The 288,358-nt window shown below is 38.2% G+C and overlaps 5 protein-coding genes across 19 annotated transcripts; 3 read left to right on the top strand and 2 right to left on the bottom strand.

The window, feature by feature from the left end:
* Positions 1-49,029: 49,029 nt before the first annotated feature.
* Positions 49,030-228,806, top strand: MYCBP2 (MYC binding protein 2; the record flags this gene model as incomplete). 14 transcript variants are annotated; one of them, XM_082277909.1, is made up of 85 exons in its annotated part: positions 49,030-49,301; positions 76,205-76,280; positions 83,978-84,193; positions 88,876-89,029; positions 90,365-90,561; positions 90,794-91,036; positions 91,303-91,374; positions 93,206-93,302; positions 97,725-97,798; positions 98,966-99,104; positions 99,698-99,774; positions 101,310-101,514; positions 102,418-102,582; positions 103,282-103,440; positions 103,907-104,111; positions 104,796-104,941; positions 105,665-105,766; positions 114,189-114,296; positions 121,522-121,641; positions 122,383-122,464; positions 128,344-128,461; positions 130,394-130,598; positions 130,961-131,114; positions 133,434-133,606; positions 134,651-134,776; positions 134,872-134,999; positions 137,643-137,734; positions 138,614-138,748; positions 138,833-138,916; positions 140,189-140,285; positions 141,820-142,012; positions 142,621-142,895; positions 143,850-144,071; positions 145,727-145,918; positions 146,746-146,952; positions 147,697-147,828; positions 148,356-148,534; positions 151,203-151,345; positions 152,129-152,229; positions 153,387-153,605; positions 154,708-154,933; positions 155,235-155,353; positions 156,610-156,697; positions 158,857-158,906; positions 159,577-159,749; positions 159,989-160,133; positions 161,960-162,172; positions 164,609-164,664; positions 165,118-165,233; positions 167,273-167,370; positions 171,467-171,583; positions 172,359-172,499; positions 178,503-178,577; positions 180,694-180,918; positions 181,827-181,959; positions 184,680-184,805; positions 188,153-188,314; positions 197,659-199,302; positions 200,197-200,366; positions 201,139-201,383; positions 202,062-202,229; positions 203,912-204,069; positions 204,483-204,682; positions 204,964-205,113; positions 206,304-206,464; positions 207,099-207,255; positions 207,891-208,115; positions 208,728-208,793; positions 210,005-210,244; positions 210,383-210,481; positions 211,094-211,174; positions 211,754-212,020; positions 214,197-214,480; positions 214,615-214,711; positions 216,530-216,649; positions 218,254-218,355; positions 220,018-220,146; positions 222,660-222,792; positions 223,010-223,113; positions 224,212-224,400; positions 224,906-225,013; positions 226,002-226,211; positions 226,790-226,897; positions 227,101-227,266; positions 228,043-228,806. In XM_082277909.1, 85 exons carry the CDS (start codon positions 49,030-49,032, stop codon positions 228,156-228,158), a joined length of 14,244 nt encoding a protein of 4,747 aa, XP_082134035.1. In that variant the 3' UTR covers positions 228,159-228,806. The 14 variants fall into 14 exon arrangements, with proteins under 14 accessions (XP_082134035.1, XP_082134039.1, XP_082134036.1 ...); XM_082277913.1 differs by having other exon boundaries at positions 158,854-158,906; positions 180,694-180,810; XM_082277910.1 differs by having other exon boundaries at positions 158,854-158,906; positions 210,383-210,472.
* An 8,465-nt stretch (positions 228,807-237,271) lies between these two features.
* Positions 237,272-254,961, top strand: FBXL3 (F-box and leucine rich repeat protein 3). 2 transcript variants are annotated; one of them, XM_082279195.1, is made up of 5 exons: positions 237,272-237,492; positions 241,649-242,012; positions 244,034-244,156; positions 247,229-247,400; positions 252,233-254,961. In XM_082279195.1, the coding sequence occupies exons 2-5, from the start codon at positions 241,650-241,652 to the stop codon at positions 252,874-252,876; spliced, it is 1,302 nt and encodes a 433-aa protein (XP_082135321.1). In that variant the 5' UTR covers positions 237,272-237,492; position 241,649; the 3' UTR covers positions 252,877-254,961. The 2 variants fall into 2 exon arrangements, with proteins under 2 accessions (XP_082135321.1, XP_082135322.1); XM_082279196.1 differs by lacking the exon at positions 244,034-244,156.
* A 2,859-nt stretch (positions 254,962-257,820) lies between these two features.
* On the bottom strand, positions 257,821-265,270 carry CLN5 (CLN5 intracellular trafficking protein). Its single transcript, XM_082278126.1, has 4 exons — positions 265,143-265,270; positions 262,097-262,262; positions 260,712-260,937; positions 257,821-258,926 (listed from the first exon to the last, which is right to left on the bottom strand). Exons 1-4 carry the CDS (start codon positions 265,262-265,264, stop codon positions 258,415-258,417), a joined length of 1,026 nt encoding a protein of 341 aa, XP_082134252.1. The 5' UTR covers positions 265,265-265,270; the 3' UTR covers positions 257,821-258,414.
* A 6,541-nt stretch (positions 265,271-271,811) lies between these two features.
* On the top strand, positions 271,812-277,860 carry LOC309571434 (glutamine amidotransferase-like class 1 domain-containing protein 3, mitochondrial). Its single transcript, XM_082278923.1, has 4 exons — positions 271,812-272,035; positions 273,970-274,141; positions 275,979-276,183; positions 277,565-277,860. Exons 1-4 carry the CDS (start codon positions 271,928-271,930, stop codon positions 277,755-277,757), a joined length of 678 nt encoding a protein of 225 aa, XP_082135049.1. The 5' UTR covers positions 271,812-271,927; the 3' UTR covers positions 277,758-277,860.
* Positions 277,861-279,436: 1,576 nt separating this feature from the next.
* On the bottom strand, positions 279,437-284,503 carry ACOD1 (aconitate decarboxylase 1; the record flags this gene model as incomplete). The annotated part of the gene is made up of 4 exons (XM_082278036.1): positions 284,348-284,503; positions 283,152-283,241; positions 280,936-281,141; positions 279,437-280,391 (listed from the first exon to the last, which is right to left on the bottom strand). The coding sequence occupies exons 1-4, from the start codon at positions 284,423-284,425 to the stop codon at positions 279,437-279,439; spliced, it is 1,329 nt and encodes a 442-aa protein (XP_082134162.1). The 5' UTR covers positions 284,426-284,503.
* Positions 284,504-288,358: the final 3,855 nt, after the last annotated feature.

The raw sequence follows: 288,358 nt of genomic DNA, 5'->3' as shown, positions 1-288,358 counted from the left end.
GAAGAAATGTGTAGGCATTTAGATATATGCAATAGTAGACCTGCATTTTAAAAAATTGGGAAGATTGTCTTTGAAATTGCTTTATGGTGGAGGGGCATGATACATACTTATCTCTGAAAAAGCTGACAAGATTTCAATTGTATAAATTTCAGAACGGGGCATCCTGAATATGATGAGGTACAAGAAAATTTGATGCAAATGAAAAGAAGAAAAAGGCAAACACACAGATCTGCTCATCATCTATGATTTATTATATGTATGGCTTACTTGCAACGATACTGTCCTAGTATTTATCTAAATTAGAGTAAAAAAATACCATATTTGTACTTAGGTATGCTCTCCAGTTAATACCAAGAAAATATTCAATACTGGTTCAATTAATTTTGCTACACTCCATGTTTTCTCTTATTGGAGTACAAATAAAAAGGCAGAGGAAATCAGAGTTTGATATGAGATTATCAAGGTTTAAATTGCTCATGTTTGAAATGGTTTGTAGGTTTGAAAATCTCCATTACAATTTTTAACCTACTATATGACTGAATTTTGGTCAGAAAAGATGAAGAGTTGGTCAGAATTTGGAAATGGGATATTAATCAGAATGATTTTCTAAAAACAAATTTTGTGTTATAGCTATTAGTTCTCCCTTTTTTATATCTCAAGGTTAATTAAGCAAGGAAGTGCGTTATCATTGTTACTTTAAAAGATGAAGTTTACTGGCTCTGTCTTGTTTTCTTTTTTTTCTTTCAATTGCAGCAAGAATATGCATATGCACTATGTATGCCAGTTTTTAGAACCCAGTTTTGAAGACATGCTTTCCCTCAGAAAAAGAGAATTTGGTACTGAACCTGCAATCATTAACATGTACTGCCATTTTAGATGCTTTATAGCACATGCTGCATCCATGTCAGGTTGGTAGGTATGACACAAAACTTTTGGAAGTCTGCTTCATTTTGAAATGCCTGCTGTAGGACTGCTTGGATTCATGCTTTTGCTTTCACACTTTAAAAATGCAGTACTCTCACGGTTTCAGAACTTTTCAACTAAGAACAAAATAAACAGCATGGAAAATTATCAGGTTTGTTTTATGAGCAAAGAAAGGAGAATCCCATGGGACTCAAAGGAGGTGCTAGGGTAGGGCGAGTTAGCTGAGAGCATCCTCCTTGTTGACAGACATGGTGACAGTTTTCACCACCAAAACCAAACCATTTTATTCCCATGTGTTTTCTGGGAGAGCATTTGATGGCCCAAGAGAGGAAAGCCAGGCAGTACCAGAGCTGTACTCAGCACAATGCTGTCACATGCAGGGTCAAGTTCATAGAAGTACCATACAGCCATTTCTCTGCTCAGCAGCCGGAAGAGCCCATGTTTTGTGGCTGATCATAATTTCCTTCCTTGCGTTCACAGCTGTACGTGAATGCCATCATGATTGATAGCATTTACAGCTGTGCAGATAAAAAAGTCAAATACTTGGATTATTATTTATTATAATTGTAATTCATAATAATTTATATGATATTTACAATTCAGAACTCTTGCTTTAGATTTCTGTTTCTTATTTCATTATATAAGTCTATCAATCACAGTAATTATATGCCATTATTTCAGTTCTGAAAGAAAGTCTTGGGACTGTAATTTTAACAATTTCTGTGACAGATAAACATGAGTTTATTGACAGCATGAGTAGCAACCTGGGAGAATGATTGAGGCCTTCATAGTAAAAATTGTAAAATAATTTCCCCAATTCCTGTGTCTTTTACTAACATGTTAATGTCAAAAAGTATTTAAATATTTTTGTATGGATGATTATTTATAATATTTTATATGGCTACTGTCTGTGCTTCTGTGCTCATTTCTGGTTGAAACAGCACACAAGAGCCTCATGTAGATACAGGCTATGATTCATCGGTTTACTCTGTTAAGAAAATAATAAATGCTAAGTAATTTGTATTCCTTAAAAAAAAATACATATATATGCTATAATTAACAAAACATAAGCTATAAAGCTCCATGTGGTACTCCACAGAAATTACCTATGTTTTAAAATAACTTTGAATGAAAATACAGAGACCATCTTATTTAACTTCACTCATTTGTAAACAGTCTTTAGGCACTGTGTTACAACCTACGCATTAAATCAGTCTTTAAAATATTCATGGAGCTAAATTAAGTATTTGAAATAATTTCCATTTTGAGTCTCAATATGAATATTGAAATCCCAAGGCAACTCAGAACTTGCATATTTAAAATATATTTCAAATTTACTGATAACTTCTTAAAAGTGCAGTAATCTGTTGAGTTAGAGCTTGGAACTGAAAACATAAGCAAAGTGTTTAATAGTATGACCTACATGTTAGGAGAGAAATTATGGATAGATGGTTAGTTGGTTTATAGATTAATCCTATGGATGTACTTGTCTCCCACTTACAATCACAAAGTTCTCTGTCTTACTTACTGTCTGTGTTGAATTGATAAAAAAAGAAAAATAGTTATTATAGTTTACTTAAGTTTTAAATTCACATTGCTAGCTGAAAATGAGGAGGAATCTTTACATGGGTTTCATCAAGGCCCGCTGAAAATGGGAAAGACAGGTTAAGCTACATGGACCAGTTATGGTACAAAATACAAGTGCACAAATGACCATTTTTGTAAGAACATCTGCTTCAACTATGCAGTTCAACATGATCTCACAACCCAAACAGATCTTTAGGTCTATGCAGAACATTTCAGCTGAGCTTTAAAACTAGGTTTGTCAGGCTCGACATGAAAATATTTTAAATTGGGCAATCAAATGTCTTAAATTTTTGCTGTGGAACAGAATGCAGAGCACTGACAGAAAGGCATCTGCAAGTTTTGAAGAAGATGCTGAAAATAAATTGGAAATTATTTAGGTTACCTTGCCCAGACGCTATAATAATTCAAGGTGATTTTGTTACATAAACATCATGTCAGAAACTTCCCAGAAAAAAAAATATCATGCAATTGTTTCATTATTAATGGTGGAAAACTTTGTAACAAACCCACAGGGCAAATTCTGACAAACTAGATGAAATAAAGACTGAAATTCATTTCCCCAAGTGGTGGGCAGATGAGTTTTTAGACTACAATACCTTTCAGGAAGATGGATAAGAACAAGATGTGACAATTATCTATTCATTAAACTTCCAGAAGTTAAATATCCCAGAATATATTCAACAAAGATACACCTTTTTTTTTTCCCCTCGCTTTTTACCCAAAGACCTCAGTCTTTGCATTCTTATAGTTTTTGATTAATTAGATTTAAGCAGTGGTCTTTGAAACATCTTACAAATGCTTTGTAATAAATCTTGAGCATGAAAAATAATCTTACTTTTTCATTATATCAGAATTTTCATTTTGTTACCCTCACGCTGGTTCACTCAGCTCCATCAAGGATGCTTAGCAGGGTGGCCTCTAGTTGGAAGCTTGAATAAAGCACAGATATCACATCTGCTTATTTATTTATGTTCCAAACTTGAATGGACTGGCAATGAAGTAATTGCTGACATATGAGCTCTGTGCACAGGGATGTGGGCATTCTCTCAGCTAATGTGGTCCACATTATGTGGTCTCAGGTTGCAGGGAGTAACAGTGCTTGCAAATTACACCTCCCACTCTGCCTGGAACAAGGAATTTTGCAGCAACAGTGCCTTTCCAGAGAAAACTATTGATGCTGTAATTTTTATTCATTTGTCTCCAGGATGCTTTCAAAAACTCTCCAAGGGAATCATTAACAGATTGCAGAAATCAGCTGTCACTTTAAAAGATCCTCCTTCCTCTTTTTCTCCTCTGTAGGACTAATGATTTCCATTCAAGAAGATCAGCTTTTTAGCTGCACTTCATGCAAAACTCTCACTAAACATAAATGAACGTAAATAAGATTCATTAATATAAGCTACTATTTTTATATTTTCATTTGGGTTTGTTTTATTTGATATGGGGAGGCCACATGCAGCAAGTCTTATTTCAATAACATGATTCAGCTTCTCTCCTGAAACTTGGCATCAGATTTTCAGAGATTTGAAACGTAAAATAGAAATATGTATCATCTTATATATGTAACTTCTGCATTTTTTTCATTATTAATGTGGTTCCTAGAGAAAGGTACAAGGTACCCTGCTGCTAAGTCATTAATGAAGTCCTGCTATCTAATTAATCAGAGGAAGCAGCTATGGAAATGGTGATGCTGTAAAGATGTACTCTGAAACATGCTCTCTTCCTAAACTTCAGCGTTGTCCCTAAACTCCTAATAAAAGGATTCCTAACACAAATCCTTAACCAGCAAGGTAATTCTGGCCCAGCATCAGGGATTATGATGGGATACAGGTCTGCTCACTCTTCTAGATGGGTGTTGTGAGTCTTATCCTAAGAGGGGAGGTACAGGTTTGAACTGCCTAAGGGACCCCACAAATCTCCCAGCTGAGCTCTTTGACATTTTCTCACCCCAACTGGGTACTTAAGAGCTGCCTCCCACACCTTGTGCTTCTAACTGCTCATGCAATGATTGTTCCAAGAGAATTATTGAAGTTGTTACTTAAATACTGATGTTCCCAGCCTAGCAGGAATATGTCCTGTACATAGAATAACAAAACAGACATAAGTTGTGGAGTGATACTTAGTAACTGTATTTTCTGGTCCATTCAGCTACAAGATATAATAGGAAATCATTTATCTTAACGTTGTTGGATTTTCTTTAAAATCTCCTTGTAGCTAGGAGCTCCGTAAATAAGAGGTGAAAGGGAATTATTTAGTAATATTAGCACAACAAATTTTTTAGATTTAGGGATGACTCCCTTATCTAACCAGAAAATGGTAGCAAAGAGCGCAAATCCAGATGGATAGACACATTTTATAATTTGAGACTTTAACAGGTAAATGGTAACTCATTCAAAAAATTACATAGAAAAGTAAATATTTAACCAAAGTTTTTGCTTTGCTCGGGTTCCTGAAGATAGGCCTATTTAGTCTGCTCACTCTCATTGTTTACTGAAGAACAGTCTCTTTGCAAGTTCCATATTAAACTGCAATCTTATTTACATTTTACCACATTTCTTGCAAATTAGCTCTCACAGTGGATGCTTGGCTCTGTCAAATAATTTTCAAGCACTTAGAAGGCACTCATCAACAGATGTTTTGCTCAGTCAAGCTTTCATCTCATGGTTCACTGTTCATGATGCTTTTCATGAAGGATTTCTTGTTAGAATGGATATTTGTATGTATGACATGTCCTCTCATCACAAGTGCAGTAAAGCATGTGTGAGCAAACTAATTTGTGGGCAGCAACTACTTGTTACTTCTGGGACTTTAATTAGGAAACAAAAATGACATCTTATGATTTGAGTTGCCAACATCATAGACAATCATGAATTGCAAGTCAGAAAATTTGGCAGTAGCTTGGCTAACCTTGACTGATACACTTATGAAAGTTTTGACACTTATAAATAAGCAGAAAAAAAGTAATTTCATCTGAAATTTAATTGCTTAAGACAGTAAATATAAATATAAATATAGATAAATATAAATATAAATATAAATCAATATCACCAAGAATATATTAATAAAATAAAACTATTAGAAAGAAAAAAAATCCTTTTTTTATGCAACAAAAAATGTTTAACTGAACACACAAACCTTTATTTATAGCAGACAGAAATATCAACTCATTTCACAGGGTGATACTTGGATCATCAGATGTTAATTTGATATCAACATGGCACCTTTCTCCTAATGAACTTTACAAAGTACATATCACACCAGGAATGTGTGTATCATTTCATGCCAAGAGCACCCTAATCTCCTGTGTCCCATCTCATAAAATGTGGAAATGATTCTCTAGGTACGGCATGAGAGAATTCAAATTAATTCAAGCTGGATAGAGGCAGAATTATTGCAAGTATCAACATATTTTATACATACAGTCTTACAGTCTTTTACCTGCTGTAGTCTCCACAGGATCTTAAAAAATTCCACCTGCTTTGATCAGATTACAGCAGCCAATCACGTCTCCTTTGCACTACATTCCAGTTAAAGCAGCTCAATCTCTTATCAACAGGATGTTGTATTTAAACTGATTAAAATTCTAATACCAGTAATTTTAAGGAAAGAAAATAAAGCAACTTCTGGAATACATTAATCATTATTGTTTGGTACTACTGAATGAGTCCACGAAAAGTTACCTTGTGCATTAACTAAAGGTAAAATTCCTCTTTCGAAGCCACAGATGGGAGAATCACAGGCAGGCTTATAATGATAGAAGGTGGCAACATGCCACTATTCTTTTGTTATCATTGGCAAGAACACAATCATGTGCCCTTTAATCTTTGTTATTCAGCCTACTGCTCATAGGGATAACACAATCAACCATTTCTTTCAATCTAAGGAATAGGGACAGAATTGGCTGCATTGAGAGAGGTGCCAGAACCAGACTAAACTTGTGAAATCCAACTACTAGATAAAAATTTAGAGAGATAAAAGATGTCTTCATTTTGCTGCTAATTTACAAGTTATCCATAGTGTGGCACAAATTAATTTCCTAGGTAATAATTTTAACTTATTCGTGGGGGGTTTTTTTCCTACATCACCAAATACAGTGCACACATACTGCATTATTAGTAGTAATAATATTACTGCAAATAGCAGTGCACTTGAAAAGTTTCATGTATTCAACATTACAGATTTTTGTTTTATAGTTTTCCTAGTGCTCAGTTCCATTTAAGCCTGTTGTCTAACTCTAAACAACTAGAAACCCTTCACTGGTAAATTCTATGAAATGTTTTAAGATTCCTTGTCCTTTTTTTATCTCATCTGAGATTTTTTAAAAATAGTAACATCTGAGAAATTGATAACTGTCAATGGAAACTCCTGTTGACTTTTAAAAGGCAGTTAGAAATAGTTTCAGGCAGTGGACAGGCCTGGCTGATTCTGTGCTTCTACCACCTCCTTTTAAAGGACGATTATACTACGTAGGGGAAAGGGGAACAGGGTTATATATATTCAGGGGAAGGGCTTCAGTGCAGTAGGTCACCCTTAAGTAGAACAGAGCTCAGACCTCCATGCAGAGTGCAGGAAGAGCTGCCTGAATTTAGAGCAGTGAACAGCTACCCTAAAAAAAGCTGCATATTTTAAACCCTGCTCTTTTGTGCATGAAATCCCATGCGTCTATATGGGATTCACAGTCCAGATCTTTCTACTAACAATGTGTGTCTCTACTCTGTGTATTAACCTTTCAGATGGAGCCTTTAAGATGTAGAAGGCCCATGTTTTTTCCCTTGTGTGCCTGAGATCAGAGATGCTTTGGCATGACACTGCCTAGCAATTAAGTACCTTGATCAATTGGAATTACTCAGGGTGCCAGGGGTGTGATGGGTGCTGTGCAGCTGATGGGAATAAGCAGCTTTCATAGAAGTGAAAAGAGAGTCATATAAAGACACGCAAAAAAGATGTCTTCCATACTGCAGGTTAGACAGCTGTGGCCACTAGGGACCTAGAAAATCTGACTCTTCTTACAGTGTAAGCAGCTAACTAGATAGGAAACTTGTCTTTTCATAAGAACTTAACAACCAGTGCTGTTTCCTTTAGATAGGTCCTTGATTAAAAAACTGCATGGGTCCCTCCACATCTGCTCAGTTGAAAACCCCAGCCCCTGGATTACTGAGTTGTCATCTTCTACATCTTTCACATTTTTGGCTGCAATATATCCTAGTTTCAAGAAGAATGGAGGCCCCACTTCCCAGACAAACGAAGACATTCTGATAGGGGTGAAGGTGTCCTCATGAAAGGACATATGTGCATATGAATCACCTCAGGCTAGAGAAGATACAAGCTCAGGTTTCCCATTTCTTTTGTATGTGTTGTTGTGATGAGCCTACAGTGAAAAAAAAGGCACTGCTGTGCCCATTGTGTTTTTTGAGAATGAAAACTCTGACCTTTGTGCATGTCCCAGTACAATTTGTATAGATTAAGTCTGACTAAAATGCTTGAATGTTTAGGTTTCCCTAGGAGTTTAGTGATCTCACAATCTAGTATCTCAATTAGGGAGCTTAAAGACAGAGACATCATGTAAGTTCTGGGTAGCATGATTTTTAAAGAGCTCTTGTATCGTCAAATTTCACTCAGTTCTTGTTAGGAGCTGGGAAAGTCTTGGGACAATACATGGTCTCAATTGTCCATGGCACTGACTATTACTTACAAGTACTATTTCTACACACATAATAGTTATGCTTATATTTAGAATATATTTAGAATATTTTCCTTGTAAAGAAACAAAACTTATTTTCTCTTCAGATCTTTCACAAAATGCAGTGGCAGAGAGTTGATACAGAACAAAAAAACCCCAAACAAACAAACAAAAGAAAATTGACCATCATTTTCTGTATGTCATATTCTAAAAATCAGAAAAGTCAGTGATCTGTCAAATGTTAAGCTTGAAACTTTACTAATGAAAGTAGTCTGTAGATAATTTGTCAGTTTTTGCACTTTATTTTACTAGTTTCTACTTCACAGGCAAGTGTCAACACCAAAAAAATATTAGTAACTCTACATAGATGTTAGGTGCAAAAAGAATATCAGAATTGAAACACTACCATGTTCTGCATAAGATCCTAATTTTGATGTCATTATTTAAGGAAAGATCTTGTTTATTTAAAAATCTGCCATTGGAATTTAGCTAAAACATGTTTACAAAGAAAATCAGTAGAACAAAACAGGCTTCACAGGTGCCATTCAATCCTAGTTACAAATGCATATACTTCGTACAATCACAATTCAGTATTGTTCCATTTGGATTAACTGTGAATATGAAATGAAGAAATAGTTAATTATTTGGATATGCCAGTCTTGATAGTTCTTGATAATAGATCTTTAAAAGCCTCAATAAAAGCTAAAACAAAGTATAGTCCTTATCTAGGCTATACCTTGTCTGAACACCCTCACACTGTCTACTATACCTTCCAATACTAAGACAGTGAAAACATCTCTAAAGATGGTTCAGTACCATTTCCCAGAGCCTTGTAGGAAGATTTATAATCAAGACAAATTATGTAAATACAGTCTCTGTTAGTTTCTAACTAAGAAAATGCTGATACCTTATACTTACCTTAAAACAATTTAAATAATTTGTGTGCAGTTCACCTTCATGTTTCCATCGTTGTATACAGAGCTAATCATGCTCATACTAAATATTTTACACTCTCCAGGTTCTTGAGTGACTCATGGTGGAATAATCTAATTTTTCTAGGAAGAAATCTCACTAGAACATCAACACAAGGAGTAAAAATGCTTATGGTAGCAGGGGCCTGACATTTAAATACATGACAGCTTTCATAAGATCAGACTTCTAAATCCAGAAATAGATAAAAATCTAGTTTAAGTCTCTTGGTCTGAGATCATAGGCAGTCTGTCTTCTTCAGCGAAGCTTATCTATGCTGCAAACCCACTTTCGTTCCTCTAATGACAGCTGGGTAACTTCACAGTTCCCTCATACCCTCTCGCTAGTCTTACATATTTATGTGTTATGGACCTAACACTGAAGCATTCAACACTTTGCTAAACTTCTTTTATTACTACTCTGTCTAGTCTAATTTAAGAATGACCATGACAGTGCAATAGATCTCAAACCCTAAGCATTTTTCCAAATAATCTTCTTAAATGTAATTAATTTGCTTAGTTTTGCTGAGTAATTCTCTCTACAGATTTTGTTCAGTTCAGATATTTTGAGAAACTCAAGCCCTCAATTTTAAACACTGCATATGCCAAATATATGAAAATGTAAATACATGTATGTCTAGAAATTGGGGAGAGGAGAGGAAGAGGGGGGGGGGGAGGGGTGGAAACATCTGACTAAAGGCCAGGGCACAGGGAGATGTCATTCTCCAATCATGAATATTATCCATTTAACATTATTGCCTTAAAAATGAATTAACATATAAAATATTATTTTAAATTACATTTGGTTTCTAATCAGCAAACCAGTTGCTTCATAGAAAAATTAAGGGTATGACAGCCTTCTCTATGTTGTATTTCTGCACTTGATTTTTTTCTATCAATGTGTAAAATCTTTCATACTTCATTATATTATTCAAATATAGCAATTTCAGTTTGACTGACTCCTGTCAGTCAATATCACTTTGAGCCATCCTTAGCACTCACAGACAGATTTATACTTCTGGCAAATGTAGAAAACACTCTCTCTGTCCTTGAGAGAAGACAGTAGGAGTGGCAATAAGTAGTGTCCAGCCTCAGACAGGCTTTTGTACAGCCCTTCTTGATCCATCCCTACAGTTTGACAGTAAGACATTGAAACCATTCTCCTGAGCTTTATTTTTGCACCTAGTTGTGCAGCCTTACAGTAGGATTATCTTGATCCCTGGCTCCTGCATGAAACCGTCATGTGAAATGGTGCCTGAAGCCTGTCAGTGGTCAAAATAAATCACATCTGCTCCTTTTTTACCCATCAGCCCGTTACCTTGTCAAAAAGACAAAGAATGTGGTTTGATGTGATCTGTAATGGACAAATTGATGAGGGCTCTTATACTTTACGTCTTGCTTACAATAATATTATTTATTACGGTGCTTTTACAGGAACTTAAGTTGTTTAATTGTATATAGTATCCTGGTTTACTTTTTCCCCCCTAGTTTTCAAGGATTAGTGCTATTTTTGCCTTCTTACCGTCTTTTGGAACTTCATCCATTCTGCATGAGTTCTCAGATATAAATGCTAACGGCTTTGAGATGGTCTCATTCAGTTTGCTGAATCTCCTGCTGGGAATTTTACTTGGCTGAACAGATTTGAAAATGACTCATGAGTCTCTTTCCGCTTTTTTTACTTATAGTACAGTGGTTCTTACCTCTATTTCCATATGTCTTAATTGTGTTAAACAATTTTACTGAAGAATGAAAATAAAAAGATATTAAACAGAGTTCTCAGGATATTCCACTACTGGATATCCTATCCCTTTGTGTAGAGATCTTGCTTTACTCTTCTAAATACCAGTATGCTTACGGACTATTTTCTGATAACTCCTGATAACTGCATGTCGTTTTATACTTTTTTGATTTTGTCTCTACAATTTCATGTTGTTCTTTTATATTCACCCTTAATAAATTCTGAGAAATCCCTTCTGGTGTGTGAGGTTGCTGCAGAGTTCACATCCCAGTTAAATTCATGGCATAGCATACTTTCTAGCCTTTTCTTGCACTTAGTTCTATATTTGTGACCCATATATGGCTTTTAAGAATCCATCAGACATTGTGGTCTTTATTCCTTTAACTTCACTTTCCCTAGCTTCTTATCTATCACTTTTCTGAATTCATGGAAGTCTGCTTTCCTGAAAACAATTCATATTAGTCTCTTTCTCCATCTTAAGAGAAAAGAACTTCAAAATTCATTATTTCATATTAACCCTTATCCATTTACTTTCATTTTCTAAGTAAGGTCTTCCCAGTAGGCAACAATCAAGTTCAAAGAAGTCTTACTGTCCATCACCTTACCTTAACCCGTCTGTTCTATCTCTTTGCAAGCTGATGACTGAAGAGCTCAAAGTTCTCCACTGACAAAGAAAAAAGACCTTCCTGTTTTCAATTGGTAGCTCCCCTTTAAAAAGCACAATGTCCAACACTTACTTACATTCTACTGGAGATCCTGAACACAACAGTAAATAACCCACAGTCATTGGCCCCTGAGTGTGTTGGGTTGGGTGAGGATAGAGCTTATTTTCTTCACAGTAATATGGGCCTGTGGTTTGGATTTCTGATGGCAACAGTGTTGATGACACAGGGATGTTTTCGTTACTGCTGAGCAGGGCTTACACAGGGTCAGGGTCTTTTCTGTTCCTCACCCACACCACCAGCGAGGAAGGTAAAGGTACACAAGGGCTTGGGAGGGGACACATCTGGGACAGCTGACCCCAGCTGACCAAAGGGGTATCCCACAACATGTGGCATCATGTTCAGTATATAAGGCTAGGTGAAGAAGGAGGAAGAGGGGCATGTTCTGTAAATATTTCCATATCACAGAATATTCTGAGTTGGAAGGGACCCACAAGAATCATCAAGTCCAACTCTTCAGCGAAAGGCCCATACAGGGATTGAACCCCCAATGTTGGTGTTATTAGCACCGTGCTCTGACCAGCTGAGCTCATCTCAGGGTCACATGTTCAGATTGATGGCATTTGTCTTCCCAAGTCACCGGTGCGTGTGATGGAGCCCAGCTTCCCTGGAGATGGCTGACTCCTGCCTGCCCATGGGAAGTGGTGAATGAATTCCTTGGTTTGCCTTCCTTGCATGTGCATCTTTAGCTTTGTCCATTAAAATGTCTTTATCCCAACCCACAAGTTTTCTCACTTTTGCTCTTCCAAGTCTCTTCCACATGTGACCGGGGGAAAGTGAGTGAGTGATCATGTGGAACTTGGCTGCCAGCTGGGGTTACACCATGACACCAATCAAGTTCAACATGTTCTATGAGCATTTTGAGGCTCGAATACCTTTACATATGTTTTTTGCATTAAAAGCAATATCTTCTTTCTTTTCCATTCAAAATCAAAATTTACTTTCCCATATAAATATTTTAAATCTCTGAACTAATTTTCTGTAATAAAAGTTAAATCTTTATTTCACTTGTGTACTAAGACATCAAGACCATCATTTGCATTACTCATCTAAATCTTATCTGCTGTATTAGATTATACACCTAACATGTTTAAAACAGAGTTTTATCCTTTCTATCACCATTATGGCATAGTACCTTTCCTGTCTTCAGTTTTGGCCTTTAAGGCTGACCTGTAAACTTATACTGCCACCATTTGCTAACTTAGTCTAAAATTCTTCTCTTTCAAAGTTTTGAGAATGTTCCTTCATCATTGGTATGACCTCAGTGAAAACTCCAGTGGAAGAAATGAACCACACCCCTGTTCAGTTGTCCCCCTAAGAACATCACCCATGGGCAATGAAAACAAAGTCATCCTGCCTACAAGTCTGCAGTTACATATTTTTATTCAATCTATCTATACCTATGTGGACTATTATCAATAGCTATGGGCACTAAAGGGAATTCCAGCTCAGCTCTCATTTTTGCTCCAGGAGCTATGTAGCCACTTCCCTGCCTAAGATCACTTCTGGCAGCATCCTTAGAGCCTATGGCTTGGGCTTATAAAGGTATCAATGCCAGGACTTTGGGTAAATGAATTAATCTGCCTTCCCACTACTATTACTCTGTGGTTCCGGCACATTCTCTTCTCCCTTCTCCCCTGAAAAAGCACTATTTCCTACTTAATTTGAAAGATGTTACCTACCTGACTGCTCCATCCCCCTCTTAATCACATTTATTCTCTTCATTTTATCTGATGCACATAAATGTACTCCACGTCCCAAGTGGGATCTCACTTCCCTGTTCTGTTATGATTGTAACAACTCTTAGTAGATGATTTATTCAAGAACTTTTACCTCAAGATTATAGCTCTTTTTCCCCACTGATCAAAGCTATTCCTTGATTTTTTGTAACTTTTTTCCTCAGAATTATTGGAGTAACATATACTCATTCATATTTTTAGCTGATGTTCATCAATCTGATTTCTTTAAATTCTCTGTTTTTAGAGTATTACCTTGTTATCATTTGTGAACTCCCAAAAAGCTCTCAGGATGACCACATAAACACTTGGCCCAAAGACTTACATGGTTAGACTTCTGCATTATATATGCCCAAAGGGATATGGCATATGTATATATGGCATTTTCCTTTCCAAATGCATTTCTAACAGGCTATATCCATTCATGTAATGCTAAAAGAAATGAATTTTAAAAGCCCCACACTTAAACTAATTATCATTTCTCAATTATAAGACTGGAAACATGCTTTTATAAAGTCTATTTGGCCAACTCCTTTCATTAGCTTACTCTGTTAGCAATTCAAACTCAACAAATGCTTTTTTCCCTACTGTATTTTTAGAATAGATTGCTTTTCTCTTGGGCACAATCATCCATGATATTTTCACAAATACAAGTCACTCTCAAGAATTATCTTTCACTAATTTCACAATTATTTTACTTGAGTTTACAGCTCTTACTCTGCCATCTGGGTACATGTTCCCAAAGCTGTTGAGGTCAATATAGGTATCAGTCTCCAATAGCAGGTCAGTAGCCTTATTGCAATACTTTCCTTGTCTCTGTGCTGCTGCAATATACTGTCATCTGCAGCTTTGTTGGGGAAGAGACCAAAGAGATAAAACAGAAATGGTTTTAGCGAAGGTACAAAAAGAAAACTAGATAGGAAAATAAGAATGAATGTGAGAAAGATAAAAATATTCAGGAGACAGATTTCTTTTCTCACATGCCTCAGCTCATATTGACTATATCCACAATAAGACACCTACACAATCACAGCTTCTAAACTCTATACAGATTAAAAATATTGACACCAAAAAGCAGTCATATAGTTCTTGATAACTTGTTAAGAAATATTAAAGAAAGGAAAATTAAGAAAAGTATTAGGAAGGGATAGAAATAAAGGAAGGGAATCATTTCAAAGCTAGTAACTTCTATATATTTACCTTTATATAGTTCCCTGGGAAATGACAGTAAACTTCCCCCTGCCTCAAGTCTCTTTCAAAGATCATGCAAACTCAAAACTTGCCTATATAGTTTTTTGTGTTAAGGAAAAAGCCCCCCAGGTGGTAACTAATTGAGCATATCTCAATTTTTAAAGATTATTAAGAAGAACATTTGAAACTGAAGAGTAGCAAGGACAGTGAATATCATTAAAAACTCCTCAGTAGCAAATACATATTGTCCTATTAATTTCATTGTTATTATATGTGTAAATAAAATGAGCAATTATATATGTAAATAAAATGAGGCCAAATGAAACCTCTTAGACTTCAAAATATTCTCCTGAGGGAGCCAGCTATAAGCTCCTTCACTTAACAAACTAAAATGCTGCAACATAAAATAATTTTTAAAGTTCTAACAGACAGCAAACTATACTAGATGATTCACCATGAAAGGGCTTTTCCGTATCTGTTTTCTATGAATCAAGGATCTATAAAACCATCAATTTTCAGGGACTGTCACCCCCATTTCCTCACCAGTAATTTCTATTATCACTGGGAAAACAAAGTGACCAGTAAAGACACCAGTGACAAGTTGCTCGTTATCTGTATTTAAAATGCAGATCTTTTATTCTAATGCTGCTATGGCATATAACATTTCCAAAAAAACCCCACTGATTTACATAGAATTTTATCCAAGTAAAAATATGTTGCAATGTTTTTTTCATGGAAATAAAAACAAAATTGAAAGTTGATACACTTTTATTCCTTTATGTTCTCATCCTAGTCTAGTACCAGAGTACAGACCTGATGCAATTCTATCATACAATTAGATGATGCAAGATCAAATGTCTTCTGTTGCATTGCTAAAACAAAATCAGGATTATGTTAACTATCAGTAGTTCAGTTTGTCCCATTCCCATGAATGGACTTCTTAGATTCATGTAGAGTAAATGAGAATTAGAAAGTTAAAAAAAAAAAATCAGTAAAAAATTGAAAACATTGAATCTAAGATTTTTCAGGCACTTGAGTTGCTTGTCATTTTATCTAGTCTAATTTATGGGTGTTTCTTTAGAGTTTTGCTTATGTTTTCTGCAACAAATTTATTTTTGTATTATCCATGAAGAGAACACTAATATGTTGACTTCTCACAAATTGCAAATGAACAAAATTATTTTAAAATTAATCAAACCTTTGAAATTGCAGAACACAGATATCTGAGTTTTACTTATGATAGCATTATGAACTAGTTCCACTCAAAACATGGGTAAATAAGTTAAAGTAAGTAGAAACACCTATTATATTCCAGTATTTGTTAACTTGTATTTTTTAACATGTGCATAAAATTTGTTGAGGCTTACTTGGAATGTGCGAAAGTATGAAGAATAGGATGAAACTGATAAAAACAATGGCAATAGAAATGAAAAACTAATTTCCACATTAAAGTTTTAAAATATATGCTAAAAATAAAACATCCTTTTAGGTGGTATTCCAATCAGAACTAACACCTTATAGAATACCAGTTATCAAAAACACACAATTAAAAGTGAAATACTAAAGAGGGGAAAATTTTTTTTTACATAATACAGAAGTTATGAAAGGTTTCTCATCATTCTCACACATGCAAACTCTTTCAAGCAGATCAAAGTTTTGCCTAGCTTGACAGACTTCCAAATTAATTTCATAGCTCTGAAATACATAAAATATTCAAGTATCTAAGTATCTCCTTAGGTATTTGTGCTGGTTTTGGCTGGGGTAGAGTTAACTTTCTTCACGGTTTCTGGTGTGGGGCTGTGTTTTGGATTTGTGCTGAACACAGGGCTGATAATGCAGAGCTGTTTTTGTTATTGCTGAGCAGGGCTTACACAGAGCCAAGGCCTTCTCTGCTTTTCTACGGCCACACTGGTGAGGAAGTTGGGGGTGCATGGGAGGAGACACAGCTGGGACAGGTGACCCCCACTGACCAAAGGGATATTTCCAGACCAAATGGCATCATGGTCAGTATATAAACACAGGGGGAAAAACAAGAGGAAAAAGGGGGATGTTTAAAATGATGGTGTCTTCCCAAGTCACTGTTATGTGTGGTGGGGCTCTGCTCTCCTGGAGATGGCTGAACACCTGCCCATGGGAAGCAGTGAATTAATTCCTTGTTTTGCTTTGCTTGCATGCATGGCTTTTGCTTTCCCTCTTAAACCGTCTTTATCCCAACCCATGAGCCTTCTCACTTTTGCCCTTCCCATTCTCTCTCCAGTCCTGCTGGTGGGAGAGTGAGCAAGTGGCTGCATGGGACTTGGTTCCAGGCTCGGGTTAAGCCATGACAGGATAATGAAACAGTTTTCCCTGCTAGCGCTACCTGACCACACTCATTCATTGCTATTCTCAGAGAGAAGTTTTATTCTGTACTTTCTCAGTGCCCTAGCTTGCCTATGGTATTGTTTATATTTTCAATTTTAGGAACAGATTTTGCACATATCAAGATCATTGGAAGTTGGACCTGAAATGAGTAACAGTGAAGTCAGGACTTTACATGGAAAACTAGGTAACAGGCTTGCATTAAAATAATACAAATAAAACTAAAATGTACTCCCTAAAACTCATTTGGAGTTGAGGGGTTGACAGGAAGACATATATGGTCAAAAATAGACTCTGAATGGGAAAATGTGTCAGAAAGAGTGATGGAGAGAAAAAAAAATCAAAATGCAAGGAAAGAAAGGAAAAAAAGAAAGTAAATAGAACTGCTGGAAGGAGAAGAAGAGATATAATCCATTCTATTAAATGACTTGACAAGAAAATTAACAAGCTGTTTTATTTCTAACCAATACATTTTTAATTTTTGTATCATTAGGTTTAATGAAAATGTAGGAATCCTAAGCCAGCAGCCTTAATCTGTTCTGACTGATGAAGGACTTTTGAGAAATAATTTTTTTTTTCTTGTCAGTGTTTTTTATGAAATCTGAAATACCAATGTTGTTTGTACAAAATGTTCTGAATTGATCATGTTCAGAACCCGAAATTTAGTATCACTGACCTTTAAGCATATTTCATAATGAAGGTGAAGTATCTTATCATATGGAACTACAGTTTCCCATATTTTCTTTTGTTTTGCAATGCATATTATTTCTTTGTGATGTATGAAGAGCTTACAGAGAACTTATTAGTACTTTTATTTAGGAAAGTATATCGATCTTAGTGTTGCCAAGGCAGCCAAGCTAGTTGTAATCAATATAACACTCACACTGAGTGAAAAATGGAGAAATATTTTTCCAAATGAAAAGGCTTAATTTGCCCAATACATGAGCTGTACAGCCAAAGAAAAAGATAATTTTCCAACACCTGGGTTAGGAGAGATGTTTGAATAAGTCTTTATTAGTGCTCTTTGGTGTTAATCATTTGCTGTGAGTAGTTGTTTGATAGCAATGCAATAGAAGTTTGCTGTCATACACAACCCTACAGAAAAAAAATCCATTGGTTTAAGAAGATACCATTTTCATCTGTTAGTTTAAGGTTATAAGAAAACACACTTGAATTATAGCTTACTTGAGCTAGCCCACCTTAAGTTCCCTTTAAGAAACCTTGGGAGAATCCACTGCTTCTCATAGGGCTCAATACTAACTTTCCAAAGTGCTCCAATTCACAGTAGGTTTTCTCTCCATACCTCCATGTTCAGTCTGAATAAGGGAATAAAATAATGCTTTCTCTTTAAACAGCACCATCTCCCAGCTCAGAAGACTATCAGAGGTACATTAACACCTAGAACTGGCCCATACCCACTTAGCACCCATAAGAATTCAGTCACTGGAGTACCAGTCTTTGCCTTCCAAGGTCCTAACCAGTTTGCTAAGTTCAAAATCACCCTTTTATTTATTTATTTCTCAACCGCATAATAAATCTTGAATTATTTTCTGCCAAGTAAATAGTGGAGCTTTGAAAGAAAAGCCTTTTGCCACCATCCTCCTCACATCCCGACAGTGAGGTCACCCCTCAGAAATAGGAGCTCTTGGTTTGAATCAGTGAGTCAGTGAACATGAAATTTGAGACAGCAGTAGCATTTAAGATAGTGAAATCTGATGATGATTCTTTAAGACATACATGCCCAAAACTTTTGCTCAGAAGTGATAATACTAGCATCTAAATGACTCACCTTCCTTTCTGGTGGGAGATATTTATGTGCATATATATAATTATATAAACGTGTATTTGCAATATAACATCTTTATGCATTTCCTGGGGAAGAGATTTTTTCTCTAAGTAGAAAACTGAAGAAATAAATATGCAATGTACCATGAAGAAATATAATGTCTTTCTCTTTATGGCGGTACATTATATGTGCTAGAAGGCCTTTGCAGTAAGATTCTAGCCCATTTCAAATCTCATCTTTCTTTAATTAAGGTAAATGAGTTGCCCATTCTCCACTGAAAATTCATTTTAGTTTTTGTATCTCAACTAGTTTATTTTTGAGGTTATACCGTAGATTTTTTTGTTTCGAATTCTTTAACAGTTCACTTCTATATGTCTCTAAAGAAGCTTTGATTTGGTATAAAGTCAGTTCTTGTTATCAATTCCAGGTAAGCTAAGAGGTCTTTTTTGATGACTGCAGCCATTCATAGCACACAGCTCCTTCTATTTCAAAACAAGTGACTAATGAACAATCCCTTGACATCATTATTTTTGTCCCTAAATGTTATGCTTGATAATATGCTTTTGCACCCTCACTGACAACAGGAGGATCATTCTGCCTCTTCCTTTCAGAACTTTATGTTTTATATTTTCAAGTAGTTTATTTACCTTTCAGATTTCCCAACAGATATTTTAAACTTGTTCAAGTTCCATCAGCATCCCAAACTGGAATATGACTGCAGATCTAGACAGTTCCCAGAAAAGCCTGTCAGGAATCTGGATTAACACTTGGACCATCAGAAATTGTGCAAATTAAATGTCTTCTGCACTCATTCTTCTTTGATTAGCCTCTCAGATATGACACATATACTCAAAACTATGATAAAATAGGATCATAAAATGCAACCCCCCAAAAAAACCCAACAAAACAAACAAAAAACCAACAAAAAATAAACAAGCAAGCACAAACCCAAAACTGCAAACAAACAAAAAAACTAAGAATCCCCTCAGCAACTTGTAAGCAAGAATATAAATGGCAGTTGGTTTTAGAAACTGCAAATGTGACAACAAACTGGTACTGTGGCATTTGGTTTTCATTTTGGTGACTACCACAAAACCAATATATATATTTTACCACATGTAAAAAGAAACTAATTAAACTATGAAGATAAATCCATCCAACTTAAATGTTCCTGTTTCAGATGGTCTTGGATATAATCCCAGATTATGGGTTAAAATATGAAAAAGTAAAATAATTCAGCCAATACATCTTCTTTAATAAAATGGACTTCCTTGATTGTTAGAAAAAAATAGATACCTTAGAATATCCTGAGTTGGAAGGGACCCCCAAGGATTATTGATTCCAACTCCTGGCCCTTCACAGGACAGTGGGACATATACACTGTCTTTTACATGGAATTCCAGGCTGTGCACTTGTAGCATAAGAAGACATTTCTATGCAGCCTGTGAAGGCACCAGAGCTTCAGAGAAGGGCAGAATTCAGGTACAGTAGAAGGCTAAATGCCTTCTACTCCGTAGCAGCATTCTCCATGAAGTCAGATACACTGGTTCCTATTTTGAAGCTCCAAATTCCTTCCTTTTCGAGCACATGATGCCCAGGTCAGTAGCCAAACTTTCTTGTACACTGCTCATAGGCACAGATGCCTAAAAGCATCTAAGACCTCTAACTCTAAACAATTAAGATGTTTATTGCCTACGGCCTTTGCCTGTAACAGTATTTCCTTTCAAAGCCTCTAGAGTCTTAACATTGTTTTTTGAACTTCTCCTCTTACAGTAATTCTGGGGTTTTTCCATTTTCTCCTTCAGGAACAATGCCAAAAATTTTACTTTTCTAGAAAACCACTTGTCTAAGGAAATGCATGTTTTGATTTATATCTTAAGTTTTATATTTTGTGCTCTAGAATGACCCTGGTTGAGCAGGGAGCTTGGACCAGATGACCTGCTGTGGTCCCTTCCAACTGACCCATTCTGTGATTCTGTGATTTTTAATTTATATCTTATGTGTTCATGCTGATAATTAATAGGCTAAGGCTGGTCTTTTCATACTCTCAGGGATTATAGAAAGTACATTAAATCTTGGAAGCTTGCAGAAGTTAGCAGCTCTGTCTCCTCTTACTGTCAGATCTGTTCATCCCAGAAATCAATAAAGGTTTGAAGAATGTACCCCGAACACACACACACGTGAAAGTTTATGAATGAGAAGCAGCTGTAATTTAAAACTGTGCCTGCAGACAGATGTCATGAATTATTTTTAGTAGTTACGATAACATCTTGGGCAAAGGCCTGAAAAGCACTTGCATATATACTTTTACAATAAATCCAAATCTGAGATTCACATAATCTTTCCTCTGTTTCTGCATAACTGTTTAAACTCTGCATGTTCCCCACATGCTCTGGATTTAAATGTGTGCCTAAAAGAGCAACAGTCTTAAAAAGCCAAGTGATTTGGCCCAAGCCTGCCTGTGACCAGCAATTAAGCTGTTCTCTGCCTTTGTCCATGACTCTCCAAGGTAGTGAAAGCTAGGTCTAGGCACAAAATGCACGTGTGGCAATTCCTGCCTTTTAAAATAGGTCAGTGGACGTGTCAGGCTATCAAATGTTATATCAGGGAATTGCTAATTGATAAAAATACCTGCCCAGTGATAAATTATGGGACCAGGCTCCTCACAAAACGGAATGACATTTCCCGTAAGACAACGTAATGGTTATATGGTTTGCCCAGGAAGAAACTCAATTACCTTTTTATGGTGCAATAAACTTTGAAGTTCTTGCTGCAATAGCTGACATCTCTTTGGGAAATGAGATGGAAAGCATCTGCTCTCAAAACAGACCATCCGCTGTTTAGGCTGACTCTCTAGAGATATAGATTTGAATCCCTCAGGGAAAGGATGGTATTCAAGCCAACCAGCTGCTCCTTCCCAAATGCTCCAGCATGGAAGGGTAACATCACATGGCACAGTCTGAAAAAAGGTGAGGCATCACTAACAATTCTCTGCCTCATTAAGATCCTTCTATCACATTTTGAGAAAGGATTAATTCTTCTCACGTGTGTTAGGCTTGCTCAGTTCAATTGTAATTGATTAGGCCAATGGGGACATTTAACTTAAACTTGCCTGATGGACACAGATGGTATTCAACCTGCTCAAGTCTGTTTCTCCAATGTAGATGTTCTACATTTAGGAGAAGTTTGAGGGCTTCTATTACTTTAGCAGAGAGATAATTGGTCCAGTCACTGGACTCAAGAAAGCTGTTGATCTTGTCCTGGGGTGGACACCCACACTTCATCATCTGAATACATCTCCAGCTCTGGATAGCTATCAATTTTATCTAGCTCTAGATAGAACATAATTAGATCTAAGACTCCTAGTTCACACAGAGACAACACCCCTAAAATTAAGATATGTTGTTTCTTACCTCAGCTGCATAAAAAAATCTAGGATGAAAAAGACAGGAGTCTCTTATGCCACTGGTCTTGCATGGGAGTAGTTTCAACATTACCACCTGAAAAATATCCTCAGGGATGGAAGCCAGGGAGTCAGTCGTATCTATGGAGCAGCTTCACAGGGTAGAGATCCCGGGAAAGAGAATATTTCATTTCATAGAATTGTATGAGTTATGAATCTGACCCATTACATTTGTTTAATGATTACCTACACGGCTTGGAGAGTGGTCCCAAATTAAAAGTCAGCCTCTGACTCACCTGACACTGAATTTACTCTGACTGGAGTCAGATAAACCCAGAGCTGTTCACTGGCTTTACATCAATGCTTTTCAGCTCTCACTTTCTGTCTGTGAGGAAAAGGTCTTCAAGCTTTCCAGAAGATTGCTGACAATGCTTTAAAGACTTGAAAAACCAGTCAGTGAGTCATGTTTGGTGGGATGCTAATTAGTACTGATAATTAGTGCTTTATATCGTCTTTAATCTTCAAAGCACTTAAGAAATGCTGACTTGGCATTAATTCTCACAACGTCTTGTCTAACCTTGCTGAGTATACTAACAATTGAGCAGCTGATTCAAGAAAAAAAGAAAAAGACCAAGAGAGAACATCTCAATGTCTAGTTTCTACCTGTGCTCTGTAACAGTTACATAAGCACACAACTCTGCAATAGGTCCTACTGCAGGCAGAAACTGACCATATCACAAATTCAGACAAGGCTGAATAAATTCCTTAAACTTAAAAACCGTTATCTCTGTCTTTTATACATTTATGTTTGTTTACATTTCACAGTGTGCATCCACACACTGGTTTTGTTTGACTCCAGTTTTTAGGTGCCTGAATACTCCAGAGTTCCAGAGAAAGCCTTATTACTTATGCCTTATTTGCAGGCATAAATTTTAATATTTATCAAGGAACCCAACATCTAGCTGCTGTGAAACACAATTTATGTTCTGTAGGGCTAGCCTCAAAAGATTCATAGAAATGAAGTTCTGGAAAGAACCTCAAAGATCTTTCTTGTGCTCCTAGGGAAGATCAGATTTTATTTTTTTAACCAAAACCGTATTAACCAATTTGTCTTTCTTGAAGTGTTAACAGCAAAGTGAACAGAATGGAAGAGTATATAGGGTTGTTCAGGGAAACTTCCAAGGATGTAAATTTCATTACATTTCTTGGCAATCTATTCAAGTGCCTAACAATTTTCACCCTGAAATTTTGTTCCTTAAATTCAGTTACAATTTTCTTTATTGCAACCTGTGGCAAATAAATACCTCTTGTCTTTTTGCTGTTCATCTCCTGCAAGAATCTGCCTTTACAAGGGACTTTTGGGTCACTGAAGACAGAAATTCAGCCCCCTTTTAACTTTCCCTTCTCCAGATCAAGCAAATCCAATTCACTCCATCTCATACAATATATGCTCCAGTCACTCAACCCTCTTAAGGACATTTTGCTGGACTAACTTTAGTACTGGGGTGTGCAAAACTGAACACAATATACCAGATGTGGCCTTCACAATGCCAGGTAAAGGGGAATAAATACTTTCTTTGACAGCTTTGACCTGTTACCTACATTCTAATCTGATGATTCACATTCAATTTTTTGGCCACCCCAAGGTCCTTTTCTGCGCTACTGCTACCTCAGCAGCTTGTATTGCAGCATGCATTTGTTCTGCCTCAGATACAAGACTTTGCATTTGCTTTTGCTAAACTCCATGAGGTTCCTGGCATGAAAGTATTAAGTAGAATCATCCCAGTACTGGCCCCTGATTGTGCTGGTTTTGGCTGGGGCGATTTTCTTTGAGGTAGCCAATATGGGCTTATGTTTTGGATTTCTGATGGAAACAGTGTTGATAACACAGGGATGTTTCAGTTACTGCTGAGCAGTGCTTAGAGTGTCAAGGGTTTTCTGCTGCTCACCCTACACCACCAGTGGGGAGGCTGGGGGTGCACAAGAAGTTGGGAGAGGACACAGCTGGGACAGCTGAGCCCAGCTGACCAAAGGGATACCCCACACCATACGGTGTCATGCTCAGCATAGAAAGCTGGGGGAAGGAGAAGGAAGGGGGGGATGTTTGGCATAATTGTTTTTGTCTTCCCAAGTCACCATAATGCATGTTAGGGCCCTGCTTTCCTGGAGATGGCTGAACTCCTGCCTGCCCACAGGAGGTGATGAATGAATTTCTTGTGCTTTGCTTGCACATACAGTATTTTGCTTTGCCTATTTAATACCCTTTATCTCAGTCCATGAGTTTTCTCCCTTTTACCCTTCCAGTTCTTTTCAGCATCCCAGCACATAGGGACTGAGCAAGAGACTGCATGGGTCTGAGTTGCCAGCTAGGGTTAAATCACAGTACTGAGGAGTATCACGGCCAGTTAAACTTCAATTTGTTGACCACTACCATAAAGCCTGGAGTTTCAGACAGTTTTTCATCTACTTTGTGTTTCATCCAGTCTGCATCTCCTCTTCTAGGCTACATGTTTGTTATGGGACACTATTGTCAAAGGCCTTGCTTGTTCCAAGGCAAACGATGTACACCACTCCCTCCAGCCCATACAAAGAGTCACTAGCATCTAAGAAGGCAATCAGTCAAGCATACTTTGGCCTGGGTAAATCCATGCTCTCTGTTCCCAAACACATTCTTGTTCTTCACATGCTTGAAAACAATTTCTGTGAGGTCTTTCTCCATAATCCTCTGAGAGACTGAAGGGAGACTGGGTGGCCTATTGTTCACTTTATCATTCTTCCTGCCCTTTTTGAAAAGCTTGTAACATCTGCTTTTCCCCAGTCATCAGGGACCTCTTTATACCACCATGAACATTCAAAGATAACCGACAGCGGCCTCATAGTGGTATCAGCAAGCTCTTCAACCTTTCGTCATAGTTAAACTTTTCTAACCCTCTTATCATTCTCTTGATTTCCTCTGAACAATTTCCAGTTCACCTAAGTTTTAGAAGAACACAGTGACCAACACAGGACACAGTGTTCCTACTATTACATACCACTACACTTGAAAATGAAAAGCATTTTTGCATTGTTGACATTTGTTAATGCTCCATTTTTGATTCATGATAGATCCCACACTAAGTGGAAAGCACTGAAGTCCAGTAAGGCAAAACAGAGACATTTCTGATTCATAATGAAAAGCTCATATTACCAGGCAATGCCTTTCTCTCAGGAGAGATTCAGGTTTCTAATATATTGAGTTCACTGAGATTTCATGATTTATGGCATCCATCATGATCAGAATGATAAGATTCAGTGTCCTTGACCAAGAATTTTGTGACACAGAATTACTACAGATGAGCTAATAAAAATAATTCACTTGTTATATTAGTCTCATTATATATGTCTTCCCCACCATAAAATGTGGAAATATTCTATTTCTTCCCCAAACTATGTCACAAAAGTATTTTAGTAACTGTTACAGTTAGTTTTGCATCTAATGTTAAACACTTATTCTGAACTCCAGTGTTTACATTTATTGAATATACATTTTAAATATTCAACACAAAACAAAACAAAGGAAGGAAGGAACTTAGAATCTTCACTCTGCAGTTGATTACTTCAGATGTTCATTTTACCATCTAATTAAAACAGCATTTTGATTTGTCACAGAAACCTACTATCAATTACAAGATACCTGGAAATAATTTGACTTGATGTTTATACCCGACAACTAAATAAGCAGGCTGTCACACTCTTCAGGAAGGGAACAAGAAATATTATCTGATCCAGCCTCTCACAGGAAAGGGAGCCTAGATGACATTATCTAGAATCCTGTTGCATTGCATCTTGAAAGAAACCTCCTATGACAAGGACTCTACTGCATCCCTGTGGAGATTGTTCCAGTGACTGACTGGTCTCATTGTAAACGTTTCTTTCTTATGTCAAGATGAAAACTCTCCTGGTGCAACTTGAACCAGTTACCCCATGTCTTCTTCATGTGGCTCCTAGTAAAGAGACTGTCTTCTTTGTAGCTGCTCTTCAGTTACTGGAATACTATGATGAGGTCCCTCCTATGTCTTCTCCAGGGTGAAAAGACCTAACTCCTTCAGTCTTTGCCAACAGGATGGGTTCTCCAGCCTTTTGATCATCTTCCTGCCCCTTATTTAGACCCTCTCCAGTCTGTCCACATCTTTCTTGAATGGTGGGTACCAGATCCGGACACAGTACTCCTGCTGTGACCTAATACATGCTGGATGCAGTGGGTGACCATATTTTTATCTCTGCTCATGGATGGAACCCATGACCTGATTTGCCTTTGTTGCTGCAGCTTGACTCATGTTCATATTGTTGTCCATCAGGAGCCCCAGGTCTTCCACAGGAAGGTTGCTCTCAGCCACACAGATCCCAGCCTGCACTGGGTTTTTTGGTTTTGTCATGCCAGGTGCAGGACCTGCACTTGCATTTGTTAGACTTCATGCGGTTCTTGCTGGCCCACTCTGCCTGCTTGTCTCTGACAAAAGGGCTCTCCCTTCCGACAAGTCCATCTCACCATCCAGTTTGGTGTCATCAGCAAACTTGGTGAAAGTGTTTTCAATACCTCCATCCAGATAATTTATGAAGATGTTTACCAGCCTGGAGCTCAGTATTGATCCCTAAGGATTGTAACTGCTTGTAACAGACTGCCAGCCTGGGTAAAAAGCATTGATCACCACCCGCTGAGTGCAGCCCGTCAGCCACTTTGCTACATATCTCACTGATCACACATCCAATCTCTATCTTGCCAGTGTGTCTAGGAGAAAACTGTGGGAAACAGTGTCAAGCACTTTGCTGAAGTCCAGGTAAACAACATCCAGTGCTCTCCCCATGTGGACAGATGTTATGTTATTGTAGAGGGTGTTCAGGTTAATCTGGTGTGATTCACCTTTGGTAAATCTGTGCTGATTTTTCTCAATCACCTGCTTCATTTGGGGAGTAGTACTTTCTAGAAGGACTAATTTCATTATTTTCCCAAAAATTGAAGACTAATGAGCTTGTAGTTTCCTAGGTCTTCACTTCAGCCCTTCTTATACATGGGTTTGACAGTGCATTTTAAAATGCTTACACTAGAATTGAACTTACACTGATAAATAAAAAAGGTTGATTTCTCTTACATTTGCTAATATTATTGATTCTTCCATGATTATGGCTACTGTTACGTAGTTTTCCATTGAATTCTTCTCTGCCACAAGTGTTACATTTGGGGAATTAGGTTTTGACTGTGTTTAGAAATTGTTTCATGAGTATTTATGAAGAAATATCAGTGCTTTGAAAGTTATTAGAAAGTATAATCTACATTGTATTGTAATGAGTTCATGTAAAATTCAGATATTAATACTTTCATGTTTACTTCTAAATAATTAATTTCTAAATGTACTATCAGATGCAAACCAAAATGAAATCCAAATAGATCTGCATTTTCAATAAAATGATCCTCAGAAAGTTTTTTTATTTAAGATGTAGAGGCAAACTCTGCAGTGGTTTATTCCTCCAACCTCCTACTCTCTTACAGTTTCTAAGGAAATCATACGACAAATATTCTGAATCATAATTTATATTATATTGAAATAGACTGGAATAAGATCACCACTTTTTTATCTATTCTCCCATTTGCAGGTGAGAGAAACTTGATATAGAACTGCCCTCTGAAGGATTTTCTGCATTTTTGGAATATCCTGGGTCTATACCCGCCATAATCATATAAAAGCCCATCCAGAATTTTCAAAATGGTCTAAATAGTTAGAATGCTCTGAAAAACGTCAAACTTTAATTCTAAACAGTCTTTCCAACTATTCAGTATTGTATTTCATTTGTCTTTGATAACAGCAACAAAAGCACTAGTGTCGCTTTACTAGAAAATAGCAGGAACAAGGACTATTTCTTTCCTCTCACTATTCAATAAACAGCAAATTGGCAAATCATTTCACGTAAGACTGGAATGTCTACACTACAGGTAGGTCGGTTTCTGAGGCAATTAAAAAAATAGTAAAGTAGTTAAATATTAAAGTAGTTAAAATTTTCTTTTCTTTTCTTTTCTTTTCTTTTCTTTTCTTTTCTTTTCTTTTCTTTTCTTTTCTTTTCTTTTCTTTTCTTTTCTTTTCTTTTCTTCACAGGGTGTTCTTCCTTTATAGTAAGTAATTATTCAGCCATAGGTTTAGAGTGGGAAGATTCAGGAGCAGAAACACCAATCTCTATAGCCACTGAGCTGACAATTTGCACATCCCCTCTCCTGTATAGCACAGAAGTGTCTCTCTGGCTTTGGCAAAGATGAGAAATAATAAAAAAGCCCAGGAACTATTGCTACGCACCTGCCAAGAACATATTTGTGGCAAACACACATATCCTAGTCCTCTCTGTGTCACAGTGGTTTTTCATTACTTTGATATGGGATGTCTGATGAGGAAGGTGGAGAGCAGCTGAGTTCCCATTTACACAATGGATGCTGCTGCCCCTGCTACATTCGTCTTTTTTAAAGAAATTTTTTCCTAAGATCAGAATGAAATATCTGTATCATAAACTGATTTATTCTCTTTTCTTTTTTTATTTCTGAACAATGACTCACAGTGGAACCTGTAAATTTAAGTGATATTTTCTATTGCTTCATTATTCACAGCTATTCTTGGCTTTAATATTTGAAATTGTTAGTAATACTGTTTTTTTTGTTTGTGATGTAACCTCTGTCGGGTTGAAAACAAAAATATAACTATTACTGTTTCTGGAAGCCTTTCCTGGCAGGAACTGAAGGCACCAGTCACAGGTAAGCAGTAAAAAAATGCATCTTTTTCAGACATAGGAGGGATTCCATTTTTTTGCTTTGTGAGAAAAAGTCAATATGTTATCACCATAGCAATACTCGCTCTGAGCTTAAGAGTTTCTGTGAGGAGAGGAAATGCAGGCAGTGTTTTTTTGCAGACAAAAAATTACTCCAAATGGGTGCCCTAAGAAATACGGCAACCAATGCTACATCTTCCCCTCTTCTTCATCATATTAGCAAGAGAACAGCAGATTGTTTAAACTTTCCGGGGCGTTAAAATTCACTGAAATCTTGTGCATTATTGATATTTTTAAATACTACCAGTGACACCTTTTTCTTTCTTCTTCATATATTTAGTTCCTTCTTTAAGACAGATAGAGGAAAAAATATCTCCCAATGAATTCCCTGAAGAACCTATTCTCTAGGAATTTTTGTGTTCTTTTCTACTGAATAGGAAAGACACAACAATTACTTTACCAAAGACAGACATTTTCTTGATTCCACTATTATCCTCCAGAAGGGCAAAGATCTGCCATTTTACCTAAGAAAAAGTTTGCATTTTGTGCTCTTGAAACTATGGAAAGGAAACAGCCTTCTCAAAAGCAGCATCCCTTCATGAATTTTTCTCAAAAACACTCACTGCAATTTTTAGATGTGCTGTTTCATTAAAACTCACTAAAGTCTGGGGCATATTGTGCATGCCAATAGAAGTGGACTGTAATTAAGTAAAGTTTGTAACAAACACTCCACTCCCATTGTTCGTGATTATTTGGATTATGAAAACACTCTGAAAACATGTTCTTCTTAGCTGCTAATATTGCAGCATCATCAGTGTTGTCTTTTGAGTTACCAGACAATCTTCTTCATAACTGGTGGCAAGCAGTATAGGATAGCTATCACTCACCGAGTCTCTTATCTATTTTGGACCCAAGTTACGGAGTTCTGGACAGAGTTTACAGCTTCAAAATTAAGACAAATTTTGAAAAGGCTGTGACATTCTGTGACATATACTTAACTCTTCACTATAGCAGTGAATTTTATGTGAGGAAGCCCAGAGCTTTTGGAACTCTGAGAATGGGAGTTAATTTTCCAAAGCAACTGAGATCCACCAAAGTTCTCCTCAGTTTTTACCCAAGACATAAGAAAAAGAGGAAGAAATCAAGAGACTATCACAGCAAGAGAAATGATACATCATGGGATTTTGAGGCTTAAGCCATATGTGCAAAACTCAAAGCATAAATTTTTAGTTGGCTAAAGTGTTTAAGTAGGTTTAATATATTCTAGGAAAAATTAGGAAAAAAAGTCCACAAAATGGCATTTCTATTGCAAGACACGCAGTTTCAGTGAAACATTCATTAAAGAAAATACAGAAACTATTCTATGACTTGAACTGTGGTATTCTGCCATACCAGAGAGTGCCTTATACCTTAGGCTTCAAAATTAAATATCCTTCCACTATTTTCGTGTGGCTCTTGAGAGAAAAGAAGTTAGAGAAAAAAAGACAGATTTTAAGACTATCCCAATATCCAGTCTTTTGATATATTCTCCCAGGAAGTCTTGTTTCACAGCTCTTTCAGATAGAGGAGGTAATGGGATATGGGTCTCTCATTTCCTTGGCAACTGTGCTAATCATTAGGTTATTCTATGAAAGAAAAACATGAGCCCAGCAGAGTTCTCTACAGAAGAGGCTGCTGGTGCCTACTTTCAAGTGAAAGCTTTCTCAGGCACTCACTGCTGCTCTGTAAGCTTTCAGTCTGCTAAATACATCTTACTGCAAATATATAAGATGATAAGGGAAACCATAAAAGCAGCCACAAAATACATATTATGTATTTGGCCTGGTCACTAACAGAAGAGCATTTACCATTGCTGTTAACAGCATTTAATAAATATATTTAAACAACAACTTGGCCCATACTGTTCACCTACCTACAGAGACAGGAAGCCAAGGGCAAATGGCACTAAGCACCTCGGATCTGCACTGCTTAGTGCTGCCCCTTGATGAACAGATATGTCTGAGGTGGAGGCGATACAACACAGAGACAGTGACTGAGCTAACATTAAGTACCATGCTCAAGATCACTCTGCAGCCCTCTTTAATTTCACCATGGAGGTACAAGAACACAGATAAGTTACTGTTTATGATTTCTCAAAGTTTTCCAAATCTTATAAAGGCTTCAAAAGTATTTAGTGAAGAGTTAATATTAGAAACTTCTTAGATTTTATATTAGAAACTTCTTAGATTTTATTATAATCCTCATCATTTTTCGTTCCCTTTTTTTTTTTTTTTTTTTTTTTTTAATTCTATTTTTAAACCAGCAGTCCTACCTGGAACAAACTCAGAGCCTTCTGGTTCATAAAAGTGCTTCACAGTCAAAAGATGACCTTGTAACTGAATCCAGCTACTCCAAAGACAGGATCAGTTCAAATGTTCCCACAATGGTGAGCTAATGTACTAGAGATGTCATACTCAACCTTTTCTACTTTTGGAAGCTTAGCCATTTTTCAGTAACGTACAGAACAATGTAAACTCACTGGGAAATAATCATCCTGCATTTCTTAATTACCTTGGGGGTTTTATTATTTAGAAGAAATTTAAAGTCCCCAGAAGTCTGTGTGTCATGGGTTAAAACCCATTATGCTGGACAAACATCTCTACATCTCATTCTGCAGTCTTCTCTCATGCAAAATTTTCACTTGCCTTTCTTTTCTATTTAAGTGAGAGTTCTTGATGTGGTTTTTGGAATCAGTTGACCTCCTGTTTCCTAACTACTATTTTTTTTGTGGAGAAGGTGCTTTCTCACAGCTTGCTTCCAGATGGTGGCTGAATTTGTCTTTTCTTTCCAAAGCAAATACTTCCCTAAACTCTGTAACAGGAAAGACAACTGGCAGATGTGTGTACAAACACAGCAAATTAAAACTACACTGAAACCTATATTCACCTAGGCTCATTTCACCTTAAAAACATTCTGGTTTGCATTTGATTTATTCTCAAGGTAACATAAAATTTTAATTACATTTATTCTGAAAAGCAACTGAAAAATGAGCCAGTGTGAACTACCTTGAACTTCCCCACAAAATTTAAACCATCATATTCACTAGTTTTAAATCTAACGCAATTTTTAGCATAACAATCTCTTCTCAGTCATCTTTTAAGAGCAGAAGCAGAGATTTTTCTATGGCTAAGGGATGTCACTTTCACAAGAAAAAAATGTAGTAGGCATAATAGAACATGAAATCTAAATGACAGCTCTCTCAGGAAACAAAGCTGTAGAGAAATGTAAAAAATATGATTGTTCTTCAAAAAAAAAAATTGACAATGGCTGTTTATTTGCCTTTCTTGGAGATACTACCCAGGAATCCAGTCACAAGAAAGATACACTCAGCAGCAGTGAATTGATGAATCGCAAAGGGAAATGGGAAAAGGACAAACTCCAAAGAACCTACCACCCTGAAAACTTGTCCTAAATAAGTTTATCTCCTAATGAAAAAAGGAAACTTGTAGGACATTTCTAGTGTCCTTCTTATTATAGGACAGACTTCTAACAAAATTATTACAACCTATTAACTTACAAAATATCTTGAAATGTTATTTGATTTCTGGAGTTTAGACCAAATCAGAAGTAGAGAGTCAACATCTGACTCCTCACTACAGAAAGAAAAGCTACCTACCATGCTTCAACCCATACTCTTCACACACCCTTTAAATTAAATACCTAAGTTTAGGTTCAGGTTCTGAACAGACCTGAGGCTGAACTAAACCACAGCGACTGGACTCAAAAGGTGTTACTTTCACAGACATTGACATCAGCCTCCCTGTTGTTTCTCATTTATGCTCTTATGAAGAAATAGCTATTTGCTCCCAGCTGGCTTCCAGCTATCTGGTGTTACTTCTGCCTTCCAAGTGGGGCATACAGAATAAGAATATTGCAAAACAACACTATTTTTAGTAGTTTTCTATAGTCTCTTTGCTCTTAACGTTACATGTAGAGCCCAAAGCACTCCTGTTTGAAATACCCACACAGTCTGACAGCTCTCTCTAACTGAATGTGTAATTGTACATCCAACACTTGGTATGCTTCCAGGAGCCTTCCTAATACTGCCTATTAATGTGGTCATTAATGTCCTAATTGCACTTGATGATTTCAGGAAAGAGCGGTTATTTTGGACAAGAGTTTACATCTTCAGTAAAAATATTTTACCAATTTTGTTCACACAATATCTAAACACTCCTTCAGCAAGTATTCTCCCTTGGGAACAGCCTCTGATTCACAAATAGATCCATTTAGATCCAAATAGATCTTTTCCATTAACTTACTGGGATAACATGTGCTGTTCCTATCTCTGAAGAGACTGCCTGTAAGACAAACTCCTTTGGAAAGCTCTGTGTAGCTGTGGACAGAGCAGCTTTTCGAAGGTTCTTCATTTTTTATTACTTTCTTGAAATCATCAAAGTCAGTCAAAGAAGTAACAAGTGTGTTAGTAATATTAATTATTTTACTAAGAGGTTAGTTGTGTACTTTTCAAGTCTTTTAGCAGGATGTCCCTTAAGATATGGATAGATTTAAAAAGTCCAGAGGGATAGTTTGCACTTTATCCCTGAGCTGAGCTGAGCTCCGTGCTGTTTGTCTGGGCTAAAGAGCAAAGCAGATAATTGCCAAGCCAGAAGGGGTTGTCTTGCAGCAGTTGCAAGATGCATGGTTTGCACTGAGCCTCCTGACTCAGCAGGCAAAGTAGACATAGCACACGCATCCACATGACCAAATTCAGCCTTAGTTTTTGTGGGGATATGGAGTGAGAAGTCAGGGGTTCCCACTTCTTTGCATTCCTGGACAATTGTTGCACAATTTGGGCTGTGGTAAAATTACCAGATAGACATTTTCAGCCCACTAAATGGAATAAAGATCTTGAGTAAACTGCTTTTGGACTACTAAATCCCATCATGCACAGTGCTGAGGTGACTAGTTTCACACAGACCCAACAGTCTCAGAAATTCTGTGTTAAACTTGCCTGGGACTAGACAAAGGGATTTCCCACAATGAACTATCTTGACATCATTAGTGTATAATTAGTCTAATTTTTCCATTTTTAGCTGACCCAAATCCATTAAAGCAGCCTGTTGTGGGACTTCATTGGCAAATTGCAGTTTTCAACTGTGGAGCAATCTGCACAAAATAAGGTTCATAGATCCACTCACAACATTAAGTCCTCTTATCTCACAGTCTTCCATCATCTTCCGGGTAAGAGTTGCAGCAAGACTCACCTGAAGCGCAGTTATCTCAATGCCAGCCACTCAGCCATACTTCAGCTTCCCTATCTCTGACATATGCTGAATGATTTGTTGGCTCTGGAAAGAATTTTCAGAGATTGTTTATGACAGAATTCTGCCATGTCATGTCCCCTGACTTGAGATCCATCTGGAACAGTTCGTTTCAGTGGTAACAAGGGTCTGATTCAGCTACAAAGGCACCAAAGGTGCAGGTCTCTCATAGGACTTGTGTCATACCTGCAGGTCCTCTGTATAGGATATCAAAGACATCCTTAATTCTCTACAGCATCTCAAATGATGCTTGTCAGTTACGTTTGGGCAACAACTCTGCCCTTCTGCCACGAGACCACTCACTCCTAGCAAAGGCTGTCAGTTCTTTCAGTACTTCTGCTGAAAGGGACTGTGTCCAGTCAGATCTTGAGCCAGTAACATCTCAGGCTATCACGTAAAACATTTAAATTAACATTAAAGCTGAAAACATAACAAAATCCTGGAGAATATGTTACAAACAGAATAGAGGAGAATATGTGGAGCCAAAAACATTCATGGTTTTATGATTTTGCTATTTCCTCTCATGCTTGTCACAGGGGAGCATAGTTAGATGAACTCATCCTCTCCCCTCCAAATGGAGCAACAGTCACAAAAAATGATGCTGAGGAGAACCTGGTCTTTACATCTCTATATGGGACTACAGAGTCCAGATGACAAGACTGTAGTGATGTATCTGAATCATTTTATATAAAGTGATATATAAAAAAAAAAGTATAGATATAGATATAGATATAGGTATAGATATAAAGGTGTGCAAAGCTGGATACAGTTGCAAGAAGTGCAACTTCATGTGTGTTTAAGCTGTAATTCCCGATGTATATTACTGGTTTTGAAGAACAGATTCATCATGCAGGTTTCCTCATCAACTCAACCTCTGATTGGAAAGACAGGAAGAAGACTTCTTTCATGGGAAATATTCCAGCAAGATGACTTTTGTTGTGATACTAATTGAAAGGCCCTCTCTTATCAGACTAAGATTTTATCTTGCTAGTGCTGAAGCCTGGAAAACATTTTTATAAAGTCCTGCAGCTTGAATGACACCACAAAAAGTCTATGAATTTTCTGTATCTTTACCAGACTTGCAATTTATGCCATCATAGCTTTTGTTTAAAGACATGGTAGAAGAGAGGAGACTCAAGTACTCGCCATAGCACCTCCAGATGGCAAAGGCTAGCCCACGTAGCATCTGAGTCACCCACTGAAAGCTAAGAGTCAAGGCAATTACATTCCCAATACTGGGTCTTTGGTTACTTGCCTAAAATTAGTTTGGAAAAAATTGGACTCTAAAATGTTTCAACACACTGACTCGTTAAACTGCTGCTGACTCTCACAGAATGAACTGCAATCTGCAGAGCAGAAAGCAGAGTTGGGAAAAGCAGAAATATCTCTATTTCTTCCACCTAAGTAAACCAAATAATCAGTTGAAACACGGTTTCAAGTTCAGTAGTCCTAAGAGTTTTCCATTCTTGTTATCACCATCAATCTTAAAAGAAGTACATTAATTAGGACGTCAACTTTTTTTTTAAAACATAATTGTTTTCAGTTTTGCCCAAAGCAGATGAGTTAATCAAGTTTGCAACTGTATTTCTATGGTTAATTTTATGAGACTGACTGGCTGCTCTCTCTTTAATTTGCTAGTATTAACATTTTACTGATCCATTTCTCTGTCTGTTCTTAATCATTATTTCTTGGTTCTTGTTATTGCCTGATAAATTGCAAGGCATGTTTTCACAGTTTCTAAAAAAATTCCTGTGTGTCAGAATTTGTGAGCACTGTCTCTATGGTTGATACACAAATAAGTCACCTCCTGTTCCCTATGCTTTCGTAAACAAGAAGGGGAAAGGGATGAAGGTTCCCTATCTGAGATGAAGCTGGAGTGCAGCTGGAGTTTGTAGCTGGACCCAGATATTGGGACATGTCCCCCCACTCCACAGTTTAGATTGCCCTATGTGTTATTAGTGCAGCAGAAAGGCAGTCAATAAGAAAATAGAGAGTAGAAATTTGTTTTTCTGATGAGGCTTTCTTTCCAAAGTGTAGTGATGGCTGATGCACTTTTTTCCAGGACCAATGTTTAAAGTTTTAAAATGTTGGCTGTCAGTTCAGATACTGACCTGCTATGACTCAGTCAACATTTGTTTCATTGCTACATTCAGTCTGGACTACTCACTTTAGGATTATTAGAGGATATTATAGGTTTCATTCAGTAGAAATCAAAAAAGCAATCTTAAATTTATTTAACTACCTGGACAAAAGCTCCAGCCTGGTTGTTTGTTGACCTCTAAAATGCCCTGGTAGAAAGCATAGCTTCGTGTTAATAAACAAATTATGGGGAAATGTATTTCTTAAGAGAAAAATGTTTCTTGACTTTTCATAGCTTTTAGACTTCCTAAACAACCAAACATACTAACTTCTATAGCATATTTGAAACATTAGATTATCTGCTATTAGCTACACTCATTTAAACTGAATTTATATTAGCTTTTATTACCAAGCCACCACAGCTAAGTTACTAATATAACTTAACTTTGAATTTGGCTGCTTTCAAATACAAATCACTAAGCATCTAAGACATTCCAACTTTATAAAGATATTGCTTTCCTTTTCTTACTAGACACTGAGCAAGATTTTTAAATAACAACTAGTGCCCTTCTGCTAGAGAAACAACTTCTATTTATCAGCATGCCCCTAATACAGTTAATTTTATTCAAATAAAGCAAACTTCTTAAACTTAAATTTTCACTAATTTCACTTCTGCAAAGACAGATAGCCTTGGCAGCTTAATAATAAATTTTATGCAGAAAGGTTGCTAATTAAAAAAAAAAATTCAGAAGGCCTTGAATTTTTAAGAGCTATTCCTACACTGCTCTTTAATATTAGGGAAAAATTGACTCCATGAGAGGGCTCACCTTATCTATGCATATATCTAGAAATTGCATGGGACTATATGGCCTACAGCCTCCTATAAACATGACAACTGTGGTTCAGATTCAGACGACAATAAATTAAAAACCAGCTTTTCTATTTATCTCAGAACACAGCAGAAGTAAAACTCTGGAAATTCATGAGCCCAAACAGGTCTAGCAAAAACAAAATTATAAACTTTAGAAGCAAAGAAAAACTTGTTGCAGAACTTCGTAAAACTGGGACAAGTTAAGGGATCAGCTGACACAGCACCTTAGAGCACCAGTCAAAGCAGTTCCTACACTTAAAAAAAACCCCAAAAACCAACCAAAAAAAACCCACCCCAAGAACCACAAACCAAAATAGCAACAACAACAACAAAAAACCAAAACTCAAACCATACCTTTTTAAAGTACAATGGAAAAAATTAATTAGATGAGCTGCAGCCAGGAGCATTCTAATAATTAAGGTCTCAGTAATACAGTGGGATATAGCTTTAGCTAAAGGTGACCTGGGGTGGAAAATAAAATGACAGTAACTGATTAGCAAAACTCTTGAACTCTGAAAAACAACTTTTTTCATTGTCAAGGTTAAGGAATGACATCAGTAAGGCTTGCTGGAAGACCTGTGTAAAAAAAGAGTAAGAGTTTAGGGGCTAAAGAGGATGAATATATTTTGATTTTACTTGCTCTTACAACAGAACAGAGCTATAGTCAAAGGTAAATTGCACTCAATGCTCACCTGTAATCAAAGTAAATGGCCTTCTAACACATTCTAGAAAGACCTGCACCATAAGGCACATCTGCTTTCTTATTTTGCTGCTTTGCATTGCAAAAGATGAGTAAAGGAACTGGAAAACACATCATAACTGCCTGATTAAGAGATGTCTAAAGCTTTTATGTGCTATTTATCTGTTTCAAGCACTAATTAAAATATGGTGGGCACATCTGGAGGGCAATTCTTTCCACCATAAAAACAAGCAGGATGATTTGCTATTTGGAGATACTCATGTCTTTTCATTTTCAATGGAAAGAGCTTGTCTAGTGTAGGCAACACAGCTAATACACACATAGGTGGTTAAAATTAGGGAATCTTGCCTGAAGGATATTGATTACTAGCTGCTCGTGATAGACTGAGACATGTACTTTGTTAGATTTTAAACCAGATTATTCTGAAATGCCTAATCTTTAAATGACTATAATTAAGCAAAGTAAGTCTTCCCTTTTTATAACAAGCATGACTACTCTAAAGAAGGAGTTATAGGTCATCATTCCAAGGTGTAACTGTTGTGAGCAGCAAATAATTGACACTGTCATCCAAATGTAATTAACTAAATCTATATTACACTTCATTTCTTTAAAATCATTATTCCAACAGCTGTTTGGAGTGGAGTGAGGTTTTAAGAAGGTTGTCAGGTTGTCCTAAATTCAACAGTTACACATGGTGCTTCCAGATTATTTCTGAGCACTACACTGCAAGCAGTCCTAGTCTCACAAGACCAGTAAAGTGGCTCTGGAAGAAAGAAGTGGGGATAGTACACCCACATGTGACTACTTATTTTGTATGTTGCTCCAAATGCCTGTACCTGTGTGGACTTATACAAACGCAGGATTCACAAAGCTGATGATTCATTTCTGGGTAAAGCCTCACTGAATATCATTCTTGTATTTCTGTTCCTTGGATGGGTTTTTTTTGGTTTTTTGGTTGTTTTTTTTTTTTTTTTTTTTTAGTTAGTAAATGTGTTATACCTGTATTTAAAAAGGAAAACATTCAAAATTAAACAATTTGACTAAGAATCCACCTGCTCTATAAGTACTCAGTAGCCAGTCAATCATAAAATTAGTTCTAATATTCATTCTAGTTTTTTGCTCTGTAGACTATAAAAATGTAAGGTGTGTAAATAGATACAAATGTAATCCAAAGAGATAAGTCTCTACTTGGAAAGCACAGCTGCTCCTTAACCTGATGTCTAATGATTTCTACAAGACAAAATATTAGCCTGGCATTAAATTTATACAACAAGAATGCAATTTGGGGAAGACTCTTTCCACAAAATAGTTGATTGCTACTGCACTATCACAACAAGTGTTACAATGTAGTTCATGTGTTGCTACTTTGAAAGTTGCTACTTTTAAAACCTTAAATTTTGTGACCAGAACTTAGAGATGCCCATGTCAATGCTTGCTGATGAATAATTTGTTTCTAAATACCTCTTTAATATCTTCATGAAACATATAAAATATATACATGAACAGTGGTTTTAATATACTGACAAATAATCAATATTATAGGAACCTGCATTTCTTCACTGGCCCTTGGGGCATGGACAGTGGATAGGGTCAGGTGCAATCCTTGTTCCAGCCAAGCACCTTTGTATTGCAACCTGGAGGGTGTATCTATCCAAGCTTTTTTATGGCAATTTAAACCCATTTAGGAGTACTTCTACTCAATGCAATGACAGGAGGAATAGGTGTAACTTAAAAATGTGATGTAACAAGACAGAATCACTTCTCCTCTTCCTCACTTCTCCATTCTGCAATCAAGGATTACATTTAGTCCTTTTTGATAACACTGTGCTTTGATGTTAGAGACTTAGGAAATTAGCCTGCTTCACTTTGAGAAATAGTAGTACACAGCTGTGAATGTGCTAAGGTATACAATTCCCAGCTTAAGGCAGTCCTGTCTTAAAGGCAGTCCACGCTCAGAGAGAACGATGTTATTGGGGGTGAGAAGATGAAGGAAAGAAAGGTGAGAGGTGGTGTGTGAACTGAAGGCTAACAGGAGGCTTTTTTCTGCTTGGCAACTGAATGAACTGAATGACACTTTTTTTGAGTTTGTAAAATAATGCCTGTCTATTTAATAGCAGTATTGGTGCAGAGTTGGAAGCTGACACAGCTATGCTACTTTAGTGGTCTTCTTTCTCTCAAAAAAAACCACAAAAAAAAGTGTAACAGAGGTAATTATTGCTTTCTTAATGTTGATATTTGAAAGCATATGAATATTAAGCATATTCTACTTGTGAATATTAAGTAACTTGATTGTGAAAATTAAAACATAGCTTTGTGTTGTGTTGTCTTGTGAGTTATTTTGATGTTTGTTTTTTCTTGTACAACACTAATTTTTCAGTTACTCTGTAGAGTAGAAGGAATAGGAAACTGGTCAATTGCAGAAGAAGAAGTAAATTTGGTAAATATGGATAAAGTACATATGCTGATACATCTCAAAAAGTACTTGTTCATCATCTAGTCATATGTTCTATATGGTGTTGGTGGTTGAGTTGGAACATTGTGTAGTACTAACCTAGAAACCTATACCTGTATTTCTGTCAAAGAGAGAAGATTTACTTAATGAGACCTACTTTTGTGTAAGAGCATAACTAATGCTATTTCATGTTTGGCTGTCTAGCTCTGCAGTCCTTTCTGTTACCTAAGGAGTGACATTAAAATAATTACAGAGTAATTATTGTTGTCATTCTGTTGGTACCTCATAACAGCACAAATTTAGTATTCTAGTTCTCTTCTTTTAAAAGATCTTTAAGTACCAGGACAGTTCTAGGGGGGAAAAAAAAGTAATCTTTGAATCCAGAGTCACAGGTTTTAGACTTCTTGATGTAGCTCCCCTCTGTGATCAGTTAGTTTTAAAAAAACGTAGTCCTGTGTGTTTTCCTAACACCTGTCTTAAGTGTTAATGGAATGAAAAGTGCCTGGTTGCTTCAAGGTAATGCAAGTACTCCAAGAAAATAACTTTATGTAAGTGGGTCAGTGGCATTTGAGTAATAAGTGAGAAATGTTGATGGATGCAGACACTTTTTTGAGTGTATGTATATGTCATGGCTTAACCCTAGCTCACCTCTCTGCCCTGCCCTGCCCTGCTAAGGAGGAGAAACAGGATAAAACAGTAAAACTCGTACATTGAGATAAGAACTGTTTAATAATTGAAACAATTTAAAACATAATAATAGTAACAACAACAATAATAATGACAGTAATGAAAAGGAGACAGAGAGGAATAAACCCAAGAGAAACAAGTGAAGTGCAATACAATTGCTCACCAACTGCTGACTGGTGCCCACTGCCCTTGAGCAGTGATCAGCAGCTCCTTCCAGCTCCCCCAGTTCATGAGCATGCTGTTCTGAGTATGGAATATCCCTTTGGACAATTTGGGTTGACTGTCCTGACTATGCTCCTCCCAGCTTCTTGTGCATCTCTCATTGGCAAAACATGAGACACTGAAATGTCCTTGACTTGGGGTAAACACCGATCAGCAACTCAAACATTAGTGTGCTATCAACATAATTCTCATACTGAATTCAAAACAGCACTGTACCAGCTACCAAGAAAACAATTAACTCTATCCCAGCTGAAACCAGGACAGTGTGCCACTGTACTCTGGTGTGGCTTACTTCTTCTTACTTGTAATAGCTCTGTTTACTGTACTATCTTTTATTCCTTGGGATTTTTATCAATTTGCAGGAATTTCAGGTTTTCCTTTGATGTGTTACCCCTCTTTTGGTAAGTTTCTTGATTTTTTTATCTTTAGGTGGAAATGAGAGCTGAAAGGAAAGCAACAAGTGAGGAAGTGGGATCCATTCCTAGTCTTACCAGGTCAGTCACAAGTATCCAGGACAAAGGCCCAATTCCCAATGTACCATAAACATGCTACTAAACTGTATGATAAACTTCAGTACATCATAGCAGAACTAGCAAAATCCATACCTTCAGATGCAGAGTCCAGCACGGTAAACAGTACAGATGTAGACTCTCCCACAAATAATGGCTAAGTACTCTTTGCTCAAGTGCTTTGAAAATCTAAAAACCTTAAAATGTAAGTAGAATAATTAACTGTGTGTTGGGTGCTTGCCTCTTGGTCTAACTGTTTAATATATGCTCCTATAAATATTGGGAACGGTGCTTGTTCTCAGGACCAGTTGAAATGGAAAGTTCCTTTTGTCTGCCTTATTGATACATATTTGTAAGAAAATTACCTGTTAAGTGACTAATGTAGTAGTCCTTAGTGATTATAAGATTACAGGAAAAAGAAATGCCACAGGGAATAACATGGCTAGTGCAGCAACAGGTATACACACATACCTCAGAGTTCAGTGAATCCAAAGTGATGATTCATGTGTAGAAAGTTTCTGGGTGTTTGAACTTAAGAGCTGAGAAAGTTCACTGAGCTATTAATTTAACAACCCAGGGACTCTGCTTTTAATAAACAACACAGAGCCTGAAAGGGATAAATGTAATTTACAGTTGCTCAAGAAAACTGTTTTAAGTGATTTACAGTTACTAAAAATATGTCCATGGATAACTGTGTGAGGGTTTTAGGCAGTTGCATCCTAGACTGTCTTTTTTTCCTGTGATCACAGCATCATCCCTTCAGTTTCCTAGCTAGACTTCCAAAGCTTTCACTCACAACGCAATTGTTCTAAATATATCCCTGGCATTCTGCTCTGAGTCTGGAATTTGAATTTAAAATTGACCTGCTTTACCTATTTGAGAAGTCTCAATAAAATAATTTCAGTCTCATGTAGAAATAAGGAAATGGAAAAAAAAATATAATCTGATCCCATTTTTGGTTTGGGGATACCCAAGATTATTGCTTGCAGATTAATAAATTTGAACTCCTAGGGTTTTTTTTTCCCTGACAAGCTAATTTAGTTTTCAATAGAGTTCAGGTGTTCCTTGCCTTGTAAAGGATGCAGGATTTATAGTTTCTCAAGTGTATTGCATCATTTCTGGTAGAAGACTGGTCTTGATGACCCAAGTGGATTTTTCCAGTCCTGTGTTTCTATGGTAGGACTTCTCAACAGCTTTACATCCTAGTCATTGTTTCTTTGTCCTACGTGAAAATCCAGTGAACATTATTCCATATGTTATATGGAAGAGGACTTGAAATTTACAAGGTTTGGTCCAGTTTCAGCCCAGGGTCCAGTTTCAAAGCTTTCTGACATACATAGATGTGAATGTCAAGCCATACTAGCTCTTCTTTTTAACCTATATAATATTTCAAAGCAATAAAATATTATAAAACATTGCTAATATGTATTTTTGTGGGTTTCTAATACTTTTTTGTTTGTTTTTTGAGTTTTTACCACTTCATTCACCCCCTTCAGTGCTGTTAGCTAAAAAGATCCGCATAAATTTTCTTGCTTTCCAGGGTGATTGAAGATTATGTCCTGGTAATATTTCTTCAACTGTGTTTTTCTTCATGTAGTGCATAGCTGGCTTAGACATTTATATATATGTATATATATATATATAAAATCTGAATTTCTGCGTACAGGGGAAATCTAGTGGAATACTGTTAAATAATAATTAATGCCATTTTGAAAGGAAAAAGCTACTCATTAATACCCTCTTTTACTTCAATATGTACCTATTTTTATTTAGTCTAATGCCAGTCATATTACCATGGCAGAAATAAGTTGCTGGGGTTTTTTCGTTGATCTCCCCACCCAAAAGAAGTAATTATCTTAACTGAAGAGCTTATATATGGTTCAGCATTAAACTGAAAGCTTTTACTTTGCACAATTCTTTTTTGTGTATAAAATAAACGTATTTTAAAGAAATTTTAATAAACAAATTTTAAAGAAAGCATTTAAATGAAAAGACAACAGGGTTTATCTAAAGTGGAATTGAAGTCTAAACATTAGCACAATAAATGGTATAAAGACAAAAATGAACCATAGAGGTACCTTTTGACTATCAAACTCTGGTATTTGTGACAGCTGGCATAAAAAATGAAGTGGTTTTGTTTGTTTGATTGCTTTCCTTTAGCAGGTCTACAATTTAGAATGGAAAATTTGACTTGAAAATTACCATTACAAAGCAAATAAATTTGGTGAGCTGCATTTCAAAAATTTTTTTTCAATATGTGAGTTTTGTTTCCATTCATTTTTTCTGAATACCAAAACTAAACCTGGGTAAGCATAAGTTAGAGCCACTACTTGACCTGGAAAACAATTGGATAGGGAGGAATAAGCCCCTCCATGGAGGCAGTATAGTGCCTGTCCCATGCTTTCTATCATTAGAGAGCTCTTTATAACAGAAAAGCACAGGACAAGAATTGTGCTGTGAAGTTCTGTGGTTTTGGTGCTTGTGTGTGTATGTGTGTCCCCAAAACTAATGAAGTCTCAAAATAAATGCTGACAACTTAAATAATGATAGATTTACATTACAGACTAATAATGCCAAAATAGATGCCAGCTTTGCTGGAACTATGGTGAAAAATGGTCCTTTTAATTAATCATGTTAACAGCCTCACAGCTTGAGATTGACATAAGCTTAATGACCAAAAGATTATTTATTTTTTGCCGGTATTAATGATTTAAGTCCTATTTGTGGAGAAAATGTGTTGGTAAGAGCTAGTTGTTACAGGTAAACAAAGAACTCTACCATCACTTGACTGCAGTAAATTGCGAGTTTTACTGCAGAAGTGCTGAATTCTATGGTTCATAACTTCCTGGCTTCAATGTGATATGTGAACTGTCTAGTTTATGTATTTTAAAGTTGTTTTATTCCAGATTCACTGCTTGCTTGTGAAGAAATTACTGTGTTGGTTTGTATAATATTTTGAAAGCTTAAAAAAAGAAGGCCTGGAAATAGAATCAAATTGTAAAAGGGTTAGGTTATGAAATCGTGGAACTTTCTACCTTGCATTCTGTCATGCAGGATACGGGAATTACCTGCTGGAAATTCTAGTTCTGCTGTGTTGAAACTCACCCTAATGCTGGTCCACGTGAGTCATGACAGTGAACAAGATAGACTGTCAGACTCTGATTCTGGATGACATGTGAACAATTTGTTCTGCTAAAACTTATTTATAAAGGTGCCAAGTGAATGAACGCAACTGCTGAAAGCCCCACCTTAAAGGGAGAGGCTGATGGACAAAGCACTTCTTTCTGTATCAGCACGAAGATATTTGCAAACAGGAAAAGAGCTGAATGTTGTCAGAAGACATATTCTGCACAAAGTAGCTTTGCTCAGTTCACTGAGTTTGTTCTGATGGTATAATAAATCCATCTTTCAAACATCTACTGCTAGACCTCTGCAGCCACAGAAAGCAAAGGGCTAATCTGGTGCAAACAGTCTCCAAAACCACAACACCCCTAAAAAAAAAACCAAACAAACCAAAAACAAACAACAGAAAACACCACCAACTAACAAGCAAGGAAATAGATTTGAACTGGTAATGATTTTGTCCCTGCAGAACTGCAGAATAAGCCTTATGCTAACTACAGAAGTACAGTCAATATCAGATCTAGCACAAGTTTGGCCCAGATGAAATGTGTACTCCTGAATGTTCTCTACATGGCACAGCAGTGATATTGTTGCTCAGAAATCAGCGTCAGAATATGAAACAAGAGTACCACAGCCCAAATACATAAATACATACATACATATATAGAGGATAAAGAAAAGGTAGCTTCCTTGGAGGACAAAGCAAGGAGTGAAAATATGGCTGTGAATGAGGACTGAACGCCATGCTCCCACTTGGTGCCATTAAGAGTCCCACAAGTCGGACACTGCTTTGTATTTGGAGTGAAGAGAGGTTGGAGGTGGACGAGAAGAAGTTAGTGTTACCCTGGCTTGGCAAGTCCTAGTTACGTTGTCAAACTCTGTTGCTCATCATTGGCTGAAGTTTATGGAAGTCGGACTCTGCACTCCCAGTACCTTGCAAGTTTCACCCAAACTCAGAAACACTTGAGATAAAAACAGATGTGGAGTAGCAGCTGCAGCTTACAAATAATGCTCCCCACACTATGTGTAGCTGTGCCAGTTTGGACAAATTTGGAGGAAAATACCCTCTGACAGAAGGCAGGTTACAGCCAGCCGTCCCCCACCAGGTTTGGGAAAAAAGAAATTTTCCTCAGAGGAAAGTGAAAGAGATAAAAAACTATTTATTTAACAAACACACAGGACAAGGATAATAATGCTAAATAATAAAACCTCTCACTGTGGAGAGAAACCTGGGAAGATTTCAGAGTCCTTCTGTAGGTGTGGTCTCTCTCCTTCTCCTTGGAGCTGGGTTGGTGTGGGCCCGCCTCCGGGGCTTTGGTGGAAAATTCTCCCAATGTGTTCTGGTGTTGAAACAGTCCAGAAGAGAAGAAGGGAAAAACCGAAGTCGCCGGAAAACAAAGTTCAACTCTCCAACTCCCCCTGGAGAAAAGGAGCCGAAAGCTGGCTGAAAAGCAAGAAGGGTGCTTCCTTCATTCTTGCTGCTGCAGAAGCAGAGGAGTGCGTGTCTGTGTCCTTGAACAACTGCTTTGAAGAGTTTGCTCGGTTTTTTTCCTCTCCCCCCTCTCAGGCTCAGTTTAAAGGCACAGAAAGGCACAAAATTAATTTCTGGGCATAGAGCAGCAATAGGGGATATACATCATAAAGTCACCCCAAGACAGTGGCTCTCTACAACACAAGCCCAGACAAATTCTAGAGTTTGCAGCAATATGCAAGAATTGCAATAAATTGCATCACTTTCATAAAAGTTTGCCAGCACTTAGCTTTCATGGCCCATGCAATAAGATGGCTACAGTGGCAGCAATGCAGAAAAATAATTTTGAGATGAGGCACACAGTGTTACACCAGATCATAACCCTTTTGTCAGGCAGTGTGTGTTTGGTGCAGGAAAAATTACTATTTTGATATAAAATAACAGCTTACAAGAAAACACAAAAATGAGCTAAAGGGGGGTGGATTTACTGGATTTGCCTTTTTCGTGATTGTTTTTTCTGTGTGTTTGTTTATTTGGGGTGCATTTGTTTTCTTGTTTTTTGTTTCTTTGTTTCTATGGATCTTGCCCATAGGAATGATTCTAGGTAATTCATAGAAGAGGAGCTAGAAAGACTTATTACTCTGATTCTCATAGGGAATGTGTGGTGGTTAACACCATAAGACATGGTACTTGTTTTCTCATGGCTCCTTTTAATCATTGCTGGATTACTATTTTCTTTTTTTTCCTCCCACCCACTACAGTATAAGACTTATAATTGAACATTTTTATGTAGTTAATGCTTTAAATATTTCTTGAGTGGTCTCTAGTGCCTCTAAATGCATCAGAAAGTAGCTTTTCCTTCCGTGGTGGCACTACTCTGGCTGTCTTTCTGCTACCTGAACACTTACCTTTGTGAAAATCTGTATGAATTTACTGGTTTCAACATCCCTAGTCCTCTGTTTAAAAAAGTACTTGAAGTTTAGCTTGAAAGATTAAGTATTGGTGGGCGACACGCAAGCTCAAGAGAAATGACAATTGCATAGTTCTCTTATATTTGCTCTCAGGCACACGGTATGATTCTGGTTGTCCTGAGCAGGCCAGGAGTCTTGATGATCCTTGTGGGTCACATCCATTTCAGGTATTCTGTGATTCTATGGTTATGCAAAAATTGTTTGCAAAAATATTTATCTGTAGTTCCAGTCAGGGGAATTCCAGGGTTTATTTAGGGCCTTTTTTGGAAGGTAGACTTTAAAAGAAGAAAATATGACTGCACATACCTTCTTTGGATAACAGCTTTCTGTGGACTGCAATCCAAGCCACATTTGGCATGAAGACTTTTTAAACTTATTTTTTTATTATTATTTATTACACATATTCTGGCCTGTACTCTTGAAGTTTTCAGCTGTATAAAGAAGTTGAAAGCGTGGCAAAACTGCAGGGCTACAACTCCAACAGATAAAAACCAATAATGTGAGTGACGTGAAGATAAGAAGTGCCTGCTGTCATGCCTCCCTTATCCTCTAAAAGCAGGTAAGCTGTCCTGGAGATAGTGAAGGCAACTTAAGGAAAATTTTGCCTAGTGTGGCAACTCATTTAGCAGACTCTGCCTTAAGTCAGAAAGGATATTGCTCCTGGGAGAAGATTAGGTAGCATAGCACAGAAACAAGGTGTGCCAGCATTGGAGACCTCAATAAAATACAATGGACAGACACTCTCTACAGACACCTGAAAGGAGGTTGAAGCCAGGTGGGGTTCAGCCTCTTCTCCTGGGCGCTAGGGACAGAAGAAGAGTCCTAAGCTGTGCCAGGGGAGGTTTAGGCTGGACATTAGAGGGAATTTGTTCACAGAAAGGGTGATTAGACATTGGAATGGACTTCCCGGGTGGGTGGTGGAGTCACGGTCGCTGGAGGTGTGTAGGGAAAGACTGGACGAGGCACTTAGTGCCATCGTGTAGTGACAAGGTGAATGGCTCGAACATATGTTGGACTCGACGATGTCTAAGGTCTTTTCCAACCTAACCGTTGCGGTGGCACACAGTCTCAACAGGGAGAAGGAGAAGCTCCCTGCGAATACCCGCCTTCTGGGCCCGCGAAGCCCGACCCCACTCGGGCGTGACCCCGGGATGGGAGGCTGTCCCCTCGGCCACCGCGGAGCCGAGCCGCGCTCCCGGCGGCGCGCAGCAGGTGCTCCCGCCCGCCTATCCCGGATTTCCCGGGGGCCGCGCTGGGCGGGCGGGGCGGCGCATGCGCCCGGCGGCCGCGCTGCCCGCGGGAGGGAGGCGGGGCCGGGGCGGCCGTGCGGGGAGAGGGCGGTGGCAGCGCCGAGCACAAACTCCGGAGGGGAAGCGGCACCGCCGGCCTCTGCCCCCTGCCCCCACACACACACCCTGTAGCGGGAAGGGGGAAGCGAGCGGCCTGCCCCCCGCCCCCTCCCTCCCCCCGTCCCGGCGGTGCACGGTCCTTCCCGGGACTCGGCGGCGGCGGGCGCTGCGCCCGGGGCGGAAGGCGAGCGGCGGGCAGCTGGGGCCTGGAGCCTGGAGCCGCCGCTGGAGGAGGGGAAGAGCGGGGTGTTCCCGCAGCGCGGGTGGATGCGCAGCTTGAAGGGCGGCTCCTGCGGCGGCTCCTGCGGCCTCGCCATGGCCGGGCCCCGACGGTGAAGGCAGCGGGAGCCGCCTGTGTCCGCGCCGCGCCAGGAGGCGGCGCCGCCGCAAGCAGGGGGCGGGCGGGGAGGGGGATGAGCAGCGCCGCAGCCGCCGCCGCCTCTGCGGGAGCCGCCGCCGCCTGCACCGGGGCCGAACGCGGCTACTCCTTCTTCTCCGGCGGCGCCGCTCCGGCCATGGGGCCCGAGGAGGGCTCGGCCGGCGGGCTGGGAGCCCTGCCCGCCCCGCCGCTGGGCTGCCGGAGCCGCTACCAGCTGCTGCTCTCTGGGAAGGCCCTGGCCGACAGATACCGGAGGATTTACACGGCGGCGCTGAGCGACCGTGAGCTGGGGAGCCACCCGGGCAGGTAACGCGCGCCGCGCTCCCTCCCGGGCCAGACGCACAGCCCCCGCCACCCCTCCCATCGCCGGCAGGGAGCGGCCCGGCGCGTGCACCTTCCTCCCTCCCGGCAGCCGCCCTCCTCATCCTCTTCCCCGCCCCCGTGCCGGGCAGCGCCGGTGTCCCTGCTGCCATGTGGCCGCCGCCGCCGCCGCGCCCTGGGGGACGGACGGAGGGAAGGGGCGGTGATGTAACCCGGCGGCTGCCCAGGTGCCGCCCGGGCCCCGCCGCTCGCTTGGCCGGCGATACCGCGCAGATGGCGCTGCCGCCCCCTCTCCCGGGGCCCTCCGGGGGAGTTACCTGTGCCCGCCCCAGTGTGCGGCCCACCTCCCCCGGGGGGATGGAGAGTGCCCATGCTGAGCCCCCCGGCAGACTTCGCTCCGGCCAGGCTTGCTGGAACGGGCTGAACCCCGTGGTATCTCCCGAGCCAGGCTGCGCAGGGCACTCGCGGATCCCGCTGGCGGCGTTAACCGAGATAGAGACCTCGGCGCTTTTTCCATGTGCTGGGGCTGCCTTTAGCTGCCCTGCCTTTTTTTTTCCTCCTCCTCTTTAGGTCATCTTTCCCCTGTGCCATCGCCGTGTAGGAGGCCTCCGTATCTGGAGGGAGGCAGCGCCTTCCCGGGGGAGCCGGGGGATTGTGGGGTGCGGTGTGGCCCCACCTGGTTCCCGAGCACCCCTCCCGCGGCGGATGGTGCCACTCAGGGCTCTCATTCCCGGCCCTGCCAGCCGGCTCTGGGGCCGCAGCAGGGTGCCTGTTGCTCCTCTGGCCGGGAATGCCGCCCTGCCCTGCTCCCGGGCGAGGTGGGGGCTGCGGGCTGTAGCGGTGCGGGCCGTGGGGGACGAGAGGGGAGGCCACCCCTACCCGCAGCCCCCGGCCCTGCAGGCCGTGGCGGGGCGGCCGGTCTCCCTGTGCGGGGGGCTCCCCCGTGGTGCCCGGGCGCTCCCCATTGTTTCCCTCCGGAGGTCGCTGAGAATGTGGATGACACGAAACCGGCACCTTCCTGTGTTCTCAGCTTTTGCTGCTCTTCAGGCTGTGATGTGGGTGGTCGGATCGTATGGAGAGCTTTGAGTCACCGTTGTTTTAAGTTTGCAAACGGTTGTAAAGCACGAGGAGGTTGCTTGCTTGGCTTCTTCAGGTTTTTGTTAGTCGGACTTGACAGCAGGGCTTACCCCCCACCACCCCTCGCCCCAAAAAGCTGTGTCTAGGAGTGAAATTAACAAGAAACATAACTTCCCCGATTTGCTTATGGTAACTGCTGGAAACGCGGACTGATAACATGGGTATTTGACATCTTTTCAACTACCGACTTCTTTTCAGAGTGTATGATAGGGAAACTATAGTTCTTTTCCCCCTGTAGACCTGCAAATGTTTTCTTACTCCACGTATTCCTTAGTCCAGTGCTTATACCTTTTCCATTAAATCTTCTCTTCCTGCTTTTGAGCTTTGTGTCATTTAATCCCAGGATTGCAAGTGCTAAGTGTAAGGATACTACTAAATGCAAGGAAATCAGCTGTGCAATTGCTCCTCGGTGCTCAGATACCTATGTGAATTTTGCCCTAAGGGTCTGTATTTTCTAAAGCTGTAGTTCTGAATTAGTCCCGTCCTCCATGTCTTTTGGTTTCGGGATGATTCAACTGCTATCCCTTATACTTAAAATTGTAGAAAATACTATCTTTAGGTGGGTGTAAGTGTTAATGCTTCTTTTAATTTATGTTTTTGAGGTCAAGTCAAAGAAGACTCTTTGTACAGGGCAAACAGGTTATATTAAGCTTTGGCAAGTAAATGACAGTTAGTTAATACTGGTGAATACAGCCAATGTGTATTTGACTTCTGAGAGGGGAAATATTTAATAATTATCTAGTTTCCTGCTATCGCTACCCCCACTATCTTATGTGGCAGACTGATGGCAGCCAAGATACTGCTTTGATCTCCACCCTTTCTCCATATTGGTGTCAAAATACTGCAATTTGAAAACTTCAGCCACCTGGTAGACTCAAACAGCAATGGTCAAAAAGGCTTTCTTACAAAAATAATAAAAATTCCAAATATTTTTAAAAGAGATGCTTTAAATGTAACTGTGGCTGCATCTAGTTGGTATGGTAGAAAACAGTGCCAGATAAATTAATTGGAGCTTAGGATAATACAGTTTGACAGAAGTCTTAATTTTTATATATATATGGAAAATCTGAAGCCTCTTAATCAGTAAGATTGTCAGTAAGAGTGTGACTAGAAAAATGTCTTGAAGTAGCTGAAAAAAAGCTAAACAAATTGGCTTATCAACAGTAATAAAATTCTTCCTGTGTTCCAAGAAGACTAATGTGAAGAATGATAGTGCAACCTATTTGCAATATGTTGATGTGGAATTTTTACTCCAACTCTGCAAAATTATACTCTGCACTTCATGGGCCGTGACCAATGCCCGTCTCAGTAAGTGTTTCTATTCCAAGCCTAACTTTAATGTTTATGAAGAACTGGCAAGCAGTATGAAAATGCTTGTGTGTAGAGAAGGAAATCAAACATTGTGGAGATTATCTGAAAGTCACAAGATTAGTATCACATTTGCAAGGTGTTTGTGCTGGCTGTCATCTGAAGGGATGAGTATCACGTGTTGAGTAGGATGCAGTAATTGGCTTTGAAACAGAACCAGCAGTGCTCTGCATTTCCTCATGTGATACGGGCTGCAGTGTCATGAACACTGGCCTCCACAGGAGATGGGTCAGTCGGTGTGCTTGCTTCCCCTGCCATGCTGACATAGTACTTATGCAGTGTCTTGCAGTAACAGATTACAGAGTCACTCTGGGTTAAAATTAACTTGGCAAAACTGGTTTGTTGTAATCCAGACTAAATCCCCGATCTGGCTCACCTTGTGATTGCGCTTGTGACAGCGTAAGGTGAAGGGTTGCACAAAGACTTTTGTGTACAGAGAGGTGGGAGCAAAGAAACTTGGTTTTGTCACTCGTGCCAGCCTAATAATTTTATGAAAGGAAACAGAAAAAAGTATCTAATTCTGCAATTTAACATGCAGTTATCTTTGTACAGATAACATTGTTAAGGATCTGGTACAGTACTACCTGCAATAGGAAATGTAGTTGTCCGTTCAAGATTGGTTTGGAAGAAAAATCTACTCTGAGCGTGCCTCAGTTTCTACTCTCTGCTTTGTGGCCACTGAAATATTTGAAAATAACTGCATGATGTCTAGTGTGGCCATTAAAGTCTGTAAAACACTAGTAGGAAGTAAGGGCCTCTTCAGAGGGCAAGTAAAAATCCATGTTAGACTGTTGTCTTGTATACTGGGTTCTGGGTGGACAAAACTGCAAGTATGTACTGGTTTTAGTGCTGTATCAAAGCTCTCTATTTGCAAAGTAAGGTCTTTCTATTTTCACATTTTTGCTGTCTTAAAATACGCTCTTTTTTTCTGTAGTATAATATAACTTAATCCTGACAAAAATCCCTATCCATCTGAATTGCTGCTTTTATTGCTTGTGCATCTTGGGGCGTTGCCCTGGACTGCCAGTCCCTTTACTATTTTCTCACCTATTTATGCACTACCAGAATTACCAGTTAGGCTTAGTCTGTTCTTCGAGACCTTTTGTCAAATATGGATAGCTATATACATTTGTAATGGCTTTAGTGTGTGGCCTGTTTTGTAATGGAAGTGTTCACTGCATAATTTGGACTAACTTGAAATTGTTACATTACAATGGCAATGTACTCTAAAATGACAGTAAGTTCATATTCATGCCAAAATGACCATTACTTTGTTGCTAAAGTTGCCTCTCAACTTAGATCCTTCAAAGAAAAAAAGCTTCTGTTTGTGTTGTGGACTCTAATGTTGTGAAGTGGCATGACTGAGGCCAGGAAAATGTCAGTGATGACTGGAATGTAAGATTTCTTGTATTAACCAGAAATTAGATGTCTGTTTTTTGTAGCTATTTTGGCTGAAGAAGAGCCAGAAAACTTTATTTCATGTTGATAGTTTCTATTGGATGATTACAGCAGATTTTGAAAGTAGGCCATTCGTTCACACTTGTAATTGTAAATTATACATCCTCTGGACATTACATTAGTCTCTAGGCTTTTCAAAACTGATGGAGTCTTCTGTTACACACTTATGCTCAGTAATGCAATGCTTATTTGGATGTTTCAAGTATATATACTTGAAAATTAGTGGAGAAATGCTACTGTCTTGCCAGGTTTTAAAGATTTTGTGAAAACTATTTTAAAGTAAATTTAGGTATATGAGATCTGTGTTAATTTGATTGTTGGTACACCAGAAAGCCTTAATTTTTTCAGATCTAAAGCCTTTACAGAAGCTTTTTTGGTTTGGAACTTGTTGCTCTTTTAATATGGAATAATAATTGCGAAGAGTAAGGAAGCATTTATTTAGTTGAAAAAATAAAGGTTAGGTATATAAAGACTAGCAAAATGATAGTGGTGTTACATGACCTACTACATTTTCCTGCTTATTCCTGTGCAAAGATTTGCTCCATAAGTCCTTTCCAACTGAAATATTCTAGTCTAGTCTAGTTTATGTTCTCTGTTTTTCAGTTCTTAGATTTTCTAAATGTAATTTTACAAAACAAAGTTCAAGTCTTTGTGCAAACTTAAGACTTCATGTAATTGGAAAATAGATGTGCTGTTGAGTCTTAGATTAAGCTGTGCACTAGAAGAGCTGATGTGAGTTGCTGTCTGCTGTATGCTTTTTAGCTGCAGTGTAGCAATGTTTTAATACTGTGTTGCTCTATTGGTTAATGGGGACTAGCAAATGACTAAAATTGTGTATTTTTACTTCTTTATCTTTTATTCTGTTAAGGAAAACAGTTTTATCTAGTAGTTCTTTTAAAAACATCTAGTAGTCTTAGTCTAGCATGGTTGTATTTGTTCAGTGTTAGTGTAGAAAACATAACAGAAGCTGGAAAGACCCCAGTAACGTTATGTTGAGAGGCTTAAGATGTGCAGTTTATTTGTATATGGCTATATTATAATTTATACAAGTAATGTGAAAAATTAAAACACGAATCCTTGGTTTGTGGTGGGTTTTTTGGATGTTGTATTTTTTAGTTTCAACTGAGAGGGCATGCTAGTTAGTTTCGGTTTGTTACACAATCTGCTCTGGCACTGATGGTCTGTTGGTGGCAAGTTTAGGCATTTAAAGTTGGGCTGGAGCAATTTAGTAAGTTACCATGCCTTACTGCTAGCCATGTTATATGTAATAAATGTGTTTCCTGCATACTAAAAAACTTGATGTTGAATTTGTATTTGTGCTGTGTTAACTATCAGCTGTCAGAGTTTAGTTTTGGTTTTCTTCCCATATTATGATCTTCATCCTGGCCAAAATATTTTGAAGGTTTTTTTTTAGTAAATACTGCTGCTGACATATGACTGTGTATGTTTTGCCAAACCCATGATTTAAAGACTGTTTGTCTTTATAGAAAGCACGTTTGATGTATCAATAACACAGATTTTGGTACTTTATGCAAATTGTTTTCCTAATCCTTAGTTTACTTTGAAAACTTAGTCCGTTGCAGCATTACTTGAACACATGGTTACAATTTTTGTCTTCTTTCTTACCTTGCTTGCCATAAACACTGCTTTGTGCTGAGGTGCTGACTGGAATATTACTCCTATAATTAACTGAAATTTTTATATTGTAAGTACCTTTTGGAGCTGATCTATTCCAGTGATCTCTCACAGCCAATTCCTACCCTTGTACCTCTCCAAAGGATGAGTACTAGAAATTCGCACAGGAGAATAGGTTCCTTGTGCTGTAAGTGACTGCATTAAGGCATGTGGTTTCTGTACTTTAAGATTTAATGATTCATGTGTTTCAAAGCATATTAATGTGCTTTATTTGATTTTTTTCTTAGTATATTGTAGTACATAGCATGTTATAGCTCGTTCCCTTTCTTCAGACTGATGAATGTGTTGATGAAGTTAATTAGATGAACTTAAACTGAAGGAGAGTTCTTTCTTTGCGTCTAGTATAACTGTGACTACTTTGACCTGAGAAAACTGGGTTTTTGTTATTAGTTTAATAAATTAAATTTATGCCAGTTGTACACATTATAAAACAATCAAAAACTGAATTTCCTTGTCCCCACATGAAACTGGAGATGTGTGGTTAGATTAGTGCTGTTCCTTATTTTCATTTTCTTCCGTTAACTTTCTTAGACTTGTGTTCCCAAGCATTATTGTCACAAGTAATGGGTTTTGAACTCTTGGAAAAATGCTTTATAGATTGGGTGTTGTGGTTTAACCTCAATGGGCAGGTGAGCACCACATGGCTCCTTAATTATTTCCCCCTTTAGTGGGATGGGGGATAGTTGGAGGGATAAAAGTTTCAAAACTCACGTGTTGAGGTAAAGACAGTTAAGTAGGCAAAGCAAAAGCTGTGTTCACAAGCAAAGTAAAGCAAGGAAATAATTCATTACTCACCATCAGCAGGCTGATATTCAACCATCTCCAGGAAAGCAGAGCTTCATCATTTGTGGTGACTTGGGAATACAGACACTGTAACTCTGAATGTATTGTCCCCCCACTTCTTCCTCCCTGCTTTATGTACTGAGCATGATGTCATATGGTAGGGAATATCCCTTTGATCAGTTGGGTTCAGCTGTCCCAGTTATATCCCCTCCCAACTTCTTGCACCCCCAGCTTACTTGCTGGCAGGGCAGTGTGAGAAACTGGAAAGGCGTTGGCCCTGTCTTAGTGGTACTCAGCAACAGATAGAGCACAGGTGTGCTATCAACAGTTTCCATCACAAATCCAAAACATACAAGCATGGTACAAGGTGTTTGGAAGAAAATTAACTTTACTGTAGCCAAAGCCAGATAAGGTTAAAAAATAGAAGTCTGTTGTTTGTAGTTTAAATTTATAGATGCCATGGTATTTAGATTATTTTGGCCATGATCTCTGTCAGTCTCGAAAAGTATCTAGCTAAGCGTTTTAACCTCAATGGGGTTAAAACTAAAGTCTTCCTCTTACTTCTCCACTGTGCTCCTTGTTGCAGTTGGTAACATCACTCATCTTTTCTATTGCTCAGCCTTTAAGCCAGCAACTGTGTCTATACAGATCTGCAGCAAGTCATTTACATTACACTGAGATGAGCTTGTTGTTAAATAAATACCTTATTCTATTTTTGTGATTTCATCCCCTTCTTTATTTTGTTTTGCCACATTACGTGTAGTCACTTATGACTTTCCTATCTGATTTGGCCTTGCTTTTCTCTCCCACTAGCCAATGCATAATTCTTTCCAACAGATGTGCTCATATGTCTTCATTATGCTTGTATGTTTTCACAGTAGTCATGTCTCTATTCCATTTCTCTTCAAACCAATCAATTCTCTATCCCATTTTATTTCTAGAATATACTTTTATACAGGGTAGACAATTTACAGTCGTAAACTGGTGAGTTTTCAATTGTTTTCACTTGGTGGTTGTGTCTTCTGCTATTTGTTGCAGACTAAGTTAGAATTTCTTTGGTTTGCTTTTGATGGTAATCACTTTAATGATGTTACACTGTCATTAACCACTGGTAATGTGCTTGTTCATGATAAGTACAGATTTTCCTTGACTTCATGGAGGATATTTTCTAAATTAAAGTTCTGCTGATATGATTTTGTGTAAGATAGCTTTGTATACACTTTGATTTTGGTGGTTGTGTTTAGATAGGAGAGTGGTCAAAGGTGCAGACCTTGTCATCTTTGATGTAGTTGAATGACTTTCCTAATGTAAAAAAAAAAAAAAAAGCCCTAGAAATGTTTAAGGATAAATACTTCTGCATTGAAAAACTTGAGGAAAAAGAATTTCCTTGCATGTGTTCTTACGGATCTAATTTCATAGATAGTATTGAAGTGAATAATGAAAAATCAGGTAATTGCAGAAAAGAAAGTCCAACTGTCAGTGGTTGCACTGAGAGACATTCTCTTTGTGTGGAGAACACTTTGTAGGGGTGCTTTCTTTTAAGCTACTTTTCTTTATTTGAGACAGATTTCATTTTCTGTCTCAGAAACCTTTTCAGTTACAAAAGGGATCAGATACTGTTTTGCACTTTTGTCATGGTTAAATGAAAATCAGATCCATTTTACTTGTGCAGTTGGGTTTTAATTTCATATTTAGAGCCTGTAGTATTTGTGTTTCTGTCTGTATTGGAGAGGCCTTAGGGTATTCCAGAAGCTGGAATAACTCCTTTCTTAAGACTCCAGAATTTTGGCTTTCAGAAAAATGGTAGTTGTTAAGAAAGTTATTGTCATAGTGAAATAGTCCTCAGTTATGAAATTAAAGTAGTGATTAAAAAGGTGTGCAATTTCAACTCACCAACAAAAGCACAAAAAAATTCCAACTGGAAAATCAGTTAGTAAGGTGGCCTTTTTCTTCTGGTTTGAGTTTTTTTTAACCTTTTCAGATGCCTTAGACCTGTCCCACTAGTTTGCCTATGTTTTCCTCTAAGCTTGTGGTAATTGGATTGCAGCTGATGTTCCTTACCCCGATTTACGGATTTAAGGGATGGGATTTTGATGATTTTTCCATTTGTAGATGTACTGCTTAAGCCCTGACTTTCCTTTCCTGACTTTTATTATTGGCATGGATGAAAATTCACGTCAGAATGCTTGATTAATTATTTAAAGAAGATAGTGTGTAAGCTGGTAATGGCTTGGAGAGCATACACATAGCTCTTTGAATGACTGTTGACTTATTGTCCATTTCACTAAAAATGTTAAATTTTAGGCTTACTGAATAAAAATACCAATAATTTTAAATATTTGAGGTAATCTGAGATAATAATGTCAGCAATCAAAAAATACTAAACTTCTATTGTTTGGGGAAAATATTAGTTGTGCTCTGTGTTGTTTTGAGGTCCACTTAGCAAGCTGAGCAGTTTCCCACTCTAATGATTCTCACAGCTTAATTCCTTAAAAATATATAGCACTTGTTGAAAAATAACTGTAGGCAATCTACAGATACTTTCCAGGCTGGATGAGCAATGGATGTACTGTACCTCGAGTAAGGCTTTTGACACTGCCTCCCACAGCAGGCTGACAAAGGATGGGTTACGTAAGTGGACAGTCAAGTAGCGTGAGAACTGGCTGAATGATCAGGCCTAGAGGTTTATGATCAGTGACACAAAGTCCGGCTGGGGTCAAGTCATCAGTCATGTACCCTAGAAGCTGATACTGGGGCAAATACTGTCTAGCATCTTCATTAATGGCCCGAATGCTGGGACAGTGTACCCCTGGCAAGTTCACAGATGGTACAAAACACAGAGAGGAGTTGCTCATATACCACATGGTTCTGTTTGCATTCAGAGGGATTCAGCCAGGCTGGAGATTTGGGCTGAGTGGAATTCTAAAGTGTAACACGGGGAATTGCAGAATCCTGCATCAGGGATGAAGTAACACTGGGGGGGTGACCAGCTGGGAGACAGCTGTGCAGAGAAGTAGCTTGGTGTGTTGGTGGGCAACAATGTCTGTGCCAGTAATGCGCTGCCATGGCAAAGGCGGCAGACAGCCTCCTGGGCTGCATTAGGAGGACTGCTGCCAGCTGCGTGAAGGAGGTGCTCTCTGCTCAGCATTGGGGAGGCTGCATCTGGAGTGTCAAGTTCTGGACTTCCCAGCAGAGGAAAGAGATACTGCAGAGAGTTAAGTGCAGGGTCATGTTGGTGATTGAGGATCTGGAGCTTTCCTTCAGTAAGGAAAGGCTGAGAGGGCTGGGACTATTAGCCTGGAGAAGAGAAGGTTCAGGAGTGATTTTGTTAATGCAGTGAGGGAATGAAGAAGAAAGAGCCAGATGCTTCTCAGTATTGCCCCCCACCCTGACATGGCACTAATTTGGCACAATTAAAAATTATGAAATTCCAGTGCATTCCAAGAAAGCAATTCTTCACTGTGGGAAAGGTCAGGCATTGGCAGGTGTTGTCCAGAGAGGTTTAATATCTGCTTGGAGGTACTAAAAATGCAACTGCACATGGTAGTGGGCAACCTACTGTCTCTGACACTGCTTGAGCAGGAAGTTTGATAGAATCAGACATAGAATCACAAAATGGTTGAGGTTGGACGTGACCTCTGAAGTTCATCTGGTCCATCTCCCTGCTCCAACAGGGCCACCTAGAGCCAGTTGGCCAGGACTGTGTCCAGATGGCTTTAAATGACAGCAAGGATGGAGAGACTCCACAGCCTTAGTGGTAACCTGTGCCAGTGCTCAGTCACCCTCACAGTAAAAAAAAGTGTTACCTTAACAGGGCCCTTGTCACCTGAATGCTGTGATTTTATACTTCTTAGGAAAATAGACCAGAAAGAGAAAGGATCTATTTGAAGTTTATTTGTCCTCTGAGAAGATGTGTCACAGGGAACAAAAACAGTGCTGAACAATCAGATGTTCCAGCAGAGCTGTGTTGTAAGATGGTGGTTGTTGTGTTACTAGAAACAGAGCTATTAAATAGTTTAGGTTGGAAAAGAGATCATTGGGTTCCACTGTTAACCCAGCACTTCCAAGGCCACCACTAAACCATGTCCCTGAGTGTCACATCTACACACCTTTTAAATACTTCTGGGGGTGGTGATTCCACCACTCGCTGGGCAGTGTGTTCCAGTTCTTGAAAACCCTTATGCTGCATGATTTTCCCCTAATATCCAATGTAAACCTTCCCTGGTCCAGCTTGAGGCCATTTCCTCTTGTGCTATTGCTGGCTTCTTGAGAAAAGAGACTGACCTCCATCTGGCTACAACCTTCTTTCAGAGAGTTGTAGGGAGGAATGAGGTCCCCCTGAGTCCCCTTTTCTCTGGGCTAAACAACCCTGGCTACCTCAGCCATTCCTCATGAGACTTGTTCGCCAGACAGTTCACCAGCTTTGCTGCCTTTTCCCGGGCACACTCCAGCACCTCAATGTTTTTTTTTCTGGGAGTGAGGAGTCCAAAACTGAATGCAGGATTCAAGGTGTGGCCTCACCAGTGCTGAGTACAGGGGGTGATCACTGCCCTGGCCCTGCTGGCCATGCTGTTTCTGATACAGCCCAGGATGTCATTGGCCTTCTTGGCCACCTGGGCACTCTGCTGGCTCATGTTCAGTCACGGTCAACTAGCACCCCCAACTTTTCTGATGGGCAGGCTTCTAGCCTTTCCCCCAGCCTATAGTCCTGCAAGTGGTTGTCGTGACCCAAGTGCAGGACCTGGTATTTGGCATTGTTGAACCTCACATACTTGGCCTCAGCCCAGCAAGGAGTATGCCCTCCCAAGCCATGAGCCACCAGTTTCTCCCAGAGAGTGTTGTGGGAAACAGTGTCTAAAGGCTTTTTTAAAAGCCAGGTAGACAACATCCACAGCCTTTCCCTCATCCACTAAGTGGGACACCTCGTCACAGAAGGAGATCAGGTTGGTCAAGCAGGACCAACTTTTGATAAACCCATGTTGGCAGCCCTTGGTCACCTGGTTGTCCTCTATATGCCATGTGATGGTACTCAGGATGATCTGCTCCATGACCTTCCCTAGCACTGAGGTCAGGCTCACAGGGCTGTAGTTCCCTGAATTCTCCTTCCAGCCTTCTTTGTAGTTGGATGGCACATTCACTGACTTCCAGTCAAGTGGAACTGCCCTGGTTAGGCAGAAGTGCTGGTAAATGATGGAAAGTGGCTTAGTGAGAACGTCTGCCAGCTCCTGCAGTACTCTTTGGTGGATCCCATCCAGCCCCATAGACCTGTGTGTGTCTAAGTGGTGTAGCAAGTCACTGACCATTTCCCCTTGGATGCTGTGGGCTGACTACCCTGAGAGCACAACTGGACTGAGGCAGAGAAGGCATTAAGTACCTCAGCATTTTCCTCATCCATCACAGGATGGAGATTGTCCTTGCCCTTCTTTTTGTTGTAAACATATTTTTAGAAGTGTGTATCGGATCTTCATGCTATAGCTTGATATGAGTAAAGGGAATATGAGAGGAACTGAAAAGGTAGCAACAGTTGCTACTGTTAAAGTCTTGCTGGATGGTGTCTAGTGGCAGTTAGTCCCTAGTTTGGGGCTATTCGTGCAGCAATCTTAGCTTTCCTTTTCTGCAACCAGTCTTCCACGTTTTTTTTTTTTTCTTCTGGGAGAAAATACCATGTTCAAACTAGTAATATAACACAACAGGCAAAAATATGGTTTGTGAGCCAACTGTCATGCAACTGAGCTACCTTGGCTGTGATTTTGGCAGCAGCAGTATCTGTTATTTTTTCCTATCCTGCCTGCCACTGTGCAAGGAGGAAGGGAAGGTCAAGCAACTGCTTCATGGAGGTATTTTTCATGAAGTATTTTACAAAGCAATTGTTCTCTTTTTAGAGATATTGTGAAATCCAGGGATACTAGCCAGTGTTCACAAAAAGCATTTTTTTACTCAGGTGTTCTGTAAATTTTGTTGCCAAATTGCAGTGAAAAGATTTAGTGTATTTATTTCTTCAAAAATCAATGTTCTTGGCTTTTTTCTATCTGTGATTTGTAAAATTTTGTGTCAGTTTGTGATGGAAGTATATAGTATGTACTTGGTGCACGTTTATTTCGTAAATCTCGCCAATACTTAGTTTGGCATTACACTGAGTTTATGTATTTGTATGATACATGTTTGTGTGCCAGGTTTCAGTTTATATGCATGTATTTTGTTCCCTGTTAACTATTTTATGGCAGGTCCCTTTGGAAACTTGATAGGTATTTTACTGTAGGTGATATGAAAAATGAAGCATTAAAAAGCTCTTGGAGCTATTGTTTGTAAGCAGACATTTTGTTTATCAAGACAAGAGCAGATTGGGGGTTTTGAGTGATATTTTTTTCCTTCTCTATTCTTGCAACCTACTGACACTGTCCCTCCCCATGGTTGAAAGTGTGCTGGATGTTCCAGCAGTAGAAGGAATGATAAACATGTTGGCTACTTAGTTATCAATGGAAGGTGTCTGCAAGGACAGAAAGTTAAGCATGGGAAGCCTTCAGAAAGCTTGGTTGCAGGGTGCTTCAACAACCTCTAAAATGTCATGGAACATTTGCTGCGTCCTCTTGACTTGAACCACTTTGACACTTACTGGTAGATTTGTGTTGGAGTGAGTTAGATGGAGAAGCACAAAAGTGAGGACAGAATTAGGTGTTTGGTGTAGGCTGGACCTAACACTAGAACCATTTTTTGAGCATCTCCCACTTTACAGTTACAGATGCTATGCTAAAGCACATACCATGAAGTGACACATTCTGTATACCAGCTTTATAGAAGGTGTATAGTGTTTTGTTTAGGTGAGTTGTTCACTTTGGATTACTTGATGGGGCTTTATTGTAAGGCAGTTTCTCATTACAGATGCTTAGAGTTTTTGGCAGCTGAGATAACAGTGCAGAGATCACATTGAGATAGAAGAAATCAAAGGGTGTTTTGTTTGCAAGGACACAGTACATACCTAAATATGGGAGGTGTTGTATGTGGTGGCTCTTTGGAGAAGTAGTTGCTTTCAAAATAATCTATCCCTCCAGTTCGTAGAAATAAGGCTGCTGAACACTGAAGCCTATGTACATGTGGAGAGATATAAAACAGGGAGTATGCATGCAGCAACTTTAATATGTTTTACAGCAAGGTTTGTTGGTTGCATTTTGTCACATGGTACCTCTTTATCTCCTTGTCAACCTGCAGCCTACATGTAGTTTTCTTGATACTCAGTTCTCTGGTCATAAAACCTCTTCTCTGCTTATAGATAAGGCCACTGAAGCTCTGCCTGATTACTTTGTTCTGTTTCTTGTCATTGTCAACTTCTTCATGTGAGCCATTGCTTTTATGTTTCAAACTTCCCTTGAACTTCCTCTTTTCTCTGTTTTCCCCTTGGCGGTATGTTTGCCAGATCCTTCTCAGTTGTTGATAGCAAGTCTGGATTTCCTTTAAAGTCAGATGGTCCCACAGTTTTGAGATCTTTTCAGTTCTTGTGAGCAGGCTTGATAACCCTTTTTTCTTTAGTATTCCCTTTCCTTTATTTTGAAGCCGTTATAGCTGAACTTCTGTAGCAATGAAATTAGTGTGTAGTAAGTTTCTTGCTGGCAAGTGAACTGGTATTTTATCAGCTGTAGTTCTCAGTGTTTGATATTAAGTTGCCTTGAAGCTGGATTACAAATTTAACAACTGTTTTGGAGCTCTTCAGAGGACGGAGTAAATGGCCTGGGAGATAAGGAAGCCCAGCAGAAGCTGCAGTTTGCTTTAATGTCTCTCCCCAATGGTATTCTTTGTTTGTGTGATCAAGTGTCAGATTACCTGCTTACAGAAGAGAAGGAAAAAAACCTCAAAATGCTCATCGTTGTATTTCATCAGAAGAGTATCTTCTGTTTTTCTGTACAGCAGGAAAGTCTGATGCGGATCTGATGGGTCTTCTAGATCAGTTCATATATCAGAGCTGTTACTCCAGCCTTGGGCCTGCACCAGGAAGCATGCACTCAAGAAGTGAGCCCCTGGGCATCTCATAAGGTTATCAAGGCCAAGTGCAAGGTGCTTCACCTCGGTTGGGGCAACCCTCAGTATTAATACAGGCTGGGGGATGAACAGATGGAGCAGCCCCCCACAAAATGGGGGATGCTGATGGAGGGGAGACTGGACATGAGCCAGCAGCAATGTGTGCTCACAGCCTAGAAAGCCAAATGTGTCCTGGGCTGCATCCAAAGCAGTGTGGCCAGCAGGGCGAGGGAGGGGATTCTGCCTCTCTGCTTTCGTGAGACCCCACCTGCAGTGCTGTACCCAGCTCTGGGGTCCCCAGAACAGGAAGGGCATGGACCTGTTGGAGCAAATCCAGAGGAGGGCCACCAGGATGATTACAGGGATGGAACACCAGTCCTACAAGGAAAGGCTGAGAAAATTAGGGTTGTTCAACTTGGAAAAGGGAAAGCTTTGGGGTGACCTAATTGAGGCCTATCCAGCATTTTATGATTCTATGATTTTTGAGCAGGTGCAAGTGAGAAAAGCAGATGATGCTCCTGTTGTCTCATTGTCTAGACTGTCTCCTTCTTCAACTAGAATTTTTAGGTGTGTTGCTTTCAGCCTGATGATTTGGCTGCCTCTGTTCTAGATAGCACAACTGTAAAGTAGATTTAAAACTGCACAGGAGCCCACCCTGGGGAGATTCTGTAGAATATCTGTTGAGGGGAAAGCCTGTGAGAACCGGTAGTAGTTGTTGGATCTGTCCTAGGTCCTGAACTGTATAGTCTCTCACTGACAATTTCAGCACTGGAATTGAGATTGTAGATGAAAAAGTTAATAGAGGATGCAAAACTGTGGAAGACTAGATATACCTAAGATTGTGAATGTTTAGCTTCAGAAAATCCCACTATCAAACCAGTAAGCAAAAATGTAAAACCAACAATGAATAAAAGGTACCTCATGAGAGGCTCTACACATTCTATAGAATTATAAAGTGATTGTGATTCAGAGGCTCTACACATTCTATAGAATTATAAAGTGACTGTGATTCAGAAGTAGCCATGTTATTGGAGTGTTTCAGATTTTTATTCCAAATTGTGAGAGATTCTTTTGTGTAGGAAACCTGAAGTAATTCTTGACCTTTTCTTTGTATTTCAGGATTGTGGGTTTTTATTTTTTTACCCCCACTTCCTTTTTTTTTTTTTTTTTTTTTTTTTTTGTCTTGTTTTCTGAGAAAGAAGGACCGGTTACTATGAGAGAATAGTGAAATTAGATGTTAGTGATGTAAATGAGTTATGGTTTAGGCTGAAGGAACTGAGACTGCTTAATTGTCAGAAGACTCCTTTATCCTCAGACTTGTAAAAAAATTCAAGCTAGTTATGGAAAAAGATAAAAATAAACTGATTTTTCTGTAATAAAGATATGAAAATAGCATTTAATTGCCATGAAGGCAATTTAGAAAAGACTTCAAAAAGAGTTTTCTAGTAGGATTACATAGGACATGGTGGGAGTGTGATCATGGGCAGTGTTTAATATCTCTCTGGGGAAAGTACTTGTTGGGAATGCAGTGGGATTTGACTAGAATCATAGAATATGCTGCATTGGTAGGGACCCACATAGTGTCCACATCCTGGCCCTGCACGGGACCGTTTCCCAGAGTCGCAGCACGTGCCTGAGGGCATTGTCCAAACACTCCTTGAATTGTCAGGCTTGGTGCTGTGACCACTTCCCTGGAGAGCCTGTTCAGTGCTCAACCACCCTTTTGGATGAAACTCCTTTTCCTGATATCCATCCTGTACCTCCCCTGGCTTGTCTTCATGCCATTTCCTCGAGTCCTGTCACAAGATAGAAGAGATGTGTACCTGCCCCTCCTCTTCCCCTCATGAGGAAGTTGTAACTGCATTGAGGTCTCCCCTCAGTCTCCTTCAGGCTGAAGAGACCAAGTGACCTCAGTTGCTCCTCATATGGCTTCCCTTCCAGACCCTTCACCATCCATGTGTCCCTCCTTCAGATGCTAACAGCTTAATGTCTTTTTTGTATTGTAGTGCCCAAAGCTGCCCCCAGCACTCGAGGTGAGGCTGCCCCAGTGCAGAGCAGAGCAGGACAATCCCCTCCCTTGCCCAGCTGGCGATGCTGTGCCTGATGCACCCCAGGACAAGGTTGGCCCTCCTGGCTGCCAGGGCACTGCTGACTCACGTTCATCCTGGCATTGACCAGGACCCTCAGTTCTATGATGGACCAGGAAATGGAAATGCTGACCTTTTTGGGTTCTTTCCAGACACTCTTTTTAGTGATTCTAGGGTACCTTCCATTTGACAAATTATGTTTTAGATTTCCTGGTGACATGCGCAAGCTTTCTTTGAAAAAAGTCTTGTTACAGGTCCTGTACAGTGCCCACGTGTAGCGGGTTGAGTTCGAAACTGGGCAGAAAAACACCAATTAAATGTAGTGGTTTTGGTTCAAAATATTCATTACTTACTCATTTTCTTTCTGTGAGATAAGAATTAGGAGAAAAGCAAAGCAGGCACAAACCTTAAACAGTTGCAGTACAATGAAAGAGTTTTATTACTAATAGAATTAAAAGTAAAAAGACAATAACAAAACAAAATTAAAGCAAATCCCCCCCCCCCCCCCTCCAGCCAGCACTTCTCTCCTTTTACCTAGCTCACACAAGGGATAACAGAACATGGGATGTTAGTCAGTGTTCCAGTTCTTGAAAAGTCTCTCTCTTATGCTTAAGGGAAAAAAGGGTTTTTCCTTCAGTTGCACGTGGTTCCCAAACTGCCACCAACAGCAGATCCGCCCGGAAACAATCAATCTGCTGTGTGTAGAACATCTCTCCCATGAAAAATCTCACAGTTCCTTCACACTGCAAAACATGGGCCATCACATGGGGTTATTCATCTTTTTAAGGATAAGTTCTTTTTGGCCTGCACACAAAGGCTCTTCTTCGCCACAAGTCTCTAACAGCCTCTTGCTACTATAAAGCCTGGCATCGGCATTCTTCACAATCTTCACAGGCACACGAAGATACTCCATCCCCCCATGTTCTTCAAATGGATTAAAGAGACAAACAGTTTGTGGTATTACAATTTCTTACCACGGCATGCAAGAAGGTTTCTTTTAAGCTGCCCGCCAGAATCGTGGCACCGCCCTCTTTTCTCCCGCCGCCATTTCCAGCTCCGTCCCATGTGACTCACTTCTCTTTCTCTCTGACTCTGACGCCGCCATGTTGAAGGGTGTTTTTTGTTCAGCTTTTACGGTGGGGAAAGCCTCGCTCCCTTTGTGCTGCTGGCTGCGTGGTGTCTTCTTCAGTTCAGCACGAAGTGTGCTGGCTGCAGACAGGAGGCTCTGCCGGCTCCCGTTGACTCCGCCGGCTCCACGTGGAGAGGAGAGGGACCCGCCGGTCCCCAGAAGCCGCGCTGGATGGGTTTAGCTGTGAGCAGTCCATGGCTGGGTTTAGCTGTGAGCAGTCCATGGCTGGTTTGAGCTGCCTGTGGCTCTGAGGCAGTTCCCCCCCAGCCACCCAGGGTCCGTGCCACAGCGTTGGGAAAGGGGGAAAGGGGCAGTGGCCCCGGCCCGGCGGGGCCGGGAGGCTCCGGAGCCCCCACCTCCCAGCAAGCGAGCTCCGACCAAAAGGGGAAGTCCCGCCTTTCTGTGCGGTTTAAATATGTAAATTGTGAGAAGCGTAATTGGTCTTAAAGACTGTCCATCAACTCAGGGTCAACCCAATACATTCCACCCCTCGCTTCTTAACATTTACATATCCAAAAGTTACTTAAAATAGCAAAACCAGAGCTAAAAGAAAACAAATTACATAAACCTCCACCCCTAGAATATTTACCACTTCTACAAAGCAAATTTCTTCTATTATTCTTCTTAATTTTATAACTTTATACTTGCTCTGCTTATTATTTTCTCTTAATTAATCTTCATCTCACAGTGCCCATTAATTGCCCGCATTCTCCACCATTTAATGTAGCGGGTTGAGTTCGAAACTGGGCAGAAAAACACCAATTAAATGTAGTGGTTTTGGTTCAAAATATTCATTACTTACTCATTTTCTTTCTGTGAGATAAGAATTAGGAGAAAAGCAAAGCAGGCACAAACCTTAAACAGTTGCAGTACAATGAAAGAGTTTTATTACTAATAGAATTAAAAGTAAAAAGACAATAACAAAACAAAATTAAAGCAAATCCCCCCCCCCCCCCCTCCAGCCAGCACTTCTCTCCTTTTACCTAGCTCACACAAGGGATAACAGAACATGGGATGTTAGTCAGTGTTCCAGTTCTTGAAAAGTCTCTCTCTTATGCTTAAGGGAAAAAAGGGTTTTTCCTTCAGTTGCACGTGGTTCCCAAACTGCCACCAACAGCAGATCCGCCCGGAAACAATCAATCTGCTGTGTGTAGAACATCTCTCCCATGAAAAATCTCACAGTTCCTTCACACTGCAAAACATGGGCCATCACATGGGGTTATTCATCTTTTTAAGGATAAGTTCTTTTTGGCCTGCACACAAAGGCTCTTCTTCGCCACAAGTCTCTAACAGCCTCTTGCTACTATAAAGCCTGGCATCGGCATTCTTCACAATCTTCACAGGCACACGAAGATACTCCATCCCCCCATGTTCTTCAAATGGATTAAAGAGACAAACAGTTTGTGGTATTACAATTTCTTACCACGGCATGCAAGAAGGTTTCTTTTAAGCTGCCCGCCAGAATCGTGGCACCGCCCTCTTTTCTCCCGCCGCCATTTCCAGCTCCGTCCCATGTGACTCACTTCTCTTTCTCTCTGACTCTGACGCCGCCATGTTGAAGGGTGTTTTTTGTTCAGCTTTTACGGTGGGGAAAGCCTCGCTCCCTTTGTGCTGCTGGCTGCGTGGTGTCTTCTTCAGTTCAGCACGAAGTGTGCTGGCTGCAGACAGGAGGCTCTGCCGGCTCCCGTTGACTCCGCCGGCTCCACGTGGAGAGGAGAGGGACCCGCCGGTCCCCAGAAGCCGCGCTGGATGGGTTTAGCTGTGAGCAGTCCATGGCTGGGTTTAGCTGTGAGCAGTCCATGGCTGGTTTGAGCTGCCTGTGGCTCTGAGGCAGTTCCCCCCCAGCCACCCAGGGTCCGTGCCACAGCGTTGGGAAAGGGGGAAAGGGGCAGTGGCCCCGGCCCGGCGGGGCCGGGAGGCTCCGGAGCCCCCACCTCCCAGCAAGCGAGCTCCGACCAAAAGGGGAAGTCCCGCCTTTCTGTGCGGTTTAAATATGTAAATTGTGAGAAGCGTAATTGGTCTTAAAGACTGTCCATCAACTCAGGGTCAACCCAATACACCACGTTTATTCATCTGAGAGAGAAGCTCTTGATTGTTGAATGTAAGCCTGTTATTTGTCATGCCCTTCTTAGTGTACCTGTGGGTGTTGGTTATATCCAAGAAAGTGTGGATCAATTCAAGTGACTGGCTTGTCTTAATGCAGGCGTATATTTTAAGTGTGATAAAGTGGTTTTCATCCCTTATTCTCTTGTTAGCTTTGTGTACTGTTGTAGGTTTGATTATGCTAGTTCCCATAGAAGTTGCTCTTATGCCTGATTTTGATGTCTGTTTGCTGATCCAGATGGTGAACAGATGAAAAGCTCAGTATGTCTCTACTTGGAAGCATAATCAGAAGCATGGCATGACACCAGGAGAAATGCAAAACTCGGGATGAGAAAAAAATACAGTCTTTCCACAATGCAGAAGCATGTTTATTGTACAGTCAAATTTTACTTTGTTTTATAAACAAATGGTGAAGATCACAGAATAGTTGAGATTAGAAGGGACTTCTGGAGACTGTCTAGTGCTCAAAGTAGGAAAAACCAGAGCAGGTTGCTCTGAACATTGTCCAGTTGGATTTTCACTATCTTCAAGGAAGGAGAATGTGTAGTCTTTCAGGGCAACCTGTTCCAGTCTTTGACGATTCTTACAGTTCTTGGGTTTAATTGGAACTTCTTGTATTTATTCTTTTTTTCCTCCACCGTCTCTTGGCCTGTCACTGGATATTGCTTAGGAGAATGTTTCCATCACCTTTGCTCTCTCCCATCAGGTGGAGATGGAGATATTCACGTGGAAGATATTCCACTCCCTCCCTCCCAAGTTTTCATTTTTCCCTGCTAAACAATCTCTGCTTGCTTGGTTTCTCCTCGTATGACAGATCCTCCAGTTCTTTAAGCATCTTAGTGGCCTTTCTCAGGACTCACTCCAGTAAACAAGTATCTCTTGTACTGGGGAGTCCGGGGCTGCTGTGGTATTCCAGATACGGTGTTGCAAGTTGTGTGTAGAGCGTGAGTCAGCTCCCTCAGCCTGCTGGCATCAGTGGACTCTTCTGTACCCCTTTCTCTCCAGGCAACTGCTGTATCCCATGGGTTCTTCAAAGCCAATTGATGAACAGGCCAAAGTATGTTCTTATGAAGTCTAGGGTTGTGATCCTGCTTTTGTCTTGCTCCCTCCTTTCAGGTTCCTGAGCTTCACCTGCACTGTCATTGCATCCAGTAACATGATGATGTGATGAAAGACCGTCAAACTTGATGGTGACTACATGAGTGACAATAGCTTGCTGTTGTGGTCTCTTTGACAATATGAGCTTGGGATTTCACTTTGGGCTGTTCAGAAGCAAATGCTTCCTGCATCTTGTCCAACCAAGTTGATCACAATCACTGGCAGCAATAGTTCACCTAATCGAGGAAACAAAAGAATTATTTGATACCACAAACCTGATTGTTTCGTTTTCAGTGTTTACTGAGTGGCTGTTGTCTCATAAGCAAATTTCCACAAGCTCTTAAATGCTTAAGCTAACTGTGTTGAGTAAGCACTTACGGAAACAGAGTAACAGAATATATTTGTCATTTGTCTGAACACAGCAATTCTTTGCTAGACCTATCCTGTCAACAGTATATTTCTTCCCAAGGATGGAACTTTGAACTTTGAACCAGAGCAAGCAAGTTTAGTGTAGTGGTTTTGGTTCAAAATATTCATCACTTACTTATTTTCCTTCTGTGAGATAAGAATTAGGAGAAAAGCAAAGCAGGCACAAACCTTAAACAGTTGCAGTACAATGAAAGTTTTATTACTAACAGAATTAAAAGTAAAGAGACAATAACAAAACAAAATTAAAGCAAATCCCCCCCCCCCTCCAGCACTTCTCTCCTTTTTACCTAGCTCACACAAGGGATAACAGAACATGGGATGTTAGTCAGTGTTCCAGTTCTTGAAAAGTCTCTCTCTTATGCTTAAGGGAAAAAAGGGTTTTTCCTTCAGTTGCACGTGGTTCCCAAACTGCCACCAACAGCAGATCCGCCCGGAAACAATCAATCTGCTGTGTGTAGAACATCTCTCCCATGAAAAATCTCACAGTTCCTTCACACTGCAAAACATGGGCCATCACATGGGGTTATTCATCTTTTTAAGGATAAGTTCTTTTGGCCTGCACACAGAAGCTTTTTCTTCGCCACAAGTCTCTAGCAGCCTCTTACTACTACATAGCCTGGCATCGGCATTCTTCACAATCTTCACAGGCACACGAAGATACTCCATCCCCCCATGTTCTTCAAATGGATTAAAGAGACAAACAGTTTGTGGTATTACAGTTTCTTACCACGGCATGCAAGAAGGTTTCTTTTAAGCTACGCGCCAGAATCGCGGCACCGCCCTCTTTTCTCCCGTCGCCATTTCCAGCTCCGTCCCACGGGACTCACTTCTCTTTCTCTCTGACTCTGAAGCCGCCATGTTGAAGGGTGTTCTTGTTCAGCCTTTACGGTGGGGAAAGCCTCGCTCCCTTTGTGCTGCTGGCTGCGTGGTGTCTTCTTCAGTTCAGCATGAAGTGTGCTGGCTGCAGACAGGAGGCTCTGCCGGCTCCCGTTGACTCCGCCGGCTCCGCATGGAGAGGAGAGGGACCCGCCGGTCCCCAGAAGCCGCGCTGGATGGGTTTAGCTGTGAGCAGTCCATGGCTGGTTTTAGCTGTGAGCAGTCCATGGCTGGTTTTAGCTGCCTGTGGCTCTGAGGCAGTCCCCCCCCAGCCACCCAGGGTCCGTGCCACAGCGTTGGGAAAGGGGGAAAGGGGCAGTGGCCCCGGCCCGGCGGGGCCGGGAGGCTCGGAGCCCCCCCCACCTTCCAGCAGGCGAGCTTCGACCAAAAGGGGAAGTCCCGCCTTTCTGTGCAGTTTAAATATGTAAATTGTGAGAAGCGTAATTGGTCTTAAAGACTGTCCATCAACTCAGGGTCAACCCAATACATTTAGACACGTACACTGAGTTAAAGTCACTTGGAAGTCTTAAAAAATTGCACATGTTAGCATGTGATTTACTAAATTCACTAATTTTTCAAAGGTGTACTCAGAGATTTAACAGCAGAACAGCTATGTCTAATGCTGTACTAACTACCATGGTCTTTGGTACCATGTTTCAGAAGCGAAGGTTTTAGGTCAGACAGCACTTAAATAACACCTTTGTTTTTCCTATTTTGCCTCAGCAGCAGAAACAGAATAATATTTTTTCCACTCATTAGACACACATTTAGTGTAATGTACAGTTTAGAAGAGTTTATGCAGATGTTAACACATAATGTTAGTCCATGTTGAGTAATTCAGTAACAGCATTGAGGGGAGGAACACACACTCAACCTATGAAGCTTCCTTCTCGGATTCAAGGTTATGAATTGCAGTTCAGGACTGTTGGCATCTTGAGGGAGGATGCTTTGTTTGCATTTCCCCATCTCTTTTAGTAGAGTAAGAGCAATAGTGTTGAGACAACTGGACAATGTCCCCCTAATAATGCATCATAGTCCAGTAGCTGATGCTACTTCTGGTTTGAGAAAAAATAAACAAATCATGCCTTTACTTCTCCTACTCCAGGTGCCACAAACCTGATTAGAAGTTGCAGTCATGTCATTTAACAGCTGTTTTACCTATTTTAAATTGTCGAGCAACTGGTTATTGCCCACCCTCCCCTTTCACCTCTTTTTTTTCCTGCCTTTGATTTGAGGCAATTATTTCATAATCCAGGGTTGAGCATTTTAGGTTTTTTTACTTTATTCTCAACAGACTTTTCTGTAAAGGCTGTAATACCACCATTCACTCTTCCTTTATGTCCATTTGCCACAACTGTTTTTTGTCAAGGTATCTTTATGTTCTGTGCTCATTTGACTTGCACTTCCTTTGTGGTCCAGTTCAAAACTTGGTCTCCAGTGCTATAATGTCTTGAAGCAGTTTGCAGAAAACCTGCCTGAGATTAGCTGATAATGAGTGTGTGTTTTCTGTGAACTAAATGGTACCAACAGCCGAGTTAGAAGTTGAAGGCTAAATGCCTTGTGCCAGCAGAAGCAGATTGTCAGCATAGAGTATCAAGACCTTTACCAAATGACAGCTAGCAGCAGTTTACAATTGTTAACCAGCAATATAATTAATAATTTAGCTAAAAAATCCAGCTGAGCCATATCAGATCTTGTTAATCTTAAGGCAATAAAAGAGTCGGGCTTGTAATTAACATGTGTGGTTTTCAACAGGAAATTACTCATAATCTGCTTAACATGTTTTCCATGAATATATTTGCTCATGTTTTATGCTTTCTTTCTAAATATTAAAACATCTTGGCATTATGGTATATAACAGTAGAACTATGAACAATCATACATATCTTTGTTACATGCAGATACATTGTGAATATATTAGTGCTATGCATAGTAATGGCAGGTTGCTCAGAACTATTTATAAAATTAGTGTGATGTGCGAAGAGGTATTTTCTAATTCTTAATTAATTGCTTATTTGTTCTGAAGTTTTTTTTGGATATGGAAGAAAGTATACTTCCCAACAAAAAAATGGGGATTTCAGTATCCATGAGGTTTTATTTTTAGAAAATATAGGGAGATAATTGTGGATTCTTAATACAGCATTTCTATCCCAAACTTTTTCCATGTAAAATTGTTCAAGCCCAAAACTTGCTGAAGATAAAGACTGCCACAGGGGAGCAGTCAGACTGTGCTGCTATTGTGCTGCATTAAAGCATCTTTAATGGTTGTTGTATGAATGAGGGAGATCTTAGCACCATCAGTAAACCCACTGCTGATCTTTCCTGTTTGCTAATTGGAAAAAACGTTGTCTAGGTGTCATGACAAATGAAGGTAATCTGCCAAATGGCAGTGGTTTTGTTACTATGGAAATGAGCCCAATCTTAGTTGGGGGAGGAGGGAAAAGGCTTAATTTGGGGGTTTTTCAGATGTGCGCATAAACACAAAGGAATACTTGCAAAAATTACAGGGACCGGTCCAGTGAAATATTTACAAGATGAAAAAGTGTTTATAATGTTTGCGGACTGTAACAAATTTGGAGAGTTTTCAAGGATTTTGGCAAGATGGACTAAATTTGAAATGTCTTGGCAAATTGAATTAGTATCTTTTAAAACAAAAAGAAAAAAGCTGCACTTATCAAGTTGTCTGTGGTAAGTGCAAATCACACTGTGTTTAAAAGGTATAATTAACAGCACAGATAGATAAAGAGTGTTGGAAGCTCAGTTTTGAGGTTTGCAGGAAAATGTTTTCATGCTAGTCTGGGTTAAATAGGTCTGCTATGCCATATTGCTGTGAAGCTGACAAGTAATACCTGGAATGCAGTTAACAGTGTGACCTTGAAGGCATATGAAACATTTCTTTTTCCTCTTCCTAACAGCAAATAACAAGTATTGTTTTCAGTTTTGGTCAGTGTGGTTTATGTGCAGTATGGACTGAAAGAGCCCAGAAGATACTTTTATCAGGACTTTTAAACTGAAAGTTAGGGTGCAAGTTTCATAAAAGGTCATTGGGTCCAGAGCAGAAGATTGAGTGGCTACAGAATGGGAGGGGCTGCGCTGTTCTTCTTGACAGCAGAACAAGAATTAACTGTATTAAATGCTAATAAGGAAGAAAAACTTGTCAAATTAAAGAAAAATTAAATAGTGAGCTGGACTATGGAGTTTGGCTGTTGAAATTTGGACAGTAAAGGTTACATGAAGGCTTTTTTTATCTGCTTCTTAAATAGCTTATATACTGTTGCATATTGCAACTTTACTGTTGGGGGAAACCTTGAGCAGTCATTTCCATTCTCTTTGTAAGCTTTAACTTACTGGGGATGGTGGGGGAATTCACCCTCACTGCTCACTGAATCACTTCTCTTAACTCCAGGATAATGGTGTTTGTTCCTTGTACAAGAAGTGGTGAGCTGATTTATTTCTGCAGGAAGTGTCTTAAGGAGTATACCTTCCTCTTAATATAGGTCAAGAGGGGAAAAGTGGTGAAATTTCTAGGAGGCAGCTTTCTTGGCATACTCTGCAGGAATTCTTTGTTTGAGCTCGTATTCTCACTGCTGTTGGTCGGGCTTCTGTTTTTCCAGCTTTTAACTGCTGGACCATGAGGCTTCTGCGTTCTCGCCGCCTGAATGCTGGGCAGGACAGTGACCACTATGCTTTTAGAACCTCAAAACTTTTGTTTAGAACAAAGTTGTTTGAGTAAAATATTAAGATTCTTCTGATTCTCAGTCTGTTACTGAAAATGCAACTTCCCACTGCCTGAGACTTTCAGATGTAATAGTTCTATTTTTCAACTAATCTGCACTGTAAGCTATTTGAGTGAACTTTAAGTGGTACAGAGGAATGTTAGTAGTTGTTGCTTGAAGTCCTATGTAAGGTGAGCTGTATGCTGCACAGCCAACATATGCCTTTTTTCTTTTTTTTGGAGGATTTATAAACTGAAAAAACAGTAGGTTAAGAAACATGCATTTCAGAGTAATCTCGGTGATGGTGACAGAACAAGTGTATGCGCATATGGTGTCTTTTTTTTTTCTGGGTAGTAATATGGAGGAGCAAAACTGTGGTAGGAATGAGGTGTGGGCAGAAGATGATTAAAAGAGCTTAGAGAAGTGTGTGTTAGCTGGATCTGTAATGTAAAGGGGTGGACATTAAGTCTATAAAGTGAGGGTGGGAAAAGTCCAAACAAAAGCTCAAGAAGCTGCAGTTTCTTCCATCAACTGAATTTTCTGCCAAATTACATATTTTTAAAGCTTACTTTTTGTCTTGGAAGGCTTGAATCTTTGTGTGGTGAAGACTTCACAAAGCAATGTTCCTTACTAACAGGTTATTTTACTGAGAATTGTCAATAATTCTTGCTTCTAGCATTGCTGTGGCACTACCCGACTTGTAACAGAAACAGTAGGGTAAACCAGTAGAAAACTTAGGGGCTTCTTTCTGTCCTAGCATATAAACTGCTTAAATTGTTGAGAGTAAAGGCCCATAATTCAGTGGAACATAAGGAAAGCATAACTTTTAAGTGCTTTGTATTCTGATTTATATTCTGAAATTCTACCTGTGATTGTTCCCTTTGCCTAGGAGAAAAAAGTTTGAGTGCTTCTGACATTTGTTCCCTCTGTGCTTTTTACCATGAGGTATGGAAGAAAGTTTATTCATATTGTTTTCCTTGCTTTTCTTCTCTTTTTCAGAAGTAAGAAACTTTTTAGCAAGAAAAAGTTGAAAAGAAAACAGAAGACGAAATTGAAAGTAAAAACACGCAACAAGGTAGGTCTGTAACTAACCCAACAAAGTTCTGACTCAAAAATGACAGTAACTTCAGTTGAGAGAAATACAGGAAAACACAAGTGTGAGTAACAATTTGTTTATTTAGAGTTAATAGTAGACCAGTATTGTCCATTTACTGTATCCTACATGACTGTGATACCACTGTTAACCTTATTCAACTTTTGCTACTAATGTTCAACAGGAAATAATATGAGCAGTGTTTTTAGTTCTTCAGTTCCTAAATCCTAAGTGTAGCTAAACATATTTGTCTTTGGGTTAAGTTTGAGATCTGTGTCTAGCCAACAGTTAGAGACTGCTGCTGCAAAGATTTGTCTGTATCAGCTAAAGGAGAAAGGGAGCATTCTGGGGATTCCAAAGTTACCTCTGAAAATTTCTCCATAATGGAAAGCGTAATAGATGATACCTAAGTGTTTCTGTTAATGTTTTCTCCCCATGTAACCCCTTCCTTCCATCACTTTAAATGCATGGGAACCATAAAGTGAACTTTAGAAAAATGTTTGCATGTCCACTCTTTAGAGAGAATAAATTTATGCAGAAGCAATGCTATTTTAAAATACTGCTGTGCTGCATTCTTTCTCTATTGGAAGCTATTATTTCTCTATTTAAGCTAGAGTCTTACTGCTGGCATGAAGGCTTGTAGTCAGTGAAGAGAAAGCTCATTTTTGGAATGGTTCTGAAGGACAGAACCACTAAAATATCCAGTGAAAACACTTTATAGTCAGTTGAACGTCCTTGTAATACAAATTCACTGTAGAACCACTTGGCCATCTTATCCCTATTTGCCAAACCTCATGTAGTTTACTGTATCTCAAGACAGACGTCTTTGGGAGGGTGAAGCAAACCCTCTATCTATTCATTTGGTATTGACTTTTTGGAGACTTGCCAGATTATTCTGCTTATCTCAAGTAGTGCAGCTTCAGACTATGGTATAGAAAGAGCTTATCTTCATTTCTGTTCTTAGCACTGTACAGCAAAATATTTGTGGTCCAAACTGAATTTCTCAGCTCTTCCTTGAGTTGCTATGATATTAGAAGTTTTAGCCCTGTCCTCTTCATGACTTTTTCAGACCCACTGTCAACAAAGAAAACCAAGTTAGAAATTTGAAGAAATTTCGCAGAACGTAGTTAGTCTGTGTGTTCTATTTGGTGACAGAAACTTGTGCTTTTAAAATAAGGTGACTCTTCGGCTTTGATCGTTACTGTATAAGGGGACCCTTGTCTCTGTGGGTGGTGGGGCCCTAGTTTTACTGCCAGGTAAGAAGCTAAATACGGAATGGCTGTTCACAAGCTTAACAGTCAGATGTGGTTCTTAGATTCAGTTGCATTGGATAGATGGAGTGGCAGGATCCTTGGGCCAAGACAATGTGAACATACTAAAGGCTAATGCTTGTGAGTAGTTATACATATGACACTAACTGATAATCTCCTCACCTTATCCCTATGGAAGGCTGTTCTCAAGATTTTTCTTGGGTTTAAGTCAGTTCCTACTTGAAGCATTGAGATTTACATCTTTGAAAGTCATAATGGGTTTTGCATGTCTCTTACTGATGCCATTGTTCTCAATGGTCTTCATTCTGAGTGACTGAAAGGCACTCCAGCTTATTTCTGCATGATAGAAAAACTGTGTATTTCCTGAAAAATGTAGCTGAAAAGGAAAGATAAAACCAGCTTCATATCTTGAGGTTATGAAACTGACAAAGTTGAGGTGGTTTTGTTTTTGGTTTGTTATGGTAGGGTGGTTTTGGGTTTTTTTTATATACTTTTCAATGCCATCCCAATGCTTACCATGGCAGAATCAGCACAGTGTTCATTTTTGCACTGGAGTGTCTGAAAATGGATGTGTCTATTGTCAGGAAAATGTGAGCTTCTATTTGGAAGCTTTAAAATAGAGCAGATAGAAGAATCTTTCACTATTGGACATTCTGAGCAGTTGAGTTTGTGTGCATCAGTTTGTTTTTGGAAGAAACAGGGTCTTCTAGTCTGAACAGAGATGGAAGCTTTCTCTTAAAATACTTAGACTCGGAGAGGGCCTTAAATCAAGAATAAGATGAAAGAACCCAAAAGTTTGTTATTTATATACTATGCTTACTTACAAACATGATTGAGTAATGGAAGAGGAAAGAACTTTAGAAGAGAAGTAATTGTTGAGCAATTGGAAGAAAATTATTTCCACTATTTAAGCATTAAATATTAGAACATTTTAGGTATAAAACTAATTGGTGTTTAACACAGCCCAGAAGTTTGAGCCTAATTCTGTTTCTAAGCTGGGTCATGCTATGATCACTGGTATTTGAACTATTACTAATTTTTGGGTTTGTGGCTTAGTATCCTTTTTTTTAGATGGAGGTATAAAAGTTTTCCATGTGGTGCAGTGTATTTTGGCTTTAGAAATTCAGTGCTGACATAAGTGACTTTTATATAGAAAACAAGTATCTGATTATTAGACATGGGTGTAGCACCTTGGATTCCAGTCCCTACCTGCCTCCTCCCCTTTTTGTTTTTTCTTTTGGCAAAAAATATCACCAGGAAATTTTAAGGCTGTGAGACTTTTCTCTACTCTAAAATATTGCTGGTAACCCCCCTCTCCACTTTAGACACCCTGGATTTTTTCCCCCTTTACTGTTACCTCATGCAAGTGCTGTTTAGGACACTTGGATTGAGAGAGACTAGACAGAAACGACAGTTCACCATCTTCTGTTTTCATAATCTGATTTGAAGAATACTGAAAAATTGGGGTCCACCAAACACTTGAAATCAGTGGCATCCACCTGTTGAGTTTATGCAGAGGTTTTAAACTATGACTTTTGTAGCTTTATACAAATGGAAGGAATAAAACTTTTAAGGGGGGAGGTTGATGTAGCAGACAAATTTATTGTAAGCTAATGAATAGATGTAGAAAACAGATTGCCCAGGATGAATATTGTCTCATTAAAAACACATGTAGCTTCTCAAATAATTTGGCATTGTTTTCGATGGCTTTTGTATTATTTGGTCTTTCAACCTCAAGAGCGCATCCCTTTCTAAGAGATCTTTTGACTGCCCGAAGAATTTGGTGAGCTTCTCTTCTCAGTGTTACACATGGATTAGATCAGGTGGTTATTATAACCTGACACATCTTTAACAGCAGATCAATTTTCTTCTCCTAGATTATCGTCTATTTCCATCATATTTAAGAATAAACCACTACTATGGTCATCTGATTCATGTGGAAGAAAACAAATAGGTCAGAAAATAAGCTAGGTATGGGTTTGATCTTTAGGGAAAAGCATTTCTTTGTGTGAGACAAGTGTAAAGGAGACCAGAAGATTTTGGTTTTTCCCACTCCTTTCCTTGCGTGTCCTGGAATATTGAAAAGGCTAACTGAGAAGAGTAATTAGGAGTAGGTTGCTCTTATCTTTTGAACTAAACTGGTGCTGTTTACCCTCTCCTACATAATTAATTCTTCCATTTAGCAGGGACTATGTGTTTACAAGGACAAGCCACGCATCAGGCTGGGGGCATCTGCGCTTTGTTCTCCTCTCATAAGTTAGCGTTGCATCTTTTAGAAAATAAAAAGTAACACACAAGAAATAAAATCTTCATGTATTAAAACTGTGGTCACCAATGCTGGATATTTAAGTTTTACAATGTATGTTTCACCATGTATCTTGATTTAAGAAGATAAGATGTTTAATTTGATGTTACCAAGTGAAACAGCAAAGGTGAAGATTCAGAATGTCCCACTTTGTTACAGCTCATACTAAATCAAAAAGTGTAATTCTATTTTCCAGTCTATAGGCTCTCTTCTTTTTGAAAGCAGTAGCAATTTCATTTTCCAAGAAACCAGATGATTTGAGAGAAAAGCTAGTATAGAAGCTATCATCTCATCTTCTACTTAGACACTCTGGAAGCTGAGTTTGTAGTCATACTTACTGAGCGCTTTGGATTGCAGTATTCCAGTAGCCATTAAGAACAGGACATTCAGAGGCGGAGAAAGTGATTGTTGCTCTTCCCCTTATTCACAAGTGTCATGTGAGTCTTTGTCCTCTTAACACCATGAAAACAAGCTATAAGGCATTGTTTGTCTGAAATAATGTATGTATAGCTCAAGAGCAGTCTGTTTGGTTTATTAATAATTCTAGATCTGTGCAAAATTAATAAATTGCTTTACTGAGTTCTTAGAAGTTGATTAACATTTTGGTTTAATGTTCTACTGTTTTTCTTGGCAATGTAGACGTATTTTGTGCCAACAAGAAATGCAGTATCATTAAGAGAATTTTAAGTTAAACTAGACTTTATTAGTTTGATAAAAGAATTACTATGTGGGGTTCTGTAGGTACAGGTATTGGTTAGATTTTCTTACTGATCCACTCTACCTCAAAATCTGTGAGTCAGCAGCAAGATTGTACAGGTGGTGTGATGAGTCTTATACTATCAGGGAGGTTTTTATGACTAGGTAGAAGGTTCTCCTTAGCTTCAGAAAAGTAAACTTGCAGGTGATGGGATGAATTTAAATCCCAGTTTTCTTACTTGTTCAGTGTATCTAACCTCAGTGAAGTTAGGAATCTGTTGTCTGGAAAGGAAAAACACTTGTTTCATATTGAAAAAAACTTCTGATGTCTGTTTTGAATACTTTCCTCTACCACCATTGAAGAAAAGAAAAAACAACAAAAAAAGCTGCTCACTGAATGAGTACTTGCATTAGAGAGACAAAGTTTTACTGTGTGTTTTTTTTTTTTGTCAGCTCTATTCTTGCCTTTTGTAAAGAAAATCTAAGAAAGTGATGTTTATAGAACCTGTTTATATACATCCACTTTTAAACAGATGTTTGTTTTGAAGACCTAGCAACTCTAAGTATTATAGTTAAAGCCCCTTAGACTTGAGCAAATCTATCACAAATAAATCACGTCAGTGTTTTTTACCTTATGATGAAGTTTCTGGAGGATGTTGTGCTATACTGAAGTCTGGGTAGGAGATTAGTGTATATAAGTATTGGTCATACATTGCTGTAGAAAAGCAAAACACTGAGCACAGAGAGAATGTTTAAAGTGCTTACTGGCTAATAGTTGTAAAGTACTGAGAACAAGGAGTTTATTTCTGAAAATTAGTCAGCTTGTTATTAATAGGGAAGAAAACATACATTGATTTTATCTACCACTGTAATGTCTAAAATTATCTGTGCTATTTTAACAGTGTGACCAGTTTGTTTCAAATGAGACTATATGAGCTACAGAACTTAGGGTCTTCTGGATCAAAGACTTAGGTGAGCTGACAAGAAAGAAATTGGAATGGAAACTCTTCACAGAAGTTACAATAAGTGATATTAAGTAGATAAGTGAATCTCTATCTTCAGATAGAGATATTTCAGAGGCTCCAGATATTTTTCTCTTCCTGTAACTGTCAGTAAAAAACTTCAGTAAACTAAGTTTGCTAGATTTTAATCTATGCGGTTCAACTGAGCTAGCTTTAAAGCTGAAAGCTTAAATTGTGTGTTTGCCTTAACAGGAACTGAAAAAACTCTTGGGGTAATGTGTATAGGTACTTAAGGTACAGAAGAGTTGCATCTTATAACAGTTTAGTTTTCTGGTGTCAATAAACTTCAAAGTATGTAGGACCTCGTTATCCGTGGTGTCAATCCAAATTTATTTTGATACAATTTGATACTGGAATACCATGAGGTTGTACCTTGAGTTCTTGCACTGATTAATATTGTGGGGTTTTTAACAGGAGCTTTACTATTTCAAAGATATTAATATTGAACAAGGACTTTTCTGTCTTTTAATCCCTAATGGCGGAAGTTCCGTTGAGCTAAAGAAAAAAAAAACCCAAACTCAAGTATGTATGTAGGGAACTTTTTCCAGCTTTTTTTTTCCCCTCCTTCATTACTTTTATATTTTTGTGATTACTGCTAACACTGATGCAGGTGAGAAAAATTAACACACTGTCTGTGTTGGATAAAACAGGTTGTGTAGTAAAGCATTGCTTCTTAATGTTCTAGTTTGCAGTAACTGTACTAATAATGGAAAGAAAGGATAGGCAAATATATACCAGTACAGTCCGAATAATATTATAGTCAAAAAAAGGAACATGTAAAATATGAAATATTTTGAAGTAATTTTGAATTTTTTTGGTATATTTTGTAACATATAGTGGTAAAAGGTCTGACTTATAGCCTGTGTTATTTCTGGTATTAATAAAAATGTATGTGCAGATAAAAACGGTTTTGATATACAAAATCGTGGCAAGCGTATTGTAGAAAAATAAATTACCTCATTAAAATTTTATCCAGTTCACTGGTTCTCAAATTTTTTTACCTCTCCTCTGCTAGTTTAATGTTCTCTTTCCCATCACTGCTCTCAGTGATCTGTTTCAAATCACTGTAGTATAATTCACTGTATGATTTTGGTCCAGATGAATGTGGCAATGCACAATATCTATACCCTGTAAATAAAAACAAAAGACAAAAAGCCTCCACTCTCTCTGCGCACCTCCTTCCCCGTCCCTCAATAATACAAGAAACCAAAATGACCTTGTCAAGTTAGTTATGACCCTGACTCCGTCTGATGTAATGATGCCCCAGATTTTGCCTTGCATGGTCAAGCAAATTTGTCCTGTACTTAACCTGGGCCTTCTCTCCTTACATAGTCTTTGTGCCCCTTGTCTACAGTGAGGTGTTACAGAGAATTGCTTCCTTCAATATGCCTGAAATCCAGTTTTCAAAGCCTATGCTCGAACCAGCCTGGTCTTTGGTAGTATACAACCAAATGGGAAGAATAACTTTGCCTGGGGATTAATTGTTGTTGTGGAGTTTTGTTTTTTCAATTCAGTCATACCTCCTCTCCCGTCTTACTTTTGCAGACTGGGAGAGTAGAGAGCTGATTTTTTGAAATGTTTTTTAAAAAATGTTTATTCTTATCTTTTTTCCAAGTCCAGTGACAGCCTCATGAAGGCTCTTTTGTGTCTTGGCGAAGGCTGACAGTGATACACCAGTAGTAGGTACCAGGGTGGGCCAGGGTAGTGGTAGTTTCTCAGAACAATTTTCCAGCTCCTACTTTGTGGCTCAGGGCTTCTGAAAACAGGATAGTGTCCTGTTAAGTCATAGGCCTTGATTTCTGTTTTTAGTAATTAATCCATTAGATTATTATCCTCAAAACTATTATCTACAGCGTCCTGACAGGAGTTTTTGAACTTGTCATCAGTTTTCATTTAACAGCAAAACAAGTGGGTTTTTAAATTTCTAGTATATGTTTAACAAACAGCTTAAATTTTTAGTATTTACCAGCAATTTAAAGCTAACAACTAGAATAACAAGGCATGCATTTAAAAATTTGATAATAATTAAAAACCCCAAAACTGACTGTTGAGAAGATAAAGCCTGAATTCTGCTGCTGTTATTGTTGTGGCACAGATTTGGACCATTCTGTAGCCTGTTCTGCTTTCATTTTCAGTCCCAGTGTTCTCATCAAGTTATGTGAGAGGTAGAGACTAAAGGTAGACGGAATCTATTGAAATTTCTTCCTCTTCTTCCTTTCTTCCCTGCCTGAAATAGAACTGGTGCTTCAACAGCAAAGTTGTCTCCAGTTTGGAAGTAATTCTGTCTGTGAAAATTAGTGAGACTGTTGAGATGATTTATATTTAGCAAAGCTTGAGACTTTACTAAACTCATAAACTAAAATTAAAACCGATCTTGTTTTTCAGACTGAAAACCTAGAGAGTACAATAACCATACCAGATATCAGATTACATAGCAATCCTTCAGCCTTTAATGTTTACTGCAATGTCCGCCACTGTGTGTTGGAGTGGCAGAAAAAGGAAGCGTCTGTGTCTTTGGCTTCAAAGAACAGTGTCCAGAGTGGGGATTCGGACAGTGATGAAGAAGAGGAATCCAAAGAGCCACCTATTAAACTTCCAAAGGCAAGTAACTGATACCACTTAGTGTGCCATGTATGTCATCTGAGGCTGGTATGTTCTTTTGGGGGGAATAAAGAGCAACAGTATAAGCCAGTTGCCCAATAAAATGCTGTAGTTTTATTTGTAGACAATTTAGTTCAGAATCATTTGATGAATTAGGATGATCTATGTACCTGCCCAAATAAAAGTCAATTAAAAGTCAGGTAGACACTCAAGTTGCACTCCTTTATAGGTGTTGGTACTTGAACACCTGCAGCCTCAAAATCTACACAAAAATGATACAAATAAGGCAGCTCTTATGTTTGTGAGGGGCTACCAGCTTGTCATGGTAAAGGATGCTTTCTTTTTCTTTACCCTCCAAAAAGAATAAGTCTTTCTGATATTGGAAATAATTTGGTGGAATGGTTGCTAAGATGTTTTGCCAAGTATGCATGTAATACAGGTAACTGTCAATTATTCTTTCCCCTTTTTGGCTTTAGTGCCCTTAGTGGCACTGACAGCTCCAGATTTTAATGCACATTAAGATTTTGATGCTATAGTTCAACAGTTAGAGTGGATTTTTTACTATTGGCTACTTATGTGCTTATAGCAGGATTAGTGGTAGAAAGTCAGAAATAATCTATATAGGACTTAATGGGTTTTTTTTCTTTTTTTTTCCTAATTTTTTTTCAATTTGCTGATTCACTTGTTTTTTACTATGTATTACAAAACTATGCATTTAGTTTTGTTCATTGCTATGTTATCAATGCTATGAATTGTGCTTTGCTTTGTTATTCTTCTCAACCTATAAAGCATGGATTAAATTCCCTTGTTTGTATTTGCTCTAAAACCAATACAAATACTGAATTTAAAAAGTGATTGCAGCCATGGTTATGTAGAGTGTTTGAATTGCTTAGAAAATTAGGATTTTATAGATGATTTTCTTTAGGTGTTACTATCTGAAGGGCAAACTTGGCACTCTGGAAAATGGTGGTGGGGGATTGCAGAGAAACATAACCAAGTCAGCTAACTGAAATTTCATGACTGATGATTGCAAAATATGCAGTCAGTAGAAATAAAATCAGCATTGTTTATGAACTGCATCAGAGTCCTTGTGGATTGTATCAAAGGAATCAGCAAGTGCTTGTAGATGCTTAATTTGAAGTAAAAGGCAATGTAGCTATTATTTATAAAGAATGGAATGGCATTTTAAAGAGGTGTTGAAATTAAAAGAGGTTTCAAGAAGGATGAGTTTTATCAGTGATATGGACAGAACACTTGTATGTGGAAACTAAAACATTGGTATTGTGTTGGACAGTTTATCACAAAGAGACTTGGAAAAGTAGCAGAATTTTAAAAAGGTGGTGGCTTAGAAAAAATGGTAGGAAAGCTGTAGGTAACAAACTTCTCCCAAAATAGAAAATTAGAGATTTCGTTACATTCAGTACAGCAAGTATAAAATTGATGAAAATCAGTATGTTTTCAAACTATTCATTTTTAGTAAAGAATCTACAAAGTATCAAATTTGAGAATTTTTGGTTCAAAAATGTGTTTAGATGCTTGATACTCAGTATTTTTCATAACTGTCTAGGTAATATAAGGTTGTTTAGGTCACTTGGAGGTAACAACTGGACTTGAGTTCGTACTTTTGGAAAAGGCATCTGCTTGGATCTGTCTCAACTGTAGTAAAACTTTTAGAGACTGACTGTAAATGTTTCAGTATCCTGGATACAGGTGTCTGTCTCATAATAATGAACAATATTGTGTAGGGCTTAGTTTGTTAACTATAAAGAAGAAAGTTATTAAAGTTTCTAAGGTTTACAATATTTACAAGACAAATTTCTGATAGTAATTGTTAGTTTATTAAAAAGAATACTGATGTATTTTGAGTCTGACAGTGAGGTGAAAGATTAAAAAATGTGTGGCAAGGGTTTATGCTTTTACAGATTCTCCAGAGTTAAACTGGTGAAGTTAGTCCTTGGTGTGTTGGTGATTTTTTGTTTACAAAATTCCTTTTAATTGAGAGTAAGTTGAAAACATCCTACTTTTTTGTAGCTTAGGGTGATTTCAGGTATTCTGTTGAAGTATGTTTCTTTCAAATCTTAAGCTTGAGTACCTCAGGTTTGTTAGAGCTTTTATTTAGAGTGTATTTTGGAATTAGAAGTTGTCCTATACAATTTCTATAATAAGATCGAGAACAGTTGTTTTAACATTGAGACAAAGAAACAATTTGCTGCTTTTCAGATACTAGCACAACAAGAAATTTGTATTTTGCTTGTTCAGACTGACATATTTATTTGATACCTTATTTATTTAGTGCCTTAGCTAATGATGAGGAATTCTCTCTAAGTGGAGTAGATTCAGTTTTGTTGATAAGATTTGTAATTCTCAGAGTTAAGAAGAGATATTTCTCACACACTTCACCCTTACCCTCCTTATTCCTCCCCCCCCCCCCCATTTTAAAGTTAACACTGAGTTACGATTCACAAAAGCCCTGTACTAAAAAGAACAAATACTGGATTAAAGTGATTAAGGTGGAATTAATTGACTTAAATATTCTTTGTTCCTGCACTGACATACATTTTGCTAATAAGCTTAAGCAAAAATTAAAATTTTCAAGTTGTAAAAAGAAATAAAAGACAAATAATTACTTTCTTTAGAGACTGACTTCAAAAATGCTTTTAAAATTCATTAGGAAAATGTTTCCTTTGTAAGTTCTTTTTTTTGTGTATGTATATAATGTAAGTTAATTCAGAGTAGTATGTAATTTTAAATACAGGGTCTAATGCTCACAATGCCATGAGAGGAAAGATAAAGGAAATAAAACAAGAGCACAGATAAGACTTCAAGATGAATTAGGAGGGCTTTTAGGAATTAGGAGTCATAATGTCTGCATCCAGGCTAGAATTTTGGGTACCTTTTGTTAAGTGGTCTTAGACTTTTGATCTAAAGTCTCAAAGGTGTTGCAAAGGGAATGGGAGAATGGCTGCATGGAGAGCATCAGTAAGAGCAGTTAGGCTGTGACACAGAAGCTGAGGCAGCAGTGCATGTTTTGGCTCAAAAACCTTTCAGAGAGCAATGAGAACAAGCTCAAATACTCTTTGAAAAGAGCTATTTGCTTATTCTGTCTTTCAGTGAACTGTTTGGAGGAGAGAGGTAGAGAGATACATACGTGTGTAATCTACGATATACATACATGAGATATTAAGGTGAATAGATCTATTTTATGAAACCTATCCAGGCTCGTGATCTCAAATGTTTAACCCAAAACCTGTGCAGAATTGACAACATCCCAGCAGAACTATCTGTTATTGATTTCTACTGTAGTGGAAGTTCACCAAACTTTTTTTTCCACTGTGTTATGTTCTCTACTTTCTCTAGCTGCCTCTGTCAGCTCCTTGATGAGGTCTTCCGTCTGAAGATTGTGAAGAATAAAATAAACTCAGTTTCTCTCAAAGACACTGTAACTGAACAGAAAGGGCATTTCTAAAAATGTACTACAGTGTATTTTATTTTTTAGCCTTCAGGGTGATGGTGAGTTTTGAATCCTAGAAAAAACATCATGCCATGATTATGCTGAAATGTGTTTTCCCCCCACTCCATTGCAGATGTAAAACGTAAGGTGCAATTTGCAGGAAATTTGCTGTTGTGTTTTGAAGACTTGACTTGGTTTTGCTCTTATCTTTACTCCAAGAGTAAAATAGATGGTAAAATAATTTCTGAAAGACGAATCAAATTGAATGTCAGCAAAGACAGTTACAAGGCATCCAGTAGAACTTAAAGCTGACTGCCAGAATATATGTGTTTTAAGCATGAGTGGCAGTTGCATTAATGATGTTATTTATTTCACATTTCAGTCTTTTTCCTTAGATTTTAGTCAGGAGAGAGTCTCTGTTAAACACTAAACATGGAGGCTCTACTCCTGACCAAAACACATAGGGAAGTTTTCAAGATACAGTTGCATATTTGTAATGAGGTAACCTCCCTCTCTTTTCTCATCATTATTAAATGCAGAGTTTGAGAAAGAAGTGCAAGGGAGCAGTCAGTAGAGAGAAGCATGACTGTAACCTCAGAATAGTCAGGAATTCTAAATGGGAAAGTTAGAGATGGCTATAACAGGGCTTTTACATGTTCTATTAGTTGACTCCATGCATGTCTGTGATGAGTAGATACGGAGTTTTAGTGACAAGCAATTAATCTTTGTTTTTGTCACTATATAAAGAATAATCTCAGAGGCTTTGGAGGGGAAAGTGCTAGAGCTGCCAGTATCAGCTGTCAAACATATTGTCATTCAGGTTGTGAAGCCAGGTTGCAAGACCATTCTAGTTTGGTGGCTCACATTAATGAGCAAGGAAAAAGAAGATTGTCAAATAAATTGTGAACTGGATAGAAATTAGAAGGGCTCAAAGGCACAGTTTGCCTTTTATTGTGCAAAAAATGTTAAGTTTCCTTATTCTTTCAGGAAACTATTACTCTGCTTAGATATGCTCTTTTATGTAGTGGCTGACTTACGTGTAATATTTGCTGGTATGGTTGTATAGGTGGGTTCTTAATTTTGGTTCTCGTTTGAATTAAAACTGTGTTTTATATTATAACTCTTTATATGAGTAATTGTCTTGTTCCGTGAACATTGGGTTATACTTTTGTTAATGAAGATCTAAAAATATTATATTGACAGCTGTTCTTAAAAATCTCTACTTCTTTAGATCATTGAAGTTGGATTGTGTGAAGTCTTTGAATTGATAAAGGAGACAAGATTTTCTCATCCATCCTTGTGTCTCAGGAGCCTACAAGCCCTGCTTAATGTGCTCCAAGGTCAGCAACCAGAAGGCCTTCAATCAGAGCCTCCTGAAGTCCTAGGTAATATCTCATCTGTTACTGTATTTTTATTAACATACCTCTGTTACTGTGTTGGGCAGAAGAAAATGGTTCTTAGCAAGTATTTGTGAGATAGTAACATGTTTGTTCTCAACTGACTGACTTGATTCTGGAGTGTAAACTCCTTATGTTGCTTAAGTAGTACAGTACTTCCTCAGCATTAATCTTTTCTAGAACAGGAATATTGGCATGTAAAGGTGAATATGCAGGGTTTCACTGAAACAGTAAACCTTACAGCCTTACAAATTTGGATTTACTTGTCTTACTGAAGCATAAAATACTTGATCTTATTGGAAAGAATATAGTTCTAGGGTGAATTTCTCTTCCAATCTGCTGTTGTGATCTATAGCTTAGATATTTAATGTTGTAATTTATGTGAAGTTGCTAAGCAGAGTGTCAGAATTCTTGTTTTTATTTTCTCTGGCCATCCCAAAGCTTCCCTGAAAATTAATTTTCTTTTTAATGATATTGAAAATGAAAGTTGAACTCCTGATGCCTTTGAGAGCATGATTGACTATATCCTTTAAGTTAAAATCCCATTATCTTTTGTTGGTTCATAGTTTTTACTGGTTTATAGAACTGCAGAGAAGTCTAGGCTGTAGCCTGTGTTGTTTAAAAATAATTCTAAAAAGTCTTTAGACTTCATGTATTTTTTCATATTTTATGACGTAACAGTATTCCATTTCCAAAGATAGTAATTTGCTACAGAAAGTTTTTATTTTGTATTGATGCATAGAGTATTAAAAAGTTACAAAGAAGACTTTGATTACTGTCTTAGTGGTTAGTTGTATCTGCTCTCAAGAAAATTTAGATGGATTTCTGTTCACACCTTGATTGTTACAGATGTTCACCACCAACAGTGCTTGGAAAGAGGCATATGATCAAAACAATTTTCAAGCCTTGATTTGAAATGCTCATTTCTGTGAAATGGGTTGTGCTCCAACATGGGTAATAGTCATAAAGAGTAGACAAGTTTGGTCAGGACCTACACCTTATCTCAGTGATAAGGTATACTGAATAGGCAGGTCAAATAACACTTTCCGGCCCATTTCTTGTTAATGTGTTCCACTGTGACAGGAGGACTTGTAGGTTTTCTTCTTTGGCCATGGTGATTATCCAGACTTTGTTTTCTGGCTGTAAAGAATGAAAAGTTTAGCATAATTTAGGTTTATTTAATTAAGATGCTTTTCTGTCTGAAATTAGCTCTAAACATAATGGCTGAGGAATGTATTTTCCTAGTTTAATTTCCCATTGATAGTTAAATTATTTTGTATGATTTTGTGACTTGTCTGTGTAATGGGTGTGTTTTATCTGCAGAATCTCTGTTCCAGCTGCTTCTGGAAATAACTGTCCGTAGCACGGGAATGAATGACAGTACAGGACAGTCCTTGACAGCACTTTCCTGCGCTTGCCTCTTCAGTTTGGTGGCTGCCTGGGGAGAGACAGGAAGGACGTTGCAAGCAATCTCTGCAATCCTCACCAATAATGGCAGCCATGCTTGTCAGACTATTCAGGTCTTGCACTAAAACTTCTCTGTATCTGGGAATTTATGTAAATGAGTTCTTCTCATGAGTTCTTCTCATGAGTTCTGAGAAGATCTGCTGTTTAATTCTGTTACCTTATTTCCCCTCACTTTTTTGAGATGAGTAGGTATTTCTTTGTCTCTCTTGAGTTGGAGATAGAAAAGAAAATACAATATTTTAAAAATTATCATCTTTTTCACTCACTATTTCTTTTACTGTTTAGGTGCCAACCATTTTAAACTCTCTTCAGCGGAGTGTACAGGCAGTTCTGGTGGGCAAAATCCAAATCCAGGACTGGTTCAGTAATGGGATAAAGAAGGCAGCCTTGATGCACAAATGGCCATTGAAAGAAATATCTGTAGATGAAGATGACCAGTGCCTACTTCAGAGTGATGGTTTTTTCCTCTATCTCTTATGTAAAGATGGACTTTACAAAATTGGCTCTGGATATAGCGGGACAGTGAGGGTAATGTGGCTGCTTCTTGTCTGATGAGTGATATTTAATATTTTAATTTAACTTTTATGATGTCCTGTTTCCATGGAGAATCTTATGTAGCTTACCTAATCATCAGTTCTATTACAGTTTGTGATGATTTCTGTGACAATTTGACAGCATTTTGTTAGAATTTTCACTTCTCAATATGGTTGAAGACATTATTTAGATGGTAAATGATTATGTGTTGAGTTTTCACTCTAGTATTTGTTAAATGATGGAAGTTTTTTGCTTTTCAGGGCCATATATACAATTCTACATCCCGCATCAAAAACAGAAAAGAAAAAAAGTCTTGGTTAGGCTATGCTCAGGTAAGTGAATACTTAAAACATAAAATGTGTGGCCCTCCTCATCCCTCATGAGTAGTTTAAGTAGACCCTGGCTTAGAGTAAGCTTACATGGATATTTTATCATTCCTTTGGCTTTCATTATAAAAATAAATTTCTTGGTACTGGCTCCTAAGTTATAAAAGATGATGGGCATGTGATTGTACTGGCCTATAGAAAGGAGTAATGAAGTGTCCTTGCTTTGTCACTGTAAAGACTTTGGCAAAATATGAAGGTTTAGCACATCAGTTTATGAACCGTACAGTCAATTGATGTGTGTTTCTAAGAGCATGTCAGTGGATGTAAAAAAGTGCTGTTCCAACAAACATGTAAAAAAATACTTGAAATGTCTGTTTATGAAAATAAATTGACTTTAGAACATCTGCAGTAAAATAAGGAAATGCTGTTTTGGTTGGGGGAGGATTGAGCACGTGTAAACAGTAACTAGAGATAGTTGTTGACTTTGTCATTGTGGACTTAACTGTACTTGGATGGTTTGGGTTTTTTAGAGTTAGTTTCTGGAATATCAACCACTTTTTCTTACACCTTTATTACTCATTATAAGAAACCCTCAAAACATACCAAAAAAATGTATTTCAGAGAACAATTAATGCACTTAATTTTTTAACCAGTGAACAAGTTTTATTGTATATTTACTATTTAGTGAGTGATCTCATTGTCCCAGTGTGATTTTTAGTATACTCCTTGCCATGCTTTCAAAGTGAAATTGTTTGTTACAAATATATGTTCTGTCACTGCAGTTCCCGTGTGTGTATGTGTATATATATAGATATACACACACACGTGGAACCTGGTTTTATTTAATGTAAAAGCAGATCACCAAAAGGTACGCTGGCACAAAACAAATGGGCGTGGATGCATTCATTCTGGAGCCTGTTTTACAAGTTTGGAAAAGAACAGGATTCATGTGGGTTCACTATATAGTGTTACATGTTTGGACATCCTGTACATAACTATAAATATGTGTGATGCTTTTTGAGTGCTTGTACAGGTGTATGCACTCACACAGTGGCTATAGCCAAAGGCACTGCAGTTTGGACAAGTGTCATTTTGGGGCTATATTTATAGAAAGTGTGTAACTTGCACTTACAGCTAGTTATGTGTCCATAAAAGAGAGAAAATGTGTCCTTAGTGTCATTTCTCTTCAGGTGCTTGGTTAACTTAAATTCAAATGATTTTTCTTACTTCATCATATTACTTATTTTTAGATTGAAGCTTTTCTATCTGCTTTAATGCTCTCTGCTTACTTTATGTGGGCTTGTTTTTTCTCATTACACCAAGATTCATTTATCCAGTAGTTTTCGATGGAAGAAGGTGTGTTAATGTGGGAGTCAGTCGTTAGTTAAATTTTTTTTATCTGGTTTTTAATGGATATATTAATATGCCCTAATGATTGCCCTTCTCTATAGGGTAACATTATCTATCACCCTCCTGGAATTGCTGTGACTATTTTGTTGATTTGAAAAGTGGGGACAAAACCACCAGTTTTTGCTGTGGCTTTGAATTGTATACAGATCTAAGTAACAGAATTAATATGCGGGGCTTCAGAAGTTATATACAAGCTTCAGCATGCTAATCTACAGCATGTAGTAAGTGGAGGAAGGGAGTCAAATTTCCATTTTTTGATGTGGAATTTGATTAGTAGAAAAAATGTTGAGCATTGTTTGATGTTAAAAGTTTCCAGAATTTTAAAACAGTATCTAAAGTAATGGTTAACTTTTTTCCCTTTTAACACCTGTTGATATATTTAAGAACATTTTCACACCTATATATATATTTTTTTTGCTCTTGCCAGGGCTATTTATTATATAGAGATGTGAATAATCACAGTATGACAGCCGTAAGAATAAACCCTGAAACTTTAGAACAAGATGGTACAGTTGCTTTGCCAGGTAAGAACCTTCAGATGAGAGAAATTTGGTATAGTTTGCTGTTTATATTCTGTGTATTTTCAGGCAAGCAGAAGAGAAACTGAAAGATTTTGAGGTCATAGATACATTGGTTTTGACTTTGCTTTACTTCAGACCAGCCTCAGTATTTCACTTAGTGGCCTTGCATCTTACTCCAATTGCTGGAAGAATATTGCAACATTTTTAGAATATGTGATCATCTTTATTTAAAGACTACAAGAGCTTAAATTCTTTCCTAAAAATTTTTATTTCTTTCTGATTTGAACTTGGAGTATTCGGCTCACATATGACTGTTGCCAGGATCTCTTACATGCAGGCAGTTATAAACTATGAACAAAACCATTTGGTTTTTTAATAAGGTAAAAATATATCCAAAAAGGAAAGGCAGTTAATGAACACTGATGGACCATGCTTCTGATGTTTATATTGCTGGTGGATTTTGGTTTATTTGTTTGGGGATTTTTTAAATTTTGGGTGTTTTTGGTTGGGGTTTGTCTGTTTTGTGGAGGGTTGTTTGGTTTCATGTTGTTGGCCTTTTTCGGAGGAGCCTCATAACATCAGTCTGTTTAAAGAAGGAGGATGTTCCTGGAACATGGCCTTCTAGTGAAATCCATCTGTTCTTAGCTACTCACATAAACAGTAGAAGGACACAAGAATACTATTTGGTCAAACAATGACAGGCTTATTCTGTAGATCAGAAGAAAGATTTTGTTTCATTCTGACAAAAATAAGAAACCAGTGGGTTCTTATTTGATTGAAACCTCAGGAAAGTTCTCTAGGATTTTTGTCTTTAAAACACAAATAGTAATTTTTTAAACAAGTTCTGAATGTTGAATCTAGTCCATGCAACCTTCTGCACATCCTTAAAGTATGATGTCTTTTTAAGCTGCTTGTGTTCTTTGTGGGGCTGTATGACATTTCAGTGAGAGTACATTCAAGGACCTGAAAAAATGCCTTTCAGAGTGATTTTTCAACTTTCTTCACCTCGGGGTGTCTTCTTATAGGCGTAGGGTTCTTTGATGTCCTTAATTATGTTACCATTTTTAAACAAATCAGTGTTATTCATGCAAGTCTTGAGAGAGACTTGAGCACATTTAAAGTCTACCCTTTGGAGCTGTTAGCTTGCTTTTGCAAATCTCAGTGACAAGTGTCATTCTGCAAGACTGCCTTGTATTTATACTATAAAAAAGACACAAATTAAGTGAGAATGTGCCTTCTCAAAAAATTGCAAAAGCAAATCTTACAGCTTTGGGAATACCCATTCAGAAATTTCTCAAACTATTTTGCATAGTTACATTTTGTGTGATTTGTGATGGTGTCAAAGTAGATGTTAAATGTTCTTTGTAACTCCAGTCCTTTGTATTTCAGTCCTTGAGCTGTGCTGTTTTGGTTTGTGCACTTCTACACATTTATCTCAGTGTGTTATTGTGAGCAGATATGACCTTGTTCTTTTGCCTAGGACAAATTCCAAAGGGTCCACTTCAGTTATTTTGTTTTACCATTAGGGGAAGAAAAAAAAAAAAAAAAAGAAGGTAGGGGGCAGATGTCTGACCTGATGAAAACTCAGTGGGTACATAACTCTGGATAGTAGTGGCTACCCCACTGAAATGGTGACTTGCAATTTGTTCTAGTCCTGGAAAGCCATGCTGGGTAGAACTAGAGGCCTTGCTAACAGCTCAACACTGCAAATATTTGCTCCTAGTTGGTATGGTATTCAGACATGGCTCTATCTGGAATTAATCTCTTTCAAATGCCTGGGCTGGTGATAACACATTTGAAAAAGGTACTAGAATTTATTCATACAGGGGAGGCATAGATTAGGAGCTTGGTAGGAGATGGGGTTAGAAGTGATCCTAGATAGAAGTCACAGGACCTTAGAAAAGTCAGAGAATTACGAAACATTATTTTCTGCTTTCTCAAACAGTAGGGTCCATCAGCTTCTTGAAACCATAGGCTTCTATTTGAAGGGTAGTCTCTTCACTGTGATAGATGATCTTGCAAATCCAGCCTTATATCTGGAACTACCAGGCTGTGTGTCAACATTCTTGTATCTAATGCCTTTGCCAAGATTTGTACACTGTACCTGAGTTATGCATCGGTTTTCTCAGTCCCCATATATCATAAAAGAATGTCTGAATTCCTTAAGAATTTACTAGGTGACTGGACCTGAATTTACAGAGGTCTTAGTCTTCACCATTTCTCTCAACAGTAATGCTGACTGCATACCTTAAACCAGTTTGTCTTCACCTGAAGAAATTGCAGTCTCATGGTATATGGTTTTATAGTTCTTTGAAATTGCAAGTTAGTATCTTAGGGTCAGGACTATTCCCTTAGTGTGAAAAGTACTGCTAGCTGAGGGTAGCCTAGATGACCTCAAGGCCTGCATTATTAGCAGGTGCAGAATGTACAATATGAATGTGGAAGTGGTGCTTGGCAGTCATCTTCCCTTGAAGCCTCTAAGAAGGCTGTGATTAACAGATGTCTGTAGTTATGTATTCTTAGTAAAATATAAACTGTTTCTCTTTATAGCAGTCTCCAGACAGAAGCCTTAGTTATCCTCATCTCCATAGTAATTTCCAAAGTCAGACTGAATAAGATTTAAGCTTGATCATATGAGCTCCTTCCTAACTGAGACACTATACTGGCCTGGTTTTTCTCGATACTCCCATTTGCCTTCCATTTTTTACTCTTCCCATTAATTTGATATGTAGTGCTGGGCCTGGATGTTATCTAATCAAGTGCTAATTTTTAGGACGTCTTCTGGAGAACATGTATTAAAAAATCCAAAAGCATCCCTGTTCCAGATATCCTCTTTGAACAGATCTACTGTAGGAACAACCCCCAGAAATGTTTGCTGGGAGACTCAGCTCTTCTTGAAATGACTCAAGCAATAGGCTAAATAATGTAATATGGACCCACTGGTGGCCAGAATGTCCTGTTTCCTTGGCTGTTCTGCTTGTGTGAGCGTGTAATTTTCAGTCATTCAAGGAATCTTAATGTTTACCCACTTCCTGTAACCTTTAGAGAAATGTTATTTAGATTAGTTTTGAAACTTGTCATCCAGTTACTGATACTTCTTTTGTTTTATCACTAATACAACTTTGCAGCATAGAAAATTAGTAGTGTTATCTGCCTCTGGTTGTTAAATCTGAGATTATTTTTGAGACAGCAATATTTCAAACTTCAGCGTTGCTGCTGCCATTCTCCATCATGCTTCCTGCGTACCCTCTGTGATTCATACCCGGGTGTGCTCTAAGGGGAAGGAAGGTTGTCTACTTCTGGTACTTTGCTTCCAGATGTGAGAATTACAGAAAGCTTTCTAATGCATATTCTCTTCCTCGTAAGATACTGTATTGGACTGGGCAGTATATCAGGAAAAAGTAAACAAGTTGATGGGTTTTGTGGGGTGTTTTCAGCTGTTTTATTTTTAATGCTCCAGGTAGGTAGCAAAAAACCAGCAAACTTGCTGGTTATGCTAGAAAGACATTTTTTGTGCTTCATTTAGCATTAATGTTATTAAATAAAATGCTAATACTGGATCTTTGTTCAGGTTATGAAGCAAATATTTGGAGTGTAAAGTGGCTGTCCTGTAGTGTTTTTGGAAGAGGTCTCTTTCCTGCATGTAATCAATGAGACAAACACCTTACCATGTGATACCAATCTCTTTGCCAGTAGCTCCATCAACAGAGCAGGAAGGAAAGAAGAAATGGTGTAGGGACACAGGTTTAAACTTGCAGAGAAAGTGGTCTTTCTTTTTTCCCCCTTCTAATTTGGGTAGAATTCTTTCCCTACCATTTTTCTTGGAATTAGCTGACCTATTTTCAATAAATTAGTGATGTATTCAAGTATATACTTCATAGTTTTCAAAAATCCCCTAGATTTTCAGTTAACAGTTTGGTGAAATTTATAAATCATGAAAAAAATGAGATCAGTAATGAAAACAATGGTTTATTTACTTCTGTAGGATTTATATGCTGGACTGAGGAAACGTTTCTTTAAAGATAATGGTCTTTATAAAAAAAAAGTCTTTGGGGAAGGAGACTCAATAGTCCTGGAAAATTTGAATTTAGTTGTGTTATAATAGTTTAGAATATGCCTCACAGGTGACTACTGAATGGGTTGTTTTTGCAGTTAAATATTGGGCTGTAACCACTTACATTTCATACGGTGGAAAGTGCCGTAATAATTCCTACGGGAACTAAGGAGAATTACATGCTTTTGGTGAGACAGGAGGTCTTAGTGTAAAATAACACATTATCAGAACAGTATGTATGATCTCATTTTAGACAAAGTAGAACTCTCATAATCTGATTGGAGTGAAAATGAATTAGACAAAAGCAGAGGTTAGTGTGTATATGTATGCTAATGTAAACTGATGCAGTGCACTTCATCGTTCTCTTACAGATTGTCATACTGAAGGGCAGAATATCCTTTTCACAGATGGAGAATATATTAATCAAATTGCAGCATCTAGAGATGTAAGTTTTACAAATGATGGGTAAACTATTTTTCTCTCAACTGGGTTTTATTTTATAATACTTACAGCTTCCTTTTTGCTTCATGTTTGGCTTTTTCTTCACTAACACAACTAAGGAAGAAATCCATGTAACTAGAAATAATGAGAAACTGCTATATCTCTGCATAAAAAAGCAGTATTTTAGTATTTGTTCACACAATTTTGATTTGTGATGGATTTTTAAACTTTTCAGGTAAGTTTTAAGAAAAACTCCATTGCTCTTTCAGGGAAAAAGCATCTTAGACATTGATAATATCTTTCTAACATGTTCTACAGGCTCTTTGTGGGATAACCTTTTTAAAGCTTAATGATAAACTTTGTTCCTGATAAAATTTCCTGTAATTGCTTTGGAAATTGTTGGGGCATTTTGGCCAGTTTTAATAGAAGAGATAGGAAATATACTACATTGCAGTAGGAAATATACTACATTCCATTAGATTCTTGTGTGAAAACTTCCTGTTGGCCAAAGCTATGGAAGCCCAAAGAACTGCTCCTACTAGGGACAAAACCATAGTGGTGATTGTATGATTTTTTTCAGCAGACAGTTACTATGTTTTTAGTTCTGGTGTGGTTTTTGGTAGTGAGAAATCTGTAAAACAGGGAGGGGGTGAGACTGAGTTGTCAAAAGATGCCAAACATCAACTGTAAGAAAACCAGAATTAATCCATTTTCCTCCTAACAGAAAAACTGTTAGATTTTTTGGTTTTTAAACAGGGCCAGATGAAGATACTCCAGACCTGTAAACAGAAAACTGTTCTAGATACTCTTTACAGCAGTCACTGCATGCAGAATTTTGGGTCCTGAATCAGGAGAAGTTGAGGGCTTGAAAGATAGATGTAAATGGTTACAAAAGTAAGATTTCTACAGCAGTTCACTACTTTTATAGTGTTCATAGCATTTTCATAGAACTCAATATATGTTTAAGGTGTCAGATACTTAATTCAGCTTGTCCTGATGGCCACTTTCTTCTTTTCTCCTCTGTAGTAAATGTTACATTATAATAAATGTTACATTATCAATGTGTCCTCTGACAGTTTACTCTGAAATAATACTATGTTGATGCACTTAGGACTGGTAAATTAATGCATTCATTATACAGTATAAAGTGGGTTTTTTGTATTTATTGCAGGATGGCTTTGTAGTGCGAATATTTGCCACGAGTACTGAGCCAGTATTGCAACAAGAACTGCAGCTTAAGCTTGCAAGAAAATGCTTACATGCCTGTGGCATCTCGTTGTTTGATCTGGAGAAAGATTTGCACATTATCAGTAAGTTCTCTTCTTTGAAGCTTAATGACAAGTCTGTTATTCAAACAATGGAGGTGGAACACTGCCCTTCCCTTTGGCTCTGTGATGTGCAGGAGGGTATAGCTCCATGATAAACACATAGAGAGGTGTTGGAAATTGTTTAAGCCTTATTTGACTCTGAGTCAAATCCATACACCCATTTTGAACCACCTTTCTGTCTAGTACTACTCATGGTTTTCTAGTATTTCCCTTCAGTTGTATAATAAATATATAATTGTTTGAAGCTTGGACTTTATAAAACATAGTTAAGCTGTGGGTCAAAGTTAACAAGTTACAAGGACCACTGACTCGATAAAAGGAAAAAAGCATCACATTGGAAAACATGTTTGCATCAAAATTTGAGGTGAAGAATTGTTAGTATCTCTGAAGGTATTCTGAAAAAATATCACTTGGCCTTTGCTTTGTGGTATTTTTGCTCTGTTGAGCCTGCTTTTGGCTTTATCAAAATAAAAAAAAAGCCTATTTGGCTACATGGACCAGCAGAGTTGCATAGGTAACTGATCTGAAAAACTGCCTGGTTGAACTGTTCGGTTAACACAATCTTACTTGCACAGGTACAGGGTTTGATGAGGAATCAGCTGTCCTTGGTGCTGGGAGAGAGTTTGCACTGATGAAAACTGCTAGTGGAAAGGTACTGAAAATGTCCTGTGGTAAATAGCAAATTGCACCAATAGATGTCTGTGGTTTTTTAATTTAATCATTATTTTCCATAGTTCCTTTTTGCCTTTTCAGTGTGTTAGAATGTATGTCTATGACTGTATCCAAATATATTTTTCAGAGCCAGCTTTAAAACATAAAAGGCAAATAGTTATTTAAAAACTTAAACAGATAGTTGGAGCCCCTGAGAAATCCATAACTTGAATTTATAGGATTTTCTACAGTCAGTCTCACAATGAAGGGCTTTGTTTTAAATTTGGGAAACAAAATTGTCTTCTGTCTACAAATTGTGTTAGCACCTTTGCAAATTTTACCACCTCATAACTTTCCACAGTCTGACCATAGTAATTTATTTAAATCCCATCCTGATTTTTTTTCGGATCTTTTACAGAATTATTGATCCCCTGTGCAGATTTTTCCATTGATTTCTTTAAACCTCCTCTTAATGATTTGATGTGTTGGTTCTGTTCAGTAGAGACTTTTTTAGAGGCATTTACATATTTATGGAAATTTAGAAATAATACTGTCACTGACTCTTTACATTATTTACTGTGTTTCTATGTCAGTGTGAAAAACTAATGCTATTTATCTTGTAGAAGCATAGTCTGTAATTTGCACATGTTCAAAATTGTATTGCTTTATTGGAATGAAGGCCTTGCTCTGCTGCTGTCAAAACAGTGGGATTAATGAAAATTTTAACGAATAAATATTTTTTTAGAATAAAATTTGATGGTATGTAACAGAATTTGATCAAGTAGAACTCTTCAGCATTGGAGGAGAAAGATTAACTTGATCATTCAACTAGAAAAAATGCCTGTTCAGTATAAAATTAACAAATTTTCTGGGTTTGGTGTATAAAGTTGTCTGTTAAGGTAGGAAGTACAATATATAAGGCAATGTAAAATGGCTTTAGGTGCTCCATAGGTTGACATACCAGTTTTATAGAACTGTTGAGTTATATGGTTCTAAAGGAAACTTTTTGGTTTGTGTCAGTAATTTTGTGTTTGTTCATGTGAAATACATTTTTCTGTTATTTATGTGCTCAATGACCACTGTGCATTTACAAAAAATGGTTTTAAAAGCTGTTGAAGCATATTAAAATATGTAGTAATTTGTTATTTTAAATTGATTTTATTGTTATAATACCATCTTGTCTTTACACGGACCAGACATTTTTGTCAAGTGTTTTAAATGTTTAGTTTCCTCTGAGTAGTTTCTTCTGTTCTTTCTTGTGTGTTCAACTCATCTAGCCAAACAATTATATATGAAAACTCACTCAGTGGCTCAGTAGAAAGCACATTTTGAAACAAGCAGGATCTAATCAGAATGTTTCCCCCATTAAGTCAAAATGGATGGGTTTGAGCTATAGATGTTGAAATGGCATGAACAAAGTCAGGAAGAGTGCTGTGTGGTTTGAAATGAAAGGATTTAAAAATAAGGCAACTTTGAGAATTATGTAAGCTTGAAGTGCTGTGGCATAACTAAAACTGATAAACTTTTTTCTCCTAGATTTATTATACTGGCAAATATCAGAGCCTTGGAATCAAACAAGGTGGCCCTTCAGCTGGCAAGTGGGTTGAACTCCCAATCACAAAATCTCCAAAGATTATTCAGTTTTCTGTTGGACATGATGGCTCACATGCCTTACTTGTTGCTGAGGATGGAAGCATATTCTTCACAGGTTCTGCTAGTAAAGGAGAGGATGGTGAATCAAGTATGTATCATTGCTTGCTTGACCAGTGGTTGGTAACAGCCTCTTAAACAGTTTTTAATTTGAAAAGAATTCCAGAAACATGTAAGCATGCCATTTGTGCTGGAGATTATGCTGGCCACAAGTCCTGACAACTAGTTCCAAAACCGCTCCCAGCTACAGAATCCAACCTCTGCTTTACCACAGTTTGGATTGTGTGGTAGAAGTACTATTTTAGAGTTGTCCTGAGAAAAGACAGTTGTAAATTTGGTCAAGAGGCCATTCTGTGTGCCTGGGACTTTGAAAAACTGTGGAGCCAAACTTTTGCCTCTTTGCTGTTGTTTTATTGAGCTTTGGAAATGGGTGTTTTGGTGACTGATGGAGAGGTGCGTTGATGAGAATTTGTAGAAGCAGATCATCTGTGCTTTATTAGGCAGAAATCTTCAGACATTAGAGAAGACAGATTAATTTGGTGTTCAGACTAACAAATGCCTCATCAATATAAAATTAACACATTTCCTACTCTCGATTTCTGTAGTTGTGTGTGCAGGTTGAAATAGACTTTGTAAAACAATTAAAGATAGCTTTAGGTGCCCTGAAGCTGTGATCTGCTGTAATACTGAATTAAATACTTCACTTTAGGAAACAGATGGTAGATGATGATGTGGTAGATTAATAAGAATAATTAAAGTATTTTGAAATACTTGAAGAATCATTTCTAAAAGATACTGATCTAATCATGTCTTTGCTTGCCATTGAATTTTTTGAGAGGAGTCAGTATAATCCAATTAAAATTAGACCAGGAGATTGTACATATAGTTAGTTGCTTGGTTTTGTTCATTAGCAGTCTGAAAACTTACAAATACGCCTGTGATGATTTTGGGGTTTTTTGGTAGATTTACTTGTAATTTATTTCTTTAAATAAAGCTAAAAGCAGACGGCAATCAAAACCATATAAGCCTAAAAAAATTATCAAAATGGAAGGAAAGATTGTCATATCTACAGCGTGCAATAATGGAAGCAGTTCTGTAATTTCAAAAGATGGAGAACTCTACATGTTTGGAAAAGATGCCATTTACTCTGATAGTACAAGTAAGTTAATATTGGTCTTTTAAATGGTTTCTCAACTAGAGTAATTGAAATTAGTATGGAAGCTTTTAGCTCATGAAAATGTTTGTGTATTTCTTACTTTCCTAATGTATTTCTGACATTCTGTTGATTCAGACAAATATGATAGAAGGGTAGAAAAAGGCAGTTTCCCGAAGTTCTGTAAAAGAATTTAGCATCAGTGGTGACAAATACCCAAATGAATTCTTCCACTAAGGAGAAGAAAAAAAATTTCACTGGTATTAATCTGACACAAGAAGGCCACACAGGAAAAAGTCACAGAAATGAGATGTGCTTTGCTACAAACAAAGGCTGCTGGATACCAGGCCTGATATGTTTCTGTGCTCATAAGGTAGCAGGTGATCCTGTACATCACAGTTTAAGTAAAATATTAATGAAATAAACTCCAATGGCTTTATGACTCCTTTAGAATTCTTTTTCAAAACAAGTGATTTGCAGCAGTTTTAGGTTTGCTTTTGGCTTGTCTTTCTTTGCAGGACAAGTGGCCTGGGCCTAGTTCTCCTTTCACTTTTTAGTCTAGCACTTGTTTTTTATATCTGTTGTTTTTCTCCCTTGCTATAAATTTAAAAATTGTCAGTATCCACTAGCCATTTTATTACCTCACTGGGTTTTCTTCTTGGCTAGAAAGTGCAATATGTGATTTAAGTGTTTTATGTCTTACAGGTTTAGTAACAGATTTGAAAGGCCATTTTGTGACTCAAGTAGCCATGGGCAAAGCTCACACCTGTGTGTTAATGAAGAATGGAGAAGTTTGGACATTTGGAGTAAATAATAAAGGGCAATGTGGACGAGACACAGGCTCTATGAGCCAGGGAGGAAAAGGTGTGGAACCTTGATTTTTTTTTTTCCCTTTTCTTTCGTGTGCTGGCAAATATCAGAAGTGAAAAAAAAAGCTAAACATTTAGTTATAAAATGTAATTACAATGCTAAAGCTTGAATACATGCAACGTGCTTAAAAAAGTCAAGCATGCCCATGCACAGAGAGGTTTCAAGATAGTCACTGTGCTGGCTGAGCAGGCAAATCAGGCAGTCCTTTTGAAACCTGATCTGTGAGTGTTCTTCAGAGCTTCAGCAGTAAGCCACTGTTCATAGACACATAGAATAGTTTGAGGTGGAGGGGATCATTTAAAGGTCATTTAGTCCAACCCCCTGGCAATGAGCAAGGACATCTTGAACTAGATCAGGTTCCTCAGAGCCCTGTTGAACCTGTCCTTACCTCTCTGGGTAACCAGAACCCTCTCTGTTGGCCTCAGAAAGCAACTATTTGATATTTCAATATCTTAATAAGGTTTTGGAGTTGAGAACATGGCAACAGCAATGGATGAAGACCTGGAAGAGGAACTGGATGAAAAAGATGAGAAGTCCATGATGTGTCCTCCAGGCATGCATAAATGGAAGCTGGAACAGTGTATGGTGTGCACTGTATGTGGAGATTGCACAGGCTATGGAGCCAGCTGTGTTAGTAGTGGGCGTCCTGACAGAGTACCTGGAGGGTAAGGAAATGTGTGGAAGTGTGCGTGGTACAGGGTGTTGGAAAGCACTTGCTGAATGTGAACTGAGTTGAAATTTCCATCTAAGTAACGTTATAGCTAAGCATATAGTTGTATGTGCTTTTAAAATCGGAAATGGCTTAAAATTTCTGTAAATAACTTGTAGGAGCTGTAGGTGATTTAGTTTTAAAAGCTTTTTTTTACTTTAGCATGTAGTTCTTTCCTAGAAGCTGTTGGTTATGAACACCACTATAATTTCTGTCTCTCGACAGAGCTGCTGGCTCAGGATAACCATTCTTCGTCGTTATGATGGAAGTTTTTTGTCTTTGCTGTTCAAACTGCTTTTTTCTGTTACTTCTTGGTTGAGCTGCAGAGGGCCACTGCTTCACCATTACTATTTCTCCAGCATTTTGTGTGCTCATTGTTTCCTTGTTTGTTTTCATGTGGTATACACTAAATTAAATAAAGAGAAGTTAAAGCTGAGAAATCAATTCAGTGTAATGGTCAGTGTGTGGTCCTGGCACCATACAACACAGCTAGGATTTAAACTAGCTGTACTTTCTGTTCATCTCAGGAAAGCTTGCATGTCTGCAGATAGAACAATCTAATAATCTATGTCTTAATTACTGAGGCATCAGTAATGCACAAAAATAAAAAATAGTGATAAGGCAACTCTGTTTGCTGCAGAATCTGTGGCTGTGGCTCAGGTGAGTCAGGCTGTGCTGTGTGTGGCTGCTGCAAGGCATGTGCTAGAGAACTGGATGGCCAGGAGGCAAGGCAAAGAGGAATCCTTGATGCTGTAAAAGAGATGATACCTTTAGATCTCTTGCTGGGTAAGTGATACAAAATTAGCAAGATGGCTTTTAATTCTCATTCTTACTGCACCTTTTTTTCCCCCTCAGTACATTTGTTTACACACTTTATTATTACAGGACTGTTTTAGTATAATATTGTTAAAATGGTGCTTAACAATCAGATTTATTTATTGGTGATATATCAAAGTGGGATCATTCCGTTAAGTGATCTGTTTTAAGCTTACCCTTACTATAGTCATCTGTGCCACTTTGTAACCTGTGCAGTTATGATACTAATGTTAACACTACAAAGTTGTTCTTGTCCTTTTTGATACCCTGAAAATTTTTCTATAATGTTCTTATCAGGATTTAAGCATTCTTTAAATAAAACTTGGCTAATTCACGTAAAACCTTTTAAAAATATAAACAGTCGTAGACTTCGTTTAATAATACTTTCTGAAACTTTTTAGAGGAGAATGGAGATAACCATGCCAACACATGACTAAATATATATGTGTATATGCCTAAGTACTACTCAGTGATGTTGGAATTGTCAGATCCATGAAAACCAGGAAATGAGGAGATAAAGCTTGGAACTCCTCCAAATTTACTCAAATCCCTTTTATTTTTTTTATTGTCAGGGCCATGTAAAGAGTAGCTAGTAAGTAGGTTTTCAGTTTTCATTTACTGAACTTCTTTTAGGTTTTATTGCTACCATAACAATTTTAAGGATAATTTTACTTATTTTATTAATCTATTTAGCTGTCCCCGTTCCTGGAGTTAATATTGAAGAACACCTTCAGCTACGACAAGAAGAAAAGCGGCAACGTGTAATTAGGAGACATAGATTGGAAGAAGGAAGAGGTGAGTGCCTTACTGAGAAGAGGCTTGAATAGCTTAAGAAACTTCTGAGTCTGCTTTCTAAGAATGAAAATAGTCCTCCAGTGAGCCTGTACAGTAATCAAACTAAATCAGATCCTAAATAGGTAGCTTATGTAGTAGCCTGCTTTTAGAAAATTGGGGAAAAGATATGTGTTTAACAAAGTCTATACATAAGAATCAGAATTTTAATGATGGAAAGGAGCATTTTATATCATTTTCACAGGTCAGTTTGGGTTTTTTTGCTGTTTCCTAGTTAAATGATTGGTTTTTAAGTTAAAACATTTTTATATGAAGAGATGAAAAGACTACAAGCCTGTCCCATGCTACTTACGTGTTGTATGAATTATCTAATTACTGTACTAAATTATTTCATTTCTGTTGTATATTAGTAGGCAGAATTTTCTTCTATAAAATGAACTTTTCTGTATTAGCGTAATATGAGAATATTGATGGAATTAAAAAACAAAACAACACTGCAACATTTCAAAATTCTCTTATGTTTTATCTACCTCATTATTGTTTGTGTGGAAAATCAACAATGTACCTTAAGAACTTTTCAGCACTCTTCGTGTTCTAAAATACGTCAGCGTCTTGTCAAATTAAATTTAAGAAATTTAGATTGACATAAATTGTAACTTTTTTTGAAGCATGACGTGGTTGCTAAGATTATTGTGTGTTGAGAAGAGGAATAACTTTTGGGATGTATGCTCTTTCAAGTTCCTGCTGTTAGTAAACACCACTTTAATTCTTGTATGAATTAGATACTGGTTTTACTTGAATACAAAATGTGCCTTGTAATCACAATTAATTCTTAGACTGTGCCAGTGAATCGTGTGATACAAATTGTCTTTATTTCACTTGGATTAAGAAATTGCTGGTTTTAACCACAAATAACAAGAGAAAGCTTATAGTTGCCTATGCATGTGCGAAAGGGTGGAATATTTATTTTTCTTTGCATCTTTGTGGCTAATTTTAGCTGTGAGGTGAAGAGAGGAAGCCTTTGTTTAGGTCATGTCAGAGCTGCTCCATGCTGCTGGCAAATATTAGTTGCAGTTAACAATTTTTTTTCTCGAATCCTAATTAAATGCCCAGGCATTATTGAACGGTGCCGCTGTTCAGCCCATCAGTGATGACAGAGCTGGGAGGTAAATTTCAGTTAAAAGAAAAAGAAGAGTGGCAGAAAAAAATTTACATTTGCTTCTCTTTCTGTGTTTAGAAGTAGAACCAGAGTAACTTATCCCTTCTGTATGCCATCTATGTCAAAAAGCAAAAAAAGATCAGCTGAACAGTATGAGGAATGTATTGTTATGGTTGGTTTTATAGGTGTATGGGTGAAAGGAGGTTGTAGCCGGATGGGGATTGGTCTCTTTTCCCGGGCAACCAGTGACAGGACAGGAGGACACAGTCTTACGCTACACCGGGGGAGGTTTAGGCTGGACGTTAGGAAGAAGTTCTTCATAGAAAGGGTGACTGGGCATTGGAATGGGCTGCCCAGGGAGGTGGTGGAGTCACCATCCCTGAAGGTGTTTAAGGGAAGACTGGATGTGGCACTTAGTACCATGGTCTAGTTGATGTGGTGGTGTTTGGTCATAGGTTGGGCTCTTTGGTTTCAAAGGTCTTTTCCAACCCAGTTGATTCAGTATAGGGACTGTAGCTAAAAAGATACTCTTGGCCAGCTTGTTGCACACATTTGTATTATATTCTCTATCTAAAGAGCTTTGAAATCCCATGTCTGTGTGGCTGTGGGAGGTAGTGGGTGTGCCAGTCCAGAAGGATTTGTTTGGTTCAGAATGACTTCTTGTGATAAAGCTGGGAACAGTGTTTTACACATACTTAGAGATCTTGATTTATATAATCAGGTATGAATATTTGATTTTACTAAAGTTTGGGAGAGGTGTACGAGCACAAGTCAAGTGCTGGGAGTATACTGATTTTTAAGTAGTCTAATTGTTTGTGCTTCTTTACCAAAGCTCCAGTTTTAGTCCTGTTACAGTGACCTCTTATTTAAAAAATATGTTCTCGTGGTCCACTTGAATTAAGAGAAAAAATGATGGTTACGTCTGCAGGTATGACAATCATTTAATTCCTTCACAAGATCAATAGTGGTCTCTTGTATTGAAGAAGATAAGAATGCTCATCTTTATTTGCATTTATCTGAAAATTCAAAGTGAATTTAAATGTTCTGAGTAGACGTAGTTTTCATTAACAGCTGCACTATCAATGACCTGGTTCAATGTTACTATCGCAAGCAACTAACTCATTTCTCAAACATTATCCAAGTAGCCTGCCACTGTTTTAAAGGACCTGTATACATGCTGCTCAGGAGCAGTGCACCAAATAACTTCAGAAATTTTAAGTGCTTATGCTGAAGATTTCTTTGTTTTTTATCTTGAAATGAGTCACAAATTATAGTTGCTGTGATGGAATTCTAAGCAGTAAATAATCTTTGTTTCAAATCAGTTTTTCACATTGCTTTATTCAAGAAAGAAGTTCTATTTTAGTGGGGAAAAAAATAGATCCTCTAAATTAATAGTGGAAAAGAAGTGTTTCAGTCTGGGATAATAAATCAACTATTTAAAAAAATTTGTAAGTTCCTTAATATTTATTATATTTCTTTGCTCTTTTCCATGCACGAGTGACTGTGACAAGCAGTGAAGAGGGCTCAAAATCAATTCTGCATTTTTGAGTTGGGTGTGTGACCCTCTGAGAAATAAAGCCAGGTGTATTCATCACAGCTTCTGCTAAATCATAATATCTCAACATAATTATTGATGGAATTATCTCTGCTTTTCACTCTATCTGTATTTCTGGTGAGAAGTGAAGGAGCTGATTTTCCACATGGTGAAGTGTTTGTTGTTTTTCAAACTGGTTTGGGGCTTGATGAGAGTAGTGAGGGATGAGTATGGAAATAGTTGCGCTTCATTGTTCTCTGTGGCAATGAGGAAGTTTTGTATGTTAGAATATGGTTAGATTATTTTTACTTTCTTATGAAAACAATTTTTTCATTATGGGGGCGTTAAATTATGCCTTAATACATTACAGAAATCTTTGGGCCACATTGTACTATTAATGTAATGAACCTAAGACTAGCGTTTTCTGAGGGGAGCTAATCTTGAAAGCTGTTCATGCAACTTTTTCAGATTGACTCTTCCAAAATCTATTACTTCAAATACCAAAGATTTCAATTTATCACTTGAAGATAATTCTGAGGGGCAGGTTTCAGAAGATAGATTGTTAAAATAGCTTTTTAAACTATATTTAACTAATAAGCTAAAAAATACAGAAATGGTTCTCAAAACAGTGATAATAAATGGTCTTACGCTTCACTGGTATTTCACTACTACTCTTTCTCAGCCTATGATGTAAAACCTCTAGATGCTCATTACTGAGATGAAGATTTGGTGTGTAATTAAGGTTTAGCTTTTGATGCCCTTACAGAGAAGGAAAATTAATTTTCATCAGTCTTACTCTACTTGCAACAACAAGGAATCCATAGAAAATTGATTAATTTTAGTCAAAGCTGCTCTGTTTTGAGACAATATTATCTGAGGCTGCATAGATTTGGGCATTTTTTCATTTTTCTGAAGTGTAACTGATTCAGTTAATTCAGTGATTAGTTTACCATGGTAGGCTAAGAATCATAAATCTGTTTAACATCCGCACAAGCCACTCTGAGCTTGGAATCAGTTGTCTGTTCGTTGCTGAACATACACGTAAATACAGAGCAGAACTATCAATACAAGTGCAATATTACTTATTAAATAATACTGCAACTTTTTCTTACGGTTTTAGTTAAATGTTTATTTTGATGAAATGCTTTCACTGTTAAATTTGTTTCAAAGTTCTTCAAACAAACCAAAACCAATCCAAAAACCCCCTACCTTTTCCCTTGAAACAGTATCAAACTCATACATGACTTTTTAAGAATGCTTTGAAGAGAAAGCTGTAGGCTTTTGCCCCTAATGACCATCAGGTATGGTTCTGTGAAGTTACATTGTTGTATTTGAGTCTGAGATTCCTTTCTGAAAGAGCTAATTATTGTTAATAAAACTGATGTTTAAAGTAAAAATATTTATATTGTAGTTTCAGAAGTCAGATTTGTAGTAGACTCAATAAGAACAGTTCTGGTTAATATTTGCTGGTTTAATTTCATGTATTTATATATGGAAATACATCGTTCATATATATTTAACTATATATAAGAAATCAAGTATTCAGAAGGGAGAGGGGGTCAAAATTAAGATATCATAAATCTTACTCCCATCTCATTCTTTTATTGCTCCCATATTGCCGTGCATGATTGTTTTGGCTAGTGTATATCTGTTTTTCCCCTTTAAAAGGCCTTAATTTTTCTTCCACACCTGATTTGCACAATTTTAATGTTGCTTTAAGACTACAGGAAGAGGCATCTTGTCTCTATTGACAATGTTTTGAACAAAAGAAGCAAACTGCAATTAACATTTATTTCAGCACATAACACTCTCCATGATTTTTTTTGCCTTATTAATAGCCAGTCATAGTCTGAAAAATAGTTTTAAAGAACATGTGCCATAACTATTATCCCCGCTCCATAAGAATACTAAGTTTTTTTTTCTTTAAAAGGGCTTTATAGATGGGACATTATATCCCTATAATGTTTTCCACTTTTAGTGGAACTGAAGTGAAACGTTTGTCTCCAATTCCATTTTCTGAAATATTTTTCTTTAAAATTTGCAACCTGTTGACCTGTTAGATAACTAGTTGCCTAGATTAGGGTTTTGTCTCCCTATTTTATTACTAAAACCCAGCCAACCAAACAAAAACTCTCTGCTTGGCCTCTTTCAAGAAGCCAAAAATAGATTTTTACAACAGAGGGTGTGATCCAGTCTAGGATTTTGCTCTGCAACCTGAATTTATGCTGCTTTTCTGTGTACCTCATGATACATGTCATCATGTACTATTTTTCCAGATAGCCTGCTCTGTTCAGTGCACTCGTACAGAAGTCAGCATTTGAAATAATTGAGTTCAGTCTCCTGTAATCAAAGCTTGCCAAATAGCATTTGTTTAGCGTGAGGTACGAGAAGAAATCAAAGTATGTGTAATATAAAATCAAACATTAAACTCTTTCATAGTTGTGTCTAAGTGCTTAGATGACCAAGAATGCCAAAGCAAGTAAGTGCATGCATGTAGGAGGACATAATTGTGTACATTTTTCTCTAGTCTGCTGCATTATTTAATAAATGCGTTCAATTTGCAGAAAATGAAAATATTTCTGTGATTAAATATATGTATTTTTATGCTTTCAATTCCCTGCCAATGTCCATTTTAAAAGGTCTGGACCAAGAAAGGAAAGCTAGTCTTGACATTTCAGCTAGGGCTGTTTAGCATCTCAGCTTAGCTATGGAAAAACAGTCTGTGAAGGGTGAGAGTGAATGTCATTTTACATCATGTAGTGACTGATTTAAAATAGCTCTGTAGTCTACCAGTGACTTCTCTTTGCTTATCTCTGTCACTTGATCTTCTAAAACAGAGACTGGTAATAGATTGTTATTCCCCATGCAGATCTACCTTAGAGGCTTCTAGAAGAGTTTTCCAAATAATATGCCGCAGGCATTTTTTAACAAATTAAAGGAAGTATCTAATGTGTGGCTGGATTGTTACACCAGAATATTCGTGGTACCTAGACTCTGCTCTCTTTGTACAGGCAACCTCAGATGTAAGCAGAAAGCAGATATGGTCTCCATGAATTGTTCTAGTGTTCTGTTGCCTGTGTTATTTTGGAGGGAGAAGGAGGTACTTAACGCCTTTCCAGCACGTGACCAAGGAGGCAGACATCACAATGCAATCAAAATGTAGATGTTTCCTATTTTATGATGATCATGTTACAGATTTAATATGCACAAAAAGCCAAAGAAGATACCAGACCTGTGTTATATGGATTTGGGAACAAATTACTATGAAATGGCAATCTATTGCATTTAACTTTATTTTGGATTTGAGTTCTTTACATAATGGTAAATAGTGTATAGGAATATCCAGAAGCAAACACAAGTCCCGCACTGGTCAGAAGGTTACATTGTCATGGAATTGTTGCCCTGACTAGAGGAGTGTGATTCAGATGAGTAGCTTGGAAACTGATGGCAGCTGTGTGCTAGCACCATGCTGGAGCTGACAGCCACTTATGCTTACTAAACTTGCTCTGTCTTACAAATCTCCTGTAGTCCTTTTGCTCACCCTCCTGTACTTCACTTTCTTCTGTCCTCCTGAAATTCTCTTTTATTATCTTTGCTCTTAGCACTAAAATGCCAAAGGCTGCCTTCAGGTCTGTATCTCATTCCCTGCATTGTTTGTTTTGCAAGCATTTTTTGGAACTTAAGAATGTTTGCCTCAGTTATTTTGAGATCACTTTAGTCCCCCACAAATTTTTCAGATCTACACACTACAAGCCACTCTTTTTGCTGTCCTTGCGTCTTTTTGCAACTTTGTTAATGTGAGCTTCACTTTTGTAATGTTGTCCTGTCCATTCTCTATTTCTTCAGCTTTTAATTTCATTAGGAACTTGTCAGTAAGTCCCACTACTTTTGCCTTATTTTCTTGTGCTCGTCATTCACATTTCCTCTGTATCATTTGTCCTTCAGACATTTTTAGCTTTCATAATCTGCTTGTCATTCATCTCTTGCCCTTTTTGCCTTTTCCTTGTGTGCCTCAGTATTCTCCTCATTATATCCCCTCCAACTTGGTAAGAGGCAAAATGTGGTGTAATTTTTTGTATAAGTCAAAACTGTGGGAAGTAGAATATTAAACACAGCACGTGACCTGGCAGAAGGTAATGTTTACCAAAAGTGTATCTATTAAATGGAATTCCAATTCAGAGGAGACTGTGAAAAGGGGGAGCACAATATAGCAAGACAACTGAAGGAAGAATCTGCAGGATGAAGGTAAATCAAAAGCAAATGATCATCGTTGATTAGGAGAAGGAGCTCTGAATTAGCAAGAGGATCTGTTCTGGAATAAGGAGAGTCCAAATAAATACAGTAGAACAAAAATAAAAACTCTATGCTGTGTGCAGAAACAAACATGATTGAGGAGGTTTTGGGCCATTATATTATCTAACGTGTATGAACCTCTAAGCTGGGGGATAGACAGTAGTGTATTTTTAAAACATTTCTCATTTTGATTTTTAAGTAAATGCTAAAATTTGGGAGCTTCTCTGTATGAAGACCGGTTTCCTTATCCGAAGGTTCAAAAGCTACATCGATTTGACCTAACTTCTGCTTAAATGTCTATCCATGCTGTTTAGTATTAGTGAAGGAGGTGATGGTCTAAAGTTGATAGCAGAAAACCTGAGGCAATGGGCGTTTATGACAAGTTAACCTACATTGTCTTGTTAATAAAGTTCAGCTAAGGAATGAGTGTATCAATGAATTTGCAGAAGAACGAATATTTGTATTCAAAGTTTTGCATAAGCAGTTCATAAACACAGCAGTCTGATTTGGGGTGTTTTTGTTTAGTGTTCATGGAAGGGCTGGATTTGGGAACCTGTGGAATTGAGTGTCACTTGGAAGAATTAGTTACTCCTGACTCATGGTTTCCGTTGAATCTGAGACTTCTGAAAGGACAAGAAGTGTCCAAAAAATTCTTGGTGGCATGCTTAACCTAAAAACCAGGAGAAATACAGATTTAACAAACAAATTGCTTATCTGTGACCTGTTTATACTGAGCCTCAATTAAGCATAGTACCTCACTGCCTAAGTCTAGATTCTTAAAAAGAAAAAGGAATCTGGAAAAAGTTTTCAATACATGTATCATTGCTTTCTTTAAATCAAATCTTCTCTTGAAGGCCTTTAAATAGGTGGGAAAATATTTTTAAAATAAATGGATTGTCAAAATTACTAAGTAGGTAAGAAAAGAGTCATATGATTTGAATAACTTTCTTCATGAAACATGTAACTTTTTCTTTAAAAATGATAACTCTGCATCTTAAATATAGTAACTGCAAACAAGTTTATGGTGGTGGTGGTTTTTAAATTTAACATTTATCTTATGATCTTGTTCCAAATCAGTATTTTGAATGTTATGTTGTAGGATGTAAGGCATGATAATTATTATCTTTTGATGACAATAATGGGTATTTGCTATCAAATTCTAGTCTAGTTGTGAGTATGTTGTATTTCCACTGGTTGCAGTACAGTTGCATACTTAGAAATTCAGGTAAAACTATCACTATGGGACATTTATTCGTTTTTTGCATAAGTTACCAAGAAATGGTAGCTTTCTTGTATTTTAAGGTCTTTTGAATTTAAGAAAACAAGATTATAATTATTATTCTTTTTGTTTTTTCATTGCTTTTAATTTGAATTTTGTTTTAACGCACTGTTTCCATTTTGTGAGCTTTCCTATGCATGTGCAAAATGTTTCTCCTCAGGCCCCCTTGTAATTCCTGGTCCTATTTTTATGAACCATCGAGAACAGGCTCTAGCCAGAATCAGACTCTCTCCAGCACCGCTAAAGCATAAACGGGACAAGCACAAAGGTATTTGGTCTTCCTTATTGACTAGGGTGGAAATAAGCCCAGCCTCCCAGTCACTTCTTCCAGGCGCTGCATCTGTCTTTTCAACGAGCTGCACAAAATGAGTTCTGCCTTTCTTCCTGTTAGTATCTTGTTACCTGAGGAGAAAGAAAATGCATTTAAATGTTGACCTTTCTTTAGAAGTGTAAGCATTAATTAGTCTGCATTGTCTGTTTTTCTTTCCCCCCCTTTTTTTTTTGTGAAATATGCATTGTCTTTCTGTGTGTCTTCTCTCATTTCTAATGCTGTCTCATTCCTAAGGTTCTTTATTTTTACTATAGGAAACTCTACATGTTAAGAGTGACTTAAGACTGTTGCACTGAACTTGTGTTGGGTTTTCTTATCCTTTGTGTTGTCTATTTGGGGTGATTACTTTGACATATGAATTCCAGGCTTGTTAATTCTGGCATAAATCTTTTCATAGGTATGTTATCTTTCAACTAGTGAAATATTTGAAATAACATAAACATTACTTTTTGCTGACTTTGAATGGTGAGAATACAAATCAAAGTACAGGTTTTTCTCTGCAATTTTCTTGAGTTAAATGTTTTTTACAGAGTATAAGTATGGAGGTGTCTTTATATTTCAGACATTTTTGTATGTGTGGCAAGACAATTCATTATATCTTGGATTTCTAAGTGTGTCATTTGTTTAGATACAAATGACTTACATATTTCTTAGAAAGTGGTAATGTATTACTAAAAATTTCAACTGAACTTACTGAAGTTGAGCTGTCTCAAATCTAATCGTAGTTTGTATATGTCTGTGTACTGATCTGTCTGTACATATGTACATAAATAAAAGATAAATATGTAAAGTGGAGACTACAGACCTGATCAAAGTAGGAAGCTCTTAAAAATCATGAACCCAGAATGCTTCAACTATTTTCTGAAGAATAGCTATATATTAAAAGAGTTAGTATGGCATTTCAGTTGAATTAGTAGAAGTTACTGATAGTATTTGGCATGTATCTAAACATGTATGACAAACTGTATGTCGGTTTGAAGTCTTATGGGGTAAAGTTTCAGTGTGTATGGGTGATAGGCTTGCTGAATTATGAACATACTGGATTGTGAAATCATCTTAAGTTTATTTTATGGAAATGAAAGCAAAATGTGATCCTTTGAATCTGCATAACATTCAGTCTTTTTGGAAGGCATATTGTCTGAGCTTTAAATCATGATGGATTTAGTTGAATAACCTGTCATAATCTCACTGGAGAGACTGCATGCTGAAAGAGAACATACTCAATCTTAAGTGTTGTTACATGAGTGACAATTTGCTGATGGTCATTAATCTTGAGCTGGTTGCTACTGCTGGTTGTACTGCAAACCCTTGACTCCACAGGCAAGTACATAAAGGAGTGTGCTTGTCCTGCCTACATCTGTGCTTTTTTGGCATGTGTTGGTCATTGATCACTTCAGATCAAGTATCTCTTTACAAGAGATATATTCATTAGTGTCAGTTTGAGGCTTATGTTGCTTCTTGGAGTTGTAAGAACAGTGTAAAGGTCTGTGTTGGGCTGCAAGATTTTTGTCAGATACACCCTGTAGAACTGAGCATTTATTTTTCTTTCAGGAAGGCTATATGCAAGGAAATACTCAGTTTATTTTAGTTCTTTGTGTCTTATGCTGAACAGATAAGGAGGTTTTCAAGTTAACTTTGAGACCCTTCTCTGCCTCAGAAGATGGCCACTCAAAAGACAGCCATATATTCCACTAGGAACTAGAAATACCCCTTAACTTCTTGAAGAGGTTTCAAGGGAAAAAGGAAAACTGGTGAAGTGGGTTCTTAGCCAAGTAACAGGCAAGGTGGGAATTCTGAAAATTATAATGTATATTTCTTACCTTAGAAGGTGTGCCTCTTTTCTAGAGGCAGAATGTAAAAGAATAATAGAGCAATGAGGCAGAGATAAAAGGACATTATCACACTGAAATCAGCAAGTTCTTACGTTTTATTTTTGAGTGTGATGCTTTCCAAACCCTTCCTTCCTTCCTTCAGATGCTTCTGCTGTAGTAGTCTTCTTTACATCGAGCAGACCTTCAAGATCCTTGGGCAAGGAACTTTTAGTTCACTGATACTTACCTGTTGCCATTTCTCTGCTTGCAGCTGCAGAACTTCTCTTGATAATGATACTTAAACTTGAATGTGGACAACTTCTTCAGAACTGACAATTATGGTCTGATATAAAAAGTGTATTTGATATGTATTTGTACATATTGTCAAATCATGGAGTCATGGAATGGTTTGGGTTGGAAGGGATGTTAAAGATCATCCAGTCCCAACCCCTTGACATGGACACCTTCCATTAGATCAGGTTGCTCAAGGCCCCATCCAACCTGGCCTTGAACACTTTCTGGGGTGGGGCATCCTGGATTTCTCTGGGCAACCTGTTCCACTGCTTTATCACCCTCAGAGTAAAGAAATTTTTCATGATAATCTACATGTCTACCACCTGTGGAACTCCTCTGTTTGATCGTTGAGTTGAAAACTCCTTCAACTTCATTGAAACAGCTGTTTTTTTAGAAATCTTGCCATTATCATTTGCTCCTTTCACATTTATAGAGTCTGCATATCAAGATCCTTGTTACTTCAAAAAAACGACATAATTAAGCATAGTCTTCCTGATCTGTGTCTTCTGTGTCTTTCACAATTATTAATAGAAAGGTTTAGGTACAGCATTTTGGGTATTCATGGAGTGGTTTGACACTAAGAAGAAAAATGAGCTTCGGTAGTGGGTTTCCAGTCTACATCTCCAATCCCTGTGGATTCCCATAACTGGGGATCTAAGTGAAAAACATTAATGCAAGTCTGTAAAATTTTCTCAACTGCAAAAATGAACTGAATAGCAATTAAAAACAAAGTAGGCTTTTTGAGTGAGCTAAGATTCAGCAATTTGAATGCTAACTTTTTCCTGTATTTGGAAGTAGTGGTAAATGTTCTAAGGAATATGAAACAAATACCCTCAAAAAGACAAAGACTAGGTGAAGCTGAACCTGCATGAATGGAACAAGATATCGGTCAACCATTTTGCAAATGCTAAGACAAAATCACCAGATGTTCAAGAAAACTTACTTGGAATTTGCTTTTTAACTTTTTAGCTAAGATACCATGTGAAAGGCAGAGTAGTTTAAAGCACTCACTGGAGTGAGACAGCTGACGAGGAAAAACCTACATCTAAGACTGAGTTTATAATTAGAACGTGAGTTTCTTATCACTTTATTGTATGTGTTATGCACTTGTGATTCTGCATATTTCACCTATAAACTCAAGTAAGCTCTGGAGCAACCCCTCAAGCGTCCAACAGACTAAATTTTTTTGCTGTTCTCATAGGATGGATGATTTTCACAACCAGAATATATTCTCTTCCCCCTGCACTGTAGCTATAAAATTGGTTACAGATATTTCAGCTGAAGCTTGGGGTAGACAGCCAAGAAACTGCAGGCACAGGCTGATTTGTTAAAGTAATGTTATATATAAAGTCTGTAAATTATATTATGGCATTTAGAACACCCTGTGAGGGCTGGACAACGCAGAGACTAACCGGTAACTTGACCAATATGCTTTATTTGGGTAATTCCTGCTGAACAAAACAAAGGTTTGTTGGCGTACAATGTGGTCTGAAGAGACAGTTACTGTAAGAATTTTTAATGTATGGTCATATTGCATTAAAGCTTTTCATCTGTGGAGAGAAGATACATATTTAACTTAAACGTGCTTCTTCTCTCCTCCAAAGATGGATGGTAAGTTAGAAATTGAATGCATCACCCTTACTGCTGGGGAGCACTAACGAAATCCTTTTCCTCTGGTCTGGGCCAAGCAGGAGTTCACAGTGTCATTCTGTAATGATGATGGGTTTGGGTTTTTTGCTAGAAGTAGTCTCATTTAAAGCTTATTACTTCACTTGCTATTGGGACTGAATGAGCTTTTCCTTTTTCCTGGAAAGCAGTAGTTTTCTTGGCAGCAATGTCAGCCAAGAGAACTTCTAAGCATGTTTAACGGAGGAAGAAAATTGTCTTCAGGAGCTGAGAATTTTCTGAGGAAAACTGAGTGGTGGTGGGGATTGGTTGGTTGTATTTGCAGTTCTCTCTCTTTCTTTCCCTAACTTTGAGATACCAGAAATGAAAACCAATCACTGTGAAATTGTTAACGGAGCACACCCCTCAGTGTTAACAGCAGGAAGCACTTCACAGCTTTTCCTTGGTGCTTTCTTCTCTCTCAGAGAGATGGAGTCAAAACTTCTGTTTAGTGGTACACCAGCTGGATAACACTGGAGGTACTAACTTGCTCTGCCTGAAGGTTCCATGCATCCAAAAAGAAGATTGTCTGCTTCAGTAGTCTCTTTATGCTTCCCTTTCAGGAACAGTTGTTTTGATAGTACTTTTAATGAAATTTAAAAGTGCACAATTGTTGGAAGAAAAACTAATGTGTATCTCCCTGGTTATAGTTGTTCCTTGACACGTGCAAATAAGCTTTCAGCGTCCACCTTTGACTTTCATTTTTTAAAAGAATTTGGACTGTTTGAAAGCAATGTAAGGAAAGGGGATGACCCAGTTTGTTTGCAGCCTTACCTCTAAGCGTAAGTTCTCCTAGCCAGTGCTGCTGGAAAAATGATATGTATTGGCCATGTAATGGAGTAACAGATAAACAGCATAGGCCAGAAGTATTGCTCTAAAAGTAAGTAGTGTGATATTCTATTTGGCTTTGTATATTTTGGTCTAAAGACTTTTTTTTTTTTCCTAAACAAGACTAGCTGTTTTAGTTGCAAGGATTTCGTACTTGGCAACACATAAATTATCAAATGCTTATCAAGTTTTGAAGATCCAAACAATTCAAAACTCTTGAGACAGTTACTAACCATGCTGCATAGAAGGCTGAGAGCAATTCCATTTTCAGTTAAAAAGATTCCACACTTGAACAAAGTAAGATATGGTTGAAAGACAGTTGCTTCTATTCCTGCATTCTCAGAGCCTTTGAGAAGTTTGCTTTGGAAATTGAAAATGCCAACTTTGTAAAACTTTATCCTTTAAAATAATTTTATTTCTCAGATAAGGATTTGCAAAACTTGTTTCATGTGAAGGTACTTGTCTCTACATCTTGCACACTAATATATAGTGTTTCCTCAAGGGGAGTATGCGTTATGCTTTCATTTACAACTTTGGAGAAAATGGGAATATATCTAGAATCATGTTTTATTTAAAAGTAGTATCACATTTATCAACTGAGAAAACAGCAATCCTCAACTTTTTATGAGTAGTTTTTGAAGCCCTTTAGAGCAGGATGTTTTTCTTACAATGAGGCAGAAAATGCACGTGTGCCTCTTTAAGTTTCTGCAGATTGCTTGATATTCTGCTGTTACATGACCAGAAGACACCTGCTGCTGCTAATGTGACTGCATAGGTGATGTGGTTGTCTATGCCCAGTGTGTTTCACTGTAGGAGGTGCTTGGAGCCATGACACATTCTTACTGGCCATGTGTATTCCTGGCAGCTGATTATTCAAATGCATTTATGCAGTGGGAGAGCTCACATTTTTCATTAGTCAGTGGTGTCTGAGGGAGGAGGGGAGATGGTGGCCACAGGTGACTTCCAGAAGAATTAGCTTTTCTCTGTTTTGATCTGAAAAGCTTGTATGAAATGGGGAAGCAGTAGGTAGGGTATGTAGAGTTTAATGCAAAAGTAGGCATAAAAAGTTCAAAGGTACTGTATTTGAGAAGTAGTCAAACTGTTAAGTACTGTGAGCTGCTTAAGGCAGAATTACAGGACTAGGAAGAACTAATTTGGTGACACTGGTTGTTGTTAAACGGTGAGTCAGTCTCTTTGTATTTGCTTTTGTTATTTATACCAAAGAAAGCTGCACACAGACCTTCAGAAACATTTCTTCTAATTTGTGTGCAGTCTGGTAGTACACAACCTCAAAAATCCCATGGCAATTCTGAGAGACAGCGGTTTTTTTACTACATCTCCATTTCTTACATACCCAGCATGTAGTGCATGCTTCAAAGGGATACTTTACCTATGCTTTTAAACCTAATTCTTCGAAAGCACTAGCACCTACACACACTGTTCCTTTACAGATGTAAACTATATGCATATTAATATAATTTCTATACTCAAGTCATCACTAGAAAATAGCTTTGTTCTTAGAACAGTAAGATCTTTTAAAACTGGTATGTAATAAAAGTGTGAAATGACTTTACTGTATCAGCAGTTTCTCTGCAATAAAAAGAAAATTCTGAGCTATATGTATAAAAGCTGGATTTTATTAAAAACATGTAGAAATTCTAAGTATAGATCTAAATTAACAACACCTTGAATTGTTTGAGCAGCAGTTGTTTCCCTGTATCAGTTTTGTTAGTAGAGCAGTACTCAGAATTATCACAGAAAGTGCAGTCTTTATGTGCAGTTATTTTTCACTTAACATATTTCTTTCTTTTCTCTATGCTAGACAGTGTGACTAAAGTTTAATAGATGATGGAAACATTCTGATTTCTGGAGAAGATATGCTGCTGTATTGCAAGAAATTTAGGAATAATATATTGTACTTCTGTACTTTTGTCCAATATGGAGGCAGCTTGGCTTTAGGAACCAATAATGTACTTCATACTTACTAAATACATGCATGCTTATTAAAGGAAATCACAGAAATTATGTCTAAAAGACAGCAGACACACTCTTTGTGAGTTGTCTGCATTGTTAGAAATGAGCTGTGTAAGTAATTGACAGCTACTTAAAACAGGGCCTCTGTGGCCGAGCTGGAGTCAACTAAACTCCTTAAAGTGTAGTAGTTGGAAAAGATAGGCCAGGCTATACCTGTTGAGTTTAACTACAGTGTTGCCTACTTAATAATGCAACCTTATTGAAGAATGAAATGATGGCTATCAAGTAAAGCTTCTGAAGTTTGAATTTTCTGTTTTGCTGGTTCTTTTTGTCTGCTCTTGGGGAAGTTTCTGCTTTAGAGGATATTTTCCAATGTGTACCTTTGTAGTACATTGTTCAAAAATAGAGTTTCTGTTGTCTTCCACATCTGCTTTGAAGCATTTTGAGCTGTCTCTCTTGCTACTCTGTGAGTTCTCTCTTCTGCTGGACAAGTGGCGGAGTGTGGAGTTATTTACTATCCTTGTTCTAGTCATTCTTCTTATACAACTTTATTGGAATGCATAGGATATAACTGTAAGTTTTGTTTATAGATGGAAGTGGAGAAAGAGGTGAGAAGGATGCCAGCAAAATCACAACTTATCCGCCAGGGGCTGTCCGCTTTGACTGTGAACTGCGAGCTGTACAAGTCAGTTGTGGATTTCACCATTCAGGTAAAAACAAATAAATCGGTGTTAATTATAATCCAGATTTATTTTTTAAGGTTTTCATCTGTGTCTTCACTGCTTTTTGTTCAGTTTTTAATATGGATGTACGCAGGACTGTTAACAGTTGAAAACGTAGCAGGGTTTATTTTGTAGCCTACTACACTGTCATAGAGACTGAATATCTTCAGTTAAAAGGGATCTATAAGAATCATCGAGTCCAACTCCTGGTCCTGCACGGGACCATCTCGAAGAATCACACCATGTGCCTGGGAGTATTGTCCAAACACTTCCTGAACTCTGTCAGCCTTTTGTGACCACATCCCTGGAGAGCTTATTGCGGTGTTCAGCCACCCCTGGGTGAAGAACCTTTTCTTAATATCCAGCCTAAACCTTCCCTGACACATTTTGTGCCATTTCCGTACATGCTCTAAAGTAAGATCACCACCCAAATCCCCACATCACCTCCCTGATTCCAGCAATGAAAGGCAACTCACTGTCCTTCAGTGGTGAAAAGGACTATAAGTATCGTATATTGAGTTACATCAGAGCTTGTAAGAAATTTTGGAGTCAGTTTAAAACATCTGCATGGCAGAGCTCTACTCCTGCATAGAGGTGCTAGTTGTGATGGGTTGTGGAATCTTGTCTGAGTCTCTTAGGAATCATTAACTGCTACTCAGAACGGTAACCAGCACTGGTGCAGTGCTATGTCATGTGTGTATGTCAGAAAAATACTGTGTTGTTTTTCAGTGGTTTTGATGGAGAATGGTGATGTTTACACGTTTGGATATGGGCAGCATGGTCAGCTTGGACATGGTGATGTTAATTCCAGGTAAGCTGGTAATAAAAGGACACGATTGTGTATTACTTTACTGCTGCATAAGTAGTGGCTAAATTTCTGGTTCTCTGTAGCTGCCAAGTGTGAAAATTCAAATATAGACCAAAAAAAGTTGAAAAGCTCTTGTTCTGCACTTACTCCCTATAAGCCCCTGAATATAGATACTATAACAGTAGTCTTGTACAGTATAAGTAATTTATTTAATACATGAAAGCTTCTGTGCATAGTTACTAGCATTGCTTTGATAAGTTTGAAAGACTTGTCTCTTTAATCCTCCCTGCGTATATGAGAATTACATTGAAGTCTCATTAAGATTTCATTATTTCTGTAAAATACTGCATATACAATAACTCAAATAGTATGATATTGTAAACCTAGATCAACCTGTTCCTGTTTCATCATTGATAAGAGTTCACAGAATAATCACAGATCACAGAATATTCTGAGTTGGCAGGGTCCCACAAGGACCATTGAGTCCAACTCCTATGTGAATGGCCTGTATGAGGATCAAACCCACAACCTTGGCCTTACTAGCACTGTGCTCTGACCAACTGAGCTAATCTCAGTTCAGTTATGATAAAGTCTCATCTTTTGCTCATCAATTATCTCCCAAATGAAGTCTCTAAGCTTTGGTCTCAGCTGTGTTTTGTAGTCACTTGTTTTGGGTGTTGGCAGAAGAGTGATGTGCGATTTCTCTATGGTCAGTGGAAATAGGGAAGTCAACAGAGCATGGAGACTTACTTGACTAACCAGCCACTGCTTACATGCTTTAGGCAAGCTTAGTAATCTGTAAACTTGATCTCCATTGTCTACAGTGGCAGCATAGGTGTCTTTAATGTGAGGCTCAATCTCACCCTTAGTGTCTCATGCTTAGAGTCTCATCTATTCATTAAAGTAAATATAAAAAGGTGTCCTGTCATAAAAGGAAATGCAATTAAGGTCTTTGGACATGTACATATGCCGTATAGTGCACACAACAGGGGTTTCCGTAGTAGGAATCTTTGAGACTTTGTGTATGTCCAGTAATGCTCAGTATCCTTATGTAAAAGGCATACAGAGCAGAGCATCCGTGACCTGTCTTCAGTTCTTTCATTTCTCTTGTAGCAGCCAGGTGAAAATTAATGAACATCTATCCTCCTAATCTCTTTGAAGACTTCAAAACCTTTTCTTTTGTCAAGTTCCTGAAGAAATCTTCATCATCTTAAAACTTTCATTGGATTCACTAAGCCAAAGGGGGAGAGGGAAGAAAGAAAGTCTATTGGAAATGTTGCCTTGTATTGGCTGCTGTGCCTCATAGTAGTCTCTGAACTGTTACCCCTACTCAGTTTGCATTAGACTGATGAATACAGTCTGTGTTTCTGTCTATGGTGGAGTCATACCACAGGCAAGTAGTTTGTTTTTCCTTCTTGGAAATTCTTGGGTAGTTGTTCCAAGGAACAATGGCTTAAACTAGCAATTCAAATCGCTATTAGAGTAAGGCCAGTTTCTGTCTTAAAGACTGAAGAATACTGGTAACTTATTGTCACCTATTTCCAGCTTTGATGGAATCACTTGGCTTTTCAGAAGGCTTTGGAGCTATCTGCTGTATTTGTCAGTGTTTCAGGTGGTAAACCCCTACATCTGTTGCTTATTTAGATAGAAACTATCTAAATCATCTTGGATGAAGACCAAATGTAGTTCCAAGTGAGATCCTAGAGGAGAATATGAAAAATCTTGTACTGCAGGATAATGCTTGACCAGAAGTAGAAGCTGAGGCGGTACAAGTGACTTGGCACTGACCGTTGTATCATTCTACATCAGACCCTAGAAAGTGTCTGAAAAAAGCCTTGAAGAAATTTGGAGTATGTCCTATGCATGAGAACTGGCTATAGTACTATATTGCTATTTAGCACCATCATTCAAATTATAATTTCTTCATTGATGTACTTCTTTTTCCAGCTTTAAGTAGAGATCTCTCCTCTGTCCTCACAGTAAGGGATTCAGAGAAGGAAACAGGGAATCCTTATGCAGAGTTCCACCTCAGTTGGGACGCAGTGGTGCTCAGATGGCCAGCTCCTGCCAGGTCAGTGGTATGTCAGTCATGCAGTGTGTCACATTGCCTGTATTGACCTCAGGAAGAGCATCTTCTGAATCCAGGAACTGATATTCCACTGTATTTTCTGAGAGAGAGAGAAGAGAGAGGAGGGGAAAAAAAAAGTATTATTTAGGCATCCTTTCAGAGACTTTTGTTTTGCAGTATAAAGATTTAGTAGTGAGACTGTATTTTTAAAAGTCTTGATAATGTTCAAGTATTTTGAATTCTGAACACCTGTTCAGACTTGCCTTTCTCCTTAATTAAGGGAATTTTGGACTCCTCTATTAGAGTATTGTAAACACCACAAATTCTTCCTCTACTTCAGTAGGAACGAGGTAGATTACATGCCTTATCAGTAAGCTGGAACCACTAAATTAGTCTGTGTAGGCTTTTTGTTGTAAAATCCACAGTGGCAGCTGTTGATGAGCTATTCACTACATGAAAGGTTTGTCAGTCTGTGCTTATATTCTCAAATTAGATGCTGGTGTATAGAAACTGAGTGGAAGCAAGAAATGCTTTGCAGTATCTAGTCTTGGTGGAAAATAGCATGTATTGTGGTCAGGTAAGCGAAGGCCTGTTTGTTACTGATGCTTCTCTCAAGAAGCTGGAACTTAAAACTCCAGGATCTTTCTGTTATAGTTCAAAATTTGTCTGCATTTTTACATACAAACTCTTGACTTCAGCACTCCAGTAGCAAGCACATGACCTGACAGTCAAGCTCTAGAAATGGAATGACTGAAGTGATATGGTGTAGATAGGATTTTGCTTCCAAAGGTTCAACAATAACAAAACAAAACTGTTCAGACCTTCCCTAGATGGTCTGCTATGTTCCACTTGAAGATAGAGAATAGAGACTATATCCTATTAACTCCAGGAGGGGAAAAAAGTGTTCTATCATCTGTTTGTTAGGACCATGTTTCTAGGTGCATTTTCTGATTATTTTACTCCAGTGGTGGAGTGCAGGTCATATTTACATCTTTTCACTAAATTTCCTCTAAAATGGAGTCATCTCTGAAATATAAAAATCTCCATTTTCTCTGTAATGAAATTGTCCGACTCTGCTTGCAAGGAACAGAAATTGCTACTGGTTTCCTTTAGCCGCTACACAGTAACAGCTCCCCGTGAGCCCGTGTTTACAGCACCATGGTCAGCTGCCCCAAGTGACTTGTTCTGGGACCTGGCAGGCAGCTGTTGGCTGCATGAGTACCATGGACAGCGATTGTTCGAACAGGTCATGCATGATGAGTTTTCAAAGATTACGGCTGCTCTCAGAAATGCCTACCCTTTGGGATGGAAGAGGGTTCCCATGTGGACAGCCAGAATGCATCTGGACCTTCTTCAGGATCCTGAGTTAGCTGATGCATGTATGTCTGCTCAATTATTCAACAGTTGTTACGTTTTCCCAAGGGATCTCAGTTTACTTTCTGTATAGTTGAGGTTGGTCTTTTGTGATTGATCTGTGTCATATCCAGAAACCAAAGATTCTGTGACTTTAAGACCAGCATGTCCTTCTACTCCATCCCAGAAGAATAGTCCTTGTTTTCTTTGATTCAAATGGAGAAACCTTGGTTGTTAAAACTTTGCCCAGAGTCTCTCAGACTCTTCAGTGTCTATTCTGAGCTTTCCTGTGTTGAGTTTCAGAGGGATAGGGAAATACTCAATAGTATCACAGACTGTAAATTCCATGTGCACTAGTCAAACTGGCTTACTGTATTTTTTGAAATCCTTTTTCCTTTAATGAAGTGAAAACTAGTTTTCTGCAATTCATGTTTGTGATGTAGTCAAGTACCTTAAACATTTTTTTCTGTAAACGAACTGATAGATTGTAGTTGGCCATTCCAAAAGCTGGGTGATCTTAATTAAAAAGCCATTTAAGAGGATAATGGATTTCATCTCCACATTAGGTGCTTATTTGATTTTGTTCTGCTGTTGCCAAGAGGCGATGAAACACAGCATTCATATAGCTTTGCTGATAGATTCACTTGGAAAAGCAGAAAGATAAATAGTTATGATGATAATAGCTTAGTTTTTAAGCATCAAAAAGATGAAATATTTGCTTTTTTTATAAACTTATGATTGATATTCCGTGCCTGCAACTATCATAATTTTAAGTGAGGAGAAAAAAACCCCCTTATGATAAAAATACTTCCTTTTAACAGGAATGCTTTTGGATTAGTTACTAGTTATGTTTTATTTATATTTTGATGTCTTTTTGAGTTTCCTTAATGAGAGGCAAATGTAAACTTTGTTTTTAAAATTCCATCATTGGTGTTGCTAAACTTTGCTCTGTGTCTGTGTATAATCATAGTGATGTCCAAATCCATGTGCCTGTAGACCAAGAAAGCTCCTAAATTTGAGTTATTATCCTAGATTTGTCATGGTATACATTCTGTTTTATTTTATTCTGCCCTTCAGTCCCTCCATCTTCGCCAGTCACCCGCTGAAAGCTACATTTACCACCAAAGAATAATTTTGCTGTGAACCTATGTTCCTCCTTCTTCAGGTCATCAACCTATCTTCATGCTGCATTCCTCTGTTCCACATTTTCATATCTCTTACCTGTTCACATCTTCCCATCTATCCTTTTTCTGCTGAACACATGGTAATTCACCTTCCTCATACTTTCTTGACCTCTATTTTACCTGTAATTCAGCCAGAATCAGAACTTTGAGATTTTTTTGCACAGCAGCTGCTAAACAATCACTAGGTAACTGTGGGCTGACCCTTTTTTATTCCAGTGTAAAACAACCTGTTCTTATTTTAGATTAGCCTACTTTTGAAAGGCTGTGTTTGAAAGCAAGTTCAAATAGTGCTGTTATCCTCTGTATAACTCCAAGCCTAATTTCCAAACATAAAATTCTGTGGGATTAACTTGTTCTTCAAATTCACAGTCTTTCTAACTCCACAGGAAATTTGAAGTCTAGGTAGATGTTCATTATGGGATTCAAAGTCTTGTAGGTTTCTGTTCAGTTTGTTGGGATTGAAATCAAAATTTGGTATCGCATACTACTTTTTATCTCTTGTGATCTTTCAGTTTTAAGTCATCAGTTCAAATTTGCTGTGTATCTTGAACATTTTTCCCTTCATTTTTACTGAAATGGAAAGTTTATTTTCTTATGCCTGTCCATATTTGGGAGACAAATGGATTAGACCTTTTCATATCTCTCTGGAAAATAGTTTGGAAGAGGTCTATTCTTTATTGAGTCTGAGTTTGATGGGAGAGGAGCTGATGGATAGGAGTAGACCTTTATTTCTTTTATAATTCCCTAGCCAGTGATCTTAAGAGGGCTGTAGCAATATTGCTTCTGGTAACTGTATTAGTGTATCAGCCATATAAGGCTTCAATTGCTTTCAGGGGTTTTTTAACTGCTTAAGTAGAGTTCTCACCACATATTCTACTGCTACATTTCATTGCAATATATTTTGTATTCATACAAAAATATACACGTTTATTATTACACTATATTATTGTATCTACACAGCTGTAATTCTACAATTATATATAAATCAATAATTCTTATTCTATGCTAATTTATGAGTTTAACTGAAGAGAGGGTCCTTAATCCATTTTCCTGTAGCAGAAGGGCATAAACTTAACTACCTGGTGCAGTCTTTCAAACCTGTTTTAATATGTAAGCTGTTTCTTGGCTCTGATTTGCTATGGTATGTGAATCAAGTTATTATTACATAATATTATATTTAGGATATATTACAGTGACTGAAATATTTGTAATGCTAATGTGTGTTTTAAATGCTACATGACCATGTATTGATATAGAATTAATTTATTTTTATTTAGGGGATGTCCCACTCTGGTGCAAGCATTACCAGGTCCTAGTACACAAGTTACTGCTGGGAGCAACCATACAGCTATTCTCTTAATGGATGGCCAGGTTTTCACATTTGGAAGTTTCTCTGTAAGGAAATGTTACTTGCTTATGGGAATAAGCTAGTAGTTAATGTGTTGTTCAGAGACCTTCCAACGTGGCTTATACTTGCTGTTATAGAACTATGTATGACTTCTGCATGTTTTTTATGCCTGTTATATTTTAAAATGTAGCCTTTAACATTGTTCTGGTTAGAAAAGCGTAATGCCAGGAATTCTTGGTGGGTTTTTTATATTAATGAAGATGGTGATTTAAAACTGTTATTTTATAAGGTGCACCAGTTTTCTCAAACTCTTACTGTTTCAAGCTTGATTCTAAGTAAATGTTGCCTATTCTATTACCTGTCTCCATTTGATAGAAATGGCCCTGGTTTCTTTCATCGAAACTGCAGTGAGTTGCAGAAGTTCTGCTTACACTTGAGGGGAGGGATTATTGCTCAGTATAACACAGCACAACTCCAGTAGTCTTCTTTCATATCCACATGGTGTATATTTTCCCATGTCCATGTGGAATTCATTCTTATTTTCACTAAATTAGCCTTTAAACATTGTTTACTTCCCTTTGTGCCTCCCTGTGATTGCAAAGATGCCCCTCATAGCGATCTCTGCAGTAATCTGTTGTTGTCACATTCCCTCTAATGTTTTTATTGGTGTCTTTTTTGCAAAAGCTAGAGTATAGATATTGAGCTATTTTTACATGCTTTAAAAGCTATGTACTTCCAAACACAACAGAAGAGAAATTTAACCTTTTGAAATCTTTTGGCCAAAAAAAAAAATTAAAAAGTGAAGGCTGAAATTTTGGAAGCAAAAAGTCATATTTTGAATTAAAAGTGAGTAATATTTTGTTGTTTTTCAAACTTTAAGCAGGAGCTTTGGTGTCCATGTTCCTGTCAAAACTGACACGGACATGTAAAGGTTTAAGCTTTGTTGTCTCGCAGTGAAACCTGGCCTCTGAAAAAAGTTCACTCTCAGAAATGGGATAGAAAACCTTGTCAGTTGACTGAGGGTTTTTTCCGTTCTCTAAAAGAAAAAATAGGTTTAGGCCATATTTAGACCACTTGGTTTTTGTGTCTGGTTTTAATATTTTACTGCTTGAAAGTTTGCTGAAAGCTTCATAGTCAGGACAAAATCAAAACAAAGCATGTTATTGAAAATGTCTTCACTAGATTTACCTACAATATGAAGAAAGAAAAATTAGTAACATGCTGGACAGAAGACATTTGCTGTATATACGTGTTTCTTTTCTCTCATCACTTCTTTGGCATGCAATACGTTTTCTGTGCCTGAGGGGGAGGTAGATGGAGCCTGAGCAGGTTTATTGCAGCAGTTCTTTCCACATTCTTAGGTGCAGCATTGGGAACTGTTGGTCCATCTCAGTAACTAGTTATACATAGAGGTATGGCCCTAGATCTCCAGATAAGTGTTCATGAGCATGTGTAGAGGTGCTCGCTGAGGCACTTTATGCTTTTCTTTGAGCAAGTCGAACTTGAGCTGTCGATTTCTAGGTGCTTTTGAGAGGTGTTTGCTCTAAAAAACTTAGTCCGTATAAGTTCAGAATTGAGTGGAACTTAGACTGTCTCTATCTGAAGATAGATTTTCTTTTTTCGTATGAATGTATTCCTTGTTTATCACTGATGTTAATCAGATATTGAACATTGTAGGAAAATAATACTTTTATATTTGATTCTGAAGATGGAGAGGAGGTTTATGCATGATGGAGAGTTTGAGTTGCATTTAACAAAAAGTTTTCTCAAAAATGTAATTGAAAAGGGAGGAGTATATCTGTCAGTAACTTGTTCCTTGTAGTTAAATACGTAACGCTTTGCTTGGACCAGCCATTGCATTTTGAAGGTAGTTTTGTGGTAAAGTCTTTCCAGTTTAGCAGTTTTGTATGATGAAACTATTGAAGTAATTTATCTTTCAGACTTATTGTCACTCACTGATTCTTGCATTCTTTCTACAGAAAGGTCAGCTTGGCAGACCAATTCTGGATATGCCCTACTGGAATGCAAAACCAGCACCTATGCCTAATATAGGCTCCAAATATGGGCGCAAAGCTACATGGATTGGAGCGAGTGGAGACCAGACTTTTCTCCGGATCGACGAAGCTCTCATTAATTCTCATGTGCTTGCTACATCAGAGATATTTGCAAGCAGGCACATAATAGGCAAGAACTCTTCTTTATTATTTTAAATGCTCATAGAAGTACTGGAGGAAAAAAATGAGTTCAGTTGTGTAAACAATAGAGGGAGCAAGAAGTCAAAAACAGGAATGGAAGGAATGAAAATATTTTGGCCTTCTAGTTTTACTGCATGTGATGATCCTGGCTTCTTTAGAAATATATTTTTTATTAAAAATAATAATGTAAAAGTCTCAACCTTCACTTGCATTTAGATCTTACTACTTTTTAGTTTTTTGTTGTAGCAGTATATCTGTTCTTCCCTACTGTATTAAATGGCATTTTCTAAGCATGAAGCAATAATGAGTGGAGTCTTCACGTTTGTTTGCTCTTTTTGCTCCCTAATCTAGGTTTGGTACCAGCTTCAATATCAGAACCTCCTCCTTTTAAATGTCTTCTGATAAACAAAGTAGATGGCAGTTGCAAAACATTCAATGATTCTGAGCAGGAAGACCTTCAAGGTTCTGGTGTGTGTCTGGATCCTGTCTATGATGTTATTTGGAGGCAAGTGTGGATTACAGCTATTAAACTAGTAATAGAGAAATCCTTTAAAAAATATTTTGCGAGGCTGGAGATTTGATTATTAAATTTATTCATTAATTATTTTCCCAGTAAATGAAAAACAATTTTTAGTCTTCCATAAAGATTTTTCACATTTTTTGGATGGTTTGTTCAAGTAAGCCCAAAACAAACATGTTCTCTTGCCTGCATTTTTTAAATTTCTTTTTTGCATCATTCTCATTCCAGTCACATAATATTTTGGGGATTTTAATCTGTTCTGTTTCGTTACTCTCTCTATTCCCTCTTCTCCATCTACTTAACACTTGACGGAATAACTTCCCTGCCATATTCAGCTGCCTTATATGTGTGTCTTAAACTGCTTCTCTGTCAGGTATTGGTGGTTAAGACTTGAATAGAAGAAGGGGTGGAGCAATGGTATTTTTTTCAGTTCTGACATTTTGGGAGGTTAAAATAAAGGTGTTTATTTAGATGGCATAGACATCAGACTACACTGTATTTATTTCAGTCTTTGGAATGGAGTCTTTGAGCAAGTGTAGATAATAAGCCTTTGTTCCAAAGCAGAATAATAACATCCAGTTCTTCTGTAACAATTCAAAAGCTATGTTAGCTAGGATTTAGGAGAGAAATCTGAACTTCCTTCTGAGTTCAAGAAATTGATGATGTTTAAATTGTTTGAACAAAACAAGTTAGAGTAACGCAGGGAACCAGCTAGTTGGCATTCATCTGGAAAAGACTGTATCTCATAGGATCATGTCTTTAAAAGCTACTTGCATGCTAGTTTGAGTATCTTCATCCAAAATTGAAATTCAAGAATTTAACAGCCAATTAACATGGAAGCACGTGTTTACCTAACACATTTGTTTATGACATAGGAAGTACCTTGGATAGTTGCAGTTCTGCATTATGCACAAGCCCAGGATTGGTTGAATCTCATGGGCTAAGTACCAGTTCTTACTTAAATTATGCTGACATTAGAGATAAGAGTAGCACCCATATCCCTTAGAGCTCTGTATTTTCAGCATGTTTAAATCCACTGAAAGACTCAGAGTGAAAAAACTCAGTTATCAATGTCCATGGGAACGCAGCAAGTTTCACAGGAGGCAAGGTACTGATACTCAACTTGTAGACAATGAAATGGTTGTTCAGCTTGAGGAAGTCCAAAGTCACGTTAGATTTTTATTATGGGTAAACATGAATTGAGGTGTTTTACAGTCTTGCAGTATTTTGGGGACTGTAGACCTAAATCTAGAGCTTAAATACTTAACAGAAGAGTGGATTTATTTCTCTGTTATGTTCCATTCTTGTTCAATAGAAAATTCTAAAACAGTCCGAAGAAGACATGTTAATAATTATGCCTATTAGTAGTTAAATACTTGGCATATTGTTATTTCTGGACATTCTAATTCATGCCTCTTTAAATTATGGATTCAGTTTCTTGTACAGAAACAGAATTCTGATGACATACATTTTAAACATTTCTTCAAAGCTTTGTGACTTAATCTTTTAGTGAAATTCAAGCAGTTGTGTAATGTCATATGTGTGTATAAATTTGAACATTGCTATCTTATTGAAATACTGAATACGTATGGTGCCCTTTAATATTTTAAGTTAAAGAGCTATTTCTTTCTCCATTGGATTTTTAAAAGTGTACCAAGTAAAAATGCTTTTTGTTGCTTATACAGAACACTCCCATAGACTTGTCGTCTTACTGTTTCTTCCTTTTACATAGTGGTTTCAAGGATTTCATTTTCTATGTGTTAATCTCTATTATAGAAAGTCTCTGTATTCCCTTGTTTATGCTGCCCTTTTTTATAATCCCTTAAAAACTCATGAGGCAATGTTACTCATTTAAAAAAGCCCAAACAAAATATGTTGGATTCCTCAATATTTTTTTACTGTTATTTGAAGGTAAGCCTTTTACTTTCGCTTGGCATCTTTATAATTTTTGAGCACATCTGCCATTCTATTTAGTACTTTGCTAGTTACTTCATACTACTTAATAGATAATACTGTGTTAACATTTATTAGCTTTGAGAAATGACCTAAAATTTTCTGAAATTTTTAAACCCATAATATGACTGTTTGACTTAAAGTACAATAATGTTTTTGTATCTTTTCATTTGCTGGAGTGTTAAGCTAGTAAAGTTTTCATGTATTTGCAGTAGTGATGCTCAATTTCAGAAATTTATACCGGCAGATCTACATTTTACATTAAATGTCTTAAAAATGTAATTATCAGTTAGATTTCGTATCTTTTCAGTAGATGAAAGGTTTTGTTCATTCTGCTTTTTCTTGCTCTAGGTTTTGCCCGAATTCCAGGGAACTGTGGAGTTACAATGCAGTAGTTGCCGATTCCAGGCTTCCCTCAGCTCCAGACATGCAATCCCGGTGTAGTATTTTGAGTCCAGAACTTGCTCTGCCAACAGGTTCCAAAGCTCTAACCACCAGATCTCATGCAGCTTTGCATATTCTAGGTATACATTTATAGTTGATGAGTCAGAACCTTAGATGAAATAAAGTAACCTAACTTCATGTATAAACAAACTAATCTAAAAACTTCCTGACATTTTTCAGTTAAAATTTTACTGTAGTCTTTCACCATTGCTCTTAGCGCTTATAATTTGGCTGATGTCATTATCTTCTGCCATCTTAATGATGCTGGAGGATTTTAGAGTTCTGGTGGAACTTGTTAGATGCCAGCATAATAAAGTAAGGGACCTTCCTAGATGATCTTTTTGGAAAGACTGCAGATTAAAGTAAATGCTCTTAACCTGGAGTCTCAAAAAAAAAGAACCCAAACCTGAAAAAGTGCTCTTCAATAAGTTATTTTTATTTTAAAGTAAATGCAGTATATAAAATTAAAATATAATCTTTGCAATGTTGTATAATGAGTCACTAAGAGAAATGATTTTCTTTTGTAGGTTTTTTTGTAGTTTGAAAATGCAAAAATTAATTCCACTGTGTTCATGTATAAACTATACTTCAAAGCACAGCTTTGGAAGTGATTTTAACTCACTTGTCCACTGATTGTGATAAGTCATCTGTTCCTTGACCTGCTCACTTCATTGTGTGCTAGAGATGGATAACTTTCAACTTGAACAGTACTTTTTTGTGTCTGAGTCAAAGTAAGGCATGTTTCATACCCATGTGTATGAAAGAAACACCTTTTGTGAAGACTTTAAAATCTCCTAATTCAGTTACTACTTCAAATCTTTTGGGGTAATAGTGTAAGTGTAAAAAGGAAAAAATTGTCACTGGCAATTTATTTGCCATTGGAAAAGTTGCGAAGTAGATTTAATCACATTTGTTATTCTGGATAATAAATTAAGTTGACTTCAGTAGCAATCCTTGAGATTCTGCAGCAATGACCCTTGACCTAATCAAAAGTATAAAGCTACTCAGTATCATGTGTGTGGTTTAGGGACAAAACAGATTGCTTTGATTTTCTTAACTAGTATTCATTTCCATTTCAATCAGCAGTGAGAAATTTTGGGTTCTTTTTGGTTGCTTTCTTTTAGGTTGCCTTGATACGTTGGCTGCTATGCAGGACTTAAAAATGGGTGTTGCAAATACAGAAGAAGAAACTCAAGCAGTAATGAAAGTTTATTCTAAAGAAGACTATAGTGTTGTTAACAGATTTGAAAGTATGTACACACTAAAATTTTATAGCAAAAGCTGATCAGCTTGCAGAACAAAAGACTAAGATTAATTCTATTTTCCCTGGGGTTTTTTTTTGCAGGTCATGGAGGAGGCTGGGGTTATTCAGCCCACTCAGTAGAAGCTATCCGTTTCTGTGCTGATACAGATATTTTGCTAGGTGGTCTTGGTCTTTTTGGTGGTAGAGGTGAATATACTGCTAAAATAAAGGTAGGAATTTTTATTTTGTTTAAGCAATATTTTGTCTCAAAATCAAAACTTCCGTAGTACTATCTAAAACCACAATTAGTTTTATTTCTTGGTGAATGAGTGGTTTACTGTATGTGTAAAGCATTATGCAGGCACAGTGGATGAAGTAGAAAGCTGAGAATTACTGTTGTTGTGATGAATTGGCCCATTCTTACCTTCACTAAATGCTGTGCCATCCTAGAGATACCTTGGGCAGGTATGTTAGTGGGCCGAATGCTTCTGTGATCTATTTACACAGAGCTCCAAGGTCCACCAGCAGAAAATTGGTGTTGTGGGCTTCAGGTTAAAATCGCATCCTATGTGATGCACGAGGAGCTGTTCTCAAAAGCAGAAAGAGTCCTTATCAGGAGCCATTGCTTTCCATTTTCCCTGCCACTTCTTTCTCAAGACTGCTCTCTGGATAGCTTCTGGGCAGGGATTCTTCAACTGAGAGCAACCGGCACCAAATACAATTAACTCTGTGCCAAGTGTAGGGATGATTACAGGTGGAGCATGTGTGCTGATTATTTTAAAATAAATAAACCTGGCTTTGGATAAATGAATCTCACAGAAACACACACTGTGTAACAGAGCTCTGGTTTTGGTTAGCTGTTCTCTGCTCCTATATTCAGTAAGGATTTTGGTAACCCCATGAAAAACGATTGTAAAAGAAGACGTTACAGCTGAGATTTCTGTTAGATGTTTGTATATTCAGAACATGTTATTGTTGTTACTTGTCATTTAGTGGGTTATTGAGTTTTCTTCCTCTGTTTTCAGATGAATAGGTATTGAGGTTTGTTCTAGGGAAATGGATGACACATGCTTAGCAATAACATTTGCGTAAGTCAACAGGAAATCCAAAATAAGTAGTTGCACTTTATTCTAGTTTAATGTAACAACTGAGAATTGCAAATGACTAAGTACAGCCAAGAAACTTAAAGTTAGTTGTGCATTTTAAATACTCGAGGTAATAATGGTATTAAAATACTCCAGTATTATATTTTCAACTTTTTTAGGATTATCTTACATCCAAGATAAGATTTGCCAGACTTGCCAGAAATAAACAGTGTATTAAATAGGTCTTTGCAAGAGAAGTCATAGACGTGTATTTTGGTCCTTTGTCAAACCCACCAAACCATAGAAATTTTTTTTGAGTAAGAAAACAAAGTTCTCTTAGTAAAGGTGTTATGTTTTGTCCCAGTCACCAATTGTTTATAATGTGTCCTGGGGTGATGTTATAAAGCTGCTTTATTCCTTAACTGTCTGCTTAATGCCCAAGGATGCTGTGCCTTTCAGATGGACCCAGGGTGTGGTGGCCAGTGAACATACATTACAAGGGACAGAGAGTTCTCAGTAAGACAAGTCCCTAGTACCACAAGAACCACTTTATGTTAGGGTGACCAGAAAGGCTTCTCCCAGGATGCCATGTTCTGTTATGTGAATCTATCCCAGTTTGGATTCCCCGGTTGGCTGTCAGCCTCTACCCCTCATCGCTCCCCCAGAGCTTCCCCATTGGTCCCTGTTCCCTAGTCCTGCCCTTTCCCCACCCCCGGATAAAACTGTGAGCTGCGGGATCACGTTGGTGTTTGCCCCTGCACCCTTCGCCAGCGTAGCAGCAATAAATGCTGCTGGCGGAACGCGCGCAAATGCCGTTCTGGACTCTTTGGTACCGACGGCATTGCTGAACCCACCCGTGCGGCTGTGGGGGCACGCGGGACCCGAGTGAGGGGCGGTTGAACGGCTCAGCCCAACAGCTCAGGGCCTCCAGGGTTTTGGCGCGGCTTGGGAGGAGGGAGTGCGCTGGGAGCGCTGGGCTGCTTTTTTGGTTTTTTGTGTTCTCGCTAGCTGGGAAAAGGTTCTGTTGGTTTTTTCTTGTTTTTAACCTTTCCTTCCCCTTGCCTCACTGCCTCCCTTCCCTCCTCGCCAATCTGGGGAGCCTGCGGAGGTGGCCCCTGGTGGGCCTGCAGGGTGGCCCCGGCTGGTCGGAGCCCACGTGTCTGTTCCCTCTCTGGGAATTTGTTGTATTTTTTTATCGTGTTCTACCCTGTTTTGTTTGCGTGTTAATAAATAGTTTGGGGGTTTTTTCCCACTTTAACTCCTTGTGACCCATTTGTCTCATTGATGGAGGAAAAGGGGAGGCCCTTGTCCCTTTGGAGGAGGCCCTCATTCCAGAGAGCTTCCTCCTAAAATTTTGTCTCCAACAACCGAGACAAACAATATTAACTATCTCTGCTAAACTGTCAAGCTGTCCCTTTCCAGAGAAGTTGAGTATATCTTATGTTTATACTATATAAACATTTCAGTCTGTAATGGAAAACCTGCACCTGCTGGCCAACTTTGCCTTTTTTAGATGCTGTGCTTGTGTCTTTCTTGCACGATTTAGGGAGTTTTTCCCCCACTTAAAAATGTATCTGGACATAAGGCTGGGAGGTAAGTGTCAACTGCTACTTCTTAACAGTTAATGCCTGACTTCCAAATGGGATTTTGCCTGTCAGTGATATGAAGCAGTAGTTATTTTTGGGAAGGGGAAGGAAGAGAAGTGTAGTTTCCAGAATTGCCAGACAGGAAAAAGTAGTAGTATGAGGTTTCTAACTCCCAATTTTACCCTTTTTCTTACTTCACCAGTTGTTTGAATTGGGCCCAGATGGGGGCGACCATGAGACGGATGGAGACCTCCTTGCTGAGACAGATGTCTTAGCATATGATTGTGCTGCCAGGTAAGATGTTTAGCTTACCTACTTATACTTGCTTCTTGATCTTTATTTTTACTTTCCCCTTACACATTTTAATATCACTTTAAATATCAACAGAGATGATCTACATCATTAGAATTTTGTAGCAAGTGATAAAAAATTTCTAAAGAATGTGGGGAAATAGTAAAACACCAAATACATCCCCAAACCATTATGGTATTTAAATTAAAAGACAACAAATAATCTAATTCTTGCTCTTGTATAAATCCTAGTCAAATCCCATCTTCCTGTGATGAGATGACAAGACAAAATATTGCAGCAGCTCTTTTGTGCATACGGATGGGGTTAGCCATGTTGTAGCTGCTTTTTAATTCCCTGTAGTGAAGTTATTTAAAATTCAAATGATACATAAGATTAATTCTTTCAGGTTTAAATCTTTCATATCAATCCCCTAAATATATATTCTGTTACTTTCTTTAATATTTATTGTAATTACTAAGAATTCATGTATAAGTTCTTGTAATTTACAAACATTTTCTGAAATCAAATTAATTTTATATAGTACCTTATAATTAATACTTTACTTGCTGTATTATATATGAAATGTAATTGGGTTTTTGTATGTTATTTTAAGTTAATGTCTCCTTACTGTATTTGGCATTGATATCTGATTGTTTTCACAATTCAAAATAAAGCTAGCCTTAGGCATTTGTAGGTCCTCAGAATTATTATTTTTTAATTACTACAATATTTTTCAATTAAAAAATTTTGAGTTTTGAATATAAATAGATACAACTTAAGTCCATTACTTCTCAATTTCTTTTACAATCAGGGTGTAATTTGTTAAAAGTTAATATAAAAAATAATTCACATCTATCATTTTCAAAAAATTACTTCTCACAGAGAGAAATACGCAATGATGTTTGATGAGCCAGTACTCCTGCAAGCTGGCTGGTGGTATGTAGCCTGGGCAAGAGTGTCAGGACCTAGCAGTGATTGTGGATCTCATGGCCAGGCCTCTATTACTACAGATGATGGGTATATATTTTTTTCTTTATTTTTTTATTGAAAAAGAAGAGCTCTAATATGACTTGAATAATAATTGGGTTGTTTTTCTTTCAGTGTTGTATTTCAGTTTAAAAGTTCCAAGAAATCAAATAATGGTACAGATGTGAATGCAGGGCAGATTCCACAATTACTATACAGGTAATACTTTAACCTTTGGAAGAATTTACTGACATGTTTTTAAAATAGAAATATTAAATTCATTATAACCATGTTTCATGAAAATGTTATTGTATTTAGCAAAGGAAATCAGTATCTGAAAAATGTAGGGAAAGCTTAGTGTCTTTGAGAAAAGTAATAAATTATTCCCACATTCACTTCCTTGCTATTTTTCTTGCAGTCATCCTGCATGAGTCTTGAGATTTTCATTTACATCTGTAGAACTATTTCACATAACATGAGTAATGTTTTTTGCTAGTTGGGAAGTGCTCTATTTGGTAGCCCTCAGTTTAGGGACTGTATACTATTGAACCGATGATTTTAATGAAAAAAAAGCCAAAATCAACAATGAACTGTGCTTTACAATAAGTTACCATAAACTTACCATTGCCATGATAAATGTTATGTAACTCTGTTTTAATAACCAGGAACTCTTTCACTGTGTTGATAATATATTTTACAGATTTCCTCAGGTATATGCAAGACCTGATTTTTATGTTTTGTGTGTGTGTATATAATTCCCCTGGCCGCCATGCTGATTCTGAAACTTGCAGTTCTTTCATACCAGTTCCCTTGCAGTTGTCCTTTCTAAGCATGTCCTTTTCAAGGTTCCTTTGCAGAACAGCTCACTTCTGCCACTAAGCTTTCTGTCCATAGATGCCCTGTCTCTCCAGGTGAAGGCTTCGTTTTGATGTACATGAAGTCCTGGAATGACAAATTCACCATTTGGGTGATTTCTTTGGAGAAATGGCTGAAGCCAAAAGGCAAACAAGCCTTGAGGCCTCTGAAGACCAATGAGTGGCACAAAAGAGAAGGTGCTGCAGTAATGGATGCTGTCTGTATTTTTAACCTCCACATATATTTTTCCCTCCACAAAACCAGTGTTCTTTAAGGAATAACGTTTCTAGTCTTGATGTCATCTGAAGAAATATGGTAGATACTTGTGTAATAATTGCATGTAATTAAATCTCAACCTCATTTTCAATTGTCACAGTACTGCCAGTTGAACAGAATTCAAGATATGTGGTTACTGGTCTAGAATGATTAGGAAACTGGAGGAACTTATGTTGAAATGAACTTTTTTTGAATAGTTATGTTAAACTTTTTTCACTTTGGTTTTTTTTCCACTTGAACAATAAAACCAATAAAAACCACAACAAGTAAAAAACGGAAACAAAAACACCAAACCCAATCCAAAACTCTACTAAAAGTAAAAACTGGAGATTCAAATAAGTTCTAAAACTGTTCTTCCAGGTTGCCAACAAGTGATGGCAGTGCATCCAAAGGGAAACAGCAAACTAGTGAACCCGTACATATTTTAAAGAGATCTTTTGCCAGAACTGTCTCAGTGGTGAGTACTATCAAGACTCTTTTGTGTTTCCTGCAAGTTCGTACATGGTTAGGAAACTGAAAAATGTAGATGTAGAAATTTTGTGTTTGCTTTCTCAAGCAGAAGTTAGGTACACTGATAGAATTTTTAATTTTTTTACTTTTTCTGAAGATTTCAGATGTCACTTTAGATCTAAACTAAGCTTGGTATTAACCTGAGAATGAGAGCCTAGAAATGTGTTTGTTTACAAGGTTAGCTACTTAGTTTGGAGTTTTCTAGGTGGAGGGGAATTGGGATTGAGCTCATTCTCACTGGTTGTTTTCAATGTACAAGCCTCAATTTCTGCTGAAAAATCAGTATTAGCAGACTTTTTAAAATTTTGAGGGAGCTTTACTGGTATCTTCTATGGCTTTTAGATTACTGGCACTAACTAGTCACTGGTGAGATTTATTTTCCTCTTAGATGCATTCTGGTGCACACTGAGAATCAGATAGCATTTAATTAAACTTCAGTAAACTGAGGTAAGGAGTATTTATTGGCACAGTGAACTGCAACTGCTATAGAAGGTAGTCTGCAGCTCTTCACATGCAAGGGGCTTGTCAGATTTTGAGAAATCCTGCATTAAGTTGAAATGCAATAATATCGTGCAGGATAAGGTCAATTCTGTCTTTGTGTTTTTGAAGTACAATCCCTTATCTGTTGCAAGCAGTGATTATTTTATTTTCAGTTCCATCCTGGTTTGTACTTTATACTGCATTACACATAGTGTCAGTGTTCTGCATGGATAGTTATATACAAGTTATTGCCTCCATATTGACAGTCATAGTCTGATTTTCTAAATTGGCTCACTTTCTTTCATTTATGTGTTCTCCATCTCTTCAGTATTCTCTAATGATCAGGATGATCTTCTCCTGTCAGGTTTCTTCTAGGAATGTATTATCTACATGATTTGCATTTTTAGTAATCGTATTATCAACATATTAATAGCTACTCTGAATATATGTTTTCTTAAAAACATTTGCATTAAGTTATGAACTTCTGTGGATTTTAACACCACAGTGTATCCTCTCCATTGTCTTGCTGCTCTTACCCTCACCATAGATATGAACCAGGATGAGAGGAGGGTTTTGACTTTTTGAAGTTTCTGGAAGCATTTTACATCTAATTTTGAACAATCAGTTTGATTGTTGCAACTTCAAGAAGTTCAACACCACACTTTTATTTTGCTTTCTGGGTTGCAACTATGTGAAGTTATTGACCCCATATAATAATAATAGTAGAAACAAAACCTTGTAACTCCTCAGATTTTTTGTCAACTATGATGTGCTTCTGTTTAGCTTTCAAGTACTGTCAATGTCACATAGTGGCCATGGTCCTGCAGATCATAACTGTGAAGTGTATGAAAAACCAAGTGAAGACAGCCTTGATAAGTCTTTACTTTATGACAAGAATGTATTGTGTCAAATGTGTTTTCATGCTATGTGCCTTTCATCTAATACTCATGCAGAATGGTCATTCCTTGTTTTTCAACACAAAATCTATCTTCCTGAAATAGGAATGCTTTGAATCTTTATTGAGCATTCTTCACTGGAGTTGGACAACACTGGTGCTGGGAGTTGAAGAACTTCGTGGGCTGAAGGGTTTCCAATACACTGCTACTCTCCTGGATTTAGAAAGGTTGCGTTTTGTGGGCACTTGCTGCCTGAGATTGCTGAGGGTCTACACCTGTGAAATATATCCAATATCAGGTATTCCAGTTAGTTCACTTGTTTGATATTTATCAGCAAATAGTCTACAGGATATTTGAATTTTGATCTAAGTATTCATGTAGGATATGATATAAAATACAACTGCTCACAGAGATGGTTTTATTGGAGCAATTAAAAGACTTGCTGTCAGTAACAGGATATTTTCAATTGTCTGCATAACAAAGTATCCCAGTAGCACACGTTTACACTGTAACCTCTCTATTTTAAAGTTGATTTCCTCTTTGACTTGTCAGTTGAATTGTTTTGGACTGTTTGTATCTTCTTTTTTCCTATTTCTATACGCAGTGTGTGCTGTAGTGGTGATCACAGTGTGAATTTGAAAGGTTGTTTTCATGCATGTACTTTAACAATGCTCATATTAAAATGCAGCATATATTATAGAAGACCAGAAATGTGGGAGTTTTTAATGTTCAGGTTTCTGTGATAAGAGTTTAACACCCTTCACTGTTTTACTTTTGGAATTAACTTTTCAGGATTTACATTCAACAATGTTGCTAAATTCCAGTTTTTCTATTTGCAGGTAAAATTTTAACATGAAAATGTTGCATTATTGTACATTTAATGCTTCTCTTTGTGTAATCTTCTAGCTACAGCTAAGGCGGTTGTAGAAGAAACCAGCAAACTAGCAGATTGCATTGGAAAAACTAGGACCTTGCTGAGAAAAATTTTATCTGAAGGAGTTGACCATTGCATGGTGAAGTTGGACAATGATCCACAAGGATATCTCAGTCAGCCTCTCAGTCTTTTAGAAGCTGTTCTTCAGGAATGCCATAATACATTCACAGCTTGCTTCCATTCATTTTATCCAACACCAGCTCTCCAGTGGGCATGTCTTTGTGACTTGCTGAACTGTTTGGACCAGGTACATTAAAATGGCACAAGTAAATGTTAGCTTAGTTTGCCCTTTTGCTCAAGTTGAAGTCAAGTAATACTAAAACTGATATTAATTTTTTGCATTTATCCTGATTTGCAACTTGAGTTCTGTTGTCTTCTGTTTTTTTCTTTTTCTTTTTTTAATTACTGGGTATTGGATTTGTTTCTGGTTTTCTTTGTTTGGGGTGTTCTCTAAACGTAGTTCAACAAGAGCCTAGGAACTTTGTCGTCTTTAGCTTTTAAGATTCTCTGTGGGACAGTGAGGAAAATCTGTGATGCTGGTGACTGTCAGCACCTGCTTTTTCCAGTGTTGAGGCCGTGCCTTAGATGTGCTTACTGTTGCTGCATGTTGCCTAAGAGCATCCATATGGTATTTTTTATCACTAATACTTTAGTAATTCCTCATTATTAAACATTACAGTAGTGCTCTTATCCAGCCAACTACATGAAAAGCAGCTGGAAATACTATTCTGTAATCAACAACTTTCTTCTGGGTGTTTTGCTTATTGTGAATGAGCATCCCACATCTAAACAATGTAGTTGGTTGCTTGCATTGCTTGTGGTGAGATGTAAACAGTTTGCTGCTTTGCATAAAAATTCATTCTTCAAGGAAGAGTCAGTTCTTTAATGTATTTCTCTAATTAAGTTGTTTAATTATAAGTGTTAATTATAAGAAATGCCTTGTCTTCAAAGGATACCATAATTTCAAAAGTAATATTAGACAGGTTTATTATTTTAAAATAGTCCAAGCAAGAAATTCTAATTACACTAGTATTGAAGATCTAAATTCAAGCTTATGAGAGAAGGTAATGTAAAATTCATAGGAAAGCTTCCTCTAAATTATTTTTATAATTACAATAAAACTGGAAATTTCCTTTCAAAAGCAGTTTCTCTTTTTTCAATGCAGTGGTGCCATTCTATTAATTTCTTTTCATGTCTTTAGGACATCCAGGAAGCAAACTTCAAGACCTCCAGTAGTCGGCTCCTTGCTGCTGTCATGTCTGCTCTGTGCCACACTTCAGTAAAGCTGACCTCCATCTTCCCAATTGCCTACGATGGAGAGGCCTTGCTGCGCTCCATGGTTAAACAAGTCAGCACTGAGAACGACTCTGCTCTGGCCCATCGCTTTCCTCTTCTGGTTGCACACATGGAAAAACTCAGTCAGGTTAGGATGTATTCTGAAAGTTTAATGACTTCGTTTACTTTGCAGCAAAAAGCTGTTATGTACCTTGAAGTTTTTGCTTGATGAAGATGTAAATGAATTTGCCTAAGTGTTTTCTTTCTAAAAGGCTTAGTTCAGAAACTTATTATTTTTTCCAGTTTTCAACTTTTTGTGTGAAATATTCTACCTATTTCTTCTTTGGAGAGTGTCTGAGCAAAAATGGTTCTTGTCTTGGAATATTAAATTGGAAGAAATATGCTTGGAGTAGTGTTCTATTGCACAGTGTTTTCTGTAACAGTTTTTTATCTTTTTATGTGATCACAAGGAGGAGCATGTAGATAGATTCGGTGTTTTGAGGAAGAGTGAACACAACTTTAGTAATAAAAAGTCATGTCCCAAACTGGAGTTTTTAAAGGGATCAACAAGGGAATCCCAGTTCATACAGTTCTAGCAAAAGTTATTAAACAATTTCCTAATCAAGGGCTCTTGAATGCTCTATTTTTGCAGTTCTGTTGTTTTAGAATTGATTTACAGGAATCAAAAGGGTAAAGATAATAATCAAGAAAATGGGACTACTAAATATCATTCTTCACTTCAGAAGATAACAGGGGTAAGATAGTATGAAATTATGAACTATGCAAGAAAAGTAAATTAAGGATAGTTGTTGAGTCTACCACTACCAGAAGTGCTGAGCAAAAGGTAAGGTCAGAAGTTTTCTGCTCTTCATAAAATACGTAGTTAAGCTGGGGGACATACTCCTGTAGGCCATTATTCATGGACTTGAAAAGCACCTGCACAAATTAATAAAGAAAAAACCCTGCAGGTGCTATTAAATGCAAATATAATATTTATGCTGTGGATACAGCTGCCTCCTACCTGTAAAAGATGGAAAGTGTTCTGTACAGGTTTGCTTCACCTGATTGTCTTCTGTATTTGTTCACTCCTTGGATATTTTTAGGAGACAAAAGGGTGAGAAAGATAAACCTTGGATTTTCATCAGTAGAGCTGATTTTATTTTTCTTAGCGGAAATGATTTTCAGTATGGATATGACTTAAAAAAGAATGTGGATGTCACTCCTAGGCAGAAGACACAGCAGATGCCTAAGCTTAGATTTGTTTCATAGTCTTCATTCAGCAAAGAACAACTGTGTTTATAATCATCCTACCACTGTTTTTATCTTACATCTTTGCATAGAAAATTCTTTTTGCTTACACCAAAACAACAAAGTTTCCAAGTTTCTTTTTTAGACACTGCAAAAGAAAATTGCATTAACAGTTTCATAGGTAGCTATATATCCACTGTGTTGTAATGTATGCTTATAAAGCCCATGGGTTTTATGGGCTGTATAGGTTTTATTAGGCTATAAAGAAAAGACCTCTCCTGGGAAGGACACCTGGATACGGTATCTTTCCAATGCAATAAAAAACTAGTCACCACCTCATTCAGGAAATTAAGAACATTAATCAATTCCTTTGACAAAGGAATACACACTACGGTAGCTTTGCGAATTTTTAAATTTTTTTCCACCCTCTAGACATGTGTAATCTTAATGAAGTCACAGATATTTCAATTACCTAATACTTACAATATGTCAAAGTTTGTGTTTTGTTTTTTTTAATAACCATGTCATTTGCCATTGTTTTTGGTCATACTGTAGAGTGAAGAAAATGTTTCAGGGATGACAAGCTTTCGGGAAGTGCTGGAAAAGATGTTGGTCATTGTTGTTTTACCAGTACGGAACAGCCTTAGAAGAGAAAATGAACTTTTCTCTTCACATCTGGTTTCTAATACCTGTGGGTTGCTTGCTAGTATTGTGAGTGAGCTTACAGCATCAGCATTAGGATCTGAGGTAAAGCTACTATAAAATAATTTTTAGAAGTCTTTCAGGACAAACGTATTATGAATGTGATACAGGCTGTGACGGGTATTTTTATAGGTGTGCAGATCTTTCAGAGATTCTGGAATTCTCAGTTCTGAGTAGCTCAGATGTTTTGCATAAATTTAAAAGCATACATTCACTGTACTAGGGAAGTACTGTTGATAATTAGCTACTTCATTAGGGCTGCAGAATACTTCAGATTGTTTAAAAAGTGGCAAATTTTTGAGTACTTTGATTTTTGCCTGCGTATGTATGTATATGATCAAATATCCTTTCATGAGGCCTGTAACTTCATTAAGTGACAGGAAAGTATTTGACTTTGTTAAAGGGATGCCACTGTCTCTGTGTTATCTGTTATCCACAGGCTTTTCTCACAGAAAGAATCAAGCTTTTGATAACACCTTGATTCAAGGTGGTTTTATTATTTCATAAGATCTGTTTCTGCTCTCTCTTAATCTTGACTGTACCTAAGGCAGAAATACCTAACCTTTCTTCTAGTACAGATAATCTGTATTTTTTTTGTATTTCATCCTATAAAATATGTATTTAAATACTTTAAAAAAACGAGTTGGATTCATAATTATTCCTAGTTAATTTCTAATTATCAGAAATACTTTCTTTTTAGTCAATATTAACTAGAAGGCTAAGTAATAGCATCTTCCGTGGTTTCTGAGTTGACTTCTAAAATTTACCCAGTTGAAAAATCTGGTAATTTAATTAACTTAACTTCGCTTTATTAAAGTTGTCTAACATTAAGCAGTTAATATTTTCTGACAACTGTGTTTGACTTTCTACAGGTTGATGGACTGAATTCTCTCCATTCTGTCAAATCCACTCCAAACCGATTCACTAAAACAAGTCAGGGAAGAAGCTGGAATACTGGGAATGGATCCCCTGATGCAATATGTTTCTCTGTTGACAAACCCGGTGTAGTTGTAGTAGGATTTTCTGTTTATGGTGGAGGAGGAATTCATGAGTATGAGTTGGAGGTATTAGTTGATGATGTAAGTACTGGATTTGGGAAAACCATTTGAACAAAAGTAACCTCCAACTTTTTTTTTAAACTATGTTTTACAATGTGATATTGTCACGTTCTTATTCAATCTAGTCTACCAGTAAAACATTGCACTGGTTGTCGAGTTTTTTGGGTTGCTTGTGGAGGAGATTTTTGTGTAACCACAAGCTACATACCATTCCTAGTAGGATCCCTGTCTTGGTTATTGTCTTGAACTTTACTTTATTACAAATAACATTTGAAGTATAGGGGGCATTTCAGTTTCTGCAGCTAAATGCAGATTAGTACCAGTTATCTCTCTGTAAACTGTGAATGAAAGTAAGAAATTAAGTTAAAACAAAAAACTGAAGAGAAGGGTTATGGCCTAGCAGCATGACTGTACCTACATGTTTCATGTGCTGCTGATATTCTCTCTTAGAAGTAGCATAAAACTGTATTGTGGGTTCTTGTAATGAAGCAAAACTCAGTTTTTACACACAGTTGTTGGCTATAACTGATGATTCTGATCTCTTCCAAAGGACAAGCACAGGTTACTATGGGAAATTAACCTCTCTGCTCAGTAATTTTTCCCTTTAGGAGAAAGGCTTTACTGTTGACTCTGAACAGGTTTTTCATCTTTTTATTTGCAATGCCACGTGTAAAAATTTATGTAATGAAACATTAGTTGCACAGTTGCTTGTGTCATGTACTTACATTATAAATGTGTTAAAATTACTTTGTTTCTTTGAATCAGAGTGATCATACTGGAGATGCAACTCATTCTCATAGATGGACGTCTTTAGAATTGGTTAAAGGAACTTACACCACAGATGATTCTCCTAGTGACATAGCTGAAATCAGACTTGACAAAGTTGTGCCCCTGAAGGTAACTAAAATAAAAGCACATCTGTAGGTTTCATAGAACTTCTTTAGATAACAAAATTGAAATGTTCAATGTAAATTGTCCGGGGTTTTGTGTGCACATTCACAAGTTGATCTTCACATGTGTGCTTCATAAAGTCTAGGTTTCACGCTGTAAATGGAAAGTTCTGAATCCTGTCAACTAAAAGAAATTAGATCCCAGTTTTTATAATAGCATAAGATAGGTAGTAGTTGCTTAGTAATTTTAGAATATTTTTGCATGTTCAACTTATTTTGTGCAACTTGGCAGTTAATTTTTTGGGTCTGTGCTTACTCAAAGCAATTAGTAGTAATTTAAGTTACGGTCCGTAGTTTGGGAACACAGAACAACTTTGATTGCTGGATCTTTTTTTTGTTTAATTTCATTTGTAGAGTGCTTTGAAGGACTTTTCAGACTCTCCAGTATTAATGTAAAATAATAACTTTCATATACCATGAAGCCATTAGATACTTGTTTTTTAGTGCATACTGTTTTTGGCTCTCCATTCTAAGGAAAATGTGAAATACGCGGTTCGTTTGAGGAATTATGGAAGCCGGACTGCCAATGGAGATGGCGGAATGACGACAGTTCAGTGCCCAGATGGCGTAACGTTTACATTCAGTACGTGTAGTCTGAGCAGTAATGGCACTAACCAAACACGAGGACAAATCCCACAGATCCTTTATTACAGGTTTGTGCGTTGTAATGATTTATTTCTCAGAAAAGTGAACAAAACCATCACAGTGCTATTATACCACATCTGGTTTTAAGAAGTGATAGAAATAAATGCATCCAGAGTGTGTTTCTGATGCCTTTTCTAGTCTTGCCTTAGGTTCTGGTTTTTTTGACTTGACAAATAATTTGGTGGTTGACTTCTTACAAGATCCATTGTTTACTACTTTAAAGCTCTAATATGGGGAACTCCTAAGATACGCTATTTCAATTCCTGTTTTTTCTGTATCATAAGAGATATTTGAGAGATTACTCACTGGAATGTTTATCTCTGATTTATTCAGTTCTTCAGTTTCCAAAAATGATGGCATCACGTAGTGAAGCAAGGTCTATTTGTATAGGAACTGTCTCCTCTGTTACTTAGAGTTCAAAGGTATAAAAAGAGAAATTGCAGTTGCCTGAAGAAAATCAATTGAAACATCTGACTGTGCTTGCAGGGAAGCTTTACTTCAGCCTTTCAGGATGATAGTAGGAATTCACTTGTGTTAATGCTTTTGCAGAAAGCATTGCTTTCATGTTTGAGATGCTTACCCTGATTTGTATAAAGACATGATTGTCAAACTGGCAGTACAACGCTGATCAACAGAAGATGGAAGGAATAAAAGGATCAACGAATAATAATTTACTTTTGTATTTGATTGTGTGAGGGGTACCTACCTAATAAAAGATCTAGAAGATATAAAAAAGTAATGCTACACCAACTGATGTATTTTAGACTAACCAAGCACATGAACACATTGCTCTTAAGAAGGTTTTAAAGAAGCTAAAATATGGAGAAATAAAGTGGCCAGCAAAACTATAATAATAGTATATTTGAAGATACAGGATAGCTCTAAACTACCTTAAACATGAGATTGTCCTCAAAGATCCAGCTTGTTAGTAAAAACAGTAATTGCTTATTAAAGAGTGGAATTGCAGTGGTGCAGATCATTATACTTTAATTAATTTAGTCTTCTGGAATCTTGAAATTTATTATGAAGTATCGTAATTGGGAAGCATCATTATGTAAGAAGGATGACAGAAGGTAAGGAAAATGTCTATTTTTCACTCTTTGATTATCTGCTTTTATACAGGCAAAAGAGAAAATAAGGAGAAATAACAATTTATTTGATTTCAGAAAAGCAAAGGACATAGTTTCAGTAATGGAAGCTTCAAGGCATTCTAACTTAATGATATATTAACATATGAAAAAGCCTCACACCAAAGTCCTGTCTTCAGATCAGAACAGTCTCAAGGTTTTTTCGTTTCAACTGATAGAATTTGAAGAAGCTTTTGAAAGACTAGCAGTACAAGTCAGAACTGTTACAGAATAAATTGTGTTGAAAAAAATTGCAGCTACTGACTGTAATCACAATGTCTTTTGTAGTTTGTGTGAACAAGATAATAATGTGTGAACAAAGTAAATAATGATGCATGACTGTGGTTATGGACTTAGTTTGAGGACTCATAGTTTGATATATAATGATTTGAAGTTTTGATTTGTCTACAATAAAGAAACAAATATTCGGTCAACTATTACAGAACAGCTGGTAAAAGTCACATTTTGTTTGGAGGATGCTCAAATACCAATAGAATTCTTTCTCATGCATATGCAAAGCAAGACCACATACAGAAGTTGACGCACTTTTGATACGGGCAGAAAAGTTTTGGATGGATGTGTTGGAAAAGTACTCAGTTGAATTGCACCCACCATCAGTGGCTAAAAAATTCAAATGAAAAAGGCTTAAGGCTGACAGCAAAGCTACAATTCTAGGACACATTAAAAAACCAAATAATCTTTTTGTAAGAATGATTAATTCACATCACAGAGAAGGAGAGGTATTCTTGTTCCCTGAACTGCTCACAGTAAAATTTTTGAATGTTCTGAGGTGCTAGTCCTGAAATAATAATGTTCTGAAATTAGGTTTTGCAGGTTAGATCTTTCTGGACAAACATAAGATATCCAAAAGAGAATGGGAGATGTTGTTCTACATGTTGACTACGTGATTTTATTTCTCTATGCCAGGACTTAATCACTGTCATATTGAAGGCTTGAATTAGATTATAATTGTCATTTGATTGCTTTGAAAAAGCAAATCAAACCACATCTTTTATATAATTTACTGAAATGGTACTGTGCATAATGTTGTTGTTTAGGTGAGCCCAGTTTGACATACAGAGGGGATTTAAAAGAAAGAACTGTTTGTTGAGGGTGAGCCCAAGACTGTATGCCAAAGCCATAATTAATCTTTGAAATAAGAAGGATGAATCTTTTTCTCTCTTATGTAAATTCAGAAATACCCATTAACAAAGTTTGACTTGTTTCTGTGAGGCATTTAACATTGCTCAGTTTTTACCAAGACAGGCACCTGGCTTTGGAAGAGCATAGCAATTAATACTTTTCTGTGGTTTAAAAGGCATGTAGAGAAAAGAAACACTGCAGAAAAATGCTTTTTATGCTTTTTGCCAAATAAAGTTTTCACAAAGGACTAACAGTGAGACATTCCTCCAAAATATCCTCCATGATTTCTTTTGTTTTCTTTAACACTGTATCACAAATTGTTTTGCTTATTCTATGCTAAAAACTAGTCGTTTTTTCAGTGTAATTTCGTGTTTGTGAACTTGCTTTAACTTAATCCACTATCCAGGAGTGAGTATGATGGAGATCTGCAGTCACAGCTGTTGAACAAAGCTAATGAAGAAGACAAAAATTGTAGCAGGGCTCTTTCTGTCGTGAGTGCTGTTGTACGAGCAGCCAAAGACTTGTTGCACAGGGCTCTTGCTGTAGATGGTAAGGCTTGAGAAAGTTTACTTTACTTTTCAAAACTTGATACTTTGCTAGCAGGCCATCATAAGTAGAATATCACCTGAATTCAAGAAGTGTGATATTTCTCTTTTCCATTCCAAAGAATATTTTTCTAACCTTTCATTCCTATAGATATCGAACTGTGAGTAACTTTTATAGAACATTGAGTTATACTTGTGATATCATAGTCAGATACCTTGTATAAATTTGCTCATCAATTTAGCAAGTGTCATATTAAAGCTGGTAAGATTCTTTATTTCCAAAGGATGTTCTATGACAGGTTAGTTGCAAATTCCATGTGTGTTTTGCACAGAAGTTGTAATCAGCAGGACTGGTTAATGTAGTTAATATATAAGCACTTAAACATCCCTTTTTGAGAAATGTGGATATCAGCCATTGTAGCCAAAATGTCCAGAGTATTACATAGTGCTATAAAAATTAATTTGAAGAGCTGGGAGGACTGCTGTACTAACTTTTATACTGTAGAAAATACAAACACAGCTTCACAAAATGACAAAGAATGCAATAAAGTAATGCTCCAAGAGAAGGACATTTTTCAACAGAGAACTGTATATAATGACATACTTATCTTGGGTGGACTTGGCAGACTCAGAATTCAACAGTCCCTAAATAATGAAAACAATTTGAAGTAAAAATAGTCTAGGAAATAGAAGTTTAACTCACATAGGGCAAACCAGAAAAATAAGATGTGCTTTGAACTATAATATGTTTATTAATAATACCTCTGTTCTAATTATCTTTATTTAGCTGAAGACATTCCAGAATTACTCAGCTCTTCCAGTCTGTTTTCAATGCTGCTTCCCCTCATCATAGCCTACATAGGACCAGTAGCAGCAGCTATTCCCAAGGTATGCTCCTCAGCAGAAATTCCTGAAGAAATGTATGAATGTTAGGCAAGGGAAAAGATTTACTCTGAAAATTTGAACATTTTGATTTCTTACTATTTTGTAAATTAGTGGTTTATGTTGGATAACATGACTCATGAATTTTCTAAGAGTCAGTAATTTTAAATTAAATTGAAAACAGTATTAAAAAATACCTTAAGGGAGCAGAGAAATATGACAGGCTTTAATAGTAGGAAAAGATAAGGAATGAGAAGAATGTAATTTACAACTTATTTATGAACATTGGTGGGATTAAATGGGTTTTTTTTTTGTTATATAAGTTCTATTTTTACAGTAAACAGCAAAAGCATTTGCTGTTTTAAATTAAGATTATTTCTGTCAACTTCAGAGGTTGAAAGATGTCAGCTATAAATAAAAGAACATTTCTTTCCTGTGGCATGGCATTCTTCCATGTGCCTGGTCTGGGATGCTCTTGAAATCTGTTATTAGATCTACAAATGTCAATAATCCTTAGCTAGTAGATGCTATTGCCTTTTACTGCTTTTTCATGAGCTCTAAGCTGTTTTCTGACTACTTTTAAAGGGGGAGGAAGAACTGACCACTTAAAATCTAGCAGGCATGTTGTGAAAGACAGTGTCAGATTTTAGTTACCTTGTTTCTTCGTTGAACTGGGGTTTGAAACAATCAGGTGTTCTGCTTTAGAAGTGTTCCTCTGCTTAGAAAATGGCATGAAGACTACAGGGACCAATGCAATGCTTAAGGTTACATGCATTAAAATATGTTGAATATTTGAAAAAAAAAATTAATATTATTATAAAGGACAACTGAACTATGACTTTAGTATGGTATTTGCTTTCTGTGAACTTGTGCTTACTGTTTGTTAATGTTCAAGGTTTTAGCAGAAGCTGTTTTAGGGAAAGGATCTCACAGTTATGTACAGACTTGTCTCAGCTTTGGCAAGTCTCCAAGAGGAGCTTAATGTACCAATGCTTTTCCTATCAGGATTGTGTAGATGCAGAATTGAAAAATGATGGAATGAATTGTAGTTAGTGATAGTCTGAGAATGTTCAAGCAACCATTGAAGAGAAATGGAAGTATTAGAGTATTGTTTTCACCAAGTTATAATACTTTATAGTAATACATGTGGTGTTATGTTACAGGTTGCTGTTGAGGTCTTTGGCCTGGTACAGCAGCTACTTCCTTCTGTGGCAGTTCTGAATCAGAAATATGCCCCTCCAGCTTTTAACCCAAATCAGTCTACAGACAGCACCACTGGAAACCAGCCAGAGCAAGGGCTTTCAGCTTGTACTACCTCCAATCACTATGCTGTTGTAGAAAGTGATCATCCCTATAAACCTGCCTCTGTTACACACTATAAGGTGAGCACCATTTCTAAGTGTGCATGCTGCTTCTTAAAAGCTTGACACGAGTTTTCTTGAGTCAATATTTGCTATCTGAAAAATTGTTGCCATGGATGATAATTAATATGGTCCAATATAGGATATAGTTCTTTATATTGTTGCTGTACTCTTTTCTGGTCAAAACTTTCTACATCAAGTATAGTGGAAACTAGTGAAATTTTAACTACCTAATTCAGGTGTCTGCTCTAAGTCCTTAAATTTGCATAGTCTTAGATTTTTCTATTGTCATATACAGTTTCTTTGCTCTAGCTGTACGGACTGTAGAAGTTCAAAGTCTTTATGTATACAGTATATAATCATAGATCAGACCTTCTTACCTTAATGCTAGAACAGTGCTTTGAAAAAATACCTAAAGTCAATTCTAGTCAAATTAACATCCAGAAGTAGCAAACGAATAATCAAGAGCCTGAACAGGATATTAATTATTATTCTACTATTCCACTCCTTGTCCTGTGAGACAGCAAAACATCCACTGTGGAAAATGTAGCTACCATGTGATCATCCTGATGCAGTAATGCTTACTTTTGTCCTAAAAGTTTATGGAACATGTCTAAAGCCTCGCGTTTAGTGGTTACTGCATTTGAATTTCTGTAGCTATATGCTACTGTACTGCAGGCCACATCCACAAGTGGGATTCAGCTGCTCTGTACTTTTCTGGGATTGCACAAAACAGATATTCAGTATGTTTGTTGAAGTTTGAGTTTAGAGAAGGTATGAGAGTTCAATGTCTGTAGTAGTCTGTGCTTTTGTTTAATGAACCTGTACAGAGTTCTTAAAAACAATCACAAGTGGTGTCAGCACAAATGCTTAATCAGAATATTAAGTTATAATACAGGATTCTAATTGAGTAAAGTGTAAAGCGTTTCAGGTGTACATGAGTTTCAAAGAATAAATTAGGTTAATGTTAATTTAAAGCATATCAAAACAATTGTGCAGAATTACATCATTAAATCACTTTTGTAGACTAAAGTAAAGGCCAAATGGAAATGAAGAAATAAATGTAAAAAAACCCCGAGAACTCCAAAGGCTCGGACATAATTAAATTGTTGCTTTGTTTTAGGTGACTTTTCCTGAATGTGTCAGGTGGATAACAATAGAGTTTGACACTCAGTGTGGCACTGCTCAGTCAGAGGATGTTCTTCGTTTACTAATTCCTGTCAGAATTGCACAGAGCCTGGGATTTGGACCAAAGCATACTTCTGTCCATGAAAACCTTAATTCATGGATAGAACTGAAGAAGTTCTCTGGATCTTCAGGATGGCCCACCATGGTATTAGTATTGCCAGGTAATAAATGATACTGATGTTATTACTAGTAATGTGAGTTACTAAAATAATTAAAGGAAGTTTGATTTTTCTGCAAAATTATCTTAGCAAACGAAGTTGAAGAAGGATCTTTATCCAAGCTGGCAAGTTGATTATATTTATAGTAGGTTTCTTGCTTGAAGTGTTGATCTGCTCTTCTTCCCATGGTTTTAATTCACACTTTACATATAAAGGCTGAGTTTTGTGTATATATATGTAAAAGAAACATACAAAAAGAAGAGGAATATGTTATTTATTTTGTTTATCCTTTTACTTGTTTAAGGGAATGAAGCTCTTTTTTCTCTGGAGACTGCATCTGACTATGTGAAAGATGAAAAAGCTTGTTTTTATGGTTTCAAATGTTACGCAATTGGATATGAATTTAGTCCAGGATCTGATGAGGTAAGGAAAAAGTGAGATAGTTATAATTGCTGCACCTAATAAATCTCTCCTATAAGGCTATTTTTTGAGGATAAGAATATTTGTATTTCCACTTAGGACTAAGTGACACTGGCAAAATATTTTTAGATTCATTTTATAAAAGTTTTAACATCTTTTGTTAAAGACATTATTCATTTGGGATGGCTTTTTGCTTGGTTTGTGGCAGTCTACAAATACATAGTGTGGTTTTATCTTCTATGTCAGTGGGATATAAGATTTCCTGAAGTTCTCATCTTTTCTTGCATCAGAGGTCCAAAGGTTTGGGGCTTTCAGTGATTAGCATTTTGCTGTCACTACCAATTGAATACATATTTGCATTATTTTTCCAGTGCTCACTCTACACCAGAACTCTCAGACTCCTTGGAAATGCTGTGCGCATTTAGGCAACCTCAGATTTTACCCAGTGGTCTCCTCATTTTGCCTTTAAGGACATGAGTCGTTTCCACCACTCTTTATTGCAAAGGGAAGATTAAATTTCTTGTCCTTGACCCAGTGCTTTCTTTTGGCTTATTTTAAGAGATTATTGAAAACACTTAATAAGTTTTATAATAAACCCAAAAAATGAGTCTTCCCTTATCCTGGGAGTCTTTGTCCTGTCAGTTCATGTGGACTTCACAAGGTCTGCATCTTGCTTACACTACAACCCTCACAGAAGATTTGCCTCATCTTATTCCTGGATTTTGCTCAAGCTAAATCATGTGTTCAGGTTTTCAGAATGTCAAGTTCTTTGGAATTTCTTTCCATATCAGATAGAAAACATACTGTAAGATTATTATCTATGGTGGGCTCAGTGGCTTTCAGCAAAACCAGATTTATAATTCCTAGAGATCTAATTAGTCTGTTTTTCAATAAAAATAACTTTTGCTTAACCAAAAAAACCCCATGTAGATTGATATGTCCTTCATTTTCTTTAAAGCATTTACAAACAAAGCTGCTGGCATGTTTTGAACACTCAGTGCTAAAACATGCTAGCCAATACCTTAAGTCTAGCATCTAAGAAAAGTTTTAAGTAATTGTTTTCAAATGTACATTTTATTCTAAAAAGTTTGGTACACTGTCCTGTGTCACAGCAAAGCATAGCAGTAGCTGTATGAGAAGAAATACATTGCTGAGAAGCTTTACACTGGGACACACAATATTTCTTAAGATAAACATTGGCAGGAAAACATTTATTTTCTGAGATACTAATTTTGTTTTAAATTTTTTTAAATTTGAAGGGTATTATTCAGCTGGAGAAAGAACTGGCAAATTTAGGAGGATCGTGTGCAGCAGCTTTGATGAAGAAAGATTTAGCGCTTCCTATTGGTAAGAACATACTTTGTTATTTCATCATTGTCCATGTTTTCTGAATTAATAGTACATTGAAAGCTTATTGTTGCTTTTAATTAGAGATAATACAAAATTGATTCTTCAAACTGAATGAATCAAACAAGATAATTAAGTTGGTGGTATTTTCTGCTTACACTTTTCCCTTTGTGTGCATATGGGGAGGAGGGAGACCTGGTCATTTAAATTTGAATGAACTCACCCCATCCACACATAGTGTATCAGTGTATGAACTGAGTCCCACAGTTTCCTTGCAGTACTTCATAAATGTGCAGGTATTATCTTTGTATTTCTCTTTCACTGCTTTTTTTCTCCCCTCACTCCACACCTCGCTGAATAAAAACATTCCTGCAGCATTAAATTGCAGAATTTGAAATTGCTGGTTTAAAATTGAAAGTGACCATTGCATCTGTAGACCTTATAGCTAAAAATATTTCTACTATAGCTTTTTTACAATTAGAAATTATATACTTTTGCAGCAGGTGCAGCAAATAAAGGTTTATAGTAACCCAGTTGCAATTTTAAAAGTAAGGAAAAAAGAGTTTATGAAAATTAATGGATATGGAGATTGAATTAGAACTTCTAATGATGCAGCCATATTATGTGTAATATAATTTCTCTTAAATAGCATCAGTATATAGCAAAAACAGGCTCATAATATAGGATACTTTTTGATGGTTTTAATTTAGGAGCACAAATGAGAGCTTGGATATTGTTACTCTGGAAGCATAGATTAATGAGCAGGAGAGCATTGATCAGTGTGGAGTTATAATCACAAAACCTACTTTGTATTTTTTAACCCAGTATTTTGCTTGTGTATTTGGATTGTGTACAAATTTCTTACTTTATGTTGTAAGGAGGCACCTCAGCTGCACTGGTCAATCTGTATTTCACTCTCCAAAGTACAGGCAATTCTGCAGGTTAAATAGTGCCCTCATCTGTTATCCCTCAAACTCCTTAGTTTTGTTGACTTCCACAACACCCCTTTATCTTGCTGTTCTTCTATGCAACAACAACAAAAAGATGAAATTGAAAACCTTCTAACTTAATCTCCCATATTTTATAATGCCTTGTACTTCTCTCTAGGGAGCTTTTTTTGCTTGTTCTGCCTAAATGCCTAAAACAAGAAGGGAAAGTAGGTGACACATAGATTGACTTTATGCTATCAATGGAAATTTGAAATAAAATATGCAGTTAAGTTACCTTCTTTGAGAGTTACACCCAAATACTGTTTGAATTACCGCATTCAAAAGGTTGTTCTTCTTGCCAGTTGAAGACTTAAATTTAAGATAGTTCTTCCTGAGAGAGATCTGGTCTATGAACAAGATGGGACTTAACAGCAGTGTGACATTTGTTGATGTATTTAATATTATTGCATTCTTAACTGTATCAGATTGGTGGATTTCTGAGGGCCATTTTTAGATGTCTTTATTTCTTTGAATTTTAAAAATGCCTTGGGACTTGATTTTTCTTACTTCTTTCTTCTGTCTAGTAGAATTGCCTGACGTGTTCTTAAAAGAGTAGAAAAATGGTAACCTTATCTGTTCTACTCTTCTGTTAAAAGACTGTATTTGGCAATTCTGGTCACCTTGGAATCAGACTTTTGAGTTGTATTTGTGAGAAAGAAACATTGTGTAATAATATGTATTTGAGCTTTGTGTTTTAGGAGGAATCATGATTTACAAAATTGTACAGAGTTTATCAGGTTTTCAAATAATTCTACGAAGGTAAGCTCTTAAAAGAGTTTACAAAGGTAAGCTCTTAAAAGAGAGCAGCTGTTGCATACTTATAGGTACTGCTTCCCAGAAACCATCTTGTCCTCCCAAAATCTTTCTGAAAGTATCTAGCCACATCCAAAAACTTGCCGTACATACTGTCTTGGAGATAAGAAAATAAGCACCAAATTTTTGTTCTATGTAACTTACGTTGTTCCTTTGTGTGTGCACTGAACTACACAATACTGCATGTTTCCTATGTTATTTGAAAATACTAATATTTCAGCTGCTGATTGAACAGTATGACACATCATTATGCAAACTTGAAATTTGTAATATAAAAGGCTTTGCAAAACAGAATTTAATTTCATGTTCTACAATATGTAGATAAGTGTCAATATAACTGTTATATTTTTCCAGCAGGTAGTGAGTTTGAAGAGGATCTTGAGATACTTGAAGAGGCTGCCTTACAGGTATGCTGCAGTGTACTTAAGCACATAATTGCATTGAAACTTTTTGACTGCTACAGAAGAAAATAATTTGTAAGGTTTTTATAATAGAATGGAATCCAGCTTGTTGTGAAACAGTTTAAGAAAATCATGCAGAATTTTAGTATTTACATTAAATCATATTTTATAATGAATGTGCTTGGAAAAAAATGCATATAATGTCATATAGAACGTTAGATGACCAAGTATTTCAAATATCTGTTTGGCTGAAATTGCACTATTTAGCAAGTTTTAAATGTTACCAAAATCAGTCTTTTACATGTCCTTGTAAATAGAGAAATAAAATCACTTTTTCAGCTGAGCAGTGATGTTAATCAAGTCCCAAATAATGTGATAGCAGTTGTTCTGGCTTGCTGATGGCCTTTTGTTGAGTGCAATGGGAGCTAATGCTGAATCTCCCTCAACTCAAGGTCGTTTAACCTCTTTTGGCATAAATTATTGTTTAATAGACTGAGATGACTTTTTTTAAAGCTTTTATCAGGGTAAAGTTTATTCTTCTCCTTGAATGGTTTTCAGTGCCCAAAATGCCTGTACCGATGGTGTCATGTTTTAGGATAGTGTCAACATCTTACTGAACAGCTGTTCTATGTCTCTCTCTTTTTACCCCCAACCTCTGCCCCGCCAAAAAAAAAAGGTGTGCAAATCTCACTCAGGCATTCTTGGGAAAGGCTTGGCACTATCTCACTCACCAACCATTTTGGAAGCTCTCGAAGGAAGTCTTCCACTGCAGGTCCAAAGCAACGAGCAGTCGTTTCTGGAGGATTTCATTGCTTGTGTGCCAGGATCAAGTGGTGGACGACTCGCAAGGTAAAACTGCATTGTTGCTTGTCTATTTAACTAGCTATAGAACTGTCATTGTTATTTTAAATACTAGTTAAATAAAACTATTTGGCTATATTGTTTCCATTAATACATTACTTAAAAACATGTAGGCATTCAGATGTTCTGTGTCCTTTCTTAGCTCTGTGTCACATTTGTTTAGAATAAGAATTTGTCTTTTGGGGGTTGCAAGAGGTTTTAATGTTTGGTGGTTTTCTTTGCTGTAGGTGGCTTCAGCCAGATTCATATGCTGATCCTCAAAAAACATCATTGATACTGAATAAGGATGACATTCGATGTGGTTGGCCAACTGTTATTACAGTACAAACAAAAGACCAGTATGGGGATGTTGTTCATGTTCCTAATATGAAGGTAATTATTGTAATCTTGGCTGTTCTACTTCATCTTGCTGTCTTTTAGTTCTTATTGTAGGTATTCCAGAGAATACTCTTGTATAGGACAGAAAGTGGTATTCATAAATTCATTGTACTCAGACTTTCTTACCTCTAAATCCACAAAACCACCAAATTCTGTATTATGCCAGCACTATTTCATGCAATTCATAACTTGTCTGTGATGAACTACACATGTGTAGTTGCATAAATAATCAATCACAAGTGAGGTTTGATGGTAATGATGTGTTAAGGTGACAAGAATCCATTTTTTAATTTGTAAGCCAGGAAAGAGTATTATAAACCATAGACTTTGTGATGGAAAAAAAGAATCAGAAGCACATTGATGGACCACCTTGTAGTTACTTTATTTTAGACTAGAAAAATATTCTTCCCTTTTCTGTTTCTAATTCTTGGAAGTTCCTGTAGTCCTTGCAATTAATAAGAATAACTGGCAAGGACTGGTGTTCCTGTGTTTGCCTTCAGTCTCTTCAGTTAGCCACTGTTTTTCAGTACTGGAAAGGAGGTGTTCTTGACAGCCTCAGGTAGAGTTAGAAGAACTTTGCACATTTTGGGGTAAAACCTATGTGGTATGTATAAAAGTGGACTGCCTGATTTGAAGTAGTCAAGCAGTGCAAACAAAACAAACACAAAATGGTTGTAACCTAATAAATTAGGTTACTTCTGTGTTTTAAAGCCCACTACTGCTGTGGAGTAGTTGGTTTTGTTCAAGCCCAAGTGTAGATGAAATACCTTTTACAAAGGCATGATTCGTGTGATAAAAGCTCTCAAATCTATTCTTTGTATATGATGTAATAGTTGAGAGTTTTCTTACAGTGAGCTGTAAACCTAATAATGAACAGCAGTTCTACAACAGTAACACAAGAATCAGCTTAGTCACAAACACTGCTTGAGTGAAAGTTGTATGTGTGATTACTGACTTAAATTAGTGACAGAACGTGTAGAAAACTCTTAGTGATTTTACCCTATCGATCAGGAAAAGGATATGTCAAAATATTATCAAAATTATTGCTGGTTTTATTATTTAATTACTGTTCACAAATGTATTAAAGTGACAAAAATCTTAATTCAATTTATCATTCTTCTGGACTTAGTGTGCAATGCAGTGATGTAACTTCTGGTAAATTAAGTCAAGTTTTGATAAAACGGTGTGTGAAAACTGCCGTATTTAAACGTCTGCACTTTATTGCAGATTTAGGATGAGTGACACATAAGCTTATTTTCCAGGCAGTCAGTCTGTCTGTCAGAAAATTGTGTGCAGCTGTTACCTGCACTAATGGAGATCCCTGGTGCCTCTGGGGGAAAAAGTCAGTTGAAGCATTCATTGAAGAGCACAGTATAAACATCCAGTGCTGGTGTGAGGTGACAGAGCCAGCCAGGATCCACTCCAGCCATTGCTGTTCCAGATGCAGTGGCCATGATGATTCACTCTGAAATCTGTGCACTCACTTGGAAGGCTCTTTCTACTTCATTGCACTTTTCTGTTGTGGGAAAACTTCCCTAGCCATACCAGACTGTTCGCAGCTTCCCAGGGAGTACTCTGGGACTGGCAGAACTACAGCCCGTGCTGATGGTGTGCCGAGTCAGCAGGGTGCTCCTGCCCTGTAGATTGGCATCTTTCCAAGATGCTGTGCTTGGCTTGGCAGATTCAGTGTAGATACATTGGGTTTTGACACAGCTGGATTTACAATACTCTAAGCACTTTGTACTCCATCAAAGTTAAAAGAATGTTTGTGTGTGTGTTTTCTCACTAAATCATGTTCCCTCTTCCACATCTTATTACAGGTAGAAGTCAAAGCTATTCCTGTTTCTCAGAAAAAAACATCTTTGCAACAAGAGCAAGTTAAAAAAGTGCAGCGGATACCTGGGAGTCCTGCAACAGCTGTTTCCCCCAGCAGTGATATGACCTTTGGAGGACTTCCTTCACCAAAGCTTGATTCATCCTACGAGCCAATGATAGTAAAAGAAGCTCGGTATATTGCTATTACAATGATGAAGGTAAGTTACTGCAATTTTACTAATATAACTATAGAATTCAGCATTCCAAGTGTGTAAAGGTATGCAATAGAGAAGGAAAAATGTATATTTACTTTTGGTCACAGTCTGAAAATATATTCAATGCAAATTACTTTGATTATGTATTAGTTCAGCAGTAAACTAAATACATCAAAAGGGCCAATTGCTTAAACTCTAAAGCAGTTAGACTGGATTAGCATAAAAAAGAAAAGTTGTCTTTGATTAGACGGATTAACAATTTAGTCTGAGTCACTCAGGAGAAATAAAAACAGATACTGAAATGGTGAAGGGAAAGTCAAACCAGTATATTTATATGGAGTTGGAGTGGTACAGTGAATACGTATTTAAAACTAGAGCAGGTGAACATAGGAAAAGATAAGAGCTCCGTATAGTAAAAAAGGTCATACAAACGATTTATATAGCAATGCATATGTATTAAGCAGCATCTGATGAAATGAGCTGGTATTAAATGGATCAACTCAGACACTTTTCCAGGAGCAGTTTTTAAAGAAGTGAAAACTGAGCAGCTAGTATTGATTTGATTGAGTATATTATAGCACATGCAATAAATTTACATATGTGTACCATACTGACCCAGTTAAGAGATGTGACATGCTGTGTACAACTAACAGTTGCACAGCTTAATGAGACAGGATTAGCCAGGAGGGTACAGAAGGATAATACTTAGTAGTATAATCATTATGGATTTGTAGGGGGGGCAGAACCAGCAAACTAGCACCTTTTAGAGGGTACAGGGTTTTTTTGCAAAGGGTAGTGCAGCAGTAACTGTGTGTAAATAGTCCAGCTGGGTACTGAATAGTGTCTTAAAAGATCAGTGAAAGAGCTATTAAATCAGTGTGGTGTACAAGAAATGGTTTAAGAACTGCTAAATGATGTGCATATCAAGGTGTGATTTTGGCTTTATTTGGGCTACTGCAAACATCGCTTCTTGCTTTGCTGCTGCTTGCTTCTTTTAAAAGTGACTTGAGGGGAGGCAGAAATACACTATTGGTTCCAAGTTAGGACTTAGATGATGTTTCTGATAGCCACTGTCCACAGATACCTGCTGCTTCTTTTCCAGTGATAGGTGTCAAATCTGCTCACATGACTCTTGAGTGGCGTATCTTGTAATGCATGAGATGCTCTGGGGTAGGTGATGGTGGTGCAAGGGTGGGGTGTTCAAAAACTTTTGTAGATTTGATGCAGTGAGGAACGTTTAATATCAGCTAGTTAATATGTAATCATTTTTTAATTGAAATGAGGCTACGGGAAAATGAAAACAGAAAGATTCATTTAAAATCCTCTTAGTAGATTGTAACAGAATTAATCTTCATAAAGATAAAAGTAAAAAGACATGAAGGTTAAATTAAAACAGCATCTCTCTTGTTGAAACATGCTTGATTTCCATATTTAGCGCTTTTCCAGGGAATCTTCCCAAGGCTTCTTTCAATTTAAGTCCTTTCCACCCAAAACTTTATGAATTCAAGACATTGTAAATATTCTGTTCTATTTCCCTGCCTGCATTATTAAGAACACTCATTTCAGTGTAAAATGCAAATGTCCCCTGGCATTTGCATTTTATACAGGCCCACACATTGTATCAATACAAACATCCAAATATGATTATAAAGTCTAGTTTCTCACTTGATAAAAATATATATAATAAATAATGACATGTTTGGGGGACTGATACCCAAAACCTATATCCTAATATAGGGACCCAAAATGGCTGATCTTCATTTATGTTCAAATGTTCTTATCACCTTTTGTTGGTTTTGAGTTAACAGGGGAATCTGGTAACTCAGCAACTATTGCAGCCCAGAGAGATTCTTGCTGAGGGACTTTGTGCACTTCTAGGACTACGACTGCTTACTTACAGGGCTTTTCAGAGCAGTGATTTCACGAGACACCATATATGGAAGTGAACCAGGTCTTTTTTGTAGTCAAAATCAATGGAAGTATCACCTCAGTGTTGAGGGAATTTCATCTTCACTTGGAGTTTAGAGAAAAAGGATCTGCAATTTCATTGATAAATCCCCTTGGCTGGTTTGCAGGTTTGACCTGCAAAATATTTGTTTTCTTATCTTCACATGGTCTTCAGTGCACTGCCTGGATTCAGAAGGGTTTTGTACAAGTCAGATTTGAAGAGATTCAAAGACTTAACAAGGGGTTTTTTTAGCAGTAGCAATCTTTCTTATCTAAATAATGGCTCTTTAATGAGACAGTGAAGATACTCTTTCATGTGTGTATGTATATTTCTGTGTTTTGAAACTTGTTTCTGATTCCCTGATCAATGCTTCTGGGGTGTGTAAAGTTAGATTGATGTGCTCTTTAAGAGAATGCTCTGCTTTCTTTTATTCAAGACAGCGGTATAATCGATAACTGTTGGTTTTATGTTTGAATTTATTCTGTTTATAGGCATACGAAAATTATTCTTTTGAAGAACTACGCTTTGCTTCACCAACACCAAAGAGGTAAACATTAAAAAATTTCTTTTGGATAGGGACTTAAATTAATGTATCCTGACACTTCTACTTACACTCAGACTCTCAAGTGTGACTGACAGGTAATCATGTCTGAAGGTAGAAACACGAAAGTCAAGTATTATGTTTTCTTACAGGTAGCAATTTTATTTAAAATCTTTTTTTCTTAATTATTCGAATGTTTTTTCCATATTTGTATTAGCTACTCTCCGAATGTGTTCTTTTATCATTTGCTATAAATAAGTGTGGCATAGAAGATTATATTTTCATAGTAAATAATAGGAGGCTAGTGTATTGTAAAGGAAAGAATTGTATTTAGATGATCTGCTAGAAAAAGAGTAGTTTCCAAACTAAACATTATACTAATCATTTTATATATAACATACATGATGTCCAAGAAGACAGTAACTGTTTAATGATTTTAATTGTTTTGTTTATGCCTAGACCCAGTGAAAACATGTTGATCAGAGTCAATAATGATGGTACATACTGTGCAAACTGGACTCCTGGAGCTGTTGGTCTCTATACCATTCATGTTACTATAGATGGCATTGAAATAGGTACTTAATTTTCACTATATTTAAGCATAAATTTATATTATATCCACTTTGTATACTGACACATTTATGTCTTGGTGCTCATAAGATGTAATGTTACTGTTCATAGCAAAACTTAGCAGCCAAGTTTTCCTTCAGAAGCTTTCTAGCTAAAACAGTAATCTTTTTCAGAAGAAAAAAACACTGCAGATAGTCTCACATGGAAATGGGAATATATATTGCAAATTGTGTATTTATAATGTGGTTAGACTACCAGATTAACAGACTCTCCTATTCTCAACTCTCAGTATTGAAAGAAGAATGTCTTGTTGCAGCTGAGAGTGACAGAGAAGTATAGTTAAAGGGGAAAAAAACTCAGCCCAACACTGAAGAACCTAAGGAAAGGTGAAATTGTTCCTGATGATGCTGGAATATATACTGTCATTTATTCTGGAAAATTGAGAAGATGTGGTCTTAACTGAGACTCTACCTGAACTCTTAATTATTTGTACTAATTTTTAAATGCTTGTGGTTCATTTCTTGCATCTTTTAGTTATCTTGCCAGTCTTGGGGTCTGCACTATGAGATACTATAGCGTGTGGTGGAAAGAGTGCCCTTCCAAAAAGCACTCTGTATCTTGAATGCTCTCATGTTAGCCGTACTGGTGATATGGTGAAGATGGTAGTAGAAACACTGAAAGTGTTGTAGCTGGACCCACATCAGGTAAAAGGGTTTGTGTGAGTTCACAAGCACCAGCAGTTCCTCTTTCCCAATTCTGTCCAGCACCTTTAGTAAACAACACATAGTGATACTCGTAAGTACAACTACACGTCATTCACATAGAAATGGAGTGGGATTTAATTTTGTGTTAACTACAGAAGATAAGATGTATAAAATATTATTGATGGTTATCTCAGTTCCTCAAACTGGAACATTTGCTGTCATAGGAGCCTGCAGTGCACTCTGTTGTATTTTTTTCCAGTGCAATCTCTGGAGCAAACTTTACCCTGTGGTTTACATCAGCTGCTATTATATTTTTACACAGATTCTACCATCCTCAATCATTGCATAGGGTAAACTTTTAGAAATTATAAATATAACTGTTAACCTTCATTTTTAAACAGGCATGAGTATACTCTAATACTTACCTATGCCATTTTTCTGCAATGGAACTTTCTTGCTCAGTCATTATATTAGACTGTGACCTCTGAAGCTTTCATGTACCTATACTTGAGCCATAATTCATCAGTTTTTGACTGCTTAAGTATTGGTAATAGTTTCTCTTTGTTTCAAGCCTTTTATGTTCTTGTTGCTTGTAGATTCCTTCTGTTACTGCCATGCTTGTTTAAAGGGATTTTAGTGAAATAAACAGGTTTATTGCTAGGTCTGGGTGCTTCTTTTCAAGATGTTGTTCTTCAGAGGGTCACTCTGTAAAATGAAACAGTGTTTGCTGGGACAATTTCAAGGTTATTACTCAGGGTTATATTCATCTATTACTTAAATTTTTGTGTCTTTCTTCACATGTATTTACATGTATTTTTCTTCACAAACAAGAATATCACTTTCCAGTGCCTTCAGATTTTATAGCAGCATTGGTAATTAAAGATGCCAATTTTTTACCTTATAGGCCTTTTCTGGTTGTATAACATGGCTTTTCAGGTTCTTATAACTGTCTCTATGTACTGCATAAGAAACTGCCTCTCCAGAAGCTTTCACTTGCACCTCTCAAACATTAGACTCTGTGTTGACCATTCCTTGAAACATAACCCTACAGACACTGTTAGGATACAAAATTACCTGGTAGTGCTTTGTACATACACTGTGACAGATATCTAATAACAGCATGAAACTACGTCTCTGTAAATCTCCATGTATGAAAATAGTAATGTTCAAAAATTAATACTTTGCACCATGAATCAACTGCAAGTGTTGATTTTGGCAGACAGATAAGTAAGTACTTTGTTTACTCTGAGTTGTAGCATGGATAAACTCTAGTTACTGTTTAACTGAAATATCCCCTTATTTATTTTTTTTTTTTAAACTGAGTCTTTGTTTGCTTATAGATGCTGGACTAGAAGTGAAAGTAAAAGATCCTCCAAAAGGAATGATACCTCCTGGAACCCAACTTATTAAACCAAAAGCAGAGCCTCAGCCAAACAAGGTTTGGAGAACTGAAAAAAAACCCCCAAAACAGATATAGTTATGTTTGGGTGGGATTTTGTTATTGTTTAATATATATTTTATCATATAGTAGTGCTGCAGACTTAAGGATATTTGCAGATCACTTTAACGTGCTGAATGGAATGAAACTAATAGGCTAGATAAAATGAAACCAATTAATTTCATTTTCTTTCTGTATGTGAATTCAGAAAACTGTTAGAAGCTCTACAGAAACTGCCTTTACCTTGACTTGTCACACGAACATTGCACAGCTGTTATTAAAGCCACAGACAAAATTTTGCACTATTATTAGTTCTTTTTCTTTGTGTGTTGTACTCTGAAATTAATTGGGCAAAAATTTTACAAATACTTTGTTTGTTTTGTCATAAGCATTTTCAATCAATGTAAAATCCATAACCAGTTTCTTTAGTGCTATTTTCCTTCCTTTGAATGGCATGATTGTTTTTTAGAGGTATCCTTTCTGTAGCTTTTGGCATCCCCATTTCACCTTATCATTCCACCCTGAAGGACTAAAGTAGACACAATAAAGCAAGTAAGCTGAAATGGGTAGCAGTGGCGTAAGGAAAATGCCCAGATGAGGGAACTACCTTGCACTCTTGCTTAGATGCAAAGGAAGGGATATCAAACGAGGTGCTGAATTTTTTTTTGTGGCATAAACCTGTATTAAAGATGTGGAATTCAGACAACAAGGTTGTCTTTCCCTGTTTTACTGAAATTGGGAGGGTGGTTAAAAAAATACATGGTTACAGAAAGGATTGGGTTTTTGACAACTTACCTATGCAGTGCATACTGATTTATTTTTTTCTAGATTTCAGGGTAATCTAGAGACAGTAACATTTTGTATAGTTCCCCAGTCTTTAAACTGCATCTGACATCTGCTTCTAGCACTGAAAAGATTCTTTTTCCCTGCAGCCATGCCTCAAAATAAAAATAATAAATGTGCTTTTAGTTTCAGTGCAACATTTTATCCCCCACTTGGTCTCTCTTTTATTTTCTTCCCAAGAAGCTTCTTTTAGACTTTCTCCCTTCTCTTGGAAGGAAGGCTTCCCGGTTAGTTCATTATCTTAATTAGGACTCCCAATTCCTACTGAGGGAGATTTATCTCGTGCAAGTTAATGATACCTTTACCCAAGCTGATCATCATATGTGTTGTTTTGCTCTTCCCAAGTTGAGAGAATCTGGTTTGGTATGAGATAAATTACTGAACAGAAGTTCTGTTTTTCTTTTCAATTATTACAGTGGAAATTGAGGTGACTTGTTCATATGTAATAACTCTTGTGTTGTTAAGAAACAGTCTTCATGACAGTTAAAAGTACTTGACAAAAGTCAGTCCTCTGGTGTTCTGAGATGTTATGTAGTGTTTAATCCTCTCCCTGTGTTGTTCTACTTGCATGTCTCATTTCTTGTTCCAAGTTGTAGTTTCTTTGAAAAAGGAGCCATCTTTGTCCCATACACAGTGTCTGTAGAACCTGCTGAAAAATTAAACTAGACCTTTCATGATAAATCATTTAATCACTCATCTTTCTTCTGTGTCGTAATAAATCACATAACAAATCAGGATAATTCTTTGTGTATCAACAGCAGTATTGTAAGTAATATAGGAAGGTAATAATTGTACTGTGCTCCATGTTTCTGAAGTTAAGAATGCAGATTAAACATGTATCAGTCAGAGACAGTCCAATATACCAAATCATGTTTTGCTTAGAAAAAGGGCCTAGTTGAGCTCTAAATGCTTCTTCATTATCTTTGTCAGAAATTTCAGATAGTTATAACCAAAGGACACTAACAGTGCGTTCTCAGTGGCGATCTGTTCTCAACTAGAAACACCAAAGTATTTTCATTGAGGCACTGGAACATTCCAGTTTTGTAGCCAAACCTTACTTGAATTGCAAGTTGAAAATGGGTACTGTGTTATGATTTTATATGTGTATTCTTCATTTTCTGTTATTTGAAGTCAGGTGAAAAATCTGAAGGAGACTGTGATAGTGATCTGTATTCAGCCTGGGGTATTTGACCCATAAGGATTGCTGCCTCCGTATTAGCTGCAAAGCTTAAATTAACTAACTTGCGGGAAACTTCATTCCACATCCTACTGAGAAAAACATGATTTTTCAAGCTATGTAATGTAGCTTGAAATGTATGTAGGGTAGTTGGAACAAACTAGAAGAAAATGGTCCTAATTTAGCTGAATTTGAAGGTGCTACCAGAATGATTGGTTATAAACATGTTTTGATGGTTTCTACTGTCCTGACACAAGTAGCTAGCATTGATTGCAAAACCAAAAAACAACCACCAAACCCAAAAGCTCTAGGCCGGGGTTTTTTTTTTTCATCCCTTTCTAGAAGGCCAACTTCCTTGTTAAGGTTGCTTTATCCTATACAACACCCCTTTGTGTTGTGTGAGGTGTACCTCTTTGCAGATTTGTCAGATAAGAAAGCACAGCAACACAGCTCTTGAAAACTGCTGTGTCACTGTAGGGGTGATGTACATCCTCATTGCCAAGCCCTTCTGCCATAGTCACTTCTTTAGTTGGAATCCAGTTTGTGTATGTTCCATGGAAGAACTGCCTACTGAGGTGTTGCAGGACAGAGTTAAAAAACCTTTGTGCTATACAGAAATATTCCAAGTAAAGAGGTGCTATATCAGAAAGAAGACACGGACAATAAAGTTTTTCATCATGGTCAGAAATTAGCATAAGAGAGCTCTTAATCTGTTTTTTATTGTATTATCTGTCAGTGGATCTGATCCTTAAGCAGTTTCTAGTTATAGGTTGAGGTGTTTTATTAACTAGTTGGGTTAGCTGTTGCAAAAGGGAAAAAGGCTCTTTCGGCCTGTGCATACTCAAAATCTTGAATATGAGTTTTTCCTCTAAATTAAAATTTTTAATAAAAGTTCTAGCAAACTACCAAAGTGATTTTCTGAAGTAATATGATGCAAGGACCCCTAATTTGCAAGACTTTGTTTTTGACTTGTCTATGTTTAGAATGCTGTCAGCAGTGATTCAGCTTTTTACTTGTACAAGGACCTTGAAAGTCTTAGTTTTGTCTTTTGAGAGAATGTAAGTATTACGAGTAAGAGGACTGCAAATAACCAAAACCTTGCACATTTTGGAGTAATTTATATGTGAAGTCCTTTACATGCTTCTGGTTTTGGGGTTTTGTTGGTTTTGTATTTTGTTTTTTAAATTAGCCTCAGAGTAAACACCATTTCTTAAATAATTTCTTTTAGAAAAAAAGATTCACGCACTTAGCTGCTACCTTTCATTCTGTATCACTGAGTTTTTTCCTTACGTATCATTCAGTGCTTTATTTTAAGTTATAGATTAAATCCATACTTCCATTGATACTTTTATCACTTTTACCTATGGAGTTTGAAAATAACCTTCCAAGAAAATGGTTTTATACCTTATGCATAGAATGTATGCATCTCTGGTTTTAAGAGACTAAATAGGATTGGTTCTCTATGGGACAGGTGCCTGTTAATGTTTGAACAGTAAAAAAAGTGATAGTGAGTAAGAAGTGGGAGATTTTGGGGTGCTGTAGTAAGTCCAATTAACAGCAAGGAGCCTCTGCTCTAACCCTCCTGTGAACAAAAGAGAAACTATTGAAATAGCTATTTGAAAGATAAGGAAGTAGAAAGATAAACTCTTTAGCTAAGGAAAATATCCAAATTTTGGTCAAAAAGCTGACTAAAAAGAATACTACAGTAGCACAATTGAGAAATGGTAATCCCAGGCTGATCAGTTAGGAGAAGTAATAAATTTGAAAATGCAAATCTGGTGAAATTTTCAGCAGTGAATAAAACATGTGTGTTAAAAAAATCAGAAGCTTGTTAGCAGAAATATTTCCAAGTCAATGCATGCTTACATTATGTTTTTTTGGAACATTACAGTTTTATTGATTATAGTAAAAAAGTGAAGTTACACAGCAGCCATGGGAAACTAGCAACAAACTGTAACTCTTAAGACTGCTGTCTTGTCACTGGCATTTCAGAATCTGTTAAACCTATTTCTTTTTACTCTAAAAGCTCTGTTCCAATTTTTTTTCTTCCTTACTGTCTTTCTTTGCTTCTCTTAGGTTCGCAAATTTGTGGCCAAGGACAGTGCAGGGCTTCGTATCCGTAGCCACCCTTCCCTTCAGAGTGAGCAAATAGGCATAGTGAAAGTCAATGGATCCATCACTTTCATTGACGAGGTAATCAATAAGACATTTCTGTTGAAAATTGGGCTAAGATGTAAAGGTAACTCATGGAAATAATGGGTTTTTTTCCATGGTTAGATGTTGACATATATACCTTAAGACCATAAATTGCAAAAATCTAAATTTACTAATTTAGTTTTTCAGGCTGTCATTTCATTTTAATATACTTACTTCAAAACCTCTGTAACAAACATTTGAGACTGATACAAGGAAAGAAAATTCCTTGAGTTCATCTTATAATACTACCTCTTTAAGATTTAGCTTTTTAATACTTACTGTTTCAACTCTGCACAAAAATTCAGATGTAGATGTTCTTTTCATTACATCTTTTACTTGCAGATCTGAAAGATCACTACTAGCGTGTTAGACTACTATGCATGTATTTTTCTTAAAATATAACTTCATATACAAGGAATATTTTTGCAATTTACTAAGTCATACCAGAAAAAAAAAAAAAGGGAAAAATGGGAAGTGGGGAATTTATGAAGCTTATCAAGGCTTGACTTTCTTTCCTCTTTTATTTCAAAGCAGTTCTTATTACTGCATGATCCGATTTAAATTTATCTTCACACCTTGACGTATAAAAAGATAAGCTTCCCATTGCTTTGGATTTTGTCAATATTCCTCTTTACCTCTACTTACATTGTATCAGCATTGTGAGGATCGTTGCTTCTTTGCTGCTGTTGTCTGCCTGAATTCTGTTAATCCTTGCTAGCTACAGAACAGTTACAGGAGGGCATGGCTCGTTCTTGTTGCTTGTTTCCCATAGATCCACAATGATGATGGTGTTTGGCTGAGGCTGAACGATGAAACAATAAAGAAGTATGTTCCTAACATGAATGGTTACACTGAAGCCTGGTGTCTGTCTTTTAACCAACATCTTGGCAAGAGCCTTCTGGTACCTGTTGACGTAAGTAAAAGGTGCCTTTGAAAAATATCCAAAAGTACACTCTATCCTCATTACAAGACTTTCTTTAATTAAGGCTGCAAAAAGTCCTGAGGTAAACAATATTTTGATTATCAAAGACATTATACATGTTTGCATTTTGGAGGGCTGTTGTGTAATGAGGGTGGAGTGTAGAAAGGTATGAGGCTTTTTATGTTGAAGCCTCTTCTCCTAGAAGACAAACAAGTAAAGGGACTGCTATAACAAAAACAGAATAGTATTAGATTGTGGTCTGCACCAGATGTTTCTTATGCTGGATAGCATTGTCTGTGAAGTGGTCCACTGGTGCCATGGTTTCAGAAGAGGCTTCCAGCTGTCAGAATGAATGTAATTGATGCATTTAAAAAAAAAACCAACCACCAACCAAGTAAAATGTTCTTTAGGCTCTGGGTTTTGTGGATGTTTTTTGTGAGTTTTACACCTGAATCCTTAAGTTACCGCTTCATTAACCTATCAAAGAATCCCAGAGCTTCAAGACAAATGTTGAATTTATAGTAAGAGTAAACATAATTTATTTGAGTAACTTTAATGGTGATCATTATCACTACAGTTTAAAGGTTACACGTTTTGTGGAAACCAGATGCACTTTTCTGAAAAATGTAAAAGGCAAAAAGGAAAAACTGTATCAGCCAAACCAGTGTTTCTCAAAAGATTCATGAAAGTGCAGGCCTTTCTGGCTCGTCTGTTTTCATGCATTCCCCAAAGTGGGCAGTGCCTTGTTTTCTTCTGGGCAATATGTGAGAATCAGATCTAATTGCAAGTACTGCTATTTAGGTTTGATTTGTCATCTTATCTGAGTGAGCTGCTGCTGCAGTTGAAGCTAGTTGAGAAATATTTCATTAAATTGAACACCTGCAACCGGTAATATCATGCTGTTCATGTTTTTTGGTTATAGAAGAAATGAGATATTCCCAGTTCCAGTGAAATCGGGCTATTTGCTAGTAGATAAATCTGGAAATTCATAATTCCCTGTGGCTGATGATGTGAATAGGTCTTCTTGTTTACAAATAATCTGTTGATATATTTCTATTTGTAGATTTCTTTCAATAGAATCCTTGTTTGGGAAATTATTTTAATTTTGCATTTGGGAAGCAAATTATTTCTGTACTCAAAAATCAGTCACCCAAATATGCCTGTCATCATAGTGTTTTTCTAGTCTGTTGTAGAATATATATGAAAACGTGGAAAAAATTAAGCTTTGTTTAAAGTCTTGCCTGTATTTTTTGCCTTAGAAAATTGGTAGCCATTAGAAAACTGCTATGTTATACTTCCATAAAATATTAGTATTTCTGAGCAGTAGTTGAATTTTACCAGTTCACCTATGATAAAAGTGAATTCATCTTGACCAAGTAATTAACTTCAGTAAATATTGTATGTTTAGATGGGTGTTATAGTCTGCTAGATTTTTCTTAGTTGTATGGTTTTTTGGTTTGTTTTTAGTTTAGCTATCTTCAGTACTTTTTTCTTGTTGAAGGGAATATTTTTGAACTCAGCAGTTTTCTGTGGTTATCAAGAACTTACTGGTTGGCATATTTCATACAGCTCTGGCATACATGTAGTTCTAGGGAAGAGCATATGCTGTGCTCCCTGAGAGAAACCTGAAAAGAACTGTCTGCTGTGAATAACTGAACATTCAGTGTTGATAATACAATTTTGAGAATTCAGACTTCATTTGAATAAGGAGGTCAGGTAGAATCAAATGTGAAAAACAATATTCAGTTTTCAAACATTTCATTCTCTGTGTCTGTAGAGTTGAGACAAAAGATTCTGTCTTGGTTTTGGGTTTTTTTAAATACTCTTGTGAATTAGTTTTGTTATCTTTTAAGACTACTAGGAGCTGTTAGATATGCTTAATTTTCTTCTAGGTAGCCAATCACATGTCTTGACTGACACAAGTTAAAAGTCACATGCTTTCTTAGCTTCTGCTCTGTAAGTGGCAGGCAACATAGCAAAAGGCTTACAAAAGCAACTGTTATAACAATGAACAATGCAGGAATGTGCAAGAGATGTGTTTTGAGCTACTTTCAGACAAGTTTCCTTGCACAGCTCTCATTTTCAGATTTTTAAGAGGACTTAGCATGTCCTGAAGCTGTTTGACTTCATTATGACAGTATATGAGCAATAAGATTTTTTGGTTTGATTCATAGTAATAGAAGAGGAAAAATAACCAGATCTGATATTTTATTTCTTAAAGGTGACAAAACATAAGTCAAGGTTCAGAGGGTGACTTTTGAATGCTTTAAGTCTTTACAGCATGCTAGTCTAGCATATACTGCTTTCTTACTAGATACTTTCTTTGCACAGATACTGCTTTCTTGGTAGGAAGTTTTCAAATCTTTTTATGGTGATTTTTAAGTTGAAAATATTTCAAATTATACATATTTTTTCTCTCTGAATTGTCAAAAAAAAAGGCTGTGTTTTTAAGTTGTCAGATTTGATCAATGCAGTCCTCTAGAGATGAATGAGTTATGTGGAAAAGGATGTTCAATTAATAAATGCTAAAGTTTTGTTAGATTAAATTGTGATATAATTCATATCTGCTGGATCCTGTTGATTTGGGTAGCTGAATGACACGATGAGTAGAATGTGGTAAAAAAATTGTTAATGTGCAAGACTTTTTGGAGCCAAACTGTTCAACCAGTTTTGGCTTAAAAGGAAGACTGGAGAAATTCTCTTGTGTGATTGAAAATGCAAAGGGAAAGTCAAATGCCTGAGTTAGGCCATGTGTTCCCCGTTCAAATAGATGTCACATTATTTCTACTAAACTCCATTTTTATTCAACTCTGTTGAGTGTGTAGACTTGTCACCTCCAATTACTTTGCTTTGTCATGTTTAAATATACAGGCTTTTTATAATCAATCCCTTAAGTAAATAAAATTTCTCAGTACATTTTGGAAAATATGTAAAAAGTGCATTTTTTTAAAAGAAGTTTTAATTATTCTGTTTCTTCACTATATTATGGAACAGTGAACAAATGAAAAACAGTAGAGGTTCTCAGCAGTGTTAATTGTGACCTCTTCATCTTGATGTATATATTGTATCTGCTTTTTATGTATATTTACTAGCATTAACTACATATTTTATGCTAAAGCAAACACTGAGTACTGTGGATCTCATAAATGCACTTTTTATATTTTTATGAAAGATAATTATATTTAAAGATAAATGATCATAGGACACCAGAGATCCATGGTAGTTACTGGTGTTCTATTTATTTGAGCTGTGGTCATTTTCCTTCTTAGAAAATCTTCAGCTCTTCTTTTGTTGCTCTTGTCCTTTCACAAGGAACTGCTTTGCAGCCCCTGATCTGAAATTGTGCATCCAATCCATTGTAGGTTAATATAATTATGAGATTGTGAATTTAATAGATTGTGCTTTTGGATAAGCCATTTCCATCTCTAGTTGTTATTTTTCCTTCTGTCATACGGTGTTTAGTTATCTGTTTTTGAAAAAATGCCTGTAAAGTTCCTTATGCAGACAGTTATGTATTCATGCTTACACACAGTACCTAGTGGAAAGGTACATATGATACAGAACAGTGCACACTAGGAAGAAATAGAAGTTAATCTTGGTCAAGCTCTGGAACTTGTCTTTTAAAAAATCACATTCTAAGTATGTTCTCGTTACTTCATTTTAGATGTAAAACTTTAGAAGAAGGAATATTTTACCCAGCTACAATACTACATTCCCCAGCCACCAAAGCCAGTCAAGGATTGAGAAAGTGCAAGTTTTTCAAACCATTGTTGCAATGGAAGAAAGAATCAAAAGTAGTGTGTCGGCTCCAGTGTTTGATCGCAGAACCTCAGAAAGCTGAATGTTCTGTGGAAGCACTGAAGGACATGGACAAAAGATTCCTACCGTTGTTTTAAGCATTATGGAAAGCAATTGGAGAGTAAAACCATGCTGGATAAAATGTCAAGATGGCTGTTTAAGATCAGCTTTAGTTTTGAAAAAATAATAACTGAGACTTTAAATACTTACTAATGGTCTGATGATTTTTTTTGTGGCAAAACAAATTAAATTTTTTTTTAGATCTCCGAAACTTAAAATTTATTGGGAAAAGTATGAATTTCTAAAATTAGCTTTAGGTCTTGGAAGATAAAGTCTTGAAGGAAAGCATTAACTAAATCTGCAGATGGTAGCATAAGGACTAAATACAAAGCTTCTATCTAGTAATTTCTCCAGAATGAAAACTTAGTTCTCAAATAGATGCCTGATCTATTCATCTAAACTGGTGTGCAGTGCTGTAATAGCCAGGAAGTTCTTAAGCTCCCAGAGCAAAGGAGAGCTTCTAGTTTGATCTTCTTGGTGTTTCTAAGCCAGCATGGCCCCACTTGCTGCTGTTAGTTTCCGCTGTTTGTTTTGCACATAGAGCTCTAGGATGTAGAAAAATAGATCTTTGAAACGATACCTAAATATTTTAGGTATGGATCGTCCATGTTTCTCAGTGGAAATGCATCAGAGAAAAGGAGATAGGCTACAAAGTAATAGACAGTTTAAGTAGGTTGGATGCCTAGGAAGTACACTCATTAGGCAAATGTAGACTTTTTTATAGTTCCATAGTTTCATGCCAAATTGGTAAGCCTTTACTTTGCTAATCTTCCTATCTAACACCCTCCCCACCTTCCCCAATGCCCTGGAGCATATATCACTAGTGTGTTGCTACCTCCTTCAATTCTGCATGAAGGTTCTCAATTCTAAAGAAATGCTGGTGTTTTGAGAATTTCCCTCTCTTTGTCAAAATGGCAGATGATTTGTATTACTGAAACTTGATGTTTGCAAGCAGTACATAGATTATTTGCTTCTATCATGTGATAAAAGCTTGGATTTGCTAGCATGTTAGTGCTTTTTCAAGGAATACAGATGAGGCATGCTGAGGGTGCTTTGTACTTGTTTCTGCCTGAAAGGATTTACTGCCTTAGCTTTTGTTAAATTTTAATGTGGCTACTGCGCAGGGATTTCATTTGGTTCCCATAGCAGGATGGGATAGGGAATTAGATTTTGATACTTCCGTTCATATAGATGAAACGGGTGCTTTGTCAAAGGGATTCCATCAAAAATACAATTATTAGTATTGGTATATATATACACTATTCTTTCATTTGACAGGAACAACGAAAATTTCTTTGCAATGAGTACAAACTATCTTATGGAGAAAAGATGGCTTCTTTTTCATGTTTCCCAGTGATTAAAAAATGCTGTTCTCACTGTTTTGTGGGAGGAAAAATGAAACAGAATAGCAGTGCTTATTTCTGTAGTATGGGCAATTGGTTATAAAATGAGTGATGTCTCTCTGGCAGCTGTATTTGGTTTATGATTATTCATAACAAACTAGTAAATGCATTCATGTTTTACAAAATGAATGAAATCTTAGCAATTGTTCTCCATATAGCACTGAAATTTTTGGCTCTGGTAAAAAGTATGATTTTGATGTGAAAACTGGTGAAATCATTCTGTGAAGTGAACTGCTTTCAGCAACAGTGAGCTTAGCCCTTCTGCTTCTCCTTGTTTCTGACTGGGTGACTTAAATTCCATGTGCACTTGTCCTGCACTGGTTGAAATCATCTTTCAGAATAGGAGACTGTCTTGCTGGAAAACTGGTTTGTGATGGGACCAGCTACCTTTCTTTGTAACAGAAATATGAGATTTCTCTGTGCATGGAGTCTCAAGCTTTGTAAGAGATGTCTGGCTCTTAATTTCAGTAAATGGCATGACACACTACATCCATTTTGAGCTTTTGACATACTAAACTGTTTCTGTGTAATGGATGATTTGCCATGGTGAGCAATGGACTCAGGTGAATTGTTCAGGAAAACATAACTTTCCCCTTTTGCAAAACATTTTACCAGTAAATTTACTTGAGGAGAAAGTTTGCATTATAGTACCTTGAACTTCTTCCTCCAATATTTCTTTGTTCCCATTTCTTTGTTGATATATGTCTTTTTTTTTTCAAACTTTGTTGCTCAGAATGTCTTTAATGCTAGCCAAGGAGTAAGGGATTTGGACTTTTTTTCATGGACTTCCAAAGCTTTACCCCCTAAGGTGAGTTAAATTACAGGAACAGTCACACTGTATCTCGTGTTTTCAGAATGCACCTTATGACTCAACTTTATGCTAAATATTCTTTGAAGTCTGTTTTACTGTGAATTTTCTAATAGGAAATAGCAAATTTGCCTTCAGTGCTGTATCTGTGTCTCTCTAAAATGAGAAAAAATATCAGGGCAGATTATTGAATTTTTATTAATTCATGAGTAGCACTCTCTTTTTTTAACCAACCAAATTAGAAATTCAGAGAGGTGGCCTAGTAACATAATAAAGCCTTTCATTGTCCTTTAGTGCAGAATTTACTGGTAAAATTTTGTTATCGGAGGCTCCACATGAAGTTGCCACATCTAATGAGGTGATATTTGTATGAATAATGCCACAGATACTTAATAAATACTCTGCCCATTCTTAATGTTTTTTGTAGTTATGTAGTTCCAGGAACAAGTTATGTTATGTACAGTTAAGTTGTTTATATTGACTGTAGAAGTGTTTGTCTTAATATCAGTTCTGTAATGTTTTGAGGTGGATTTTTCTTGTATGAACTTTGTAATGAAGATGATATGTTGCACATTTTGTTTTAGAGATTTTAGAACTTGTTTGTCCACTGATTATTTTTCCCCAGAATAGCAGACTTTGTTATATCAAGATCTAAACTATGTATAAATTGTCTTTTTTTTTTTTTCCTCACACCAGTTTACCTCAGCTTGCATTAACTTGCTTTGTAAGTTCCATATTTACATAACAGAATCATTTTTGTATAAAGGACTCTTGAAAAAACTGTTGTATTAGTCTGGACATATTGCACAGACTTCCATACCTAAAAAAGCTGAAAGCATGATAATTAAAGAGATCAGAGGAAATTGCATCCATTTAAAAGGAGATAACATAAGCAGAAGTTTGGTTTAAAACTGACAAAAGAAAGTATTCTTTCTCACAGCAGGGAGTGAACTCCTGGAAGGTGTTTTTACAGGAGATTGTCAAGGCGGAAAGTATCAGAATATTCAGAAGAAATTAAATTTAGAGAAATCAGATTAATAAATAAACACTAAAGAAGTTAGGGTGTACCCTTTAACATCCATAATAAAAAGGTTTTAAGTGCTGTTGGTATATAAGGGACAGGCCACTAATAAACATTTTTATGCTGCTTCTAAAGAGCATCTCCTGTTGCTGAACGCAGTAGACTGAATGAGGTGAACCACTGGCTTCATCCAGTAGGACATTATGTAGTTTGTAACTTTCAGATGTTCCTTTAAAAGCACCTATGACTTTCAGTATAATAAACTTGCTTCTCCTCCTCACTTGCATTCTTCTGAATTAAATGCACATCTGTTACTTCCATCCCTTGTATTTTTTTTGTACAAAAACCTTTTAGTTAAGCTGTGGCTTGCTGAAAAGTCTATGCTAATTTTTCTCTTCTTTTAGTAACTCCCACTTTCTTGGTAAGAAAGTCAAAGTGTTTTCTTACTTCAGGTTTGGATATATATTTCATCGTCAAATAGTATGAGGTGAAATAAATTTGCAGGCCCTCTTTATTGTCATTGTGGAAACAATAAATACACAGTAATACTTACATGTGCATTTAAAAGTCTGTGGTATTGCTGTTCCTCTTTGTCATAATTTTGCCTTAACTCTAAATTAACAATATATTCTAAATATGAAATCAAAAAAAGGATCATGTCGTATGGAGAGAGATAATACTCAAATTCCCTTTACATAGCCCCAGACTTTAACAAAATTTAACAAATAGAGCAGGAGAAATGAATGTGTATTCTGAGAAATGTCAGCAAGGATGAAGGTTTAGTGGAAGCAGTTAGATTAAATAATTCGTATCTAATGTTAGGTATGAGCTATTATTTTTATATAAATGGTTACATTTATACCACTTTTGCTGTAGGAGTGATGTCAGGAGTAATTCAAATCATGTGCAATTTAGTAGTAGTTAGTTGTTTAGCACTACACACTAAAGTTAGCAATGTAACTAGGATCTCTTTTAGCTTTGAAATTTACCTTTTGTAGTCTTTAAGTATTTCTTATCTCAGTAGTTTAAAGGTGGTATTAATAGGTTGTATTCTTTTCTGTTTTGCTTTTTTTTTTTTTTTTTTTAATTTCTCAGGAATCTAGGTCTAATGCTGATGATTTTTTCAAAGACCTAAATTCACACTGCCCACAGGAAGCAGTGATGCAAGAACAAGACATGCCATTCCTTCGAGGTGGACCTGGAGTGTACAAGGTAGTGAAGACTGGCCCATCAGGTCACAACATCAGAAGCTGCCCTAACCTTAGAGGTATCCCAATTGGAATGTTAGTTCTGGGAAACAAAGTCAAGGCAGTGGGCGAGGTACGGATCCTTGTAGCTTCAGTTCATGTCTTCATAGATACCAGTATATAACAGTAGTAAACGCAACAAAAGAATCTGCCTCTGTACAGGTTTGCTTTTCCCCTCCTCATGATAAATACTGACCTTTGAACTTGGTTTTTATTATAAGTACTAATGCAGTCATGTCTTTTGCCTTTTTGCACTGATTGGAATGATGTTAAAGTTGAACTGCAGTTACATGTGCTTGCTTATATATTTCTGTTACAGTATTCCGTACAAAACTGTGTTTCTTGATCTGCTTTTTTGTCATATTCTTTGAAAGAATTCTGTTTCATTGACAAAATGTTTTCCTAGGACTTAACCATTTAACAAATTCCTGTTTCTCTGTACTGACTGTATTAATTTGTTTAATTGCTGAGCTATTGTTATTGTTCTGGGTTGCCCAGTTGTGGTGTTTTATGGCTAAGAAGGGCTTAAGGATGAAGTGTGTCATGCTATTTCCTAAATATAATATCAGGAACAAAACTAATACTCACAAAAACCTTTCATGTATATCTTGGTATTATAATTCTACTGTTGCCACCATCGATTAGAAGGTACATCTTGGTGACTATTTCTCTCAAGTTTTTATTTAGGCTTATGTGGATTTTCTAAAGTTGTGGTGTTGGTGTTTTGCTTGTTCTGAACATAAATGGGTCTAAAATTTTTGGAATTATTCCTAAATGTAAATATGCCATAAATAGGTTTGGTACCTCAGTCTGCCTCAGCCTGTGGCCTTAATTTAAGAAACTTTTTTTTTTTACCATTTACTTCATAATAGAAAGATTGGAATATAATGTGTTTTCCAGATACTATAAGTAGTTGCTGAATCATGCTACTGAATTATTTGAGAAGCCAATAAATTTTGCTTTTTTATGTGTGTGCATCAGGTGACTAATTCAGAAGGTACGTGGGTGCAAATGGATAAGAACAGCATGGTAGAGTTCTGTGAAAGTGATGAAGGCGAGGCTTGGTCATTAGCTAGAGACAGAGGTGGAAACCAGTACCTCCGACATGAAGATGGCAAGTGGTTGTTTTGTTTTATATTTTTAAGTTAACTTAGAAAAAAAATAAGCAATCTAAACAGGAGAAATAAAGAAGAATCTGAGTTTTGAACAGGTATAACATTAGCTTATGCATTTTCATTTGAGTTATGTTGCACAGTCAGACTTTGCAAGTTGTTTATAAACGTTCTTTAAATGACTTTTTAAAAGAACAGTTAAAATATTTCTGTATGATTTCTTCTGTACCAGTTACTGTTATGGAAAATAATTTTAACCATCTGTTTTCTTTTAGCTGTGGGGTTAATTTTTATGCATCTGTTTTCCAAAATGTGTCTACCTGAAAAGCTTTGACCTCAGCAGTCGTAATCTGCTTGTGTTTTTAGGTCATACTTAATTGTCAGCCTCCTCTTGGTTCATTTTAAAAGACTCTTTGCCATTTTTCTAGTTTTGACATTTGGTGCTGAAATTCATTTCACACATAGATACTTTAAAATTATCATCATATTACTGTATTAGAACAAAGTAATTCCTTGCTAATACATAAGTATTTTCTGTAGACTGTTGCAGCTTGATTTTCAGGTATAAAACCTTCTGCACAGAAAGGAAATAACAAAGGGCTTTTCATAAAATATGTAAGCGTTTACCTAATACTTCAAACACTTTTTTAGAGGTTATAGCTTTTCTATTTTTAGTTGTGTCTGATAATGTCAAGTTCTGAGGTGCTTGAAGTGCCCAAGTAGATTCTGGAAACTAAATGATTGTGAATTGGAACAGTACCTTATTGTTGGGAGGACATCTATTCAATAGTAGGGATGATAAAGTCATTATTTTCTATTTTTATATGGGGTCGTTTGCTTTTCCAGTAGAAAATCATTTCTCTGAAAGCAATAAATTAAGCAGTGTGCAAAAATTTCCATTCCAGAGTGCTTATTTTGAGAAATACATTTAAGTAACTTGACAGAATCTTGCATTTTTAAGTAGTGTTTTCATCTTCAGTAATTGATCTATCATTTCATATTGTCTTAAATTTCTCAAAGTATATGTGTGCTTTAAGAAAGAATTCCCAAATCAGGAAGAATTTAAACAAGACCCTTGTTTGAAGGTGTGTCTTCATATTCTTGATACTTGTGCACTGTTACTGAAGGACATCTTTGTGTATATCATTGCTCTCACAGAAACACAGAAATGTGAGCTCCAGGCTTTGAGGACAAAACTCTATAGTAGGATTTTTGCAATACAGCTCATAGGAATACCATCTTAGAAACTTCCTGATATGAATCCCATGCCTCAATATACCTGTATTTAGTCTTTTCTAGATTAGTCTCTTTTTATGGGTAGGGTGAAGATTGATGTCTCTTGTGCATCTATCTAAAGCAGTTTAAGCAGTTATCAGTGCAGTTACTGAGATTTTACAATCTGGTTTATGTTCCTGGTCCACCTCAGTGCCATGTAAAAGTTAATGGGCTTAAGCTGTGGCTGAAGTTTATTTTAAATGGGTCGTTTTTACTTGCCATGAAATTATTTAGAAATAATTTATCATCAGCTTCAATGCTTTTGCTAGGGGGAAATAATAAGGATCTGGAGGAGCTCCAGCTAGATTTGCAAGTGGTTTTTTTTATCCATAAATAGCACCATCCTTCACATTACATTTGTAATGTATTTTCATTATTTAATAAGATTATAATTAAATTCCCATAATGAAGTAGGATTTCTGTCAGAGATAAGGCAAAAGTCATGCTGAATAGCTACGTCTGTAGGGGGGTACACAGTTAAAATACTACAGCAAGATCTAGAGTAGACTGTGAGAAAATTCTAGATACTTTCTTTTATAAACTGAGTTTGAATTCCCAGCTTTCTCCCTCATAATTTTTTTTTTTTTGCTTGAATATGTGTTATGTGAGGCTTGCACTCTGGAATGTAGTTTTGTCCTGAAATGTAATTTCTTAAAAATTACTTTTAGAAGACTTGTGATTTTTTTATTATTATTTAATCCATGTTAATTTTAGTTCATTTACGAGAAAAAAAATTTTCAATGTCCCAGATCAAGCTTTTAAACCTGCATTTAGGATATTTCTTCTAAATACTTTCTTACATATCATCAGTTGAAATGGTATTTTTTACCATGTTAAGTCAACAATTTCTCTGTAAATCTAAATAGTCAAGTGGATTCTGTCTCATTTATTTTAGTTCTACTGTTGTTCTAATATTATTAAATACTGCAGGTTGGTTTGTATTGGAGGTTGCTTTAGTGTCATACAGAAAGCAAAATTATAGTACTCATTTACAGATACAAATAAATCTGTCACAAAAAATGTCTTGTGTCCCATGAACTATTGGGGGTAGCCACAATTAAATGTTTATTGGCTCCGAGTTTGCTATTCTGAAGACTATCCTTTGTCCACCTTGCTTTGTCAAAGGGATTTTAACAATTGCTGTCCAAAGAATAAACACTGCTGAATGGAGTGATGTTACTGGAAAAAAACAAGTGTCATTAATGGCAAAGCTGGCAACAACTCTGTCAAACAAAAAACAGTCTCCATGGTATTAAGTCTGCTGTCTTTATATTATTAGAGCATGAGTTCTGAAGAACAGATACGGGGTTATTTGAAGATAATTTAGTCAAGAGGGAAGAGTGCTATCAGTGGGAATAAATATCACTCTTTTTCTTTGTGACTCATCTTTCTAATGTAAATCAATTACTAAGGGGTCTAACTCTGAAGTGATGTGGTTTTTTTACAGAGCAAGTCCTTCTAGATCAAAATGTGCAGACTCCTCCCCCAAGTCCTTTTTCAATACAAGCTTTCAGTAAGGGGACAAGCTGTAGTAATGGACAAGGGTTTGATTATGGCCTTGGAAATAACAAAGGTATGTTTTTACACTCATAATTTTAAAAACTATGTTTATTTTAACTTTGCTTATATTTTATTACTCATTTCTGCTTTTTTAGGCATCACAGGTCTTCTCTAAAGCAGTAGTACAATGAATTGCAAAGCGTTAAAACTGCTTTTTCCTCTGCTTTAGTTTCACTCAGTCTAAGTATTCTGTATAAAAAGAATGATTGAGGATTTGGAAGTTAGTTGTGGATTTCTATAGTGGTAGGCACAAAACTGAAAAATACATACTTGTAAAACAAGATTAGAAAAGTATTTGATTTAGAAAGCATGCGTTTTAAAAAGTCCAGAAACATTTTTCATCTGTCTTGGCAATTTAACTGCCTTTAATGGGTCGACAAGATAAAACATGCCATTTAAAATTTGCTGTGAAGTTTAAAAAAAAAAATTATAAAACTGAAGTTACCTTTCAATCACATGGATACCAGTTACAACTGCTGGGTAATAAATAAAATCTAGTTAATTTTACTGATATAAAATAATTGTTTCTTTTAATCATAGTTTATTTTGTTGGCAAGATCTAAATACACATATAAAAGCCATCAAAAGAAACATCAAAAGAAACTCAATCTGCATGTTTTCTGTTAATTTCTTGGTTAGTTCTAGCAGATTTATTAATACACAAAGGACTTTCATTGAGGCAGATATTCTTGAGAAATATTCCTGAACCCTGGAGCTCTGTCATTGTATTCTTATATTGCTATACTCTATGCCACTACAAATAGGGGCCTGAGGTGTGCTATGTGATTTTTAACACCAGCATATATTTCTTTGTGGTCTCCCAAGTAAAATAACTTAAAACTTATTTTAAAGGAGAGAAGATTAGGAAAATAATTATTCCTAAATAGTCTAGTCTGTTAATGTCACAACATGAAATAGTTTTATATCATTTTACAGTGGTTTACTGTGTAGAGAGTGGTTCATATGTGTCCATGCATTGTTGTAGGAAACCCTCTTTTGTGGACAAAGGCTGGATAAGCATTTTCCTTTTGTTTTACAGAGCCTTTTCAACCTTCTTTTCCCAGTTCATCCATACTCATTTCAGAGTAATGGTGGAATCACAAAAGTGGAAGTATTTAAGATGTGAGGCAGTATTACAGCTTGTCTCTCAATGTCAGTTGTGTAATAGTGCAGAAATACTATCTGCTCTTTTTTTCTGCAGATACATATTAAGACAATTTTTTTCTTCTGTTTTGTCCAAAGGTAAAATCTTAGAGATGAATATGCTATGTTAACAGGCATTCTGATTTCTGAAGACATTGTGATTTTCTTTACTATATCTTAGGCATTTTCAAAGGTGTTTCTTTGGGATAATAGTTACAGAAAGTTTGGAGGCTACTCCTGGCATTGAATTCCATACCATTTTGTATGCATTATTTTCTCAGCATACCCTGAAGTTGTGATGTTAAGTGTGAATGAACAACTCAGCTACATGACTTTATTCATTCTGTGTACTGTATTTCCTTCTGATTTGCCCAAAAGTGGAGAGTTGTTGGCAACTATATGGAAAGAATAATGGTCTTACTTTCCCAAAAAGAGAATTCTTCAGCTGTACCATTACTTTATATGCAGTCTTTCTGTATTCTCAGGACTAAGAAGCTTCGAGGTTTGTAAAAAATAAGAAATGGAAGGCACAAGCACAATCTCTTAGGGGAATTTCTAAATTAAGCACTTCTTTTGGAGGGGCTTGTTTGTTAAAAGTACTTCTATAGGGATGCCCCAGTACTGATGAAAATTCCGTCCCATCCAAGAGTGTTTCAAAATGACTGATCAAATGTAAAGATCCCTATAATAGATCTGTGTTTACAGTATTATCTGCAAGACAGAAGACATGACTCCCACAATGAATCTGTTTGATTTAGCTATGTCTTCTCTCTTCCAGCTTTCTGTGTTACAGGCAAGTTTTTAATATTCCTCATGATTTGCCCTACTGACTCCATATTTGATTATTGTGGCAGATGACTTTCAACCTCTTCTCAGATGTTCTTCCCTTTAAAATAATTACTCATTTTAGGAATTAGGCATGTTGCATTTAAGAGTAATAGTTTGTTGAACACGTAAATCACAGAATGGCTAGGGTTAGAAGGGGCCTTAGAGATCATCTAGGTCCAAAGCCCCCTAAACCAGGTTGTTCAATCACTTCTAGGTTTTTAAGGTAGGAGTGATTCCTGCTGACGTACAGATTCCAGTAGTTTTTAGGTATGCTACGTCCAAAACAGTGAAATAAAATTGATTTATTGATTCCTGTAGAAGATTATTTAGAAGGGCATTCCAGCTATTTTATGGTATTTTTGTCTTATTTTTTAACTCAAATACCAAGAAAATAAATTAACTTACGAGTTCTTATCAAACTACTGGGTTTGATACATCCACTGGTCTCTCTCTAATTCTTTAAAAAGACAGTTGATAATAATCCCAAAATGTTGTAAATTTTTGAGCTGCAAATTGTGTTAGCCGCTAAATTTTTTTACTAGGTTTTCTACAATGCTGTCAAAATTACAGGAATTCGCAGAATAAAGTGACATTATTATGATTTGCCTGGTGATGGTTCAAATCTGAGATGCTCTCAAATTCACGGTGTCTCCTACCTCATTTTACTAAGTATACTTCAAGTTACAACATGGTGTGGCCTTCTTACTGAGGCGTCATGTATTTCTAATGCTCACAGAGAGTTTTTTGAAAATTGGCATTCAGAAATTAAAACTCTTGTTATTTTAACATGCTAGTTTTTTGAAGGCCTTCATTTGCCTCACAACAAATGTAGGTAGTTCTTCAGAAAACCAGTTCCAGTTCTTTTATGATACTTAGGGGTTTTTTAAATTACCTTCAATTTGACCTCAAAAAGCAGCTTTGACAGAATACTTTCAAAAATATTTGCAAAAATGAGCAAATATTTACCAAAACACTGGCACAGAAATACATTTGCCAAAGGCTAATTACATGTTAGCTTTCCCTTTTCATCAGTTTTTCTAATCTTTTTTCTGCATGTACTGTTGCATGTGTGTATTATTGTAAATGCTAGGGATTTCTGGTTTTTTCTTTGGCTGCTCTTCATTTTTTAGCAAGGCAAATAAAATCTCTATTTTGAAGTGTTTAAAATAATTGCAGTAGAATATCCATGATCCTTTACAAACAGTAATTTTATTGCCATGTGTGAAGTGACATTTTTATGTTTAGCCACAACCAGAGTTGAATGTGGCTAAATGAAATTTATGAGCTTTTCTCTATTATCATCATTTAAACTTTGAGTACCAATTTACTCTGCCTTTCTGGAGAATGACAGGTAACAGGTTGTAGTTTTGACTGTTTTGCCCACTACAGGTGACCAACTGAGTGCCATACTGAATTCCATTCAGTCACGGCCAAATCTCCCAGCTCCTTCCATCTTTGATCAAGCTGCAAAACCTCCCTCTTCCCTTGTCCACAGTCCATTTGTGTTCGGACAGCCCCTTTCCTTCCAGCAGCCTCAGCCACAGCTTCAGAGTAAGTTTGTCAGCCTTACCTGCCTCATCAGTCCGTTTCTGCAGCTTTGACATTGCTGTTCTCAGTTGCTTACCAGCTACTAATCATCCCACAGTGCACCTTTCTGGTTTTGTTTTTTTTAAGTTTTTCATTATTCAGAAGCATGTGAGGTAATGCTCCCAAAGAAGTATACTTGTTCAACTTTAATTTTTATACTGACAATATTTTGGTTTTGTATGTGTTCTTCACTGTAGACAAGTCATGAAAGTGCATTTCCAATATTTTATGCAACTCTGGTTTGTAATTAAGGTATATATTTCATATAGTAAAAACTGTTGATAATTCTTTTAACATCAAAAATGCACTGCACTAACTTCATAGGTATTAACTTGTCTTACCTCCTAAACTCCTATTTTTGTCATTGCTCCTAACTTTGGGGATGTAGCTGGACAGTGGGAACAACTTGGCACTACTCATAAGAAATGTTTTGCTAGTTTTCTGTTGGGTGCTCATAGGATTGGCATGGACATGAAAGTTTGCTCCTTGAGGTGAATACCAGCCAACCTGATTACTAATGGGAGGACAGGAAACTGTTTTGGTTTTGATTAATGAAAACAAAAAGCTCAGCATTCATGATGGATAACTGATACTGCACTAAATTCTCTCTTATATGCAGAACAGTTATAGCACAGGTCACAGGAATACTATTGAAGTGACAGTGAATTCCTTCATGTGAGAGCTAGATTAAAATTTCTAATCCACTTCTACAAGGACTGTCTGAAATATCGACTGCGATCTTCCATAGTTTTGCTGGACTTATATTGCCTTTCTGAAAGCAGAATATTCCAAAACCTACTCAGATAAAACAGCTGATTGCAATGGCATCAGTGCACACTCATTGAGAATTTGTCAAACATTCATTCTTTCCCATCACTTTTAGGTGTTTTTTCCCTTGTTCAGAGAGGTTAAGTCAGTTATTCAGCTCTGCATCACAAATTAACATAATTGTCTTATTTCACATTTCAGATGATTTGTCCTTTAGCATTTAGACCTATATTGTATGAAGACAAATAGAGCATTTTTGACTGCCCAACAAGATCTTGCTCAATAGATTTCTGTAAGAGATGTAGATAATCTGTACTCAGTAAGCTGCAGCCATGTTTTGTTTTTTTAATAAGGATCCAATTCAAACAGAAGCCCTTTTTTGTCAGGTATCGGGGGAGCTCTGGTGGTCTACCAAATAAAAAAATGATCAAACTAGAAAAATGCTTCAAATTTATGTCTGATTTGGGATCTTGGCTTAGTCTAAGTTCTCAATCAATTTGGTTATTTGCCCTTTCAGAAGGGCAGAAATTGTGGACCTGAACTGGTAATACTGGTGCACTGACTGTGATTTGATACAAGGACGTTTTTTTCAAAAAGTTTATTATCCAGTGTTAGGTTTAATGCAGATAATGTAAATTACTCACAAAGGAGAGAAATAGTAACATTTTTGTTTTCACAAAATTTAAGAATAATATGGGAGAAAATTTCCTCTTTAAACTTCTTTAGACTATTGCAGACTTGTTAATCCTCCATTTGCAAGTTTATCCAAATTCAGCATATTGTCAGGGAGGCCTGTAAGAGTGTATCCATATACTTGTTCATTTAGTAGTCTGATGCAGTTAAAATAGAACAGTAACAGGAACTCATTTTAAGTATGCAATTTTAATTCATTATTTCTAAATCACTTTATAACCTCCTGTTACCAAACATGTAATCAAAACTTAAATCCATTAAGCAACATATCCTAAGAGTCCATATCAAGTCAATTAAATTTTTTCCCTAGACATGCTGAGTTTTAAATTATGTGCTCCATCCTTAAGTGCTTCCTTCAGTAAAGTTAGATTTTAAAATTAAAATGAATGTTTATAGTCAATATACTGTTACATTAAATGGACTAATGATAGTCTAATAGTTGAAAGAAGTTGTGCCAGCCTAGATTTCTATGTCTTCAGAGGTTATATGCTAAATACCAATCTTGATTGCAAGTCAGCCTAAATACTTCAGTCTACTATTTGCATTTTCTGTTCTTCCTCAGATAGCTCTATCCCTGGGGAGAAATTTGGTTTGGAAGCGTAATTCTGAGAAAAGTTAGGATCCTGCTGAATGCCCTCTAGAATTTCTTAATTTAGATTTTTACAATAGGAGGGAAAATGTTGATCTGATATAAACATACCTTGTGCTGGTGACAGATTATAGTTTTTCTTAGAAGTGTTTGTAGGTAAGTTTTAGGAGGTTTTTCTGTCCTTGAGGTTTGGTTTGCAAATTCATTTAAGGAAGACAGAAAGGGTTTATCACAACCTTTTATCCTCCAGCACAGTGTCTGGTTATTTTTTTTCAGAAATACTACAGTTTGGGACAGTTGCTGAGATACAATGCTTGAAGAAATAAGAAATGTCTCTGTTTTTCCTTTCACATCATAAATAAGTAACGACATTGCTCTGTGTTACATCAAAGAATTTGTTGCAGAAGGGATATTATAAAAATCAAAAGGGAAACTCTGTTACTCAGTTTTGTGTCACTTGCTATAACTCTGGGAATGGATGATTGTTCTTTCCTGCTTAATTCCTTGGCTAATTTTCAGACATGGTTGTACAAGAGAGAGTTTTCTTTTTCCCAGGGACAGATAAAATTAAGGTACTCTTGCCATTTATTTTAATTCTTTGTCAGTCTTGTATGCAACTAAAAGTTCAGAAAAGGTAGAAGAGCTGGCAAAACCTACATGGAGTACAAGAACATCTGTATTGCCTTGGAGCCTTAGCAAGAATTTTTTTTCCATTAAGATCACAAGTTTATGTATGTTTCTTCCTTGAGTATTTGACCAAAACAGGCTGCAATTACTGCAACCTGCTTATGCTTACTTCTGAGAAGTTTGTAAAATCATCAGTAACAGATTTGCTTGTAACTGCAACCTCCCATAGCCACAAGATCGTTACTGGTTGCTTGATTTATTTGTCAATGAACTTTGTTAAAAGCATAGAAGACTCAAATTTCTGTTTGAGTTCTGAGTGTAGGGGAAGTGTGGAAGCCTTAGAGGGTCATGGAAGATCTTGTTTCTCAACCTTCAGCAATATGTGCTAGGTCATAAATCTCCCTAGATGTGGCAAGTGTGGGTAACAGGATCTTGGCATGCTGTCCCAGCATCAGTTGCCAAAATGTGACAATTGGCTGTTGACCTCTGAAGTTGAGGAGGGAAGTGTGAGACTTTGCAGTCACCAGTGTTAGACCTTTATGCCGTGTTTCCTCACACCTGAGTTGAAACTGCAAATGAGGAATGGGTTTCTGGGCTGAAAAAGCTTTGGATCCCTGTAACTTCTGGTATGTTCACCCTCCTCCAGTGCAGCCCTGGCAGCTTGCTTGAGGTACTGCCTCCTGGTCCAGGCAGAAGCTGCAGTGCTGAGGTGCCGTTCAGTACAGTGTCCTGTCGGGCTGCTTCCTTTCCAATCCATGCTGCAGAGCTGCAGTCCAACCATCCATCCAGGAGTTCCTTGATACATCCCTTGTTGTGCAATCAGTTTTTTTGGTTTTGTTCCTTTCCCATCTAGGTGCCGGTTAAATTGCACTTAAAACCACAGTGCTTCTCTGTGCATTTTCTAAAACTGTAGAGGGGGTACAAAAGACCAGTGCACATATGGACCACATAACCTTTCTTGGTAGTGTTTCAGTAAAATGCAGGGAGAGAATCTTCTCAACCAGATAATGGTGATCTCTTCTGTGTTGTACTGAAATGACTTAATCATCAGTTAAACCAATGACAACTGCTCTGGCTGTTTTTTCAGGCGCTGCATATTGCCAAAGCATCATTCTTAAATATTTGAGCTAAATTAAATGGTCTCATAACCTAGACTTTCCAGATTCTATAGGCAAGGATACATAGGAACATACATTTGTTCAGGTCAACCCAAAACCGTCTTTGGGGGGCTGGTATGGTAAAGGTTGGAGGAAGAGTAGAAATTGTGTCGAGCGTTTTTTTTAGAAATAATTTTCTCTTATCACTCTTCAGAAGTTGTAGTCACAAATTAGAAAACAGAATTCTTTTTTTTATCTACCCTTCCAGCACAGGAATGATTCTTTCAGTTAGTAAACTTAAGTGGCTCAAGCATTGGTGTTCCAAACCCCACCTTCAGTACAGAATATTGCTAATATTTTTCTTATGATACCATAGTTCAGCTTTTGCTTTCATTCATTCACTCATTCCCCTACTTCAACTGCATCAAATACTTCTCTCTCTTTTTAATATTCAGACTTCTTTTTTTCTTCAGTGCATTCTGTTATTCATGGAAAAATAATGTTTAAAAAGTCTTAGTCCTGGTGTCAGTATGACATTTGGCATTTTCAGGATGTGAAAAGAGATAAATTGATTGCAGTGCTTGAGGAAATTCAACTAACAGCTATACTGTAGCTTTTGTGTCAGAAAAAGTGAATGAAAGAATACATTGTTTTTGAAGAGGCATCCATTGCTTAGGCAACAGAGCAAAGGCAGGTCAGTGCTTTCCTTCATCGTGATGCAGAAAAGCAGTGGCTTTTCAGAAGAAACTTGATCTTAACTCCATTTTCCAGTGACATTTTGCATGTTTGTTACAGCGTTTGTTTAAAGAAAACTCACATGAACCAGTTAGTTGTATGTCTTGCTTCCTAGCTTTCCTCAGCTGAAGTAGGTCCAGCTGTTAAAAAACTGCATCCTGTCATAGAAATTGAATTGCCTCTAATGTCTCCATATTGTGTAGCTTTTCAAGCTGGAGCTGTTTCCATGTTGAAGGAAAGAGCATTACTAAAGGAACACTGTCACATTTGAATGGCTCATGAGACAGGCCTTGCCTGCCTTGTATTTCAAGTCTTTGTAGTTTTTGAGGATGTTTCAAAAAGAGGGAGTCCCAATGAAAATGTTGGTCCCTGAGGCTAACCAGTTATCCTGGGTACATGGAGATTGTCATACTCTTCAACCCACAGTCCCCTTGAAATGTAATAGTAGTAGTACATTGGTCTACGCTAGATTACAACATTATAAAATGTAAATATTCTCAGACACAGAGTGAAAGAATGAAGTATAAATGTGCGTTCATGAAAGTGGATTTAGTAAAGATTTCCTTTAATTATTCATAGAGTGGGATGCTAGTGTATCGAATTGACATTTTTAGGTTTGCCTCTACTGCTATTTTGTGCTCCTAATGTTTGTCTGCCTTTTACTTTTAAAAATTGACTGTGACATCCTGTTACTCAGAAGGTATATAGTTACTATTGGATCTCTCCAAATCATTTGTAGGTATCAGCAGTAGGTAATACTGGTGTTAATGCTGTGTTGAGAACTTAAAGATTAGTTTGTTTTTTTAAAGAATTAAATTCTTACTTCAAATATATGAATACCTTCTCATTGTAAAGTCTCTAAAACCATAGCTCATTGCATAAGGTATCAGGGTTAGTATGTTCATGTGCACAAGTTAGTAAATGTAGTACCAGAACAAAACGATGTCTTAGTTAGTGTAGGAATTGAAATTACGTATTTTCAATACAACTGCCTTAGTTTGTACGAAAGGGTGTATCTAAAACAGAGTGTCTTCTACCATACACATTTTCTTTACAATTATTACTTCAGTAAGACTTTTACCTTTCTTTTTTCCAAAGCAAGGAATAGGAATTAGAATTAAAACCAGAAAAAAGTAGCAAAATTAGAAAAATAAAATGATAGACTGAAACAAAAAGTCCCTATTATTTCTCTCCAAGTTTCATTGTTGTAGAGCTGTACTTCTGTCAGATTTGGTGTCTGTAGACTCTACTGAAATTATCTTGGATGACATCAGAATTTTTCTTAAGTCAAAATTTAAGAGCTGATACAGATGTTTTTTCATGTATGTACTGTTGACACTCATCTACTGCTAGTTATGTCTCTTGTACTGAGGAGCTCCACACTCCGTAAGTGAAGTTTTTTAAAACATTACTTTATTGAGGTGCAATCACTTTTGAAAACAGAGGGGTTTGATGTGTTTAATATATTTTTTTTTTCATTCTTTCTGGTGATTAATGAGACTCCAACACAAATTTTTAGATGTTCTCTGTCACAAAAGAATGTGTAAATTGATCACCTGGAAGGCCATATGGAAGTTCTAAATAATTAGTCACAGAATTTACAGATTAAATGTTAACATTCCAAATCCAGGTTCAGTTCAAAGCTAGACACTGCTGGTTTTTGTAATAAACCATAAATCTCATCAGCTAGCCCCCATATATTACACTTTTAGAGCCTAGAAACTAATAGTGAAATCACAGCATTTTTAGATCAAGGAAGCTGATCTACTGCGTTCCACTACGAACTACTGTCATTTAAAACTAATGTAGGAATCTAAACACTGAATTCAGAATTATGTAACAAAGAAGATGCATATCATTTGAAATGCTTGTTTTTATCTTTGCTGCTTTTCCATTGAATATGTGCTGCTTCTGTGCAACTGTTTTCCACTGTAGAAACTCCATCCTGCTGCCTTGCTTCTCGTGAGCGTATTTACAAAACTAGTGATGTAGCTGGGCCTGCCTCTGCTATTTCATCTCTCTCTCACAAACTGAAGGGTGGGTATGCATGCCAACATAGCAAGGTTATTCAGATTTTTTTACCTGCAAAATGTTTTGGGTTTGTTTTTTTTCTCCTTCCATTCATTTTCATTTCATTCATGTAATAAAAGAATGTTTTGAAAGCGAATGTTCAAGTTTGGTATTTGTTGGGAGCTCATCTGATGTAATCATTCAGTGTTGCCTTCCTGAGTTGCAGCAATTCCATGATACACAATCTAGCTGTCCCTTCTTTGCAAACAGGAAAGTGACTGTTAATTGAATTACACCTGTTTTCAAACAATAGGCAAAAGAAGTATGTAAGAAGAAACGGGAAACAAAATCTGGGATTTTTTTGCTTGCAGACAAAGAAGCTTGCTATATTATGTGGTTTTTCCTTTGGGAGATGTTTCTTTTTGTGCTGATACCCTAGAATGCTAATTAGGATTATTTACCTGTATATGTGCAAATCCAAACCTTTGGATTTTTTGAAAAACAAGATACTTTTTTGTTGTTGGAAGCTGCTTTTAGGCTATACCATTCATAAGCAGTTTTGTTCTGGATTGTTTTCCTCATTGGTATTTGCTAATCGTTCATGTACTTTAAATCTGATGCTTTGCTGAATGGCTTGAAGTGTTCTATGTCCTCTAAAATGATTGTCGTGTTTTCACTTTTCTTTTCTCTTTTATGAGAGGCATTCTGTAAAAGTTTCTATCTGAAGTATTTTCTCATCTGGAAGACCTTAAATTAATCTTTTCATTTGTTTCTGGGAAAAATGTGTATATGAGTAATTCCAATTTGCATTTCAGAATTAATCTGTCACAAAATAAGCATCTCAAAATAGCTCATCAGTAAAAATGGTGAATAACTAAGCTGGCGTGGTTCAAATGCTTGGACTGATACTTCAGAAACTTCTTTGTTTTTTCTTTTAGCAAGAAGAGTAATTTTATAAACCACAATGTACCATGTTATTTCTTGCCTTCCTATTCCATCTCCCCTCTCCAAGTGAAAAACAATTATAGAACTCATAAGAAAAAAGAATAGGCTAGACTCTCGAAATTGATTAGGTTGATAAATACTTGAGATATTTGCATTATATTCTACTGCTTACATTTGATGTATTATTTCTGAATATAGAAAAGTATGAACTTTTCTATAAAAAGAAAAACTTTTCTAAAGTATGAACTTCTGCCATGTCTTGAGAAAGCAGGAGAGTATCCTAACCTTTAAGCTTGTTAAATATTCCAGTATTTACCTTCACTTTTTCCTGTTGTTGTTCATTTTATTGTAAGATGGTTAAATATGGAAATAGCAAAATAATACTATTTTTGTAACATGAGGAAGCATCTGGGTTGCTGAATTTTGCTCAAAATTTTTCTGTTTTTTTTTTTTTTTAATACTGTGAGAGATAGTAGTAGGAACAAATTGCATCTATATATTTTCTAGCATAGGGATAAGGGTTTGTGACTGAGAACTGCGAGAAGTTGCTTCAGATCCCATAATGCAGAAGAAAGTAAACACTGATTTCACAGCTTCTAATATTTAAGGTACTAGATAAAAGGTGATGTCTGTCCTGTTCCCATTAGAAATCAAGGCCTGAATTTGCAAATGTTCTCTGATTAATTGAAAATTTATTTTTCAACAAATAATTGCTTTTCCAGAATTTGCCCAGACAAGTGCAAGCAACCTTTTAATATCTAGAAAAGTAAAATATTCCTAAGTACTGTGTCCTCATTCTGCAGGCATTACTAGGGAAACACTTTCCGTATTTAATTAGTGAAAACCCACCCAAATCAGAAGGCTTTTAACTCAACTCAAGATTTTGCAGTGTTAGGATTTATGGAGGGACAGCTGTATTAACTGCTGCATTGCTTACCAGTAATTTCCATATTGCTTGAATTAATTTTCAAAATACCATTCTACAAGAGAGACTTGGCTCACAGAGGTATTAGAGGCAGATTGCCTTAGTAAGCTACTTTTTGCATATCGTTGTTTTGGATGTATTTTGTAGTAAACTACCTGTAGTTCTTACAGCTCTGTAGATTAATAGATGTACAAAGTCAATGTGCATAGGAACAATAAATTAGTGCATCAAAGTAAGAGGACATCACTGACCAGAGTTGGCCATTTAACTTAGAGGTTGAAAAAAGTGGGTTTGTTGTTTTGGGGGGAGTTTAAAATGTTGTGGTAGCAGAACATGGGTAGATTGTGGTCTTAAGAAAGTAGACTCCTCAGATTATCAATTTGAGTAGTTTTGAGCGCATTTGCAAGCCTCTTGCCCAATTTGCCTTATTAACAGTGTTTACTTCCTACAATTCCTGACTTTTGAGCCTTAAAGAAAATAAATTTAGCCATACATTTGATCTCTGTGCAAGTCTTCTCTTGCAGTCAGCCTGTCACAGGTTGAGATGATAGATAAATAGTCCCTGGTTTCTGTTGCAACTGTGGTAAACTTAGTTAACTCCTGCAATCTTGCCTAAGGATGGAAATTGCGCTTCTTTTACTGGTGTTTTGTAGAAAGAGTGAACGCTCCTTTTGATACCTCCACAGCAGTGTTTTCTCTGTAAAATCTTCCTAACATTTGTTTCTGTGTATCCTTGGGAAAAGAAATATATTGAAAGTATTCTAGGGGGAAAGAGATACCTTCATGTTTCCTTTCATGTTGATGTGAACTGAAGCATGTGTTTGATCTTTATCTTGTGTTCGGGTCTTTAGTCCTTGTTTTGTATTATTAAAGGTGTCACTGTCAACATGTAACAATTCAATTATAAAATATTACACAGGTGACCGAATGAATTTCACAGGAGCTGCTAGACCGATTTCTCCAGCAGGAAAATCAGACATGTCATCAAAACACCGAGCTGACTGCAGGTCACCCAAGCTTGATGTGCGAATGAACAGAGCTGCTGCCGAGCAGAAGAAACCCAGAAATACTGACAGCTTATCAGCCAGTGAGTGTCTGATGCTGAAATCAGATGCTGCAAAGTTGCGGTCAGACTCACACAGCAGGTCTTTGTCGCCAAATCATAACACTTTGCAAACACTAAAAACTGATGGAAGAACAACTCCTGGTCTGAGAGCTGAATCTCCAGGGCCAGGAACTCGGTCATCCTCTCCAAAGACAAAGACACTTACAGGCGTTAGATCTGGTGCTAGTTCTCCACGATCCGCATCACCCAATGACAAAACTCTACCTCAGAAAGCTTCATCCCCTGTAAAAACAAAGCTTGATCCTCCTCGAGAACGCTCCAAATCAGATTCTTACACATTAGATCCAGACACCCTTCGCAAAAAGAAAGTGCCACTAACAGAACCCTTAAGGGGGAGGTCCACTTCACCCAAACCAAAAATTATTGCAAAAGATGGAAAACCTGTATCAGAACCTGAAAATAGAGCTCCTTCCCCTCATGTCGTACAAGAAAATCTTCACAGTGAGGTGGTTGAAGTCTGTACTTCAAGTACTTTAAAGACTGACAGCATTACAGATACCACCTGTGAAGACAACACTGAATTCAGAAGTCTGGATGATGGTTCTAATAAAGTTCATTTCAGCATTGGAAAAGCACCACTGAAGGATGAGCAAGACATGAGAGCATCTCCAAAAGTGAGCCGTAAATGTGCTGGCAGGCACACAAGACCCAAAAAGGAAAAATCCAACTTCCTTTTCAAAGGAGATGGATCAAAGCCCATAGAGCCTGCCAAGCAAGCAATGTCACCTTCTGTTGCAGAATGTGCTCGAGCTGTATTTGCCGCATTTCTTTGGCACGAAGGAATAGTTCATGATGCTATGGCATGCTCATCTTTTTTGAAGTTTAATCCAGAACTGTCCAAGGAGCATGCACCCATACGAAGCAGTCTTACCCAACAACCTGCAGAGGAAAAAGAAACCAAGTTGAAAAATAGACATTCATTGGAAATATCATCTGCTCTTAACATGTTCAACATCTCACCTCATGGACCAGATATATCTAAAATGGGTAGCATCAATAAAAACAAAGTCCTCTCAATGTTGAAAGAACCACCTCTGCATGAAAAGTGTGAGGATGGAAAAACTGAAACTACCTCCTTTGAAACATCCAGTCATCACACAATAAAATCCAAGTCTCCTCTTCCATTAACGCTGCAGCACTTAGTAGCTTTCTGGGAAGATATTTCTTTAGCAACTATTAAAGCAGCTTCCCAAAACATGATTTTTCCAAGTCCTGGTTCTTGTGCAGTGTTAAAGAAGAAGGAAAGTGACAAAGACAACAAGAAAGCTAAAAAGGAGAAAAAGAAAAAAGAAAAGGTTGAGACTAGGCCAAGGGGAAATCTTTTTGGTGAGATGGCCCAGCTTGCAGTGGGAGGACCTGAAAAAGACACCATCTGCGAGTTGTGTGGAGAATCCCATCCATATCCAGTGACTTACCACATGAGACAAGCTCATCCAGGTAAGTCTCCATATTTTTAATTCCCATGTCAGTCCATAAAGTATATTTCACACACGTTTTCTGGTATTAGTTACTGCTATGAAAATGTATCAGGCTATCCTTTCTATTATATGCACTAAATTAAAAGTTATACTTGCATACAGATTATTTGCACATCTTTGTGTATAATTTTAAGTAGTTATGGATCTAAAGTTTCAAAGTTGTTTGAAACAAGGTCACAATAATGCTCTGACTTTACAGTAGCTGTTCAGAAACATGCCATTTTTTACACTTTAGGATTTGAAACTGTGCTGAGAAAATGGAAAATAAAAAAAATTGGATTGATCAGTTAGAGTTTCTACATTGCCAGAAGTTTTCTGTTACTGTTCTACTGTCAAGAGTAGAAAACTTCTGTCTGCTGTGTCAGTACTGGGTATCAGTGACTTAATTTTTTTGGTGTACTTGTTGGTATGTACTTCTTTTAGTTCTGTGTGCAAAGTTAAAGTCCTGAATCTTTCTGAGGAACTCTAATCAGCAAAAGAATGCACTCCATTCCCTCTTAAGCTTTGTTAGCTAGGAGGCAAGGTTTTTACGTTTGTTTAATTACAGATATTGTTGGCTAACTTACAATCCTGACCTTACCATCACGTAGCTGTCTGAATAGGGAGCTGTTCATGCTTTGGACAAGTTCATTATAAAAACTTGAAAACTACAATGCATTTGGATTCTTTGAACACTGGTGGGAAACATGGGCAAGAACCTTGTTTTGTAACCAGTTCAGACATACAGAAAAGTAGAAAATTAGGCCGGGAAAAGCATTTCCCTTTCTCCCCTCATCCCTCTCTTACAGCAATAAATAATAGAATAAGAATCCTCCTTTTGAAATAACTAGTTCTCACCTTTCCCCTGATGTAGGTTGTGGCCGCTATGCAGGTGGCCAAGGTTACAACAGCATTGGGCACTTCTGTGGAGGATGGGCTGGGAATTGTGGCGATGGCGGCATTGGAGGGAGCACGTGGTATTTGGTGTGCGACCGATGCAGGGAAAAGTATCTCCGTGAAAAGCAAGCAGCAGCAAGAGAGAAGGTATTTTCAGCTCCTATGTTTAGCTGTCTATCTGCTTAATAGTGCTGTGTTCACAACTTGAAAAGAAGGGCTAGTTTAAGGTACTTGGAATTTCATAATTTGGAAAGTTTTGGATTATCCTCTTATTCTCATTGATAGGTTTAAGATAATAAAATAGAAACTTTGCTGGCTTCTGACTGGATTTCTTCTCTTCAGATGATAGTGTTCTCAAATTTGTAAAGTAATTTCATTTTTTATCCCAATATAACCACAGGATTGAATGTAATAATTAATTATTTTAAGTATCTGTCAGTTTATTTAACTTTGAATGGTTTTATTTGTTTGCTAAAATGAGTGCTGTTTTAACTCCATGTTTATAGTTTCTTTAATGATCCTAATAATCTCGATCATTGGATACAAGATACCACTAGAGCAGTTTTTAATGGGAATAGCACAAAAGGTTTTTTCTTATATTGGTTTTCAAGGACTAACTTCAAATTCTTGCTTAAAGTATGCAAATATATTGATGTTTTAAGGTAAGCAGAACAATGCTATTTTAACTTTATTTTTTAAACTAAACTTTTTGATACTTTTTGCATGCGAAATTAATCCTGAGGCAAATGTCAAAACTCTGAACTGTTTATTAAATGTTTGCAAAGGTAGGACAGTAATAGAAATGTGTTTTGTCATAGAAGGTATTTTACAACCAGTAGAATTAAGCAGCTGTAGTATAAGCTAAGTTGTCAGATTTTCCTGTGGTGAATTCAATTATACCTTATTTAAATTTATCTAGATTAAACAGTCTAGGAGAAAACCAATGCAAGTTAAGACACCTCGTGCCTTGCCAACTATGGAAGCTCATCAAGTGATTAAAGCCAATGCACTGTATTTACTGTCGCTGAGTAGTGCTGCGGAGCCCAGTATCCTCTGCTACCACCCTGCAAAAGCATTCCAGTCTCAACTTCCCAGTCTCAAAGAAGGAATTTCTGAAGACTTTCCCATTAAGATGCCATGTCTCTATCTACAGACATTGGCAAGGTAACGAAAGGAAGTGTGTGAATATTGATTTTAACACTCATCTATGTATAGTATTGGATAAATGTGTGTGTAAACTAAACTAAAACTTACAAAGAAAAATACATCTTTTCCTAATTCTTTATGATTCTTTTTCTTCTATCTGTTTTGATCTGTGATCTTGTTCAATTTTTTAGATTGTATTTTCTCCTAGAGTCAGATATGCCCTAAGTAGCTTTCAGGTGCTAAATATTTTATAACAGTTCTGTTTCTGTCCAAAGAATTCAGAACTTCCAAAAGAGTTTAACTTAGTATGTTAGTAGCAGACATATGTGCTACTTCTTTCATGGCTGAAAATAGTAAGAAAGAAACCAGAAGAGTTGTTCTTTCTTGGTGTTTCTAAGTAAATTTCACTGTAGTGTCTCGTGTTTATGTTGGGTAGACGTTTGGACCTAAGATACATTCTGGGAATACCTAATGAAAATACTAAAAGATAGAAGAGGGTGATCCCCACTCCCTGTTGGTCGAAAATGCCACTGTATTTTCCATGAACGCTTTAAAGTCACAACCAGCTTAAAAGTATTAATAAGTGAAGAGTAAACAAATAGCATTGGCTGATGAAGTGTATTGGCAAATGACTTGTGTGTGTGTTTCAGCAATTTTTAATCTTTAATCCTAATTTAAAAATCTAATTTGGTGTAGGCATCATCATGAAAATTTTGTTGGGTACCAGGATGACAACCTCTTCCAGGATGAGATGAGATACTTGCGCTCAACTTCAGTGCCTGCACCGTACATCTCTGTTACTCCTGATGCAAGCCCTAATGTCTTTGAAGAGCCAGAGAGTAACATGAAATCTATGCCCCCAAGGTACTTCCTTGTAATTCTAGGTACTACATACAAATGTTAAAGTAGTAGCATAACACCAATTTAAAAAAAGGAAAAAAAAGGAAAACATTGCTGCAGTTAAGAAGCTAAAGTATCGCGTCAGTCTCAGAAATGGCAGCATAAAAGCCAAAAGCATATGAAGCTGTAGTTAGGAAATTTTCAGTGAATCATCGAGTATCAGGTATATTTTCAATTGTTAGCAGTAGAATGTGTTTGAATATGTAAATATGCAAGGAATATACAAATCAGAACTTAAACTTTTTACTGTACTTCCAACCAATTACTTCTCTCTAGAAAGAGAGGTTTGGGTTTACAACCCAAATATGAAAAAATTTTGTTCAGTTGATAAGGGCTCTTAGCATACAGGGAAATTTATCCATAGCCTCTACTTCAGGCCTGCTTATTTCCCCATAGAGACAATTTTTCCAGAATCTACGGAACTGAAGAAGTGATCTAAAGATCTATAATACAAGGACTAACTGTTGCAAACTCCTTGAAAATGTAGCAGGTTTTTTTGACTGTACGTCTATTCTTTATCACAACTGATTGAGTGCAGATTAATGGCCTTTTTGAAAGGAAGTAGCTGGTGTTCTCCTTTCAGGATTTCCTTCAGAAGGGAAATTTGAACAGGAGGAAATTTCATTACCTTACACTTTTCAAAGCAGATGTTCCTGCTTTGTTCTGTGGGACATAAAAATGTCACTGAAGAAATGGCAATGCTATCTAGGACCAAGAGTGCTAGATGGTTTCTGTCAGGTTAAGCCACCTTCTTATCTCCTTAACTTTACTGTGATCTAATTCAAGCAGGTATAAAAATTTTTGTTTCCCCAGGGAAAAAATGGCTTTTTAATAATAGTCCAGAATCTACTTAGATGCTCAGTGTTTTCAGATGTCAGTGATTCCTCATATTATAGTGAGGATGTAATGAAGAGAAAATTTGCTTTTAATTTGTTTTTATTTCAATTTGTTGTATTTCATACTGACTGCACAAATAGTTTATTGGAATACTACAGTCTATAATGTAGTCTTTTCAGAAATAGAACTTTTCTAACAAAACTCCTTAAGAGTGCATCATATTGGTATATTCCTTTATTAAAACTGTGGACACCATGGTCTCCTGAGGCCTATAGGGACAGCATAAGCTGGGAGTCCTTCTGCAGACTGTAAGAAGTCCACTGAAGGTAAGGAGTAAAACATGTCAGAGGTATAGCTGTAGCAATTCAAATTTGACTTTAAGGCTAATGATGTTAGAAACTATTACTTTACATAAAGTTCTAAATTTCAGTTGGCTTGCATATTAAAAATTCACTTCATAGATGTTTTCATATGCATTCTCAGAGAAGAAGTTTGGTCTGAAACTTCAATTTAGGCATGATCTGAATGTGTGTATCTCTCTAAAAGAAATACCTAAATTGTTGGAAGTCATCGTGTCCATCATTACATTTGTTTATAAAGCACTTGCATGCTTTTTCACCATGTGTAATTCTAATATGTGCTCTTTCTTTTCCAGCATTTAACAGTTATTAGGTACATAAGACAAAGTTTCATGCAGTAGTAACATTGTGATTATGAAGTGCATGTATCCTTATTATTTATTGGTGTATAATTCATATGTACTCTATATATTTGTTAATGGGTGTATTACTTCACTGATTTCTTCGTAGTTTGGAAACGAGTCCAATAACAGATACAGATCTTGCAAAGCGCACAGTCTTTCAGAGATCATACTCAGTTGTTGCATCAGAATATGACAAGCAGCACTCAATTTTGCCAGCACGTGTAAAGGCAATCCCCAGGAGACGAGTCAACAGCGGAGATGCGGGTAAGAGCACAGACATCAGAAGCAGGGAAAAACTATTCAAGGATTTGCAATTCTTCTTGGAAACTGTAGACAAATATATCTTTTATAAATGTATCTAGTGACTTTTTAGTTATAAAACAAACTAATTGTAAACATTAGGTGTTTGTTAATTGGCACGGAATTAGCTCAAGATTGGCTTAGGATTTACTGTAATTCTGAAATGTGTGGTGAATCTTCTGTGCCTGATTTAAAAGCGAAGGTGTTTTCTTTCTCAGTTGAAGCATCATTTTTCCATATTGCTTTTTTAATGCAATTTTCTCTCATAAAAAAGAATCAATTCTAAAAGTGCTTTATTGCTTTTCATTTTTACTGTGGCTATGAAATTGAAATGGACAAGGAATCTAATGCATCCATATTTTTATGCTTTTGAATAGAAGTGGGGTCCTCTCTCCTGAGACATCCATCTCCTGAACTTTCTCGGTTAATCTCCGCCCACAGCTCTCTTTCCAAAGGAGAGAGAAATTTCCAGTGGCCAGTATTGGCATTTGTAATCCAACATCATGATCTGGAAGGACTTGAAATAGCAATGAAACAAGCCTTACGGAAATCTGCTTGCCGAGTCTTTGCCATGGAGGTATTAATGTACTGATGGATCTTGTATGATTAAAATAAGATGGTTGTAAATTCTGTCTTGGAACTTTTTTTTTAAGATTATGCTATGTTCCCTGTAATATAATTGTCATTTTAATAAGCTGTTATAGCTACAGAGCAGTGACATCTTACTTGAAGACCTTTGCGTTATCATTTGCCTGTCCAAACCATTAGTGCACCTCCTTAACATAAATGGTTTAGGAAATGGTTTTACTCCAGAGTTGCTTAACCAGTTGGTAACTCCTTGTATGTAATCTGTTTTAGGCTTTCAACTGGCTTCTGTGTAATGTCATTCAAACAACTTCTCTTCATGATATTTTATGGCATTTTGTGGCTTCCCTGACTCCTGCACCTGTAGAGCCTGAAGAAGAAGAGGATGAAGAAAATAAATCAAATAAAGAAAATGCAGAACAAGTAAGTGAGGTTCTGCACTCCTTTTCATCTCTGCTGGTTTTGTAGGCAAATTAGAAATATTTTTATGGGCAAAAAAGATTCCTTAATCCTCTCACTGTGAAACAAAACCTTAAATTGTAGTTGAACTCATTTTGTAGACATAGATTAATTTTTCTTCTAAATCATGAGATTCTGTGTGCTAATGAATTACATGGTCTTTTAATGCATTATTTTTGAGTATTCGTGGAAAATAAGAAAGCAAAAAAGCACACACACATTGCTAATCCATTAAAAAAATTGTCAGTTTGCTTTTTATTCTTCCTTAGCCCTGCAAAGAGAAGAGAGAAAAAATATTTTTTAAAGAAACTTTGTGGTTTATTTTACTCTATTTCAGTGTTCTAAGAAAAGTCCATAGTTAATAATGAAAATGCATAGTTAATTTACGTACTGCTGTGTATGTGTGTATATATAAATAAGTAATTACGTGCACTAGGTATACTTAATTTAGTGATTTGAGAAAAATCTGTAGTTAGTTCTGAAAATGTAGCATGTAAAATAGTATAGTCTAACATATCACACATCCAAAAGATACCTTCATACAACCTCTTCTAGACTTAGCTCTGATTTAAAACCTTATGTCCACAAAGAACAGCTCAAAAAAATCATGCTAGTGCTGTTAATAAGTCAGGGTAATCTTCTATCACTTGAAATCTAATTCAGTTTTGAAATGAGATGGTCTGAAAGTAGTCTTTTCAGCAGTGTAACCTGGTACACTGCTTTTCCAGGTACTGACACACCTTAACTAAGAATTACTACTTTCACATCTAATGAAATGCAGCAACTGATAACACTAGCTTAGCTATCAAGTTTGCTATGGCTGGATTTTGCTGCTCAGACAACGTTGGTTTCAACAGCTGGAGTATGTTATTTATTTCTGGCTTGTTTCTTTGTTTTCAAATTATTGCAGTGTAATGTTTCACATGTTTAAATGATGAAATATGTGTGGCAGTATACAATATACTTCCCAAGTTCCCTGTTTGAGGGTTAAGTGTAACTTAATGTAAAAATCCTTTGACAGGAGCTGCGTCAAGTTCACATTCATTGTTAGATTGTTGCAGTTACTCTTAAAGCAAATAGCATAAATGTTTTTGTTTACTTAACCTTTTTCTCTCAAAGTCTGTTAATAACATACAAATTGCTTTGCACTGTAGGAAAAAGATACAAGAGTGTGTGAACACCCTCTGTCAGATATAGTGATTGCTGGGGAAGCAGCTCACCCCTTACCCCACACTTTCCATCGCCTTCTTCAGACAATCTCTGATCTTATGATGTCTCTTCCCAGTGGTAGTGCATTACAGCAAATGGCCTTAAGGTAAGCACAAATCAAGAAAATTCTTGAAAAGGCTGGAAATGTTGTAGAATTACAGTTAAAAGATTTTGCAGTGTAAGTAGGATGCTTGAAAACTTTGTTCGAGAAGGAGCACGTCTATCCTTACCACCAGGAAAGAGATACATAGAAGACACAGATACCTGTTTATACATATAAATAATAACCTAAAAAACTTTGTTGAGAGAAGTGTACTTGCTTTTAAATTCTATACTGTGTCCACTGTGAAAAAGAAAACATCTTACAGAATAATATGGTAGGATCTGCATGTATGTGCATGGCAGTGTAGTGCCTTCTGCTCAGAAATCTGTCACCTGGATGGTACCTTTAAACTTTGAGACTTTTTCTGTGTGTCTGTCTCAAAGACACAAAATGAATAATAATGGTTTGTTATTATATATTATAATTATATTATTAATTTACTATTAAAATTCTAAGAAAAGTTTATTCCTGCTTTCCTCAAAATGGTGCACTAAAAGCACTTGAGATCCTGCAAATTTTGAAGTTAAATGTTTATAGAAAATATTTTGAGAAGCAAAAACGTATTTAATATTTTCATTGGTAAGTTGTGTCTTTTAACAGCAGTCAAAATTTCAAAGTCCTCTAAATGTGTTTTCAGGTGCTGGAGTCTTAAATTCAAACAATCTGATCACCAGTTTCTGCACCAGAGCAATGTTTTCCATCATATCAACAACATTTTGTCTAAATCTGATGATGGAGATAGTGAAGAGAGTTTTAGTATCAGTGTTCAGTCTGGTTTTGAAGTCATGAATCAGGCAAGTATTATAGCTCTGCCTCAGAAGCAGAGATCATTTGTGAACAGTCTGTACTTCCAATGATGATTCTCTTTAAATTATAAGTTTCCTTATTGCAATGCCGTATTTTCTCAAACATATCTCAGTTTGGGATCTTGTTCCTACTATTTAGGCTCTCATATTTAGCTTCAGAGGTTTAAGTGTTGACCATTAGCCTGTATATCACTCAAACCTAAATTTTGGAGCAGTGCTTCAAAGTGCTTGTTTGCAACTGAAGTTTTTGGGGAATGTTTTGGAGTCCGTTGTGTCATGGAATTAGTTAACTTTTTAAATATTGTGTACTTCCAGTTCTTCTTTACATACATCTTTTTCCTTCTGTTATTCCAAGAAGCATGAATTAATACTTCTTTTTAATGTTTTTGAAGTGTTTTCTTCCATTTATTTATATATTTAGGCATTTGCTAATATATTCAGCTCCTAGCTATTAATATGTCCTTTGGTTTAAAGGACTGAATAATTTGAATCAACAAAGCACAAATTTCTTGGAGAGCCCCTTCCTCAAAACAGAAATGCCTGTGTGGTTTTAAAAATTGTAAATCATGCCTGTATTTGGGCTTACTCTCAAGTATTTTAAATATTTCCATTTGTTTTTGCAGGAACTGTGTATAGTGGTTTGTCTGAAAGACCTAACCAGCATTGTTGACATTAAAACATCAAGCCGACCTGCCATGATTGGTAGTTTAACAGATGGGTCTACAGAAACGTTCTGGGAGTCAGGAGATGAGGACAAAAACAAAACTAAAAACATCACAATTAATTGTGTTAAAGGAATCAATGCACGTTACGTTTGTGTTCATGTAGACAATTCCAGAGATCTTGGGGTAAGAAGAATATAAAACTGTCTCTCACTGAAGGTGTATACTCCCAAGCTGTATGTGTTTATCAATCTAGAAGTGCTGTTTTCTTTGTCAATTGGTAAATTCTAGTTCAGAAGTTCATGTTTCAAAGTAAAGTTTCTAAATCCAGTGACATAGAAAGCAGAAGATGTTATAATTAAACCAGTCTGTCTGAATTTGCAGTCACTTAAAACTGAAACTGGGAAACTTAATTCTCACTGATGTGTTCAATTTCAGATGCATTTTCAGTCATTTAATTGTTTTAAGTTACTTTTCTTGCTCATCGTGTTTGCAGAAGCATTGGAAGAAGGAGCTTCCATAAAATCCGAATTTTCTAAACTTTCTATGGACTTCTTAATTGATCTGTACAGTAATTGAATGTTACAAATATATCAGTAATTCAACCACAGCTTTTAATACAAAGAGCAGACTGTTTTAGAGAGCTGTATTTTGGAATTCTTTGTCATTGCTTTACATCACTCTTTTTTGTAATGAAGCAACTTTTCTCTTTTATGTATGTACTCTCTTAATACAGAAGTAGTAGTCAGAACTGTCTCAGTTGAAGTGTTTCATTCTTATTTTGCTTGTCTGTTGCAGAACAAAGTGACCTCCATGACCTTCCTAACTGGCAAGGCAGTAGAAGATCTCTGCAGAATAAAGCAGGTAAACATTTTAAGAGTTGACATAGAAAAATTGCTGTCATTTTTTGTGCACATATCAGAGATTTTTCTAAGCAAATAGTTTCCATTTCTTATGGTAGATAAATTACTTTGCAAATATCAGGCACCGTAATAAGCCTTGGAAAATATTGTGTTATTAATGACAGAATTCAGTCGTGTGTACTGACTATTGAGCAAGCTTTTACTTTTCTACTGAAACAGAACAGGGTTATGTAAAATTTTCCTTAGATTAATTTAGTTTTAATTACTATATGGTAACTTATCCTTTGAGCTGTAGAAGGTTTCCAAAAAGGACTCCCAGAACACAGGAACTGATTCAGCTTTGCTCCCTCTTTGCTCTGACACTTCTCCAACAGCTTTTTTACCCTCCAGCACACCCACATACTGTATCCTGTCTCATGGTATTAAAAAAAAGTTAGCCTTGTCTGCTGCAGCACAGTTCAATGCAGACACTGAGAATTAGTGTAGAAATGGGAAAGAACAAATATTAGCTTGATTATAAATGAGCCTGTGGATAGGAGAGAGGGCTGCCTTGGCTCAGGTTTCTCTGAGTGATGATGTGAGGCACTGCACCCTATCAATCCTTGGTTTCCAGTAGTGACATTGCAGTTTCATATGAAATACATGATTTCACATAGCATTATTTATGTTCTTTTTTTTAAACAGTACTTACTTTAAAATAAACTTAATTTCATACAGTTCATCTCTTTTTTACAGTTCAGTCCTGCATATCTTGATAAGGATAGCAGATAATTGACTTCCACAGGGTAACAATTTCATTGGCAGGGGTTTGTGTGAATAGAGATGAAAAAAATGTATCTACTGGTAATTAATTGTGTGTTATATTTGCAGTTAAATTATAGAGGCTTTTTTTTTCTTTTTTCAGAAAAGTGGTGAGCAAATATTGGTTTTAAGGGTTATTTTCTTAATATGTGAACTGTTGTTTTGAGGATAAAAGGGATAGGTAGGCCACTATTTCTAATAAGCTTTAAAGACAAAACAGAAGTGGCTATATGTCAATTTTTTAATCTGAACTCATGAAGTTGAATATTTTTATAATTAAACATAAGTCTTACTACTGCTCAGGTTGAAATTTTCATTACAAGCATAGTATTTGTTACAGTGATATATGATGGCAGGTGACTTTTTGTTTGATGTAGTGTCAGTTTCCAACTTTATATTCCTCTCTAATAGGTAGACTTGGATTCAAGACATATTGGCTGGGTAACAAGTGAACTTCCTGGGGGTGATAATCACATCATCAAAATTGAATTGAAGGGTCCAGAGAACACGCTAAGAGTTCGACAAGTAAAAATTCTTGGATGGAAGGATGGTGAAAGCATTAAAATAGCAGGCCAGATTTCTGCAAGTGTGGCTCAACAAAGAAACTGTGAATCTGAGACACTGCGAGTATTCCGACTTATAACATCCCAGGTGGGATTTTAATGATGTGTTATACAGCAAAAGCTACTATGAATTATAAACTTTCAGTGCTTTATGTTATAATGTAAAATATCACATCTGCACAAGTTTATCTTTGAGATATGCTAATTATCATTGTCTTTCTTCCAGGTATTTGGAAAACTCATCTCCGGAGATGCTGAGCCAACCCCAGAACAAGAAGAAAAAGCATTGTTGTCTTCCCCAGAAGGAGAAGAAAAAGTACACAATGTATTTATTTGTATTCTATCAATAATACTTTGCTGAAAAAAATTATCCAGGATGATTTTCAGTATTTGTTCCGTTCCTTATGCAGCAGAATTTTCAGATAAAAACAGAAGTAAAATGTCACAACTACTTATTTTTAAAAAATTACAATGTATTTTTAATAGTAAACTATAATGTATTTTTTAATAGTAAATTATAACTGAGGCATATGCATTTAATGGAAACATCATAATAATGGTGATGCAAATGATGCCTACAATTACAGAAGTACTTAACACCTGTAATCATGGTCAACCTGGAAGTTCTTGCCTATTATCTTGTGCCTCAAGAGAGGCTCCGTTAATACGTAGAGAAAAAGCATGAAGAAACTGTACTCCACTTGTTTTGCCTATTATTTCATTTCATGCTTAAATTCCTCTTACAAAGAGTAAATACATTGAAGAGGTATTTATTAACCATAGTTAATAGCACTGATCTTGCTTCTATATCTTCTCTGTAAAAAAAGCTACAAACTTCTAAAACACAGTTTGTTGACACATTCCATGTTAGTTGCTACAGTAATTAGGAAATACTGTTGAAACTTTTGATCTAATATTAAATGTGCTTTTTATGAAGGCAACATCCGATGCAGACCTGAAGGAGCACATGGTAGGGATCATATTCAGCCGGAGCAAACTGACAAATTTGCAGAAACAGGTTTGTTCCTTTTGAAATTATTTGAGGATTAAATATTGGTGTCTTGTAATAAATGAGCTTGTTTTCAATGATTATTGCTATGAGATTTTCACAATAATAGAGCTACTGATTAATTTTGAAATTTATTAGTTTAGTAGGTTAAGCAGAATGCTCTTCATCTTAACGAACATTGTAATCTCCTAAAAATGCTTTATTGTTTACAAAATTTTTTTAAGCTTCCTGATTATTAAATTGAACAAGAGAGTATTTTAATAAGTGCTTTTCATTTGTGTGTGTTGAGTAAACTTACTTCTTAGGAGGTTTATGGGGAGTGGTTTTTTTAGCCTCAGTTCTAAGTAAAAAGTAAATTAAAAGGTAGGATCAGAAAAACAATAAAAAATAATTTCAATTAAATTTTCCAGAACAAAGATGAGCAAAAATTCAGCATTTTATTCTTCACTTGAATTTATATTAAAAAGTAATTTAAGTACAAACCAAATTTCACAGGTTTTAGCCATACTTGCAAAGGTACCTAAACCACAATGTTTTACACTTGCTAAAATTTTTTCAGATTTGTGTGTTTGCCTTCTGTTTGGCCAGGTGTGTGCCCACATAGTGCAGGCCATCCGGATGGAGGCGACGCGCGTCCGCGAGGAGTGGGAGCACGCCATCTCCAGCAAGGAGAACGCCAACTCGCAGCCCAGCGACGAGGACGCCTCCTCGGACGCCTACTGCTTCGAGCTGCTCTCCATGGTCCTGGCGCTCAGCGGCTCCAACGTGGGCCGCCAGTACCTGGCCCAGCAGCTCACCCTGCTCCAGGACCTCTTCTCCTTGCTACACACTGCCTCTCCTAGGGTGCAGAGGCAGGTGAGTGCTATCGGCTGCTCAAATGTTTCGGTATTCCTAGAAAAATGTCTTCAGAATCCTAAAATGTGCATGAAAAAATATACAGAATTTCTTCTGGGAATTGAAGTGTCAGGTTTTAGGGTGTTAGTTGTTTTTTTTTTTATAAGAAGAGCATGGTAGAAATGTCCTTAGCATCTGTGTTATACACTCAGGCTCCAAGTGTAGTAGTATGGAACTAGACAGTTCCTTTCTACTCTTGGTATCCTCGAGGTGAGTTTTAATATCTGTTTCTTTCTGAATTCGAGTGCTGAGTGTATATATAGTTATGTACGCATAATACATAAACACATATATATGTTTTTAATAATGTTAATAATATGTAAACATACAAAATACTTGCATTAGTACAGTTAATGCACTGTTTTGCCTCTATCTGCTGTGCCACCTTCAGGTGGATTTTAAGTTTCTATTGCAGAAGTTTTTATGTTTCATACTCTCTATTCTTTTTACAATGTTTGAACTGTTAAAATCTCACATCTCAACTTGCCTGGAGGCAGATACTGTCCTGCTTAGTAATTGTGGTCCACTGCAGGTATGCAATAGCTCTTCAAGAGAACTTTGGAGGCTTGCACAGTTAGATATGAAATGTTAAATCTTTTAAGTTTTCATCAGCTTTCATGCTGACTTGGACCAAACTTTGTATGATACGTGCAATTTCAACCGCAGCTTCACCCGTTGGTAATGTTGAACCATGGCATTTCAAGAAAACTCCTCTTGGGTCCAGAGCAATTAGCACAGCAAAGAATTCCAGTTAGACTATCAAAAGGAAAAATAAAGGAGTGGGAAAAGAGTATTATAATTCTTAGTACCTCAGGACAAGTACTTCCAGGAGTCTGAAGTGTCTCTAACAGTTCTACCACAGTTTCCTACATCTCAGTAATGCATGTGAAGTGGGTGACTGTCTTGGTTTGAAAGACAGGTGTCTGCTAAGGAAGGCAGAAGCCTCCCTTGAAGTGGCAGATGTAACCCCTTTCCCTCCGAGTTATTATAATTTTGAAATCAAGGGTCTTTAGGCAAAGATGTGGGAAGTAGGAATAACAGTTCTTTGACAGGTTATATATATATATAACCAGTCAAACAAAACAACAATAACTCTGGCAGTAACAGCAAACAATCACAAACCCAGTGCCAGCCTTCTCGGCTGTCGGGCCCTTTCCCCTCGGGTGCAGTTCCGCTCGCAGCCGGCAGGGGCGCTGGCGGCTCCCGGTGAGCAGGGCAGGTGCGATGGTTCCCCCGCGGCTGCAGGGGGCGCTCCGGAGCGAGCTCGGGGAGCACGCGGCACCCGTGCCCTGGGATCCCGGGAAGGGATGGGACAAAGGCTTCACAAACCCCTGGCGGCTGGCCCCGGTGTCCGACTGGAGCCTCGGGAAACAGCAGGCTGGAACGGCAGGGGCGAGTACAAATCCCGGGTGGCAGACGCGATGTATCCGAGCGGGGAACCCCCTGGAGGTCTGGGCAGGCAGGGCGAGCAGAGCTACAACGCAGCGAAGGCTCCAATCAGCGGCGGGGCAGGGCAGCCACAGCCCGGCCTCCAGCGGGGCAGGGAAGGTGGGCCGGGGGTCCTGGGATCTTTCTCCACAGAAAGAAAAATGGCCGAAAAGAACCAGGCTCCTCTCCCCGAGAACGTCGAGAGCGAACTGACCCCACACCCAGGCGAAACAAAAGAGTAGCCAAGCCCGCCCCAGCCCCCTCTTCTGTCTTTCCTAAGTACAGCCATTTGTCCCCTAGCAACATGCATATGGGAAAAAATTCCTTTAACAGGAAAAAACTAGGACTAAACTAAAACCCCAACAGTGACATGTCTGTACTATGCAAGCAAATCAGAGTTGTACAAACCTCTGTATCACCCTTACCCTAAGTCTAGTACCAAACATAATTTTGTTATTCTGTGAAGACTAAGTGTTGTTTTAGTGAGATCAGTTCCAGACTCTTTGGCCTTGTCTCACTGCTTGCATTAATAAACACTTCACTGCAAGATACAAATACTGCAAATTTCTTACAGGAGTAATGAAATACAGCAGTTAGATGCAGTCCTTCGAACTGAAATAACTTGTGAAGAAGAAGCAACACTTTGCTTTTACTTGTAAACTCCAGCTGTCTTGGTAAGAATTGTGGTGTTCTGATTTTTTTTCTCCAGGTAACATCATTACTGAGACGTGTTTTGCCTGAGGTAACCCCTAGTCGCCTGGCAAGTATTATAGGGGTGAAGTCTCTTCCACCAGCAGATATAAGTGATATAATTCATTCAACAGAAAAGGGAGATTGGAATAAACTAGGTATCTTGGACATGTTTTTGGGATGCATTGCCAAAGCTCTCACTGTACAGCTGAAAGCCAAAGGAACTACTATCACAGGGACAGCTGGCACTACTGCAGGCAAAGGAGTTACTACAGTCACACTTCCAATGATCTTCAATTCCAGGTTTGTTTAAAAATATGTGACAAACTACAGCCTACTGTATGCTGAATATGTACACTATTTCTTTGTGCTGGATTTTGACAAATACTAACTAATTATTTGAATTTATTTCATCTATTACCATTTATCCTTTGCAGCTATATTCGGCGAGGTGAAAGTCATTGGTGGATGAAGGGATCAACACCTACGCAGATTTCAGAGATCATCATCAAACTCATTAAAGACATGGCAGCAGTGAGTTTCTATCCTTTAAATGTGGAGGATATTCAAATATTTCTGATAAGGAAAAGTACATTTTTTATTACTTTTATTACAGTTAGTATCAGATTGAGCTGTTAAATGTGAATTGGTATCAAGAAAAAAACCCATAGTTTTCTGGATAGAGTCTAGGACTAAGAGCAGTAGCAACTGAGTTCTCATTCTGCTAAACAGAAATCCAGTTTTGAAATAAGCTTTTTTAATAAGTTGCTTATACTAGAATTTTAAGAGGTAAACAATAATTGTGGGTCATTTTCTAACATGGTTAACTTTAAAGCTTAATTTTTAAATCTTGAGCACTCAGTACTTCAATTGAAAATAAAACTTATCTGTGAAGTAAAATAATAGTGTTGTGTTCATGTAACTGTACGTAGACTTAATATATGAATTTTCTGGTTGAGATTGACTTCTTTCAGTCACTGAAATTATAGCTGCTTATTACTTTAATTATCTGGGCTTAAATTTTCCATAGTTGTATCTGCTTCAGACAATTTTTTTGGCAGAAAAATTGATGAAAAGTGAATCAGCTATTTCCCAGAATCAATATTAGCAAAAGAAAGAAAGGGTTTGTATATGTTTTTGGGAAAGGTATTTAGTTGGGAGGTTGTTTTTGTTTTCCTTAATTCTGCACCTATTTCAGTGAGGTACTCTAAATGACCCAGATTTTCCTCTGTGAATACCCTTTGAAAGGTTTTTCAGTACCTTCAGGCTGGGAGTCCTATATTCTAAATCATTCACCGTGCTTAGATTAAGGAGGTTCCTTCTCAAAGTCGCTGAAGCTGGATTCCAAGTTCTCTGCAGTTACTGCTGTTGATTCTGACTACAAGATTTTAGAATCTCACAATTGATAAGAGTTACAATTAAAGTCTTTCTGTGTTTGAAAGCCTTTTTTTGAGGCTTTCTAGATTATTAGCAGGGTGGCATCAGTGTAATTATCCTCTTCATGACAGTTACAAATGTGATTCCTTTCACAAAACCTTTTCAGCATTTGCAATGTGTAGGTACCTAGATCTCTGTTAGTCACTATAGCTGCCTTTTTAGAGTCCAGCAAATCTCAATTATGTGTCATCTTCAGCATGAAGTTCAGGACTGTAGAGATTACATTAAGAATTGAAGGATGCAGCAGCCTCTGAATCAGAAACTTGAGGGTAGGAGTTAGTGCCATAGGCTTAGAATGTTAAAGATTAGAAAGTATGCTGTGGTTCTGGTGTTTGCTGTGTAGTCCTCTATTTCTTTCTAATACAGGAACTGTGGAGACTATTCAGGAGGCTGAGCTAGGCATGTGAAGCTGATTTCTCTAGGAACCCACTGTGATCTGTGTGCTGGTCACAGTCACTTATCCGTGCTCCAGCATTTTTCTTTCTCCAGAAGGGGTGGGGACACTTTAGGAAAAGGACTTCCCATTCTTCAAATCATATGCCCTCTACCTATTCCAAGTTAATTATTCCAGTAGTTGCTCAGAGACAACCTCAGTCAGTCACCTCAGTATTTGAGGGCTAATTTTTGCTAGATCTGTCTGATTTAAAAATCAAGGCCAGGTTGGATGGGGCTTTGAGGAACCTGTCTAGTGGAAGGTGTCCCTACCCATGGCAAGGGTGTTGGAACTAGATGATCTTGAAGATCCCTTCCAACACACATAATTCTGTGAAACAACCTGATTTATCAAAGTCATCCCTGGTTTCCTCTTTTTCTGTTCTAACTTGAGATACTAACCTAATGTTTTTTAGCAGGTCTAATTACAATTTTAGCTGCTCTTAATAAAACCTGTAATAAATTGAGTTTCCTCTTTAACAGGGTCATCTGTCAGAAGCTTGGTCACGTGTGACAAAGAACGCTATTGCTGAAACAATCATAGCTCTGACCAAAATGGAAGAAGAGTACAGATCACCCGTGAGGTGCATTGCAACAACCAGAGTAAGAACTTCACTGAACTTAGCATTAGTTCATTTTAATGTGCAGTAGGAGCCCATTCAATAACCTTCTGATATGTCAGAAATGCACAAGTCAAAACTGAGTTAGAATTAGATATGCATCTTGCGTATCTCAGAAGTAACAAAGAATAAGAGTGATGCCTCTATACATTTGGGGGCTTATTCTTGAAATAATTCTGGTTGAAGTTTGTCACACTTGCCTTACACTAAATCTGAGATCATTCATCTGTGTGGAAAATTGCACAGTATGTATCAGCTGTCTTCTTTCAGCTCTCCAAGCAATTATTTTAAGTGGTTTGACTTCTAGGTAATCAGCTACCATATCTCAAGGCTATTATGAAAACACTCAGTAACAGATGTTCTCTAGGACTATTAAGTTAAGCTTCACCTGTGTTTGTCTCAAAAAATATTTGCTCAGCCCTTTATTACTGACATGGTGTAACCTGGTGGTTTTCTTTTCTTGGTGTTTACTTTTTCTGTGAATCTTTTATAGAAACTGAGGACTACTTTAAATCTTGACAGATTGCTTGAAATACCATGAAAAGCATGTTTGTAAATTATAACATTCCTGCTGTTGTAGGGAGTACAGATTTTAGCTTTTCAAGCTTAATAATTACATACAAAAGTAAAGGAAGTTTGCAGTGGTTTCAAGCATTTGACACTCATGTTGTTTTCCATCTTAGAAGTCTGTAGCAGTTGTTCTTTTCATTATTTTTGTTACTCATAAAGTAACAGTACTCTCTGCTTTCTGGAGGTCACAGTCTCAGACTACCACTGGCTCCTGCTGTCATCATAGTAGTTTAATCAGGTCTTAGAGGAGCCCTGAATGTCAGCCCAGCTGCTCCTGTGATTGAATGTAGTTCTGCCATGGAGGTGTGGAGTGTTGGGGGAGAGTCTGGTAAAGTTTCTCAACAAAAACAATTTTATTCAAACATTTGAATAAAGACTGTTGCAAAAAGCAAGTGTCAAGCACCTTTCAATTTTGTTTGCACTGAAAAATTATCCTCATGTAGCTCATCTGTTCAGGATTTCACTGTAGTCAGTGGAGAAGATGGGAGGAAAAGCTTCCTTTGAACTAGTTAGCTCAGAACCCTTTTCTAGGTAATGCCAATTGCCCAATGCAGTGAGGAGGGAGCAGGGAAGTCAGTCTCATTGAGCTGAAGTTTTTGAGGGGTTGTTTTTGGGTTTGATTTTGTTTTTATTAATCTGTGTCCTTGAATTTCTTCTTCCCCAAAGCCCACAATGTTTGTGCAAGTCTGTATTTGTCATATTTCTTCATGAAGTGCTTTGGTTGATCTTTCTCCACTTTTTCTTTCTTGTGTGCTAGCTACTGTATTTATAATCATAAAGTGATAATACCTGAAAGAAACAAGGTGGTTCCCAAAAGTTAAGTAGGTTTTATTGTGTTCCTGACTTCTTTTGGAAAATAAACTTAGATTGTATGAGCAGGCTTCAGCTAGCAATAATAGAGGTCGCAGGTAAAGGTGACATTCTTATCTGCCAAAGTTTATCTATTCAGTGTTTGGTTGGGGTTTGGTTTGGTTTTAATGTGTCTAAGACATTTAATTCTACCTTGCCTTTCAATAGCTGTGGCTGGCCTTAGCATCCCTCTGTGTACTTGATCAGGATCATGTTGATAGACTATCCTCAGGAAGATGGATGGGAAAGGACGGGCAACAGAAACAGATGGTGAGACTGAAAATCACACGGTTTTGTGTTTACTTTGATTTATTCACTCATCAAAGAATTTAGAATGATAGAGAATGGTCAACTTGGCCTTTCTCCCTTTTCTTCCCTCCCAGTGGGGATTGTACACACATGTTTGAAGTATTTGTGTACTAGACAAGCACTGCTCAGAAAACAGAAATTCCGACTTAAAACAGTAATGTTGCAATTCTAACTGTATTCAGGATGAAATAAGGCCTTCCTGACACCTGTGGGATGAGTTTCTTAGTAGATTGACTCAGTTTATACAGCACCCTCTGTCAGAGCTTTTTCCTTCTGTCTTAATCCCTGTCACAAAATAAAATTAATTATTTTGTGTTATTCAATAACTACTTCTCTGTAATTTAGCTTCCTCTTCCCCATCTCACTAGAGAATGATTACCTCAGGGAGGAACTCCTTCTAACTGAATTTAGTAAAACTACCATTTACACAGAGGACTTATAAATTTGATATGGAATATGATTCTGTCCATACTTTTCATTTGACAAAATGCCTGTGCTTTTCAGTATGACAAAAAGCTTGTGATTTTTTAAATACTATTCTAGAAAGAGCACAATAATGAAGCTGGTCTCTTTATATCTTGGTTAGATGGATCCCTGTGGGAACCAAGGGAAGGTTGTGCAATAGCAATGAAGGATAGAGCAAAGAAGCATCCAAAGCAGTTTAGTGTAGGTAGAAACAGAATACAGGAGAGGCATAAAGCTGCAGCAGCAGCAAGGAATAAAACTCTGCTTAGAAGAAAGCAGACACAGAGGTTTCTGAGGTGCTTAAGAAAGTCAAGGAGATGTCAGAGGAGCAGCCAAGGCATTGTCAAGCAGGCATTCAAGCTGCTGAACCCAGCCTGAAATTCCCCAATCCTGTTTCACATAGGGATATTCAAATGTTGAGGTGAACTGTATATCTCCCTACCAGAACTGCTTTGAAAGAACTCTAAGTTGCATGAGAGTATCATGGAAACCACGTGTTCTGGGATTACAGTAGAAACTTGTTCTCCAGACATGTGCATAGTCAAAATCAGCTGTTGAAGTCTCTTTGTGGGGATATTTTGAATTGAAAAACAGCCCTGCTGAATTTGGGTTTTTTTACTTATATCAGTAGAGCAGCTTAATTTTATGATGGATTTTGAAGTTTGTTACTTCAACCATACTGTCTCTAAGTTATGGATGACCTACAGCTTTGTTTAGATGTTTGAAAAGAGTAAACGTACCATATCAAAGTAATGAAGGGTGAATACCATGCCTGTTGACTGACCTGAGTACTCATATCTCTGAACTTTCCTGTTAACATGCCCATAACCTGTTGTTACATAAATCTTTTCTCAGACTAGTTAAAAGCAATGTCCCAACTGTATTGCTGAAAATGCACTTTTTTGGTGCATTACACCAAATAGGAGATTAAGAATATCAGAAAAACTCTTGTCATAAATTGAGGGGGTTTGTGTCAAGGAATAATTGCTTAAATATTGATTATTTTCAAGATAGCATTAGTAGTCAAAACAAGCTCTTTATCTGCCTTTATAAATTGGAGGGGAGGTGTGGGGTGTTTTACTGAGGGGAGAATAAAAACATGCCAAAAGGAAGTGAAGGACTTAAATAAGAGGAATTATTCCTTTTTTTTTCTCTCAGCCAATGTGTGATAACCATGATGATGGTGAAACTGCTGCAATCATTCTATGTAATGTCTGTGGGAATTTGTGCACAGATTGTGACCGATTCCTTCATCTCCATCGGCGAACAAAAACTCACCAGAGACAGGTACAGTATACGTGGCCCTGTGTTGTGTGCACTGCATCATTGTGTGCGTCTCCCTAAATAATATATAACCAAAAGGTAGTAGCAAATACTGAATCTGAAAAGGGTGTTTTGTTTTGTTTTGGAGATGGGATAGACGAGTTTCCAGTTAATTCTCATTAGTTGTTTTTAGTTACATTCTCGTGTCCTTTATCGTTTACAAAGATTAGAATATCTTGCAGCAGTTCCTAATTCTAATTCTTATGCTATATCAACTTTTTCTCTCGTGTTCAACGTCATTTAGGAACACTTTTTTAGGAGAATTTAGAAGCTGCATAGAATTTCTTAAGTATATATTAGTTCTTTATTCCTGTTAAATTGTATCTCCTTTACTACTTCTGTCATACAAGTCAGTGCTTGTCAACTGCTTCATTTCTAAAATATGTGTATTCCTTTTCAAAATCCAGGCAGATGATTTGACAGCAAATATTCCTACTGGTTCCCCTATGAGTCTTCTCTTATTTTCAATATTCCTCTAGCGTTCACTTTGTTTTCACAGATAAATATGTCGTCCTACACATAAGCTTGAAAATTTCCTGACTTCTTTTGAGTTTGTTTTTAGGATTGAAATTTTGACTAGATATAAGTTTTTATAACTTGCTGAGTACTCTGCTAATTAGTATTCTTCTGTGGTATTCTTTTATCCTTTTCATCTCTAAACTTGAAACTACATTCTCTTTGGATTTTTTCTTTTTGTCATTGAAATCAATGTTGAAGATGCCTTTACTTTTGGAATTCTTGAACATTTCCTCTTTCCTGCCACTATTTCTCATTTATGGTTTCTTGTGATCCTTTATTTTCCTCTTTCCCTCTGACTACTTATATTTGTACAAAGGTTAAAATAATAAATGTCATTAATAAAATTAATTCAATGGAACTCATTCCTCTTCTCCCTCTCCTGCATGCATCATATTAACTTTTTAGTTACGTTCAGGAATGGGCTTTTAAAGGAGATGATCATATCTCCTCAAAGTGCATTGTTTTCTGTTACTGAGCAGCCTTAGAGTGCATGAACCAGATAGTTTTCAGGTGGAACTAAAAGCAAATCAAAAGATAGATGCAGGGACACACTGCTTATGGTCGTTGAGTGCAGGGGATCAGCTGCTCTAGAGCACGAGTGATGTAACCATCAGACCTTTGGTACTGAGTTTCACTCTCCAGTGAAACACTCCTCCCTGGTGCCTCAGCATTTGCAGTGTAGTCTCAGCCTGGCATTTCCATGTGTGTCTGTTACCTTCTATTTCTCAGCCAGAGTCTTTGCAATCCCCTTTGAAATTCTCCTGTTTTGTCATCCTAAGAAGATCATTTTATGTCTACTCTTCTGTCATGGCACAGCACAGTCTAGTCTCATTCATTTTTCTGATTTCTCCTATATAGCCTGTTCAGATTACAGTTGATAAAAAGTAAGTTTTTTATCTCACAGAAGTCCTCACATTCTTCCTTTAATCTGTCCAAAATAGCTGCTTATCAGATTTTCCTACTTACTTCTAAACGCATTTTTAAACTTTTGCTCTTTATTCACCACTTTTACCTTTACATCTCACATGTTAAGCCTCTAAAATTCAATTTTGATTCTGTCATGTTCCCTCTCTCTTGTTTTCTGTTTGCTTCCTGTTCTTTGTCCAACTTCAGTCATACATACCTCCTTAATGTATTTTCTCTCCGTTCCAGAAAGGACAGCCTGTAAGTTACTCAGATGTGCTTATGTGAATACTTTATGAAGCAGTTAGGGTTTTTTTCTAACTGTAATAAGAATTAAAGTAAGTGTATAAATCCATACCTGGGAAAATTCTAACTTTTATTGCATTGCAGGTGAAACAAATGCAAACAGAATTGCCTTCAGAGCTTGGGAAAGGAGCAAAAGAAGAGACTGCATGAAGTTCCTTAAGGATTTCATGCGAGTTTTTTTATTTTGCAAAAACGTTGTATTTTCCCCATTGTAGCCAAAAGTATCCACTGTGTATTTATATGAAAGTCAAAAATATTAATATTACAAACTTCTATAATTGTTATTCTATAGTACATGTTATTAAGACCCTAATTCTCAGTGTTGCTTTGATAAACTACTAGCCATGGTTATGTGAAGATATTTCTGAAGTTATCTTGTGCTTTTAAAATACTGTGGCATACTGGATGTGTTGGATAGGAATTATTAAATCCAAGCTCTGTATTTTTTAAACCAGAAAAAAATGTGCAGCTCTCTTCTTAGCATTGCTGCACTGTTGTTTCTCAGTCATGTTGGATCAAGAGTTAATTTTATTCATTTTTATTTCTAAAAACACTAAGCCTTTATCCTGAATATCTGCATATGTACAAGTTATGGAATGTATAGAAGAAAAACAGCTTGCAGTAGACAATCTCCACAGAATTCATAAAAGGCCTGGTGTAAATCCAAAGAGAGAGTGACAAAAATTACAGAGACACCACTGTGCTCTAACTAAACATGCTATTTAGTATCTGTTTGGTTACCTTGACAGGTATTCAAAGAAGAAGAAGAAGCTATCAAAGTTGATCTCCATGAGGGCTGTGGTAGGACCAAACTTTTCTGGCTGATGGCATTAGCAGATTCTAAAACTATGAAGGCTATGGTGGAGTTTAGAGAACAGACAGGTAAAACAACTGTTATTACTTGCTCTTTATCCTGGTTATTGTGATTTTCACCTGCTTTAGGGCAATTGTTTGTTAATAAAAATAGAATAGTTTAACTGCATAATAATTGCTGGATTTCTGGTTGTTTTATGTGACTGCTGTTTTCATGTCTGATTGAGTATCAGTCCCTTGTGTTTTATTACAACATTTTTGGCCTTCTTCTCTCTTTTGGCCATAGGCAAACCGACCACCAGCAGTTCTGAAGCATGTCGGTTCTGTGGATGTAGGAGTGGAACAGAATTATCAGCAGTGGGAAGCGTTTGTTCTGATACAGACTGCCAGGTGTGTATTAGCAAGTATCAATCGTCACTAATGACGAATAGAAGAGATCATAGAATGAAATGGGCTTCTTATTTTGAATAAGCCTTGTTTATCCCTGTGGTCCATTTTAAATCAGATCTCTCATATGATAAAGTTCTAGTATTGAATATTATCATTCAAATACTTCTGAGTTTGTAAATGTTTATTTTAATTACAGACTACAAATGCTAAGTCAACTAGTATACTGGTTAGTTTCATTATTATCTTCAAAAGTATCCCAGGTTTTCACAACAGCCTTGCAATTAAAAAGTAAAATACACACTCTCAGCGTGAAGTCAAATGTACCAGAAAGCCCAATAAAAAGAGTTTGCCCAACAGTCCATGTATTATGTGAGTGTAGAACATTTAAGACTTGGCCAGGTTTGTCATCTGTATCCATGTATCACAGAGTGTTTCTGTGCCCTCCAGTGTGGGTGCAATTGGCGGAGGGCCAAATCTTAACCAGTTTCTTACCCCATCCTATTTATTTCTGTCTAAGTGAAGCAAATTGGTCATCTTTTTTTCTCTCTCAGCCTATGAAGACATAATGTTACTTAAATTCAGTTCAATTTGTTGTTAGCTTCTAGGTAACTTTTATAAGTTTTCTATGTATTAGTGATGGAAATTAGAGGTGGTTAAAAATCCATTTCCATGTAAACTCACTTTATGCTGATTAATGATTAGCTTATAATGTATTCTTAAGAGTGGGTTACTTGATGCTTCTCCAAACTCTGCAGATACCTTGAAGGCTGTTAATACAGGGTAAGCAATGTTTATGCAGGAAGCACTCAATATATAAAATGCACACAAAGGATCAAAGAACAGTTCTCTTTCTATTGAAAGTTTTAAATTATGGTTTCATTAAGCCATTTCCATTCAGGAGTAATGCAGGTAAACAAAGGAAACATTGTTATTTCAACTACACAACATTCCACTTTTCCCAAGTACCTGATGCAGCAGTAGACAATATAAATCATGACTCTTTCATCTCAGTTGATTGCACAGACCAGCAGTCCAACACTGTCAGAACACTCAGTGAAGGGGAAGAGATGATTAACTCTTTGCTTTTAATTTGTTTAGGAGTATGCTAAGATTGCCTGCAGCAAGACACACCCCTGCGGTCACCCCTGTGGAGGTGTTAAGAACGAAGAGCACTGTTTGCCATGCTTGCATGGCTGTGATAAAAACGCTACAACTCTTAAACAAGATGCTGATGACATGTGCATGATCTGCTTTACTGAAGCACTTTCAGCAGCACCAGCTATCCAGGTTTCTTGTTTGTTTGTTTGTTTTCCCTTTTAAGAAGTTACTGTTACAATTGTAATATGCAGTATAAAGAAAGTGAAAATATTAAATCTTTCAAATTATGCTCTTAAAAATTTGAAAACAGATATCAGAGCAATAGTTAAGCTACTTAGAAAGCTTGCTTTTTGTCTGGCATTAATTCTATAACAAGAAAGCAGATTGTATCAATTTAGTTTGCTGTGTCTGCTTTATTAAAATACATGGTATTTTATAAAGGAGAAAAACAACTGAGGTGATGAGTGGATATAATTCACATGTATTTCATATATCTGTAGGTGGTCTTGGAGTGGTTATGATTTTAATGCCCATTTTATGTTCTTTCGTGTTAAGAAGAAAATAGGGGTTTGCTACAATTTTAAATAAATTAATATTGGGATTGATGTATGTTGCCACTTAAAAGCACATTACTACTTCTACTTTAGTGGTTAATGTAACTTCAATATTGACTTACACTTACTCTTTTCTAAAGCTGGACTGCAGCCATGTTTTCCATTTGCAATGCTGTCAGCGAGTACTAGAAAACAGATGGCTTGGGCCAAGGATAACTTTTGGGTTTATGTCCTGCCCAATTTGCAAGGTAAATGAGCTGCATGGCTACCTAAGTCAAGCAACTTACCTGATACTTAGCTTTTCCTTTTTTTAAAAATTTGTTAATACTGTATTGCTTGTTGCAGTATGAATGAGTTATATATTACTTGTTTTCTTAATTTCACATGTTGATGCATCTTTTTACCTTCTCCTACTATTCCCTGAGGTGTCCTCTTAAAAAATGATAGCATAGTCCAGACATTGTCTTAATGCTTTTTTATTCTTAGCACCATCAGCTTGTAAATTCCCAGTATTTGGTGATGGTGGGGAGAGGAAGAAGTAATCTTAATGCACACTACCTGAAGCAGGAGTTCTCTATTTTACTAACCACTTTTGAAGCTGCTTTGCTTTTCCATGTGGGGGCAGAGCTGAAGAATACACGTACTTAGTTTAGCTTAAGTTACTGACAATTCCTCTTGTGCTCTACAAAATTTAAATTGCTCTGAGCAAAAGCATATGATAGCTGCTGGAAAGAAGAACACCTTACCCCACCCTAGGAATTTGAAATTTGGGAATGGTCAGCCATTCTGCATGCTGTGGTTCTTCTGTTATGTTGCATTGTGGTAACTTATGGCAGTAGCTTGTGGCCACCAAATGATAAAGAGGACTGTTGGTCATTATGCTTAATTGCTGAGCAGTAAGCCAAAAAGGACCAAAATTACAGAAAATACACAATCAGAATATTCCTGTGCTGTGGTGAATATTTCATATACAATTCACCACCTCCCTGGCTGTTGGTCTCTTGGAAGGGTTGATGTTCCCGTATCACAACAGGCCATAGAAGAAGCATTCATGGATACTATTTTTACAGCAAATAGAGTACATACTGTATCAGCCATTGTTTAAAATGTCCACTGTCCAGGCTCATATGTTTTTATGACATCTATCATGCTGTTTGTGCCTGACCATAACACAAATTATCATAGCTTTTGGGATAAAGATGCAAGGTACTTTAATCAGCATTTTTTTTATTTCAGAACAAAATCAATCACACAGTATTAAAGGATTTGCTTGATCCAATCAAAGAACTCTATGAAGATGTAAGGAGAAAAGCGCTAATGAGATTGGAGTATGAAGGGTTGCACAAGAGCGAGGCCATCACAACGCCAGGTGTTAGATTTTATAATGACCCAGCTGGCTATGCTATGAACAGATATGCTTATTATGTTTGCTACAAATGCAAAAAGGTATGGTATTAGCTATTAAATGTATGTTACTGTTTCAAAAGTAATTACTTAGAACAGAATATGTGTTTAATATATTGTGTATGGAGCAGAAAACCAGGAAAAGATGTTGTTTATAGAATCATAATTTAATAAATAGAGTGTTGGGCAAATGAGATGTGAATAGTATCTTACCTTGGAAAGCTCAAGTGTGTATACAGAGCAGCTCAGAAACCAAAAGCACATTGAGTCAATAGCCACTTACAAGGAGGTGCCGTACTTACTTCCTCCAGTGCCTATTCACCTCAAGCTGCTACTTAATTCTGACATAAAGTTCATAGAGCACCCAAATCCTGTTTCAAAAGCCTTAAAGTCTCTTGCATAGACCAGGGTATGTTGCAGTTTTTGGTCTTGCATCCTGAGACTGAGCAACGCTGAGTACCTCAAAACCAGAGTCAAGAGAGATCAGAACAGTGGAGACCACTGAAATGGCAGTCATTCATCATATTCCCCTTACAAATGGAATTGGTTAAACTGAAAAGAATAGTTAAAAGAATAATTGTCTCTGGTTTAACATCCAATCATTTCTATATGCAATTAAGGCATATTTTGGTGGCGAAGCTCGTTGTGATGCTGAAGCTGGCCAAGGAGATGACTATGATCCAAGAGAACTTATTTGTGGTGCATGCTCTGATGTTTCAAGGGCTCAGGTCAGTAAATAACTTCTGTTCCTGTTTCTTTCTTTTTCTGAAACTGAGTACCCGAGTTGTACAATAATTGACAGTCATTTGTAATGACATGTATTGTACAATATTGTATAGTATTCATATATTCTACAGAATGTAGAAATGAGTTGTTGGGATTGTTAGAACATGGCTGCTTCACTGACTGGTGTTTGCTTTCCTTTGTTCAGATGTGTCCCAAACATGGTACAGATTTCTTAGAATACAAATGCCGCTACTGCTGTTCAGTTGCTGTTTTCTTCTGTTTTGGGACAACGCATTTTTGCAATGCTTGCCATGATGATTTCCAAAGAATGACAAGCATCCCTAAAGAAGAGCTCCCACACTGTCCTGCGGGTAAGACGTTGACAAAGCAAATTTACCACACTGAATTCTGAAATAAGTAACAAGTTCTTAGTAACTTTTCTTGCTGATTTTTTTTTTGTTTTGTTTTCTGGCAATGTCATTGCACTGATCACTTAAACATTAGATACTTTGATGCAGGAGTTTCCTATACTGGGAATTTCCCTATACCGGGTCAAACTCCAGATGTAGAATGATGTGTAAACTTGTGTATTGATAAAATAAACACACTGTTAACTGATGTATCTGTACTTAGGTAGCCACCATTTACAAACTGTTACCCCAATGCCTTAGTTACTAAGTTCATGTGCTGTACATTGATTTGATATTAGTAATGATTGGGGGGAAAAATTGAGATCTTTTTGTTAAGCTACTTACATAAAATAAGTAAATAAATAAATTACAATTCCTGGTATGACCTTAGAATTATTGTTTACTGCAGAATGTAACTCTTGCTCATTATTATCAATTTTGCTCTTAGATTGTGTGAATTTCTTCCACAGTATTAATGAGATAAAACTTCCTTAAGTGACTCTCTACAAGCTTCTTGCCTCTTACAATTTGAATTTGATTGATTTAAGTTACATGGCAGTTTGATCTTTTTTTTTGTCTTCAAAGACCAGTTCAGCATTTGAATGAGATTACCTTCACTTAGCATGCTTGGGGGGTTTTTTTGAGGAAATGTACTATATGTTTGTTTACATTGTCTGCAAGCATTAATCTATTTTTTTTCCTTTCTTTTTTTCCCCTCACCCTTAAATTCACTGTAGGTCCCAAAGGTAAACAACTTGAAGGAACAGAATGTCCACTTCATGTTGTCCATCCACCCACTGGTGAAGAATTTGCTCTGGGTTGTGGGGTTTGCAGAAATGCTCACACTTTTTAGACTAGCATTTTTTTTAACCAGAGCAAAACAGGTGCCCTCATCCCTCAAGTGTCCTGAAAACAAAGTCCAGCTGGGATGAGGATGGGACCATTCCATAACCCAGGTAAAAGGAACAATTTACAGTGCAAGAAGGATGCCAAATACCATGTACATAATTCTTGCTGTGAGATACTGACATTTTTTGAACCGAGACATCAAAATTTGTGAGGTGTTTGCATGTGGCCATTACAGTCATCGGCTAGGAAACATTGGACATTTACAAATAAACAATTGTTATTAAAGGATCTGTGTGTCTGTGGACTATGAATGATGCTGGCTTTCAGGAGAAAGAAAAAATATTGATTATTGTATACTGACTTTTTGTAATCTTGTACAATTGTAACGCATCACAAGTGGGGATGGGAAAGAGGAATATTCTGGTTTATTTCCTAGACTGTTATAAAAAATGTGTTAGGAAGGCATAAATGTAACAAGTATCACACTGTATATAAAGGTATCAATGTTTGTCCTGTATAAGAAATATTAAATTACAACAGCAGTTTCATTTAAACTTCTGGGTTATGTTTGAGCCTGAAATTTTAATGAAGTGCAATACTGAGTGTGCCTCATATCTTGCAGCTGTAAACATAATGGAATGTACATGTCAATAAAGCCACTGTACATTTTTATACAGTGAAAGTCTAACAAATGTGTAAGCCTCCATTTTCAGAAGCACTTTTAAAATAGGGGGGGGAGGGAGGGGGAAGAAGGGAGGTGTCCCTTTAATTATTTCAGCAGACTCTTAAAAAGTAGAAAAGTTTTTTGGGTAAACTGGTGGTTATGGAAGTACTTAAGACATAAAATGTGCACTGCTGCATTTCTCAACAGAAGAGCTGGGTAAGTTTGCTAGCATTCATGTGAAGAATCGTATTTCCATTTCAATTACCAACAGTGTTTTAAAACACAAAAGAAGACTGTATTTTAAATTATTTTTGATGAGTTATATTTTACTGAAGACTCCTAGTCACTCCTGCTTTTAGGACAAACAGCTTTTTGCCATGAATTTCGAAATGTTCATTTCATAAGAGTCTGAAGTCCTCTTCATTATGCACCTGCATAATGAATGCAAAATACAACTTCAAGTAAAAACTTCTTTAAGATTTTCTCTTTAGATGTTTTTTCTTAGATGTGTTCAACTCCCTTTCTAGCATTTCTGTCTTGAAGCTGATGAAAAGTGTGTTACTGGCTTTTACATTTAAGATATTGGTAGATGGCATCCACACCAGACAATCTTGATCAGACTGGAACTGTGGGATCCATCTTGCCTGACTTCAGACACCTGTAATCACAGAATCACAGAAGAGTCCTTTTGGAGATCATCTTGCCCAACCCCCCTGCTAAAAGAGGTTCGCCTAGGGCAGCATGTGTATCTCTCTGCACTTTGAAATAGTTCAGAATAGTTCACACACCCGTGAAGTACAATGGATCTTACTCACTGTAGCTCTACCAAGGGATCAGGACAGGCTGAATCCATGGGCCAAGGCCAGTTGTGAGAGGTTCAACAAGGCCAAGTACCGGATCTTGTGCTTTGGTCACAACAACCCCAGGCAGCACTACAGGCTGGGCAAGGGCTGGAAAGCTGCCCAGCAGAAAAGTGGGGGTGCTGATGACAGCAACTGAATGAGCCAGCAGAGTGCCCAGGTGGTCAAGAAGGCTGGTGGCATCTGGCCTGTGTCAAAAATAGTGTGGCCAGCAGGACCAGGGCAGTGATTGTGCCTGTATTGGGTGTTTCACCCATTGTCATAGTTAGAAAATTTCTGAGTGTAGAACCATAATTACAAATGAAATTTATTTTTGAATTTTTCAGCCTTCTCTTTTATTTTAGACTAATAGGAGTATTAATTTAGGAAATTGAGATTATGGTGTGGAAAGGACATGTTCATGTTTACTAAGTGGATAGAGTAAGGGAGAGGCAGTACTGGGGAAATGTTTTTCTCACACACAACTGGCCATCCCCTATCACCACGCCAGGGAGGCAGCACGGCCGCATGTGAGCATCAGGCTCTTGCACAGAACTCGGCTCTCACGTAATGGTTGAACCTTGGACACGCTGCTCCCACAGTGTCTCAGACATTCACGTCACCACATCTCCCCCACGCTGATCTCTGCCGGTGATTATAACAGATGCCAGCACAGGCCACTAATCAGATCAGTCTGCAATAAGATTGCTGTATGCCTTTCCAGCAGTCTCACATGTTTTTCTGTCAGCTGTTGATCCACACCCCACGCAATGGAAATAGTCAGTTCTTGTTTGTACCACCCTGTTTGCCACAGCCCACCACACACAGCTAATTTATACCAAACTCAGTTCTGGCCAAGGCAAGGCCTTAGTGCTCACACTTCGATCATTAGTTTAAAAATAGCTTAAACTTCTATGGGTGTATCCACCCACTGAACACAAAGTGAACAGTAAAAGTTAATAATATACAGCTAATTAACATGTCACCACGAGGGCCAAGTAAGCTTCATCCCTACAAAACAGGTTCCATCATACTGAGTTCATGTTTCACCTAGACAGAGGCTTAGCTAGGGAGCTTCAGGAGCGCCCAGTCATTCGGGATAGAATTCAAACTTCTTAGGGCTTTTCCACAGCCCTCTCTTTAAGCCGTGCCACACATTGCAGGTGCCAGCATGCAGTGTGTGTAGGGCAGATGCCTTGTTCCTCAGCCCAAGGTGTACTAGAAGGGCTGTGCTGTCACAGCCCCTGCTCTCACTCTCACAGATGGGGTCTGGTAGTGAGCTTGTGCTGCCAAGCATTCCAGGATCTGGCTCCTCACCAGGTATTCCTACAGAGGTGCAGCCAAATACAGAACAACAAACTGATTACACAGCAGCCAGGTGCAATGGGTATCATGAGTCATTTATAATCACTTTGATAATCAAAGATGCCCCCTGCCAGCTGGTCCAGGGAGTTTTCTCAGGTAATACCCACCTCTGCAGTCTCCTGGGATTCAAGAGGTGCTCTCTGCTCTTGCCTCAATGTTTCATGTAGGATGTGGACTGCTTGTTGAAATACAGTCCCTTTGGATGTAGCAGGTTTCTTTCCGTGTACCTAAAAGGGGATTTGGACACTGAAACCTTGGTGGGTAGTTGAGGCAGTGCTTTGGGTCATCTACTGAGCAGCACACACAGTGGCCTTTGCTACTGCCATCCATGGCATTGCTTCTACACTCCCACTCATGTCTGCATTCCAGGTGATCCAAGTATCCTTAGCCCATGTTAGGTCTCAGCTAATCTAGTATTTCCACCTCCCTGTCTGTTCATTCTGTAATACTCCTTTCCCACATGTAACTTTGTATACATCCTCCCCTGCACAGTTTAAAACTTCTCTGCTCAGTCACTGGGAGAGCATTCCCACCGCACCCAGCCCCGTTCCTAGGTCTCACCTCTGGCACATACTCTTCCAGAACAGCCATTAAAAGAAGGAAGGATGGCATTAAGTATGCTGGCACACAAAGGGAATGTGTCACATCACTTTAAGCTAGAGATTCAGGTGGTTTGGTGTGAATGAGGTATGATCCACTAGCAGTAACTCACCATCCTAATGCCAGTTCCTAACAAGGACACTTAGGAACTTGGCTGGGGGACCTCAAAAACAGCTCTTTAAATACATTTGCCTGAGGGCAGGTTCTATCAGTGGACTCTGTCACGGAACAGTAATTGCAATGGGATGATCCGAGCTACAGGGTAAACACAACTCCGCACAGGTTTTGCGCTAATAGACATAATGTATGTGAGCTGATATGTTGGGTTTGCATCCACCTCTGTCTCCCTTTTCTCCCATACAAACAGAATTTGAGCAACAACATTCCAGTTCAAGACACTGTTACTCATAAGATTGTTATCTCTATTTCTACACCTTCAGGTTTTTCCATACTCCCAGTGGGTTGTAGAATGACCTGGAATCATAAATCTTTATTTTCCTCCTGATGGAGTTTGGGTACAACTATGTACCTCCCACCAACCAAATCCTACTTTTTGGCACACCCTGAGTGCCTTACTGCTGACTGAATTTGACATTTCCTATGAATAGGTGTCCAGTGGCAGGACTTTGGATCTGTTCATCCAGCACTCTCATACATTCAAGGAACTGGTGAATAGCTTCTGGGTTTTGCCTCCAGTGCTAGGATACAAGACTTAGAAACAAGCCGTATTTGAAAACCAGCTTTAGGGTGTCCTTGCAGGACACATTTCACATGACACATAAAGTACCCTCCTTCTGTGCCTCGGTACCAAGGCCAATCCTAATACAAATGCCAGCCCCCTCTTAGCAGTAAGTCTGTTTGGGAATTTTTACCACTGTCACTTGCTAATCATGTTACCTCCTCACCCACTGGCAGAGTCAGCTGAACTGATTTGCAAGGAGCCACACAAAACACAGAGAAAATTCTAGTAAACGAAAAAACTACCAGGATGCTATCAGAACAACCTATGGATGAGCTGGTGCTGCCCCTTTCCAGTAGCATTGTTCTGTCCATGGATCACACCACGGCAAAGATGAAGTGCTGTCTGTGCTGCTCTGCACTGCTCAGTCCACTCGGCCCATTTATATGGCAGCCCCGTTCTTTTTCAGCCGAGGCCATGCCACGAGACTCCTCTACCAGAGGGGCTCCAGCAAACAGCAGTTTTTACTATACTACCTAACAAAACAGAGTGGTGCAACAGCTTTTACCCATGAAGTAACCATGTGAGCCATTCATCTGGAAAGAATTACTAGAGCCTCTAGAAACAGAAACAATATTTAGACAGTGAGGAACCTTTTAAAAGAATTTATCTCCAGCTTCTACTGAAGCATGAGCAGCATTAGATAATCAGCCTGTTGCAGGCAACACTCTAGCCTGCTGTTGCTCATCCTTAGTTTTATCTTTTTATTTTTCTGTGGCCTTGAGGCCTTAAATTGAGGGCCACTGGTATAAAGACCATTTTACTTGCAGCTACTGTTTTAAAAAAAAAAAGAAAAAAAGAAGACGCTAAGTTACAGCTCCTGTTCTCCTGTTCTGTAAGGTCTTGCTTGTGAAAGATAGAATATACTTATTTTATCCATCCATAATACCACATTCTAACAGCGTAAGAAAGTTCCTCACCACAGAAAATCTTCCTGTATAGACATACTAATAAAACCAGGAAGTTTCCCTAATGATATCCATTGCTGAAAAACATTCACTTCTGTTGGCATTGATAAAGAACAAGTTCAGCTTTCCTCTAGTTTTTACTTTTCAGCACAATCTGTTGAGGATTAAGATTGTCACAGACATTCTAGACCAAGTCTTTCAGCCACTACTCATTGCATTAATACTCCCCATATTTTTTACAGCTTCTATTTTCATTAAATTGGAGTGGGCTACTCATGCCCTGCAAAGCCTGACATACTTTCATCATAGCTGGATCTGGCCTGTTATTGTTACTTAACTCTCTTCCAACTGCTTCTGTGATTTTCCCCTCCGCATTCTTATCCTAGCCAAATGCAAGCCAGGCTTACCAGGGTGGAGCACAGTTGCTTGCTCCAGGAATGCTTCAGAGCTACTTGAATATGGCCAGAAAATCAGCACAGAGATTTTCAGTGCTAAAAGGTGCAGCATTTACAATCAAGACCTGGCATTTGAAACATTGCTGCAGCTTCATCAGGCAGGCAGTCTGCCAGCTGAAATGAGAAGAGCTGTTCCTGTACAAAAGAGCTGTTCCTGTACAACCCCAGCCTGAGGTGGTGAGATCCCCCATTAGACACTGGGATGCTAACTGGCTATCTCTTGGCTTTTATGTCTGTGGGCTGTTCCTCATCTTCACATGGTGACAGTGAGCGCTGCTTCACATCTCTGCTATAAGTGAGTGACTCTCCCACCTGAAAAACTGACACTTCATAGAGTTTCTCCGTCTCTTTTGGAAAAATAAAAAAGTTACAATGCAGTTTCCTCAATAGTCTGCATTTCTGCATAGCAGGGCTCAGCACAGGCCCTGAACTTTTTCTGTTACTACTGAAAGCATACACAAATAAAAATATTATCATTTAAAATATTTCTCTCTCAAAAACCCATCTGCTGTTAGTTAAGTGATTAGTAAGGCAGAGGAACTACTGATGCAGACACTCTTGATAACGGTGTCCAAGTTACTGACTAAAGCTCCAAAGTGCCCAGCCACTGCTGGCAACAACATGGCTCTTTCACAGACCAGCCCAGACCTGTGAACGTTCTTTGAACCTTTACTGCTTGGACCTTTCTTAACCTGCTGCCACCTATCTCAGTGACAGCCACCTGAGTCCAAGAGCTCTGCAGTGCTTTGCCTGCCAGCTAAGCCAGAGCCAGCCCTGGGGGTCACCAGGAAGCCACACCACCAGCTGCCCACAGGTTTTCTTTCACTCAGTTCTGATAAACTCCCTGGTTCTTGTGCTTTGCCCACAGACACCACAGACATTTTTGTCAGTGCTCGTCACCATGTCCAGGACCTGGTTTGGCCCCAAGAACAGAGCTGCAGCTGCCTTTCTTGCTGATTTTAGCTGCTATGTCCCCAGACAGTGGGATGCTGAAAGTCCTTTCTGCACTTGTTCTCCTCTCCTACACACACAAAGGGTGCCTCAAACTTACACAAGCAGTTATAACAAAGCAAAGAAGGGCACAGGCAGTGAGCCAAACTTTGTTTACTCTGAAGATAAGGCAGCAAATTGTAACTGCAAACTGTAAGAAGTCCCTCCCAGTAAGTCAATACATTGAAACTCAGATAATGCAAGGAAGGTTTTTAAAGTTATGTTACCTTACAAATAATGAAATTGCAGCTGTTACATCTCCCAAGACTTCTATACAAACTCAGAAAATATTTGTTTTGGTCAAGATATGTTCCTTTTTTTTTTTCTGCAGTCACAAGAATTTGATCAGAGCATAAACCTTGATGAAAATATATTTTTACTGACTTCACATGACATGACTTAGTTACATCACACTATAATGCACGTAAGGCTGCCTTAAAACAGTAAGAGAGGCGACCAGAAGAAGCAGCAGCTGCTTGCTCAGTATTTGTTGATAAATAATAGATCCTTCCCCCCACAGATGGGGCCCAGGTCTGGTTCCAACCTTTGCAGTCAGAATCTTTGTCTCCCACATCTCCAGCAGTTTGCAAGTTATATACTTGCAAATATAACTTGTCTTTACTAGAAACTGTAGTTGGGGGCTGTTACCTTCCCACTGTTAGAAACTGGCTCTGAACTGGAACACAAGGGCTGAAAAGAGAATTCCTAAGCAGCGAGAATGGAAGACACTGAACATTTCCAGATGGGGACAGCAAAACAGTTATTGCAGGTTTCTTGACAGTACTGGCTTCATTCATAAACACATCTCATTATCTTCCAAGGCTTATGTAGCCATCTCATATAACTGAGAAAATTATACAGTCACTTATTTGCTATTACAAGCTTGTCTAAGATACTGACTAATCAGCTCAAGGTGAGGTGATAACTCACCTCTTATTTCCAGATTTTTTGTGGCATTTCCTGAGAAGGTGAAGACTGGATGTAGATTCATAAATATGCACAGAACTATAATGGCTGAGCTTTAGTAAACAGCTCAAGACATTTTGAATTGGAGAAAAAGAGATTATTTTCTCACAGAAACTCAAAATAAAAATTAATGTTTTTCACTGAAAAACAATCTTGTTTCTATGTAAGTATTTTTTTTTCCACTAATAATCTCAAGGAGCTTAAAAATGAAAAAAAAAATTAACATACTTTAAGTATGCAAGGAAATGTATTTATATAAAGTGCTTCTCAAAGATCTCAGGGATGGTGACATTTGAGCAGCCACCAAAGAATGTTTCTAAGCCATTTCAAGACTGGGGCAAGCACTGGATCACATACGGCTGTTCCCAAGAAAATTAATGGCAGGAATTGGGATTAAAACAATTTGAGCAGTAATTTATTTACTATAGCTTGCAATAAATGAATAATTATGTTTTGCAAATCTCAACAACTGTAAAGAGTTTGGGCACATACAGGGCTGAAAAATGAGGTGTATTGAAGTGTACCGCATGTGCGAAGGACACGTGGTAACAAGGTGTTTGCAGCCCATGGGAAATGTCACACATCCCTTTGTCTTCTCTGCCTGGCAAAATCCCAAGCACATCACTCCAAGCACCTGCTGGCCCCAGGACGCATTGGTAGTTTGCTTTCCCCATTACCTCTATTCCTGAGGCCAGCCTCACATGGGGCTTTCAAATCACGGAACATAACCGGCTGTATTGGTGATGAAGATCCAGCCCCATTGCTGGTAATATTCAGTGAGCCCAGGTGGCAGAGAAGGCCAATGGCATCCTGGCCTGTATCAGCAGTAGTGCGGCCAGCAGGACCAGGGCAGGGACTGTCCCCCTGTACTCAGCACCGGTGAGGCCACACATCAAGTGCTGTGTTCAGTTCTGGGCTGCTCATTACAACAAAGACATTGAGGGGCTGGAGCGTGTCCAGAGAACGGCAGTGGAACTGGTGAAGTGTTTGGAACACAAGTCCTATGAGGAACAGCTAAGGGAGCTGGGGGTGTTTAGCCTGGAGAAAAGGAGGATTAGGGGGGACTTTGTCACTCTCTACAACTCCTCAAAGGCGGTTGTAGCCAAGTCGGGGTCAGTATCTTCTCTCAGGTAACCAGTGGCAGGACAAGACGACATAGTTATAAATTGCGCCAGGGGAGGTTTAGGTTGGACATCAGGAGAAACTTCTTCACGGAAATGGTGATTAGATACTGGAATGGGCCGCCCAGGGAGGCGGTGGAGTCACCATCCCTGGAGACCTTTAAGGAGAGACGGGAGGCGGCACTGAGGCGGCACTGAGCGCCACTGGTGCAGCTGACCCGGGGGTGTTCGGTCATAGGTTGGACTCGATGATCTTTGAGGTCTTTTCCAATCTGATCTGGGATTACCCGCAGTACGTCTCTACACTTCGTTTGCCCTTCCACTCCGAGGCAGGAAGCGCCCAGGACCGAGCTCGGGCGCAGAGCGGGCGGGAGGAGGAGCTGGCGGCGTCCCCCGCTCGGAGGCGCCGCGGGCGGGGTGCCCTGAGGGGAGGGGCGGGGCCGCCACCTCCCCGCCCGCCCGCCCGCCGCCATTTTGGCTGGTCCGCGTCGCTTCCGCCGCTGGAAGTAAACAGAGGGCGAGGCAGGGAAGGAGGGAAGCAGAGACGCGGGTGGGACGGGACGGACCGAACGGCCGGGCGGAGGAGGCGGCGCTGGGGTCGGCTTTGGCGGAGAGAGCTGATGTGGCCGGAGCGGAGGCGCCAGCGCGGCCCGAGCCCCGGTTAATGCGAAGCGTAGCAGGGAGCCGCCAGGTGATGGGGCGGGAAGGGGGCGGGTGGCGGCGCAGCGGGACCATCCGCAGGGTCCCAGGCCCCAGGAGCGGGGTCCGAGCAGCGGGGGCGGCGGAGCTTGGGGCCTGTGGGGCTGTCGGAGCTCCGCGCCCCGGGCCGGGGCTGGGCCGGAAGGAGCCGATCCTGAAGGGAACCTTCTCCGGGAGTAGCGGGCGATCCTTAAATCCTAGTCCGTCGTATTTGGGGGTTGCTGCCTCGCAGCGTTCCCGTGATAGCGGTAATAAATGGTGAAACCCTCGCTGTGTGCAGCGGAGCAGGTTGTTTACGGCAGGGAGGGGTTGGGTTCGTGTCCGAGTCGCCCCCTCTTTCAGCCCGTGCTCCCCTTTAGAGCACTCCTGGTATTCCTAGAGCAGCTTTTGTGCGGGGGTGAGGCACAGCGAGCTGGGCTGGGCAGGTTCCTATCAAGCGTTATGAGTAGGGTGCAAACAGCTCTGCACTGTGGTTTGTTTGGTTTGGTTTTGGTGGGGTTTTTTTGGTTTTTGGTTTTTTTTTTTTTTTTTTTTAACTGCCGTTGTGTTCTGGCTGCACCTTACTTGGCAATAAAAACAATGTTAAGCACGTGCTTTGCTCCTCCTCCTCCTCTTCGGTGACTGAACTGTGTGATTAGGGTTGGACATGACTATTGCAAACAAGATAGCGTGGGTTGCGCCCAGGTGCGGAGTTCAGAAACAAGTCGTTATAATAGGTGGAGAAATCTACTTGGAAAATCTTAAGGAGTCAGGCACCCGGCTTTCTCCCATCTCTCTGCATCAGTAGAGTTGGGTATTTTGGGGGGTTTTTGTTTTGTTTTGTGTTTTCCCTTTCTGCCAAGATCTTAGCTTCTAAAGCAAAGTTAATCGTAGCAGCAGTTTGAAAAACAGTGATATGTGTATGTCTGGCGTGTGCCAGAGAGAGTTAAAAGCGAGATTGATGGTTCATGCGTTGCTAAGAAGTGATAAGCAATCATCAGTTGAAAAATAGCTTTTACTCTTACAGTAATTTCTTAGCATGGAATTTTGCATCCATGGCTTCCTTGTTTAAAAGTTGCCCTTGGGTTTCAAATAGTCGGATGTTTAAATCACTGGATATGTAAAGCAAAGTGAACTGAACTCTTAATTGCATTTGCCTGGTTTTATGTTAAATGTGCAGAAAGGTTTACTCCCTTAAGTGGCCTTACTTTTTAAAATAACTATCTTTTCAGCTGGCTCTGCAAACTTCTGTAGGCAAATATGCATTCTTTAAATTTTGTATTTGTTTTATTGTTAGGCATGTGAAGAGATTGAAAGTGGTTACATTTTAAAAAAACCCTATTCTGATACTTTAAGTTCTGAAGCAAGATGCCAAAAATTAGATGAACAAATTGGTTAGAAATTAGATGACAGAACAGAAATGCAGTTCTTAAAATAATATTTTTTAGTCTTGAGCTTAGGCACTTTTTTCCTGTTTGGAAAAAGTTTGCCAAGGAAGTATTTTTGAAAGGTTATACTTAATGTCTTTTTAATTACAAGGGCATCCAGGATGTCAGTAGCAAAAAGAGTTGTTGGGAAATGGTGGTTTGTTCTCCATCCCTTGCTTTAAGTCATGGCATTTAGAATATGTAACATCTTCTTTTCTTGGAAGAAGAAATCATCACTATGCCTCTAGTGATGGCTGTGTTGTCTCTTTTTTTTTTTTTTTTTCAAATTGTCTGTTTATAAAAATGTGGGACAATATCCCACAACTTCCAGCAGTGGGTTTTGGTCTGTAACCAGCACATATTAGCTACTTAGAGCTCATCCCAGTTAGCTCAGAGGTGCAGATGGAGAGCTGTTGATGACCTGTTCCACTCCTATCAGCACATCCCAGAGGCCTTTTTTCCAGAAGAAAAATTAATACAGTTTTATCATTGGCAGCTCCCTCCTGGTCTTCTCTGAAAGGGAGACAAAAGAAGAGGGGAAAAGACCTGAAACTCTACCTTAATGCAGTGATAAAAGTAGCCACCTAACTGGAACATTTATGCAGGTTTACTACCTTGGTAGCGGAAGATGAGACAGGATCTCTGTAAAGGAAGACTTGGAGAGCCAGGTCTAACAGTACCTTGTGCAGCTTTTTACCGATGGCTTTGGAAAGACTTAGACATCAAACAGGCAAGCCTGAATTTGGGAAGTTAATAGCTTGCCTGTGGTGAATGCTCCTTGTAACCTAGTTGTTTGGAATATCTGTCTAGCCTAAAGTTTAAACTAACGTTGCATTTCAGACTAGCCTATTATAAATGTTGTTGTTGTACTATGCTGAGTTACTATCTCAAACAGAAAGACGACAGGGTTGCAGTGGATTTGCCAATTAATTCTTGATTAATTTTAAGTTGAATTCCATTTTCACAGTTGAAAAATGCAGTTCCTTTATATTTTTGTTAGTTGCAGATGGTTCTGAGTCACTGTTTAGTTTTCTTGCTTTTTTTCTCTCAGCAGCAGAACTCTGTCTCTGGCGGAAAGATTGTTCCAGCACAGGAACTGTGTTTTACATAGTCCCCTAGTCGGGACTGAATCACAGAAAATAGTTCTCAGGAAGCAAGTAGAGATATTTGCCCAGTACTGTTGTCATCCTCTGCTTGCCTCCAAGTGCTAGTGGGAGTAAAAATAGGAGTTGAAAAAAGCCAAGAGACCAATTGTGTTCATCAGTCTTTCATGACCGTATGTTCAGGTTCGTCTGCATCATCTTATGAGTGGCTTTAGTCCTTAAGTGATAGCTTGCTTCTGTCATGTGAGTAGCTAGGATTAAAGTCTTTTAAAGGTAGGTAGGGAGGTGCTGGCTTTGAGAAAATAATCTATGATGCATTGGATTATGAACAGTATAATTTTTAACTTGCATTTTGTTTTAAGAAGTACTTCCAAACTTAGTTGCAGTACACAGCAGGGAAACTTAACTTTCCAGATGCCAGAAGGACTGGGCATATGATAATCTTCGACGTGTAATTGTACTTGAATGTTAAACCAGGATGATTTCACAGTGTATGAAGTCCTTGTTTATCCTGTAGAAACCAGGGAGGCTGGAGGTGCTTTACGTGTCAGGCTAACCCCACCCCTGGATTCTCTCAGCTCTTTAGAGACTAGAATTGAGTACACTGTAGTGTAGTATGAGGTAGCACAGCCCTTTAGGACATGATGTGCATCAAACTGAGGCTTTAAAAAAAAAAAAAATCAGATGCCAAGTTTAGTTTTAAGATGGCATGTACAAAAGAACACGTTTGGATCAAAGCCTTAAATTTATTTCAGATATATGTAGTGGTGAGGTTTTTTTCTCTCTAACAATGTAATATAAGGTAGAAGTTAAGTGACATCATTATGGAAAAAGTATATGCTACAACTTTTTGCTCAGGCTTGCTGAATTTAATACAATTTTGAAGAAAGTTTTCTGGCCTTTCTGTAGGTTTTTTTTTGTGGGTTGAAACTTGCAGACTCTTACTGGAAGTCTTCTGTAATGCCTATTTACTAGTTAGTTGGAAAAATGAAAGCACACCAATGGACTTGATGAAATATATTTTAAAGTATACTGATTTAAAACAGATGCCTATTAAAGTAATGTATTTTAAATAAATAAATTAAACTAGAAAATATTCTTCCTCTGTGAGAAAAAATTATTTGGTCTGATAGAACATCTGCAATATGCAGTGCCTGCACACAGTAATTCTTTACTTCCTTGCCTGATTTTTATCTTCACAGTTTCAAGTGTTGTTCCTAATAAATAGGATTGGGGCAACAGTATTTATGTTAGTTTTCAAAAAATTGTTCAGAAGATTATCCTTCCATTAGTAGAACAGTGGAGTGATAATCAACAACACAGTAAAACAGGTTCAAAGTGTTCTCAAACACACAAATGAAACACTGAAAGAAGAGTGACTGTTATAAATGGGTTGGCACTGTTAATGATTAAAGAAGTAATATTAAAGAGATCCGTTTAGATGATAATGTTATTTCTGGACTGCCGCTTTGGTTTGTTACTTGGGTTTTTTTCTTTTATATATGGCAGGAAAAAAAACCTGCCAGGGTGTTGTTGCAGAAAATATCCTTTTTCACCTCCACAATTTTCTATTAATATTGTTCTTAGCTCGGTTACGTTTACAAAATAAATAGATTTTTTTTTTTTATTACTTCTGTAGAATGAAACGAGGAAGGAAAACTAATGAGGCTAACAGCAGTGCATCTGAAGACACAACTGAGAAGGAATCCAAGAGACACAAGGTTGTAGAGAAGAAAGCCATAGCTGTGCAGAGTCCTGACTGGGCAAACCTGCTCCAAGACATTATCCTGCAGGTGTTCCAGTATTTGCCACTTCTGGATCGTGCTCATGCATCCCAGGTCTGCAGGAGCTGGAACCAAGTGTTTCATATGCCTGATCTCTGGAGGTGCTTTGAGTTTGAACTGAATCAACCAGCCACATCTAACCTGAGGACTACACATCCTGAACTAATCAAGCAAATAATAAAGAGGCATTCCAATCACCTGCAGTATGTTAGCTTCAAGGTAGCATATTTTATAGGCTTTTTAAAAGTAACTTTTATTCTAAAAGGAATAGGGCACCTGTCAGTGTGTAAGTGGCCTTGTTTTCAGGCTTAGTATACTGAAGAAATGGCTTTTCTAAATGGACATGTAGACGTAGAGGTTACCTCCCAATTAATTTGTTTGGGTGTATTTTCAGGGCCGAAACTTGGAATAACAGTACTGAACATACCTTTTCATTGCCTTATTTCTGTTAGATAGGAATTTTTTTGTTTGGTGGTGTGGTTTGTTTGGGGTTTTTTGTTTGTTTTTGTGGGTCCTTTGTTGGGGTTTTTTGGGGGGGGTTTTTTGGTTGGTTTTGCCTTTTTTGATTTTTTTGAGGTTTTTTTGTAGCAGTTTAGCTGCTTAAAATTCTGCTTCATGAAGTGGACAGAAATAGTTCTGATATGACTGCATGTGTGGTTCCTGCCTCAGAATTAAGTTCAGTCAGGATACATAAGTTGAGCATTTCTCCATTTCACATTCTCTAGGGACTTGGCTCCAATATTCATGGTTAGAAAACATCTAATGCACAGAGAGTGATTTCAGTACTACTAGTCAGCAACTAGCAGTTTTAATATTAAATTGTATGGGATTGTCTGTAATCAGCACAACTGTGTTGCACGGGACTGAAAAAGTAGGTGGGATTTGCATAGGATGGTGCATGGACTGATTGTGCCTGGGTGAGAAATACCATTTGATGAGAATTAGTTCTGTTAACACTGGAATTATTTTCAGCAGATGAAAACCTTTAATGTGGGCTTACATGTCACTGTGTTTTGGAATGGTGCTGTGAATCTCATGGCTGCATATGCATCAGCTATGTGAGAAATTTGGAAAGGAAATGACTTCTGCAGCAAGTTCAACATATTTGTTTCTGAGATCAGGCAGTTTTAATGCTGGAATCATCAGCATGTGAGTAGCTGAGTCACCTCTGCCTGCTTGCTTGCAGTACCAGATTACAAACTGTTATCACAGGGTTTGCAGGGCTTTTATCAGCATCCAAATAAAGAAAACTTAGGGCTGTAGGGAGTGACCTCCCAGTGTCTTATCTGCTGTCTGTGTGGCTGTACACTAAGTGATTTTGAAGAATTTTGGGTGCCCTTTGCTCATAGGGTGATCCATCATTTCTTCAGTGTGTCAGTTCAGTTGTTCTTCAGTGCTGCAGAATACACGGGAAGTGGGTGTAACACTCACCTGTCCTCTGTAAAGGCTGAAAACGTGAGGGGTGTTTTCTGTAGACAAAGAAAGATGAGATTGTTGAAAATCAAGGTTTTTCAGCTTGTGTTTGAGCAGAAAATGAACATTCATTGGACTTAATCTGTTGCTGCCAAGGTCATGTGTCTTACGGTGGAGTTAAATTTTACCCTGTGATCAGGCTTTATACTGCTCTGTAGGTTTGCAAAGCTGTCATGGCTGCTGTACATAAGGGGTTATTCAGAAAGCACATCCAAGTGTCAGGGGAAGTCCACTGGAGACACACTAAGTGATTTGGTTGGGTAGCACACTGACTAATGAAGGTTTTGGGATTTGTGTTGGTTTGGTCTGGTTTTTTGAGAGTATCCATTGCGTATTTGTTGTGGTTTTAACAGTGAAGGGCCAATTTTAAGAACTGAGCCACTAAAAAGAAGTGGCTTTTGCACATAGGAAGGGATTTACAGAATTCTTGCATTTTGATAAGGAGGAATGTAAAGGGGAATTGGAATAGGCTCTGGACCCTCCACTTGCTTATTTGTGGAATGAGTATCTTGGAACAAACTGTTAAGTTGACCTGTCACCATGCAGTATTTTACCTAAGTGTTAGAAGAGTAGTAAATTTACAGCGAATTGTCTTGGATTTTTGGTGCATACTTTTTGGGGGAATAAAGAATAACATTGATGGATTCACAATGAGGTGTTTCATTGTGGGGTTTTTTTTGACATCCCATTTCAGAAGGTAAAGTGGAAAAAAAAGTTAAAAGTGTATTTGCAGTGCTTTCTGAACATGAAATTCATTTTGTTTTAAGGTGGACAGTAGCAAGGAATCTGCAGAAGCAGCTTGTGATATTTTATCACAGCTTGTGAATTGCTCTCTGAAAACACTTGGGCTAATTTCAACTGCCCGGCCAAGCTTCATGGATTTGCCAAAGGTATTTTATTATGTGTATTTTCAATGTCAAAGTATTGCAGTGTTTCATACGGTACATCTATAACTTTATGAAAGTTCTATTGTAGGAATATGAATCTTTGGTAAAGAAAAGTTTATTAGTGGTCTGGTCTCTAATAAAGGGAGGAACTGATATGTACTGTGGTGGGTATCTAAAGTTCCATTCAGTCTCTCAATCATGTGAGAACGTAGGCCTGACCTTGTTCTTTCAAGTCCTCCTGTCTGTTGACCTCAATGCGGTGCTGAGCAGTGTGGTGCAAGTTAAGAGGCTCGACAGTTCAGGTCTGTGTAATTGTGTTGTGGGGCTTGTTTAGGAGACAATTATAATCAAATGAGTGGTAGAGTTTTATCTGTGTGGACTTGCCATAGGGCTTACATGATCAATGAGCTCTCTTCAGAAAGAAATTGGATAATGATTTGCAGGGCTTCATGTCATGCAATCAAGCATCAGCATCCTTGGTGCAGTGCACTGTATTTCTGAAATTTTTAGTCAAGATTTTTACCTTGCATGTTTACCAAAAATCTGATCTTGTTAGAAGGCATTTAATCGGGAAGACAACAAATCTCTTACATGTGCTTCTAAAGAAGCATTCCTGCTAGTGAGGTAGAAGTGTACTATTGCTAAGGAGGAGTGGAGTGCTTGTGAAGGGCCACATACAAATAGGCTATTAGCTAGATCTCAGTGATGTCATTGCTGGTGATGGCAGTGAGGACGAGGAGGAACTAGAGACAGCCTCGGGAAAGGAAGTAGGCTACATGTAAGGTTAGCTACAGAAGGATTATCAGCTGTTGTCCTTGACAGTGGTTACTGCCACATCATGTAGCTCTCTTGAATATGTAATTTTAATCCATAATTTTCAAAGAGGCTTTTCAGATATTTAACTAGTTTTGCTGTGATTTTTTTCCTTTTCTGATGCTCTTTGAAGTGTGATAATAAAACCTGAATGTAGTGAAAACAGTCCACAGTGTTTTAAAAATACTTTGTCCTTTCAGCTCTTTCTTACTGTTTTCTTTATTAATCTGAATGCTGCTTTAGATCTTAGTTTTCACTGGAGTGACATATTAGGGTCCTGTTCAGCTTTACTGTACAGGACCCTAATTACTCTGCTTAGTAATTGTTTGTGCTATGTTCTTATTCAGCTTCAAGGCTTATAAAGCATAGGCTTCCTTTTTTGTTCTCAGTAAGTTCACATTTGGCCTTTAAGAAAACAGATTCAAAATAAGCCAAATTAGCTCTAAGGATAATTTGCCTTTTGGTGTTTACAACTTCAATGGTTTTGTCACTGGCATAAGGACAACTAGTGAAACTAAGAATTGAATTTGGCCATGACTAAATTCTGGTGGGAAGCTGTTAGTGACAGGTCCATTAGATGAGAAGCAGACAAAGATGAACTAATTTGGAAAATGGTTAATACTTTGCTGTGGTTTTGGATTTTTTGGGGGAGGCCGTGGGTTTTTTTATTTTTATCAGACTGTATAGGAAGTCTGAACTACTTGGCATTATCTTCATCAGTGCTCTTCTGTTCTCAAGTGACCTGACATGTGGTAAATAATCTGTAGCTCATATTTAGTGTTGTGTTGCCTGTCTTTTCGCTAAGTACATTCTACATGAGTAGAATCTTTTAAAGAATCATACTACAGGCTACAGGTGTGGCAATACTGAAAAGACCAGCTTTTACGTGTTGGAATATTGCCTGTTTCCCATTAGCTCTTCAAACTAGAAGTTTCAAGTTACCTTTTTTAATAAGTGTGGTTAACTTTCTTTGCCTTTTTATTTAACAGCCTTCTTTTTCTAAATAGATAATAAAACAGAGAATTTTAGAAATGTTTTCTAAATAGAATAAAAACACAGTACTAACACTCATGATACAGAGTTGAAATAATACTGAAGCATCTTTTCTTCTGTACATAACATATATATAAGCAGCATATTGTCAGGATAGTTGGAGTGGTCCCTAAAGCCAAAGTGCATGAAGATTCTGAGTTGAACTTCCTGTTTCCATTTGCATGAACTGACTTAGAAAGTTTGTGTTAGCATGAAAGCAGTAAGTCCTATTCTAAATCTAATTGTGTGGAAGTTTTATCAAAAAACACAAACATACTACCTAAGAATGAAGAAATACTGTTGTCAGACCTTCTCTCATATAACTGTGTTCAGGGTATGTGCCTGTGGCTCAGAATGAAACAGGCTTGAAATCAAAGTAGCAGGTCTTTTTTTTTATGATACTTAATGTAGCGCATGGAGAAAATACTTTTTTAAAGTCTTCTATTTGGTCAGTCTTGTAAGAAATCATGAAGATGGAACTACTCACTTCATACCACCAGTGGTTTCTGCAGTCACTGCTGTATCTGCTCCTTAGTCTGTGTTTCTCAAGTTCAGGTTCCCTGGGCTCTGTGTTTACTGACAAGTTTCAGTGGTTATGTAAAAATGCTGAGCACTTGTCCTACCTTATCTATGCTGCTTATTCAGTAATTAATTGATTTCCTGCTCCTTGGCTCTGTTTGGACCACTCCAGTTAGCTTTCCAAGAAATCCGTCCAAACCCGAAATACTCTTGTGTGGGTGGTAAACCGGCAGTACAGTCATTTGGCTTTGGATTCAAACACTCCTGAGTATGTTTGCATATCACCAATGCAGCACAATTTGCCATGTGGGAATTCCTCTTCCAGAGGATGCTTGTTTTAGAGCGTGACTTGCCTCATCTGTTCAAAGAACATAAAAAAAATACCTCAAAATTAGGGCTTCTAGGCTTTCCCCTTTGCTTGTGGTCTTTCTGTAGATGTAAATTTGTGCAGTGGATAGTCCAGGGTCTTGATTAACTTCTAATGTTACACATTCTGATTTTCCAAATTCATAAACGGATAGCAAAAATTTATTACACTTCCTCGACTCACAAATGCCAGTATTAGTATTATTTTTTAATTATGCAATATCAAAAGAATGCTTTTTCAGCAAATGCTGTCAAGAAGTAAAAACTAGGACTGCTGTGTACAGTATAAGACCATTGAGATTTTTAGATAATACTCTTTCATATAAACCTCCTTTTTTTTTTCAGTCTCACTTTATTTCTGCACTGACAGTGGTGTTTGTGAACTCCAAATCCCTCTCTTCACTTAAGATTGATGACACACCAGTAGATGATCCATCTCTCAAGGTTCTGGTGGCTAACAACAGTGACACGCTCAAACTGTTGAAAATGAGCAGTTGTCCTCATGTTTCTCCAGCTGGTAAGCTACTGTGGTTTTGGGGTTAGCTCATTTGGGATTTGTTAGTTGGTTGGTTTGGACTTTTTAATGTGTGCATTACATTCTGTCTGAAATCAGTACACCCCTGGAAAAATGGTGTCAGAGGGAAGATGAGTGTGGTATTATGGACAATTGTGGCTGAATAAAGTCATTTCAGCTGGTGGTCAATCTGTCTACCCTACCACTTCACAGTGACTACTGGGCTAATAATAAAATAGTGCATGTCTGTTGTGGGGAAGTGGTTAACCTCATGTGGAACTTAATGAGTAAATATCGACTTGATAGTGTGCTATTTGTGCAATGATTAAGTATTCCAATATAATTAAACTTTTTTGGAATATGAGGTTTCTTTCCATATTTTGTTATGTGTGGATTTTGACTGTTGGCATGCCATGGATTAGGAAGATGCTGGTTTAGTCATTCTGAAAAAAAGTCATGGCTGGAGAATAACTGCAGACAGCATCAAAAAGGGGAGAAGAGACTGAGTTATACAAAACTTCTACTGTCAGCAAATGTACTTCTCTAACACTCTTAAGTGTGTCTGTAACAAGAATGAAGCCAGCTCATATCAGAAATCACTCAAGATTGTTGAAGTTCACAGAATTGACATTTATGGTAGACCTATGCAATGCACAGTAAGTTTAAGATTTATTCACAGCACATCAGCTTAACACTTACAGTTTTTCACTGAGAAATGGAAGAGGAATTGTAAATGAAATCCTGGCAACCCAGTATGATTCCTCTTCTGAGGATGAGTAGAAACTATAGAAACCATAATGCCATAACTTTTCATGCAAATATATTGCAGCTGTAAATGCTAGGTTTATTGTCTGTCAGATTCACCAGCAGGATTCCTAAAAGGGGAAAGGCGAAAGCAGTACTGTTGCAGAGGGTGTGTTATTGTAGTGATAACAAACAAAACAAACTTAATACCTTTTGCAAGTGTAGGTCTCAGACAAAACCTTGTGTTTGGTTTTGTATAAAGAAGTCCTGAAAATGTAGGACTGATGTTTTGCAGCAGCCTGGTCCAGCAAAGTGTCCACGGAATTAACTGGAATGCCTCCTCCAAAGCTTTCTAATCATAGATGGGGGTTGTTTAAATTGGCTTGAGGGACTGGCTTTTCCAACTTAAAATTGTTTTTTGAGAATCCTTGTGTCTGAGAAGTACAAGGGCTGTAATGTGTCTGTCAAGAGGAAAAGGCTTCAGCAGTAATCTGTAGCTAGGCAGAGAGAGTAATTTCCTCGGACATGGATTGAAGAGTAACTTGTCAGCTCTAGCAGACTTTGCTGGTTTGTGGATAATCCTTGCTAGAAGGCTTTATTGGAACATCATGCACTGATAATTTGGGAGGAGACATGGGTGTGTTCTGATTGATGTATCTTGCATGGTTTTTAATTTAAGGAACAATGGGTAAGAAATTGTCGTGCCTGTTTAAGGAGCCCAACTACTATTGTCCTTCATGGAGTGGAGATTAATAGATTGGCGTAAGATGTGTTAGTAACAAAACCAGGGAGTGCTAAGCTAACAGTAGGAGAGTTTAATTGCTTAATTCAGGTGTAGGTGTGCCTTGAGATGGAGAAAAAAGTGGATGCGCTGGGTTTGCATGGCAATGTTTTGTGGGGCAGTGAGGGGGCCACAGGAGTGGCTTCTGTGAAAACTGCCAGAAGCTTCCCCATGTCCAGCAGAGCCAAGGCCAAGCCCATCAGTGACAGTGGTAGCACCTCTGGGATAACCTATTGAAGAAGGGGGAAAGGTACTGCAGGAGAGCAATTGCAGCTGGAGGTAGGAGCGAGAATTCGTGAGAGAAACAACTCTGCAAACACCAAGGTCAGTGAAGAAGGAGGGGCAGGAGCTGATCCAGGTGCCGGAACTGAGATTCCCCTGCAGCCCCTGGTGCAGACCACGGTGATGCTGCTGTGCCCCTGCAGCCTATGGAGGGCCACGGTGGGGCAGAGATCCACCTGCAGCCCGTGGAGGACCTCAGGCTGGAACAGGTGGATGGCTGAAGGAGGCTGTGACTCTGTTGGAAGCCCATGCTGGAAGAGTCTGTTGAAAGCACCTTTTGAGAGAGGAGCCCATGCTGGAGCAGTTTTGATGACAGGAATTGGAGTCTGTCCTGAAGGACTGCACGCTATGGAAGAGACCCATGCTGGAGCAGTTTATGAAGAACTGCAGTCTGAGAAGGACTCCCACTGGAGAAGTTCATGGGGGACTGCTCCCATGTGAGGGACCCCATGCTAGAGCTGGGGAATAGTGGGAGGGGTCTCCCCCTGAGGAGGAAGGAGTGGCAGAGACAGTGTCTGAAGAACTGACTATAGCCCCCATTCCGTGTCGCCCTGTGCTGCTGGGAGGGAAGGAGGTAGAGAAAATCATGAGGAAGTTAAGCCTGGGAAGAACAAAGGAGTGAGAGGAGGGTGTGTTAAGTTACAGTTTTATTTCTCATTACTCTACTCTTATTTAAGTGATAATAAATTGATTTCCCCAAGCTGAGTCTGTTTAACCCATGATTGGTGAGTGATCCTCTCCCTGTCACCTTTATCTTCACTCTTTGAGTTTTTAATTTTATTCTCTCTCCCCTGCCCAGCTGGGGAAGGAAGTGATTACACAGCTTTGGTGGGCACTTGGTGTCCAGGCAGGGACAACCCACCAGGTGGAACAAAAGAAAGAAGGTGGTATGTGGATAGTTGGCTTCAAGAGCAGGCGGATTGCAAAAATGAGAATCTTGAAGGAAAATTGACCTGGATTTTTTTTGTAATGGGAATATTATAATTAGCAGGCTGCTATAAATGTGGAAAAACTTTACTGACCCAAAAGGGCTGTGAGTTGCAAAACTAATTACTTATAGATGCAGTTAAAATGTCTTCAGATTGGAGGAGGGAGGAATGTTCATTACTAGGTCAGTTCTCAAGAAATTTTTTAGTGAAGGACAGAAAAGAGTAATGAAAGTAGTGCAAGAGAGACTCCACTACTGCAGGGATAAAGGAAAAAGATTGATATCAAACAGTGAATTGTTCTAAGTTACTGTACAAAGATAAAGAGGCACATTTGAGTTTGAGCTGGAGAAACAAAGGCTGTGATGTGTTTGTAATCCTTGTGAGCTTACTTGAATATTCTTCTGTTTGCTGTTTGCCCTCTGAAATACTAAGTGTTGGAATAGAGGGAATGGCAAGTGTTCCTGTAGAGGTGGTGTTTCTGCTGTGACATGGGGGTAGGAGGGCTGCTTCTCTTGGAGTGAAAGTTGGGAAGCAGAGTGGTGTCAGGTGTGCCTGCATCAGGGACATCATGGATCAGGGATTTTTTTGATGCAGATCTGTGCAGTAAGGTCAGAGAGCAGAGCCATTTACCTCTCAGTGACACAAAGGTGTAGACAGTGCCTAGGGGTGTTCTGTGAACTACACGGGCTCCAGGCAGGTCCTTTAGTAGTTATTTACACTGTATTCCTTGTCAGCTCTATATGTAGGATGCATAACTGCATTGACAGACTGTGCATATCCAGTTCTAGACCCATAAAAAAATCACAGTAAGTTGAACCCCAGCTCTTCCCTTTTGCATTGCACTGGTCCATAATGGACCCCTAAAGTTAACAAAGATTTGTGGAAGGACGGCAGCCAGGACAACTAACTTTGTCGAGATGAGAAAATACATATGGATCTTGAAACTGCCTAAAATACTTTATAGATCAACAGACCTAGGTATTCTGAAGCAGCATGTCTGAGTCTGCTTAGAGAGTGATCATAGTAGCCCTTCTGATTCACGCAATGTTTTCGCAGTGATTTTTTTTTTTTTTTAAGAAAGCGTTTTTATGCTCAGTGTAGGCTTCTCTTAAGTTAACAGCTGCACCTTAAAATACTGTTTTCTGTATTCCTCTTGCTTCAGAGCTAGAGCGTATTGAGCTCAGGTTTCTCAGTATGTTAAATGCTATGTTCTTACCCCCTCTATTAATGGAAAGGCTGTATCCCACATTTCATGCAGTTTTCTGGGTCACATGAAATGCAGAGGACTGTATGCTTTTCTTAGTGCTTTTTATTTTTTTCAGTACTGTTACCAGTATAATACCATCTCTTGTATCTAGAAATAGTATGAGTGGAAACCGCAGACTGAACTGGATTCTCTTTTTGATGTTTTTGTCTTCTGTGAGCAGCAAATTATATTGAATCATTATAGAGAGTCTGAAACTTGCTGTTCTAGAAATTACTGCTCCGTATTTTTAGTGTTTTGCCTCTTTTTTGCTGTAGCTTTTCCAAATTTAAGCATTTATACTTTCCTAGAAAAAACAAATAGTGACAGCAGCAGCCTCTCTATTGAATTAAAATCTAGCATTCATTTTACTTTTGCTTTCTTCAGATAACAAATCTCATTCACAGTTGCTTTGTCAGCCACAGAGCAGTCAGCAATTCTTCCAGAGCTGGCTAAGGAAATACTTTTATCATGAGTAAGGACCTTTTACAAAAACAAGGTTGACTATATGTGGTCTTACCAAAGGGCAGAACAGTCAGAATATGCTATTTATATATTTGTCACTTCTGTTTATGTATTTTTTAACTTCTTTATGATCCCTAGCAAAATAGAGATGTAGGCACATTGTGTGTATCTGTCTTACATGTAGCTACAAAGAAGTCACTAAGGTCATGCTTGTGAAAAAGATTCATGTTCAGGTTTCCAGTATGATTTGGTTTTGATTTCAGGTCTAGGTTGCACATTGAACTAGGTGCCCGTAGCACCCTCCTGCCACACATAAACAAATTCCCTCCTGTTGTTCAGTCATCAGTGCCTTTGTTTGTGTAATCCCTTGCATAATGTTCTCTTCTCCCAGGTATCCTTTGTGTGGCTGACCAGTGCCATGGCTTGCGTGAGCTGGCGCTGAACTACCACCTGCTGAGTGATGAGCTGCTGCTTGCTTTGTCTTCTGAAAAGCACGTCAGGTTAGAACACTTGCGCATTGATGTTGTCAGTGAAAATCCTGGACAGACTCAGTTCCACACCATTCAGAAGAGCAGCTGGGACGCTTTCATCAAGCATTCTCCTAAAGTCAATTTAGTCATGTACTTTTTCTTGTATGAGGAGGAGTTTGATCCGTTCTTTCGTTATGAGATACCTGTCACTCACCTTTACTTCGGGAGGTCAGTAAGCAAGGACGTGCTCGGCCGCGTTGGGATGACGTGTCCGCGGCTGGTTGAACTGGTGGTGTGTGCCAATGGATTACGGCCGCTGGACGAGGAGCTGATCTGCATTGCGGAGCGGTGCAAGTACCTGTCGGCCGTGGGCCTCGGAGAATGTGAAGTCTCTTGCAGTGCCTTTGTTGAGTTTGTGAAGATGTGTGGCGGTCGCCTCTCTCAGCTCTCTATTATGGAGGAAGTTTTGATTCCTGATCAGAAGTACAGCTTAGAGCAGATTCATTGGGAAGTTTCAAAGCATCTTGGTAGAGTCTGGTTCCCAGACATGATGCCCACGTGGTAAAGTCCTTAAAAGACTCCAGGGTGAATGGAGTAGCACCTTAAACCCAAGATTACCATATTGCAATTTCCTGTATAAGCTTATTTAATAATACAGATTTTACTGCAAGTTAATTAATGGTTTGATTATAAAATTTATTTTTCTTTCAAAAATTGTTCTGGAATTTCGGAACCAAAAATAGAGTTCACAGCTCCAAAACCTGTTTTCATCCAAACAAAAATCAGGTTTCTGTTTTAGATTTATTCTTTGTCATTAAAAGTGACCTCAAACATTTTTGGAAAAAAAATTATTTAAAATATTGAAATGTACTTGCAAAATACCAGCTGTAATACGCTGTCCTTCTTTGATTTAGATAGTAGCATTGGACACAACCACATTTTATCTTAAAAAGCCAATCAAAACCCCACCAAAATTGCATGCTTTTGTTGCAGACCATAGCATTTCTAAATCCAGTCACCTCGATGACAGGATGACAATTATAGGAAGTTTAGTAGCCTGTGAAATACATACATTCTGTTAAGTAAGTCATAAAGGCAAGAGCAATACACAATAATAACAGTTTAGACAACTAAAGTAGAAAGTTTAACACATTATTCAACAGATTATTAGATCCATCTAAAATGTATTTAGAGCGCTAACAAGCAGTAGTGTGAGCTACCAAAAGCGCTGTGGGGTTTTTTCTACCCTCTATGCATTTTAATGTAGTTTGCTTATGGGGTCTCAGATCTGTGTCTAAACCTGTTTTAAGGTATTTTATGTCTAGCTCAGGAAGCGAAAGCATTCTGGGGAAAAATGTAGATACATTGTATTTAAAACCACATTGGAGTTAATGAGCTGTTCTTGCACATTAACTGGTTTGGCAGCATATGGTGAGATGGAATAATGTATGGTTTGTGAAATGAACCCTGCAAAGTTGTTCTGATGACAGGAGTGTGAGCAGTGTGAGATGAGAAAGGTAAAATTTGAATGTTGACCAAGAACCTTTTCACAAAACCTTAGACCTTTTGGCTGCTTTCAGTTTGAGAGAAATGATATTGGAACAGTTGCTTAAGCTGTATAAACTAACTATATACTGTAAATCTGTTTCAAAAATGTTTATGTATAAAGTGGATGTTTGATAGATAATAATTTTGTATACCTTTAATTCAGCTAGTTCTGTCATTTCATAATATTTAAAAACCGAAAAGGAGTAGACTTGGTGAAGTAGAGTAATAGGCAAAACTTTGTTTTGAACATTTGATAAATCAATTTTATTAAAGAAAGTTTTTAGTTTGTAAGTGATGTAGGCAAGGCATTGCCTGTGATCTGGATGTGGCTCGTGACTTCATTTTTTACTGCTAAGAATTATGTTATTTTCTCTTTGAGGTTACTGATGGTAACACCGAAGTGTTGCCCACACAGCTGCATGTTTGAGAGATGTTGTCAGCCCTCAGCAAGGTAGAGCTGCCCCTGTGGGCTGGGTTGAACTTAGCTGGTGGCTGCTTCTCAGTTGAGCTATACAGCCCCTTCTGGTAGGAAGTAGATTTCGTTCATCTCTGATTTCAGTCATGTTTATCCAAATGTATAATTTAGTGTAATACACTTATGAGCGTATTAAAGTTCATAACTATATTTTGAGCAAGCACTGCTCAGTGGACTGGACATCTTTATAGGGGAGTTGTATGTTTCTGTAGAGCTTTGATTTAAAAATTGCATTTTATGAAATACACGGTTTTTGTATTAGAATTTGTTAAATTAATGTAATACTATAATTTGCTTTTATTTGTATAAAAGGTGTCAATATATTTAGTCTGTAAAAGTAAAAAAGTTCTGTGTTTTTTATAACCCGACTCTCAGAACTGCCTGGTTTGGGAAAGGTGGAATAACACTTGTAGTCTGGGGAATAGGATTTAGTTTTCACTAAATTAATGTGAAATAATACATTAGTAATGGATCCAAAGCCTCTTTGGACCTTGACTGCAGGTGACCTGATGCTGGCGAGTCACCAACATGTTGGTAGTGGCAATAACTGAAAAGCAGGGCACAACCTCAATACCAGATCCCACTCCTGGTATTTACATCTTTGAAACCCAGCATTCTGCTGCTCACAGAGAGGCCTGTGTCAGACCCTGGTGTGAGGAATGTATTAGGAGCTGAAGGTGGCATGGTTAGTTGTAGCAGAACAGCTTCCCTGGCAAGGTAACTGGCCTGCTCTGAGAAAAGTCTGTGTTGTTGCACAGACCTCAAAAAGTCCTTCCTGAATGCAGCACCGTATTATAGCGGTTATTAAGATGTTCAAGCACAAGAAAACTGCTTGAAAGCAGTTGTGTCTCTCTTCCATTGAAAGTCAGCAGTTTTAATACATTGAATCAATTGCTGCATCCTTAGGTCAAATAATCCAGCTATAGCATAAACTTCCCAGGCAAGCATAAAGTGCTTTTTTTAGCAAATTCTGTACATCTTACTTTGCCTTCTACATGTTGAAACAAATGTATAGTAAATACATAAAAATCACGGCACAAGTAAAAAAGAGTACCAGAGACTCACGAAGTTCACTAGAAGCATGAACATGGGTGTCACAGCTGTACCATTTTTCCCTGAGTTCACCTTTCTTTCCTATTTTCAGAACAAAATTCAGTGTTGGCTTGGTTGTCCAGTTTCGGGTAGGGGTTAACGAGTGCAGTGACATCTTACCTCTGGATCCAAGTGGTTACAAGTTACAATACTGAAGGCAGGAGCTCTCCTAATCCAGAGCATGTGGTGGGTTTGTGAGGGGGAAGGCAGAGACCAGTGATTTTCATTGCATGGCCCTTTGGGAAACAGGAATAGCACACTCTGACCTTGATGGATGATGAGCCAGGATCTGCCTTGTGTGAGAACCCTCCTGAGATGAAGTGTGGCTTACAACACCAAGCAGCAGTATTGCACAAGACCACTGTGCAGACTTGGAAATTGTGGTAGTACAGAATGATTGTGTGTTTTTGCCCTCAAGTGCAATGTGCGTTAAGAGCAGGGAGTAGAACCAAGCAGTCTCTAAAGTGATGAACAAGTTGTGTTTTCAAAGTGTGTAAAGACTGAGTGGCAGTGACACAATGCCAGGCTTATCCTTGAGCCTGGCAGTTTGGACAGTCCCCTGGTTCCCACTGTTGGGCAAGTGCTAGTGCCACCTGGCTGTGAGTGAAATGAGGTGGGATTTTGCTCCCTGTGTGACTTTCAGGAGGAGGCTGTCCTTAAGTGTTTGAGGTGAATAGGTGATTTTCAGTCACAAACAGATCATCAGGTGCACAGGAACTGTTTGGGACATCTAACACTTCCTTTTAAAGTTATAAAAGTGTCATTTTTATGGATCTATCTCAGGCTTGTCTACACTTCGCAGAAGTAGCCTATTCATCACCTCTGTTTTTTGGCATCTAACTCTATAGGCGTAACTCAAGGATTGTGGATTCTGCCTACAAGAGAGCACTGCACTCAATTTTAACTAATTCCAGTGCAATGATCCCAGTTTTAACTGCAACAACTCCACCCCTTTCAGGACTGCAGTTTGTACTGGTGGAGTTTATTCCTACCCACCTGTGCATTCAGTCTGAACAATTAACAAACAAGAGAAGCAAAGAAAGTGAGAGCTCTCTCTCCAACTTGTGTGCCCAGAAGGAAAAAGTACTGGCCTCAGAAGGAACTCATGTATGTTACATAAAGGGCAGCTCCTACACTGATAACTGGTACCTTCTGAGGACAGTGTTCAAAGTGTGAAACAGACACACTTGGCTGCATGGAGGAATCCCCGCATCAGTGGCAGTGTGATGTATGGGCTTGGTTCTGTGATCCTATTTCCCCTTCAGAGCTTTGGACACTGGTTTGTGATGATGTGGCTTTTTCCTGGGAAGGCAAACGTGGGTTCAATGACATTGAGGGTTTCAAAGTCATAAAACATGCATCAGTGAGAATATAACTTCTGTAGACAGACTTGCTGCAGCCCCTTTGACTTCCCTAGAGCCTCCTGGATTACCTTCCTGGTGCTAATGTGTGGTGCTTGGTTGCTGGCTGGGTTGAAACCATTGTAGTATCCTAATCCAAAGCTGAGCTCAGTCACAAGGGCTTGTGACTTTGGGTATAAAGACTCAAGTCCTTCAGTCTGAGGCAAAAGATGAAGTTTCACCTAACAGTGGAAGTAAGTAGCAGCTTGAACAGAGGTGTGCTCATCCCCTCATTCCTCTCACGCTCATCCTGTTACATGATAATGCAATTCAACTAATTAATTTTAGTGACTTCGTAAATACAGTGTTACATTTCTGCCATTCTTATGATTTGAATCCACTCACTGTGTTCTCTCCTCTTTGGCTGCAGCAGGCTATTAGCTTGGCTCAAGCTAAATGAAACTGCAGAGTTGGGTTCCTGTGTTCCTGCTTGGCCACAAGACAGCAATAACCTCTGCAGGAGTACTATTCATTCCACAGCTAGTTAAAAAAAAAAAAAAAAAAAGTGAGCAGTGAACACTTGGAGATGGTTACACTGCTGCAGTGTGGTTTTTCTGTGTGCAGGCATCTCAGTGGTTTCCAGAAAGCCAGTGTTCCTCTGGCTTTGGTCCCTTGGGTTTAAAGGGAACTAACTAGTTCCCAAGGTGCCCTACGCTGAGCCTGGAACAGGACTCAAGGACAGCACAGCAGCACTACTGCAAACATCACTGCCAGCAAGAGACTGCAGTCATCTTTTAGAGGCAGCTCTGTGACAAGCACAGATTTTAACTGCAATGTCAACACCCCACAAGCTGTCATTGCTTCTTTCATATTAAGGTGTCTATGCTTTTTGAAAAAATTTAGAAGGAATATGCAGGAGTTCTATGAAACTGACCCAAGTGAAGCTTCAAGTAGACTTGAAGATAGGTGACTGGTAGAACACTGCAATTACGAATCAGTCAACATCACAACAGGCAGTTTGGCTTTTATCTGTGCCACAGAATACGCATGAAGCTGAAGAAGAGCCATCTGTATTTTGTTTACAGTGCAGGTGAAGGAAGCGAAGTGGTGAAAAGGCACTACCCATACCATCTAGTACATTCACTGCCCCAGAATACCAGCCAACAGTTCATAGGTCCCAGTGGTACAAACCAAAGTACTACAGGAACACCAGTGTAAGGCACATGTTGAAAGAACTGGACGCATCAAGACACTCAGGTTGAGTGAGTCCTTGTAAATTGTGTCCCATCTCTGTTGGTGGCCAGGTGCCATCTGCTGCCACATGGCTATGCATGTGGAGAGCACCTGAGCCCAGAGCAGGCAGCTACCTCCCCATTCTCCCTCTGCTGCTGCAGTCTCCCTTCAGGCAGCAGGGGGCCGTGGTTACATGGAAGCCTGCCAGGTCAGAGATACTGAAGCGTTCATTAACGCATTATACAGGTAGTAAGAAAGCAAATGCACAGTCTTTCACCTGGTACAGCAAAGCCTTCCCAACACAACTTTTTACAGTCAGCAGTGAAATACAGAACCCTTTAATACATCACAGTAGCAGTCCAAAATCCTTAAGAATATTCAGCCATAAAGGCAAATTTTCTTCTTCAGTAAGCAGTCATGCACCAAAGGATGCTTTGATTCCAACAGGCAAAGGGACCTCTTCATAAATTATTTTGAGATAAGGGGACTTCATAGGTAAAAACCAGTATTCCAAGTTGTAGAACAGGTAAAACTGATGATTCAAGATTACACGATCAATTATTTTGAAAAGATCCACAAAAAACTCTCTGACACTCTGATGAGGCTTAAATGGATTGTAAAAGTCTCTTATAGCTGCTGCCAATGTCTTGTTTCCTTGTGGTCCAAAAATAGATGTTTCATTCCCCAAATAAATAGGTTCTCCACTGAATAAAATGATGCTTGTATAGTTTGTTTGTATCTTCTTAAATACAGCTCCTAAGTCAGCTAGCTTCTGGTAGGTTCTCAGTATAAACTTGGAGCACTCGTAAGAGTCAAACCACACTGTTGAATTTTTGTCAGGACTTGCTTGAACTGTCCAGGTCTCATAGTAAATGCCAGTCTCATTGTCGTATTTTACCCACTGTGCCATTTCATTAAACATGGCTCCTGTAAGAGATGAAAATAAGTATTGCAGAGACAAGGTAACAAATACAGGACTCAAAATATTTTCCATCTATTTCAAGGTTCACATGCCTCCCCTGCAAAAGCTTACCTACATTACCTCCACATACACAGACACAAGGCTTACGTTGGAAGGACAAGGCATAACGCACTGAATAAACTACATTTACATGCAGGTTATTTAAACTGTGATTCCTTTTTCTGACCCTTTTCCTGCTACTATGCCAGAATATCCAAACATCAGAGAATCATGACACTTCTCAGTTTGCTTTATCCCTGCACAAAAACAGGGCACGTAGTACAGTCTACAAGAGATGTTAGCAAAATGCTCACCAGAGCAACGGGGATTTCTGCACTTCTTCAAGTTTTAACTAAATTCAAAAATTCAGAGCAGAAATTTTCATGTCTCTTCACAAAAGAGACACAGACTAAGACACCCAGCTGATTTAGCATCTTGGAGGCAGCTGACAAAGCTGAATTGAGCCAAATTATGAGTGGGATGCAAGACCAGTAAGATGGGATGCCTTTTGCCTGCTCTCTGAAGCAGCTCATGATGCTGTTCATCTGTGCTTGCATCCACTCACCCTCTTTCACAATAACTTTGAGATTCCTAGTCAAATTCAGACAACTGAAAACTCTTAGAGGTGCTACTTCCTTAAAAGTTCAATGGAAATGGAAAGCAAGAGAGGCAAGGAGGACTGTAACAATGCCTCCACGAGGCACCAGCATAACCTCACCCTTCTTGGGCATCAAATAATCCACACAGAGAGAAAGCATTACAAATTCCCCAACTGTATGAAAATATTTAATTTGGTATTCATATGAAAGAATCCAACTGTATGAAGCATCAAATACTTCACTCATGAACTACAAACTCACAGGAAAGCAGCTCCAGTTTACTTCCTTATTTAAAAAACTGCCTAGAATTTCTTAGCAGCACTGGTATGTAGAGACTGAGGCCAGCAAAGGGTGGAAGTGGGCACACACAAAGCACCACATCACACGAGCTGTAAGCTGACTCTCCACTGTTCCTTGCACACTACACCAACTTCAGAGAGTAAGTGGTTTTGGTCACACAAAATGTAAGTCCAAGTCCTCAGTGACCTTTTTTTGTAAGTCATTCAGTCTATTGCTAGAGCCATCAATCAGATTTATTTAAATGACCTTTTCATTTTAAGATTGCAGTGATCAGTATATACCAGGACGCTCTTCTGGTGATCACCTATGTATATTGAGGTGTAAGTCCTAGGTTTGTTCTACAGCATATGACAGAGACCTATTACTGGGGACATTTTCACAGTTTTTATGACATATAATGAGGAAGACAGAAATAGAGATTAATATTTTTATATCTTTGAGACTGTTTCTAAGTATGCCTTATTTGTTTGCTCAGTAATGAACATGTTTTCAACAGTTTTTCTATCTCAGCAGTCATCTGCCACTTCACAATAGAAGGTTTTGTTTTGGTGAAGCCATGTAAAGAGTCCATAATGACCCTGTATAAGCTGTTTTGCTATTTTTACACTCAAGACTCAAATGTTTTTGTACAGCAACACCAAATGACTTTCACTTAACAACTCTCCAGTGTGAGTTGTTCAAAAGGCAGCAGCCTCATGCCACTTTTCTGTATTGAAGAGAGTGTTTGAAATTAGCATCAGTGACTAACACTGCAAATAACCTACAGAACATAAATTGAAAGCTACTGCTTTACAAAAGACAAGGCTGATTCTATATTTTGTATTACCATTATCCAAAGCATCTAAAATCTACCTGATATTGTGGTCACAAGAATTAAAGTTCCATTTGCCTTCCAGTGTGCATCATCGATTCCTTCATAAAAGCAGGCAGCTCCCTGGTTACACCAGAACGGTGCCTCCATGTCAGGCCGCAGATGTGGAAATGTGCAGTTCCCAAGTTGGAAGAGCTCATACCACTCCATTGTGTAGTTTTTGCCTGTTAGAGAGCTCTTGAAACCAACAGCATCATGCATAATTTTCTGGAAAAGAAAAAAAAAAAAGACAACCAAACCACTAAAACTTTGATTTCATAGCCAACTTCAGCTTGACCTGTACAGAAGGTAAGATGCTCAGGAGCTGTTCTGTAACAGGGTGAGAAGAGGGGAGGGAGTTCCTGTAACATCTTGGATTCAGTAACACTGAAGCACAACACACTAGATTGCATGACACATACTTTTATCAGATCATCATGCTGTCTCAGTGGTTGTCTATCCATTGTAAATTCTGTCACTTGGAGGCAGATACTCAGTGGGAGCTCATCATCAAGACTCAGGCTGACTTTTGAATCCTTAACCTCATGGGGGTATCAGAAAAATAAAGAGCAGAACCAAGTTACCAAAACCGGATCTTGCTAATGAATGCTATAAAACTAATGAGATAAATACTTCATTTAAAAGCTGTATAGCAAAAACATAAATCCAAACTTAGTTAACAACTGAGATAACAATATTTGAATCTATTTCCATTTTTGACTCTTTGCTTGGTTTTGATTCACTAACATTTCTTTATTGAATAGGAATCATGCTTTGAAGATTTAATTTTGCTACTGCTATAACTATAAATATTACTAAAGCAAAAACTCTTTCATATTTGCATGACTCCATGAAGGGATACTTCAAGTCCACAGTGATCATAACACTCAAGAAAGAACTGTAAAAGCTACCAACTCCTCATGATCCACCGTTCTGACCAGATGGCTGTCCACTCCTGACAGAGACCAATGTCCAAGCAAATATGGGAGTTTTTAACAACAGAAAAGTTAATACACTAAGCAGCTATTTTATCTGATATAAGGGGACAAATAAAAGTATTTTCTTGATGCGGTGATAGCACAGAAGAAAAGACACCCAAGCCATAATGGTGTGTGTATACAAAACACTCATTATGCAGCTACATGGGGGAACATGTTCAAACCCACCAACAGTGCTGTTCATGCTCTTGTCTTCAGCTGAGCTAAATCCTGTAAATTTTGTCTGAAACGCAATGCTCTTTGAGTAACTTTCCTACAGATAGCCTAGCTTGTGTGTTCTAATATTCTTCCATACAAGCATATCCCAACCTTACAGCTCCTGTTCTTGACACCTGCTGTTGAATTCAGCTGAATTTGTCACTATAATTTTGTTAAAAAGGTCACCTTACCAAATGTCCTAGTAGGTCCCCATACTTGAATTCCCATACTGGAGCCTGCAATCGATACACTTCAATGACATCCTCTTCTTCCATCACCGGAATGGCAGAGCCAGTGGGACAGAAGGTGTAACGAGCTTGGCAGTAAGGATCAGTTTTTGGACGGTAATCAAAGCGCCTGTGTTGAGGAAGAGAAGCACACAGAATGACAAGCACAGCTCTACAGCTGGATTAACTGTCCTGGCTTCCTGAGGGGGACAGCTTAAGTGTCCAGCACCCCCAGAGACAGATTCTGTGACCCAGACACTGCAACACTTGGGAGTACACAAATTCATAAACCTGCTGGGGTGCACATCTGCAGAAACAGGACTTCAGGACTTAAGGGTCACAAATTCAAATGTTGTACTGATAGCGAAGGAGTGGAAATAATGTGGATTACAAAGGATGACATACTCACAAAATCAGACACACAATGCTGGGGAAAGGATAGGTTGAGATCTGCCTCAAAAACATTCTCCTGGCAATTTATTTACACGGGAATTGACCAATTTGTTCTTGCTACTCTATAGTAAGAGGTTCTCAGATGAAGCTATTTTGACTCTACAGTATTTTCAAGATCAGAAAAAAATGTAATCCCTCTACGCTAATTTAAATAAAGAGGTCTAAGAATGTACCTGGGATCATTGTTTCCATTTCATTCATGTTAAACCTCAAAAACTGAAGACCCAATCCGCTTACTTATCACACTATATATAAACAGCAACTGAAACTTTTTGACAAGTCTATGGGGTTTGTGTGGCCAGGTTTTGGTAGCAGGGTGGCTACAGGGGTGGCTTCTGTGAGAAGCTGCCAGAAGCTTCCCCCATGTCAGGCAGAGCAAATGCCAGCCAGCTCCAGGATGGACCCTGTACTGGGCAGGGCTGAGACAATCAGAAATGATAGCAACACCTTTGTGATAACACATTTAAGAAGTAAAAAAAAGTTATTGCACAGATGTAATTGTGGCCAGAGAAGAGCAGGGTTAGAACATGTGAGAGGAACAGCCCTGCAGACACCAAGGTCACTGGAGGAGGGACAGGAGCTGCTCCAGATGCTGGAGCTCAGATTCCCCTATAGCCTGTGGAACAAACCCACACCAGAGCAGGTGGATGCCAAAGAATGCTTTGGACCCATGCAGCAGGCTGCAGACCTATGGAGAGAGGAGCCCAAGCTGGAGCAGGTTTCCTGGTAGGAATTGTGACCCCCTGGAGGACCCATGTTGGAGCAGGCTGTTCCCAAAAGACTGCATGGAAGAGTGACCCATGTTGGAATAGTTCATGAAAAACTGTTGCCTGTGTGATGGATTCACATTGGAGAAGTCCATGGAAGACTGTCTGTTGTAGAAAGGACCCCACACTGGAGTAGGGGAAGGACTTGTCTCCCTGAGCAGTGCTAGGAACAACATCTGATGAAATGACCGTGACCCCCATTCCCCATCTCCCTGTACCACTAGGGGCAGGAGGTAGAACCTGGGAAGGACAGAGGGATGGGACGAAGGTGTTTGTAAGATTTATTCTGCTTCTTATTATCCTGCTCTGATTTTGTTAGTAATAAATTCAGTTAATATCCCGAAGTTGAGTCTGTTTTGCCTGTGACAGTATTTGATTAGTGACCTCTCCTTGTCCTTATCTCAACTCATGAACCTTTTGCTGTATTTTCTTTCCCCCGTCCACTTGTGGAGGGGAGTGATGAAGTGGCTTTGGTGGGCCCTTGGCATGCAGCCAGAGTCAACACGCTACAACAAGTCTTCCTTTTCCGAGTTCCTTTAGAGTCACTCACTGTATTTCACTTAAAACAAGGTCCCCATATGCCTGTTACCAAGACAAATTGGCGTGCACAGCTTGTCCAGATCTTGTCTGGTTAGCCTGAGAGTATAACACACTCAGCTGCCCAGAGCTACTGACACAAATACCCAAACTATGAGATGACTCAAGGACACAGGACTTCCTGAGCAATATTAAAGCCAGCAGCTCAGCTGAGGCATTGTTAATTTTGCCTGTGGACTTCTTCTCCAAGCCTGCTGGGAACTCCAGCATGTTTGCCTTTATTTTGTCCATGGGGGAGAGAAAAAAAAAAAGGAAAAACAATCCCCAAACCCTAATGAGTATGTCTGAAAAAAGAACACACAGAAAACAAAGAGTTAGGCCAACCACACATTCAAGTCCTGTTTCTAAATTGCACACTCCCCCTTGCATGGCACCTTGCATGTGACAAGAAGGTAACAAGCATGTTAAGCAGCACTGAAACCCCACATTTCTCAGCATCTCACACCAACAGGCTTGTACTCCAATCTGACCATCCCAAGACCCAGTCTTGTAACTACTGAACTTGCTGGAAAATCCCAACAACTCATGACTGCAAGATCAGCTCCTTCAAGCATCACCTGACACAAAATTTAACAGCTGGGAATTACACAACAGGCTCTCAAAATTTCAGGTATGCATTATTAAGTTACAGTTAAACATTGATAACTACTCCCTTTACAAACAGCAAACCCGCACAAAATACACAATCGAGTGTAGCCCTTCTTCTGTAGGGGGTCATTTCCTCGGCACAGCCAAAGCTGTCGCTATTTTCACGCCACAACGTGCAGTCTCACGCTGTCCCCAACACCACCAGGGCTTCTGGAGCTCAGACAGCTCTGGAGCAGCGAACGGGATTTAGTACCGTTTCATTCGTCACGAAGTATGACGTTAAGGTAAATTTTAAAAATCAAACAAACCGTACCCTGATTTCCTCATCACCACCTTTTCTGCGAGCATTAAGGAGCGTGTTTAAAGGCGGGCAGTCATTCCCGGGGCACCAAGCCCTCCCGCTCCTGAGAGACCAAACGCAGCTCTCAGGCTGGGATGGCACTACGGCTCCCTTGGGCGAGCCAAACACGCCACATACCTTGTAAATGATCAACACCCCGCGACCAGAAAGGGGAAGCTTTTCACGGCCTTTCTAGTGTAGCACCCAGAGAAGCAGCAGAAGCGCGGCGCTGGCGGGCCCGCGGAGGCCCTCCCGCGGCACTCACCTGTAGGGCACCGGCCACCGCCGCCGCGGGGAGCGGAGCCCCCCCGAGACACGCGGCCCCCACGGCGCCAGGAGCAGCAGCAGCAGCAGCGGCAGCAGCCGGGAGCAGCGAGCGACGCCCATGGCGGAGCCGGGCCCGCAGCTGCGGGGGAAGCGGCGGAGCCGGAGGAGGCCGGGCGGGAAGGGGCCGCCCCCGCGCCCGCCCACGGGGCTGGGGAGGCCGGCGGTGCCCGCCGAGCCCGGGCTGCAGGCAGGGCCTGAGCGAGCGGGGGTACTTTTCCTCTCCTCCTCCCCCCTCCCGGGGGAAACCAGCCGTGTGCCAAATCGTCCCTGAGAAACGTCACCCGGCTGAACGGCGACTGTGTTTTCTGGAGAGCCAAGCAACTCCGCGTTGTTACCGTTTCGCTGGAGCACGGGTTGTCCGTCGTTTCACGCATTGCTTTGGAGACGCGTTAAGGCTGCTGAAGGGCCTGAAGTCCTCTGAGGAGCAGCTGAGGGAACTGGGGGTGTTTTGCCTAGAAAAAAGGAGGCTCTTGGGGAACCTCATCACTTTCTACATCTCCCTGAAAGGAAGTTGTAGCCAGGTCGGGGTGGGTCTCTTGTCCCAGATAACCAGTGACAGGACGAGAGGACATAGTTTTAAGCGGCACCAGGGGAGATTTAGGTTGAACGTTAGGAAGAATTTCTTCACAGAAATGGTGATTAGATACTGGAACGGACTGCCCAGGGAGGTGGTGGAGTCATTGTCCCTGGAGGTATATAAGGAGAAACTGGAAGCGGCACTGAAGAGGAACTTAGTGCCATGGTCTAGTTGACACAGGGGTGTTTGGTTACAGGTTGGACTCAGCGATCTCAGAGGTCTTTCCCAACCTAATCGATTCTGTGATTCTGTAAAAGACACATCCCATGCCCATCCTCACACCCAGAACCTACTGAGAGGGGTGGCCTCTGGATCTGGCCCCAGGATGATGATGTGAGGCCTCACTCAATGGCAGAAGGGCTTTTACTGTGATAAACCCTGTAACCTTAAGTCTCTTCAGGCTGCCCAGAAGTCTTCCCTGAAACTTTTCAGGGCTTCAGGCGAAGTTTGTATATCCACTACCCAGAACACTTATTCAAATCATAACACTTTACATTACAGGAATCATATAGCAGTTTATTCTCTCATCTTTATTATAATTGTGAGAACTATCTCACAGATGAACTAAGAGAAATTGTGAAGACAGGTTTGCCAGCAGCATCCCTGCAGAAAACACAGCTTTTTTCCAGCTCTGTAGAGTTCAAAACTGGCTATGCTGGCGTCAGAGTCCAGGAGGCTAAGTTTAATAGTTGGCATCCACAGTGAAAACACTGGTCTGTGCTATTCACTGGGTAAATAATAACTGTGCTGTGGACTTTTGACTATTGGGAGTCAGAAAAATATCCCTGTTCATTGCATATGAGCCCCTAAAGAACAATCAGTTCTTTAGTCAGCACTATGCTAGGCCATACTGTCAAACAAAATTGCAGGTGGAAAACCCTGCATCCTTCATAAAAATGCAGGATAGGCTGCTATCAATGTCAGTAATGCTTGGGATACTAAAGGTGTTTAGAAAACCTTAAAACCTTTAATTTCAACAACATTTCTGTATCTCACTTCCCTGCTGTCTGATTCTATAGTGCTTATCTTTAAAATCCATGCTGTTCAGCACTATACATTAATTTAATGCATGCTTACATAACCTATACATACTTAAATTTACATATCTCATTTTTATCTCATGCATGTAAATTGTGTCTGATTTATAAAATCTCTGGTTTTATTTGTTAGAAAATAAAGTGTGCCAGTAATCATGTGTGTTTCATAGCTTGAGTGTAGTACAATATACCAGCTCTTTGATCTGTTCAAAAAGATATGTGTTTGTTTCGAATATAGCCATAATTCCTAGTGCTAGAGATTTGGATATGTAACTCTGGAAGCACTTTATGAAATGAAGGAAGGCTAACTTATCCCTTCTTTGAAACCAGAATGCAAGGAAGTGAAATGGCATGATGAAGGTGCCATAACTGCTCACTAGCCAAACTAGAAATGCAGTATGAACAGGTTCTTAGTCCTGGCTCAGCACATGTTTGCAGTGTGGATTATAAATCTCCACTATGTGGATGCTGAAGGTGTTGATTTTTTTTTTTTTTTAATTTTAACAGCATTTTTATATCTCACTCCATTACATTCCTCAGGAAGCTCTTGCAGCAAGGTACTCTGGTTGTTTTTTTTTTTCTCATGCAACCTAAGTTATGTTCTGAACATAGCAAATAAACCGCTAATACATTTATGAATAAATATACTTGACCTAAAAAGCTCACGTCAGCAGTTTGAGTGAGCCACTGTCTAGTTTATGATGCAGAAACATGTCAGATTCCTCATTATAAACCCACAGAGCTGATCTGAATCTTTGTCCAGTAACAGGCTTTGAGGAAATACCGAGACTGACTATAAAGATCAAATTCTAGAGTTGACAGGATTCCTAAGTTTTTCTCATTTCCCAGAGTATTTTCTTTTTTGATTAGTGAAAACTGAACATTTTCCTGAAACAACAAAGACTCTTGGTGATTTCCCATTATAAACTGGTACCTTCTCCATCTTTACCCTTGACATGAACAGGATGGAAGGAACTGAGAGAAAAGGAAAAACAAATCCTGTTGCTTCAGTCAGAAGCTGTGGTTTTGAACAGAGAGTTTGGCTTTGAACATGCACTTGAGTCGTCACACTGTAAGTCACAGCAAAGAGGCTATTTCACCTGAAGTAACAGCCCCATGCTCACAAAAACAGGCTGCTCTGGATGTTGCTTACACCACAGCTGCACATCTCCCAGCCTGTGCATACACTGGCAATATGCCATTCAGTAGGAAAGTCACAGTCATATATATGGATCACAGCAGATAAAACTACACATCTGGCAGCTTTACTGATCACATGGGGGTTTTTTCCCACTCAACACTGGCATATGTTAGCTACTGAGTCAGCTGGATGCATACTGAGAAATACAAACATTACCTGAAGTCACACTGAAGCTGCTCTGAAAGACGAGAGTTCATCAGTCAGAGGCACAATCTCTGCCTTTGAGGAGGTAAGAAAGGAATCTTGAGAAAAGGAGCCAGAAACAGGGCTCCTGTGCACCTACACTCTGCTACATAGCCTGGGATGCCACCTGAACTGTGAGTTGGGCTGGGAGAAAGCCATGTCTTTTTTCTACAGGAAGAGGAAATGACTGGACTTTGTGGCTGTGTAAGGTATTTCTAAGAGTTCCACTCAGGAGCTCCTTGACCCTGACAGCTAGGATGAGGGCTATGCTTGGGACAGATGTGCAGTTCAGTAAACGTTTGGGGTTGCAGGGCAGCTCCTCCTTTGTCTGCCAGCTTAGGGGGCAAGTGATGGAAATTATTTCTTTCCAAGTTGGAATTGGAAGGGGGGGGGGCTGCTGAAGCCTGAGAGATAGGATGAGGGTTAGGATAAGGATGCAGAGGAAGTTCATCACGAGTTTTAAACTGAGATGAACTCTCTGGGATTTGCTGCAGGGTAGGGATAAGTGAATTGATGAGTCAACTGGATGCCTGTGAAATACAAAGAGCTATCCAAGTCCAATTTAGGCTAACAGCTGTTGTCAGGCAACTGAGGCGCTTTAAAGCAGGATTTCCACTATAGAAAACATTTTTCTCAAATCATGGGCAGTAGGAAAAAGGCTGGGGTCTAGGACAGAGCTGTAATTCAACCCCTTGAAGTCTGAAGGGGACAGTACCTGCTCTCTTCCCTTCAGGATGTGCAGCTGGTTGCTGATAAAAACCGTTGTGAGCAAAGTCAGACACTGCTTCTGCTCTGCTGAAACACCTCAGAAGGGGCTCCCTGCTCCTTTCCTGGGGAGCTGCTTTTAAGCCAAGGCTTCTGCCTCCCACCTGAGGTACACTGCAGCCACACCTGAACCCAGCTGTGTACCTTACTGATGCAGACCCAGTCCATGCATCGGTCATCCCAGCGTAACCCTGGCTCTGCCTCATCACTATGGATTTATCTAGTGATCAGACTCTTGGTAGAACCCCACTGCTATTCAGTTTCTGAAGGGGAACATGTGGCTGTTGTTGAGGCAGACATAAAAGCCACACTAGTCGTAATCCATAGTCGAGAAAGGTAGAAAGATTTTTTATTTTCTCTACTGCTATTCTTATACCTCTTCACAATGGCTGTGGCCTAATTTAAGACTGGCTGCTTAGCAAACAATGACAAAGCTGTCTAACCAACAATGACCATTCAGGCAGTAAACAATCAGCTATACAAGCGAAAGTATAGTTGCTACATATTTTCCAAAAGTTCTTCCTTGTACACTCTCAATGTCCCATAACAAGAACATCCTCCCCTCCAGAACATCTTCTCTAATTAACTATCTTCTTGGCCTTCTCTCTGGATTTTACTAAAGCTGCAGAATTTCACTGTAATATTCCCACGGGTAAATTCTAACTGGTTTCAGGTCTGATTCTGGGAGATTGACAGTCCAGCTGTCAATCTCCTCAGGAACAAACATGTAGTAGTGGCTGGATCCAGCAGCACCCCAGATACAGCAGGGCAGAGCCAAGGCCAGGATTACACTACTTGTGCCAAGGTCAATTTGCAGGTTGTGCAGGAAGAGCGACCCATACCTCAGGACGACAGGAAACACGACACACCTACAGCACAGCTCAGGTAATGTCTGGATGTCCAGGCCTAAGTGCCCATGGATTTGTGGCCAGAGGGTGTGTGGGTTGAGGTTATGGCTGGCCAGGGTAATTATAGGGCTACTAGTGCACTGAGGGCCTCGACCACAGCTTCTTCTCTCATCAAGGTGTGTCTGCTCACCTTGCAAACATCTGGCTTCAGAGCTGTACTCCGTGTGAAATGCTCTTGCTTTTGTGGGCCCAGCATGGAGAAGACTCCTCTCAGGGCTACTTCAGGGTGACAGAAAGCTAGGGCAAGGACATGTCATGAGCTGGGATGAAAACATGGACTTAAGACACAGAGGGCCATGACAAGGTCGCACAGTCAAGGCAGGGACATGGCACAAGCAAGTTGGAGCTTGGAACAAGCAAGTTAGATCATGGAACAGAGCTGGCACAGAGATGTGACATAGACAACCTGAAGTGGGATGGGAATATCATATCCCAATCAAGTCTAGGGTCCATCCAGGAGAAAGGACCACCTATAATGTGAATCTGAGGTCCAACTAAGAGACAGGGCCAGCAACAAGACTGGAGATGAGGTTACTGACAATTCAGGTCCAGGATCTATCCAGAAAGACTAGCCAGTAAGTCAGGTTAGAAAGGAGCAGGGAATTCCAGTGCTCAGTTCCCTAGCTCTAACATTAACCCTGGCCCTAACACACAGCAGAGTTTGGGACTACACTTGTATCTCCAAACATGCATTAAGCTTAAACTTCCTCCAGGCAGCAGCTTTCTCCTAGCTCCAGGCATGAAGATGATTCCAGTGGGATTCCAGCTCTGCAGACTCTCAGTGGAGCTATGCTGTGGTCCTGCTCAATCCTAAGAGGCAGATATATGTGTATATATGTGGGCTGTGATGTAAACTGAGCTGAAGCCCTACATCTGTTTGGAGTAAACATTGTCCAGCACACAGGAGTCTACCCTTCAGCAGGGAATTTCCCTATCCTGGCCCTGTCCTGTTCTAGAATCTCCCTGTCCATCATGCCACCCAACCTCCTTACCAATCAGTATTCAACTGAATGCATTTTGCTAAAGGAAAAGGCTTTGCTCTGAAATGTCATTTTTTTCTGCCCAGTCTACTCACAATCATTTCCTCTGCAGAAAACCCATACTCCAGATTTTTGGAAGACACTCTAATTTTTTCTACAATATCCAGCTTTTCAGTCCTCTGTTCCAGTAAGAGAGTAAGTTTTCATTATTAAACACAAGTTTCTTCTTATTATAAGAGAGGCAGCTCATGAAAAATGAAGGACCAGGAGCTGAGAGATCTTACTAAAACTCAGTACAGATGATTCCTGGAGTGGCATTTGTGTGCATAGTCCTAAGGAGGAGACTAGGGATGCGTTCATTCCCTCTGGGTTCACTAGAGCAATGCCTTAACAGACTAAGCTGGGAGTGGGTCAAGGAAGAAGGGTTGGTTTGCTAAAATACCTCTGCTTTTTCTGATAAAATGGAGCAGCTCCTTAGAACCCAGCATGAGGTTAAGTGAGAAAAAAGGACTAAGTGGGTCTGATGAGCGAGGTGTCACTGAAACAAACCGCATCAGGACCCAGCAGTACCGCAGGCCTCTTACCAAACTCCAGTCTTTTTTTGGCTTTCAAAGCAATTTGGAAGCCAAATTTCCTTACACCATTATAGCCCTATGCGTAAAACAAACCCACCAAACAAAAAACTCCTCATAGGCACCCACGCTGAGGCGCTGCGAGGCCCTGCAGCTTTGGGACTGGCGACAGGAACGCGCACGTTCTGCAGCGCCCCAAGGCTCAGCGTGCGGCACCTGCCCGCCACAGCCCCGCTGCGAGCGCAGGCCAGGCCGAACGAGAGGCCGAAAACGCGTCAGAGCCTGGTTTGTTTAAAACTAGACGCACATGCCATTTGTTTTCCAGATTTCCTCACGTATTGCCCGCCCCCTCCCCGCCTGTACGGCAGCGGAAGATACAGACGGCGGCGGAGCCCGGCGGCGCAGGCGCGGCAGGAGGAGGAGCAGGAGCGGGGACGGTGCTGCCAGGCCCGGGCCCGCCGCCTGGAGCAGCCTCTTCCCGGGCCTGAGGGGCGGCTGCCATGGGCAAGCGGGTGGCGCTGGTCCTCGCCGGCTGTGGCGTCTTCGATGGCAGCGAGATTCACGAGGCGTCGGCGGCGCTGGTGCACCTGAGCCGCGGCGGCGCGGAGGTAGCGGGGAGCGGCGGGGTGGGGGGTGTGTATGAGTGTGTGTATGTATATGTGTATGTCTATGTATATGTATACGTGTGTGTGTGTATGTATACGTGTGTGCGTGCGGCCCGGCGTGCCGTGTGATACAGCAGCTGAGTGTTCTCCTGTCCGTGGGACCAGAGCCCCTCCCGGTTCCCGGTGGTCCCTGCGCCGCCACTGCACACTACAAAGCCTATTCAGCCATAATCTCTCTCTTTATGTTGCCCTCTTCCCTGTTTCATTTATCCCCGCCCAAAATCCATGTTGCCTGGCCCCCTGACAGGAGTTGAGGTCGCAAACAGGCAGCTAGCTGGACAGAAGACTGAAAAAGGATCTCATTAATGCAACTAAATTATTATACTAAAAGTCATGCCTACAGGTCAAAAAGACCCCTGCCCCGGTGAAGACCGTTCCCCTGAGCATGTGTAGAAGGTAACTGGAGTTACAAAACTTGTATGGAAATTACCAGCCAATCATAATAGAGGGGCTGCACTTGGAGAGTTACTAACTTTGAAGTTCCCTGTATAGATAATGGCACAAAAAGTCCAGTGGGTGTGCTTGATTTGTGGAATACCACCAAACACCCGGGCTTGCACAACTCTGAAATAAATAATCAATGTCTCTCTTGAGTGTGCAATTATTGTCTTGTTGCATACCAGGTAATGAATCCAATTTTTTTGGCAACAGTGCCAGACTCTTTTCAGTGGTGCCCAGTGACAGGCTGAGGAGCAATGGCCATAAACTAAACCACAAGGAGTTTGATCTCAACATAAGGAAGAACTTCTTTACATTGAGGATGGCAGAGCATGGGAACAGGCTGCCCAGGGAGGTCGTGGAATCTTCCTCTCTGGAGATACCCAAAACCCTCCTGGATGCATTCCTGTGTAATCTGTTCTAGGTAACCCTGCCTGGTCAGGGGGTTGGACCAGACGATCTCCAGAAGGCCTTTTCACCCCTAACAGTTCTGTGATCCTGTGAACCTGGGAGCAAGGAGCAGCTGGAGACCTGTCCTTTCTCCTTTGGCCATAGGGAGCTGAGGATAGGTTAAAATTCTTTTATCTTTCTTCGACTTGATTTTGCAGCCATCACAGGGGTTCATCTGCTTGTTTTCTGCTCACTGTTTCTGGGCTCTCTTTGGTAAACTGGGACTTCTTGGAGAAGCCTGGGCCAGGACGCAGTGGTGTGCTTTGGTCCCATCTGTGACTTCAGATGGGAGAAGCTGGTCACTGTGTGTAGCCACACTCAGGTGTCTGATGGTAACAACAGCACCCTCATATCTAGCACAGAATTGCCATCTCTGAGAAGTTTGCAAAGGAAGCTTCAAAACACACAAGGAAACAGATCCTGTGGTACACCTGTCACAGAGCTTGATATTCTGATGCAGCGTTCCCCTTTTGTGTCTAATCAAAATCAGTTCTCCTGTGTTTTGTTCTTCCTTTCTGCTGCTGGTGTTTTAGGGCAGCTGGTAACTCTGATGTTTGCTCTAGAGATGCTTGTAAAGTTTGCATATTTTAACTTTTTAATGTCAGACTTTTTTAGCACTTTCATTCCATAACAGCTAAGAGCAACCTTTCTTCAAAGTCAGCTGTATGTCCAGTTGGGCTGCTGGTATAAATTGTGGTGTCCTGTTTGTCCTTGGGGTTGTCCGCCATGGCAAAATCAGTAAGCTTAATGTTGGCATAAGAATACCCTCCTGTCAAAGTGCTGCAGGAATAGGATGGGGAGAATTTTACTCAAGCTAATATATCATATGTCACTTTAGATATTTAATGTGCTAGATTCATCCTGTGGAATTCACTTAACGTGGATAAGAGGCTTCAGGGACAAAACCTATTTTCATTAAATGATCTTTATTGTGACAAATATGTAGGAGTTCTGTTTACATTCACAAAATTGATTAATCTCTCTTCTAGGTGAAGATATTTGCCCCCAATATTGAGCAAAGGGATGTAGTCAATCACCTAAAAGGAAGTCCAACAGAAGAGAAGAGAAACGTGTTAGTTGAAAGTGCCAGGTTGGCAAGGGGAAACATTCAGGATTTGGCTGAACTGAAAGCTAGTGAATTTGATGCTGTCATTTTCCCTGGTAGGTATCACAAAATCACAGAATATTGTGTGTTGGAAGGGACCCAGAGGGATCATCGAGTCCAACTCTTAAGTGAACAGCCTATACAGGTGATGAAGTGCACAACCTTGGTGCTATTAGCATCATGCTCTGACCAGCTGAGGTCATCTTTTAAAAGAAAATGATTTGTGATTTTTTAACTCAATATATTTGTTGATTCATAGTTCACTAAGTAAAATGCCAGAGTGATGTTTAGGTATTAAGTTATGCATCCCACCATTCCTTCTTACTAAAGGTTGTGAAAACTTCACTACTTACTTGTGGACAAGAGCACTGACCAGAGTACAAAACTTGGGTCAGAACTCCATTACATGGCAATGCCTGAATTTCAGGGCCTCTGAAAATGTTGTCAGAATAGCAGGTTACCAAGTAGATTATGTTCCGTGTCAGATGTGACTATATTCTGTTTTAATTATGTGTCCCCTCAGCTGTTGATCAAGTTCTACTAAAATTGTTTATGGATAATTTTTTATTTAGAGACCACAGAATTGCCTTCCAGACGGAGGTAATTCTAATCACTTTTAGAAATGAGGAAGCATTACGAGGAAATCACGACTTGTTGAAGATCTCTTTCCAGAATATTCGTAGTACTGTTAAATACTGCCTTCATGATTGGGCCCAAGTTAATTTTGTGTTAATTTTGAAGTTTTCACGCTGTTGTAAGGCCAGCAGAGGGAGCATGTGTATAACACAGAGAAACAATTCTGCCTGCACTGTACTTGAGTGGTTGGTGTCAGGGCTGGGCAGGAGGGAGTAGAGGCTCACAGATGTTTTCCACGTTAATTTCATGCTTTTATAACCCAGGCTCGGGGGGATTGCTGTAATAACTGTTAGAGGGAAATAAACCCTATTAAGTTTGAAAATTAAAATCCTACCTCAGAGATTTCAGATAACGCTTGAAAGTGAGCAAAGCAGGAAAGGAAAAATACTAAAAATGCAAAGCTTCTTGATGTTGCATGTTGAAGTACTTGTGGAAAATTCTATATGCTTATTGGAGAAAGTTGATGTTGTGCACATTCCATATGGAATCACCTTACTTTGATTATTCTGATGGTTATAAATACAGTAAATAAAGGAGCTGTAAAATACAATCTGCTTATACAATTAAATGAAGATTAAATGCACCTAAAGGGTTGTTAAAACTAATTTATAGAAAGACAAATTAGCACTATTTTTAATCAGAAATTACATTATCAAGGCTTTTTGTCTCAGAAGATCATATGTTATAATGTCCATTTTATATAGAATCCCCTTTGTTTTTACTGTGTTAATCTATTTTTAAAGTCCAAAATTAATTCTAGGGAAGAAGAAAAGCTCTTCTATAATTGCTTAAGCATCAAAGTAAAACTTGAGAGTTCATTACTATAGAGGGTCAAATCACTGTTTGCATTACTCCCATGAATTCCACAGTTGTGCTTTTAACTAGTATTGGTCTTTCTTCAGATCCCTCTTCCTTATTGAGGAGTACATAACAAATGGTGCAGCTGTTCTAATGATTAGCAGATGTCTGTGAGGTCTCCTGTTTCTCCCTTTGTTGCTTTTTGAAACAAGATTAAGCTTTCTGGCTTATATATAACCTACATGGTATAAAAAAGTGTGCAGTTAAACTTTTAACTTTGTAAACCCATCATTTATGGGTTACAGTGACATTGTAAAACTTTCAATACAGTAACTTAACAGTCCCACGGATACCAAGATTACATTGTAAAAAAGAGCTTCTGTTTGGTATCAAATTCGATAACTTTTAGCAGTGCCTTATATTTAAGCTTTTTGGGTTTTTTTTTTTTTTCTTTTTTAGGTGGTTTTGGTGTAGCAAAGAATCTGTGTTCCTGGGCTGTAGATGGCAAGGACTGTACTGTCAATGAGCATGTGAACTCCACACTCCAAGCCTTCCACAGTGCTAAAAAGCCCATTGGTTTGTGCTGCATATCACCAGTTCTGGCAGCCAAAGTCTTTCCTGGCTGTGAGGTTACAGTCGGTCAAGATAAAAACGTAGATGGAAGGTAAGAAGGAATGGATGGAGAATTAGGATTAGGAAATGGACAGGCTTCTGTTCAGGAGTCTCTTTGGTACCAGTAAACCTGGGGAAACTTAGTTACTTTTGAGAAAAATTAGTGACAATTTTCTCTTGCATAATAGTACTAGGCACAGAACTTTCAGGGCAGACCGAGTGAATCCATGAGGTCAGGCAACTTGTGGTGCTGCAACCAGACAGACACTGTCTGTGATACCATAGAATTGTTTAAGTTGGAAAAGTCCTCTAGGATGGTAGAATCCAACCTTTAACCTAGCACTGCCAAGCCTCCACTAACCCATGTCCTTAAGTGTCATGTCTACCTGACTTGTGAATGTCTCAGATGTTCTGTGATAATATTTACAGACACATTACAATTAACAGTGAAAGCTCTAGGTGTCCTCACCTTTGGCCTAAACTATCATTCTTTGAGCCACCTTTATTGTGCAGTGTGAGGGCTCACAGGTCACGGGATGTAGCATCCATCAGTCCTAAAAGGGACAGAACAGGGGATGTTTGTACCATCATAGCTGCACAGACACACTAGCGACCAGGGATATCAAGTTATTTTTTCCCATTCCATTCATGGCAGTTGAGTGACAGATTGCAGCCCATCCGAAGCGAGATACAGCATTTGCTTACCCAATGCCTTTGAAGGCCATGATTCATCTTGCAAACGTGTAAATGAAGAGCAGGTGTTTGGCCAGCTGGCATTCAAAGACTTGGTGCCCTGTGGTAATTTGAGTGGCTGTTTAGATTGTGTCTCTGGGCTTTTGTCTGCTCAGGAATTTTTAATAAAGTTTTTCTGGTGGTAGTGGTTTGGGGCCACTTTAGGGGGAGGGAAATGAGAACAGGGCCTAGCGGAAGTCAGTACTGCTTCAAGAACTGTCAACTTCCAATAAAACTTCTGAATTAAATTTATCAGCAGCAGTAGTGAGGGATTGCATCTGTTCCTCCCTTATCAGAAGGGAAAAGAAGAAATCAAAATCTCTACAGAATCCCAGAGGAACACCTTACATGGTGGTGTTGGAAAAGGTTGCAAGTTCAGCTGGCTTCCCTCAAACTTCTGAGGATCAGTTATAGCTGCACTTGGTATCATCTTCCAAACGTAACAAAAGATTGTTAAAAACTATTTCACCTTCTGACATATTGTGGCTCTGCATTTCAGACCTTGTTTTCAGAGGTATTAGATCACTCGATGTGTCCATAGGGAATAGGAAAATCTGATAGTAGCAGCCTCTTTAACTCCCTTGTCATCATCAGCTAAGGAGTCATGTAGATATTATTGTAGTTCTCTCATTCAAGTTACGTATGCAGAATTTTATGGCTGTGTCATTGTTTTATATTAATTAAAGTCTTTTTATTTACAGATTTCCTGATGCTGAAACGGCATCTGCTATAGCAGAACTTGGATGTAAGCACATTTGCAAAAATGTAAATGAATCCCATGTGGATAAAGCCAATAAAATAGTTACTACCTGTGCTTTCATGTGCAAGGCTCCTCTGCATGAAATCTTTGATGGAATTGGAACAATGGTACAAGAAGTCCTGAAGCTTGCCTGACTAGAAGTGTACAGACTTCTCCAAGGAAATCAGTGTAGCTAAGCAAAAACATTTAGCTTCCTTTGAGTGAATTAATAAAATAATGCAACTGCTAAACTTCACAGTTCCTGGTTTGTTTGGTGTGGTGGAGTGTTTTTTAATGTTTAATACATCCGATGGTTACTGCTGAATTTAACCTATTTATTTCTCTTTAAAAATAGAAGCCATATGTTGAAGGTGATGGGGTTTTTTTTTTTTTTTAATGAATCCAAATGTATTCAGTCTTAAAAAGACTGAATGGGCAATGGGGTTTTATCACATCAGTAAAGGTTATCAGTAATTCACATTTGCTGTTACCCAGCTGTAATGAAATAGCTGTAAATGAGTCTGATTACCTTCAGTATAGGTGAGCAATTCTGATTTCTAATCAGAAGGGAAAAATAAAAGAATGTGGTTATTTGGGTTCTTTTTTCCCCTTGCAAGTCTTTAAGCAAGTATTACTAATGGACTTCTGAATTTTTTGCAGAGCCCCTAGGTAAACCAACTTCATAAACCAAGATCCAGCACAAATGAATGCATTGTATGTGGAAAAGATACACGTTTTGCTCTAATAAAAGGAGTAATTTCAGATTTATTTAGTGAAATGAATTAGCTTTATTTCGTGATTTTTTTTTTTTTTTTTTGCATACATCAGTTAGTGCCCTGAGGAAGATAATTTTATATGTGTTAGAGTACATGCTTTGATCTTACAAAGCTGAACAAAGAGCTGGCAGCTTCTCTTAGAAGGTTTTGTATTAGAGGAGCAAAAATTCCCAGAATTCATTATCAAGGTTCCCTGTGGACACTGAGTTGGCATAAGAAGTGCTCTGGTGCTCACAGATCTCTGTCACTCCTGCCCAGTGTAGTGTAGCCCACACTCTTGCTGGGCCTGAAGTAACCTAAACCGACACCACGTGCTCAGTGTCTCCTGTAACGGGGGCGGGAATAAAACGGGAACAGACCTATACCACACAGAAGCCAAGAGGTGGAACTGGGAAAGAATGCCTTTATGAGAGGAGGGTGCAGCTGTCCCTCACGCTCAGCACTCGTGTGAGCAGGCTGGGCCCAGGCCTTTGCTGCCTCAGTGCAAGAGCGATCGCAGCTGCGATGCCTGACTCGCTGCAGGGTATCAAGTGCTACCACTCCCTACCTGGGCTGTGTTTATTTTAGCACAAATGTCAACGCTCATATGTAACAGGTGCCCTCTTCAAGGAGATTGTAGAAATAAATCTACAGAAATAAATATATAACGGCTCTTGTTCTCTGTACTTCTAACTGTGATGATTTTCATGGACACAGCACTTCCATACTCTTCCAGAATTTGGATTTCCTGTATGGAGTTATTTAGGAGCAACAGCACACAGATTTTTGGCAGTAGAGCAGGGAGATTTTTGTGCCATGCACAAGCAGTGAGTGCTCTGCCTCTAGAGGTCCAAAGATAGCTGAAGTTGGTTGTGCCAGCAGAGGATCGTCTGTTCAGCCTGACTAAGCTGGGCACATAATCACCAAATTATTTAGTTAGTTAAAATCCACAATATTGGACTGAATATGGTTCTTGTGTTATAGAAGTCTTATTTAAAAGTGCTTGAGTCGCTAAGTAAGAGTTTGTCCTGAATTTTGCATTGGCTTTGTGAAGAGCAGGTAGCTGTTGGCTGGAACATTCAAAGGAAGCGCAGCTTCTCTGTAAGCGCTCTAGCTGACTGTCCTGATAGAAATGTACTTAACACAGAGCAGTCCTCTACTTTTTCCAGGTTGTACACGGTCTCTACAATGCCTTCCACAGCTTCAGCAGGCAGAATGCCAAGGGCATTGGATTGAAACTTTTTCTCCAAGTCCTCCTTTTTCAGAGGTTTCCTCCAGTGCCCGTAGAAGGTAGTGCAGCGGTCGCTGATCATGTTGCCATCCTCAAGTATGATGCTCACTTCGCAGTAAAGGCTGTCAAAGCTGGGGGTGTTGTCAGGAGGGTGCTCCAGCTGTGTTTTGCAGAGGAGCTCCTGCAAGGCTGGCCGGTGAACATTCTCAGTGGAGAAGGACTGGACTGACATGCTGCCGTCCAGCAAAGCAGAGCATGCAACAAACTGGAAGGAGTGTCGTGCTTCATGCTCTGAGGCTGGGCTAGGTCTGTTCACATATTTGACCTCAGGGACTTTGAGAATGACTTTCTCAATTTTATCAAGGGGGAGCAAGTTCTCACTGCTCTTCATAAGCTTCCTCCTAACAGAAGATGCTGCATCAGCCACCCAGTGTGTTGCAAGATGAGCAGGAAAGCGTTTGATGGCCACATCTTGCTGGTCCAAGAGCCAGGGGTAGGACTGCAAGGTTGGCAGAGTCTGTGGGTTGTAATCTGTATAAAAGGCACCCATCCCTGACTCCATGTCCAAGATCTGTTTGTTTCCTTCAAGACCCTGTAAAGCTAAGCAAGCTGCTTCCAATCCGTGCTTGGCAGCATTCCCAACGTGGAGGGGCTTTATCTGGGTTGCTGCATTAGCCAGTGGGGCACCTGCATAGGAGGCAGCAATAGCCAAGGCATTTTTACATTCCAGTTGGTCAAGAGCTAACAGTTTAGCACAAGCTGCTGCACTCCCCATTGTACCAACCACAGCTGGTGGGTGAAACCTGAGAAAACAAAAGTATCTTCATTACCAGATTACAAAACCTCAAATTCACTATATACAAAAGCTTTTCATTTATTGCCATGGAAAATGGATTGGACCATAAAGAAACACACATTCAGCATTCACGTGTGGGCCTAACTGAGAGTTGTCACTTCTCCCCAGGAAAAAGTTAAACTGGAATAGTACTGCTTGCAGTAGGTCTTCCCCAGAAGGCAATTGAAACATTAGAGCTGCTCATAGTTTTAAAGCAAATTTATAGTCACATATAAAGTTATATTTATTATTATTTAAATTTATATATTATTATAGATCTATAAAAATTCAAAGTAGGGAGATCATCATCTCCTTACTGTGAATTGATGAATGCTTTCACAAAGAAATCTATTACCTCAAGAGCTAGGAGTCAAGTGTATTTACATGTAAAATGAACCTTCCTAAATTTTCAGATAAACAGCTCTGTATTTTAACTGACATTTAATTATGTATATTAACACTGATTAAAAACCACTTCCACTCAACTCTCTACTTTAAACATTTCTATGTACCTCTTTGGAATATTCCTGGCTTCTCTGGAGAAGTGCAGCAACCTGCCTTGCACTTCAATTCCCACATTGAAAGCTAAGAGCAAATCAAGACCAGAGATTTTTTTCTTCTGAGGAAAGGCCTCTGAGAGTGCAATCACTGCGGAGAGCACAGCCCCGGATGGGTGTGTGGCTGGATGCCAGGTGTCATCGAAGTCCATTGAGTGCACCTAATGGAAAGAAAAGCATTGATCTGTTGTTAGAAATAAACTCTGACTTGACAAGATTGCCTCAGTCAAATGAAACTACTGTAACTGGTATAAAAAAGTACAGAAGAACTAAATCTTCCTTAGAAAGCAAAAAATTCAGAAGTCTTTTAAAGACCTTTACTCCCAACATGGCTGTCTGAGAAGTGGCAATGCAGCAGAGATCTTACCTCAAAGGAGTATAATTCTAATCCAAGTTGTACCAGCCTGAAACCAGTGTGACAGTGATTCCTTTTTTCTGCAGTTGGCTTTTGCTGCTTTAATTAGACTGGTATAATTAAATCAGATGTTCTAGGTCCACCATGTGAACAGTGAATTTTCACTTTCTCCAAAACATAATGAAATATAAACATAATGAAATTACTTCCCTGGTGCTGCAAGTGATGCTGCTATTACTTGCACCATAAAACTGTAGCAGTTAAATACTGCTAAATGAAATTTATATCATCAGAGCTACTTCTCTGGTGCAACCATTCACAGGCAACAGGCACAAGCCTGCAAATGTACAGGAGGCCTTAGCCTGAATTTTCAGCATACTGAAACAAGACCTGTTACACAAGGAACCAGACTCCCTGGAGTGCTGGGACTTAGGAGAAAGCTAGAGTCTTAATGTGGAATGAGCTGCTTGGCTCAAGAGACTATCCCAAGTGGTGCCTTCTCTTTCTCATGCCCAGAGCCCAGCTGCTCAGGAAGATTTTAGGTGTTCCTAGCTTGGCATATGGCTGCTGATCTGGTAGCTGATGGTCCCCAACAGTGCAGTCAGTGTCTGTAATGAACTGCTTATCAGACACATTCCTTCCCCCCACAAAGTTTTGAGATCCCCCAGGGACCTGAGAGCATCAGGGACAGCATTTTTTATGTAGCATAATAACACCTCAAAAACTAAGCTTTCACATCTGTTCACTCATGTCTTACTTTGGAGCAAGCTGGTCAGGCTCCCCAGTGGTCAGGTTTTGCCCTGTAATACTGCAATTGTGCATTTCTGAGGACTGTTTCTAAACAGATAGAAGAAAACCCAGTCTCTGCCTTGAAAAACTTTGATGCCATGTGGGAAGATGCCCTGCAGTGCAGGATAAGGAAATTTGTGCCCAGTACCCTGTAAGCTGTTTCTGGCGTCTTCAGTAAGTGCTTAAAATTGACCTGTGACCAAGATGTAAACTGAAATGATCATATATATGCTAACAGCCAGATCTGAATATCACAAGGGCTGCCAGGAGCTGAGAGGTACCAGATCTCATTTCCAAGGTAATTTTCTCTACATTGGAAATGAGCTGTTAAATTGGACCTCTGATATTGTTGTCACACTAATTTAAATAGGCTTAATATTACTATTTCTTTGGTTGGTCACCTTCCCTAATTTTGCATAATTGCCAAATTTGTCTACCCCACCTCTTGTGCATCTTTCAATTTCAAATGGTTTCAGCCTCAATCTGAATTTAGACACATGTCTGGGGAGTCAGTTACTGCTTTAATGACAAACTGTGTGTCCAAAATTTATAACTGGCTTTTGGAAACTGGATAACTGAAGATTAAGTTGCCTTGTGATATTATATGTGTATGTATCTATATGTGCATCTGTCTGGGTTTTTCTGTAGCTGTACTTTGCCAATTGGCATGAAATTCGGATCCCAGTGAAATGAGGTAGAGCTAGAGTGTGTCTTTTTAAGCGGCTACAGCAAGGTTGTAACCTTGCTACAAGGTTACCAGCTTGTAAGCTGTAGAGTTCTGACATTTGACAACAGCCCCAGGTCCCACATTAAAGGTAAGGGATGCTGTTGAGTTTGGATCACACATATATCATACCTTAAATTTAATCTCACTAGAAGGAAGTTGAAGCACATTAGGAGAATAGTCTAGGAAAGTTTTGTAGCAGGCATCAGAATAAGCTAAGATTTTTGGAACATTCTGTTCTCTATAGAGCAAGAATGGCATCAATTCGTATGATTAAAGAGCAAATAAAAGAGCATCCCTTACAGCCACTCCATTCACAAAAGCTGCATACAGAGGAGGCAGTCGGAAATCCAAGTGGCCCCAGATGGTACTGGATAAATCTGAGCTGTAGATCTGAAACAAATTGACATCAATTAATTCAAAGTCCTGAACCTAAGGATAAATGTGCATTGCATCTCTGATGTAACTGAGAGCAGACCATGCCCTCTCGGGACCTAACTGTTCCCTTTCATGAGAAAAATAGTGTTCTTTCAGAAAGTACGAAAAGAAACTCAGTTTCCTGTTTTCTTATGTCCTGTTCCACTCAAACAGAGCTCGGAGGCAGACCAACACCATCCATCTGGCCACTCAGTACCTTCACACAACCTCTGGCTACTGATGTCCCTTCTCACTACCCACTGACAAGTCCCTCAGAATCACAGAATCAACTGGGTTGGAAAAAAACTCTGAGGTCATCAAGTCTGACCTAAACGATGACAGGACTGTCATCATCTTGTTGGGGAAGATGTCTTGTTAAACGGTTTTGTTTCCAGTGTTTTAGTAAGACCCTGAGTAAATGATAGATGGCCTCCTGGTGCTGCAAACTGAATAAAACAGCATGAACTACCATGGCTTGGAAAGGGGAATTCCCTGTGGGAAGAGACTTACTGGCACACAGAGCTCTGGAGCACAAGTCCCACTAGGCAGAGCTGAATGAAAAAACAGTGGGATAAACTCCTCTTCATTGATGCACTCCTGTGTTGGGAAGGCTTCTTTTCTGGGCCAATTACTCTGCTAGCATGAGGAGAGCAAGACTAGAGGAGAAGCATGGCTAATGCACCTCAGACAACAATTATGTTTTATGGACTGCAAGTAACCCACTGCTAACTCCCCATCTCTTTAACAGTTCCTTGATTTGAAAGGCTGGTGATAAGTGATGTTTACTTTGCTGATGCTTTTAATAAAATATCATAGGTGAAAGAAAGGAAGGGGTTCTTAGCTGACTGTGTTTGTAGAGGGGGATCATAGCATACAGGCTGATACACAGGCTTCTGCCCATCCAGAGTGGAAAGTAACTTGAGCACTGAAGTTCCACTGTCTCCAGTGGGAAGAACACCATTTCTTTCTTTCCATCCACAAAAGAATTTCACCATGGCAAAATTTCCTTTTCATGGCCTAAGTTTTCCCTTGTTTGCTTAAAGCTAAACCTTAGGGTGTGCTATGAATACCAGACACCTTACCTTGCTGTACTGTGTCACTTTTTGGCAGACCTCGGTGCTGGTACCCAGAAGCCCCACTCCAAGAGTATCCAGAATCATTCGCTTACTTCTCTGAATTACTTGATCTGTCAACTGATTTGCATTCAAACCATGAATCACCTTGGCAAAATTTCCTGTAACTGTCTGGGAAGGGAAAAAATAAAGAAAAAGAAGTAGATATTTCTCTATATTTAAAGGAAACACTATTTTAAACTTTTTCTTTCCTCTTTTTTTCCTTTCCTCTTTTTTTTCTTTCATTTTTGGGTTTCTGACTAGCTTGCTGGCCATTTCTGCCCCTGCTTACATGAATTGCATCAGCAAAACCAAGGTTTGAATTCTTCCTCTTTTTATTCCCAGAAATGTCACTGTGTTATTTATATTTTATTTATGCTTTTATCATTATCCTTTTCTGTTCTGTATTTCTTCTGCGTTCTCCCTGAGTCCTTGAGAGTATGCACTGCAGGTGCTGTAACTATGCAAGATTATCTCTGTCATCTCTGTCTCTATCTTATCCCCATTTCATCTCCATCTCCATCTCTAATGACTATGTTTTTACTTCTATTTGGGAGGTGTGTGTGTGTGACACACACACACACGCACACCCCCCCCAAATAGAAGTAAAAACATCTTTCCAATAGCACCTGCTTATTGGTATTGAAATCAGTGGGAGAGTAGCATTTCAAGCCAGTGTACCCACTACCACACAAGAAGGCAAGATTTAATCTCCCTGATTAGCAGCCTTACTATCCCAAATCTTGCTGAGCTTGGAGCTCAGTGGGAGGCAGGAGTTGTCAGCCCTACCTTGCACATGTTGCTCATAGCTCCCAGCTCCCATTGAATTCACTCTCAGCTGGAGTCCCAGATTTTCTCCAAGACAAGGTCTTGCCTCTTTGAAAAGCAGTGGCTCCTTGTTCCTGGATCCTGCTGCTCTGGCAATTATATATATTTATTTTCCTCTCCTATTGAGCAATGACCCATTATGCAAATTCAACCTGCTTCTTGGCTGTGAACTGTTGTTAGTATCTCTATTAGAAAATAATCTAAAACTTCCCTTTCTGGACCATTAGAAATGTCCTGCTGTAGAGGTACATATTATTTGCCACCAGTCTATACACACAGTTTCTTTTTTACACTGGCAGTAGTGAATATTTATCTTCTCTCTCTTTGGAAATTATCTCCTTTCCTTTCTCCTCTTCCTTCCCCTTCCTTTACTCCCCTGCACATATCCACACAGAGTGGTGGTATTTCCTTTTGACCTTCATTTTTCTGAGTTAAAGAAACCAAACTGTTCTCTCCTTTACAATATGGACTCACCCCTACTATGCTCGTAAATTTACTTTGTTCACACTGGATTCCTCTTTCCCTAGCAATGGTGACTAGAATTGTACCCATCATTACAACCCAGTTCTCACTCACACTTGTAGTGAAGCATTAAGATTATCTTGAAGAAGCAGTTACAAGCAGTTTAAAGCAGGTGAATCACATATCCTGTGGTGTGATGGGCACCTACTGAGACATACGGAATGAGGATATGAAAGCTTAAACAGAGAATTGCATCTTACAGTGCAAAGAAAGAAGACAGTACCTTTGCCCACATCTTGCAGGGGTGATGCAAGGTCCCAGAGAGAGGCAGCAAATGAGTGGTGGCCAGTGAGCAGGGGAACTCACTCTCTCACTGTTTATATGTGTCTGTCTGAGGTGGGGAAGGGGTTACGCCTTTTTTACTTGTGCATCTTGTCCTGCCCATTTCCTCTTCTGCCTGTAAATGTTCTTTTTGCTTCACTTTCAACTTTCCTCTGACTAATTGTACAATAAACCTCTGGGACACATGTGATAGGACTTAGCCAGTCATGTTTACATGTTGTGTAAATTAATACATGCAATACTTCATTACCAGGTAGAAACTGATTCAAGTGTCTTACATCTGGTAGCATGGAGAGGTGTGTGGAACCACAGTAATCCATGGATAGCTCTACTGGTTGGGAAAGTCCAGTACTAGACTACAGGATGGCAAAGGCTTTTTTTAGCTTAAACAACCTGTTGTTAATTTGTTTTGTTTTTTTCTTCTTTTGCTATATGTCTCATCTCTAACACATACAATTTAGCCTTGGGAAATGTAGAATTTCACCTTCATAAGAATTTCAGACCATAAATTGGATTAAGCCAGTTCTTGGCACTTAGAAGTGTTTTAAAAGCATGAATCACTGTGTGTTAGTGATAGATAGGGAATGAGAAATCCCTGCCTATCCCATCAGGAAGGGAGCAGACCCCACAGGAGCATGACTAGGGGCCACTGATTAATTCTCAAGTAAGTAAGTAATGATGTCTGAGGTATGGGAATCACCTGGATTAGGGAACAAAGTATCAAATTTCGGATTTGCAGACCTGCACTTCCATGAAAAGTACTGCCTAAAACTTAATCTAGGAACTTCAGCCCTTTACTGAGAATACCTCCAAAATTTTTGTAAAGCCTTATGTAATTCCTGAGTGCTTCCAGGCAGGTAACAGCATGGGTCAGGAGGTAAAGCTAAACATCGATTTGAGTGGTTCTAACCACTACTGAAAGGTCCTGTTTCAGGCTGTGTCCTTCCCCCTCTCCTGTCCCTGGATACATAGTCCTCCTTGGGCCAGCCCTGATGCTGAGCAGACCCCTTTCTGAGCTGGTCCAGCCTGTCTCCAGAGCTAGCGCAGTGATTCTCAGCAGTCAGGCATAAATGAGTTTCATTCCCTCAGAAATGCAAAATTAAATCTCACAGCACAAGCAGAGGGAGAGAGGAGTAGGGCTAGCAGTATTCTGTGAAATTTTGGGAGGGCACGGACACGTAACGTGAGAGAAGAGGGAATCAACTGTTCCCCAGCAAGCTCTAACCCAGACATTTGCCTATTTTGCCTGTGCTTTTAGCCAGTTCTGCTTTTGGGTGTCATCTTCTGGTGCTTAACTTGATGCTGAAAATTGCACTGGGTAAGAAAGAGCCCTAAATGATAGAAGTGGTGATGAGACTGTTCACAGATACAGCCAAAGAGCCTGAGGCCCGGGACTCCTAAAACCCAGCCCTACAAACACATATATGATTTTGTGCAGGCTAACCTGCATGATGTGAAGGCTCCATTTAAACCCTTGTCCTGTCTTTCTTTTAAATATGAGCTGCTGATCAGCATGGCTACTGAACTTATTCCCACACATGTCTCTATGAGTATGCCACAGTTTCCTCACCCATGCAGGTATAACTTGCATCTGCATAAAACATGTCCTAGTTCCTGGGCAACATGTGCTTTGCCAAATCTTGACCCCACAGGAAGAGAGATAACCAGAATGTGCATCAGTGCTTCTTCCTTGCCCCCCATATTTCCGCACTGAGGGAAACCTCAGTGGTAGCCTTGATGTAGAATTACCTTTGGAGCTGATAAAATCTGGCCCACATAATGGGATTGCTCATGGTGACAAGGTTGGCAGTGGTAGAAATGTTAATAGAAGTTAATGCTATTGGGCTGAAAAAGGGAAAGATTTTATTAACTTTCACTTTTGCTCCTTCAGCTCATTCTTCTCTTCAGAAAATTGGAAGAAAATATTTATATTTCAGAACCACAGAATCACAGAGTGGCTGCAGCTGGAAGGCCCATCTTGTCCAACCTCTAACAAGGCCATCCAGAGCAGGCTGTGTCCAGTTAGGTTCTGAATATTTCTGAGCACAGAGGCTCCACAGCCTCCCTGGGCAACCACAAAAAAATTACGTATTAAATAAAAGATATTCAAACCCAAAAGTCCATCCTCTTTTTCCATTACCTTTGAGAATACATTTATAACCCCATTCTGTTTCTCATTTCTTTCTCCTCCTCAAGTGACATAGAGGTCCTGCTGCCTTAATCCCATGATGAGACTCCAGAGTGAATCTGGATGGGAAAGAGAACTTGTGATGTGCCTTGCAATGTGATGTGCAGTCACGTGCTGCTAGCTGATCTCAGATACATGGTCACTTCTTTCTGTGATCTTGA

The sequence above is a fragment of the Coloeus monedula genome (assembly GCF_965178545.1).
Source record: "Coloeus monedula genome assembly, chromosome: 3".
NCBI lineage: Eukaryota > Metazoa > Chordata > Aves > Passeriformes > Corvidae > Coloeus > Coloeus monedula.
The sequence above is the reverse complement of the archived record's forward strand: the minus strand, read 5'-3'. Positions and strand labels throughout refer to the sequence as shown.

Excerpts from the sequence above, each read along its gene's own strand:
- FBXL3 (XM_082279195.1), top strand. The coding sequence starts at position 241,650 with ATGAAACGAGGAAGGAAAACTAATGAGGCTAACAGCAGTGCATCTGAA. Across the intron at positions 242,013-244,033 it reads TGCAGTATGTTAGCTTCAAG|GTGGACAGTAGCAAGGAATC; the intron begins GTAGCATATTTT and ends TTTTGTTTTAAG. Across the intron at positions 244,157-247,228 it reads GCTTCATGGATTTGCCAAAG|TCTCACTTTATTTCTGCACT; the intron begins GTATTTTATTAT and ends TTTTTTTTTCAG.
- LOC309571434 (XM_082278923.1), top strand. The coding sequence starts at position 271,928 with ATGGGCAAGCGGGTGGCGCTGGTCCTCGCCGGCTGTGGCGTCTTCGAT. Across the intron at positions 272,036-273,969 it reads TGAGCCGCGGCGGCGCGGAG|GTGAAGATATTTGCCCCCAA; the intron begins GTAGCGGGGAGC and ends TCTCTCTTCTAG. Across the intron at positions 276,184-277,564 it reads GATAAAAACGTAGATGGAAG|ATTTCCTGATGCTGAAACGG; the intron begins GTAAGAAGGAAT and ends TTTTATTTACAG.
- CLN5 (XM_082278126.1), bottom strand. The coding sequence starts at position 265,264 with ATGGGCGTCGCTCGCTGCTCCCGGCTGCTGCCGCTGCTGCTGCTGCTG. Across the intron at positions 262,263-265,142 it reads CGGTGGCCGGTGCCCTACAG|GCGCTTTGATTACCGTCCAA; the intron begins GTGAGTGCCGCG and ends TCCTCAACACAG. Across the intron at positions 260,938-262,096 it reads GGGACCTACTAGGACATTTG|AAAATTATGCATGATGCTGT; the intron begins GTAAGGTGACCT and ends TTTCTTTTCCAG.